The sequence below is a fragment of the Dipodomys merriami genome, unplaced genomic scaffold, assembly GCF_024711535.1.
Source record: "Dipodomys merriami isolate MVZ:Mamm:240054 unplaced genomic scaffold, mDipMer1.0.p SCAF_27, whole genome shotgun sequence".
Taxonomy (NCBI): Eukaryota; Metazoa; Chordata; class Mammalia; order Rodentia; family Heteromyidae; genus Dipodomys; species Dipodomys merriami.
The window spans coordinates 16,965,017-17,190,363 of NW_027204159.1; the positions used below are offsets into that span (position 1 = coordinate 16,965,017).

General features: G+C 48.1%; 5 protein-coding genes across 11 annotated transcripts; 3 read left to right on the forward strand and 2 right to left on the reverse strand.

Moving 5' to 3' along the window:
• The first annotated feature begins 9,772 nt into the window (after positions 1-9,772).
• Hmgxb3 (HMG-box containing 3) lies at positions 9,773-67,764 on the forward strand. Of its 5 annotated transcripts, XM_070036386.1 has the most exons (21): positions 9,847-9,930; positions 12,661-12,799; positions 13,652-13,826; positions 17,671-18,168; positions 19,343-19,441; positions 27,601-27,732; positions 40,429-40,551; positions 40,648-40,823; positions 43,474-43,649; positions 43,777-43,874; positions 47,891-47,989; positions 49,450-49,599; positions 53,405-53,706; positions 54,584-54,711; positions 56,741-56,872; positions 57,775-57,959; positions 60,453-60,672; positions 62,359-62,492; positions 63,206-63,322; positions 64,164-64,373; positions 66,350-67,764. In XM_070036386.1, the coding sequence occupies exons 2-21, from the start codon at positions 12,663-12,665 to the stop codon at positions 66,815-66,817; spliced, it is 3,759 nt and encodes a 1,252-aa protein (XP_069892487.1). In that variant the 5' UTR covers positions 9,847-9,930; positions 12,661-12,662; the 3' UTR covers positions 66,818-67,764. The 5 variants fall into 5 exon arrangements, with proteins under 5 accessions (XP_069892486.1, XP_069892487.1, XP_069892489.1 ...); XM_070036385.1 differs by having other exon boundaries at positions 9,773-9,930; positions 40,429-40,823; XM_070036384.1 differs by lacking the exon at positions 9,847-9,930 and adding an exon at positions 10,208-10,225 and having other exon boundaries at positions 40,429-40,823.
• Positions 67,765-67,902: 138 nt separating this feature from the next.
• On the reverse strand, positions 67,903-96,582 carry Csf1r (colony stimulating factor 1 receptor). Of its 2 annotated transcripts, none has more exons than XM_070036391.1 (21): positions 96,385-96,582; positions 91,926-92,183; positions 91,017-91,301; positions 89,993-90,129; positions 88,902-89,061; positions 87,384-87,570; positions 83,182-83,297; positions 82,894-83,014; positions 82,590-82,780; positions 80,738-80,844; positions 76,535-76,661; positions 76,304-76,408; positions 75,767-75,877; positions 74,655-74,817; positions 71,895-71,983; positions 71,689-71,786; positions 70,767-70,889; positions 70,579-70,690; positions 69,897-69,996; positions 68,939-69,047; positions 67,903-68,857 (listed from the first exon to the last, which is right to left on the reverse strand). In XM_070036391.1, exons 1-21 carry the CDS (start codon positions 96,431-96,433, stop codon positions 68,681-68,683), a joined length of 2,925 nt encoding a protein of 974 aa, XP_069892492.1. In that variant the 5' UTR covers positions 96,434-96,582; the 3' UTR covers positions 67,903-68,680. The 2 variants fall into 2 exon arrangements, with proteins under 2 accessions (XP_069892492.1, XP_069892490.1); XM_070036389.1 differs by having other exon boundaries at positions 83,182-83,300.
• A 16,304-nt stretch (positions 96,583-112,886) lies between these two features.
• Positions 112,887-159,442, reverse strand: Pdgfrb (platelet derived growth factor receptor beta). 2 transcript variants are annotated; one of them, XM_070036393.1, is made up of 23 exons: positions 158,933-159,442; positions 141,186-141,231; positions 139,835-140,158; positions 137,970-138,236; positions 136,453-136,580; positions 136,160-136,334; positions 135,432-135,621; positions 134,747-134,862; positions 132,399-132,522; positions 131,686-131,897; positions 125,566-125,660; positions 124,682-124,814; positions 124,077-124,181; positions 123,708-123,818; positions 122,199-122,358; positions 120,794-120,954; positions 119,904-120,013; positions 119,564-119,686; positions 118,384-118,495; positions 117,274-117,373; positions 116,649-116,754; positions 115,214-115,446; positions 112,887-114,792 (listed from the first exon to the last, which is right to left on the reverse strand). In XM_070036393.1, the coding sequence occupies exons 2-23, from the start codon at positions 141,223-141,225 to the stop codon at positions 114,618-114,620; spliced, it is 3,300 nt and encodes a 1,099-aa protein (XP_069892494.1). In that variant the 5' UTR covers positions 141,226-141,231; positions 158,933-159,442; the 3' UTR covers positions 112,887-114,617. The 2 variants fall into 2 exon arrangements, with proteins under 2 accessions (XP_069892494.1, XP_069892493.1); XM_070036392.1 differs by lacking the exon at positions 158,933-159,442 and adding an exon at positions 144,696-144,717.
• Positions 159,443-172,666: 13,224 nt separating this feature from the next.
• Cdx1 (caudal type homeobox 1) lies at positions 172,667-190,272 on the forward strand. Its single transcript, XM_070036008.1, has 3 exons — positions 172,667-173,193; positions 187,086-187,231; positions 187,760-190,272. The coding sequence occupies exons 1-3, from the start codon at positions 172,746-172,748 to the stop codon at positions 187,970-187,972; spliced, it is 807 nt and encodes a 268-aa protein (XP_069892109.1). The 5' UTR covers positions 172,667-172,745; the 3' UTR covers positions 187,973-190,272.
• A 5,155-nt stretch (positions 190,273-195,427) lies between these two features.
• Slc6a7 (solute carrier family 6 member 7) lies at positions 195,428-216,717 on the forward strand. The gene is made up of 14 exons (XM_070036394.1): positions 195,428-195,510; positions 200,116-200,299; positions 201,795-201,926; positions 202,013-202,247; positions 205,660-205,798; positions 206,527-206,661; positions 208,351-208,454; positions 208,579-208,703; positions 209,755-209,867; positions 209,957-210,088; positions 210,796-210,895; positions 211,062-211,162; positions 211,650-211,817; positions 215,184-216,717. The coding sequence occupies exons 1-14, from the start codon at positions 195,478-195,480 to the stop codon at positions 215,391-215,393; spliced, it is 1,911 nt and encodes a 636-aa protein (XP_069892495.1). The 5' UTR covers positions 195,428-195,477; the 3' UTR covers positions 215,394-216,717.
• Positions 216,718-225,347: the final 8,630 nt, after the last annotated feature.

Consider the following 225,347-nt stretch of genomic DNA (forward strand, 5'->3'; position numbering starts at 1 on the left):
CAAATTACCCAGAAAGGGAAGGAGTTCATGTTGAAAAGACTACATCACAATGCTTAGTTATACTGTGTGAACCCTCTAAAAATGAAATTGATATTTATCTGAGAAGGGATACTAGAATTTTTAAAGGTATTAAGTATACTTTCTCTGTAGAGAAAAACTTTTTAATATAAATCTGATGATAAATGTATAGTTTTAAATAACTTAAAATCAATTCTAGGCAATTTCTGTCAAGAACAAACACAAAGAGGAAAGATGGTTTATGAAGCCATTGCAATGAGTGGCAAATATAATTTGTTCTCATATTGATTACATGTTACAACTGGATCATCCACAACAGAGGTGTGCTGGGAAGTACCAGACATGCATGACTGTATGTTTTCCATGATCCTGAGGAACAGGACTTTTCTGTTATTATCCCCTCCTTCCCACACTATATCCACACATTGTTAGTGTTTTTCCTTGTACTTCATGTCCCTCAAATGGTACGCTGATACTCCAAGGTATTTTAATAGGCTAGATGGCTACTATTGGTTACTTGGGCACAGATACAGGCAGCTCTGCCCAATACTTGGCTAACTGCTGGGGCACTCAAAAGGATTGCTGAGACAGGTTACCAAATCAGTGGAGAGGAGAAGACAATGACTCAGGAGTAAAAACAGCATATCTTTTTTAATTTTTATTTATTTGTTTAGTTTTGTCCATCATGGGGCTTGAACTCGGGGCCTGGGCACTATCCCTGAACTCTTCAGCTCAAGGATAGTACTCTACCACTTGAGTGAGCCACAGTGCCACTTTCAGCATTTGTGAGTAGTTTATTGGAGATGAGTCTCATGGACGTTCCTGTCCCGGCTGGCTTTGCACTGCAATCCTCAGATCTCGGCCTCCTGAGTAGCTAGAATTACAGGAGTAAGCCACTGGCACCTGGGCTCTTTTTAATTTTTTAAACAAATAGTGAAGGACAGTATTCAAATAACCAGTTCAAGAGGAAGTGCTAGAATCCATCTAGACCAACCAGTAGTTTTCAAAGTAAGTACCCTGGACCACCAAGTGGGAACTTAAAAAAGCAGATTCTTAGCTCCCCCCTGAAAGCAACTTAAGCAGAAACTTGGGGGTGGGAGAGAGACCTAGCAGTCTTTGGTTTTGACAACCTTCCATGTGATTCTAATGTGAACTAAACTTTGGAAACCACTTAGACTTATTAGGAAGCATTTGGTTCCAAGTCCGTAGTGTGATTATTCTTGTGGTTAATTCATTTGTTTTCAAACTTGTCTACACACTGGAATCATCTGGTAAGCTTCCAAATTTCTAATGCCTCTGATCCATTACCTGAAAATGGCCTAATAATGTGGCCTGGGCTTTAGAATTATTAAAAAAAATCCTTAAGTGTTCCTGATAGGCAAACCAGTTAGAGAACTGTCTAAATCAAAGAGAGTACACAGACTGGTCAAATTCTGTTCAAGAAATTAAAAAAAATCCCAATGTATTGAAATATTGTCATAATGATACTTCTTTAGTTAAATAGGTTTAATATCTTATCTAAAGATTTATTCTTATAAAGTTTATTCTTATAAACTATATTGTCTTTTTATGGTGGAAATAAACATGTACATTTAGAATAAGCTAGCTGGTCTCAGTTTAAATAATTCCTGTTTTGTAGGCAACATTTATATTTCTATATATCTACATATCTATCTATCTATATATATATATATAAACTTTTTTATTTTCATTTTGTCAGTTCTGGGGCTTGAATTCAGGGCCTGAGCACTGTCTCTGAGCTGCTTTTGCTCAAGGTTAGTACTCTACCCCTTAAGCCACAGCTTCACTTCAGGCTTTTTCTGTTTATGTGGTACTGAGGAATGGAAACCAGGGCTTCATGCATGCTAGGCAAGCACTCTACCACTGAGCCACCTTTTCAGCATGTTGGCAACAAAAACTTAAAGCATCATAATCAGGAGCCATTCAAACATAGGCTTTCTTCTTGCTATCAAGTCAGATCAGGGCATTGACCTTGCCTACCTCAATGTCAGAGAACTTCATAGCATACTTACTTGCTGGCCTTGACATTCACAGTGAACATATGTGTATTGCTGTCTTCTATCTTCTTCATGGTTGACTCAGTGGTCAAAGGAAACCCGATGATAGCACAGTGGTCAAGCTTGTTTCTCCTTGGCTCACTTTCTAAGGATATTGTGCTGTCTCTGGAGCTGCAGCATCTTGGGCCACTAGTAGGTGGGAGATGTATGTATCTTCTTTTTGTGGCTGTGGATGCCTTTCAGCACTGGCTTCTTGGATTTTAAAGTCTTTGCCTTGGCTTTGGCCCTGGTAGAGGCAGGAGCTTCCTTCACTTTTGGCGCCATCTCGATGAAGGTAAACCATATTTTCTGAAATAAAAGAAGCAGTACATTTTGTTTGGAGGAAATCTGTACTTTGGGGATCAGTAAGACTTTGTGTCATTATGTATGTATCTGTGCCATTTTGCTGCCCAAAAATAGTATCTGGAATTCCTACAGAAGTGGGAACTAAATTTCTGCACTAAATTTCTGAGATGGTGTCTATGATGGTGATTTCCAGCTGTTCTGGTAAAGAAACCCCCAGCTGCTCCCTCTTCATCTTGACTCCCAGTTTTACTAGATTTTTGCTAGCAACCACACCTAATTGGCTCTGTGTCCATTGGCTCTGAGGAGATGATAAGATAATCACCTGCAGTGACCAAGTCTTGGAAATTTAGTTCATCTGGGACACATGTGGTAATAGCCACCAAGTGTCACATCTTCTCAAAGGCAATGTTGGGCTCACTTGACAGCTGTTTCTGCATCAGAATCCGTTAAATTCCATGAGGATGATGCCTGCCTTCTGCCAACTTTCCAACACTGCGACTGCTTGGCTGACCACCATGAACCTTTTGATGTTCACATTTCCTTGATCTGTACTGCTGTTGAGGTGGAGCAGGACCAGCCTTAAGCAATGGCTCCCATACAGCATTTCATACCATGGATTATTCATTGACTTAGTGGTAGAGTGCTTGCTTATCGTGCATGAAGCCCTGGTTTTGATTCCTCAGTACCATACAAACAGAAAAGGCCAGAATTGGAGCTGTGGCTCAGGTGGTAGAGTACCAGCCTTGAGCAAAAGAAGCTCAAGCCCTGAGTTCAAGTTCCAGGACTGGCCAGAAAAAAAATTCAGTGGCTGCAGGACAGGACATCAGTACACTATGAGGGCAGACACCACACTTGATTTCCAAGTGAGCAAAGCAGGAGGATCAGCGATCTGCCTGCTCCATCTTGGCATCCACTAGTAAAAACCACTCATTAACAGATCCCTGGTCATTTATGCCCACTGGTTGGCATGGGAGAAAATGGAGATTCTTGGGATACTATCGGTTGGGTGACTTACCAAGAATCAATGGTCTCATTTTCTTTGGTCCCTGAAGCAATGCAACAAAAGAGTACTGTCAACCACTGCTTTGCTTTCTTGCCTTTTCTACAATGGTCCCCTTTAGTACCAACTGTGTGCTGGTGAAGCAACTGGAAAACATGGCCTATTTCATCAACGTTAAAGTTATCATCCAGGCTGTAGTCAGTAGTCGGTTTAGAATTTCCCCAGCATGCTACTCATTAACCTTCTCTATCCCTAGACCATTCATTAACCTGTCACCATCCTCTCTACTGATTGCTTTCAAAGCAATTCTGTGGCCTTATCTAAACCTTTGCAACCAGCTCACATTTGCTTGAAAATTGTTATAGGCAAGCATGTTAGCCACGTTGAGCACCTTTTCTCAAATGACAGAACTAGTCGTGAGAATGTTTTTGGCATTGACTTATTGACATAACACAACTTCAGCCTTACCACTGTTGTCCTAGACCGGGCTCCTCATCTTTTTCCATTGTTTTTTTTTAGGCCTTTTTTTTCCAATGTCAATTTTTTTCTATGTCAAATTTGACATAGTCCTTGATAAGACTCAAGGTAGAGTTAATACCTTATTTTTTCCCACATTTCCTTTCCTCCTGCCTGAGTCTACTACTTCCATAACTCTCATTTTCTCCTTCTGAGAGAATTGCTGATACTTCTTTGCCATCTCTATGATATAACTAACAGGACTTGGTTTCTCCTGGCAACCTTTTGTCACAGTATGGAAAACTGAGAACACAAAGTGGAGCACCTATCAGGAAAAAAAAGATAATAAATACTCACTAAAATGCAAGTTCAGATTTTGGAGGCAATACTGAGTTTTGAACTCCAGGCCTCACATTTTTCTAGGAACATACTCTACCACTTAAGCCATACCCCCAGCCCTTCTTTGCTTTATTTTTCAGATAGGGTCTTATATTTTTAACAAGGGCTGGCTTCCAACTGAGATCCTATTCTTACCTATGCTTCCTTTATAGTTCAGATTACAGTCTAGTTACCATCATGCCATGCTGGTTTTGTAGAGATGGGGTCCTTACTAGGTTTTTGCCTAGGCTGGCTTTAAAGTGTAATCCTTATTATCTCAATGTCCCTAGATATGAGCCACTGTGCTTGTTTACATCCTTAAAAATCCTATTAGGAGCCAGCATTGGTAGCTCATACTTGTAATCCTTCCTACTCAGGAGGCTGAGATCTAAGGATTGCAGTTCAAAGCCAGCTCAGGCAAGAAAGTCATCCAGACCCCACATTCAAGCCCCAGGACTGGCATGTGCGTGCGTGTATGAGTGCATGCATGAGTGTGTGCATGTGTGCGCACATGCACACCCCAGTATGGGTCTTGAACTCAGGGCCTCATGCCCTTGCTCAATTTTTTTTGCTTACAGTGGGCACTCTTAACATTTGAGCCATACATCCACTTCCTACTTAAACTTTTTGACCGTTGGTAAAAATGGGAATAACATCTGTATTGCTTACTATAATAATAGTATTAGTAATAGTAATAGTTAAGGAGCTTCACAAATAGCAATACAGTTTGTAGAAATCCAAGTAGTTACAATCCAGCTTGTTTTAAGGACTGAGAAACAGGCTTGGAGAAGTGGCTGATTCAGGTTTTTGTCATTTAAATTTTTTGATTCAGAATAATGCTATATCTTCCATGCCACCAAAATGAGATCTTCAAAGCACTCTCATTATCTGGCCTGATAAGATTTTCACTCATGGGAAGCTATTTCTCATATCATTATTCAGTGGGCTTTTGTTTGTTTTTTACACCAGTACTAGGGCTTGGATTTGGGGCTTCACTCTCTGGCTTGTATTTTCTAACGGCTGGTGTTCTACCATTTGAGGCTTGCCTCCAGCTCCTTGGTTTTTTTTTGGCAATATTAGACTCAGGGACTCAAGATTTCTAGGCAAACACTACCATTTGAACCATAACCTCAATCCCCATACATTCATTTAAAGAATGTTTACAGGCGCTAAACAGTAAGGATAATGACAACTAAGTCACAATCTCTCCCCTTATGAGATATAAAATGTGATGGGAGGGGCTGGGAAGGTGTCTAAATGGTAGAGTGCTTGCCTGGCATGCATGAGGCCCTGGGTTCGATTCCCCAGCACCACATAAGCAAAAAGAAAAAAGCCGAAAGTGGCACTGTGGCTCAAATGGTAGAGCGCTAGCCTTGAGCTGAAGAGCTGAGGGACAGCGTCCAGGCCCAGAGCTCGGGCCCCACGACCGGACACCCCCCCAAAAAAAAATGTGATGGGAAAGTAAAGAGACAAGTAGGGTAATTACAGAGTGTGGTAAGTGCTATGAAGGAAAGAAGTTACTATGGTAAGAAATAAAAGGGAACTATCTGCTCAGCCTAGGGGCGCAAGCCTGTAATCTAGCTACTCAGGAGGCTCAAACAGGAGGTTCACAAGTTTAAGGCCTATCTGGGAAAGTCAGTGAAACAGACTTTGACTCAGATTTTTTAATGGGATGGAGACATAGCTCAGTGACCTAGCATTTGCTTGCTACGTGTGAGGCCCTGTGTTCAATCCCTAGTAGCGTAAAAGGGAAGGGAGAATCTGTGTAGCAAGGGTTATCAGGGGAGGCTCACTGTGAAGATGACACTGAAGTGATGTCTCCATAAAGAGCAAGAGAAAGTCAATGCCATAAAGTAAAAGCAAGAAAGAGGTGAAGGTATTGAGGAAGAGGAGGATTTGCAAAATTCCAGGTAGATAACAAATGTGGAAGCCAGACTATTAAAAGATGCTGTGGTAAGGAGCTGCTATTTCATTCTGAGTACAACAGAAATCCATGGCAGGTTTTAAGGGAGATTTGTTTTCTTTTTTTCTTTCTTTTTTTTTTTTTTTTTTGCTTTTGAGATGTGTTTCACCAGGCTGATCTTGAACTGGATCCTCCTGCTTCAACTCTTAAATTCTGGGATTATGGGTATTTATCACCATGCTTAATTTGTTTTGCATTTTAAAAAGAGTACTCTGGCCCAGTGCCAGATTGGTGGCTCTGCATGGTGGCTCATGCCTGTAATCTTAGCTACTCAGAAAGCTGCCAGCTTGGGCAGAGAAGTCCTTGAGACCCTTATCTCCAAACAACTACTCAGAAAAAGCTGTTGCTCAAGTGGTAGAATGCTAGCCTTGAGCAAAAGATGCTCAGAGACAGCACCCAGTCCAAGTTCAAGCTCCAGGACCAGTGTGTGTGACGCACGAGCGCACTCACACACAAAGTACTCTGATGAGAAATAGATTGAAGTAGCAAAGGGATGAGTAGGATATTTAGATACTATTGCTGATTTGGGTGAGAGATGATGGCAGAAGTATGCAGATTATATACTCCCTATGTGCTTGTTTCCCATGTTAAAATACAGAGGTCAGACTCAACCAGGAGGCTAAATTACAATCTCATATCTAGACATGACCTAGGACATACTGAATGAGAATCTCTGTAAGGACATATATTTTGTCAGTACTGAGGTTTGAACTCAGAGCCTCATGACTGGTAGGCAAGTACATCTGAACTGCCCTTTTTGCCTTTTTTTTTTTTTTTTGAAGGCTGACCTCAGACTTTATTTCCCAGTTATCTGGTATTATAGGTGTGAAATGCATTGTGCAGCCCTCCACAAAGAAATACATAGTTTTGAAAAGTGGTTCTGCTACATTGTATGTTTGCAAACCACAGAACCAGATGATTGCTACCCTCCCTTTCAAAATGAAGTACTGGAACCTCCATAGGTGCTTCAAATGCTTTTAGAGCTAGGAATAAAGTATGAGAAATATGTCATCTGTGAACCTAGATCTTTTAAGAATTTAAAACAAAAACCTCCCCTGCTAAGGCTGGTCAAACACAACAAGATCCAAGAGCAGAAATTGAGTAGTTTGCCTGCTTAGGCATTTTATCATGAGTCCTCAAAGGACAAAATATGCTGTGACTGCCCCTTCCTGAAGGCAAATTTTTATCACCACCATCACCCCATCTATCCACCTATTCATAACACACTGTGTCCAATGTCAATCTTACAGAGAGGTTGTGCAGGCTTATCACTGAGGAGCTTAGCAAGTAGGACAGGAAGACAAATGGTAGAGAGTATGTGAAATACTCTAACAGCAGATAGAAGGGATGACAGAAATATACAGAAATATACAAATGGGGATAATCATCTGGGATGAGGAATGGATGGGTAGAGCATTTCAAAGATGAAGCAATGTTTATGCTGGGCCCCAAATAAAAATATTGGAATTCATCAGATGTAAGGAAATACATATAAAAGTAATGAGGTACTATAGAAAATAAAATGACATGTTCAGGCAAAAAAAAGACACTTTGGAGAAGAAAGTGGGACAAAAATCACAAAGGCCTAGTTAAGATTCTATCTTGAGGTAGGTGCAATAAATCTTCTGAGGGTTTCTGCTTTAGAGGAAGATTGGGTTTCCACTTTAGACAAGAGTCCTTTGGTTTTATAGTAGAGAACCAATAGGCAAAGCCCAGTTCTTTAAAGGTGACACAAATCTGGAGATAAATGCAGACTAACAACAACAAAGCAGGGTAACCTACTAGGTGTTATACAGTTTATTAATTTGAGAGCAACAGGAAGCTACTGAAGGAGAAAGAGATGATGGCTGTGTAATAGGTGTCTGAGAAAAAGCAGTTTTGGAGTTAGGAGTGTATATGCAGAAAAAAAAGACTGAAAATGAGATGTCATGGAGGCTTGGATTCTGGTAGAATACAGGAAATGCTAGCTGGGTGGTAGTGCCTCACACCTGTAATCCTAGCTACTCAGAAGGCTGAGAATGGAGAATCAAGATTGAAAGCCAGCAAGGCAGGGAAGTCCAGGAGACTTTTATCTCCAAACCACCAGAAGTGCTCAAGTGGCAGAGCACCAACATACACACACACACACACACACACACACACACACACACACACACACACGCACACAGATGAACATTGTTCCATCGGTATTTTTTCTAAGTTTGCGGACAGGTTGGATATGAGGTGAAGGAGTTAAAGCATTTTTCTGGTTGAAGCACTGAACTCTGCAGTGGATGGTGATGCCATCTAAGATGGGCACCTCCTGAGAATTTACTCTGTAATAATTTATGAAGCACTTTACATGCGTAATTCTTCTTTGTGGCAGGCCTAAGATTCAACCCCTGTGAAGCTCAAAACAAAGCTAAGGCTTTGAATGTTATAGCTTGTTCTGAGAACCGTCAGTAGAGAGGAGAGAAGGGAAGAAAAGTGAAGAGCCAAGAAGGGCTCTGGATCAAACTAAGACGTTTGAAACACGTATATTGTTCATTCGTGCGGGGGCGCAGAGCTGACAGCTGACAGATGGCAGGCTTCGCAGGCGATCCACCTGAGCCCACATGCCCAGGCCCAAAGTTCGAGGTGTGTTCGAAGTCCCAGACTAACTTGATAAGCAGCATTAGTGCTGAAAGATGAAGCTGTGTAGAAAACAGACTGCAGAGAGACCGGAAGGAGGCGGAGAGGGTGGAGTTGGGGCCGGAGTTATGGTGGCTGGGAGGCTGGCGACACGGTGGGAGGAAAGAAGCACGCGGACTGGAGATAGGTTCGTAAGGAGGTCGTGTGGGGACGAGTGACAGCGGTGACCGTTCCGATCCAGTCCTCTCCACACTCAGGAGCTCAGTGCCGCTCCCTTCCCGGGGCGGTGGGAGGCGGCCCGAGGCGGCCGGCCGCGACCGGGAGCGGGCAGCGGGCCGCGGGCAGCGGGCCGCGGGCAGCGGGGCGGCCCTGGACGGGCTGCGCAGACAAGAGCGCGCCGGGACGCCGACGAGGCTCGGGGAGCTGGCGCGGGGCCCTTCATCCCGCCCTCGTTATCGGAACGCCACCACGGAACTGCCGGAGGACCGAGAGGCCAGGGGTCCCGCGGGCCCCGGCCGCAGCTCCCACCGCCTCCCGCAATCCCAGGACAAGGGTTGCAGGAGGCGGCGCCGCGGCACCCGCTCAGCGGAAAGCCGAGCTGCGCCTCGGGCGGGGCCGGGCTATTGCGCCTGCGCGGGGGGCCGCGCGCAGTCACGCGCCGCCGGCCGCTTCCGGCGCGCCGCGAGGGCCGCCGGGACGGGTCCTCCTGGCGTTCCGTGGTGTGCCGCCGCTGCCGCCCCTGCCGCCACCGGACCGCTGCCGCGCCGACGCCGGTGTCCTTGCTGGCTTCCTCGGGCTCCCCGGGGCCTGACCCCCGGGGCCCTCGGCAGGCGCCGGTCGAGAGGCTGAGGAGCGAGCCAGTGCTCCGGCAGTCTCCACGACCCTGCGTCGCGATTCCGCTGCGGGGACCGCGAGGGGTGGTCGCGACTCCGCGCCGAGTGTCGCCGGGCCGGGCCGGGGCTCCCCCAGCCCCCGGGATGCGTGCGCGAGCCCTCGCCTCCTCTTCCTCGTCGCCGCTGTCACGACCGGAGCCGCCTCTCGCCGGCAGCGGGGAGCGCGAGCGCGCCGGCCAGCCCCCTCGACGCGCCCCGGGGCCGGGGGCCTCCGGGAATGTGAGCCGCGCGACCCGCGCCCTCCTCCGGGTAAGTCCCGCCCGCCCGCCCGCCCGGGCCGGCCGCGCCGCCGCGGCTCCCAGCTCCGCGACCCGCTCCCCCAGCCGTGGAACCGGGCCAGCCCGCCTCCGGGGCCTCGCCTCGCAGTCCGTACCGTCGGCGCGTCCGAGCCCGGGCTTCCCCAAGGCCAGTGGCCCGCGGAGGAGCTGTCAACCTCCCCCCCCCCCTCCGGGGGTTCCGGGCGGGATCCGACGGGACAGTGGGGGTGTGCCTCGTATTTCACGTGCTGCTCCTCTTTGTTTTGCAGATGAGAAAATTAAGAGGGGTAAGTGGATGGCTGAAGGTTTTAGGATTTCGTGGTGGAGCTGCTTGTGTATGCAGCGGTGGAGCCTAAATCATTACACCGAGCATCGCTCTGCCCTTCAGAGCCCTGCTTTTTAACCTTCACAGTAGTCTGCCTTTCTTCGTATTGCTGCACTGAGGCCTAGGGTCTCAAAAAGATACTTGTGAAGCCAAATCTCAGGCTACTCTCCGCCTGCCTCCACCCCAACGTAGTTGTAATGACTTTGGTTTTAAATCTTACATGTCATTCTAAACTGGTGGTCTTCTTGAAGTTACTGCTTTCTCTATAGGCTTTCAAGGGCTAGGAAGTCAATTATTGACTTAACTCCAGCTTCCCTAACCCTTTGGCCTTTTGTTTACCCAGCCAAGTTGTGGACTGTTCTCTTCCTGGGTTGGCACAATGGCAGTTAGAATGCAGATTTTTTGTGTGTGTGTGTGAGGCTTTAGGGGAGGGGGAAATAAGAGAATTCAGAGATGACACAGCTATAAAGGACCTTAGGAATAATACATTCTTAACCTGGATAAAATCTTTAGAATTAGAGTTGAAATACTGTGTCAACATTTTCAAAGGGAGGGTTTTTAGCGTTCACCACATCATTAAAAGGATTGTTGCATCTCAGAACTTGGCCACTGAGTTTATACTCAGATTAGAAACAGCTGAAATTTAGGATGTGGAATACACACAGAAATCACATGGTGAGAATTTAGACTTGAATCCAGGTCTTCAGAGTTCACTTAAAATTCTGTTTCTCATTATCTTTGGCTACTTATCATTTGTAGAGTGAGTTGTAAATGAAATACAGCTGAGCTTTGTACGGTACCCATTAGTCCTGTGTTTATGATAAGAACTTTCTAGAATCCTCAATATCCTGACAGATTTTAAGAAGCAATCATATTTCTCTCATAAAATTCAAATGGATTCTGAGAACTTTTTTTCCTTCAAGGATTGAAGTTGGTAAGACTCCGCCTTAGTACTTCACTAGTAGTGATTCAGGTTTTTACCTAGACGTGAAAGTTGCTAGTGGATTTTCTGTATTTTAGGCCAGCCCCAGAGAGCTAGTGTTGGTATGACTGGTTAGTTTGGACTGTTGTCCAATGAAACAGTTTATTCCTGAAGTCACACTAGTTCTATTTCAAGTGTCTAGCAAGCACATGTATATAGTGGCTACTGCCTTGAGCAGCTTAGGACCTTTCTCTCCTTGTTTCTTTCTTATTCAGTAAATATTATTGAATAGTTTTAATGGAAAGGATTGCAAGTTGAGATAAGTAGCAATGTTGGCATTATGAGAAGGGAGTTGCATTTTTAAAATTAAAATCAAGTCTACATTTAAGCCTGGTAGTCTTGGGCAGGTTGTTAAATATCTCCCCCCAGATAGTTGTCTTTAATTTGTGTAGCACATGTAGAGTTTGTCTATTAAATCCTTTTGAGTCTTGTCTCAATGAGATGTGTGTGTATGTGTGTGTGAGAGAGAGAGAAAGAGAGAGGGAAGGGAGAGAGAGAGGCTGGGGGGGGGAGAAGACTAACAGTTAAAAGATCTACCCTCAAGTCACACAAGCTAGCAAGAGTGTAAAGAAATCTTTTTTTCCCCTGCTCCTGGGGCTTGAACTCAGGGGCCTGGGCACTGCCCTTGAGTCTCTCTGTGCTCAAGGCAAGTGCTCTACCACTTGAGCTACAGCTCCACTTCTGGCTTTTTCTGATTATGTGGTACAGAGGAATTGAACCCCGGGCTTCATGCATGCTAGGCAAGTTACTCTACCACTAAGCCACATTCCTAGCCCCAAGAAATCTCTTGTATTGGTTCTTACTGAATGTTTGAATGGATGACTATGGTGGTAAAACATAAGGGAGGGGCCAGAACTTTTAACTACTACCTGGTATTCTTATTACCTGTTTAATATGGGTTCTTGTTATGTGAGACTGATAATCTCTGAGGTGATGGATTATTGTATCCCATGAGTGAATGTAAATGAAAAGGCTGTCTGAGCCAGTGGTCCCCAATTTGCCTAATCAGAAGAATCACCTGAGGCATTTATTAAGCATTCAGATTTTCATTTTCAGTGGGTGTTTTTAACATCATTTGAGGGCCTTATAAAATGATCAGTCCAAGCAGGCAGCTGAAAGCAGCCATCAAGAAACATCCAAGGTGATTAACACAGTGTCTGTCTTATCATGTATCAAATGACTTTGTGGGCCTTCTGTGGGCCAGACATTTCCTGCTTCTCCTAGAGATTGATTCAGAGGACTGAGTAGAGCCTTGGAATTTGGATGTTTATCAAGTCCCTGTGTGCTTCTTAGGATCTTGAATTTAGGAAATAGCTAAGCCTTAAAGTCCAACAGAGGTAAGGGATTATTTGATTTGGAAGCTGTTGACCCTTGTAGGATGGATTCTTAAAATACTATGTTTGATTTTCCTCTAGCCATGGATGCATCATATGATGGTACTGAGGTAACTGTCCTGATGGAGGAAATTGAGGAAGCCTACTGTTATACTTCCCCTGGACCACCCAAGAAGAAGAAAAAATACAAAATACATGGAGAAAAGGCCAAGAAACCCAGGTTAGCCAATTTTTTTGGTGGTTGCTGGTATAGCTACTTAAAGAGCTATGTTGGAGAAGACTTCTGAGAGTCATTGAGAAAGAGTTCAATTGTCTTAAGTCTGAATGGGCATTGGGGTGGAGGAGAGGGAGATGGGCAATGGAAAGTGGTGGGATTTATGCCAGCATGTGTCATTCTTGTTACAGTTTCATTATATTTCCTGGCTGTCAGAAGAAATTGCACCATTCAGAGTAGAATCTATACACAAAATACATTCTTTTTAGTATTGTTTAGATATTTAAGATGACATTAATAAAATTACAAAGTTGTAAATATTGCCATTGCTATCTATAGAAAATGCCTAGATTGCAATTTTAATCTCCCTCTTAACTATGAACATTACAGGCGTCTGGGTAACTTTGATCATTCTACTGCTTTTCTCTCAGCCTGGAGGAGGTGCTTTTTACTTATTAAATGACCGAAGACTATATAAAGGAGCAAAAAAATGTAACTGGTAGCCAGCTTGGGTAATCATTTCCCTTAGTAACCTTGTCCTGGGAGAGGAATAATAGCATGCTTATATCTTTCTTTGGCTCTATTGGCTTTTAAGGCAATATATTCCTAGATATATATCCAATCTATATCCTAGTGGTCTAGATGAACCTTTGCTTCTAAGTGTTTAAAAGGAGCACAGCTGTCTTTACCAAACACCATCTAGGCTATCACAAATAATCTTTGCTTGACCTCTAGTCCCTATTTAGGTAAATGCATTGAATCAAGAAGTTGGATTTTATATAAACTTGTTGATTGCCCAGCCCCTAACATTATAGTATGTGCTGGTTGAGTAAGGGAAGAAATTTATTGCTTCCTCAGATCTGCTTATCTTCTCTACTACTATGACATCTACTTGAAAGTGCAGCAAGAGCTTCCCCACCTCCCACAGTCTGAGATCAATAAAAAGATTAGTGAGAGTTGGAGGCTTCTCAGCGTGGCCGAGAGGAGTTACTACTTGGAGAAAGCCAAATTAGAAAAAGAAGGTTTGGATCCTGTAAGTAATTATACCCCCTGTTCTTTTCTTGGGAAGATTTTTATCATTTTACTTTACTTGAGCCTGCCATTATCTGCTTCCATTTGATGATTTTTATGAACTCTGTTGTTCTCTTTGATTGCAACAGTATATAGAGCTGGCATTTTGTGAGTTCTGTGCAGTGAATCTTACTTTACTTTTTGGACTAAATTTTAGTATAATGGAGCTCCTAATTCTCATGGCTAGTTAGTAGCATTTCCTTTTAATATAATAACTTCTGTAAACATTTCCCTTATACTGTGTTTTCATATTATAAAATTCAGTGTAACTTTGTGTTACACTGACTGGTATCCTTATAATGTAATCAGGAATTAGGCTTACAGTTAAGATATAGCAGTTTTATGTAATGTCAGAGTCTTTCTTAATGCTGTTGGTTGTAAATCATGCTAGAAGCAAAAAAAAAAAAAGAGGCAAGATTAAAGTTAGAGATGATGGCAGAGTCTGAGGCTGAGCTCTTAAATGTGCATTTTAAAAATTAATAAGGAAGTAGTTAGATTTATGTCTGCCATTTTATTAGTTCTAGTTCCCATGACAAAATACAGTGATGGTAAACTGGTGATTATTGTTCATTCGTCTTTTGTTTTGTTTTTGTGGCAATACTAGGGCTAGAACTCAGGGCCTCAAGTTCTTGCATGGCTTTTTCTTTCAAACTGAAATTCTTGTTACTGCAAGCTGAATTCTTTTAACTTGAACTCCTCTTTTCAATTTAAATAATTGTCTCAAAATTGTTTTTGATAATGTAGAGAAAAGTTGTTACTTTTGGAAAGTAACAAACACATTATAGCAGAATGTGCTTTATTTTCCCTTGTTGGAGTCCATTTGTAACTGCTATTTAGATTACATTATCCTCATTAGCTTGACATTCCACTGCCTTAAAAGAGCTTTGTGTAACCTTCACTCTTGAAGTTGCACCTCTCTATTCCCTCCTCTAGATGATTTATTTAAAATGAGTTTGAGAATCTCTGTAGAAGAAGTAAAGTCTTAAGAAAATACACCTATTCTCTTTGGTTTCTGCATTATAAAATCAACACTATTAGGAATTGGGAGTGTAACTCAATGGCAGAGAACACTTGAGGTTTTCAACCCCTAGAGCCTATCAGCAGCCATTTTGTCAGAGATAAAATGCTGTCTAATCCTATAATTATTTGGATTTTAAAACTAGATACTAATGTAAGTCCTTAATAAGATTTAAAACTTTGGAATTAACCATGTGCAATGATTCTTCCTTTCTCCTATCCTTATTTATATTTACCCATCTCTACTACTACAGCCAAATGATGACTAAAGTCATTTAGAAGATAACTCTTCTAAATGAGTGAGCTTAATAGAAGTATCATTTAACTTTTTTTTTCAAATATTTCTTTATTGAGATTACATAAATTTCACAGTACTGTGGCATACTTAGCTATAAGTCACAGACACCTTATCTTCATCATTATCTTAGTCTTGGTTTCCTCATATGTAAAAACACTTAAAACTATTCATAATTTTTAAAATAGATGATAGAAATCTCTCATCTGAGTTCTTAATACATTGGCTTGGTCCATAAATGTTGTTAAGTAGATTAAATTAATAATAAGAAAAGTTAGCATTTATTGAACACCTGGAAAGTTCCAATGTCTGAGTGAAGCTTAATGTGCTATATTTGTCCTTCCCCAGATTTCTTGGAGAGTGAAGGTGTATGTCTTGGGAGCCTGTTGGCACCACTGGGGCAAGCTATTCCTTGGTGGCTCTTCAGATCTCCTGCCAAATATGGGGCCTATGGTTCTGTGTTACTCCTTCCAGTCTGCAAAACTAGTGTTATCCTGACTGTCCACGTTTTTCTGTTCTTGGGTTAAGTCCAGACCTTCCTTTGTATGTGCCACCATTTAGTCTTGTTCCTCTATTCTATCTGCTTCAAAGGGTGGTCTAAGAATGCAGTTCTCCATTGCATATTTCATCTAAGTGCTTAGTTTCTTTTATCTCTAAGTGTTACCTTTGTGCCCTAAGTAGTCTCATTGACTTCTTACTTTTGATTTCACTAACTTTTTATAATTGACTTGAGTGCTCTTTTTAAAAGATCCTTAATCTTTTGGGGGATGACTTCCCATTTAAGTTGAAATTTTTCAAACAAAAATGCTTTTTCTTGGTGCTAATTAGTTGTACAGGGCTGAATTTCTAGTAGTTTGTCTTGATCTTTGGAATACCTGATGTGAAATCTAGATCTTCACAATTTACTAATTTTGTGGTTAGGAAATTTAACTCATACCTGTTAGCTTTAATTTTCTTATGTGTTAAATGGGAATAGTATTAAATGGGAATAATAGTAATAGTGTTGTTTTTTAAGACAAACTTAGATCATGAGTTTAAAAGCATTTTCTAAACGTGTAAGGTACTATATCAGTGCTAATACCCATTTATCCTCCTTAATATATTCAGAACCTTATCTGATAGCCCTTTGGTAAATACTCTGGATCAGAGTCTTCTCAGTTTTATGATCTGTTTGTCCCCTTCTTTTTTTTTTTTTTTTTTGTCGGTCGTGGGGCTTGAACTCTGGGCTTGGGCACTATTGCTCAGCTCTTCAGCTCAAGGTGAGCACTTTACCAGTTTTCTAGTGGTTTATTGGAGATAAGAGTCTCACAGACTTTCCTGCCTGGACTCGCTTTGAACCGTGATCCTCAGATCTCAGCCTCCTGAGTAGTTAGGATTACAGGAGTGTGCCACCAGTGCCCGGCTTGTCCCCTTCTTTTTAATTTTGTTCTAGTTTTGTTTTTGTTTTGTGCTAGTCCTGGGGTTTGAACTCAGAGCCTGAGCTCTGTCCCTGAACTTTTTTCTTCAAGGCTAGCACTCTGCTATTTGAGCCACAGTTGCTTTTTGATGTTTAATTGGAGATGAGTCTCATGGACTTTCCTGCATGGTCTGGCTTTGAACCATGATCCTCAGATCTCAGCCTCCTAAGCAGGAGTTATCAGCACCCAGCTTGTTTCTGTTTCTGAAATAGAGTCTTGTTATGTAGCCCAGGCTAACATTCCCTTTAGTTCCTATCCACATATTGGGATCACAGACATGTACTACCATTCTTGACTCATCATTCTTGTCAGTCTTCAAGAAACAGATGAATTCAGAATCCTGACTTACTGCCTTCAACTCCCAACTTGCTTTTGGGATTTTTAATGAACATTATCTGGTGCTTAAATTGTACTTTGGAATCCTACAATACCAAAGGTTGAAGGGAACTCATGCATTTCTAGAGTCTTCTTCCTTTATAGATGTGACAGTTGAGGCCACAAGAGGTGAATGCATTTGCTCAAGACTATACCAGGCCTGGTGTTCCAGAACATAGTTTTGATGCCAAGATCAGTGTTCTGTTCATAGTTCAATCCATGTTATCTGTTTCCTGTGTGATTGAACAAGTAAGATACATTCATTTAAACGAAAATAATGTTGATGGAGGCTGACCCTGTCTGTTAGCTCAAGAAAGTGTAGCCTGAAATTGGATGCTGTTGGCTCACACCTGTAATCCTAGCTACTCAGGAGGTTGAGATCTGAGAGGATTGGAATCTGAAGCCAGTCTGGGCAGTAAACAGTTAACCACTAAAAAGTCTGAACTAGAGTTGTGGTTTGAGTAATAGCTTTCTAGCCTTGACTAAAAAAAGCTAAGGGACAGCACTCAGGCTCTGAGTTGAAGCCTCAGTACCAACACCAAAAAAAAAAAAAAAAGTGCAATCTTTTTGGTTATTTTGCAAGGGAAAAAAATGAGCTGATTAGTGTGTATCTGTCTGACCATAGTCCATTTGCTTCTCTCTTCTGGCTTCGTCATCCTCAGAACTCTAAGCTCTCTGCACTGACTGCTGTGGTTCCAGACATTCCTGGTTTCCGCAAGATCCTACCCCGCTCGGATTATATCATCATCCCCAAGAGCAGCCTACAGGAGGACCGGAGCTGCCCTCAGATAGAGCTATGTATGGCTCAGAACCAGATACCCCCTAAAGGACTTCCTCTTCCGTCCAACACTGTCCCAGAGACAGTTTCCAGCCATGCAAGCATGGCAGAGCAGTGCTTGGCTGTGGAGGCATTGGCTGAGGAGGTGGGAGCCCTTGCTCAGCCAGGTGGTGTACAGGAGATTGCCACCTCAGAGATCCTCAGCCAGGATATGCTTCTGGAGGAGGCTTCCTTGGAGGTAGGGGAGAGCCACCAGCCTTACCAGACAAGCTTGGTAATTGAAGAGACCCTATTGAATGGCTCACCAGACTTTACCCCTGGAAGCCTGGCTATGCCCCACCCCCAAATTGGGGAGAGCGTGTCAGTGGTAACAGTTGTGAGGGTAAGTGGCTTTGGTACTAATGTCTTTTGCTTTACCTGGAGTTACTAACAAGGCAGCCAGCAGCACCATGTAGTAATTTTGGAGCCGTGGTCATTTAAAGTGCTGGTATAGCACTTGTACTGGCAGTAATTTATCAAGTGCTTCTGACTCTGGGACTTGCTAAAGTTCTCGTCAGTTTCTTTGCTCTGCTCAGCCTACCTTTCTATCACAGATGGTACATGAGGTACATAAGTGGAAACAGTATTTAGGTTATCTATAAGGCAAACCCAGGACTTGTCAGGCTATTAACACCATTGTGTTCAAGTCAGTTTCAACAAACAGTGCTTGAATTGTGTATGAAAAACATTCAAAGGAATTCCTGGGCATAGAAAGACAATCAAACTCAGGTTGATAACAGTAACTGAGAAAGAAAAGGGAAATCTGTCATGCTTAGATAAAGGGAAAGCAGCACATGGGTTTTACACACACACAGACACACACACACACAGACACACACAGACACACACACGTGCAACTTTTACCCTGATGGAATAGTTGCCTCAGAAATGAGTATCAAGGCCAGAGCTCTAACACTTTGAGCCACAGTGCCTCTTCCAGTTTTCTGATGGTTAATTGTAGATAAGAGTCTCACAGATTTTCCTGTCCAGGCTGGTTTTGAACCATGATCCTCCAATCTCAGCCTCTTGAGTAGCTAGGATTACAAGTGTGAGCTACTAGCCTAGATGAGAGTCTTTTGGCTCAGCCTTAAGTGACACAACATGCTCTGGGTTGGTAAAGAAAGAAGGTACCCCTACAAAGAAGTCCTTCCCAGGTCTAGTCTTTTATTATTGTTTTGATGCTTTTTATGAAAAAGGAGTATAATTGCGATGAGTTAGGTACTTTAAGAACATCTGCCAAGGTCAGAAGAATTCAATTCTTTTTATGTGATCTTGGACATCTCAAGTCTCCCAGAATTCTAGGGGTTTTTTAAGCTATAAATTGAGGGTAGCACATTTTCTCCTGTAGTTTTATCTTTCTTTAGTCTGTTTTGAGATAACCAGACTTCTTTCTTTTGATAAGCAGTTTGGATAAGCATATTGTCTATGATATTGGACTAGACTGACTGTTCCAAGTGTGTGGGTGGCCTTGGTGTTCTGCACTGTTTCAGTGACACTGTCTTTTTCATTTCCCACAGGATTCCAGTGAAGGTAGCTCCTCTGCACCAGCTGCTCAGTTCATCATGGTGCCTCTACCTGCCTACTCAGTAGTGGAGAATCCCACCTCTATCAAACTGGTTAGTACATGGGGAATAGAAGACTGAAGCTAGCAAAGACCTTAGTTATTTCATGTATGTTTACAAATTGTGCTTGTATAGTGGAGCTCCCACTAAGCCACAAATCTCCCTCAAGTCATATAAAACTTCTCTTAAAGTTGGTTTCCCTGAAATAGTTCCATGAATTTTATTAAATTCTCGGGAGCATATATGAGTTTGAAAAATTAAAGAGCCTCTGATCCAATTAGATACTGTGATTGTACAGACTAGAAAATAGATCCAAAGAAGAGAAAGTACTTCAAGGTCTCTTGAGCTGTAAACCAGAACCGGGATTTTGGTTTCTTTAATCTCGGTGTGGATGTTTTTTTTTATCATAGGCTACAGCATCTGAGCTGAGATTTACCTCTAAATGTCTTTTTGGTTAGTTATAAATGGTATGTAAAGTACTTCTCAGTATTTGCTCCTGACTAGTATTTTGTAATACAGGTGTGTGTGTGTGTGTGTGTGTGTGTGTGTGTGTGTGTGTGTGTGTGTGTGTGTGTGTGTGTGTGTGTGTGTGTGTGTGTGTGTTGGAGTTTGAAGTTTCTAACACTTTGTGTGTGTGTGTGTGTGTGTGTGTTGGAGTTTGAAGTTTCTAACACTTTGTGTGTGTGTGTGTGTGTGTGTGTATGTGTGTGTGTGTGTTATATTAGAGTTTGAAGTTTCTAACACTTGAGTCCTGTCCCTAGCCCTGTTTGTTTTCATTGAAACATTTTTGCCCGTGTGTGTGTGTGTGTGTGTGTGTGTGTGTGTGTTATATTGGAGTTTGAAGTTTCTAACACTTGAGTCCTGTCCCTAGCCCTGTTTGTTTTCATTGAAACATTTTTGCCCGTGTGTGTGTGTGTGTGTGTGTGTGTGTGTGTGTGTGTGTGTGTGTGTGTGTGTGTGTGTGTGTGTGTGTGTGTGTGTGTGTGTGTGTGTGTGTGTGTGTGTGTGTGTGTGTTTTAACACTTGAGTCCTGTTCTACCATCGTCCTATTTTACTTTCTCTTGTACCAGGGATGACAGGAACCCACCACCAGGCCCAGCTTAATGGTTTAGTTGAGAGTCTTGTTAATGTTGCTTGATACATTGACTAGCCAGGTATGTTACCACAGATCGACATTCATAACCCTGTTTTTAAGTTTGTGTGTGTGTGTGTATATGTGTGCACACTGGTCTTGGGGATTGAACTTAGGGCCTGGGCACTAGTACAATATGCCATTGCTCCCCGTCTTCCTTTGTACACAGGTTTTTCTTTGTAATAACTATCAGGACACCTTCTCTGGCAAGCAATGGACTAGGAAGTGTTCCTAGAGTTTGGGCCACTTTCAACAACCTCTGCCCTGTCTGGCCTGGAGTTACCACTTCCCATAACCCATTATAACAAGGCTTCAGAGAATGCCACTCATATGCTGGGTCACAGAGTACATGGAAGAGAATGAGAGCCTACGTCGCTGAGTGTTGGCTGCCAGGTCTTTAGATAGCAATTATCTCAAATTCATTATTTGCATCAATCTATAGAAAAAAGGGAAAGAGGGCTCATTGCTCAACCGCTGCAAATTCTTAATGGTGATGCATATTGAGGAGCAGTGACACCATTTGCTCTGTGGTGGAGTTTACCATTGGACCTACCCAAGCCTCTCATTGGGGAGGTTCTGCATAGTCTTCAAGTTGCACCTCTTCAAACTCTTGCTTCAACTTTGTAGGGTCCCACAGGTCTGAGGGGCCTCAGCAACAGGGGTCTAGGAGGCTGCCAGCATCTTCTCCTGGCATACTGTGTCCTCACGTGCAGGACATAACAGCACCTCCTTCAGCTCCTCCTCCTTCCTCCTCTTCTGGGAAAGCCAGCCTACACACTCATCTTTCTCCTGATAGAGATCATCTAGCACTTCTATGTGTTCTTTATAGAAAACTATAGACTCTTCAATGGTGATGATGTGTTCTGACAGCTGGCTGCATCAATGTTGAGGTCATTCACTTGATTCTGGTAGTCTGCCTTGTCTGACAGGTTGCAGATGAAGCAGAGATTTTCAGCTTCTGGGATACCTGTGTGTCCTGGTCCGTCTCCCCAGAGTGGAAGAGGCCTGGCACTCCAGCTTTCTCTAGCACTGAGCTGCCAGGTTGGCCAGGCAACCACAACAGGCTTGCTGCTTCTGCAGCTGCCAACTGAGCTTCACCTTTCTTTGATTCAGTAATGGATAGTGCTTCTAGGTAAAAATCCCACATTGATTTGTAGGTTGTTTAGATCCTCTGAGACAGTCACATCACGGGTAATTGCCCTTTTACTCCTTCCTACTGCTTTTGGTTTTGTCAGTTGTGAGGCTTGAACTCTGGGCCTGGGTGCTGTCCCTGAGCTCTTTGGCTCAAGGTGAGGTCTCTACCACTTGAGCCACAGCGTCACTTCCAGTTTTCTGGTGGCTAATTGGAGATATGTGTCTCACAGACTTTCCTGCCTGGGCTGGCTTTGAACTGTGATCCTCAGATCTCATCCTCCTGAGTAGCTAGGATTACAGACATGAGCCACCAGTATCTGGTCCCTTTCTACTTCTTTGCTAAGGGCTTCACCTTTCCCAGGGAAAGTCAGGAAGCTCAACTGGGCCCACAGCTGTTTGTTCTCATGCCTTGTTGCTTCCAGGCACTTCAGTCAGAGTGTCTTGTAACTTTTGAGGTACTGTCAGGCTCTCCAGTTTGGTGTGCACCTGCTCTTGCTCCAGCTGCTCTGGCAGCTAGGTCTGCCTCAGCAGGTGCTGCTGCAGGGCCTCCTTCTCTGAGGTCAGCTGCTGACTAGAGGCCATGTGCTAGTGGTTCTCAGCTCCTGCAGATTCTGAGCTGCTTGGCTGTCTAACTCATTCATCTCTTTCTGTTCTTCTGACTTCTCTTCCAGCTGATCTAGCTTCTGCTGATGTTTTCTTCACCTGCTGTTCTGAGGGTAGGATGCTGGCAAGCTCCTCGTACTTACTGCTCAGCCTGTGGAAAGCAACCTGCCCCTAGACCAGCTGATCTTTCAGCTCTCGATTTTGCATCATGTGCATCTCATGGTCTCATGTTCTGTTGTCTCGAGGATCTTGTGCTGATCCTCAGCATGCTGATCCCATTGCTTGGTCTTCTTCTCCAGCACCCACAGCCACTGCTGCTGCCCCAGGTTCTGGAGACTGAGGCTCTGGTTCTCCTCCCCTGGATGTGAACTTGCTTCTCCAAGTACTTGAGCTCCTTCTGCACCTGGAAGGCCTGAGCCTGCAGCTGTTGCTCAGCCTGAGATGACCCTTCAGGGAGCTGCAGGGGCAGCATCTCTGACAGCTGCTTTCTCAGTCCTACCAAGTTGGTCTCTATGTCCAACACCTGCCTCATCCCTTGCCCTCTCTCCTCTTTCAGTTGGCTCATCTGCTCTAAGAGGTGTCTCTCTCCAGCTTTAATTCTGTCACTAACTCTTTCCTATTGTCTGGTTGTCTTTTCAACTCTGCCTGCTCTCCTAGTGCTTGTTGAGACTTGTGAATTTTGATCTTCACATCAGCCTTCTGTGTCAGGAGCACTTCCAGCCTCTCCTGCAGCTCAATGTTGTCTTCCTCCAGGTCATTATAGCTTTTGGCCTTTGCCTGGAGCTGCAGCTCCATGTCATTCAGGGCTTTAATGCATTCTAGGTTGTTTTTGTTGGTCTCATTCTGCATGGTGGAGACTGTAGACAATGTCATCTCTAGCTCTGTGATGCACTTGCTGTGAAGCCTGCAGGCAGCTAGCAAGACCTTTGTGTTCCAGTTCTCTTTCATTGGCCACCTGTTACATGTGAGCCAGGGGAGATTGTAAATCTAATTTTTCTGACACCAGCAGCTGTATTGCTAGCTTATGGAGTTCCAGCTCTGTTTTCAGTGCTTCCTGCACACAGATCATCATCTCATTCTCTTTCGTCTGTTGATCCTGCAGGTCTTTCTTTTCATGTTTCAGTTGTTGGATCTCTCTCACTGCAGAGCTGCTGGTTTTTTTGTATTCTGTTGGACTCCAGGGCAAGCGCCAGGTGTTGGCTGCACCTTTCCAGATCCTCTGTTATTGAGACCTGTGACACTCTTGACCCTGGCAGCTCTGACTGTGTCCAAAGGTGAGGGGGGAGGCTCAGGGTCTGTGTGGTCTTTGGCCGTACCCTCAATTGAATTACAGTCTCCAGCGGTGTTATCTTCGAGTCACCTTCTTTTTAGCTTTCCTCTTTTTCTTGGATTGTGCAGGTCCATCAGGTCAGTTCCTCTGCTGGAATTCTTGCTAGTTTCTTTCCTGCAGCCAATGTTTTTTTTTTTTTTTTTTTTGTCTTGTTTGCTCAGACATCCAGTACTAGGACAGGGAAGATGGGTGTGCATGGCGGGGTGGGGGTGTATGTGTGTGTGAGGCATGGGGGGCACATTCCTAGGTTCTCTAAAATTACCTCTATTCTTGAAATCACTACCAGTTAACTACTTGTACTATATCTCCAAAACCACCTCAATTCTCTATTACCACTCAGCACCTCTATCTCTTTCAACTGTTGCTAGTGGTTTAACAAGCAGAAGGGTATACCAGTGCTACTAGACAGCATGGATTGTGTGTGTGGCCTTTGAGTTCCATTGGTCAGAGAGGAACATGAAAAAGGGGGCTTCCTTCTCCTACAGCCCCACCCCTCATATAACCCTGTTCAGTTTACTCTTGCTAGTTAGGTATGTAGTTTTAGAAGTCATAATTTTGTTTTTCCTAATTCAACTGTTATCAACAATTTCCAGCAGGTATCCTACTGCCCTTCAGGAAGTAGCAACAAGAAACGTATCTGTTCATGTTGATTGTCTTCATGCAGAATTAGGGCTATTGTTCTGACCATATTAACCACTGAGGTTCATAATGACCTTGATATAACCTGCTTTTCTGGTCATTGTGGCACTGGGGGCCTCAGGGACATTACGAGTCCAGAGCTCCTCTCTTTGACCATTCTGTACACTTAGACCATGCACAACACAGCAGGTATCCCATACACTGGCTGGTGATTTCAAAGGATTGAGAAACATTCATGGGAGGAATGACATTGAGCATTCCTTGCTGCTGATGTCCAGGCATATGCCCACACAGCACAGAAAGAATAACAGGCAAATAATTGGAAACAAACATCCAAATGATGTTCAGTGTGTTCCGAATCCATGTTCTGGGGCAGCCCTCAACCAGTTCAGAGCCCTTGGACAGCTACTTCAGCACTGGAAAGATTGGTTGTCCTTCAATGAATAATTGAAATGACTGGTGAGTTCATTTTGTTGGCCAGCTTTTCCTTTCAATTAAAAACTCATGCTGGTTGTGGTGGCACACACTCCAAGATCTCTCAGCTCAAATCACTTCTTTAGATTTAGGTGTTGTCTCCACAATTCCACTGTGAAATGCGTGTTACCAGGACCTGGGGTGTCGGAACCTCCTCATTCCGTCAACTAATATCTTTTTCCAAGGTTCTAACAAGTAGGTTGTCTCTATTCAAGCTGTGTTTGGTTTCAGTTTTTTTCTTAGCACTTTGGATATAAAAGCAGTTTTTCATTTTACGTTATGAATAGTGACATGTGAATACCTTACAGTCTTTTCAAATACTAAGTGCTAGTCTTTTCTGGTAAATGTTTTCTCCAACAAAATAACACAATTTCAAGAGATGTAAATGCCATTATATTCTGCCAAATTCCAATAATGTTAGTACTTACAACCATACTCATTATTTCACCATTTATTAAGATTTCTTTTTAAATGTTTACAAAATTTCCTGGTGTTTAAAAACAACATGATAGCATTGAACTACAAAATTAACTTTGGGAATATAGGGAAGTGCTTTTCTAATTTTAAGATCTTACTTTTAAATTGTTTAAAAAATATGGCAAAGTATTTTGAGAGATGGGGGAAAAAACGAACTTCCAGTTGTGATAACCTTCTAGTTGGAGGGTTTAAGGCATTTGTAGCACTGGGATGAACTAAGCAAACTCTACCATCTAACCTCTACAAACAAAAGAGTTTATGTGTGTGTAAATGAGCAAGTACGGGTACCTGTACTGGGGCTTGAACTCAGATGCTGTCCCTCAGCTTTTTCAATTGAGGCTGGCACTCTGCCACTGGATCTAGAGCTCTGCTTCTGGTTTTTTTGGCAGTTAATGGGAGATCGTCATGGACTTTCCTACCTGAGCTGACTTGGCTCCATGATTCTCAGAGCTCAGCCTTCTGAGAAGCTAGGATTACAGGCGTTCACCAATGGTACCCAACAATAATATATATTTTTGACTTAATCACAATCTGTCTGAGCTCCAAAAACTGTTACAGATAAATAATATATTCTTTAGTGTTTTTTGTTCGTTCCAGATGGAGCTAACCCAGGCTCCTGGGCTCAAGCAGTCCTCCTGCTCCAGTCCCCTGATTAGCTAGGATTACAGACATACCACTTTCCCTAGCTAATCAGTATATTCTTGGAGTAGGAAAGCTGTAGTATTTTAAAACAGGAACAGCCAGTAAAGCTTGATTCATGAGAAACTGCTTATTTTGTGAGCCCTTGTACTTTTGGAAATGACTCATGTTATAGTCCAAAAATTGTGTGAAGGCTAATATAATGCTTGGGACTGAAACATCAGCCTTGAGCCCTACGTAACATTTTATTTTCTAAAGTCAGTTCTGTAGCCTACTGCTTAGCAGTATTTCCCAGTTCATGGTAGTTCATTTAGAGCACTAAATTAAATTATTATTCTGCTTTCAGGAAATATTTCAGAAAATAGTGCATTTGGCCATGGTCTCAGAAATGATTAAAGATACTTTTTATCCTACTAATAAGTGAGTTATAAACCTTAGAATCTTTAGAATTTACTATATGTGTGTATCCTCACTTCTGCTTCATTTGTTTTCAAGACACTCCTGTAAAGTAGGAAGAACAAGTGCTTTTACAGAAGAAACCTAGGGCTCAAGAATTCAGATGACTTATTCTCAGGTCCTTCACTGTGTTGGTGACAGGCAGAGTTGACATTCAGTACCTTTACTCTCTTCTTGATATCACACCACTTTGCACTCACTAATCCTTGACTTGGTACCACTGTGATTACCTGCTTTTCATAGGCTTCCTGGCAGAGGGAGCTAGGGACAGATTCAGAGTTAAATGAACATTTGTAAAGGACAGAGCAAATCTGACAGGGAAATGTTTTCTTTCTTACATTAGTCTAGGATGTGGATTGAAGCTAAAGAATGGAGTTTCTATTTGTAGCTAAGATGTATTGATTCATTGTAATACATTTTGTTCAAAGGGAGATCCTTTCAAAAATCCAGGGACCTGATTTCTGCTCTTGGATTTCCCTCTTTAAGTTTAATTTTTTTTTTGTTTATGGGTCTATTTGTATATCTCTGGGTCCTTGGTCTTGTCCTTTCTGATTTTTAACTAAAAAAGAAAAAGATTAAGCAGATTGTGTGTGTGTCTGTGTGTGTGTCTGTGTCTGTCTGTCTGTCTTGCACTCAAGATCTAGGTACTAGGCACTATACCTGAGCTTTTTGTTCAAAGTTAGTGCTCTACGTAGACACTGAATCATGGCTCTACTTTGCTTTTTTTCGGAGGTTAATTGGAGGTAAGCATCTCCTTGGGCTGGCTTTTTGAACCACAATTCCCAGGTCTCAGCCTCTCGGTAAACTAGAGTTACAGACTTGAACACTAGTGCATAGATTTTTCTTCTTTAAGCATTCAGATCTAGAGAGACTTAACTGGGTAGCAGAAGAAATCTTGGACCAAGATTTCTAGGTATAGATCTGTCCTTGATTCACTATATGGTTTGAGGCAGAACATTTATTCTCAGTCCAAGTGTTAATAAGAATTACTTAGTAGCATTTTTGAAAGTATTAAACAAAATACAAGGATATATTATGTGATACCTTGGCTCAATATCAACCATAACTACCTTTCTTTTTTCTAATACCTAACTAACTTTGGGCAGCTGTCTTTTCCTCTTTTGAATTTAGTTTCTTTATTTCTAAAAGTGCACTTGTACCTTAGCATCATGTACCTTTACTTGTACCTTTATAATTCTAACCTTTCCTGTTAAACCTTGAATGGCTATTCTGCATTCTGGTGCTCTGATAATGTGTCTGTCATTGTCAACAGGGTCTCATGTTGGGTTGTGGTCTTGATTCTGATACACTTTTTTTTTTTTCAAACAGACCACTACATATACCCGCCGGGGCCATGGGACATGTACCAGCCCAGGTTGCTCTTTTACATATGTCACCAGGCACAAACCACCTAAGTGCCCTACCTGTGGCAACTTCCTAGGAGGGAAGTGGATTCCAAAGGTAAGATACATTGGCCATTGCCTGACAGAGTAGGCTTCCTGTTTCCCTTGGAAACGGATGACTTTTTAAAGAGGGCTTGAATTCAGGGTCTCATGCTTTCACTTGGCTTTCTTGCTCACCACTGGCATGCTACCATTTAAGCCATGCCTACAGTCCTGCATGTTCTGGTTTGTTGGAGGTGTCTCAGCTTCCTGAATAACTTGGATTACAGTCATAAACCACTGGAGCAGAAGATAATATTTTTTGTGTATGTGTGTGCCAAACCTGGGGCTTGAACTTAGGGCCTTAGCTTTTTTGCTCAAGGTTAGCATTCTTCCACTTGAGCCTCAGCTCCATTTCCATTTCTTTTTGGTAGTTAATTGGAGATAAGAGCCTCATGGACTTGTGTGCTCAAACTGGCTTCAAGCCCAATCCTCAAATCTCAGTCTCCTGAGAAGCTAGGATTACAGGTATGAGCTATTTTGACTCTACAAATAATGATTTTCATTTTAAACAGTTTGTTTAAAAGGAAGAAAAATAGAATAAAATGTTTCCCATAATCTTACACTATCCAAATAAAAGCCATGACCAATTATATTTTATTGTATTTTTGTAATTTTATTTTTTTATTTTTATTTTTTTTATTGTGAAAATACTGTATAGAGGGGTTACAATTACATGGGCAAGATAATGAGTACATTTCTTATCAAGCATTGTAACCTCCTCCTTTGCTTCCCCTTCCCATCTCTTCCCATCCTCCTTCTGCCCCCTGTAATTTTTTTTTTTGGTGGGGGGGTCTGGTCGTGGGGCCTGAACTCTGGGCCTGGGCGCTGTCCCTCAGCTCTTCAGTTCAAGGCTAGCACTCTACCACTTGAGCCACAGTGCCACTTCCAGCTTTTTTCTTTTTGCTTATGTAGGTAGTGCTGAGGAATCGAACTCAGGGCCTCATGCATGCAAGGCAAGTGCTCTACCACTGAGCCACCTTCCCAGCCCCCCTGTAATTTTTTTCTGTAAATAAGTTCTATATTTTCCTCCCCCTCCACATCTCCCTATTTATTTATATTTTTTTCTGGTCCTGGGGCTTGAACTCAAGGCCTGGGCACTGTCTCTGAGCTTCTGCTCAAGGCCAGCTCTCTACCACTTGAACTGCAGTGCCATTTCTGGACTTTTCTGAAGAGTTTATTGGAGATGCGAATCTCATAGACTTTATTGCCCTGGCTGGCTTCAAACCATGATTCTAGATCTCAGCTTCCTGAATAGGTGGTATTATTGGTATGAGTCATTGGTGCCTGGCCCCCTTATTTATTTATTTATTCATTCATTTATTATTTATTTTTTATTTTTTTATTTTTTGTGGTCCTGGGGCTTGAACTCTGGGCTTGGGTATTGTTCCTGTGCTCTTCAGCTCAAGGCGAGTATTGAGCCTCAGCGCCACTTCCGGTTTACGAGTGGTTTATTGGAGATAAGAGTCTCATGGGGGCTGGGAAGGTGGCTCAGTGGTAGAGCGCTTGCCTTGCATGCCTTGAGGTCCTGGGTTTGATTCCTCAGCACCACATAAGCAAAAAGAAAAAAAACCGGAAGTGGCGCTGTGGCTCAAGTGGTAGAGGCTAGCCTAGAACTGAAGAGCTGAGGGACAGTGCCCAGGCCCAGAGTTCAGGCCCCACGACTGGACCCCCCCCCCCCCCCAAAAAAAAAAAGAGTCTCATGGACTTTCCTGCTCGTACTGGCTTTGAATCATGATCCTCAGATCTCAGCCTCCTGAGTAGCTAGGATTACAGGCATGAGCCACGGGCGCCCGGCCCGCCGCACTTTTTTAAAGGAAAAATATTCATTTATTTGTAGTACTGAGGATTATAAACAGGGCCTTGCACATGCCAGGCAAACACTATCACTGAGCTCCATCTTCATTTGTGTCTTTGTTTTCTTATGTAACTTACTGTGCTATAAAATATTTTTCACACATATTATCTTCAATTGCTTCATAATTTTCCATGAATCACTATTTATCAGAAACATCCTGTTAATATACTCACTTCCTGATAGGACTGAGTATTTAACAACCTACTTCCTACACTGTTTAGGTATTACTCGATCCATAGCATGACTATAAATCTTTTCATTCCTTTGCTTAAAATTCTTTTGTTCTTTACAGCTACTATAAGTAGATACCTTTAACTCAGTGTAATAATAGCCTTATTGTAACTTTATGATGTATATTCCTTCCTTGTTCCTTTCCTTCTTCCTTTTCTTTGTACTGTAACCCAACTGGTTGATTAAGTGTGAAATGCATAAATAATGATGAGTCTTAGCTTCTTGTAAATGTGCATTCTTCCATGGAACATCCCATTTCATGAGGGAAGAATGAGTGCCTTTCATGCTTTATTTGCCTTTAATATTTTTATGAAGCAGTTATCACTATTGAACAGTCTTTGTTCATGTCATTGTGAGAATCTTAATGACATTTGCATCTGCTATAGCTTTTATCCATAGAAGATGCACAGTAAACAAATGAGAGCATTAGTGTTCAATTTAGCATGTGTTGGCTAACTTGTACATTTGGTACTAACTATATATATATATATATAGTTGATATATGTCTTTTATGACTTCAAATTTTAGGACAAAATGAATGAAATAGACAATTCTCAATTAGTTCAGAGAGACGAGACAGAAGCCTGGAATAGAGAGTTTGTTTTTTACAAGCAGCAGTCTTTCAGGATCAATGGCATATGCATAGGTAAAAAAGGAAAAAGAAGGTATTGTAGTAGAAAGACCCCTACTCAGGCAGGCAAGCCCACCTAGTCGTCTGGAGTGTCAGAGACCACCGCAACAAAGTTGTTAGCAAAGAAGCAACTTTATTGAGAAAGTTCCTACACTGACCACCAGGGCCACGGCACAGGTTCAGGAGCTGATACTGCAACCCTGAATGGCCCACAAACTAGAGTTTTTAAAGGCAAAATCCATGCAGTCAAGCCTAGTCACATGCAGGTGACTAATCGGTTCACAGCACACACAAAGGATTGCATAGTCACGTTAGGCCACACACAGGTAGCCAGTGGAGTTAGTCTGTCTTACAGTAGTTGTTTAAACTATCCCATTATTTTGGTTTGAATTGGTGAGCAAATTTGGTGGGCAAAAGGTGGGGTTCGCATTTTGGCAGGCAGAAGGCAGGGAGAAAGCAGGGTTGCTCCAGTAAAGCAGGTGGTGTTGCCAGTTGAGCAAGATTACAATTTATCTGCTTTACTGTTCAGTCTTTAACTGAACAATCAAGGGTGGGTTAGGTTGTTAAGGAAGGGGGACCAGACAGATGCATTTTTTTCATTCTGGGAACTAGGCCTATCCAGTCTAAAATCCCTAAAACAAAGGCAAAGCTCAAAATGGAATCATGTCAGCTTGGGCTCCATCTCAGGGTCCACTTCAGTATTGTTTTTGTGAAAGTTGGCTCAGGCAAGGATTGTGATTGTATTGTGTGTAAGTATGCATTGTTCATTGAAATAATCATCAAGAGAAAAGCTGAATGCCAGTGACTCACACCTATAACCTTAGGATTATACTCAGGAGGCTGAGGATCATAGTTCAAAGCCAGCCTGAACAGAGAAAATTTTGAGATTCCATCTCAATTAAACAGCAAAATATAAAACTGGTAAAGAGCTAATCATAATTGGAAAAGGCCAAATGGGAGCCCAAGGCCCTGAATTCAAGTCATAGTATTAGCACAAAAAATACACATAAAAAGAGGAGAAAGGCAATGGAGGCTGAGTCTGTGATTGTTTTGGGGTCTGTGGTGAGGCAGCACATCATAATAGGATAGCTGTGTAAAACTGCTCATCTCATGACTAAAAAGTGAAAGGGAGAGGAAGGGACTGGGCTCTCACCTCCCTATGAGAGCATGCCAGTGATCTAAAACCTCCCATTATATTCCATCTTCTACAGGCTCCACCACCTTGCAGAAGTATCATTTTAAGGAGTAAGCCTTAAACCACATGGACTTTGGGAAGATGCCTAATATAGCCAAATAGCAATAATTAATGTGATTTTGGAGTTTGCTTCTGCAGTATAAACTCTTTATTTTCCTAGATTTTAGCTTTGTAACCTTGAACAGATCATTTCATGTCTCTGTTCCTTGACTTAGGTTTTTTCTCATCTGTAAGTAGAAGTTAGTTCCTACTCATTAGGATTTGGAGAGTTCAAAAAACTACTCCACCCATGGAGAGTGAGTATAGTAGTTTCTCATGCTTGTCAAATTCTCAGTAAATGTTTCCTGGTTACTATTATAATTGACATTAATGCAGTATCTCTGTTATTGCTATACATGGGTCAGGACAGATCTAGTGCTAATGTCTCAGGTTTTGTTTCAATTTTTTTTGGGGGGGGGGGCGGTCTGGTCGTGGGGCCTGAACTCTGGGCCTGGGCGCTGTCCCTCAGTTCTTCAGCTCAAGGCTAGCACTTACCACTTGAGCCACAGCGCCACTTCCAGCTTTTTTCTTTTTTCTTTTTTCTTTTTTCTTAGCAGTGGTCTGAGGAATCGAACCCAGGGCCTCATGCATGCATGGCAAGCGCTCTACCACTGAGCTATCTTCCCAGCCCTTGTCTCAATTTTTCCTCCAAGCATTAGAAGGAGTGGGTATGAAAAGAAAGGTATTTCAGCCGAAAGGATCCATCACATCCATCCCAGGGGACCACTCAGAGGCAGGCAGGCACAGGAGAAAGATTATTACAAGGTTTATTGGAGGAGCTATATTTCCCCTGGAGAGAGACCACATGGTGACTCCACTGTCTAGGTAGCAGCAGCGTCTGAGGGTCAGAAGTGAGGTAGATGGGATCTCAGGTGGGTTTGAGCAGAGAGGGGGAGGGACCAGCTGCATGGCAGGAACTCCAGGGCAGAGAGGAGCTCAGGTCTGAATGGAGCTGAGGACCAAAGGTGGGCATAATGCTTACATCAGCTCTGTAGAATTTTAGAAGTAAAAATAGCTTTGGTTCTCAGCTAGTTCAATTCCTTTATGTTTCTAGCTTAGGAAAAATAAAGAGAAATACAAATAACTGGCTAAATTTATATTCCATTACTTTTCCCACTAAACCATACTTACCAAGCATTGTTACACTATTTAGCTACAGAATCTAAAAGAGTTTTTTAGTTCCATTTTTTTGAGGCAAGAAATAAAGAAAAAAAGCCAGAAGTGTTGCTGTGGTTCAAGTGGTAGAGCACTAGCCTTGAGCTGAAGAGCTGAAGGACAGCGCTCACGCCCCACGACCTGACCACCCCCTCCCCCCCCAAAAAAAAAAAAAGAAATTTAAGTAATTTTTTTAAAGCTCTATTTGTCTCTGCCAGTCAGGAAATGACTCACCTTTTCTTAAGTTTTCCTTGAATTAAGACTGGCCGAAAGTAGACCAAGAGGTGTGTGGTATGGTTCCCATTGATTGGATGGGACAAAAGGTAGTGTATGAGACTGTTTAGTGCAAGGCTTCATGCTTATGGGCTCTACTATCAATTGAAGTCTGAGCAGCTGTTTGCATTTACTTTTCATTTTGAAAGAAAGCAAAACATCTATAAAGGGTAGGATTAAGGCAATGTGAGGTTACTAGGTTGAGTTTTCACTGTTTATATTATTTTTCCTGAAAACGATTAAGTCTGAAGTAGCCAGTGTAGAAAGCTACTCTACAGATGAATTTAGTCTGTTTTTTCTTGCTGACTTGCCCTGTCTTACACAAAATAAATAAGATTTCTACAGTTGACTTGGAATTTTTCTCCATGTTTATTTATCCTCTTGGGCTGTTACTGTTAGATCTGAGAATGCTATACTGAAGAGTTCTTCCAGGTCATCTGTTGTTGGTTCTTAACCAGGAGAAATACACCATTATCCAGATACTTTGGAAACTTGAATGGGATTTGGTAGCTAGTATGTAGAAAAATTTAATGACATTTGCCAAAAATGTCAGATTTCCTGAAGCATGTTGGAAGGTCCTTAATCCTTATGACAAACATTGAGAGATCAGCCCTCTGTTACTTTACAGTGGGAAGTAAGGATTTAAATGAGGCTTGCCCTTTAGGAATAGAGTTGCGTATAGATAGAACTGAGAGTTTTAGTTTTTAGTAGTACTGGAATTTGAGCTCTCGGCTTTGCTCTACTACTTGAGCCACTCTGCTAGCCATCCAGTTTTTCACTTTATTGTCTCATAGTTTATAGTACTTTTCATGATAGACATGGAAGGGGGAAACAAAACCTCTCTAAAACCTATTGGAAAGACAGCCACTGCTTTTTTTTGAAGTTTAGATTTTTATTTGTGTAAAAGTACATGTATTCTCTCTATATATTATGTATTTACATAGATGTCACATACATACCCTATTACATTCAATCAGCAAACATTGCTAAGGTTCCAAGGACTTTAAAAGTAGATCTATCTGTAACAGCAGGTGCACTTTTGAATTATAATATTTGAACAATATGTGACACTTATCATTTGAATAATTCATAAGTGAAAACTTGGCATGCTTGACATTCTCATTATAGATGCTTTATAATTGTGTATTATCATTCTGCGTTACATTTCTGAACTTCCTTGTATGTTTTTCCACTACAGGACACCTCCATTTGTCTGTTAATATTATTTCTTTTTTCCCAACTGTCAGGTTTAATAACCTTTTCTTCTTTTTCACAGTTTGTACTTTTTTTACTTCAGTGTACTACCATCGTAGTATATTGAAATACACATGAGAAAATTTAGTGTTACTGGTATAGGGTACGATTTTTAAAAAATGTGTATGAGGGGCTGGGAAGGTGGCTCAGTGGTAAAGCGCTTGCCTTGCATGCCTGAGGCCCTGAGTTCGATTCCTCAGCACCACATAAGCAAAAAGAAAAAAGCCGGAAGTGGCGCTGTGGCTCAAGTGGTAGAGCGCTAGCCTTGAGCTGAAGAGCTGAGGGACAGTGCCCAGGCCCAGAGTTCAGGCCCCACGACTGGACTCCCTCCACCCCCCCAAAAAAATGTGTATGAATGTACCAACATATAATGTTAAATAATGAAAGAACTGATTTGAGGAACTAATACAAAAATTTTACTTGAAAAAATCTAAATTATTATGAAAACTACACCATAAATCAGCATGAAAATAAAGAGTATGCTAAAATGGAAGTAATTTATAAAGTAACATCAATAATACAGTTGCTAAGCAAAAATTATGCCATTATTCCCTTTGTAAAGGATTTACTCTTTGTAATAAACATCAGGTGGATCCTTCTTTTGGCAACCAGTGGACTATGAGATGTCCTTAGATTATGGGCTACTTCCAACAGCCTCTACCCTGTCTGGGCTGGAGTTACTCCTTTCCACCACCATTATAAAATGATCTGAGAAAACGCCAGCCAGCTGCCATGTGCAAAGTAATACAAGAGAACAGGAGCCCATTTCTCAGGGTGATGGCTGCCAGGGCTTCACATATTAATTATCCCAAACTCATCATTTTCACCCATCTTATAGAAGAAAGGGAGGCAGGGTTCTTTGCTGAAGCCTGCAAGCTCTTGGTGGAGCTGGATATCAAGAGGCAGTGGCACCTTCAGCTCGGTAATGGGGTTCTTGAGGTTCTCAGGCACCTCAGCCTCTCCATGGACAGGTTTCCCATTGTATTCAAGTTGCACATGTCTTCAAGTTGCACATGTCTTCAAAACCTTGCTGCTCCTCCATAACCTCTATCTTGGGGATAGAAAGGTGTGAGGTAGCCTCAACAGCAGGGGTCTGGGTGGCTGCCAGCATCTTGTCCTAGTGCTCTGTGTCCTCACCTGCAAGATGTTACAGTAGTTCCTTCAGCTCCTCATCTTTCCCCCTCTTCTCCTTGAACAGCCAGCCTACACACTCAACTTTCTCCTGATAGAGATCATCTAGGACTTCTGTGTGTTCTTTATAGAAAACTATGGACTCTACAATGGTGATGATGTGTTCTGACAGCTGGCTGCATCAATGTTGAGGTCATCCACTTGATTCTGGTAGTCTGCCTTGTCTGACAGGTTGCAGATGAAGCAGAGATTTTCAGCTTCTGGGATACCTGTGTGTCCTGGTCCGTCTCCCCAGAGTGGAAGAGGCCTGGCACTCCAGCTTTCTCTAGCACTGAGCTGCCAGGTTGGCCAGGCAACCACAACAGGCTTGCTGCTTCTGCAGCTGCCAACTGAGCTTCACCTTTCTTTGATTCAGTAATGGATAGTGCTTCTAGGTAAAAATCCCACATTGATTTGTAGGTTGTTTAGATCCTCTGAGACAGTCACATCACGGGTAATTGCCCTTTTACTCCTTCCTACTGCTTTTGGTTTTGTCAGTTGTGAGGCTTGAACTCTGGGCCTGGGTGCTGTCCCTGAGCTCTTTGGCTCAAGGTGAGGCTAATTGGAGATAGGAGTCTCTCAGACTTTCCTGCCTGGGCTGGCTTTGAACCGTGATCCTCAGATCTCATCCTCCTGAGTAGCTAGGATTACAGACATGAGCCACCAGTATCTGGTCCCTTTCTACTTCTTTGCTAAGGGCTTCACCTTTCCCAGGGAAAGTCAGGAAGCTCAACTGGGCCCACAGCTGTTTGTTCTCATGCCTTGTTGCTTCCAGGCACTTCAGTCAGAGTGTCTTGTAACTTTTGAGGTACTGTCAGGCTCTCCAGTTTGGTGTGCACCTGCTCTTGCTCCAGCTGCTCTGGCAGCTAGGTCTGCCTCAGCAGGTGCTGCTGCAGGGCCTCCTTCTCTGAGGTCAGCTGCTGACTAGAGGCCATGTGCTAGTGGTTCTCAGCTCCTGCAGATTCTGAGCTGCTTGGCTGTCTAACTCATTCATCTCTTTCTGTTCTTCTGACTTCTCTTCCAGCTGATCTAGCTTCTGCTGATGTTTTCTTCACCTGCTGTTCTGAGGGTAGGATGCTGGCAAGCTCCTCGTACTTACTGCTCAGCCTGTGGAAAGCAACCTGCCCCTAGACCAGCTGATCTTTCAGCTCTCGATTTTGCATCATGTGCATCTCATGGTCTCATGTTCTGTTGTCTCGAGGATCTTGTGCTGATCCTCAGCATGCTGATCCCATTGCTTGGTCTTCTTCTCCAGCACCCACAGCCACTGCTGCTGCCCCAGGTTCTGGAGACTGAGGCTCTGGTTCTCCTCCCCTGGATGTGAACTAGCATCTCCAGGTACTTTGAGCTCCTTCTGCACCTGGAAGGCCTGGGCCTGCAGCTGTTGCTCAGCCTGAGATGACCCTTCAGGGAGCTGCAGGGGCAGCATCTCTGACAGCTGCTTTCTCAGTCCTACCAAGTTGGTCTCTATGTCCAACACCTGCCTCATCCCTTGCCCTCTCTCCTCTTTCAGTTGGCTCATCTGCTCTAAGAGGTGTCTCTCTCCAGCTTTAATTCTGTCACTAACTCTTTCCTATTGTCTGGTTGTCTTTTCAACTCTGCCTGCTCTCCTAGTGCTTGTTGAGACTTGTGAATTTTGATCTTCACATCAGCCTTCTGTGTCAGGAGCACTTCCAGCCTCTCCTGCAGCTCAATGTTGTCTTCCTCCAGGTCATTATAGCTTTTGGCCTTTGCCTGGAGCTGCAGCTCCATGTCATTCAGGGCTTTAATGCATTCTAGGTTGTTTTTGTTGGTCTCATTCTGCATGGTGGAGACTGTAGACAATGTCATCTCTAGCTCTGTGATGCACTTGCTGTGAAGCCTGCAGGCAGCTAGCAAGACCTTTGTGTTCCAGTTCTCTTTCATTGGCCACCTGTTACATGTGAGCCAGGGGAGATTGTAAATCTAATTTTTCTGACACCAGCAGCTGTATTGCTAGCTTATGGAGTTCCAGCTCTGTTTTCAGTGCTTCCTGCACACAGATCATCATCTCATTCTCTTTCGTCTGTTGATCCTGCAGGTCTTTCTTTTCATGTTTCAGTTGTTGGATCTCTTTCACTGCAGAGCTGCTGGTTTTTTTGTATTCTGTTGGACTCCAGGGCAAGCGCCAGGTGTTGGCTGCACCTTTCCAGATCCTCTGTTATTGAGACCTGTGACACTCTTGACCCTGGCAGCTCTGACTGTGTCCAAAGGTGAGGGGGGAGGCTCAGGGTCTGTGTGGTCTTTGGCTGTACCCTCAATTGAATTACAGTCTCCAGCGGTGTTATCTTCGAGTCACCTCCTTTTTAGCTTTCCTCTTTTTCTTGGATTGTGCAGGTCCATCAGGTCAGTTCCTCTGCTGGAATTCTTGCTAGTTTCTTTCCTGCAGCTAATGTTTTTTTTTTTTTTTTTTTTTGTCTTGTTTGCTCGGACATCCAGTACTAGGACAGGGAAGATGGGTGTGCATGGCGGGGTGGGGGTGTATGTGTGTGTGAGGCATGGGGGGCACATTCCTAGGTTCTCTAAAATTACCTCTATTCTTGAAATCACTACCAGTTAACTACTTGTACTATATCTCCAAAACCACCTCAATTCTCTTATCACCACTCAGCACCTCTATCTCTCTCAACTGCTGCTAGTGGTGTAACAAGCAGAAGGGTATACCAATGCTACTAGGCAGCATGGATTGTGTGTGTGGCCTTTGAGTTCCATTGGTCAGAGAGGAACATGAAAAAGGGGGCTTGGTCAGAATCCTGTGATTCAGGCAGAATGGGTGGAGTCATGATGAGAGCTTCTCATACAGCTGCATCTCCCATGCAACCCTATTTGGTTGGGCACCGGTTCTTGCTGTGTAGGTAAATAGTTTTACAAGCCACCTTTTTGGCCTCTGTGATATAACTGTCTTCACTTGGAGAATTTAAGTGGGTTCCAACAGGCTGTCACCGTAGACCTTCCTGAGTTGTACATTAACATAACCAGTCAACCCTTATCCCAGGATTCAGAAAGTAGATGAGCTATCATAATTTCCTCTCGATTTCCAGTTGCTCTTCAGGAAGTGACACCAAGAAATACAGCTATCTACCACATCTAGTTTCTTCAGATCTTCACTGCATGCAGAATTATCTGTTTATTTCTGACCGTATTTGTGGACACTTGTATTCTGCAGGGAACCATACAGAACTTATTTTTTTCTACTGATTAGGTTCATAATGGTCTTGATATAACTTGCTGTCCTTGTTGCCCTGGGACTGGAGGGTACCAGGGACATCATGGGTCCAGGGCTCCTCTCCATGAATAATGGCTTTGCTGTATGCAACACATCTAGGCCATACATAGCAAATACTTTCTATACTAAAGGGAATTTGAGTCAGCAGAAATCTGTCCTCTTTATACATTTCACTGAAATCTAACCATAGCACATACACGTTCCACACAGTTTGCCTGGTGATCCTAGAGGATTCAGAAACACATGGATGGAATGCTGCTCTAGAATAAAGTCATTGGAGTTTTCAGTAAGAGTAGAGATGCATGGATCTGAAACAAATGATTTTGCAGGAAAACAGGGTTACTTTATGTAATAAATCCCCTTCAGGACAAACTGTCACTGCTGTCAGTGGAGACGGATGATATATCTGGGCTGGCAATGTGTACTGAAGATAGGCTGACTCAAGTATAGATGCTTATGAGAAAGGTAATGAACCAAATCTCTGAATCTGCAGAATTATTTTTCAGCATTCATCTGTCTGGTAAGATGGCTGGCATTGCACCTTGAGATATAGCTTAGGTTCATTGAGGATGGTTTTTTTTTTTTTTTTTCCACTTCATATTTTTTGGCATTCTTGTTCATAGACCTTGGCCAGCATTTTCAAAGGTCAAATCCTTGCCACATTTCTAATCTCACTGACATCACGTTTTCAGGACACTACTCTGTACTTTCTCTTCTATCACATCTTTCAGGCTTGATTCTTCACAGCTGCAATTTTTAGTGAGTTTTAAAGTATGAGTTAATTTGACCCAGAGTATAAAGTATGTGGCATTTTGTAAGTCATTCTAAAGACTCATTTGAAAAAATAATGAAGGTAAAGATAAGATTTTAATTTGCCTATGGATTGGATGTTTATGGTTTTAGGGAATTGGAACTTGTGTCAAGGATTAATTTCATAGTTTACAATTAATTTCATAATTTAGAATTATTAAGAAGTTAGGAAAAAAAGATTTTTTTCCCCAAGGAAGTGGAAATACTGTGGGAAATTTTTATCATATTGGGATTAACTGAATCTCATAAAACCTGCTCCGGAGGTAAATACTTTTAGACCCAATGTAGCAGTGTGTCTACTTCTTTCTCTATATGGAGAAATGGGCCTACAGCAATCAGAATTCATACTAAAAAATGCCAACATTAGCTAGGCACTGGTGGCTCATGCCTATAATCTAGGCTGCTCAGGAGACTGAAATCTGAAGATTGTGTCTCAAAGCCAGGCCCAAGGAGGAAAGTCCATGAGTGTCATTATCTACCAAAAAAGCTGAAAGTAAAGCTATGACTCAAGTGATAGAGCACTAGTCTTAAGAGAAAAAAAAAAAAAGCCTCCAGACTTCAAGACCTCCCCAAAATACTGGAAACAACAACAAAAAGCCAATAGTTATTTGATGAAAAGTGCATGCTAGTAAGTAATTTAGTAGAAGGAGAGTAGCTTTATCCAGAGGCATTTGATTCTGTAGAGAAAGGGTCTTGGACTTAATCCAGTTTTATACTTGGGGGCCTTAAGGTAGCCTCTTCTTTTGATGACTCTTAACTTCTCTTTCTCATATATTATTACTAAGAGGAACAAATTAGCATATTTGTGTCAGCTGTAAAATATCTTATGTTTACAAGGTATTCTGATTTTTCTAGGAAAAGCCAGCCAAAGTCAAAGTGGAATCGGCTTCGGATGTCTCTTCCAATACCTCTGTTACCTCTGAGCAAAATTTCTGTAATGAAAATGACTCCAAAGTGACTCTGGAGAACTCAGAAGCTGTAAGCCAGCTCTTAAATGTTGTTCCTCCAAGAGAAGTGGGTGAAGAGAATGAGTGGGAGGAAGTGATTGTCTCCGATGCTCATGTTTTGGTCAAGGGAGGTCCTGGAAATCGAGGTACAGCAGTCACTAAGGCACCAGTTGTCAAGAATTTTGTGAAGACTGAGGTTACTCTGGAAACACCTGAGAATGACAATCCCCGACCATACATACCACCAGCAGCTGAGGGTTCCTGCACCTCCAGTCCAGTACCTGCTTTTAAAAAGCCTACAGGGTAAGCCAGTACAGTTACATATTCTCATGGCAATGTTATGCAAATGCCCATATTTGCCTTGCACATTATCTTTACAGCATTGCTGATCTCAGTTCGTGGTCCCTATTTTGGAGGTACAGAAACTAATGCCTAGAGACATACATCAATTTGCCTTAACAATCTCCCATCCATGTATTGCTGTCAGATTCCTAGTACATCTTTTATTGTCAGTCTTCCTAAAGCACTTAACTAGAATCTGGCTGGTACAAGTATACAGTGTTAGCAGCTGTGAATCCAATCCAATCCTAGATAGAGAATTTCAAAGAAGAACTCTTATAAAGACATTCTTCCCAGTGCTGATGGCTCACACCTGTAATCCTAGCTACTCAAGATGCTGAGATCTGAGGAGGATCAGAGTTCAAAGCCAGCCCAGGGAGTAAAATTGGTAACATTGTTATCTCCAATTAATCACCAAAAAGCAAGAAGTGGAGCTGTGGCTCAAGTGGTAGAGTACTAGCTTTGAGTGAGAAATCTTAGGGACAGCACTCAGACCCTGAGTTTAAACTCTAGGACTGGCATCCAAAAAAAAAAAAAAAGCTCTAAAAAGAGCCTGTTTCTAGTGGTCAGAGAACTCAGGTCTAGTTTTAACTGGCTTCATTTAACTTTGGACATAGTCACTTCATGCGTCTTCCATGTTCCTGAAAATCTTTGAGAAGGATATTGAAAAATCATAACCTAGCCTAGCACCAGTGGCTTATAATCCTGGCTACCCAGGTGGTTGCAGAAATGTCTGTAAGACTCATTTCCACTTAACCAGCAAAATTGATGCAGGTGTGTATCAAGTCATAGAGTGCTTAAGTTTGGGGCTTTTTCCCCTTATTCCTTTTTTATTAATGGCTTAACTGGAGTCTGTGTGTACCTCTTTCTGAAGATTATTGTGTTCTTGTAAGTGAAGGCTCCTTGTTTAACATCAGTAGTTCTCAACTAGGAATAACTGTGCCCTCAGAGGACATTGGCAATTCTTAGGAGGCTTTTTTTTTTGGTTGATCGTGGGGCCTGAACTCTGGGCCTGGGCGCTGTCCCTCAGCTCTTCAGCTCAAGGCTAGCCCTCTACCACTTGAGTCACAGCACCACTTCCAGTTTTTTTGCTTATGTGGTGCTAAGGAATCAAACACAGAGCCTCAGGCATGCAAGGCAAGCACTCTACCACTGAGCCACCTTCCCAGCCCTTAGGAGGCTTTTTTTTGAGTGTTAGAACTGCGGAGGGGTTTGCTGCTAGCATTTAGAGTGATGAAAGCAACCTAAGCATCCTCTAATACACAAGAAAGGCTCCCCAGACAAAGAATTGTCTGATAGTACCAAGTTTGGTTATATTATGAATTTTACATTTTACAGTCCTGTTGTTGAATAAAAAATAACATTCACATGGTTCGACCTCAAACAAGTACAAGCAACTCAGCTAGCTGGGCACCAGTGGCTCACACCTGTAAATCCTAGTCACTTAGGAGGCTTAAGATCTGAAGTTCACGGTTCAGAGCCAACCATGGACAGGAAAGTATGTGAGACTCTTATTTCCAATTAAGTGCCAGAAAAGGAAGGAAGGAAGGAACGAAAGAAGGAAGGAAAGAAGGAACAAAGAAAAAACAGCTGGAAGCCATGGATCAGGTGGTAAGAGCACAAGCTCAGAAATATGGCCAAGGCCCTGAGTTCAAGCCCCTAGGACCAGCAAAAAACAAACAAGCAAACAAAAATGTTTTATTGAGCTACTCAGGAGGCACATAGGAGAAGAAGCTCTGTTAGGGATGTGGGAATCAGTAGAAGAGGTTTGGGCTAATGAATAGAATACATAAAGGTGAATATGGTTGAAATAGTTCACATGTATGAAAATAGAACAGTGAGGCCAGTTAAAGTTATATTGGGAAGGGAGATAAGGAATGATAGAGGATTGAGATTGATTGGTGTACATTGGAATACATTTGTGGAAATGTCACAGTGGAACACCCCCCCCCCTTTTTTTTTTTTACAACTAATGTATGTTAATAATTTTCTTTTAATTTCCCTTCCACCCATCCATTTCCCAGAATCAGTTTGTATTTCTAAGTTTCTTATTTTTAGAGATAATTTTAAGTGTATATAAACGTGTGTTTATATACTGTCTAAATCTTGCCCCCCTTTTTTTAAGCAATATACTTTGGAAGTGATGTAGTATCCTTGGATGGAGTTGTGAACTTCAGACCTTTTGTTCATGACATGTGAATCACTTTAACAAATGTTTATAGTGCCCTTCCATGGTGCTTGTGCTCAACATTAGCTGCAGAGGTGAAGAAAACATAAACATTGTTCTCCAGGGTCTCTAGACTGCCTTGTGTGGGAATTTTGATAGACTTTCAGCAAAATTAGATGCTATAGTTATAATACTTGTTGGTACTACACACTGTGGTCCCTATTTATACCTTTGTATGTTTGTAATGACCTCAAAATATAGGTAGTTACTTCCCCACTTATATATTAGAATCTTGAGATGAACAGAGGAGGAGTGAAATGACTTGCTCAGAGTTATAAAGATACATAATGGTTCTATTTGGACTCTCCAAAGGCAATAATGGAAATTGCACTTTGGCTTTCATCTACTTGGTCCAAAAATTTCAGACGCTTTCTGTCTTTTTTTCAGAGTTGACCTACTCAGCACTGGACCCAGAGCTACAGAGCTTAAAGGCAGAGCACGGGGCAAGCCCTCATTACTGGCTGCAGCAAGACCCATGAGAGCAATTCTGCCAGCCCCAGCCAGTGTGGGGCGAGGTAGCAGCATGGGACTGCCCAGGTCCAGGCAGACTTTTCCCATGAGTGGTAAGAGCTGATTCAGACCTGGGAAGAGAGGCTATCCAGTGGGAATGGGAACAAGAATCAGGATGGAGAGGAGAGATACGGAAAATGAGTACACTTTGGTTATCAGTTTGGCTACTGATTCTTACAGATAAGACTTCCTCCATGAGGACTTGTGGCCTGAAGCCAAGCACACTGAAGCAGCTAGGCCAGCCCATCCAACAGCCATCTAGTACTGGCGAAGTGAAGGTAAGCCCCACTCCTGAGAGGGAGCTTCTTGAAGTTCTGCCTATGGCAGAAGACAGACCTCAGTTCTTAGACTAGTAGACCTCTAGGAGGAAGTTAACATGAATTATTTTAAGTTGCTGATTTTCATAAAGTGAATATATTTTATTTTTATATTTATTTATTCATACATTCATTTATTTATTTTTATTGGTCCTGGGGTTAAAACTCTGGGCTTGGGCATTATCCCTCAGCTCTTTAGTTGAAGGCAAGCACTTGAGCCACAGCATCACTTCTGGTTTTCTGATTGGTTTATTGGAGATAAGAGTCTCACAGAGTTTCCTGCCCTGGCTGAACCCCGATCCTCAGGTCTCAGCCTCCTGAGTAGCTAGGATTACAGGCGTGAGCCACCGACATCTGGCTTTAAATTTATTTATTTTTATTTTTTATTTTTTTGGGGTCCAGTCGTGGGGCCTGAACTCTGGGCCTGGGCGCTGTCCCTCAGCTCTTCAGCTCAAGGCTAGCCCAGCGCTCTACCACTTGAGCCACAGCGCCACTTCCGACTTTTTTCTTTTTGCTTATGTGGTGCTGAGGAATCAAACCCAGGGCCTCGAGCATGCAAGGCAAGCACTCTACCACTGAGCCACCTTCCCAGCCCATAAATTTATTTTAAAAAGGTTTTAAGCCTATTATTTTAAAAAATTATAATTCAGAAAACAATAAAAAATAAAAACAATGCAAAAGTATCCAAACTCTTCTGAAACATTTGTTTCCTATTAGCCCATTTTGCTTTATCATTTGTGTTCACTCATATCTCCCTTGCATATGTGTACACATGTGTACGTGTGTGTGTAAAACATCTAAGTAAAAGGTGAGCCTCATAGGCTTTACTTCTGTATTTCTTAGAAATAAGGATAGTCTTCTGTATGTGAAGTTGGAATAAGGACACTCATTGATAGCTATTAAACAGTAGGGTAGAGGGGATGGGAAAAAAATAAATGAGGTGGATCTGACCAAACTATAGTGTATGTACGTGTGAATAAATGAAAGTCCTCTGTATAATCAATATCTACTAGACAAATGAAACACGGGAAAGTGAAACAGGATATGTTGGGGGAATGTATAACCTATGAGAGTGGAGAGGACCATCCAAGAGGATGAATGAGGGTGATTATGGTCACACTTATAAGCATCTCTGAAAATAGAACAGCGAAATCTCTTGAAAATGTCTTTAAGAAGTGGGGAAGGGGTAATGAAAAAAAGAGATGGAAGGAATGAACTTGATCTCTTCTTTGTACATCATGGAAATGTTATAGTGAAACCCCTCCTATATACATCTTTTTAAAAAAGAACAGGTATTTTTTTTTTTTTTTTTGGTGGCGGGGTCTGAACTTTGGGCCTGGGCACTGTCCCTCAGCTCTTCAGCTCAAGGCTAGCTCTCTACCACTTGAGCCATAGCGCCACTCCCGGCTTTTTCTGCTTATGTGGTGCTGAGGAATTGAACCCAGGGCCTCATGCATGCAAGGCAAGGACTCTACCACTGAGCCACCTCCCCAGCCCAGAACAGGGATATTCTTTCGCTGATGTGTTCATTCACAATTCATATTCAGATTTTTTTTTTTTAGTTTTTTGTACTCTCAAAGTTAAACTTCTGAATAGTGTTTAAAGCTAGAACCGTCACCTATATGGTTAGTTGTTACGTTGTTGTTTCTCCATTCCTCAAATGTTGGTGCCTGTCCAGTAGACAGTGAACAATACTATTGCTACTTGCAACTGTAGGACTCAGGCCAATCTTAGAGATTGTCAAATATGAGTAAAAAAAATGTGCCTTGGGGTAGTGAAATAAAGGTATAGGTAGCACCTAAAGGTACAAAAAAAACTTTGATGAATTGTTTGTGCTTTACTTTATAAACCAAAAACACATGGCTTTTATCCATGTACTAGCTTGTTGCTTGTATCTTTTATTCAGTTTATTAATACTAGATATTAAGAATTCGATTTTTCAAAGCATGCTTTAAGTTTTATTGTTGGGAAAGTGTCGTATTTTTTTATCTCAGGTTGGCTTGAAACTCAGAATAGTTTTTTTCTTTTTGGCTAGTCCTCAGGGTGTAGGCACTGTTCCTGAGCTGCTTTTGCTAGCACTCTACCTTTGAGTCACAGCACCACTTCAGGCTTTTTCTGTGTATGTGGTACTGAGGAATCGAACCCAGGGCTTCATGCATGCTAGGCAAGCACTCTACCACTAAGCCATATTCTCAGCCTTCAGAATTCTAACAAACTCTCCTTGGTGCTGGTATTAAAGGTGTGTGCTACCATGCCCAGCTTTTTAAAAATTTCTATATGGGGTTCTGGGAAGGTAGCTCAGTGGTAGAGCGCTTGCCTTGCATGCCTGATGCCCTGGGTTCTATTCCTCAGCACCACATAAGCAAAAAGAAAAAAGCCGGAAGTGGCGCTGTGGCTCAAGTGGTAGAGAGCTAGCCTTGAGCTGAAGAGCTGAGGGACAGCGCCCAGGCCCAGAGTTCAGGCCCCACGACCGGACCCAAAAAAAAAAATTCTATATGGCCAGAATAATTATCAAAATTCCTTAAGCCAGATATTATAGCCTAGTAGTACATATTAAAAATGTGATGAGCCAGGTTCTGAAGGCTCAGACCTATCATTCTAGCTATTTGGGAGGCTTAGAACCAGAGGTTCAAAGCCTGGCCAGTAAGTAAAGGCCATGAGACTCCCATCTCCAGATAACCAGCAGAATTCCAGATTAGAGGCCCAAGTGATAGAGTGCCAGCCAAGCAGATATGTAGTCCTGAGTTTAAACCATGTACTAGGAAAGAAAAGAATGGGGGTCAGAATGAAGTTTTGATCTTACATGGAGTTATCTTTTAAGTTTCCTGTTTGCAAATGTTCAACCCTTAAACTAATTTTATGACTCCCCCTCAGTGGATTTTGGCCTGTTTAGAAACCGTAGTGAACAGGGCTGGGAAGGTGGCTCAGTGGTAGAGTGCTTGCCCTGCATGCCTGAGGCCCTGGGTTTGATTCCTCAGCACCACATAAGCAAAAAGAAAAAAGCCGGAAGTGGTGCTGTAGCTCAAGTGGTTGAGTGCTAGCCTTGAGCTGAATTGCTAAGGGACAGTGCCCAGGCCCAGAGTTCAGGCCCCATGACCAGATCCAAAAAATAAAACAAAACAGTAGTGAACAGTTTCTAAATTGGAGAGAACTGGTCTGCCATCTCCCTGGCTAGGTGCTCTTCATCAGGTAACTTGTGTTTAGCAGTTCTAAATTTTTTTGTGACAGGAATATCACCTGGCTTTACTTTTAAACAGCTGCTTTGTTTGCTACTCACAGGTGGCAGCAGCTCTGAGTGTATATATGATCTTGTGGAATAGAAGGAAAATGTCTACTGAATTTGAGACTCTTGACAGTCTCTTCATGTGAATATACTCTGTTACTTGGATAACCCAAAGTCTTCTTATAAGTAGTTTCCTTTTATCAGCAGCATTTGGGGATTGAGTCATATACTCTTTTGCTAATCTTAAGTCAGTTAACAGGTACATGAAATCTGAGAATCAACTTATATTTACTGTTACAGAATAATTTTAATTTAGAATGTTTTCTTTCCCTTTTAGTTTTATAAGCAAAATTAAACATAAATTTTATCAACAGTGGTAAAAGGGGAAAGAACTATAATCTTCGACTCATCTATGACATTTTAGTAGTCTTTCAAACTTCCTATCGTGCTAGCACTATCCAGCTGTACATATTTGTACATAGCTATTATCTGTCTTTATCACCTACAGTAATTGTAAATTTGATTCATGATGTTTCTGATTGTGGTATATGGAAACTACACTGAAGTTTGGCAACCTCTGGACTTGAATCTCAGTCTTTGGTGTGGTGGTAACTGCCAGCTTGCAGTCTGTTAGGGGTGTAGCTTGACCAGTTCCCTCAATAAACTATTTCCTCCAGTGCTTTTCAAGTCATGGGACCTTTGGAATTTGTCTGAAGTTCAAAAGTAGCACTAAATAACTTGTTCTGATCCACAGCTACCAAGTGGCTCAAACAACAGGACGCCTCAGGTGAAAGTTGTAGAGGTCAAGCCTGATATATTCCCTCCATATAAGTACAGCTGCACGGTCACACTGGTAAGTGTGTAGCTGTGGTGGTGAGCTGACAAAGAAAATTTGCACCTGTGGTGGGGGAGAGGGCAGTGGTAGTGAGGCACACTGGTAAGTGTGTAGCTGTGGTGGTAAGCTGACAAAGAAAATTTGAGCCTGTGGTGGGGGAGAGGGCAGTGGTAGTGAGGCAGGGGTCAGATAGAAGTGTTGAAGATACATTATCTATAAATGATAGCTGCTAAGCAAATCTGTTATGTGAAAAGCAGATTTTGAGGAGGAGTTTCCAGATGGCTGTAAAGCAAGGACTAACTAAAATGGATATTCTTATTGCAGTAGTCAGAGATAAGAATCTTGTCTGACACTGGCATTTGGAACTTTTAAAAATTAGAAAGTACAGGGTACAGATAAGTTTAAGTGATACTGCACTTATTTTCCTCCCTAAAACATAAGCATATTCAAAAGAATTCTCTTGAAGTGGTTAAAAAGTATTCTTTTTTTTTTTGGGGGGGGGGGGGTCCGGTCGTTGGGTCTCCTGAACTCTGGGCCTGGGTGCTGTCCCTCAGCTCTTCAACTCAAGGCTAGTGCTCTACCACTTGAGCCACAGCGCCACTTCCGGCTTTTGGTTAAAAAGTACTCTAAGGAAGTAACTCATTTTGTTTAGCTCGGCATTTCCCACAAGAGTTTTTCCTCTCCCTTTCCTTTCTTTCTTTCTTTCTTTTTTTTTTTTTTTTTCCTGATTCTGGAGCTTGAACTCCAGATTTGAGCACTGTCCCTGAGCTTTCCTGCTCTACCATTTAAGCCACAGCATTTGGCTTTTGGGTTGTTTGTTGAAGATAAGACCCTCATGGACTTTCCTGCCCAGCTTCCCCTTTCATTTTTAACATAACCCATACCAGCATTCCATAAATTAACTGTGACTCTTGGGTCATCCTTTTGCAAGGTAAGCAGCATGGAGCAGCAGAATAAATATTAGTCCAAAAATAGTTTCAGCTCTGTTGCTAGCATGCCTTATGACCCTGGATAAGACATTATCTTTCTCTGGTCTGGTTTCACCATCTACTACAAAATTCTGTATTGGTTTAGGTACTTTTGAGGTTTCTGTCACTTAACATTCTTTGGTTCTGTTGAACCTTAGGTAATGGCCAGATGGCAGATTCTCTGGCTGATTCAAGTTGGATGGACAGATTTGGAAAGAACAGCTAGATTTTTAAACCTTACTTGATAATGGCAGACAGGTTTAGAAAGAATCTTTCATTCAAAAAATGTTTATTAGCTAAGTGTGATGGTACATAGCTGTACTCAGCTATACAAAAGACTGTCAGTCATCTTGAACCCAGGAGTTCAAGGCCAGCATGAGGCTTGGACTTTTTTTCTTCAGAAAAAAGGAGGGTGGTTCTTCAGCACCTGTTTGTGTGCCTTGTTATGGGAGTCTAGAAATTCAGGACGAAGTAGTCAGGAATTGTTGAGCAATGATGTTACTTTTTTAGGATTTGGGCCTGGCTACATCAAGAGGCCGAGGAAAGTGCAAGAATCCCTCTTGTAGCTATGTCTACACCAACCGGCACAAACCTCGGATTTGTCCCAGCTGTGGTTTTAACCTTGCCAAAGACAGGACTGAGAAAAGCACCAAGGCTCTTGTGAGTTCCTTCCCCTAAAATATCCCCCAGCCTTGTTTGTGAACCTGTTTTAGAAAAAATTTTAAAAAAGGATGTTTTAAATATATGACTGGTAGTTAGAACATCAAGACTAGAACTGAATTCTAGATTCTAAACCTCTAGATCTTGTCCTTACTGCCAGGGTGAGGGATTGATGGGTGTCTTAGCCCATTTTCTGTTGCTATAACAGGATATCTGAGGCTGGGTACTTTATACAGTATGGAGGTTTATTATGTAGTTCACAGTTGTGCAGATTTAAATATCATGTGCTGCTTTCTGCTCTGTATACGGTGACTCCTTCTTACTGTGTTATAACTTGAAGTAAGATATCACATGACAAGACAGAGCATGGAGCCAGAGAGCTTCTAAAACAAAGGAACTCCTGTTACAGTTCTTTAATAATCAATTCATGAAGACAGAACTTTTGAGACCCATCAACTCCCCAAAGTCCACACTCTCTAATTGCTTTAACATTTGACTTTGGGGATTTACTTTCAACACATGAAATTTGTGGGGCACTTTCAAAGCCTAGTAGACATGTACTTTTATCTGTGAGAACCAAAAGTTCATTTATTGAAGAGATTGGCAGCCCAAGCCATAAAAAGAATGAATAAAAGAATTATATCCTCTTATCTCAGAGGCCTGACACAAGACCTATAAGTTGGTTTATTCCTTCCATAAAAAGAATGCCACCTCCAAGATTTTATAGATCAGATCCTTCCTTCTCACCAGCTTCCTTGCCAAGCTCTTTGCTAATGACAAAACTTCTAGCACTCTTTTTTTCTTCTTTCTTTTTTTGTTTGGTCATGGGGCTTGAACTCTGGGCCTGGGTACTGCCCCTCAGCTCTTCAGCTCAAGGTGAGTGCTCTACCACTTGAGCCACAGTGCTACTTCTGGTTTTCTGGTGGTTTATTGGAGAAAAGAGTCTCATAGACTTTCTTGCTTGGGCTAGCTTTGAACTGTGATCCTCAGATCTCAGCCTCCTGCATAACTGGGATTACAGGAGTGAGCTACCTGCGCCCGGCTACGCTGCTAGCACTCTTGGCAAATCTACTCTCTGAAGATGGACTGAGCTACTTGGATAGTAATACATACTTTACTTGACCCCTTGAGACTCTTTTTTTTTAACCAAGAAAAACAGACATTTTCAGATTCCTTAGTTTCATTTCCCATATGTGATTGAGGAAGGGTTTATTTGTGGCCCTGGAGATCAAAACCAGGATTTGATACATGCTAGCCTAACACTGTCACTGAGCTACATACCCAGTCCCATTCATAAGTTTGTCAAAGAGTAAAAGTGACAGCATTTGAAGCGAATGGAATGACTATAGTGAGGGTAAAAAGACAGCTGCCACTAATTTGCCTCTGGGGAGGTGTCTCATAAAGCAGGCCTGGCCATTCTGGACCTTTAAAGAGAATAGAAGGGAGTGGCATAGAAAGTGAACAGTGTTCTCTTTGGCTAGGAAGATATGTAAAGGAATTGGGCTGAGCGGGTAAGGAATAGATGTCCTGAAAAGCATGTTTAGAACCACATTGTAGGAGGTCTGGATTGGGCATTTGTTCTTTAGGATCCCACTAAATGTCCAGGACCTAGGAAATACCTAAAGAAAGGTTATTTCAGGAAGGAGACTTACAAGTATTAAGGAGTAGATAAAACTAGAGATCTGGAGATGTGCTTCAAACCTCAGATTTTCATACGGAGAGGGGGCTTTCTGGTGATGACTTCCTGGTCCCCAATCTGTTGATGTGCTTAAGTGGGCATTTTCTAGTCATCACTCTTCTGAGAAAGGGAAATGGAACTAAAATGTAGGGGTAAACTTGGCTAAGAGAGTTAGAATTGTCCCTCCTATTCATAAAACAAAGCAGACAAGCTGAATTAGATCTGGGCATTTTACTCTGGGAACCAGAAGCCCTAGAATTGAGCTTCAGGGAGTCTGCAAACCCCTGACCTTCATTATATTCTCTTGCTCACTGCTGGCTTATGCCCAAAGTGAGCTTTCTTACTGGATGCTCCACGCATTCTTTGTGCTTTTCTTCCCAAAGCAGTGATCATGTTATACTGACTGCATCTCTTAACTCCCTAGGAAACCATAATCTCTTCTAGGCAGGAATATCTCTTTCCCTCATACCTTCTAACTCTAGAGTTCACTTATACTGAGTGGATCTGTAATGAAAAGATGGAATTGAGTTCTGTGTAGGTAGGTGCTCTGAGCATTCCATTCCCTTTCTGGTTCACCCTGACTTGGTGTGGTTTGCAGTATAGAATGGATGTTGCTTTCTAGATGTAGGATGAATGAAGTGATTTTACTTTTTAGGTCAAGAAAGAATTGTTTAAGGACCTCTTGCCAGTTGATTTTTAAGTCCTACTATATATCTCTCTTTCATTAACCAATAGCTAGCTACCCATTGTCAGTATCAAACCTTCTCATTTGCCCTTATCATCAGACCTTCCCCTCACCCCCCCAACCTCATAAAGTTTGGAGAAATAATTGTTGTTCTGCAAACAATAAAACTGGTCAGAAAACAAGGACCTTTGTGTGTAATACCTTTTGAGTCCCCCCAGTAGCAATACATTCCTTGTGCAATTTTTCTTTAGTTGTTATAATTAAGTTGACAAGTGTCTCTCTACCCTTCATCCCTGATAAAGGAGCCAAATGATAGTATTGCCACGTGATCTTCCAGCTTAGGGCTCAGAGAGGTCATACCTGGGAGCACATAACCTCCAAGAAGTAGATTCTGTGTTTAGTTGCCTCTTGTGAAGCCAATAATTCTTTAATTCTTTCAGCTAGCGTATATTGAATGTCTGCTATGGGCCAGGCCTTCAGAGATGAATAGGACATGACCTCTTCCCATAGGGAACTTACAGTCTAGTGGAAGAGAAAAGTAACCAATTACTACACACAGATAAGAATTATAATAAATCATTATAGAGAGGCAGTTAGCCTCTACCAAGCAATGTGTGACATATTGGTAAATATGAGTCAACATCTTTGTGAGTCCCAGCCTTATGCTAGTTCAGGAAATAAAAAAGTAATCAAGGACCCCACTTAACAAGTAGGGCAATGATTTAGCAACCATGAGATGACATACTGCAGTAAAGGACATGCACGTGTTTAGGGAACACAGGAGAGGCAGTGATTCATGCTGCGTTGGCACAGAGGATCATGGAGGAGCCTCTGAAGATGTCTACCTGAGAATAACTGGTTCTGAGTAACTCAGAACTTATTCCTGGAAATCTCTTGAGTAATCACTAACCTAGAAGCTAGAAAATATGAAAAACAAATACTTTAAGCAATAACGGCAATTTTTTACATGGCAACATTACCATTCATAGCCTTCACTGAATCACAGATACCGTGCTAATTAATCTTATTTAATAGCTCTGGAAGGTTACTAGTATTTTTTTCTCATATTTCAGAGATGAGGAAATTACGGAAGGCTCAGAAAGATCAAATAGATTGCTTAGCCTGTAGCCTAGTAGCATCTCCAGAAATACAAAGCAAGCCTGTTACCCTTCTAATGCATAGAAGGGAAGGACTGAATTGCTTAATAAAAGGTATGTCTTTTTACCATTAGAAAGCTTCAGAGAGAAACATCAGCCTTTAGTCACACAGCTATTAGCTGAACTGATAGTAATTTCTTTTCCCAACCCTCAGTCAGGGACCTATATCTACTGCATGCAGATGATTTTAGCCTGGTGCTGGTTCATTCTGCTGCTCCCCCCCCTCCCCCCCTTATCCCCCCCCCTCCTCCCCAGTGCTTGGTGATTGATCTACTTTCTTCCCAGGAGGCAAGCTCACCACTCCCAGATGTGCCAAGTGCCACAGAGCCCCTGAGCATGGCCCAGAGGGAGATCCAACGACAGTCCACACTGCAGCTACTGCGCAAGGTCCTGCAGATTCCTGAGAATGAATCAGAGCTGACTGAGGTCTTTGCCTTGATTCATGAACTCAACAGCTCTCGACTTATCCTGTCCAACGTGAGTGAGGAGACAGTCACCATTGAGCAAACCTCTTGGTCAAATTATTATGAGTTTCCATCTACGCAGTGCCTTCTCTGTAACAGCCCATTATTGAAAGGGGGAAAAAAGTAAGCACCTCTTTATTTTATCCTACCTGCCTTATCCCAATTGGCTCTATTAAGCTTTCTTCAGACAGCTTTAAAGCTATAACCTATAGGAAGGCATTATTTTCTGCTTTTCTTAAGCTGCCTTTGTCTTTCTATTTGGGTAAAATAGTGTGTGTGTGTCTCTCTCTCTCTCTCTCTCTCTCTCTCTCTCTCTCTCTCTCTCTCTCCCTCTCTCCCTCTCTCCCTCTCTCTCTCTCTCTCTCTCTCTCCCTCTCTCCCTCTCTCTCCCTCTCTCTCCCTCTCTCTCCCTCTCTCCCTGAACTTCTATTTGGGTAAAATAATCTGTGTGTGTGTGTGTCCCTGAACTTTTTTGCTCAAGGCTAAGCACTCTGCACTTGAGCCACAGCTCTACATCTGGTTTTTTGGTGGTTAATTGGAGATAAGAGTTGCATGGACTTTCCTGCCCAGACTGGGTTTTGAACCATGATCCTCAGATCTCAGCCTCCTGAGTAGCTAGGATTACAGGTAGGAGCTACTGCCATCCAGCTTGTTATGATTATTTCTACTGAAAATACCTGAAAGTTAACACCAGCTTAGAATCTAGATTACATCTGAACTTCCTAACGTCTTGTTTGGGTTTGGGACCTCAGTGGAACTGGTGAAATTCAACTTTGAGAGTTGGATTAATTATAGAGGAGACTTCATAGAAGATTCCACCAACCTAGAAACATCCACCTCGAAAAACTTAGAATGCAAGCTCCAGTACTTTTTGCCTGTTGTAAAGTCTTGAGAATCATGATCCTGATCACTATACTTAAGACCACTGATCACTGAGCTTAAGCCCTATATAAAGAGACTGACTTCCCCTCTGGTTTTATTGTGATGTTTTCTGTTCTAGCTCCCTGGCAGGGCCTCAAGAGTGCTGGCTACTGACAGCTAGCCGACTGCAGGTGGTGACTGCCCAGGTGAAGATGTGTCTGAATCCCCATTGTTTGGCCTTGCACAATTTCATGGACATCTATACAGGTGGGTTCCAGTCTTTTCTGCCCTCGAGTACATAAGTGCAGGTTGAGAACCACTTTCATAGAGCTAAGCCATGGTTCTTTGTATACTGGATCTGCTTTTGGTGGGGCTTGTGAGGAAGAAGGGCCTTCTCCTGAGCATCTCAGTCCCAGGAGATAACACTTGCCCCTCAAATGGTAGGACACTTCTCCAGAGTCTTGTTTGCTTGATGTTTTTTAAATTTTTTTCTTTTTTTGCCAGACTTGGGGCTGAACTCGGGATCTGGGCACTGTCCCTGAGCTTCTTTTGCTCAAGGCTGGCACTCTCCACTTGAGCCACAGCGCCACAGGCTTTTTCTGTGTATGTGGTACTGAGGAATTGAACCCAGGGTTTCATGCATGCTAGGCAAGCACTCTACCACTCAGCCACATTCCCAGTCCCTCTACAGAGTCTTTAAAAAAAGAATTTTAAGATAACACCAGGTGTAATGGTGTTCATTTATAATTCCAGCTGCTTGGGAAGCAAAATTAGTAGTATCTTAGTCCAAAACCAGCATGGGCAAAAAAAAAAAAAACACAAGATCCTTCTGAGAAACAAACTAAAAGTAAGAAGTCTTAGATTATGGTCCAAGTGATAGAGTTCTTGCCTAGCAAGTACTGAGGTCCTGACTTCAATCCTAGTACTAGAAGAAAAAAATAATCATTGTGGAAACGTTTGAAAATGCAAACAAGAAAGAAACTGAAAATTTGTTTTCATGACACAAACTTAACATTTTGCTCTCTAATCTTGCAGATGTGTTTATTCAGAGCATAGGGAATTATGGAAGGATTTATAGGTTTCTAGTTTTTCTTTGAACAAAGGTATGTTGTGCTGTGGTGGTTTTGGAATGTGCTTTTTAAATTTATCACAGGCATCTTCCTATGCTAACAAGTAGAGATGCATAATCGTTTATAAAGAGATTGCTATACTCTGTTTTACAGTCCTGTTTATAATTAAACCCTTACGTCCTAAATTATTTTGGACTCTTTTTTTTTTTCTGGGATGGATTTTTACATAGGCCTCCTGTATAGCTGGAATAACAGGTGTACCATTTTTTTTTTTTTTTTGTCGAGTTAGAGGCTTGCTAACCTTTTTTGCCTAGGCCACTCTTGAACTGTGATCCTCTCAATCACTACCCCTCAACAAGGCCACAGATGTTAACTGCCTGGCTTTTGTTTTGTGTTTCGTTTTTTGTTTTGGGGGGGAGGGGACATGGGGAACAATTTTTCTCCTACTTTCTTAGTTGTCCTTTAAATTTATGTATGAAAGTTTTGATTTTGGAAACACATAAGTAAAACATGTGTCTCTTTAGTTCTTTTTAAAGATGCATATATAATTTTGTATGCATTTACCACATGCATTTATGCATTTACCATAATTTAGCTATTACTTTGTTGGTTGATATTATCTACAGTGAATTCTTTGTTGGCTCTTTTTAACTTGCAACAACCTGTTGTTTAAATTTTGTATACCAGACGTTTGATGTTCATTTCAGCCTTTGCCATCATGTTTAACAAGACTTTCCATACCCCTCTATACCTTTCTTTACTGGAACACATTTCAGAATTTGCTGTCATGCTCATTTGTGTGTTATATTTCATGTAAATAAAATCACCCTCTTACTTGTCTTAAATTGATTGCATTTAAATGTCTCTATTTTATTCTTAAGAGTTAGTGCAAGGTGCTTTTATGGTTTTTGTTACGTTTCCACACTTTTCTGGGCTAAAGGATCTCCTGACCCTTCCCTATGTTACCACTGTGTGAAGAGTGGAAAAGGAATAGTGCCTTTAGTCCTGAGGGCTCAGTTTGGGGAATAGGGATCTTTTTTTTTTTTTTTTTTACTGGGAAGAAAAACAATGATGTACTATGTTATTTCAGTGATTTTCTGTTTAATGAATGTATCATATGTTAACTATTATGTTGGTATGCATTTACTTTGCTTTGTGTTTGTTGTTGTTGTTCTCATTGTGAATGATGGTACAGTAAAATTCTGTTTTCTGTTTTTAACCATCAGGTCTGTTTAATGTGGGGAACAAGTTGCTAGTAAGCCTGGACTTACTTTTTGCAATCAGAAACCAGATCAAGCTGGGAGAGGACCCCAGAGTGTGTGCAGACATTGTGTTAAAGTCTGTACAGGAGCAGACAGGTAAAAGTCATCTTCCTCTCATTCCCAAATTTACTCCCTAGTGTCGAAGGAAATTTCAGTGATTGGTTTTAGTTCAAAGAGTCATTTTGTTATGTCTGAGATTTTTTAAGGGCAAATATTTTTCCTAATACATTCTTCTGTTTGAATTTTATAAAAGTCAAACTAACTTTAGAAAGCATGAGTCTATCCATGTATCCAGGGACCTTCAGCAAAGTATCATGACTGACTTGTAGAAGTACATCCTTTGGTCATTGGTAGAATTGGCATTGAGCATATTAGGCTCATTCTGAATACACAGCTCCTAGATGTCTGCTACCAGTTCAAAGGTATCAGTCTCAAATGCTTAGGCCAAAGGGTTGAGTTGTACTCTTTACTATCTGGGAATTCTTTGCCCCTTGTATCAAATTTAAAAGATATACTTCCTTTGTGCTCTGCCTACAGGCACATTTCTGCAGGTTCCAGTTGACTGCTTTGCCTGCTGTGTGAACAGATGGAATAGCCACATAGTCTGTGTTTGGCTCTGTCATTTGGTGACAGTGAGGAAGTTACTTTGTGCCTCTATTTCCTCAGTTATAGAATGAGGACACTAATAGCTCCTGGTTCATAAAGAATTAGCTTCCTACGAGAAATAAGTCAGATAGCATCTTCAGAGCTCCTTAGTACATAGAGGTACTGAGTTCAATACAGCTATTTTATTATTATTATTACTCTTAGAGTTCCCTTTTGGGTTGCTCCCAAACACCTGAAGGGCAAATGTCTAACCTCATAGTAGTTGGTGGTCTTAGAGGTTTTTAGGGGAAAATTAATCCTGTAGGATGAATGTTCTGGCTGGCCACTAGTTCTCATGAGTGCCTTCAGGGACCTTTTCTGTGACCTCCTCAGTGCTCTTGCTGTCCTTCCAGAGAAGACTTTGCCCTCAGAGGAGCTGAGCCAGCTGCAGGAACTTTTGTGCAATGGCTATTGGGCTTTTGAATGCCTCACTGTTCGAGACTACAATGATATGATTTGTGGCATCTGTGGTGTGGCCCCCAAAATAGAAATGGCTCAGCGGAATGAAGAGAATGTACTGGCACTCAAGAGTGTGGAGGTGAGTGCCTCTTGGCCATGGACAGCTAAGAGCTGTCTCCCCACCTTCCTGCATACTGTTGTCAGAGATAGATGGCTCCAGTCCTGTGTAGGTTAGACCAGTGGCTTTTTCCTTCTGCAGTTCAAGATTTTTTCTTTTTTTCTTTTTCTTTTTCTTTTTTTTTTTTTTTTGGTCCGGTTGTGGGGCCTGAACTCTGGGCCTGGGCACCGTCCCTCAGCTCTTCAGCTCAAGGCTAGCACTCTACCACTTGAGCCACAGCGCCACTTCCGACTTTTTTCATTTTGCTTATGTGGTGCTAAGGAATCGAACCCAGGGCCTCAGGCATGCAAGGCAAGCGCTCTACCACTGAGCCATCTTCCCAGCCCTGCAGCTCAAGATTTTATATGGGGAAAACAGAAGAAAAGAGGATTTGTGTATTTATTTACTCATTCATCAGATATATTGAGATGTACTTTTAAAATACTTATGCATAGGAATTTAACCCAGGGCCTTGGATGTACTAATCATATGCTCTACAACAGAAATTCAGCTCTTATCCCTAGCACTTTTAGGACTCCTGGGAAATAGTAGTAAAATTTAAAAACTTTTTTTTTTTTTTTAATGAAAGAACCATAGTTTCTGTACTCATAGAAGTCAGATTCTGGTTTGGGTGAGACAGATAGGAAACAAATATGTCAGGTAGGGAATGAATGCTGTACAGCAGCATGAGGAGAGAGCAGTATGGGTGAAAGGGCATTCCTGTTAGCGAGGTTAGTTGTGGAAGGTCTCTGAGATGGCAGCATTTGAATAGAGATATGAAACCCATGGAACTTTGGTAAGGAATTGTACAGGCAGAAGGAGTAGCAAGAGTGGGCTCTAGGGCATTCTGGCTGGGCAAGATTAGGGACATCAAAGAAATTAATATGGCCAGAGAGAGTGCTACAGGGAATGGTAGGATTTACAAGGTTTAGAAGCACAGGAGGCTGGGCCCTATTATAGGATCACATGGGTCATTTTAAAGACTTAAACAGTGAATAGAGAGTCACTAAAAGTGCCAGGTTGTCTCAATACTAGAAAATATATCAGTGCTTGAATTAAGTTGTATAGATATGTGAAAATGTTACAGTGAAATCCTACCTTGTGTAGCTCATACATAGTAATAAAAAGATATATCAATGCAGATCACCAACATACATATTGAAGGAGAAATAAAATGTTTATTTTATTAAGTGTAAAAAATGGCCTGCGGAAGCTGGGCACTGGTGGCGCACGCCTGTAATCCTAGATCCTCATGAGGCATCTTGAGATCTGAGGATGGCGGTTCAAAGCCAGCCTGGGCAGCAAAGGCCGTGCAACTCTTATCTCCAATTAACCACCAGAAAACTGGAGGTGGTGCTATGGTTCAAGTGGTAGAGTGCTCGCCTTGAGCTGAAGAGCTGAGAGACAGGGCTGGGAAGATGGCACAGTGGTAGAGCGCTTGCCTTGCATGCATGAGACCCTGGGTTCGATTCCTCAACACCACATAAGCCAAAAAAGAAAAAAAAAAGCCGGAAGTGTCGCTGTGGCTCAAGTGGTAGAGCACTAGCCTTAAGCTGAAGAGCTGAGGGACCCCAGGCCCAGAGCTCAGGCCACGACCGGACCAAAAAAAAAAAAAAAAAGAGCTGAGAGACAGCACCCAGGCCCAGAGTTCAAGCCCCATAACTGACCAAAAAAAGGCTGCTGAGTGCTGGTAGCTTATGCCTGTAATCCTTAGCTACTCAGGAGGCTGAGATCTGAGGCTCACGGTTCAAAGCCAGCCTGGGTAGAAATGTCCATGAGACTCATCTCCAATTAACCACCAGAAAACAGAAGTGGTGTTGTGGCTCAAGTGGTAGATAGAATGCTAGCCTTGAGCAGAAGAGCTCAGGAATAGTGCCCAGACCCTGAGTTCAAGTCCTATGACTGGCACAAAAGGAAAGAAAAATTGGTATGAGTGGTAGATGCTTGTAATAGATAAATGCTATTTGGAGTAGAGGGCCTTCTAAAGGGAGGAACAAATCCGCAGGGCTTTGGAAGGTAGACAGAATTCACCAAATAGAATTCTGGTGATTCTTGCCAACCAGTCACAGGAATTGGAGCTTGAACTGTGAAACCAGACCTATATTCACATACTTGTTCTGTATTTGGCTCTAGTAGTTTTACTTTTGGCTTTACCCAGACTTCTTTATTAGTAGTTAAGTAAAAAGCTAACTGCCGGTATGTAACAGGTACTCAAATGGTAGCTCTCCTTTCCTTGCAAATAGAAGTGATAAGAATAAAGAGAGAGAAGAAAAGGGGCTGATTGCTGTGATGGGGAACAAAGAAACAGTTGAGTACTGAGTTATTCAAATTCAGGGGTGCCCTGCAGTACACAGCTGTCAGAATCCTGCCCTTTGCCAACCCTCCGCTTCCTGTGTGTAAAGAAGGGGAGAAGACTATTTGTTGCTAATGTTCTGTGGCTGCTACAGTTCATCTTTTCTTATCTTGATATTTTAGTTCACCTGGCCTGAATTCTTGGGCTCCAGTGAAGTAAATGTGGAAGACTTTTGGGCCACAATGGAAACAGAGGTGATTGAGCAGGTGGCGTTCCCTGCCAGCATCCCTATCACCAAGTTTGATGCCTCTGTTATTGCCCCCTTCTTTCCACCACTCATGAGAGGAGCTGTGGTTGTCAACACTGAGAAAGACAAAAACCTGGATGTGCAGCCAGCACCTGGTAAGGCCACCTGGTGGCTGATGCGTATCAGAGAAAATCTCAGTCAAGAATCTGGGATCTTGTCCATGACGAGACAAGACGGGGAGAGAGAGAGACAGAGAGAGTATGTTGGCCTACTTAAAAGATTCTTACCTTATGAGACAGTGACATCTGTGACAAAATCCCTGAGAGAAGAAAGTCACAATGCACAGTTTTGAGAGGCTACCGGCCATAGTATATGGAATAGGCACACACCTCACTGCTTCTTAGAATACACTACACTGAGTAGTAGATGCCTTGAAAAATCAAAATGTTGGTGATAAGGCTCCAACCCCAGAAACTTTCATTGAGAAAATATAGGGGGAGGCCAAGGAATCTGCCTTCAAAACTGATCTTTCAGGTATTTTTCAGCTGGTGTGTTGATACACTGAGTAAGCAGCACTGGATTAGCTATGAAGAGCATAGGTTTCTAACAAGTAGGGTTTGATTCTTAGCCATGCCACTTGGCAGTGGTGTCACCCCCTACAAATTCCCTTTATCACCTCAAGCCTCTTGGTGCATCTACAAAAAGTATGCAGTAAAGTTGTCCAGTCCTAGGTTATTGACCTGATAAGGGCTGGTAGCTGTCCACTTTTTATTTTTAAGTGTAGCTCACAGTAAGAAATATGTTTTGCATCATGACCCAGAATGATATCCTTACAGATGTACATGTATGTACATCTGTAACTGAAAGTTTTATTTTTACAAAGTGCAGTATGGTATATTTTCTGCTTTATTTAAAAAATCCAGACATGACCTGTTACGTTGATTTCCTAAGTACTTCATATTCTGTGATCACTGGTTCTCAAACATTGTTTCATAACATTAGATACTAAGGTATCCTATACACTGAACAATCACTCTTAACACTGAACTCCACCTTCAGCCCAGGAATTGTTCTTTTTTTTTTTTAGGTCCCCTATACAGTAACTTCTCCGGTTAGTCAGGTTCAGGAGCATAGTTTAAAGAGGGCATTTTAAAATGATACCTACTGCCTCTCTTGTTGCAGGTATATTGAGCATCTGAGCTCTTAGTTCTCAAAAACAGAAGACTAAACATTAACCCATTTTAGTGGGGGGAGGTGTGTGTGTACGTGTGTACATGCTGGTGTATGTGTGTGTGTGTACGTGCTGGTGTGTGTGTGTGTGTGTGTGTGTGTGTGCACGCGCGCGCGCACGTGCTGATCTGGGGCTTAAACTCAGGGCCTGGGCACTGTCCCTGAACTTTTGTGCTCAAGGCTAGCATTCTACCACTTCAGCCACAGTTCCACTTCCACATTTTTGGTAGTTAATTGGAGATGAGAATCTCATAGACTTTGCTTTCCAGGCTGGTTTTAAACTACAATCCTCAGATCTCAGCCTCCTGAGTAGCAAGGATTGCAGGTGTGAGCTATTGGCACCCAGCTACTTTTAGAGTTTTTTTGTGTTTTTTTTTTTTTAATGTCTGTATGGTGGGTATCTACTTGGGTATCCCAGGGCATGTTCCAATTCCCAGAGCTCAGCTATCTTTAGATGTCATAGGCCTACCATGTACTTTTCTCGGTGCAGAGCTGAATTCCATTGCTTAGTGTCCTGTAGACCCAGCCCTTTTATTCTTATTTTCAGGTGTGGAAAACTACCCCTGGTGGCTGATGACAGCCCCTCCCACCAGCATTGTTATCTCTTGTAGGCAATGGCAGTGCCTTGGTGAGGCTGCTCCAGGAAGGCACCTGTAAGCTTGAAGAGCTTGGCTCCTACAGTGAGCATGAACTGCAGCACCTGCTGAAGCAATGTGGCATTCCCTATAGAGCAGAGGACTCCAGGGTGAGTGTATGAGGTGCCAGTGGATAGGCTTTGTGGGCTGGCTACTTGGTCTTTCCAAGCAGGGTATGAACACACTTGTAATGGGGCACCTGCATTGGACAGAGTGAGAATGGCATCAGGGAGGACTGGGAAAATAGCAAAAATCAGATTGTGACATGCATGTGTGGGCCTAGACTCTAGGATAGGGAATCCTTTCTGCCCTTACTGTACCTGACCTTGGAAGAGCTATCTTTATGTTTTGAGTTTTCCTAGGTTTTTTTTTTAATTAAAATAAATACTAATTTCATGAAGCTGTTAAAAAGAATGTACAGTGTCTGTTTTTCAGGTTTTTTTGAAGTAGCTGTTATACATCTAGACAAGTTGAGGGACTTCACATACTAGTTTCGTTCACTTTTCTGTGCCATTGAAAATATACTTCCTTCAAATTCAAATTTATATATTAACTTCTTTAAGATTTCTCTGGCTTCTAAAGAGTTGAAGGCTCCAGGCTGTCTGGCAGCTTGGTCTGTCTCTTGGGCTTTGCCTGTGATCCTATGCTTGTGAAGCCTGCCAAGCCTAGATATACCTATAGTAGGTTGGGCTGGTGGGCCTCTAAGGCCCAGTCTGGCCTAGTTGATCCTTTGCCTGAGTCTGGAGTGAGTGTGTGCTGATCTACACTAGACCTGGCCCTTGGCATCCACTCCCGTGCTCACAATCTTGTCCTTCCTTTATAGGATCAGCTCTGCCTCTCCTTTTTGGCCCTCTATGAATCTGTACAAAATGGAGCCAGAGCTAGACAACCCCCACCTCATCTCACAGGGGGTAAAATCTACAAGATGTGCCCTCATCAGGTAAGGAGGTACTTGGGGTAAATTTGCTCATATTAAACTGCCCACAGAGGATCTGAATGAGCCAGCTATGCTTTGGGTGTTGGGACTTTGTTTGCTATGCAGCCTAGGAAGGAACTGTCCAGGTGAGCCAGGTGCCATCCTTTGGCCTGGAGAAGGAGCCAGAGTCATGGAGCAATGTGCATTTATGGGGCCCGGGTCACTGGTAAGGGAATAGGGGTGAGCAACAAGTGTTTCATTCCTTTCTGCTTTAGTGGGGACCATTATAGACTTGTGATACTAGACTCTAAAGGAACCAAGGGTTTGAGAATTGAAAGTAATAAAGAAGACCTACTGTCCACAAAGCATCCAAAGAAGATTGAGGCTTAAAGATAGGAAGGAGTAAAGAGACAGGAAGGAGTGGTCCCCAACAGAGGGACAACAAGATTCCCCACAGGGGTTTGATTCGGAGGGTAGTGAGGGACTTTTTGAGTGGGGCTTGGGGTACTATTGTCATGGTCCGATTTTAATCTGGACAATCACATCAGGTGTCTGTAGAAGGATATGGACAGGGGAGATCTTAGGGTAGTTCTGAGACAGGTTGGTACCTGATAACAGAATAGGTCTGCAAAGTCTGGATGGATGGAAAATCTAGTACTGTTAACAAGTACTGAGTAAGTGGGGTGTCTCAGCCAAGGCTTAGCTCACTGGGATATGTGAGGACGACCTGACCGAAAAGGGAATGAGGTCATGTCATGAGACAGGAGCGATGTCTGAGAGGCTCACGGCCCCCTGGGCAGAGCAGAGCTTCTCAGGAATGTCTTTGGGCTATGTCATACTGGATGGTCCTCCCATCTACCCCCAGGTGGTCTGCGGCTCCAAGTATCTTGTTCGAGGTGAAAGTGCTCGTGATCATGTGGATCTTCTTGCCTCTTCTCGCCACTGGCCGCCTGTCTACGTGGTAGATACCGCCACCCCAGTGGCCCTGTGTGCTGACCTCTGTTACCCAGAGCTGACCAGCCAAATGTGGGGAAGGAACCAGGGCTGTTTCTCTAGCCCTACAGAGCCACCAGTGGTAAGTGACTACCTAAAGTAATGGAATGAATCTCTCAGTCTGACCATGTCCCATCTTCCGAGACATGACTTGAAACCATCTCTAGCATCCTTTTTCTCCACCCGAATTTTGTCCTGATGCAGTGGAATCAACATTTACTCTAAAACTTTATATGGACTAGTCACTGTTTGAGGCCAAATCAGGTCATTAAGTATGCCTGAGGTGCCTCGTATTAAAAAGTTGCCTTCCACATAAGCTAGAAGAATGCCACCTGACCAGCCTTGGAACACACTGTCTTTTTTTTTTTTTAAAGGAGAAAGGTGATGTATGAACCCAGGACCTTGCATTAGTTAGGCTGGTGCTCTACCATTTGAGCCACACCTCCAGACCTATTTTTTCTTGGTTTTTGTGTTGATCCTGGTGCTTGAACTCAAAGCCTGAGCGCTGTCCCTGAATTTCATTACTCAAGGATAGCACTCTGCCACTTGAGCCATAGTTTCACTTCCAGCTTTTTGATGGTTAATTGGAGGGTCTCATGGACTTTGCTGCCTAGGCTGGCTATGTACTGTGATCCTCAGATCAGCTAGGATTATAGACATGTACCACCAGTGCCCAGCTTTCACTGAAGTAACCAGTCTTGCTTCCCTTGGTGGAGATGGGTGTCTCAAGAACACCTCTGCTCAAGCTAGTGTGAAAGCACGAACCTTCCGATCTCAGCCTCCCATGTATGGTGGAGTAACAGGCACATGCCACCCTACCCAGCTATGGCTTGAAAAAGGGTCTTGAGAACTTCTTTGCTTGGGCTGTCCTTGGACTGTAATTCCTCTTTTTTTTTTTTTTTTTTTTGGTCCAAGATAGGAACTCAAACTGCTGGCTATCTGACACACAATTCTTTTATGATTCTCACCATAGCTGGTATGACAGGTATAGTCCATCAGCTTCTTCATTGAGAATGACTCTTGTGAACACTTTTGAATAGACTGGCCTGGAACTACAATCCTCCTGATCTCAGCTCCCACATAGCTAGGATGGCAGGCATGTGCCCACTGTGCCCAGGTCTAGGTTATCAGGGAAAGTCTTAACAAACCTTTATCCAGACTAGCCTTGAACTGTGGTCTTCCAGATCTCAGCCTCCCTAGAATACAGAAGTGAGTCACCAAGCCCTACTTTAACCTTCAGAGAGAGAGAGAATATATGTGTACCTTCAGTATATGTGTGTGTTGACACTGGGCCTTGAACCTGGGACCTGACTGCTATCTTTTAGCTTTTTTGCTAAAGGCTAGCTCTCTACCATTTGAACCACAGCTCCACTTTGGGCTCACAGACTTTTTTGCCTGAGCTGGCCTCAAAGCACTATCCTCTGATCTCAGCCTATTGAGTAGTTAGAATGACAGGTGTGAGCAGCTGGTGTCTGGCAGCCACTAATCTTGAATCCTTTTTGTTAAAAGGTGAGAGTAAGGCCTAGAAAGGGTTGCACAGCAAAACAGTGATAGAACCCTTATTTTTATGTCTTGGTACATTGGACCAGGCAATAGTTCTTACCAGAGGCATGCATACTACAAGGCCGTTGCTGGCAGGCATTGGAATTGATATAGTAGGTAGAAGAGAAGATTAACACTCTTGTCAGGGTACATGGTGGGAGGTAGGAGGTGGGAGGTGAAAGCCTCTGGCTTGGCTTTGGAGGGAACATCATTATCATCATTCCTGGCTCTCTACACCTCCCTCACAGCCAGTTCCTCCCACTCGTCTCCTGCCTATATTGCTTAGGTACAACCTCGGCTTTAAGCGTAACTGATTTTCTGTCCCTGTTCTTTTTGAGGAAATGGAAATGGGGATGGGGGGATGCAAGGGGGAGGGGTGTATCGGGGGCCGGAGTCATAGGGACACTGGGATATGAGCAGGACTTGGCTGACACCATGGCGTTTTCTCTCACCCACCACACAGGTCCTACCTGTGTTGTTCCCTCTTGTAAAAAAGACTTTGCATCTCTCTTCTAGAGTGTGTCCTGCCCTGAGCTCTTGGACCAGCATTATTCTGTGGATGTGGTAGAGGCTGAGCACTCAATCCAGCACCCAGTCACCAAGACTCCCACGCGACGTATTGTTCATGCAGGCACACAGCCCAGTCCCAGTGACCCCAGTGCTGGACATCACTCCTTGTCTCTGTGTCCTGAGCTGGCACCCTATACAAGCATCCTGGCCTCTACTGTGGACAGCAAGCCAAACAGTGTCCGCCAGCGGCCCATTGCCTTTGACAATGCCACCCACTATTACCTCTACAATCGCCTCATAGACTTCCTCACCAGCCGTGAGATTGTCAACCGACAGATCCATGACATAGTCCAGAGCTGCCAGCCAGGCGAGGTGGTCATTCGTGATACCCTTTACCGCCTTGGGGTTGCTCAGATCAAGACAGAGACAGAGGAGGAGGGTGGAGAAGAGGAGGTGGCCACCGCAACTAAGTAAGCCAGGCTGTCACTTAGACTGCACCATCTCAAGCCATAATACGGCCCTTGCCCAAGGCATCCCTATCCAGGAACCTGCAGAAGCAGTCACTGGTGGGAAAGGGCCTCTGACTGCTGGGACTGACCAAAGAGCTTCCATTTCCTGAGTATAGCAGGGCTCAGGGTCTTTGCTTCTCAACTCTCCAGGGCTCAGGGCAGATGCCAGGAACCCCCTGTCTAGCCCCAAGAGAGCATATAAGGAATACAATGTGTTTAGGGGAGGGAGGGAAACAGATAGCTGGTTCCTTGGGTGTACTGTGGGTCAGAGAGGAAGGCCTGGGGCAGGCTAGGCAGGAGATGGCACCAAGTGGGCAGGTCAGGGAGGACTCTGAGCTTGCCCTTCCCATCAGGTACTCCCTGCTCCTAGTCTCCAGCCACATTAGCTCCTTAGCCTATTGCCTTTGACTAGGGCCTCTATGGCCTCATTCACTCCAGAGGTCCTTTTGGGTTCTTGACTGCTCCCCAAAGAGGAGTACATTTTTGTCTAGATCTCTTTGCACCCACCCTGGGAGAAGCTGAGGAGGGGTGGAACAGTCAGCCACAGCTGTCTTCTTGGACTATCCTCTGCCCTGAGCTTTAGGGAAGATTACCCCCTTCCTCCTTTCCCTGGCCACTGCTGCTGCGCCCTGCATTCTCTGGACCCTGGGACCCTCACCACATTGGGGATGTGGCCCATGGTTGTGACATAACCTGGCAACAGTAGAAAAACTCCCTTCTGTGAAGGGGAAGCAGACAGGGCTGAAAGGAAACAGCAGGACTGGCTCAAGTGCCCATGGTTTGCTAGGGCCCAGGAACTGGCCGAATGTTATTTAATTTATTGAGCGGAGTGGAGTAGGTGGCTTTTTTTCCCCTTTCCTCCTGCCCCCATGAGAATAAAGTTTATTAAATTATCTGGTTTTGATGACACAAGAGCCAGTTCTATGTGTATTGTGTGGGGCGCAGTGTGGTTGAGCTCTGGAGGACTGAGCTGCTCTGTCAAAGGGAACAGCAAGTGATAGGGAAATCTCAATCACTGGTGTCATGGTATACAAAGAACCAGAGGCTTGCTATATTAATGCTGTTAGTTTAATGTTGACAAAAAAAAATCCCGAAGCATGACTGTTAGTTGTATGAGTCAACTTAAGGGAACACATGCTTCTTGAGTGGCGTGGCTGGTCACATACCACGGCCCTCTGCCTTCTAACCCAGATTGACAGGGATCTTGGCAGAATGCACTCCACACACACTTCTAGCTGCCACTAGGTTCATTATAGCACTACCAGTCCAGGGTGGGGTAGGGTTGAGGAAGGAAGGCCATAGGCAGAGACCAGAGAACTAGTTAAGAGTCTTAGAATTGAGACATCTTGCTTCAAGGGGCCTGTGGGCTGCAGGTATCTGGGCTGTGCTCTACTTGGTCAGGGTAGGCAATTGCACCACTTCCAGACTGCTCAGCCCCAGGCAGCCTGGTCATCTCAATATTAGGGCGGTTCTTGGGGACTTGTAGGTAGTCAGTTCATTTCCAGGGAGGCATGAGGGAACTAGGGGTGGGGTTCTTAGAAGTGGGAACAAGGCCACCAGTGACCTGGAGTCTACTAGTTGACACAGCAAATACAAGGCCAAAGTCAAGAGAACAGGTATGAGGGGCTCAGCCCCTTATTGGCAGTGATGGCCTCGGCTCTGGGAATTGGGCGTCTCATCTTCTGGACTCCTCAAATTCCAAAGTTTCAGAGTGGACCAAGCTGAGTGAAATGAGCCAGGGCAGAGTTCCGTGTGTTTGCCCATGCTGCCCTACCCATGGGGGAGTTGAAGCTTGGAGGAGAGGAGCAGTGCGCTTGCCCTCACTGCCTCAGCAGAACTGGTAGTTGTTGGGCTGCAGCAGTGGCTGGGCAGCATCTGGCTCACAGCAGGCCAGGTGCTCACTAGCACTCTGCTCAGGCTCCATGCTGCTGCTGCTGTTGCTGTTGCTGCTGCTGCCACAACCATCTCCATTACTGCTGCTACTATTTGGCAGGTTGGCGTAATCCTGAGATGAGAAGGGACAGAGGACAGTGAGTCTCAGTCAAGGTGTAGTGGAGTCTGCTAGCCAGCCTGCCCAGCCACTCACCTGCTCTCTCCTGTGCGCTTGGTCCTGTTTCTGAAGGAGGGTGCAGATCTGCTGGAAGGTGGGTCTCTGGGTGGGCTCCAGATCCCAGCAGGCCTGCATGATGCTGTATCTGAAGACAGACAAGTAGCATATGTGAAACTTCTTAGGTCTGGGGACTGTACATCCCAGGAGATGTCTACTAACCAGAGGTCCCCAAAGCTAGTCAAAGAGGAGCTTAGAGGCTGGGTAGAGCACTTGCCTAGCGTATACAAAGTCCTGGTTTCTATACCTAGTGCTCCAAAAAAGGTTAGTGTAAACCTAAATCCTTAGCATGCTTCCTCCTGATCCTTACAGTAACCCTCACAAAAGGATATTTCATCACTCTTGACAGATGGAGCCATTTAGTATCCTCAGGGTAAAAGAAAAGGCTGGAAGTAGTGGTGTGGCTGAAGTGAGAGTGCTATCCTTGAGCAACTCAGGGACAGCACCCAGGCCCTGAATTCAAGCCCCAGGACTGGCAAAAAGAAAAAGAAGGGCTGGGAAGGTGGCTCAGTGGTAGAGCGCTCGCCTTGCATGCTCAAAGCCCTGGGTTCGATTCCTCAGCACCACATAAGCAAAAAGAAAAAAGCCGGAAGTGGCGCTGTGGCTCAAGTGGTAGAGCGCTAGCCTTGAGCTGAAGAGCTGAGGGACAGCGCCCAGGCCCAGAGTTCAGGCCCCATGACCGGACCCCCCCCCCCAAAAAAAAGAAGAAAAGATCCATCATCTAGACTAAGATGAGACCCAGTTCAGACCCTTTTCTGAGAACGTCCCCTATACTACCTGGGATTGAGTGCAGGCAGAAGCTTATTTTCAGTCTACTGTGGGGGAGATGAAGCCTGCCTTGGGGCGTTCTGGACAAACACAAGGGTTGCACACCCCTCCATCCTCTTCCAAACCATGCCCGGGTGTCCTCTCCCCTCTCTGGGGACCCTTAACATACATGTTCTTTGGGGCAAACGCAGGCTGGGCCATTTGATATCCATCCTTGACCAGTTTGTAGAACTTGCTGTTCACTAGGATGCCAGGGTATGGGTTGAGTCCTGCAAAGGCAAGGATGGTGTAAGAAATCACATTTGCTTTCCCATCCCCACCCACACTCATCTCAGGTGTGGTGTGAATGACCTACCAAACCATGGCCATAGAACACAGCTGTTCCCACCCAGTGCTTCCTAGGTATCATCTCTTGCAACTGGCACAGGCTTTGGGAGGTGGCAGCCTTCCACACCACACAGGAATTCAGTACAGGCTTTGGACTGTGGCAGAGCCAAGTCTCTGTTGTGTGTCCAGAGTGGGCACAATGCCAGATGAAGAGGCTGGTAGAGCAGTGTGTTTTAAGGACAATCCAGGACCTTGAGTCTCATACTCAGTTTTAGTAGTGGCAACTGCATAAGCAGAGATGGATGGAGAAGAGCCCAGAGGGGATGTGTGTTAGCACTGGAAAGCCTGTCAGACCTATTCAGGAGCAGCAATGCTGGCTTAACCCTCAAACCTGGCCTTCATTCCTGCACATCTTTGCTCTATTACTGCCACTGGGCATCCGTGACTTTTCCTACATGAGGCACAAGATACCAGTGTAACGGAAGAAGAGCTTCAGACTAGGCCTAACTGGCCCAGCCACTCACCCAGTGAGAAGATCTCCCAGAGGAGGATGCCATAGGACCAGACGTCACTCTGCACAGTGTAGATGCAGTCAAAGATGCTCTCTGGGGCCATCCACTTCACAGGCAAGCGGGCCTGCCACAACAGTCTCCATCACTTATGGCTCAGGCCTCTGCCCCAACCCAGCCCACTACCACCACGCAGCACTCACGTTGCCCTTAACAATGTAGTTGGAGTCATTCATGATGTCCCTAGCCAGCCCAAAGTCTCCGATCTTGGCCACGTGCCCGTTGGTGAGCAGCACATTGCGCGCTGCCACGTCACGGTGGATGCACTGAGGGAGAATGCAGTCTTTTAGTCCTCTAGCCTGAACTACCCAAGCTTACCTGAGAAAATTTAAAATTGTCCATTAATGTTGAGAAGCCATCACCTGCCTCCGCTGCCCTTCTAGCCCTTCATTTGTTGCTGGGCAGGAAGAGCTGCCAGCGCCCTGTACTATGTGAGCAGTCTCACCCCATCCCATTGCTAACAGCAGCTGCCACCTGTAGGGCCCTGCTGTGGGGAGCCCTTCCCTGAGCAGGCAAGTTGTACACGTTATATGCCAGTTTTACCTTCACACAATTCTGGGATTGTGCATATTGGTACAGGAAGAGACACCAAGGCTCAGGGAGTTTATTTGCTTAAGGTTATACACCAAGCAGCACAGCCAGCCATCATTGCCTCCTGAGTCTATTGTAAGGCTGTGGTCCCACCTCCCAATCCCTGAGCATGCACTTGTTCCTGGACTGACTACGTTTTATACATTCAGCTCATGAAGAAGGTCTGCTTCCACTTATGGGACCATGTGCTTCATTAGGGGAGACAGTGTTGCTCACATTGTTGAGTAAAAATGAGTGGATAAAGCCTATTGAAGGAACTGGTACCCTGCTGGGCCACACCAGGAAACCAGGTATGCCCAGAGTAGGGGCACACATTTCTTGCCTTCTCTCACCTAGACACTGTGTGTTGATACCTGGCTCTCCTCTGTACTTTTGCTCCTCCCTTCCCCTTCCATGCCTTCTCTTTCTCCCCTTATGCTCACTCATCCAGTCCCTCTACCCTAGGGACTTGAATCCTGGATGGTTTTGACTCACATTCTTGGAAGCCAGGAAGGCCATTCCCTGAGCCACTTGGGTGGAGAAGTGGAGCAGATCCCAGAGCTCCAGCGGCCGACTTTCTTCCTTGTCCAGATCTGGGGTGGGAAGAGATATCAGAGTAGTCCCACCACACTCCTACCTTCCCTGACCTCAGTTCCAACTCCCAGCAGCCCCTTTCTGCCCTGGTCCTGCTCCCTCCTTACCTTGCTCAGGGAAGGAGTCATTTGAAGAAGTGGAGACTGGTCTCATTTCCACATAAGTATCCATGCCCTGGCTGGAGAAGCCACTGTCCCTACATAGAAGAGAGGGTTGGGAGGTGGTCAGTCCTGATTACTGTGCTGGCCAGTTCAGAGATTGGCCTCTAGCCACCCCATGAACTTTCTTAACCATTCAGTAGAAAAGGAGAGGGACCTAGACATCAACATGAGTGTCCCTTTCTGTAGGGAAGCCACTGCCATAGCCTGAGTGGCCACTGCCACTTGGCCATTGCCAATGCTGGAGCTCCAGCTGTTCCATCTTTGTCTATTCTTTGCTGCTCCTAAGGTCAGTGAACCCCTAGAATTTTGCTCCTCTTGGTCCTTGCTCAGTTCACAAGGACCAAAAGAAGTTGGCACTCTTCCCAGCCACAGCCCTGCTAGAATGGGACCATATTTTAGGCCCCTTTTTCATGTTTTCTAGATGGCAGCTCTTACCCTTTGCTTCACATTCGAATCCAAGGAACTTTAACCCTCTCTGTGCCCAGACCACCCTCAGTGCTTTTCAGAAACTGGGAGCTTTAAAGCTCTGGTTCTAAAGAAGAGCTTTTTTTATTATTATTATAAAAGTGATGTACAGAACTGTTACAGTTACCTAAGTCAGGCAAACAGTGCATTTCCTTTTGGACAATGTCACTTCTTCCCTCACTCTCAGAGGAGAGCTTCTTAAACTAACTCATCACCTGGAAATTTCCATAAAATACAGATTCTGACTCAGCAAGTTTGAGCAAGTGGAGCCTGAAATGTGTTTTTTCTGACAGCACCCAGGAATGCTAGGTACTTCCCTAGGTACCTAGGTGGAAGGTAACTGGAGGAGTACTGTGTGATCCTGAACAGCTACTGCTGCTTCTAACCAGCCAGCCAGGTCTAAATTCTATATGGCTCACTTTCTGCCCCTCTGCACTGGAGATGTGACCTTGACAATGCCCCTCGCCTAGAATTCTCAGAAAGAGAAGCTGAAGTTTCGTTCATGATCTAGCTATGGCACAACCCCCTTGCTTGTTCTAGGAACTATATTTCTCCATTAGCACAGCCTAGGACTCATTCTGAGTGCTTTCCCAGTCTGCAGATTTGAAGATGGAAGCCAGTACTTTTTTTTTTTTCATTTTCCTTTTCAGCTACACTAGGACCTCACACTTGATAGGCAGGCACTCAACAATTTGAGCTATGGGATGGGAAGGTGGCTCAGTGGTAGAGTGCTTGCCTAGCATGCATGAAACCCTGGGTTTGAATTCCTCAACACCACATAAACAGAAAAAGCCAGAAGTGGCACTGTGGCTTATGTGGTAGAGTGCTAGCCTTGAGCAAAAAGAAGCTTGGGGACAGTGCTCAGATCCAGAGTTCAAGCCCCAGGATTGGCAAAAACAAAAAATAATGTAAACCATGCTCCAAACCCCTTTTTCTTGCTTTTCTATGTTCAGGCTGTCCTGAGCTTTGATCCTCCTCCTCGTGCCTCCCATGTTGCTGGGGAAGATAGGTACACCTGACATGAACTTCTTTTTTTCTTGAGTTGGTCTCAAACTATGATCCTCCGATCTCTGTCTCTCAAGTAACTAGGATTACAGGTTTGAACTATTATTTCTGGCCAGGTATTTTTTATATGATCTGCCTAAGATTCCAGCTGGCAAAGGATGATCCAGTGTGTGCTGCTCTCTCAGAGAGGTTTCTGAGAATCAGAAGAGGAAGCAGACCTCGCCAGGTCCCCATTTTTGAGCACAGGATGAAAAATGGCCTCCTTCTTCTTTTGTTCCTCTACGACTTGGCAGCTGCCTAAGATAAGAGCATTATATACCCTCTCCCATTCAGGTCCTGTCCCTACTGCACCAGGCGCCAGTATGGAGTCCTCCAAACAGCAATGTGGCAGGTGAGTACTAGACCTGAAGCCAAGAGAGCCAAATTCTGGCTCAGGCTGCACTCTGTAACATGAAACTTGCCAGTTCCTCTCTCTTGTTCCCCATCTACCTCTGGATGGCTTCCAGAAACCATGTCACAGACATGACAGAGCCTACCAGAAATATCCTGAAGAGTTCCACCCTGATGGCTTGTCTGTGGAACTGGAGACTCCAGCAGACTGGAGCTGTTTTGCCTCTTGTACAGCTAGGACTCGGCTAGGGTGCTAAGGTTGGCTACTCCTGAGTGAAATGGGGGGTTGGGTGCTCTGAAGCACCCATGTGGCCCCCTCAGGTGCTGCAAACAGAGTCTGGGTTGGCTTTTTGTGATTGCCAGTTCTGGGGCTTGAATTCAGGGCCTGGGCCCTGTCTCTTGAGTTTTTTTACTCATGGCTAGCACCCTACTACTTGAGCCACAGCTCCACATTCAACTTTTTAGTAGTTAATTGGAGATAACAGTCTCATGGGCTTTTCTGCCTGGCTGGCTTGGAACCCTGATCCTCACATCTCAGCCTCCTGAATAGCTAGGACTACAGGTGTCAGTTACCAGTGCCTGGCTTGGGTTGATCTTTTATAAACATTAAAGAAATGACTTTGTGAACACACATCTCTACCAGGCTTTGAACTGCCCACCTTGGCCTTCCACAATCCTAGAACGCAGTAAGTGCTCACATGTTTGTCCAATGATGAGAATATGTAAGGTTGCTGTAAAGCCTGGAATGGCTACTCCTTATGGCACAGATAGGAGCTGGCTGGGCAGACAGACCTGGGCCACACCTCCCCATCCTGATCTCCTTCCTGTCCCTTGCCCCAGTACTACCTGCGGATGTATTTCTTCTCCAGGTGCACGTTCTTATAGCTGGTTTCCCCCTCAGGGTCCTGACTTGGGTTCAGGCTGGGTCCCAACATGGCTTCAGCCTTCCTTCTCAGAAAGTTGAGCAGGTCACCATAGCAACAGTACTCCGTGATGACCAGGACAGGGCCTAAAGTGCCAGAAGTGTGGTGTGAGGAGAGTGTGGCCCTTGGCCCTGTTCCCCATGGGAACAGCAGCATAGGGCTGGAGGCCATGAGGCCCCAGCCTGGAACTCAGCACACACGAGTTCTAATCCTGACTCTGAGCAAATTTCTTCATGCCTCAGTAACCCATCTCTCTTGAGTAAATCATCATCATCATCATCATCATCATCATCATCTAAAAAGAAAAATCTTTGACCTCATAATCCCTTCCCTTCCCTCCCCTCCCCTCTCCTCCCCTCCTCTCCCTTCCCCTCTTCTCTCCACCTCTTTTTTGTGTGTGTGCCAGTACTGGGGCATGAATGTAGAGCCTCATGTTCTTGCTTAACTTTTTCAATCCAAGCAGGCTCTCTACCACTTGAGCCACAGCTCCACTTCTGACTTTTTGATAGAGAGAAGAGTCTCATAGACTTTTCCTGCCTGGGCTGACTTTGAACCTCAATCTTCAGATCTCAGCCTCCTGAGTATCTAGTATCACAGGCATGAGACTCTAGCCTCAGAGTTCTTTTTTCCCTATGTTTGGCATAGGGAAAGCTGATGTAATGAAGAGCAGGAGGTAGCTTGGAGTCCAGGACAGCTCGGTGGTCCCTGTGGAAAGTCCAAGCATCTTTGTATGGGGTATCCTAAAAGGGAGGTCTCCAGTCCACAGTGATACCCTCTACAAGCATACTCAGAATTTTGTTCCTTTATCTCCTTGTTCAGTGTGCTCAGTGATGTCTAAGAAGCATGGCCTGGAGCTCCAAAGAGCTGTCTGCAGGACAAATGAGTGGCTCCTGCCAAGCCCAGGAGTCTGGCCTAGGAAAGTAGGGGGTGCTAAGGAAGGATTCTCCTGGAACCCACAGGTGAGAAGGACAATATAGGTCTCAGTCCCCTAGAGCCCTCAGTTACCCAGAGACCTTGTACCCACTGAGTGCTCACCTCCATGGGTGCAGGCTCCCAGGAGGTTGACTATGTTTTCATGCTGGCCCAGGTGACTCATGATCTTCAGCTCGGACATCAGGGCCTCCTTCTCATCCGCATGAGCCGTGGCTGGTTGAGGGGCCGGATTGCAGAGCAGTGGGAGGTGGCATCCGGGAGGATCCAAATACAAATGGGGAGAAAGGAAGAGTGCAGGCACAGATAAGAAGGACAGAGGGAGACAAGGGGTGCACCTGTTACTAAGCTGGTCTCAGGGTGGCAGAGAGTCAAGCTACAACCAGACTACGGCCCTCCATGGCTTCCGTGCATGCCTGCCTGCCTGGGGCTCAAGCAGAAGTCTCTTCTCAGCCAGAAGTTGAGAGCGACCTTCTCATCCTAAGCCACAAGGCACCCCCAAACGTGCGCCCTGTCCCCCGGGTTCAACGGGCTGACCATGTGCATGGTACCTCTTGAGATGCCAGGGCCAGCCCACCCCATCATGCACACTGTCCAGCCCTGCTCCCACTTCCCCACGCCCCCCCCCACACACACACTCACATTTCAGCATCTTCACAGCCACCTTCAGGACAGCATCTTCCTTGCCCAGACCGAAGGCTGTGGCTTCCACAACTTTCCCAAAGGCGCCAGCTCCCAAGGTCTTACCTGTCACACACACATAGATCCCTCAGGTCCCTGGGCACCAGAGCCTTCTCTCTCGAAGTCTACAGGCTCGCCACAGTCCCCAGGAGACCCACTATTATGCATGTGGGAACTGACACCCTATCTCACCAAACTGCAGGTTGTTGCGAGGGAACTCCCACTTTTCATTGTAGGGCAGCTGGGTAGGGTCAATGAAGGTGTAGTTATTGCCCTCGTAGCTCTCAATGATCTTCCAGCGTATCTGGTACTTGGGTTTCTGCAAAAGGAGGGAGGAGGCAGATGGAAGCTGGTCTGGTGGGGGCTTCTGAGTCTGACCTTGGGAAGCTGAGGTTGTATGGGTGCAGGGCTCTGAGTGCGGCCCTCTTTGTGAAGAGGGGGTCAGGACCTCTCAAGGGCACAGTCCTTGCCCCATTACCCCACTCTGTGGGGGCTTTAGTTTCTCTATCTGTTTGTTGAAGACCTTGGACCAGATAACTTCTGAGGGTCTTGATATTGCTGATAAGTTGGTAACTCCCCAGGCAGGAAGGACAGTAGAACTTCAGATCTACCCACTCATCCTCCACCCATTCATCCATTCTTTTATCCAAATAGTTTTTTTTGGGGGGGGGGGTGTTGCATGTTGCAGATTGAACCTTGGTCTTCACCTATCCTAAACACACTCTTCCAGCCAAGCTACCCTCCCAGCCATGTTTTTATTTTTAGTTGCAGTAAAATATATATAACATAAAATGTATCTTCACCGTCTTTAAGCAGACATTTGGTAGTATTAAGTTGCATTTCCATTGCTCTGCAACCAATTTCCAAACATCCTTTCCTCTCGCAAAACTGAAGCTCTATACCTACAACGCCCCGCCCCCCTCATTCCCTCCTGCCAGTCACCCACAGCTATCATCCTACTTTCTGTGCCTATGAATGTTTCTCTTCTGGTTACTTTTTATAAATAGCACCATGTTGTATCTGTCTTCTGTGACTGGCTTATATAATGTCCTCAGAGTTCCTCCATGTTATAGTGTGTATTGGAATACCCTTCCTTTTGAGGGCTGAACAATGGTTTCATCTCCTAAGCATCTGTTCCCAACAAAGCAACACAAATTTTTAGCCTATGTAGTTTGTAGGGAAGTGGCTGAGAAAGGACTTCAGTTCTTAACAAGGTAAGACATTTTCAAGTAAGTCCATGAAGACAATTAGCAGGGCTGCACATGCTGTAGCCTTGAGGTGGAGATGATCCTGGTAAGTTCAGGGGACCGGAAGGACATGAGGGTAGCTTAGAGAAGATGAGGGAAGGTTCCAGAGCTGGAAGGTTATGATGGTGGTGATCAGGTGAGTTCCCTTCTAACTCCAAGGGGAGACACAGGGATGTGTGCAGAGGTGGAGTCATCTGACTTGATATTGCCAAGACTTGAGGTCAGTAGACAAGGGGCTTCCAGCTGATGCCAGTTCCTCCTTGGATTCTCCATGCCGCTTGCAGGTGGCAGAGCCAGGAGGTGGGGCTTAGGCAGGAGGAACAGCTGACTCTCCTTATCCTGCTCCAGGGGTAACTGCACAGGGGCATCATGCCGATGGCTACCCATAAGAAGTACGGAGGGAAAACCAAGTGTTCAGAAAAGTACAAGCCGGGCTGGTGTGCTGGAGGACAATGAGGCCTTGACTGTCAGCAGACCCACTTTCTGTCCAGCCAGGTCTTAGGGACAGGGACTGGCTGGGCTGGGCTTAGCTGCTGGCACTGCAGCTAGGGAAGCTAACAGTGTGTGAACAGGTGGGAAGCAGGTCGCCCAGGGCTTCAAGTATTGCTAGGTTAAGAGAAAAAGATTCTAGATAACCATGGGAAGGTGCTTCCAGTTGGTAATTTGAGAGAAAAGACTGCAGTTAGACACTAAGAAGGACTTCTGGGCCCTGATTCAGAAGGGCTAGCCACAGATAAACTTAAGAACACCCATGATGGCTTGTGAGGAGAATCTGAAATGCGACAGAGAGGAACTTCTTGAGTCTCCAAGGATGGTTGGGGATGTTCTAACCCTAACACCAGACAGGGCTTAAGGAGGGGAATTCTCTGACCGCTCCTGCTACTTCCAGCTCCAGGAGCCTCTGTGGCTTTGAACCACTTCTGCTTCTCTTGTCTTCCCTCCCCTCCCTACCCCCCCCCTCGGCCCTCCACAGCTGGGCTGAGTCAGCTCCCTCCATACCTCTCTCTCCCGCTGGGCAGGGGTCCGGTGTTGTGGGACAGGTTGGGGGAGAAAGAAGAATTTGGCTAGATTCTCACATCTGCGTCCTGACTCTCCTGCCTGTGTCAGGAGTCCCATCTTCCTCCTCTCTCTGCACAAACACCTCCCACCCACCCCCATCCCTGTGTCACCCATGGGCTGGGTTGCATGGGGCTCTGGGCTTGATTTTCTGATTCCAGGAATAGCAATAGCCAGCAGCAGTGCCTCATGAGCACTGCCTGTAAGCCAGGCCAGACAATCCGCATGCGTCATTCTATTTAGCGGGTACACAGGGGCCTAAGCCCCACGCCCACCCCTAACTTCCTTCTGGGGATGGAAGTGGCCAAAGTCCCAGCTACTCTCCCTGTCAGGCAGCTGGTTCCATAGGGTGGGTGATCTGCCTCCAGACCATCCTTCTAGAAGCTCTGCTATCCCCTGTCCTCCTCAGAGCTCAGGGCTGACAAGAATCCTAGACTCTCCGGTGGCTTTCCTGTCGGGCCTCCTCTTTACCATCCTTCCCTTTTTGAGTCTTCCTCCCTGTGGCCAGCTGAATCCTGCCCTTTTCTGCTTCTCCTGTAACCTCTCTGAAGCACAGAAGGTGATGACTCAGCTCTGAGAGAGAAACAAGTCTTCCACCACAGGACCAGGGTAGTGGTGACAGATCAGGCCCAATCCCCACAGGCCCCAAGGCAGGGAGATAATTGATTTGATAGGAGCACATCAGCCTGGACAAGCTGAAGAACCTGTCGAGGAGGAGGGCAGCCTAGGGGGCAAGTCTGTGCCTGGCCTTCGTGGGGAACTCAGGGGCCAGTTGAGCCTCTGGCTGGGAAATCAGAGGGTGGCTGGAAGTACATATTCTGAACATGACCCTGTAGGGTCAGGTACTGGTGACTCACATCTGGAATCCCAGCTACTCAGTAGACAGCTCTGGGGATCACGATTCAAAACCAGCCCTGGCAGACAAACTTGAGAGACTTGAATCTCAAATGAACACCCAAAAGGCCAGAAGTGGAACAGTGGCTCACGCAGTAGAGTGCTAGCCTTGAGCAAAAGAAGCTGCTCAGGGACTGTGCGTAGAGCCTGAGTTCAAGCCTCAGGAGGAGCACACAAAAAATGATGGGGCTGTGGAGAGAGACCACAGCCAAGGAAGGTGGTCAGCCCAGGCATGAAGGACTACAGGGCTCTGGGACCTCTACAGGGCTTACTGGGCAGCCCAGGGCTGCTCTGAGGGGCACTGGGAGATAGTTTTCTGAGTTTTGGAGAAGCACCCAGCTTCTGGGGAAGGAACAGGTGATCGCCAGAGTGAGGAAGTCCTGGATCTGGAGGTGGCGAGCAGCACCCAACAACCACTTTGGGGGGTTGTCAAGGAGATTATGCCAACCTCAGACCCATCCAACCCTACCAGGCGTGAGCTAATTGGGTCCCCAGCTCACTGCCCCCTGTGTCCATGGCACGGGCCCTACCACTGAGCTCTGCCAGTCCTTTCCGCAGGCCAAGACTCCCATGTAACAGCCTGCTGTGATGAACCCGCTTTACAATGGAGAAACAGAGGCTTGGAGAGACCAGTTGGGCACTGGTAGCTCATGCCTGTAATCCTAGCTACTCCGAGGCTGAGATCTGAGAAATCAAGGTTTAAAGCCAGCTTGGGCCAAAAAAAAAGTCTAGGAGTGTGCTGGGAAGGTGGCTCAGTGGTAGAGCGTTTGCCTTGCATGCCTGAGGCCCTGGGTTTGATTCCTCAGCACCACATAAGCAAAAAGAAAAAAGCCGGAAGTGGTGCTGTGGCTCAAGTGGTAGAACGCTAGCCTTAGAGCTGAAGAACTGAGGGACAGCGCCCAGGCCCAGAGTTCAGGCCCCATGACCGGACCCAAAAAAAAAAGTCTAGGAGACTCTTACTTCATTTAACCAGCAAAAAACCAGAAGTTGAGGTATAGCTCAAGTGGTAGAGTGGAAGCCTTGAGTAAAAAAGCGAAATGATAGTATAAGACCCTGATTTCACATGCATGCAAGCGTGCACCCCACACACACAAAGTCACCTTGGGCCCACCATACAGAAAGGGAAACTGAGGAGGGCGGATCATGCCTCGTGGTGTCCACCTCGTCTGGCTGTCCAGCTCCCTCTGTCCCAGCTCACCTGCTTGTACTTGTACAAGAGCAGCAGCAGCAGGAAGGTCATGACAACCAGGCAGGAGACCACCACCGGCATGAAGAGGGACGCCTCGGGGGGCTTCGCAACAGATTCTGGAGGGACAGACCAGAAGATGGAGAAGGCAGAGGGACCACCAAGTCCCCTCCCCTCCCCGACACCAGGCCAGCTAGCTGTCTGGAACACAGTAGGTGCTCAATAAACACTTGTGTGAATGAAGCTTCACACAGACCTCAGGGAGGTGACCTTGCCAGCCGGCTGTCCACACCAAGCTCCATCCAGAGCCCCAGCCTGCTGGGTCTAGAAGAGACCACAGGAGTAATGAGTGCCAGCGGCTGCCAGTGAAAAAATATGGCCTAGTGTTCAGCCAAGGTGTGCCCATTCCCCTAGTGATGGGGCCACCACCTCTGCCTCTGGCACTCAGACGGACTTCTGGAAGTTACATCTCATGTAACTTCCTGGAGTGTCCCCATATGGCCTTTGGTAATAAACAGGTCTTGAAAGGTCTCCGAGCCAGGGTATGGGTTTGGGGTCTCTGCTTTTGCTTGCATTGGTAGCCTGAGTTCTCTCTATGTGTTTTGAAAGATACAATTTCATTCTGTTGCTAAACCAGATTGGACTCCCAGGTCAAATCTCATTCTGGGGAACACTGAATGCATGATTTCTCTCGGAAGTTCAGGTTTAGCATGTCCCAAATGGGAAGAGAGATAGGACTGACCACCTTGGGAGGTGAGAGGTCATTAAGACAGTGTCTGCCCTAGCTGAGTGCCGGTGGCTCACACTTGTAATCCTAGCTTCTCGGGAGGCTGAGATCTAAGAATCTTGGTTCAAAGCCTGTGTGGCAGGGAAGTCCATGAGACTCTTATCTCCAATTAACCACCAGAAAACTGGAAGTGGCTCTGTGGCTCACGTGGTAGAGCACTCACCTTGAGATGAAGAGCTCAGAGACAGTGCCCAGGCCAGAGTTCAAACCCCATGATGATTAAAAAAAACAATGACAATGCCTGCCAGCTCAAGGCATGCACAGTATGTGATGAGCACCCTACTGGCTTTTTTTTTGTTGTTGTTGATTGTGGGACTTGAACTCTGGACCTGGGCACTGTCCCTCAGCTCTTCAGCTCAAGGCTAGCGCTCTACCACTTGAGCCACAGCGCCACTTCCGGCTTTTTCCGTTGATGTGGTGCTGAGGAATCGAACCTAGAGCTTCATGCATTCCAGGCAAGCACTCTGCCACTGAGCCACCTTCCCAGCCCCACCCTACTGGCTTTTACACAGCAAGCAGCTGCAAGAGAGTTAAGTACCACAGCTATCAGAGTGCAAAGGGCCTGGTTATAGTTGCTCTAAGGCCAATGGCTGGGGCACATGAGTGACATGATCTCTGAGCCATGACTCTCCCTGTCCCCTCTGTGACCAGAGAGCCTCCCTAAGGACATAGAATGAGGGCTGAAACCAGGTTATTAAAGGTCTGTGAATGCTGTGGCCTGGAAGAAACAGAGACCAAATGTGTCTGAGACCTGATGCACAGCAAAGGCAGTATGTGTTAATTAGGGAGTGAGTTAAGGGGCCAGCTTGTTCCAGACTGTGCTCTCTGGACTTCCCTGAGTTTTCCTCCTGATCACTCTCCTCTGATTGAGTCAGACTCCCCCATGTTGCTGCCTCAGGATTCCTGGGACAAGAGGACCCTGGGATGGACCAGAGAGGTAGAACTCAGGATCACTTGCGTCTGCTGCAAATAGGAGCTCTGGCCTTGGCTCCCTTGTTGTGGGTGGGGAGGGAGTTGGATCCCAGGACCCTCCCCCTATGTCTACCTTGGCTGGAAGGGAGAAGGATGGAGGCCTACCTGCGGTGACAGCCCTGAAGGTCTCAGAGCTGTTGCCCACGCTGTTGTGGGCCCTGCACTCGTAGGTCGTATTGTGCTGGAAGGTCCCAACAATCAGCTGACTCTGCACGATCACTTTGCGGAAGGGCTCCTGGTACAGCACCTTGAGTTCTGAGTCCTCCCAGGTCTGCAACATCTGTGCTCGCTCACATCTAGGGCCAACAGGAGGTCGCTCAGGGCTACCTCTCCTATTCCTGGTGGCCCCATCCCTACCCTGGCCCATCTCCTGAGCCCCCCACGCAAGTAGAGCGAGCAGTCCATTTACCTATCTGTGTGGCCCCGGCACATCAGCCATGTCACATTGGGCTGAGGGTACCCAGAGACATTACAGAAGAGGATATTGGAGCCATTGATGCGGGCCCACGTCACACTGACCTTGGGAGGATCTGAGGGTGACAGGAGGAGGGGAAGAGCGAGGGAGGAAGAGATCAGTCCCAGAGGCCAGAGGCCAAGGTCCCTCTCCTGACTGGGCCTACTTTCCCCCTCCCTCCTAATTCATCTGGAGCCTTGAGATGGAGGGGTGCCTACACCCCGGCCCCAGCCCATCACTCACATTGCAGGGTGAGGTTGAAGGTCAACGCGCTCCAGCCTCTTGCGTTCTGGGCCCTGAAGGAGTAGCGGCCCGCCTCCCAGGGCTTCAGGCGGGGCAGGGAGAGGAGGGTAGAGTACCTGCTGGTGATGGGCGGGTGGGGGGGAGGGAGTCAGCAGGGAGCCCTGGTCTGTATGGCCCTGGTGGACACAGGGCCTCAGAAAACAATCTGAAAGGAGTTGGCTCCCTTTTGGAAAAGTGGCACAGAAGCCTCGGCTGAGCCAGAAACTCAAGAGGGTGACACTGAGAGCGGGACAGTGCTCACCCTGTTTCTTTCACTGGTCCCATCTGAAATGTTCAGTTTTGCTTGAGACAGGGTCTTCCTAGAGAGCCTCCAGAGTGCTGAGATTACAGGCATGTACAACCACACCTGCTGTAGGTCTCCTGCTTTTATCACTGTCATCAGGCTGAGCTTTCATAGTCATCCTCACTAAGAATCTCTGAAATACTGAGCTTTACTGAGAAGACACTGTGGGTGGGGATAAGAGGTAGGACCTAGGGCTGTGGTTCTGTGCTCTAGATTTGACTAATGGTCTTGTCTTTGTGCCCCTGTCTCATTAACCTCTTCAATCCTCTGCTTCTTTTGCTATGAGGACACTAATAATTTATAGGTTTGGCCTCAGGATTAACAAAATAGTGTTCAGCGCAATGACAGACCTGACTCACTGTGGGCTCTTAACAGTGCCCCCAACCTCCTTTTTTTCCAGTACTGGAGTTTGAATCCAGGACCTGGGTGCTGTCCTTCAACTTTTTTGCTTAAGGTTGGCACTCTGGCACTGGTGACATACCTCTATTTCCGATTTTTTGGTGGTTAATTGGAGATAAAGGTCTCACGGACTTTCCTCCCTGGCCTGGCTTTGAACTGTCATCTTTGGCTCTCAGCCTCCTAATAGCTAGGATTACAAGCATTACAGGCCACCAGTGCCTGGGCCTTTATTACAGACATAAATGTATTGTTCAGGCAGAAAATACATTCAAAATCTAAGTGCTTCCTAGCTACTTGGGAGGAGAAAATCAGGAGACTATCATTCAAGGCCAGCCCAAGAGAAATGAAGTTCCTGAGACTCTTTTTCAACCTATGGCTGGGTGTAGTTATCTGTTATCTATGCTATAGGGAAAGCACAATGACTGGGCGTAGTGGGTATGTTTATTACCACAGCAACATGCAGAAGCACAAACAGGAGGATTGATTGCAACCTAAGCCAGACTGGCATAAAGTAAGGCCTTAACTTAAAAATAAAAATTACCAATGTGGCTGGACATCAGTGGCTCGTGCTTATAATCCTATCTACTCAGGAGGCTGAGATTTGAGGATTGGCACAGTTTGAAGCCAACCCAGGCAGAAAGTCCCTGAGACTTTTATATCCAATTAACTACCAAAAAGCTGGAAATGGAGCTTTGTCTCAAGCGCTAGAGTTCCAGCCTTGAGCAAAAAAGCTCAGAGAGCCGGGCGCTGGTGGCTCACGCCTGTAATCCTAGCTACTCAGGAGGCTGAGATCTGAGGATCGCGGTTCAAAGCCAGCCTGGGCAGGAGAGACTGTGAGACTCCTTTCTCCAATAAACCACCAGAAAACCGGAAGTGGCGCTGTAGCTCAAGTGGTAGAGCGCTCGCCTTGAGCTGAAGAGCTGAGGGACAGCCAGTACCCAGATCATGAGTTCAAGCCCCAGGACTGGCCTGTGTGCGTGCGCGTGCACACACACACACACACACACACACACACACACACACACACACACACACACACACATGTAAAAAGGGGCTGGAGGAGTGCATTCATTTGGTAAGTAGAAGGCCCTAAGTTCAACCCATAGTACTGACAAAAACTGCTAGCAAAGGACTAGTTCTTGCTCAGAAGATACCCGCAGTCATGTTAGACTTTGGGATAAAAAGGCAGCATGCAGCTGGGGAGTGAGGCTCAGTGACATAGCAGCCTGCAGGTCCTGGAGAAGAGCCTCCATCCCAAGCACCACTTTAAAAAAAAAACAAAAATGCAGCTGGGCACTGATGGCTCACCCTGTAATCCTAGTTACTCAGGAGGCTGATATCTGAGGATGAGAATTCAAAGCCAGCCAAGGCAGGAAAGTCCATGAGGCTCCTATTTCCATTAAACTAACAAAAAAGCCAAAAGTGGAGCTATGGCTGAAGTAGTAAAGCACTAGCCTTAAGCAAAAAAGTTCAGAGACAGTGTTCAGGCCTCGAGTTCAAGCCCCAGGGCCGATATACTCACAAAAAAAGAACTGACATTTGTAGAAGGTTCTATATGCCAAAGGCTTTTTGTTGGTGGTGGTGGTGATGGTCGTGGGGCTTGAACTCAGGGCCTGAGTGCTGTCCCTGAGCTCTTTTTGCTCAAGGCTAGTGCTCTACCACTTGTGCAACAGCTCCACTTTCAGCTTTTTGGGAGTTAATTGGTGATAAGAGTCTCTACAGACTTTTCTGCCTGGGCTAGTTTCAAACGGCAATTCTCAGATCTCAGCCTCCTGAGTAGCTCGGATTGCAGGCGTGAGCCACCAGCATCCGGTGCTGGTAACACCATGAATTTTCATGTTGTCCTTGAGCAGGAGGCTGGTTAATCTCTACCCGATCCCAATTCTCATATATGTGCTACTTGAGTGAGCATAGACAGTCAGTTCTCGAGATGACTTAACATCCCCTCCTTCAATTGAAAAGAACTTCACTTTTTTTGGATGACTCAAACATGCATCATGAGCCTAAAATTACACGAGCGAAATTTTGGTGGCTGATTGGTGCCCCACCCACCCACATGGCCCAGAGCATCGCTTCTCAAAGGAGCTTCCTGTGCGCTTCCACAAGCCTATGGGGCACAGACCACTGAACTATCCAGAGGCTCCTGGGCTTTGAGTCCAGAGCTTCAGCTCTAGCTAGGTAAGGAGATGCTAGAAAACCAGGTCCGGGAGGACCAAGGAGAACTGCAGGCTGGAAGAGAGGGACAAAGGGCTATCTCGGTGAAATCTCAGGAGACAAAGACTTGGGGGTTCTGGAATTAAAGTCGATTTCTAGAAAATGTTGATGTTGGAGGATGGCTAGGATACTATAGAACCTAGGGAAACAGATATCCTATCATGCTCCAGTTAAGGTGGAATTCATATCTGAGGGATTTTGAACTGTGACCTTCCAGATCTCAGTAGCTAGAATTAAAGGCATGAGGTATAATATATATACATATATATATATATATATATATATATATATATATATATATATACACACACACACACACACACACACACACACACACACATGTGTGTGTGTGTAATTTTTAAAATGCTGGTACTGGGACTTGAATTCAGGGTCAAGGTACTCTTCCTTTGGTTTGTCTTTCAAGGCTGGTGCTCTACCACTTGAGTTGCACCTCCACTCTGGCTTTTTGGTGGTTACTTGGAGATAAGAATCTCACAGAGGGCTGGGAAGGTAGCTCAGTGGTAGAGCGCTTGCCTTGCATGCATGAGGCCCTGGGTTTGATTCCTCAGCACCACATAAGCAAAAAAAGCCAGAAGTGCTGTGGCTCAAGCAGTGGAGCGCTCCCTTGAGCTGAAGAGCTGAGGGACAGTGCCCAGCCCCAGAGTTCAGGCCCCATGACCAACAAAAAAGAAAAGAAAAGAAAAAGAAGAAAAAAAGTACCTCAAAAACAATGGTAGAATTGCTGAGAAGAGCATTGGATATCCAAGGATATGGGCATTAGATAAGAAATTGATTTGGTGGCTCACGTCTATAATTCTAGCTATTCAGGAGGCTGAGATTTGAGGATCAAGGTTCAAAGCTAACTCAGGCAGGAAAGTCTATGAGACTCTTATCTCCAATTAACCATGAAAAAGCCAGCAGTGGATCTGTAGCTCAGGTGGTAGAGTGCAAGCCTTGAGTCTAAACGCTAAGGGACAAGACCCAGGCCCTGAGTTCAAGCCCTCAGACACACACACACACACACACACACACACACACACACACACAACTTGATCCAAATCATAAACAGAAAACTGATGCTCAGGTCCACATAGCGAGATCTTTCTAGGAAATAAAGCCCAGAAAGGTGACTGGACTCTTGAAAGTTCACATGGAAGGGCAGGACAATACCCAAAGATCCTGAATCCTGACTTAGGCACTTTCCATGTAGCTGTGGAGCAGTATAGACATAAAGTGTAGCAGATACCTGTATGCGTCCTTCTTGATGATAAAATCAAGACTGGGCTGGTGGTCAAAGAAGGGCCCCAGATAGGTCCAGCTGTACGTTTGTAGGCCAGGGTAGGCATCCACCTTGACTTTGAGGTTGAGGCTTTCTCCCACAGTCACCTCCTGGAGGAGATTCTGCTCAGAGGTCAAGTTCAAGTAGGCACTTTCTGGAATGTAATATTGGTGGGAAGACACCTGAGTTCATTTGTTCATTTAGTGATCTCCCATTGATCCAGGCTTTGAGTACTACTATGTGCCCAAAGACTTCTGCTACCTCTGCTCCCACCAGCCAAACATCTCAAGTTGCTAACACCATCCACTTCCCACTCACCCCATCGCCTCTCTCGAGCTCTACCACCTCTGCCTGACTGTTGCAAGTACTAGGGCTTGAACTCAGAGAGTGAGTGATGTCTTTTAGGTTTCTGGTTCTACCATGTAGAGATAAGAGTCTTTCAGATTTGTCTGCCCAGGCTGGTTTTGAACCAAGATCTTCAGATCTCAGCCTTCCGAGTAACTAGGATTATAGATGTGAGTCATCAGTGCCAGGCTGCAGTGGTGTCTTAATTTATCTCCCTTCTTCCCCCTTTACCTCCCTGCAAACACACTTAGTAAGGCACCAGAAAGCCCTTTAAATCTTGTCGCATTCAAGTCTCATCATGTCGCTCCTGTTCAGCCTTCCTCATCTTTTTCAAGAGGAAAAGCCTCAAATCCTTACATGGGCTCCTATAGGTCTGCTGGCTTCCTAGTTTATACGTCTTCCTGACATCATCATGTACTTCTCTTCCTCTCATTTCATTCTAGCCCCACTGGCCACCTCATCCCATGAAAGTGATACCCACAGTCCTGCCTTAAGACCTCTGGGACTGCTTAGAGGTATCTTTTTTTTTTTTTTAACTGGTACTGGGGCTTGAACTCTAGGCTTGGGCGCTATCCCTTAGTTCCTTTCTGCTCAAGGCTAGCCCTCTACCACTTAAGCCACAGTGTTACTTCCAGGTTTTTCTGTGATTAACTGGAGATAAGAGTCTCATGGACTTTCCTGCCTTGGCTGGCTTCGAACTGAGATCCTCAGATCTCAGGCTCCTGAGTAGCTAGAATTACAAGCGTGAGCCACTGGCACCCAGCCTCCTGGAGCTGTCTTATCTGAAATGTGTGCATGAAGCTGGGTGCCAGTGGCTCTCATCTGTAATCCTAGCTACTCAGGAGGCTGAGATCTGAGGACCAAGGTTCAAAGCTAGCCTCTTAGAAAAGTTTGTGAGATTCTTATATCCAATTAGCCACCCAAAAGTCAGAAGTGGCACTGTGGCTCAAGTGGTAGAGTGCTAGCCTTAAGCAAAAAAGCCAAGGGACCACACCCAGGCCCTGAGTTTAAGCCTTAGTACTAGAATTAAAAAAAAAAAAAAAAAAAAAAAAAAAGCAACATCCTCCCATCCTTCAATCAAACCCTGCTGCCTCTCTTTCCTCAGATCCCCTCTGGCCCCTCCCACCACCTGATGCTCACCTACCACCTGGAGAATCATAGACTTGGAACGGACACCCATACTATTGGTGGCCAGGCAGGTATAATTGCCAGAGTCTTGGAAGTCTACAGCACTCAGGTTCAGGGCCAGCACTTTATGATATTTGTTATCCTGGAAGTCAACTTCTTGAGAGATGTTGAGCTGCAGAGGATGGAGATGATATACCAAGATTGTTTAGTGATTAGGATGACCTGAGGCTGGGGATATAATATAGCTTGATGGTAGAGCATTGGCCTAGCATGCGCAGGTTCCAAGGTTCAATCTCCAGCAATGCAAAAGTAAATACATAGCTATTTACATATGTAAATAAAAATAAAGTCAGTATGGCAATGCATGTCTGTAATCTCAACACTCGAGAGGATGAGGTACAAGAATCACCAATGCAAGGATAGCCTGGACTGTATAATGAGCCCCTGTCTTGAAAGAACAAAAAGAAGGAAAAAAAGAGAGCGATCTGAGAGCAAATCATCAGCCTTTAATATTGTTATCTGGTGGTCCTTGGCAAAGGCACTGGACGTTACGCCTCAATTTCCCGTGTGTTACATTGGATCAGTACAGGCATCCTGTCCCTAGATTGTAGTAAGGTTAAGTGAGATAGGCGTACAAAGGCCTTGGGGCTGTACCTGGCACTCTGTGTGCACCGAGTTGGGGGTAGAAGAAGAGGGAACCATTGTCTGAATCCGCTTCCTGCCATTGCCTCCTGGGACCATCCCTTCTCTGCCTCTCCTAGTCTTTCTGAAACGGCCCTTATATCTCTGGATTTGAAGGTACCCTGGGCTTCACTTGGTAAGTCACAGAGAATTCACATCTGGCTTTTTTCTACAGGCTGGATGGAGCAAAGGCCACAGGGGTCCAGGGGGATCGGGTCCTGCCTTCCTCTGCTTGCCACAAGCCTGAGTCCTGGTTCTGACTCAGCTACTACCTGGCAGGGACACCCTGGACAAGGCTTCTCCCTTCTCTGGGCCTGAGATTAGAGAGTCAGTTTGACATGCAGCCTTGGGACTCTGCCCTGGGGGCTTTGTGTACCAGGAAGATAGCCCAACTTCCCTCTTCCGTCCCCCTGCATACCAACCTTGGTGTCTCCGTGTTTGAGTAAGACGTAGAAGTGGACGCCAGGCTCAGTGGCTTTGCATGTAATCTGGGCATTCTCCCCTCGAATCCGCACCAGCTCTGTAGGCTCCAGTGTCAAGGCGGGAGGCCCTTTGAGGACTGAAGTAGGAGAAGAGGTTTTTGCTGTGACTCTGCTTCCTGCCATGATCCAGGGTCCCACATACCATCCTCTCATCCCAAATCCTGGGAGGCAGCCCTACTGCCTCACTTTCCCCCACAGCAAGTCCTGTGACAGTCCATGTTCTTCATCACCAGCCCTTAGTCTCTACTCTAAACATTATGCTGCAGCCATCCTGAACCAGGGCTTCCTGTCTTTCCTCTGATGCCTCCACCACAACCTCAGCTTCTTGCAAGAGCCAGTGACTTTGGGAAAAATAAGGTAGAGCCTTGTGCTGGTGCCTCATGCCTGTAATCCTAGCTCCTCAGGAGGCTGAGATTTGAGAATCACTGTTGGAGACCAGTCAGGGCAGAAAAGTCTGTGAGCCTTTATCTCGACTTAAACTCCAAAAACTGAAAGTGCAGTTGCAGCTCAGGTGATAGAGCACCAGCCTTTGTGTGAAAAAGCTAAGGGACAGCACCCAGGCCTTAAGTTAAAGTCTTAGTACTGGCATAATACAAAAATAAAGAAAAATAAACTGGATCATATCTGGATCAACTTTCTCTCTATCTGACTCCAGAGGCTGTTAGGTAGTCCTGCCACACAGCAGATTTGGAATTAACCTCTGTGTCTGTTGCTATGGTTGAAAGAGACTCTAGTCCAGTTTCTCTGGAAGTGGAGTCAGCCAAGCTCCCATGATCCCTTTCTTTGGTCCATCGTGCAGCCTATTGGTTACTTCCATGCGTCTTGTCTTGTGAGTGCCCAAACTGGATGAAGGGACACATCTGTGGCTGTCCAGCGGCCTCAGCCACGGCCTGCATAGCTGCTGGCTCTAACCTTCTTCCAATCTAACCTTCTTACCTGGTCGGGGCCTTTGTGCCCTACTCACCTCTATTCACTTTGAGCTTGATGCCAAGACTCGGGACCACCCTGCCATTCACCGAGACTCTGCACTGGTAGTAGTGGCTGTCAAGGTACTTGGCCTTGTGGATGGTAAAGCCATGCAAACGTGAGAAGGAGTAGACGATGTGGCGCCCAACAGGTCGGCCACGCTCACGCATCAGCGAGACGTGTGCGCTCAGAGCTGGGTCAGTGAGCAGGCAGGGCAGCACAGCATCCTCACCCTCAAACACTGTCACCTCTTCTGCCAGCAGCTTCCAGGGTCGGACAGGGTCTGGGTAAAGGGGGACATGAGGTCAAAAGTACTGCAGCAACTGATAGTGGTGACAGGGTCAGATGACTGATCTTTGCCCTGGCTATCCCAGGACCATTCAGGCAGCCTCAGGGTGGGTTTTGTTTTGTTTCTCCGTGCTAGTACTGGGGCTTGAACTCAGTTGCCTGGACACTGTCCCTTAGCTTTTTCATTCAAGGAAGGCACTCTACCATTTGAGCCACACTTCCACTCCTGGCTTTTTGTTGCTTAGTTGGAAGACTTTCCTGCCCCAGTGGGCTTTTCTTCAGATCTCAGCCTCCTGGGTAGCTCAGGATGAGAGGCATGAGCCCCGGGCACCCAGCTTCAGGATGGGCTTCTGGAGCCAGGTGTATCCTGGGCTATTCAAAGCTGTGTGACCTCAGGTTAGTGACTCTATCCTGACAATGAGTGTGATCATAGAACCCATCTTGCAGAGTTATTGTGGCAGACCACATGAAATTAGAGTCACAGCCGCAGGGCTTTGTTCACGGTCAACACCCAACAAATACACAGCTGGCTGACGATGGATATTAATAATAGCCAGCCCTCCTGCCTGTCAGAGGCATCTGCTGGGCCAGGCCTCTTGGGAAGAGGCTGGATCCTCACCTTTGACGTAGAGATGAATGGAGGCAGTGCCCCCCGAAAGCCCCCCGGTCTCTGAGCAGCGGTAAGTCCCTGTGTGTTGAAAGGTGGCATTCTTTGTGATCAAGATGCTGCTGGGATTGTCAGGATCCAGGTTCCAGAGGGGGGACGTGGGGCCATCCCACTGCACGCTGCCATTGCCCACACACCGCAGAGTCACCACTGTCCCTGGCTCCACAACAAGCTCCGGTCCACGGGGTTCAATGACCGGGGTGCCCTGGCCTGGAGGAGGTAGAAGGTAGAAGTGAAGCATGAGGTTAGACCCCAGAGTCTCCTGACTCTGAGATGGGAGGTCACATGGCAGGGATGGTACCAGGAATCATTGTGAACAAGCCAGGGCACACTGATCATTCGGCCCAGCTGTGTTAGGGCTGGACTCACATCCCTGATCCCAGGAGAACAAGGTTAGAACCCCCCTGGGCCTGGCACCTATAATGCTGTTCACACAGGGTCCCCAGCGCCCTGACTCCATCTTCACTGCCTTATAATGTTGTCCTTCTCTCTGGAGTGAGCTTCTTCAACCCCCTTATAAATGTTCCCAGCAACAAGCCTAGGGCCTGGTTCAAGGAAGATCTCAAAAAAGCAAATAGGATGTTCCTGGTCAAGTCCTTTGACTTAATTCACACATGGAAATAAAAAGGGACATAGGATCTTAGCTCAACAAAGAGAAAGAGAGAGAGGTTCCTGGAGTCAGGCCTGGTGCCCACTTCTGCCATTGGCTACTGATCTGTTTGGCACTGTGGGATGGCTCAGGGGCTCTGTACCTTAGTTTCTCTGCCTATAAAATGGGGACAATGTTCATATCCATTCATTAGCATATTACAAGGCTTAAATGTCTAAAAAGCCTTTGAAGACCACCTGTCTCTGAATAAAGGCTTCGTAAGGCTGGATACTAGTGGCTCACGCCTGTAATCTTAGCTACTCAGGAGGCTGAGATCTGAGGGTCACACTTCAAAGACAGCCTGTGCAGGAAAGTGTGTGAGACTCTTGTCTCTAAGCATGAAAGAAAAGCCAGAAGTAGCACTGTGGCTCAAGTGGTAGAGCACTAGCCTTGAGCGAAAAGCTTAGGAACAGTGCCCAGGCCCTGAGTTCAAGTCCCAGGACTGGCACAGACACACACACACAGACATACACAGACACAGACACAGACAGACACAGACAGAGACAGACAGACAGACAGACACATACACACACACACACACCCCTAAACGGGGCCTGTGGGGTGAGCTTTCAAGTTGCTCACTGTACCCCAGCCCTGTTGTATGTACTGGACAAGCAATCTCTTTTAAGGAAAATTTGCTTGAAGGAGAAAAAGAGAACTTGAAACCCTTGTCAGGCCTTCGGGGAAGAGGGCTGTTTGCCTCTGCAGTGTCAGCTTTTTGCCAGGGCCTGAAATAGGGCGAAGGAGGGGAAGTGAGAGCTGATTCATGGCCTCCGGGGGACTGCCAGGCGCCCTGGCCTGCATGCGTGGCGGAAACACACTGCTGGCGCCCTGGTCAGCCCAGGTTTCCGCTCAGCCTGTGGCCCTTCTACCAGGGACAGTCTCACTTCTGCTTCCTGCCTCCTGACCACTGCCTGGCTCCAGACAGCCAGGGACCCTAAGAGAGCAGGCCATTGGCCAGGCCTGCTCTAACATCGCCTTGTAGCCATGTGCCAGCCCCACAATAAATTCAGGGTATTCCATGATTGTCTTAAAACACCTTAAGTGGGTGTCCCTCCCCTCCAGCCCAAACTTGCCAAGATTTCCTCTCTGGATGATTTCAGAATGTCTTGACTTAGTCTGACATTGAACCTATCAGAACATGCTGCTAGAGCATCCAGAAGCTCAGCCAGAGAGATCATGTGCAAACTGTGACCACTGCCAAGATTGCCATGTGTGACCATCAGGAAGAGGGATGTCTTGCTCACAGCCTTCAGGCAAACCTCAGTAGAACTGGCACTGGTCTGTTAGTGCTATTTGCTCCCAGCCTGGGTAGGGCTGGGGTGCAGGAGAAAGCTTGGAGCATGGACTCACACTACCTGGATTGGGAGCTGTGGAATCATTACCAGCTGGAGGGCTGATCATCCCCGAGGACAGTTACCCTGCATGCCCACCCCAGAGGGCTGTGGAGGAGGAGACAGTGGGTAGACACTTGTTCCCCCCTCACCGCTTCTGCCCCGGCTGCTTCTGCCCTTGCCAGACAACTACTTCCATAGATATGTTTCTGGAGTCCCCTCTGAGACTTATAGTCTGGTATGTAAAGATTTTAACCTTTGAAGGTCATGAGCTTTGAACACAACACCCTCTCCCCAAGCTTAGAATCTTTGCTTCTGCTCTTGTTTCTTTTGTTTTTCTCTTCTCCCTTCCTTCTTTTTTTTTTTTCTTTTTGCACTGGAGCTTGAACTCAGGGCCTTACTCTCTTCTTTAAGCTTTTTTCACTCAAGGCTCTTCCATTTTAGCCACAGTTCTACTTCTGGCTTTTTGCTGGTTAATTGGAGATGAGCAGCTCCTGGACATGTTTGCCTGGGTGGGCTTTTAGCCATGATCCTCTTATCTCAGCCTCCTGAGTAGGATTATAGGCATGAGCCCAGCTTCTGTTCTTCCCCTTTCCCCAGCCTGCTCCTATAGCATATCCTGGAAATGTGGTCAGGGAGAGGCATCTGGCTCCATTACTCCTATCCTGTTGTCCCGGATAGTCACGCACAACTGCGTTGATATCCTCTACTTCCTCTGCCAACTTCCCCTGCTGGCTTGGCTGAGTAGATGGATGGAAAGCTTTCTCAGCCCCATGCTCCCTGTGCTGAGGCCTTTGGCTGCTCTGTGGGCATCATCTCAGCTCCCAAATCTTCCCCATGCTCCTGCTTGCCTGATAGACACCTCCATCATCTCCAGGAGGTATAAGACCATCACTGCCCCTCTACACACAGCATATCTGGCCCTCCTCAGCCCCAGGAGTGCCCTTGAGGGAGAGAAGCCAGCTGCTCTCTGTCTCTAGGTGTTCTGACACGCCCACCCCCACCCCCTGCAGTCACCCTCTCCCACTAGCTTTTGGGTTCAAAACTTAAATTCCTATCCTCATGGCCCCCATTTCTCTTTCCCCTGGAGATGGATACTAGACAGCACCTCTACACACACACACACACACACACACACACACACACACACACACACACACACACACGGAGCTTGGATTCCTAGATTGAAGAGAAGGCAGTGAAATCAAATCAACAGACCTTTCTGGGGTGAGAGGGAGTTGTCTCTATCTTAATACATATGCATGTATGTTTATCAAACCTCAAAATATACACTTGAGAATCTGTGCTTCTAATGGGGGTAAATCAGATCTCAATAAACAATGGACAAATGCCAGGTACTGGCAGCTCAGGCCTGTAATCCCAGCTACGCAGGAAGCTGAGATCTGAGGATTGAGGTTTGAAGCCAGCATGGGGAAGAAAAGTCTGTGAGACTCTTATCTCCAAAAAAATACACAGAAAAGTTTGGAAGTGATGCTGTAGCTCAAGGGGTAGAGCATTAACCTTGAGCAAAAACGCTTAGGGAAAGCACCCAGACCCCGAGTTGAAGACCCAGGACTGGCAAAAAGAAAAAGGACACTCAAGTCAAAGAGATTCGCTTGGCCAGACTAAGACCTTCAGTGGACCACTCTGGTCAGACACCAGAGGAACCAGCTCCCCAGTAACTCTCTGTGGGGAGGCCCCAGGGAGACCTGCCTTCTCCCTGCCAAGCCATCGTCCTCTAAGCCCCTCCAAATACACAGATGATATGGCATAAAACATGCTGGTTGGTCCAACAGGCCAAACACACCAGCAGCTGCAGCTGTCTGCTCTGGGGCAGACAAGGCCAGAAACTTGTGCAGTTCTCTCTCTAAAACCCTGACACCTGCATCTGAGAGGATTGGGGACCCCAGCCTCTATGGTCATTTCCAATACCTCCTCCTGTGTTACATCACTCATAAGACACCCCACAGCCCTGGGCCAAAGATGGCAACCTCTTGTCTTCCCCTCTGACCCATTCCTTACCCAGGCTCTCAGAGAGGACCACTGCCCCTTTGGGCTTTTCTGAGCCAGACTCTGCCTAGAATCACGACTGGCTTCCTATTCTGTGAGTCCCAGGTCCCTTCTGAGACCTGCAGTGTCAGAATCTGCCCTGCAACAAGATCTTCAGGTAATTCCTGTACACGCAGCAAGGTTCCAAAAGCCTCCTTCTAGTCTACTCCGTGACCACTGCTGCCACTTGCCAGGGAGGTGACAGGACACAGAGCCCTGTGAGGATTAGGGATGTGCTCAGGACACTCAGGGAGTCCATGGGAGAAAACCCCAAAGCCCAGTGCTAGAGAGAGAGATGAGGACTGACTAGGGACTCCCAGGAAGAGACGGGGACTCTCAGACTCCCCTCTCCCACCCAAACCCTCAGTTTTGCTCTTACCAAGCCAAGCAGTAGCCACCAGCAGGATCAGTAGAGCCCCTAGCCCCATAGCTTCCCTGGGGAAGCAGCGGGCTGGGAGGGCTGGAGGGTGGGCAAGGCGGGGGCTCCCAGCTTCTAGCTCTGCGGAGAGAAGAGACAGCTGGACACAGTCCCTGGGCACCGGCTGTTTGTCTTGTTTTCCTCTTCCTCCTCCTCCTCCTCCTTGGGCTTATCCTCTTCTTCCCCTTTTAGCTAGGCAAGGCAACCACAGAGTTTGGAAATCTTGGGTCTCTAGAAGAAAACAAAGCCATGACCCTCAGGGAGGGGGAGGAGATATCTGAGGCAGGGTCACACTGGTCCTGGGGGCAACTGGCTGAGTGTGGAAACCTTCTGAAGGAACTTCAGGGGACCCCAGAAAAATTCATCCCCAAGGACAGGCCACCAGTCAGTGAGTAGTGTAAATGGAGGTCTCTCTAGTGACAAGATAGCTTTGACTGAGCCAAGAGAGAACTTAAGCTTGGTCTGAGTCTGATAGTCATAGGGAGAAGCTTTTGTTCATTACACTTACCAAATCGATCAAGTTGTTTACATGCACTGCCTTCTCTGTTTCCTAGAAAAGTTCACGTTTGGTATTGTAACTAAGACTAAAAGCACAGACTCTTTGCATGGGCCTGTTAGGCAACAAGAAGCAGGACAAGATTGCCATGCTGCCTTCCTTTTACATCTGTCTTCTTTGCTTTCAAACTCCAGGTCTGATTGCTGCTCAGCTCTTGGTATGCTAACCATTTGACTGTTAAAAACTGGTAATGCAAGGTTGAGATAGCCCTGTTCTTCTAGCCTCTCTCATCATCTTTTAAGGCCGAAGGCATCAACATGAGAAAGGCATTTTGCTTTTACAACATCTGTTCCACATCCCGGAGCAGTTCTTGAAAGTCTCAGTCATTGTCCTAAACCCACAGTCACCCCAATTCAAGAACAGCAAGACTTGCAGGTAGATCCCTTGCCCCCCTGCTATAGTGTAACTGACCCCTGAAAAGGGATCAATCACTCCATGATGGGAACCAAGACCGCCCCCTCTATAATCAGGAACAATCTCACACGGGGATCAAATTGTCCCCTTGAGCAAGGAATAGTGATGACACTTCTCTGGAGCCAGTCTGGAAGAACCAGACTGAGATAATAATCAACCATCTCCAGTTTGACCAAGGTAGCTTAATTATGCCTACCTCTCACCCTTACCCCAAATCCTTCTCTATGTAAACCTAAACCAACCAGGGTACCAGTGGCTCATACCACTAATCCTAATTACTCAGAAGACTGAGATCTGAGAATCATGGTTCAAAACTATCTTGGGGGGGAAAGTCCACAAGCCTCTTATCTCCAATTAACTAGGGAAATCTGTGGCTCAAGTTTTATTTTATTTTATTTCAAATTCTTTATTGTGACTGATTACATAAATTTCCCAAATTTCACAGTATTGTGTGATAGTGATGCTTAGTTAAAGTCACAAACACATTCTAACTCTCATGGGGCAAATGTCTATCACTGACAACACAGTTATTTCTTCCACATTGGGTGATATGTACATTTCTTTTGTTTTGCATAGCGTCAGCTGTTCCGTCTTTCCCACTCGTTCCCTCCCTCCCGTCACTGCCATTGAGTGGCTTAGTTCATTTTGATCAATGTCCAGTGCAGCTGATGGGTCCCACTGTTGTATGTTTTTTCCCTGACTTCCTCTAGTTCTGTGTAAAAGCTAACAAACAGTGCCCAGACTCTGAGTTCAAGCCCCAGTACTGGCAATAACCAACCAACTAGACAAACAAACCTAGAGCTCCTAAGTCCAGAACACAGAACTTAGTACGCTTGACCCCCCTTGGCTTCCTAATATGAACATATTCAGGAAATTTCTCTACTGCCTTCCACTACTACTTTCCCCACTTGTTATCTAGATGTAGGGGTTGGAGCTGATTTATTGAAGCGCCTCCAAATCAGCCCTTCACCCCTGTATGGCCCAGGACTTCAGGAACAATCTTGTGAAACAAATATATTTGTCTTCATCCTTATTTGTTGGCATTCATTCAGTTCTAAAACCCTTAAAATTTTTTAAATGATAAATGTCTCTTTGTAAGCTAATGAGCTAACTGGTGACTGATATTTTCAGAATGGGGAGTAGGTACCAGCAAGACCAAAGCAGAATTATAAACTTGGGATTTTCAGCTTCACTCAAACAGGTAAAGGCTTCTGGAAGGTGTCATGGTCTGTTATCCTATAACTTACCCTCTCCATCACTTAAGCCACTAGTCACTGGGATCTCCTGCAGAACAAGCCATTCAATGTGTTTCCTTGAGTTCTGTGAGCCCTGTGGCAAACTAATCCAATCTGAGGGATTGGGGAAACCCTAATCAAGAAGTACAGGTAAGTGGGAAGTAGGTGGCTCATGCTGGTAATCTTAGCTACTCAGAAGGCTGAGATATGAGGATGGTGGTTCAAAGCCAGCCTGGGCAAGGAAGATCATGAGACTCTTTCAATAACAGTACCAGGATACAAAAAACCTGAGCAAAATGATAACCTCAACTTGACCTAACTGATATATATATGTACTTGCATACTAGCAATAGAAAGCATCTCTGGGCTCAACAGAACAGTCTAAGTAAGTCTAGATAGCAGTCTAGTCAGAACAGATGACTCTATTCTGGGGCATAGCATAAACACTCAAATAGTTAAGTTATACAAAATACTTCTTATATCAAGCAGAGTCAAAATGAAGCCATAACAGAAAAGTATCTGAGAAATCTCAAATACTTGGGAAATCACAAAACATACTTATAAACAGCCCATAAATCAAAGAAAACCACAAGAGAAATTAGAAAATATTTTAATTGACTAGGGAAAAAAATCAATGATCTTAAGAATTAATGACATCAAGAAGCTGGAAAAAGAAAAAATTAAACCCAAAGAAGCCATAAGGAAGGAAATAAAGATACAAGTAGAAATCAATGGAACCCAGAATGAAAGAACAATTTAAAAAATCAATAAAAGTAAAATCTGTTGCACTAGGGGTAAAAAAAAATCAAGAAATAAAACAAGAAAATAAAATAAGAAAGACAAATTGCCAAGATTGGGCAGTCCTATCAAAGCTAAAAGGATAATAAGAAACTATTAGGAATTACTCTATGACCATAAATTCAGTAAGTTTAATAAAGTAAACAAATTCTCTGAAATACATAATCTGCCTAAACTTACTCAAGAGGAAATAGCTATCATGAATAGTCATATCCATTTTAAAAATTAAACTTTTCTTTTTCTTTTATGCCAGCACTAGAGCTTGAATTCAGAGCCTGGGTACTGTCCCTTAGTTTTTTGTTGTTGTTGTTGTTTTTCTCAAAGCTAGCACTCTACCACTGGAGCCACAGCTTTAGTTTAGACTTTTCAGTGGCTAATTTGGAATAAGAGTCTCCTGAACTTTTCTGCCTGGGTTGGCTTCTAACCAAGATCTGAGTAGCTAGGATTATAGGCATTAGCCAACAGTGCCTTGATTAAAAATTAAACTTGAGGGGCTAGGAAGTTGGCTCAGTGGTAGAGCGCTTGCCTTGCATGCATGAGGCCCTGGGTTTGATTCCTCAGCACCACATAAGCAAAAAGAAAAAAGGCGGAAGTGTCGCTGTGGCTCAAGTGGTAGAGTGCTAGCCTTGAGCTGAAGAGCTGAGGGACAGTGTCCAGGCCCAGAGTTCAGGCCCCACGACCGGAACCAAAAAAAAAAAAAAAAAAAAAAATTAAACTTGAGTTGAAAAACTTTCTAACAAAACAACTCCAATAAACCAAAACACAAATGAAAATCCCTCCAGGCACAGATGGTTTCACTGGCAAATTCTACCAACCAAGAAGAAATACCAATCCTATACATAAAGGAGAAACCACTTCCTAACTCCTTGTATAATACCACACTGCCCTGGTATCATAAAGGCATTATAAATTAATAAAACTACAGACAAATATTCCTAATCAATATGATCGTAAAAATTCTGAACAAAATGTTAACACACCAAATCTAAGAATACATGAAAAGAATAAGGAAACATTTCTAACTAATATTTTATCACAGGAATTAAAGTTTGGCTCAACGGTTAAAAAAAAAAAGATATAACAAACATGCAATGGGATTTAGTGTATGAGCAGGTTTGGAATAAAAAACAAACAAAGAAAACATGAACATCACAATACATGCAGAAAAATACTCAATGTATGTTCAACCTCTCCACAAACTAGAAGTGTGGGGAAATGTACTCAACATGGTAAAACACCTTTAGATAACATTATACTTAATGGTGAGGATATCTGCTCTTCGGCGGAGGAGATCTTAGGCATATCAGTAAGGCACAGAAGGCATAAAAGACATGGCATCTAGGTATGGTGATGCATGCTGGTAATCCTAGCACCCATGAAATGAAGGTAAGGTCAAAAGCTAGCCTAGACTATAGAGGAAGGACCTGGGGTTTATAGACAAGCACTACTACACCTAATTTACCCAATCAAGCCCAGATCTTTGTTTTTTTTTTTTTTTTTTTTTTTTGGCTAGTCATGGGGCCTGAACTCTGGGCCTGGGCACTGTCCCTCAGCTCTTCAGCTCAAGGCTAGCGCTCTACCACTTGAGCCATAGCGCCACTTCCGGCTTTTTCTGTGTATGTGGTACTAGGAGTCAAACCCAGGGCTTCATGCATGCTAGGCAAGCACTCTACCACCGAGCCACCTTCCCAGCCTTCAAACCCAGATCTTGAGCATGCTGAGAAAGCACTGTATCCTGGGGCTACCCTCCCACTCCCAGCTCTTGTGGGGGTTTGTGGCTGTTGTTTTTGTTGCTTTGTTATGTTTCAGACAGTCTTAACCCAGGCCTTAAATTCTCAAGTCCTCCTGCCTCAGCCTCCCAACTGCTGGGATTACCCAGTCTTGGTTTGGAGAATGCTGTGTTGTACCCACTGTAGGATGACATCATAATTTATTTCACCATTCTTTTAACCAATGGGCACTTCCATTCTTTCTAATTTTTCTCTACTGCAACTGTGCTGTAGTGAATGCCCTGGCACGTGAATTCTTGGACATGCGTGCTTATCATTTGCCCAGGAGCACTTTCTGGGAAAGTGGGGAGGTACTTTAAAGTGTGAATGTTTTGAATCATGCTGTGCGGACATGCACTTCCACAATGGTGTGTGGGAAAATAGTGCTACTACACTATTGCTGATGCTCAGCATTATTTTCAAAAATTTCCCAGGGCTAGAGAGGTAGCTCAGTGGTATTATATAGTTCACACTTGCCTAGCCATATGTGAGGCCCTGGGTCAGATCCCTACCATCACACACACACACACACACACACACACACACACACACACACACACACACACGCGCGCGCGCGCGCGCACGCACACACACACACAAACACGCAAGCATGCCAAAAGAAAAGGCTGGGATATCATGGGTATAATCTTAGTTACTCAGGAGCCTGAGATCTGGAAGATTGTGATTCAAAGGTAGCCTCCACAGAAAAGTCAAGAGAGTCCACATTTAGTTAACCAGCAAAATGACAGGCTAGGGGTGTGACTCAAGTGGTAAAACACCAAGTGAGCAAGCACCTTACCAGGTGAGGCTCTGAGGCGCTGATGAAAACAAATGTTCCTTCACTGGCATTTCAAGTATGCACTTCCTGGATTAGTAAGGAAGTAAGGTTTGTTTTTTAATGTTTATTGCCAGTTGTGTTTATTTGATAGATATCCTTCCTTTTTCTTTTTTGCCTCTTATTGATTTGTCAGGACCATTTCTCCTCTATTAACCTCATTATTCCATCTGTCTGCCTTTCCTGGCTTCTCTTTGAATGCTCTTCTGCTGTCTTCATGACACAGAAGTGTCTACTTTACGTGTAGTCAAATCTGTTATCTTCACATTCTGACTTTCATTTTCCATATCCAGGCCTGGATCACAACCTCACAGTGAAACCCACAGCATCTCCACTACTTAGATAAGGAAAAGGAAGGTCATGGAGGGTCAGTGACTTATCTGAGGCCATACAACTACCTGTGGCATTACTTAGAGGCAGAATTGGATTGTCAGGATCTCAGGCCCAAGTAGAGGGTGTTCACTGCCTGCCACCAGGTGATCTGGCCAATATTAATCCCTTGACCCCTCAAACAGGCCCATGGTAGCCTTCTGTTACCACAAAGCTGAGGGCCAAGCTTTCCTACTGGGCACTGAATGCACCATCCTAGGACACGCCTTGTCCTTGCTGCCATATTGTGGGCCCTGCAGTTCTGTTTCCTAGCCTGCAACCAGCCTCCAGCAATGTGAAGACAGCCCCAGGGCCCCTGAAGCACCATATCTCCATGCTATGCCCTAAGGTCCCCTCTATCCTCCCGAGATAGATCTCCAAGCACCTGGGGTCAACCTCACCCTCATCAGACCTCCAACACGCAGTCACCACACTTGGAGGTGATCCCTTAAGTATAGGAGACCATGGGGCACCATCAGTTGCGTGGGGAAGAGAGGATAAAGAGCAATCAATGTCATTAGAGCTGGCCTTGGAGGAGGAAAGGGAATCCTCCAGGTAGAAGGGAGAGGGAATCGTGGAGAACAGAGAGAGGGTGAAAAAAATCAGGGCTCCCTGTGACGCACTAGTGTGTGGAGGAAGGAGTAATGGGAGCAGTAGAAAAGAACTAAGGCCCACTGCAGAGGCGCCTGACCACCTACCTGGTTCAGGCTGGATCCTGTAGTCCCCCGAGTGCTTATGGCCTGGAGCTCTCTGGAAGGCTGTGCCTCCAAGGAGAATCCCAAGACTCCAGCCTCAGCTCTTATTGAAAGACAGATTCCAGGACCAATCAGGCCTGCTGAAGTAGGAGTGGGAGGTGGGACTCTACATAGTAACGTGTTCTTCAGGAGATCCTTATCCTGACTCCTGGTTTCTATCACTACCCTGGTAAGCCCTGGGTAGCTTCAAGGGATCCTGAGAGACCCAAGCTTCGATGCAGTTTCTACTGGTGTTGGTACAATTCTTACAAGGTCCTTGGCCCACAGTGCTAGGGCCCACTCTGTGACGGAGCGTGGAAGGAGGGAAGGCGAGTTGTCTCAGCCTAGCTCAGGGTACGCCGTTCATGTCACAACTTCTGTCCACCCACCTCCTCCAGCCTCTGTCTTCATGTAGCCCTCCCTGTTCTCTCCTGTCTGGCTGAGGGCCTCCCTATGCATTCCAAGCCTGCTGACCTTTTCCTCATTCCAGTACATTCCCTGCGAGGCAAGTCCAAAGGCTGACCCTGGGTCAGGTAGTGGTCAGATGCTCAATGGAAGTTCCTCACGGATCCTCCACTCTAGCTATGGCTATTGTCTGTTTTGTTGAAGAAGAAACAAGCTCAGAGAAATTGTCACTTTCCCAAGACCTAAGGTGGCCATGTGTTTTGTTTCCTATGCTTGTTACTATTCCTAGGTCTTGGATCCATTGACTTTAGACATAAGAATAAATGAGTTGATGAATGAATGCTATATGCCAAAGCCCTATGAACAGGGAGGCATTCTACCCTCCTGAGTTCATATTTGTAGGCCCTCCCCTCTCTCCTTCCCTCCCTTCCTCTCTTCCTCCTTCTTTCCTTCCTTTTTCCCTCCTTTCCTTTCCCCTCTCCCCTCCCCTTCCTTCTCTTCTTTCCTCCCTTTTTCCCTTCCCTCTTTTCCATTTTCTTCCTTCCTTTTATTTTTTGATTAGTACAGGGGCTTGAATTTGCCCTTACCCTCTTTTTTTTTCACTCAAGTTTGCACTCTATCACTTGAGAGTTCCACTTCTGGCTTTTGGATGGTTCATTGGAACTCTCCTGCCTAGGCCAGCTTAGAATCAAGTTCCTCAGATCTTCTGAAGAACTAGCATTTTCTGGGTGCTGGTTATGTGTTGGGAACCATGTTGAGCTCTTTTTATGATCATCTCACCCACACCCACAAGCCTGGTTCTATTAATTACCCTCATTTTGTGAAAACCAAGGCTTAGAGTGGTTAGGGCACTGGACGAATGTCTCAGATGATGGGAATCAGGCAGCCTGGCTCCAGAGCCTGCTTCAATGACCACCACAGGGCACGCTGACCTGGAGTCTTCCCAGCAGGGGTGTGGACATGGGGAGTGGGGAGTGCCCTTGTCCCAGTAGGTGGCCCTAGATAAAAAAGCCAGTAAGTCTACCAAGAGGCTGACCAGCAGGGACCTGAGCCTGACATCACTCTTTCTGTGTCAGCAGAACTTGGAACTGAGCTTGCGTGTCAGCTCAAGGATTACGAAATACATCTCGGCGGGAATATGGGAGCCATGTCCCAGTCCGCATCTGTTGACAGCCAGCTCTCAGCAACCTGTGACTCCTGGGTCCCAGATCACACTCTGTGGGCAATTTAGTCCATACCCAACTGCCCACACGCAGAGAGCTATATGCTAAAATCCTACAGCCAGGAAGGGGTTCATCACTGCAGAGTGAAGGGACCCAGGCCAGGAGCCAGGTGTTCAACCAGCATCATGGTAGCTTGGCAGCTGGTTCTGTCAGCTCCAGGCCAGACCAGTTCAACCACACCACCTCTAGGACTGAGGATTCATCAGGTCTGGAATGTGCGTGGAGGAACCAGGGAGCTTTTGCTCCCCACCCCCAGCAAGTCCACACTGTGAAGTGGCAGAGCTTCCGGCTGCCTTTGGGATCTGTGCCCTGCTGATCTCAGCCCCCTTCTCCCTCCCCACTGCACTGAACACTACTTTCAGATCCTATGTGCACCATGTTCTTTCTTCCTGTCCTGTGTTTCTGTCTCCTTCTGGACTGTGCTGACTCTCCTCTCTTTCCCGGCTGTGTTCCTGTCCTTGTGGGTCCCTTGAGCTTCAGAGTACTTTTTACTCTTGGCACAAGCATTGGTTGTGAAAGTGGTTATTGATATCCCGTGGGTGTGATTCCCTCGTCCTGAGACTAATAGGAGGCCCCTGGTAGGACCTACAACCTTCCTGCTCTTACACCTTTGTGTGTGTGTGTGTGTGTGTGTGTGTGTGTGTGTGTGTGTGTGTGTGTGTGTGTGCATGTGCGCGCTTGCATGTGCTGGAAGGCTTGAACTCAGGGCCTGGGAGCTCTCTCTCAGCTTTTGTGCTCAAGGCTAGTACTCTGCTGCAGCTCCCCTTCCAGCTTTTTTGGTAGTTGATTGGAGATAAAAGTCTCATGAACTTTCCTTCCTGGGCTGGCCTTGAATCATTATCTTCAACCTTTTGAGTAGTTAGGATGACAGGTGCAAACCACCAGCACCTAGCTCTTTGTAACTTCCAAATGGTTGCTCAGTCATTGCCAGATGCATGAAAGAAAGCATACAGGGTGAAGGAGCGGAGAAAAGATCAATGTTCTCTGTGCTCCAAAGCCAATTTATTTAATATGTTGGGATTCATGCTGGGTGCAGGAAGGCCAAGGCTCAGAGCTCTTTCCTGCATGCAGGGTACACATCATTTGGTGGGAGCTAGGGCAAGTGGTCCCACAATGCATGCAACTGGTGCCTCTGCTCAATGTTGGACATGGATGTGACTTATCTAGCTGGGGACCTCGGAGACTGGAAAGGGTGGTATTGCTGATCACATTGCTAGAGGGGCAAGAAGAGGGGGTAGTCTGAGTGCTCATTTCTGAGCTCCTTTGTGTGTGTGTGTGTGTGTGTGTGTGTGTGTGTGCCAGTACTGGTACTTTTTTTTTTTGCCAGTCCTGGGGCTTGAACTCAGGGCCTGGGCACTGTCCCTGAGCTAGCCTGCCTGTCTTCCTTGTTTCCTTCCTTCCTTCCTTCCTTCCTTCCTTCCTTCCTTCCTTCCTTCCTTCCTTCCTTCCTTCCTTCCTTCCTTCCTTCCTTCCTTCCTTCTTTTTGCCAGTCTTGGGGCTTGAACTCAGGGCCTCACTGTCCCTGAACTTCTTTTGCTCAAAGCTAGCACTCTACCACTTGAGCCACTTCTGGCTTTTTCTGTGTATGTGGTACTGAAGAATTGAATCCAGGGCTTCATGCATGCTAGGCAAGCACTCTGCCACTAAGCCACATTCCCAGCCCCCAGTACTGATACTCGAACTCAGGACTTCACACTCTCGCTTGGGTGTTTCACTCAAGGCTGGTGTTTTGCCACTTAAGCCACAGCCCCACTTATAGCGTTTTGCCTGCTAATTGGAGATAAACATCTCACCAACTTTTCTATCCAGACTGGCTTTGAACCATGATTTTCAGAACTCAGCCTCCTGAATAGGTAAGATTGCAGGCACAAACCACTAGCGCCCAGTGTCTCTGAGCTCTTAATATCAATATCTCATTGATCCTTAAGTTCCCTTTGGAGACAGTTATAATGAGGAAAAAAGATTGGCTCAGAGGAGCTAAGTGGCCTGCTCAGTGTCACAAAGCTGGCAAATGGCTGCACTGAATTTGGAGTGTAGAAACCCAGCTCCAGAGCCCTCACAATCAGCAGTGTGATCTTCATCAAGGCAAGGGTTCTCAGGAAGTAGACAGTGTGAGAACGGCATGTGTGAAGCCAGCTAAACCTGGAGTCTCATTCCCTACTACCAGCTGTGTGACTACAGCAAACCCCTGGCCTCTCTGGGCCTCATTTCCTCATCTGTAAATGGTAGAGGAATATTGACACAAATCGAGGGAGAAAACAATGCGGACAATGTGCACGTAACAAATATCTAGGGAGAAAGCACTTTGTGCCTGGGGACACAGGGTGGGTGGGATAGGCAGGATCCGTGCCTTCAGAGCCCAAGGGATGTTAGTGGAGAAGAAGCATTGGAAGAGTCACAGGAAACCCTGGTGGAAGGAGGCTCTATCCACGCGGAGGAAAAGATGGATGAGTGTAACTGGAGCTGCAGGGAATGTGACAGAAAGAGAAACAGCATGGTTAAGACCTGGCAGCAAGAGAGCAGAGGCAGCTGGGCACTGGTGGCTACTTAGGAAGCAGAGATCTGTGGATCCTGGTTCAAAGCCAGTTCTGGCAGAAAAGTCCTTGAGATTCTTTTCTCGAATTAATGAGCAAAATCTAGAACTGGAGGTGTGGCTCATGTGGTAGAGTATCCACCTAGATTGCAAAGGGCTGAGCAAGAGTGTGAAGCCCTGAGTTCCAGCCCCAGTACCAACACACATGTGTGTACACACACAATAATAATAATAACAAGAACAACAACAATAATGGCATAGGCGTTAGAGCCTAAGCCAATACAAGGGCTCTAGAGTAATCACACAAAGGACTGGGAAGGGAAATCACTCCCAGCTGAGCAATCAGAAAGACTTCTTGGAGGAGGCAGCTTGCACTCAGGGGAAAGCTTGAACAAACCTGCTTCCCCACTGAGGATGTGAACAGCACCAACAGAGATGCAGAGGTCTTAAAGCTTGTGGCCTATGAGGGCAGATTTTGGGCAGACAGCACCAGAGGTTGGGATCAGATCAGGGAGGACTGTGAAGAGCCTGTGAATGCTTGGTTGGGCCCTCAGGAGCCACCAATGGTGCCAGAGCAAGGGAGCACATCAGCACTACACGGCCAGCACTTCAGTAAGGAAGAAGAAAAACTTGCAGCCGTGGAAGCTTCCATCTTGTCCCTTCAGAGGGGAAACAAGGACTCGGAGCACTCCGATTTTCCAAATGTTATGCTCCTTCCTCACGTTTGCGACTTTTCTAGCGCCTTGTGGTGGTGATTATCACAGATCCTAAAGTCAGAATGAGACTGTGGAGCTGTGCAGTCAGTGGTGCTGGCCAGAGGCGGTCTGCTGCATGCCTGAAGGGGAGGGGGCGCCCTGGGGCAGGTGCAGGGAGCTTCTGCAGAGCACAGACATACCATGGGATGCAGTAAGGCAGGGGCCAGGGGCCAGATCTGACTCAATGTCTCTGAATTCTCACCCAAGGCCGGGGCCCCTCACTAAGCCCAGAGGCAGAATTTGTGTGTGTATGTGCATACACACGCACGTGCCAGTATTAGAGCTTGAGTTCAAGACTTCACACTCTCACTTGGCTTTTTTGCTCAAGGCTGGTACTCTTGCGCTGTGACACCGTAGCTCTATGTCTGACTTTTTGGTGGTTAATTATAGAGAAGTGTCTCGTGGATTTTTCTGCCCAGGCTGTAGCTTGGAATTGGGATCCTCAGATCGCAGCCTCTTGAGTAGCTAAGATTACAGGTGTTGAGCCACCCCGTGCTCAGCTCCATCGGCAGATTTTATTCTGGGCTCTAGGATTCCTTTGTAGCCAAAATCAGTCCTCAAATTTCACCTCAAGGAGGAGTCCTCAAAAGGACCACGTCCCAAGCAGGCAACCAGCACCCCAAACCTCAGGGTCAGCCCACTGTCCCTACTGACTGCGGAATCTGGACTGAGGCAGTCCCCATGGGAGGCGGTGGCCAGGATGTCAGATGGCAAGACCCTGGGTGCCTGCCACTCTATGATTCTCAGTGGCACTGTCCTCACCGGGCCCATCTGCTCTGGGCTTCCCACCCGACTCACTGTGGTGCTGCAAGGAGTATGAATAAGAACAGGTATTTGTGCTGGTGGTAGTGAGGCTCTTGCCAGCGAGAGTCTTGGTTGAGCCCAGCTCCAGGGATCCTGCACGTTATCCATGACCTCTTTCCTTTCACTAGTTTGTGGGCTTTCCATCGAACCCAAGAGAGCCCCGGCTTCTTTCAGAAGGCCAAAGTACCTTACTAGGATCATTCCCATCATTTTCATGGTTCATGTTCTTAGCCTTCCAGGAGAACTGTGACTTTGTGTATTTTAAAGGGAACTTTTAGACGCTACTAACTCTTCCCTCCCTCCCTCCCTCCCTCCCTCCCTCCCTCCCTCCCTCCCTCCCTCCCTCCCTCCATCCCTTCCTTCCTTCCTTCCTTTTTTTCTTTTCAAGTAACCTCACTGTTGTAGCCCAGCCTGGCCTCAAACTCAAGATCCTCCTGCCTTTGCCTTCAATTTGCCAGGATTACAGTCCTGTACCACCAAACCTGACTGTAGTAACTTTCATTTATTCTCTTTACCCAGAAACTCTATTTGCAAAAGTTTTTCCTGTTATATTAAACTTTTTTGGGGGGGGTCTGGTTGTGGGGCTTGAACTCTGGGCCTGGGTGCTGTCCCTCAGCTCTTCAGCTCAAGGCTAGCGATCTACCTCTTGAGCCACAGCGCCACTTGCTTAAGTGGTGCTGAGGAATCAAACCCAGGGCCTCATGCATGCGAGGCAAGCACTCTACCACGGAACCACCTTCCCAGCCCCGTATTTTAAAAATAACTACAGTTGGGCCCCTGTGGCTCATGTCTATAATCTTAGCTACTCAGGAGGCTGAGATCTGGGGATCCCAGTTCAAAGCCAGCCAAGCAGTCAAATCTGAGAGGTTCCAGTTAACCAACAAGAAGTCAGAAATGGAGGTGTAGCTCAAGTGGTAGAGTGTCCACCTTGAGCAAAAAAGCAAGGCCCTGAGTTCAAGCCCCAGTTGCCTGTACCAAAAATAAAATAAAAAATACTACATTAGATCCAAAATAAAAATATTAGTGTAGTTATAAGGAGAGAAAATCCTAAACTATTAACAGTAGAAAGCAGAATTTCTATATGATAAATTCCTACATGTGGACCGGCTGAGTATGTTACTGTGGTCTAAAATACAAAACACACAAAAAAAGGGGAGTTTTTTTCCTCTTTGCATTATATATTCTAGCAATGATTCCTTGCATTCGCACTTGGCTTTTTCACTCAAGGCGAGAGCTCTATCACTTGAACCACACCTAAACTTCTGGGTTTTTGCTGATTACGTAGACATAAGAGTCTCATGGACTTTCCTGCCCAAGCCTCTTGAGTAGCTAGGATTACAGGCATCATCGATGCTCAGTTTAGCAATGGATTCTTAAATCACAGTAGTGTATTATTCAAACATTAAAAAAATTTAGTTATAAAAGTAGGCGATACACCAAGTAGTGCCAGTGGCTCACACCTGTAATCCCAGCTACTTGAGAGACAGAGAAAGAGATTACAATTTGAGGCCAGCCAGGCAGAAAAGCTTACAGAACCCCCTTCTCAACCAATATCTGGCCATGGCAGTGCTCACATGCCTATACTTATGGGAGCCTGAAGTTGGGAAACTCATGGTTTCATAGCAGCCTGCAGCAGCAAAGTCAGAGGTACTCTGTCTCCATGGAGGGAGCTTGGCCTAGTGTAGTTGTCCCAGCTAGGATAGAAAGGCAAAAATAGGCAGCTCGGAGACCAGCTGCATAGCTATCTCAAAATAACTAGCACATAGAAGGGCTAGGTGTGGCTCAGCAGTAAAATGCCCGTATAGTAGGTGCCAGGCTCTAAGTTCAAACCCCAGTACTGCCAAAAATAAAAGTTAAATAAAAAGCTGGACAATAAACTCAGATAAAAGAGGCCTTGTGCAAACAGAGAAGGGACCCGGGGTGGGGAGGGGATTGGGAGGGCTCTCCTTCACTTCAGGTCAGGGCCCTTTCCCTCTTTTTCCAGGAACAAGGGCCTCTGGGTAGCAGTGGGGTGGTGGGAGAATTGTATCATCTAAGTGGCTCATATGTCTGGGAGGAAAATTCTGGCTCACCCATTTTCCCTGGGCTGGCCCATGAAGAGAGATCGGGAGCTCACAGAGACTGACCAGGGTTACCTGAAACTCTCCCCCAAGGTATTCTTTATTGTTCTTACCTAGCCCTGAGATCCATTTGGTTTTTTCTCTCCATCAAGCCCTTGCTGATTCTTTCTCTCAGGGACAGACAACACCAGTTGGGAGACAGAAGTTCAATCCCAAGCTTCTCTGCTCCTTGGCCCTTTCCCTCCCTGGGTGCCATCCATGCCACATTGTCCAGATGGTCTGGAGAAAGTCACTTTGGAATCTCTTTTCTCATCTGTTTTATGTACTCAGTTCACAAGGACTCACAGGAGGGGGAAATGAGGGGGGGGGAAGAGGGAGGGAGAGAGTGGGAGAGGGAGGGTGTCCTGTTATCAGGCAGCCCTGGTATGGTGATTGTTCAGTATAAGGCAGCAGGCATTCCAACACTTTTTATCCCTGTGGCTTTGTTAGCTCCTTTTGCTGTGGGGAAGCTGAGGTCTGATGGGGTGAAATCCACCCAACGTCTCCTAAGGAGCAGGCTGAGATGGGCCATGGAGGATCCTGACCACACAAAGGTTTTTACCCAAGAGCCCAGACAATCTGTCTGCAATGTGGATTGTTGATTGTCTTTGCAGAGCAGTGTAGGGTATTGGAGAAGAGGCAGAGAATAAAGGTATTGCCTTATTCAACTCGATACACCAGAAGAGAAGGGGTGACAGCCTAGGGGTGTGCCCCAGAGCCTGAACCCTTGGAGGGTGGGCTGTGCGTGGCCAACTCATACTGCCAGTGGGATTTTCCCTGACATGGCTCAGCTGCCCCTGAGTTGGCTGTTGAGCCTGTGAGTCAGAGCTATCCTTGAGCTCCGATCTTCTCCTTGTTTGTAGCCCCCATTTCAGGCTCCTGGAGACAGCCTGGGGAGACCTGTGGCTCCAAAACAAGGTTTTGCACACAGGCAAACAGATATGACCTTCTTTCAGCTCAGAGAGAGCAAGGGCGGGCCAGAGGACACAGGAAGTAAGTGATAGGCCTCAGGCCTGAAACCTGCTCCTGCCACAAGTGAACCTCTCAAAGAGCCCAGCAGGGAGCCCCCCCCTGAGTGCAGGACCCTTGTACTCTGTCCCCTGCCCTAGCAGCTCTACGACACCTAGTCTTGTGCTGCTGCCCAGGACACAGAGGCTTAGGCTTAGACATAAAGTAGCCTATGGCTAGTACCCAGCAGGCTGGCAGGAGCCAAGATGCCCACTTCATGCCAGTCCTACAGTCCCTAAGTGGCCATAACAATGAGGGTCTGCACACATCTGTCCAGCCTGGCTAGACTCTGCTGTTAGAGCCACAGCCTGTCCCCATTCCCTCCCTTGGCCCTACCCAATGGTACTTCCCTCCCCTTCCTATGTCCCTCCTTCTTCTCTTCTTCCCCCTCCCATTCTTCTCACTTCTTCCTCTCTGGTACTCTTGGGTGCCCTGTCAGCCCTCAACCATTTCTTACCTGGACTGCAATCTGGGCTCAGGCAGGCACCTCTTACCAGCCTCCCCAACCTTGGAGAGACCACGGGCAGAGTGGAAAGCAGGGCAGGGAGAGTGCCCCAGCTTAGTAGCTAAAGCCCAAGCACATGGCAGGGTGGTAAGGGTGGCAGGAGGGACTTAACTCCCCAGCACCAGAAACTCTGAACAATCTTGCTGGCCCATGTTTCTGTCCACAGCAGACCAGGCACTGTGCAGCCGGAAAGGCAAGAAAACCCCACCCCACACCTGGAAATCCAACTCCAAGGGCTAGGTCACCAGGCCACCAGGCAAGGGCCAGGAAATGAAAACCCTCTTTACAGATGAGGGAAATGAGACTCTGAGCTAAAGGGATTGATCAGAGACCTACCTATGTCTGAGACAAGTTCTGTCTGCACCAACCCACACCTACGGCCCTGGGCAAGGAACCCAAACCCACAGACACCAGCAGAGTCTACAAGGGAGAAGCACCAAGTTTAATACTAAAATCTTTCCCTTAACAAAAAGTAAATACACAGATAGGAAAACTTAGCATACAAAATAGTACTTCTGATATATAAATGTGAGTTAATGTGAGTTCTAAAAATACTCGTAAACCTAGTGATTATATCTTTGGTACCGTAGTGAGAACCCACTTTTCCCCAACCAGGCTCTAGGACCCTGGGAGGGAAGACACCAGCCAGTGTGGGGTGGGGTACTCAGAAGGCTGTTTTTCTTCCTTCCTCTTTCCTGCCCTCCCCTCCCGGTGGTCTCAGCTGAAGCCCTCCACCGCACTCCAAACCCCCTCAACACTCACTGCTTTAAGGATATCGTGTGTCACTGTCAGACCTGGGAAATGATGAAACCAAACCCTTTCAGGGGCTGTCTCAGGATGAGCAAGCCGCAGTTACTCTGGCAACCCTGAAGCACTTGCTTCTCATACCCCTATGCTGGTGTGCCCATCCCGGCCTCTCATCCTTTATAGGACATGGTTGTCTTCACTGTGTGAGGGACGTACCTTGGTGGCAGGTACTGGCATGGCATGCTATGTAAGGTGACCTTTGCCCCTGCGCTGGAGAGCTGCTGAGTCCATCATGGTGCTAGAAGTGGTCTTGTGGTTCTCCCATGGCCTGGGCAGCTGCTGGGGCTTTCCAGGACATTGACTGTCACGCCAAGTCAGGTCCAAGCAGCTGCACTGGGGGCTTGGGGTAGAAGCACAGTTCCTGAATCCCCAAAGTGTGATATGTATCTGGAGTCTCCCTACAACTTAGCTGAGCCCTAGAAAGTGGCTTAAGGGACTCGGGCCTTGCTTCATCTGGACAAGTGTGCAACCCTCTGGAATATTCTAGAATATTAGTGATGGCAGGGCATTCAGAGTTAATGGATCCAACTTGCTTATTTTTCACAGGGGAACACTGAGGCCCGGAGAAGGCCGGGGCTCCTCCGAGGTCTCACAGCAGGTCCAGTGCAGAGTCGAGGCCACACGTGTGTTGGTGCACACGCCACACTGTCCTGTCCACCTCATCATCACAGCTGCGGGCCCACCTGGGCCCACAGACTTGGGTGGGCAGTGGCTGAGGATGAGGAGGAAAAGGCCCGGGACAGACGGGCTCTGCAAGATCTCATCACTTCCCGCACCCACATGTGTCCCAAACATACCGTGGGAAGGCGCTACAGGCCGGAATGTTCAGTGCTCAGCTCCCCCCTCAGCACTAATTAACTGCTAATTAAGCATGGCTGGCCCCAGACCAGCTCGGGCCTGGGAGAGCAGAGACTGGCACCAGCAGGAGGTGGCTTCCAGATGAAGTGGCACTGCCCAAGGCTGGCGCAGCTCAGCCAGGAGCCAGGGTTGCTAGGGTCTTGTCCTAGCTCTCTCTCAAAGTGTGTTTGGGAAGGGGGGGCAGGGCAACGCTTCCCCTCCTGTCAGCCAGGGGGAATCCCAGGCCATGGATTACCAAGTCCAATTTCTCATCTTATGTTTGGGGAGCCAAGTCCCCTGGGAGCACCACAGTGGGGTCACCAGGCTCCCTGAGGCACAGTCTGGACATGGCTTCTTGCAGTTCTCTTGACTCTACACCAGCCCCAGGGTGGGAGTGGGGGGGGTTTGCTGCACAGCAGGGACTGTTGGCAGCAGCATGGCTGATGGGCAGCTAGGCCAGCCAGCAGGGCTGGGTGCTGGAAGGCAGGCGAGGAGGGAGGGGCCGTCCCTACAGAAAGCTGTCCTCCACTTCAGCCCGCAGCTCGGGGCAGCCTGAGTCTGGCGGCTGTGGTAGTTCTGGCTGGGGCTCCATTGCCTGGGGCTCTGGCTCTGGTTCTTCCTGGAGGTCCAGGGGGCTGTCACAGGAAATGGTGGAGGAAGTGTTGGCTTCGTTCAGGGTGGAGCTAGCGGAAAGAGGCAGGTGAGTGAGGGACTGAGGGAAGAACAGCAGGAAGGAAGAGCTTCAGGTCCCACTTCACACACACCCACTCTTATAAACCTCATAAAGCCTGCACAGGAGGAAAACATGGCTCAAAAGGGCTATATCACTGCCACACAGCAAACAGCAGATGTCATGCAAGAACTAGGATTTCAGCTAATCCACTTGGCTCCAAAGCAGTGTCTCCATCTTCTGCTCTCTGAGATGTGTTACCTCCCTTCATCTTCACACCAAGCCTCTAGGGGAAGTACTTTCACTCACTCACTTTACACAAGAGTCAATCCTCACTGCAACTCCCGCACTTCTGCAGTGCATCGAGTTTACAGACACATGCACACACTATGTACCCTGGGCCCAGAGCTCTGGACCAGGGCCAGGGCAGGTACCTGGCAAGGCTGGGGGAGCCCTCCATCGGGCCCTCGTCAGCAGCTTCTGGCTTGGGGTCAGGTAGAGGGATGATGTAGTCATTGTCACCCTCATTGGGCTGCACAGCAGTGTAGAGCACAGAACTGGTGTCCAGGGGAGATCGGAGGCCATGGAAGCCAGGAAAGCGGGCTTGGGACCGGAGAATGGCTGGATGGTCGCTCCGCAGAAACTCCTCATCCACCTGCTGGTACTTCTGCTCCACAGGGTGAGGAACATCAGAGAAATGGATGGTCAGGCGGGCAGTGCCTTGGGATTGTTTAACCCAACCCCTCCCTGTCTGTGCTAAGACAGATCCTGCTCAGAGAATCTGTGGTTTTACTCAAAGCCACACAGCCCATCTGCTCTTCTACTGTCTCCCAAAACAGGTGAGTTTGGGAACCACACAGGGAGGGGTCCTCGGGTGACCAGCGCTATGACACTAACACGTATAGGACTTTAGATACCAGTTCTCCTTGTGCCTCAGCCTAATCTGGTGGGCCTTCAGTGTCCCTTGCTGGAGAGGGTCATGAGTCCATTTTGTCCCACCTGCTCTGGGAGCGTGTGGGGTGAGAAGTGGAGCTAATAAAGCCAGAAGCCCTTTTGACTTTATTAGCTCTGCAGAGCCTGCACTGGCTCCAAAGGGCTCAGTCTTAGAGGTCATGTAGCCAGGGTTTTTCACATTTCCAAAGGAGCCCTGGATGTTGGCATTTGTGCAGTCTAAAGACAAAAGCTGTGTGTAGTGGCTCATGCTTGTAATCCATGCTATTCGGGAGGCAGAAGCAAAATAATCTCAAATTTAAGGATAGCCCAGGAACATTAGCAAGACTCTATCTTAAAAACAAAATTCCAACAAAAGGGTTGGAGATATGGCTTAAGTGGTAGAACAAAAATCTATAAAATAAAATAAAATAAAAGTCCTCAGGGTTTCAGGCTCTACCCTCCATGTAGCAAATCAACTAGCCTCCATATCTTGTGAGTGTGTGTGTATGTGTGTGTGTGTCTGTCATCTGTCTGCTTGTGTGTGTGTGCACGCACACGTTCACCCCAATACTGGGGTTTAAACCCAGGGTCTCAAATTCTTAGTCATTGCGACTCAGAGATGGGGGGGACAATGCTGGAAAGATTTTTGCTAGTTAATTGGAGACAAGTGTCTTGGAGATTTGTCTGCCCTGGCTGGCTTGCAACTGTGATCCTTAGATCTCAGCCTTCTGAATTGCCAGGATTCTAGGTATGAGTCATGGGCACTTGGCTTGACCTCCGTGTCTTTGTGCTGCTGAAATAAACTCATGGCTCTGGTCCATCCCTTTCTAGTACCCGCAGAGGCCCAGAGTGGGTGACAGTCTTTCTTCCAAATACTCTGGGTTTGACTTCTAGACCAGAACTGTCTATTCATCACTGCACCCTGCCTCGACATACCTTTTTGTAACCCTCTCCCAGAAGTCTCTCGAGAAGCAACACCAGCTGGGAGAAGGGGGGCCGGATCTCAAACTTCTCTTCCCAACACTTCTGCATGATCTCGTAGCTGAGGGATGACAGAGGGTCAGGGTTTCTGGCTCAGGACGGGGAGAGGGCAGGGGGCAGTGGGTGGGCTGGGGAAATTAGAGGCAGTGGCCTCTTGGAGCAAGGCATGAAAGGGAAAGGAGTTGGAGAGCAGGGGCTGGCATTGCTTCTCCCAGCACTGCCTCTGGCAGCTCCCTGGGGAACCTCCCCTGACCCCCAGGCCTGTCCCTGTGGTTCTGTGCGGTGTGCCACGCCTTGGTAAGCACATGACGGGGGGTGGGGGTGGCTGATTAGGGCTTCCATCCCCATTGTAAGCCATAAGGCTGGCCTCACCAGCTGGGAAACAAAGCACATACAAAGAAAGCAGAGCCCAGGACTAAGGTAAGAGACCCTTATGACTCCATTTAAATACCTAGACCCCATGATATCTGGATTTTTGAGATCTCTGGCTAAGCAATCTCTCTCTGGTATAAGCCAAGTAGGGCTACAAATCCATTGTTTGTATCCACAAATAATCCCAAATGCATGAGGTTCTACTCACATCTCGTCAGAGGCATGTGCAGGCTGAGCCATGCGGTAGCCCCGCTTGATGGCGTTGTAGAATTGCTCGTTCATGGGCAGCTCGGGGTAAGGGGTGCCACCTGTTGGGGAGCATACAAGGATGCACGGGCTCAGGGTCACTGGCTAAAGGATGAGGAATGCCACACAGATTCAGTTGGATGTGAGGAAGCTCTTGGCATTGGGAAATGTGGGCTCCTTCCTGGGCATTGGACAGAGACGGTGACACTCTCCAGAGAATTACAGAGCACGAGAGAGAGAGAGAGAGAGAGAGAGAGAGAGAGAGACAGAGACAGAGACAGAGACAGAGACAGAGACAGAGACAGAGACAGAGAGACAGAGACAGAGACAGAGACACAGAGACACAGAGACACAGAGAGAGGAGAGAGAGAATATGTGTGTACATGCACATGCACACATGCGCGCGTGCACACACACACACGAGTTCTGGGCTTGAATTCATGGCCTGGGTACTGTCTCTTAGGGCTTTCTTTTTTCCCTCAAGGCTAGTTCTTTACCATTTGAGCAATAGCTCTACTTCTGGCTTTTTGGTGGTTAATCCTAGATAAGAATCTCATGGAGCTGGGTGCCAGTGGCTCACGCTTGTAATCCTAGCTACTCAGGAGGCTGAGATCTGAAGATCACAGTTTGAAGCCAGCCTGGGCAGGAAAGTCCATGAGATTCTTCTCTCAATTGACCACCAGAAAACCAAAATTGGCACTGTGGCTCAAGTGGTAGAGTGCCTTGAGCTGAAGAGCTCAGGGATAGCGCCCAGGCCCAGAGTTCAAGCCCCGTGACTGACATTTAAAAAAAAGAAAGAAAAAAAGGTTTCATGGACTTTTTCTGCCCTGGCTGGCTTCAAACATGGTCCTCAGATTTTAGCCTACTGAGGAGCTAGGATTGTAGCTGGCAAGAGTCACTAGTGCCAGGCTCAAGAAGACTTTTGGATGCTACTATCCAAACTCCTCAACAGACTTGCTCTCAAGTTCTTGATCTGTGTCCAGCACCCATCCCCCAGTCCCACAGGCCAGGTGTGAGCTCAGGAGAATGAACGCCCCACCATGCTGCCTGGAGCCTGGGAGACACAGCATACCCAGTGTGAAGATCTCCCACAGCAGGATCCCGAACGACCACACGTCACTCAGGGTGGTGTAGAGGCTGTTGAAGATGCTCTCCGGCGCCATCCACTTGAGAGGCAGGAAGGTCTGTGGGGCAGGATGGGTGCTGAGTACACAGAAGGGCTGGGGGTCTTGAAACCAGCCCCACTGCACCTGGGCGGGAGAAGGTGGCCACGCAGAAGGCAGACCAGCAGCAACCTTGCCAACCCCATCTCACTCCAGCTCCCCGTCTGTATGCACAGCTCCTGGGTCCATCCCAGTCCTAGCCACAACAGCAGAAGTTGTTTTCTGTCTCTTGAGTGAGGGACACAGCAGGCCCTGTCCCTGGGGAAAGCCCAGGGATTGGAGTAGGGGGATACACACACACACACACACACACACACACACACACACACACACACACATCCTGAGAATGTATATCCTCAGGATATACATCCTGAGGAGTAGCTTTCTTTCATCCTTTTTTTTTTTTTCTTTTTGTCGGTCGTGGGCTTGAACTCTGGGCCTGGGCGCTGTCCTTCAGCTCTTCAGCTCAAGGCCAGCACTCTATCACTTGAGCCACAGCGCCACTTCTGGTTTTCTGGCGGTTAATTGGAGATAAGAGTCTCACAGAGTTTCCTACCCAAGCTGGCTTTGAACCATGATCCTCAGCTCTCAGCCTCCTGAGTTGCTAGGATTACAGGCATGAGCCACTGGCCCCCAGCTCTCATCCTGGTTTGATCTCCAGGGTCTAGACGCCCCTCATTGGGGCTCACTGGCAAGTGGAGAGATGAGTGAGGTGAAGTAGTGACAGTAGTAGGTCAGTCCTGCCCACTACCAGAGACAGATGCATCTGTCTTACCACATAAGACAGTACCCCAGAAGAACAGATTTATCCCACCCTCCCTTCCCACTTGCCCCTGGGCCCAGTTCAGCTGGTCCCTCAGCCCCTACTATGACAAGTAGTCCTGAACATCTTGAATCCTCCCTACTTTGTGTGCAGCCAAACGGCTTCCTGTCCCATCCCTGTCCACAGCCGTCTCTGCTGGGCAGCACCAGCCACCAGGGGCCTGGGACCCATGTCTTATGAATTCCAGCCATGCCGGTTAGGGTGAGCCTACTCCTAGGGCCAGAGATACATGGTGACAACCCCACAGGTCTGGGGAAGGGACTCACACTGCCTTTGGAGATGTAGTTTGAGTCCCGCATGATGTCTCGAGCCAGGCCAAAGTCGCAGATCTTGACCAGTTTGCCCTCGCAGATGAGCACGTTCCTGGCTGCAAGGTCTCGGTGGACACACTGAGAGGGGAGAACAGGAAGCTGAGACCTGAGGAGAGACCCTCCATGCCAAGACTCTGGGGAAAACTCACTGCTGTACCAATGTGGGGGTGTCCACTGTCCTCTCCACCCACCACCCTCCTCCACCATCATTTAGGGCCACAAGTGTGGAAGGCTTTGGTCAGCTGGGTGTTCTGCCTCCCACATTCCCACCCCACCCCTCCAGGACCACACATACATTCTTGGAGGCCAGGAACTCCATGCCATTGGCCACCTGGTAGCTGAAGCCCACCAGGTCTGTGTAGCTTAGCACTGGGGACTCATTGATCAGCGTCGTTCTCTCAGGGGCTAGGGAAGATCAGGGAGGTCAAGGGTCATCTTGTGTAATTCCAGGCCCCAGAGGTTCCCTGGATTTTGGTTTGTGGAAGGCTGAATGTCCCACAGGTGGCTACTGATTTTTTAAGTTTCTTCTGGAATTTGAATGCTTTCTTAATGTCTAACCTAAACCTCTCCTGCTTCCCAGAAACCTTGGCGGGCCAGAACAAGCTTTTACATTTGCCCTGGGCCACTTGCATGCCTGAGGGACACTCAGCTAGCATGAGGCCAGCTTTTTTTTTTTTTTTTTTTTTTTTGGGGTCCGGTCGTGGGGCTTGAACTCTGGGCCTGGGCGCTGTCCCTCAGCTCTTCAGCTCAAGGCTAGCACTCTACCACTTGAGCCACAGCGCCACTTCCGGCTTTTTTCTTTTTGCTTATGTGGTGCTGAGGAATCGAACCCAGGGCCTCAGGCATGCAAGGCAAGCACTCTACCACTGAGCCACCTTCCCAGCCCCATGAGGCCAGCCTTGAATGAATCACTTGTCCTCCAGGGTCCAGGATGCCAGTGAATCCCCTGTCTCACCTCTGTGTTCCCCCTGCAGGCTGTGTGCATGGCTCTGGACTCACCAACAGGAGTTCATACTGAGGCTCCACTGCCTGTGGCCAGCCTCAGTTTCCCTATCCAGTGGAATAGTCACAAGGCCACCTGCCTCCTGGGGTGGCTGCAAGGCTGGGCATGTGAAAGGATTTGAGAAGAGTGAATCACTGCATGGTGCAAACCCATGCACGTGCAAAGACACTATGTCTACCCACCCGAGGGGATGTAGTTATCGTAAGAAGTCATGTAGTCAGAGGACTCGATGTCTGCGTATTTGATGTCTCCTTTCATGGCCAGCATGGGGACATAGTCCACTGACTCATCCTTGCTCATATCCATGTAGCCTCCATCACTCTCCCCACTCAGGGACACGGGGCTGGAGGTAAAGAACGCAGTGGTGAAGGCCAGGGGCTTCTCTTCCCTTCCCCCCTCCTTCTCACCTAGAGCCCACAGGGAACCCTGTCATTCACACATTCCTTCATTCACGTATGCATTCTTCTCCAGTCTGTCACAACATGAATGACCACAAAGCAGGCCATTTCAAATGATCTATGTGGTCCTAAGCTAGGTACTAGGGCTTCCAAGACAACATAAGACCTAGCATGTGTCTTCAGGGAGTGCACACCCACAGATGATTACATAGCCTGGGATGAGGATCCCAAGTGGGAGTGCACAGAGACACTTTCCCGTCTCTCCAGCACACCTAACAGTGCCCAGGGCAGCTAGTGCAGGCAGCAAGGCCCCGCCATGGTACTTCCGCCTACAGACAGACAGCTGTAGGGTTACACGTTCATTGTCTCCATGAGTGGAGGAAAGATGGATGAAGGTATTGGGAAGGACAGAGGTGCTATTGTTGTTTGTGCTGGTATTGGGGCTTGAACTCAGGGCCTCAAGATCTTGCTTGGCTTTTTTTTGCTCAAGGCTCGTGCTCTACCACTTGAGCCACACTTTCAGCATTTTTCTGGTTAATTAAAATAAAAGTCTCACAAACCTTTCAGCCCAAGCTGGTTTCAAACTGGGATCTTCAGCTCTCAGCCTCCTGAGTAGCTAGGATTACAGGCATGAGCTACTTGCATCTGGCAGGGATGAGTTTTTATGACTTTGGAACACTTTGCCAACATTACTTGTCTTTCATTTTGCAGTCAACAGAACTGAGAGTGTTTGTTTTGAAAACATTGGAAATAGGAGTTGAGCTGCCAGTGGAATTCTGGGGGAGTAGGGGTGGGGGGGGGCTGGTGTGGAGGCACTGGTATGGAGACCAAATCAAAAAAGCTGCAGCAAGGAACAAGGTACTTACAGCACCCCAGAGCATGCTGGGAGATTGGCTCTCAGCTCCCCATGGCCTCTGCCCCTTGAGGGAGAGGCTCTCTGGGACCAGAGAGCAAAACACCCACAATACAGGAAGAGTGGTGTTGATTCTAGAGAGTTTAGCACAGGGCCTGGCACACTGGAACAACCATTTTCACCAGTACCGTCACTCGCTGATCTTGTGGAACAGCCCTGGTTCCAGGAGCGCCTCTACTTCCAACCCCCCCACCCCCAATACACACCTCAGTCTCTTATACCCAACAAGGAGGGAGCACACAGGTGCTCAACAGGTGCCGACCTCCCTCCAGGTACCTGGGCAGGGAGAGCGCTGTAGGCAGTGCACTGCTGTAGAGTTCAGCGCTGGGCGGGTGGCGCTTGTCGGCATGGTGCTGCAGGAAGGTGTACTTGTTGCGGTGCAGATAGTCCACGAGGTCACCGTAGCGGCAGTATTCGGTGATGATGTAGATGGGCCCTGTGGAGGGACAAGTCAGAGACAGAGCCCAGGACTTCCCATCAGGCTCAAAAACAAAGCTGGGTATGCAGCAACTGCTGGCAGGATGGCTAAGGGTCCTTTGTGAGCCTTGGTTCTTTTCCTGTTTCTTTCTGTAGCTGTGAGTGAGGGTCTCTGTCTTCCAGGCATTTCTTTTACCCATCCAGTAAGTGGAACTAGGAACACCCATCTTCAGGGATGTGGTGAGAACTAAAAAAACAGCCTTTGTAGGTATGGCATGGGGCAAACACACAGCAAAATCAGTTACTGCTATGTTTGCACATTCAAGCTAACATGAAGCCTTGTATATATGAGGTAGGTAAAGGTAATTATGTTTTCTGTCTGCCAGCATTGGGGCTTGAACTCAGGACCCTTAGCTTTTTCATTCAAGGCTGGCACTCTACCACTTCTGCCACAACTCTACTTCTAGTTTCTGGCTTTGGGGTATTTAATTTGAGATAAATCTAACTTTTCTGCCAGGGATGTTTTCACACAAATCATCAGATTGCAGCCTTCTGAGTAAGTAGGACTGTAAATGTGAGCCATCAGCTCCAGGTGCAATTGCTTTATCATCAGCTTACAGGTTACATGAAAATGCACTGAATTTACTTCATGCCAACCCATGGGAAAAACTGAGAATAACCTTTGAAATGAGTGGTCACTGCAGACACGGATTGGCCTGTGTATGCAATGTACTTCTGTATTTTGATTTGGTTGCACAACACGGAGAAAAAATCCCAAATCTCACAATAAGCAGCTGTGAGTAACAATTAACTTTTTTTTTCACCAGCTCAACTTACCATTGGAACTTCAAAGTAGCATAGGGCTGGGCAGAGAGACTTTCTTCTACAGGCAGAATGAGAGCATCTCCCACTTAGCAAGCTGGTGCCCAGTACTGGTGATCCCTGACTTATCTCAGTGTCATGTGAGCTACTATGTATTACTGTTTTCAAAATGCATTGTGAGCCCAGCCGTCTGCCAGCCCAGGCAGAAAAATTCTCAGGACTCCTATCTCCAAGTAGAGGTGTGGCTCAAATAGTAGAGTGCCAGCCTTGAGTGAAAAAGCTAAAAAGAGCATCAGGCCCTGAGTTAAGTCCCCAGTACCAGCATGCATGTGCCTGTGCGTGCACATACACATGTATTCTTGTTTGTTTTGTTTCGTTTTGCCTAAAGAGTCCTTCCTCTGTGAGCTGTGTGGTTCTAAGTTTCTAAACTTTCACTCATCTGGGACTGTGAAGGGCGGTTATTGGACAGCAGGGGTGTGGACGTCCGGGGGGGGCACTGCCCATGGACAGAGCACTGGGTGGAGATAGGCTGGGATGGGTAGTTACCTCCTTTGGTGCAGGCCCCCAGCAGGTTGACCACATTCAGGTGGGGCCCAAGGTGACTCATGATCTTCAGCTCTGACATGAGAGCTTGCTTCTCGCTGCTGCGGGCGGTGGCTGAGGACAAGGCAAGGGGGTCTCAGGCCAGGCAATTTTCTGACACTCTGTGGCCCCAGTAGAGCCCATGCTGGCTCCAAGACCTGGGTGGCCTGGGATCATGAGGGCCTGTTCTCTGCTCCTGCTCTGGAGGAGGTAGGCTGAGGAGGTGACCACATGGCTATCTCCAGCCTATTAGGTCCAGGCTGAGCCCAGTGTGCAGGGAGGGGGCAGGGGGGGCAGGAATGAGGGTAGTGGGGGAGGACTCCTAGGACTCACATTTCAGCATCTTGACAGCCACTTTCATGGTAGCCTGTGAGTGGCTCAGGCCATGAGCTGTGGCCTCCACTACCTGCCCAAAGGCTCCGGAGCCAAGGGTTCGTCCTACGGTAGAGAGAATTGCTCAACTGCTGCTGGTCTGCCAGGAAGCTACATTTCCCCTTCCCTCCCAGCCCTCAGTCCTCTCTGGACTTAGTTTTCTCCCTACAGGCCAGCTTCTAGTCCTTCTGGTGTCTCCTCTGAGTCCTACCTACTATCTGTCCTGTCTTCAATCTCTGAAAGCTCTCCCCGTACCCAGGGACTCTGTATACCTTCCACCTTGTCAGCTGGCTTAGGGTAGCTTAGTGTAGCCTGTCCCTAATATTTCTTTCCTATTCCTAACACTCCCTGGCTATGAGGAGTCCCACCTCTATCTCAGGATCACAGATCCTCAATGATGGGCAGTACCTAGGGCCATCTTGTCCTTAGACAGAGGGGAGACTGAAGACTAGAGAGGGAAAATGCAGCCCTAGACATGCTCGTTAGTCATGGCCTGGCTGAAACCTGATCTCAGATGGTCTTCACCCCCATCTTGAAACTGTCCCTCAAGGCCTCCCAGGACTGACCAAGCACAAGCTGGTCCCTCGGAAGCTCCCACGTGGAATCGTAGGGCAGCTGCATGGGATCCACATAGATGTATTCATGGCCATCAGAGCTTACAGATTCAATCACCTTCCACCGGATCTCGTAGCGTGGCTTCTGCATGTCAAACGCCAGAAACAGATCATCGATGAGTGTCTTTGGCCTTTCTAGCCCCGTATTCAGATTCAGATGGGGCAGGATATTATGAAGCCCAGAGAAGAACAGGGACATATTTAAAGTCACACAGCAAATGATCAATTGAGCCAAAGTCCTCATGGGCTCAGAGGAAACAGGCACCATGAGATTGCAGCACAGGGAGAGGGTGGCAGAGAGGCCATCAGGACTCCACAGGTAAGGAGGAGAGGTGCAGGCAGCCCTGGAGAGGACAGAACTCAGGACACTGCTGGGTGAAGGGGGGCGGCCCTCCCATGCTGGGTGTCACTGTGGGAATCTTGGAAGGATGTAACCTTCAGAAATGGAAATTTGGGGATTACAATCTTAGAGTGACAGATTCATAGGGTGTTACGATCTTAATCCAGAAGTCTTAAAATGTTTGTTACTACAGAATGATGAAATCTCAGAATGAGACATGGAAAATACAGGTTTCTAGGGTCTGGTTGCATTTCAGTCAATTCTAGAAGCCCAAGACCCAAGACTGAGGTAAGCAGGGCCCAGGGCAGGGGTGAGAATTGGGGGCATGGGGACCAGGCCCGGGCAGGCCCAGGCTGCAGCTGGAACCCCATGTCTATGTCCGTTCCCATCTCAGCTCCATGCTGCTCCTCACATGTAGAAGGACTATGTGGCATTCAGGAGCAGAGGGGGTCCACACAAGGACCCCAGTCTGCACCCGCTGGCCAGGTGGGCTTACCTTCTGCCATAGCATAATAAGGATGATGAGGGAGATGACTGTCAGAACCACCAGCGCCAGGATGGCAGAGATCACCACCACCTTGAAGGGCAGGGCTGGAATGGATAGCAGAGCAGGTTGTGGGAAAGTGCAGCACTAGACAGCTGCTCCTCCATCCCCTGTGGGTCCCACACATCACCCTGCTCAGTCACATGCCCCAATGCCCAGTGGGTTGTGAGTCAGGCCTCAGCTCTACCCCACACAACTGGCCTTTCCTATAACTGCCAGCTCCACATTTTTAAAAACTAGCATAGATTCATTGTCAAAGGGGTTTCACTGTGATAGTTCCATGCATATAATAAGCTTGGATCTGTTGTTTTTTTCCTTCCTTCCTCCCTCCCTTCTTCCACTTCCCTTTCCTTCCTTTCTTCCACTTCCCTTTTCTTCCTTTCTTCCACTTCCCTCCCTCCCTCCCTCCCTCCCTCCCTCCCTCCCTCCCTTCCTTCCTTCCTTCCTTCCTTCCTTCCTTCCTTCCTTCCTTCCTTCCTTCCTTCCTTCCTTCCTTCCTTCCTTCCTTCCTTCCTTTCTTTCCTTTTCTTCTCTTTCTACCAGGGCTTGAATTCAGGCCTTGGAACTCTGACCCCCGAGGGTCTCTTACGTTTCCATATGAATTTTCAGATTGACTCTGCTACTTCTGTGTAAAAGAACACTAGCGTTTTGATGAAGACTGCATGAGTCTGTAGATTACTTTCAATTGCTCAGCCATTTTTCACAGTCTGAATTCTACCAACCCATGAACATGGGAGGTCTTTCTGTCTTCCAGTGGCTTCAGTTTCCTTCTTCACTGTTTTATAATTTTCACTGTAGAGGTCTTTCACTTCCTTGGTTAAGTTTTTCATAGTTTTATTTTTCAGGTTATGTTGAATAGGTTATTTTCCCAGTTTCTTTCTCTGTGTTGTTGGTTATAGAAATGTTACTGATTTTTTCCTTCTATCTAACAAGCACAAAGCTCTAAGTTCAAACCCTAGTATCATCAAGAAAAAAAAGTTACTGCTTTTTGTATGGTGATTTCCTACATTCTGTTATTTTGTGGAAAATAGTAGATCTAAGGGTATTCTTTTTGTAGAGTATTTAGAATCCTTTTAGTATAGTATTGTACATCTGCAAATAGGGGTGATTTTACTTCTTCTTTCCCTGTTAGTATCCTTTTTATTTTTTGCTTCCCTTATTGCTCTGGCTGGGAATTCTAGCAACACATTGAATGAGAGTAGTGAGATTGGATCCCTTGTCTCATTCCTGATTTTAGTGATTTCAGTATTTCCCCATTTTGTGTAATGTTGGCTACAGGTTTGTCTTATGTAGCTTATGTAGCCTTTATTACATTGAAGTATGCTCCTTCTATTCCTAATTTTTGTTCTGGCTTTTACCATGAAAAGATGTTGAATCTTGTCAAAGGCCTTTGTATTTGTTAAGATGATCATGTATATGTTGAACCATGCTTAGAACGAAACCATTATCTTTTTAATTTGCTATTGAATTCAATTTGCAAGTATTTTATTAAGAATTTTTTGCAAAAGGTAGAGAGAGAGAGAGAGAGAGAGAGAGAGAGAGAGAGAGAGAGAGAGAGAGAGAGAGAGAGAGAGAGAGAGAGAGAGAATATGAAGTAACCAGCTCTTGGGGTTAAAGGCATAGCTCAGTTGCTAGCCAGTAAGCAAAAATGTCAAGTACCTACTCTGAGTCCCTGTCTCAGACCCAAGAAAAGAGAAAGAGAAAAGAAAATTTTGCATCTATGTTCATTAGAGAAACTGTTCTATGATTTTTCTTGTGTGTCCTCACTGGCTTAGCTATCGAGGTAATATTGGCTTCACAGAACGAGTTTGACAGTATTCCCCCTTCTATTTTAGGGAATAAATTGATCCTTAAAGTTTTAGTAGAATTTGGCCGAGAGCCCATCAATCTACTCTGCTTCCTCCTAATCCTCCTCTTCCTCCTCTTCCTCTGGTGGTCCTTGGGTTTAAACTTATACTTGCCAAGTAGGCACTCTATCACTTGAGCCATGCCCCCAACCCTTTTTGCTTTTAGTTATTTTTCAGGTAAGGTTTTTTTGTTGGGGTTTTTTTTTTTTTTGGGTCCGGTCGTGGGGCCTGAACTCTGGGCCTGGGCGCTGTCCCTCAGCTCTTCAGCTCAAGGCTAGCACTCTACCACTTGAGCCACAGCGCCACTTCCGGCTTTTTCTGCTTATGTGGTGCTGGGGAATCGAACCCAGGGCCTCATGCATGCAAGGCAAGCACTCTACCACTGAGCCACCTTCCTGGCCCCCTCAGGTAAGGTTTAAGGGTATCTTCATTTATGTTTTTGTTTTGTTTTTGTCCTGGCTGTCCTGGACTGTGCTATTTCTACTTGTGCTTTCCATATAGCTGTGATTCAAGTGTTTGTTGAGAAAGGGGTCGTGATAACTTTTTGCCCAGCTTGCCTCAAACCATAATCTTCCTGATCCCCACCTCTTGAGTATCTGGGAGTTCACAGCTGTGTGTCACCATGACTAGCCCTGGAAGATTTCTTTTCTTTGTTGCAAGATTTCTTTTTTGCAGAAAAGCAGGAAGAAGGGCAGGTCTGAAGTGGAACTCAGGTCTCATACTTGCTAAACAAACATGAGCTATATCCCCATAGCCATGATTTACCTCCAAGCCATGTCTCCAGCCCTGATTTTTGCTTGTTCTTACTGAGATAAAGGGTTGCCTCCTTCCCTAGTGAACATCTGGGAGTGATCCATTTAGTTAGGCTTCCTGATGCAAGGATACCAGGTGTGCACCACCATGTTCAGCTCTTCATTGAAAAGAGGTCTTGTGAACTTTTTTCTGTTTAGGCTGGCCTCAAATTGTAGTCTCCCAAAATTTAGCCTCTCAAGTAACAGGTATGAGCCATTAGTGCCCAGTGTATTGTTGGGAGCCTTTGTATTATTGATTCACTCCTATTGCTCAGTACAGATCTGTTGAAGTATTTGATATGTCCTCATGAGTCAATTTAGATAGGCTATATACCCCCTAGAAGTTCACCTATTCTAGAATTTTCCAGTTTGTTAGACTATAAGTTGAGTATTGTTGGGTGGTGTGTGTGTGTCTGTGTGTGTGTGTGTGCATGTGCGTGCGTGTCTGTGTGTGTGTGTGTGTGTGTGTGTGTGTGTGTGTGTGTGTGTGTGTTGAACTCAGGGCCAGACATTATCCCTTAGCTTTTTCACTCAAGACTGGTGCTCTAGCACTGGACCCACAGTTCCACTTCCAGTTTTTTGCAGGTTAATTAGAGATGAGTCTCACAGACTTCCCTGACCAATCTGGCTTTGAACCATGATTCCAGCCTCTTGAATAGCTAGGATTACAGGCATGAGCCACTGACACCTGGCTAGAATTTAAGTTTTTGAAGTACTGGTATTTGTCATGATAACCTCTTTTTCATCTCTAGTTCTTTTGGGGGGAGGGAGTCAGGAGGCTTAAACTTAGGGCCTGAGTGCTGTCCCCGAGCAGTTTGCTCAGCTAGTGCTCTACCACTTAAACCATAACTCTGTTCCAGTCTTCTGGTGGGTAATTGAAGGTAAGAAGCTCAAGGCCTTTCCTGCCTGGGCTGGCTTCGAACTTCAATCATCACATCTCAGACTCCTGAGTTGCTAGGACTGGCATGAACCACTCATACTGGCTTCATCTCTAATTTTATTAGTTTCTCTCTCTCTCTTATATACTTCTTACAGGTTGTTCTTCCTATCAATAGACCTTCTTCATCTCTTCTGACAAAGGAAGTTTTTGTTCAAAGCCTATTTAGTCAGATATGAGTATACTTATTCATCCCTGCTGCTAGGATCCATTTTCTTGAATATCTTTTTCCAACGTTTAATTTTAAGTCAGTTTCTCTTTGTCAGTGAAGTCCGTTTCTTGTAGACAACAAATGGGTATCTTGTCTTTTCATTGCACCCACAGTTTAGGTGTTTATGCATGTCATCTTTCACTTTGCTGACCATTTCTATCATTATTCTTTTGAGTTCTTTGTCTGAGATGTCACCTGCTTCACAATCCTCATGATAGTGAGGTCTTTTTCAGATGTCATGTTGCCTTGTTTTTTCATATTTCTCGTCTTTCTGCATTGAGATTTGCATCCACAGGCCAAGTCACTGGATGGAAGTTTTAATCGTCTATCATCTTCCAGTTGAAGTCTTCTTATGTTGTCACAAGTTGAGGTGTGGTTTTCACCACTGAACTTGGGGGGAAGCTAAGTGGCCAAACATTTGCCTAAAGCCTCTGGGTACCAGGCTGATCGTCGGCATTGCTCCAAATAAAGGACAACTAGCTGGAGTCTTGTAGTTCCTAGTGTACAGGTTAGTGCTGCAGGCGTATGGAGGGCAGGCCAATCACCTGTCATTGCTCACTTCTGTGCTGCTTTCACCCCAAGTCTCACTTTCCTTGTACACTGGAAGCCACTGCTGGCTGCGAGAAGGCTCACAGCCTTTCTGTTTGTGCCTCCAGTGGCAGCAAGCATGCAAACCTAGGAGTGAGCCCCTATAATGTACTCAATACATCAGTACTCAATGGGAGCAGACAGAGAACTAAGTTTTCCACTGGTAGTGGAAAAGTGCTGGACTTAGGTCTTGGTGCTTTCAAACCTTGTCCAGCAGTTTGTTAACCCTGTGGGAGAAAGAAGGCTTGGAAAGGCCTGGTGGCCCCGGAAGACTATGTTCAGGGCTCCTAGCCCCAGCTGTCAGCATACCCCCACAGTCCACAGAGGCTTCTGATGACTGATTTACAGGCTGGCCTTTCTGATGTAGTGTCAGGCTAGTGTCTAGTCCTTCTCCGGGATCTTGTTCATGGCTCGGATCTCCCATGAGACTCTGTGTCCTGAGGGCCAGGCTGTGTGTCTGCTCTCCTCCAGGGACATGCCGTTACTGGGTTGTCACATCGAGGTCTGAACAATAAATTCATGCTTGACAATGGTCAGCACACTAAATGACTGGCTGCTGAGAAAAATATACACTGAGCTCCCATACCCTGGAGAAGGCTGCTCAGTTTTCAGTGCCACTTCAGGGCCCAGCTGGGGTGGGCAATGAAGGTTTAAAAAAATGCATTCCCCAGGGTACTGGGGTGAGCCCAGAGGGCCTTCCCAAGCCCCAAGGCCTTGGCTTCTTTGCTATATACTTTCTCTCTCTGGACAAACATCCATTTTCCCTCCACTGGCCACCTCTGTGGTCTCTTGAAACTTGTCCCCAACCCCTTCCCGTACTTCTCTGCTCCACAGGAATCCCTGCCTGGCTCCCCCCTGCATGGGCACTATCCCCTGCTCCCCTCCTTGCAGTCCTGAGAAGGAAGCTTGCATCTGTTGAGGGCTCATGGGAGTACAGAGGAGTGTGCATCCACTCATCTCAGTTCCTTAAAAGCAAAGGTGCATGGGAGGGACGCCCCCAGACAGGTTATTCCTGACTTTGTCAATGCTAGTGTAGAACCTCTTTATCATTCAGACTGTGCACAACACTCACACGCTCAGTTACTCAGGGATATCTGTGCATGTTGGAAACCTAGATGAGACACGGTTTTCTTGTTTTTGGCTTTTTTTGGTGCCAATATTGCATCTTGAATCAGGGTCTGGATGCTGTTTCTTAGCTTTTTCGCTCAAGCCTGGCACTTGAGCCACAACTTCACTTTCAGATTTGGGTGGTTCATTGGAGATAAGAGTCTCATGAACTTTCCTACCCAGGCTGGCTACAATCTTCAGATTTCACACTCCTGAGTAGCTAGGATTACAGGTATGAGCCACAGTGCCTGGCATATATACTCGAGCTTTACTCGTGTATCTGGAGATTAATATCTTCAGCCATCCACGCTTAAGACCAGGCCTGCTCATGGGCAGGGCACATGGCATACAACACACATACCATTTACATTCGCTACACAGAAGCAGATACTGCTTCTCACACCTGTGATTTACAGACTGGAGCTTGTACCATGTACCCATATTATGTAGAGACATGCAGTCATACTCTGGAGGGTTTCACAAAGCCTGCATCTATACATATCCTGACTTAACCCTCTGTGGACACCAGGAATCAGTCCCCAAACATGGCAGGATCAAAGAAGGGTCTGAGAAGTCATCAGGGAGACTCACAGTGCGGCACCACGGTGACCTCCTGCATGTCCTGGCCCAGCAGATTTTGCAGTGTACAGCGCACAGACAGGGGCTGATCCACATGGCGCAGGCGCAGTGTGCTCACTACCTCATATTCCTGCTCCTCCACCAAGTAAGTCACATTAGTCTCCAGCTGGCTCTCCCCCTCGGAACTGTTCCCCAGAGGAGTGGGTGGCAGCTCACGTGGGCACCTGTGAGGGGAGACAGGGAAAATGTCCTACTGATTCTTCTGTCTGCAGATGGGGAAACTGAGATCAAGAGCAGGCAGCAACATGGCGCAAGTAGGACATGACGAGTTCCTGCCACCTCCAGCTGTCTGGTCCTGTTCCAGTTCCTCCTCTGTTCTCCAATATGACCAGCAGAGGACACTCTTGTTCCACCACCAAAAACTGAATTGCAACATCCCTTCCTCTCATTTTGACCCCCAAGCTCACGTAGTATGTCCCATGTAGAATAAAATGAATTCAGCCCTACTCTATCCAGCACACTAGGACAAGCACTGGCCAGGGATATTCTAGGTGGGTAAGGCCTCTGTGGGGCACAGACAACGCCCAAAGGAATGGCCCAGGGATCAAGGTAAGGACAAGGGACAGTTCAGGTGATGGTTTTCTAACCTGGAGCTTAAATAAACTTCACTGGGTCCTTTAGCCAGCTGTGGGTGCCTGGGAGCCTGAAACCCAGAGCCTGCTCACCTTTTAAAGTCTCTGCAGATGGACCAGGTGACATTTGGCTGGGGCATACCACGGCCACGGCAGCGAACTCTTTGCTCCCCATTGGCAGGGTGGCTCTCGCTCAGCTCCAGCATACGGACGGGGACTGCACGGATTGGGGGGAGGAGGGAAGGCAAAGGGTCGGAGGTGCACAGGCCAGGACAGTCAGCCCCGGGAGGATCTGGCTCAGAGACACCCCTTAGGGAGGGGGCTGCAGACTGCAGGTGAACACTGTGTGAAAGTGATAGATTCTTCTAGGGTACTTCAAAGAGAAGACCTCAGTAGGGTGCCAGTCTGTCCCTAACACCTCTATGGGACTTGCAAAATCTTCCCTTTCAACAAAGAGAAACCAGAGCCCTGGCCAGCCTGGCTCCTGAAGCTAGAATTGAATAGCACTGTTTTGTTTTCTCTGAGTTTATTTTAGTGCTTGCTTTATGTTTATGACATGTGATGCTGATTTTCCATCTACAGTGGAGAGGTTACATTTTGTCTTTCAAAAATAAACTTATTTTTAGAAAGCTAATTGACAAAACATCAAGTCATCCTCGTGTCATTCATATGCTCAAGTCCCGGAGATGGTTCTTCATCTCAATAACAGTAGAAGCCAGGCCCTACATATCTGCCTGTCACCCCCAGGTTACCTACCTCTCCTCTGATGTCACCCACCTCCCTCCCCCACCCTCTGTCCTGCCTACCCCCAGGTTACCTACCTCTCTTCTGAGATCATACCCCACCACTCTCCCCCTCCCTCTGTTCTGACAATGCAGACCTAACTGAGAGCTTGTGACTTTCTCCCTTTCCTGCCCCCCTTCCCTCCCTTCTTTTCTCCCTCCTGTCCTTCTTCTCTTCCTTATAAACTAGAGTTTGAACCCACAGCCTGAGCTTGCTAATCAGGTGCTCTACCATGACAGCCATACCTCTAGCCCCCAAAGACTTTCTGCTAGAGCTCTGGCATTTGTACTGCCTTGGGTACTCTCTTCTTTAAGTATTCTTCATGGATGAAGCCAACTCTGATCATCCTGTTTAAAAGTGCAACTTTAACAATGTTTGTGTCCAGTCTTCCTCCCTGCCTTTCCTGTCCCATAGAGCTTATTACTTTCTAATGTATGTCATGCACACGAGCATATGCATGTGTGTACATATGTGTGTATGTGTGTGTGTGAGAGAGAGAGAAGAGAGAGAGAGAGACAGAGAGAGACAGAGAGAGAGAGAGAGAGAGAGAGAGAGAGAGAGAGAGAGAGAGAGAGAGAGAGAGAAAGTACTGGGGCTTGAACTCAAGGCCTGGGCACTATCCCTTACCTTTTCAATTCAAGGCTGCCGCTCTCCCACTTGAGCCATAGCTTCACTTCTGGCTTTTTGGTAATTAATTAGAGATAAGAGTCTTGCAGATCTTCCTGTCCAGGCTGGCTCTGCAACCCAATCCACAGATCTCAGCCTCCTGAGTAGCTAGGATGATAGGCATGAGCCACCAGCACCTAGCTCTGACCTATGTCATTTTCCGGGGATCTCACTCCTGCCTATTAATGTTTGTGTTTCCCTATAAAGATACAAACTGCTTAACAGCAGGACCTTGAGAACTAAACAAGCTGTCGTATTGTAGTTGCTCAATAAATATCCACATAGTATGAGTGCTTTGTAAGAAGAAACTAATTGTGGCATTGGTCCACAGTTTTTGGAAACACCAGGGTAGCCTAATTACATCCTTTTGCAACTGGGGAAACTAAAGTCCAAAGAGGAGACAGTGGTCTAGAAGTCAGCTTCCTTAAGCAAAGCACTGGTGGGTCATGCCTTAATCCTAGTTATTCAGTGATCTGAGGATCACTGTTCAAAGCCAGCCTGGGCAGGAAAGTCCATGAGACTCATCTCCAATGAACCACCAGAAATCTGGAAGTGGTACTGTGACTCAAAGTAGTACAACATTAGCCTTGAGCAAAAGAGCTCAGGGACAGTGCCCAGGCCCTGAGTTCAAGCCCTACAACCAACAAAAGAAGAAGGAGAATGAGGAGGAAAAGGAGGAGGAGGAAGAGGAGGAGGAGGAGGAAGAAGAAGAAGAAGAAGAAGAAGAAGAAGAAGAAGAAGAAGGAGAAGGAGAAGGAGAAGGAGAAGGAGAAGGAGAAGGAGAAGGAGAAGGAGAAGGAGAAGAAGAAGAAGAAGAAGAAGAAGAAGAAGAAGAAGAAGAAGAAGAAGAAGAAGAAGAAAAGGAGGAGGAAGAGTCAGCCTCCTTAGTTCTAGACTTCCTTTCTAGTAGATAGCAGGTAACAGATAGTGGGTAGGTGGGTAATATAGGGAGAGGAAATGGATAGGGAAAGGAGGCGGTAGGTGATCCTCACCATTGACCTGCAGCCTGAAGGAGAGCTGGGCTTCAGCATCTTCATGGAAGACCAGCATGGTGTAATAGCCAGCCTCTGCCACCTTCACCCTCACAAGTGTCAGTTCTGACACATACCTAGGGAGGAGGCAGTCAGAGCTGGAGGAACTCTTACAGCCCTCCCCACCCACATCCCAGTACAGAGGCCCAGGGAGAAGGGGCTTGACCAAGTCTCCAAGGCAGCGGCAGAGCCAACACTCAAATCCAATCTCCTGAATCTCACCCACTGGCAGTTCCACGGAGCCAAGAGAAAAGCTTGTGCAAAATTGGAGGGGGTGTGTACAATTTTCCTCCCTCCACCTCATCCCTTCTGAGGGGCCAGACTTGCTTTGTCTTACCTAACCCCACAGTTTCAGTTAATATGCAAGTCTCTAGCCTCAGGGACAACAGAGATGACAGCAAATAGCCCTTCTGGTCCCCAGCCTTTACCTAGGCTGCCTGCCATCTGCTGGACCCAGTTGTCATAAATATCTTCATGATCAACTAGCCAGTACTGGTGTCCTCCAGTAGATCGGAAACTATCAGAGGAATGGAACGTTTTGCTCTTCTACCTGAAGCGTTCCATCACCTGCCACGATGTCTGGTTAATTGTGGGCCCTCGGGAATAGTGGACATAGGTTTGTCAGGTGGCTGAAGGCCCTGCTCACCAGGTCTCCGACACATTGCGAGTGGACAGGATGATCTCGCCGGCGCTAGAGTCGCCTAGGGTGCGGTTGTCCTTAAACCACAAGACAGAAGGTGGTGGATAGGCTTCGAACATCACTTGCAGTGTTCGGCTCTGGTGCAGCTCAGCAACTTCTACTGGGTTCACCTCCTGCAGCCGCACGTAGCCGACCTCTGCAAGGTAGGGGGGTCAGGGGAGGGCCATGGGGGCGGGGCTGATACGCCACCAATGGGGAGTGCCTTCGGGGGCGGGGTTATGATCCGCCACCAATGGGGAGTGCCTTCCAGGGGCGGGGCTCCGGGGGCGGGGCTTCCAGAAGCAAGGCTTCTTTTTGATGTGGGGCTTCAGGTTTGGGGGAACCTTCTAGTGATGGAGCTAGGACTGGATCCGGGGGCCCAATTTGGCTCTAGTATTGGTGTTAGAGCGGTTTTGAGGTTGTGACTAGGGCTTGGTTTATAGCTGAGGTACACTGGTGCCTCAAGCCAACTCTGTGGTTGGATTTGGGAATCTGCTGCTTGGGCCTGCCATGGGGGTTGTGATCAGATCTCAGGTTGAGGCTAAAGTTCTGGCTGAGTGGAAAGTCTGGGTTGGCATTCAAGCCATATCCTGGAAGTGGAGTTTTGGCTATTGCAGTCTAGGACTGCTCTACAAAGTGGTTGGCTGTACCCCAGGACCGCGTCAGAAGCTGGGGGCCGCGTCCATCACACCCACCGAGCACAGTGATATTGACGGCCTTCTCGTCCCCATGCTCAGTCACAGTGTCTGACACATTGCAGCTGTAGACCCCGGAGTCCCCCAGTTCAGCACTGAGGACGTGCAAGATGGAGCGAATGTGGGAGGGCATGTCAAGGAGGAAGTCTGTCACTGGCTCTATCTTCCGTCCACTCTGCAGGGACAAGGCAGGAAGGGTCCCCACATCAGGAGGCGTCTGTGAGAGCTCGGTGTTCCTGCTGAGATATCCACCCCTGCCTGGCCCCTCCTCCAAACCCCTGGCCCAGCTTTACCTCCAAGCGAGGGTATGTCCATTCAAAGTTGACCACCTCGGTCCCAGTCACAATGCACAAGATGGTGATGTTCTCCCCCTGGCGCACCACAGTCTGCACGGCGCTCACGGAGACATTGATGGATGACACTGTAGGAAAGGCATGGGTTGAGAGCTGGAGAGGTTACCTCCAGCACTTGGACTTGGGAGAGAGGTAGAGGCCAAGAATGGGAAGAGATGACTGGTATGGAGGAGTCACTCATTCAATAATATTTATGGAATACCTACTATATGCCAAGCACTATTCCAGGCACTGGGCTAGAGCCGTGAATAGGAGAGACAAAATCTCTATCATGGAGCTGACATTCTAGAAGGGTAAGAGTCTGGAAAGCTAAGTATCCTCTGGGGTCTAGCATGGGAGTTTACTGAGCACTTACCATGTGTTAGATAACTGTCAATTTTTTTATTTAATCTTCACTCTAATCCCTGGAGGTAAGCAGTCATCATTGCCCTTGTTTGTTTGTTTGTTCTTTCTTTTTTGCCAGTCTCAGAACTTGAACTCAGAGCCTGGATGCTGTCTCAGCTTTTTGCTCAAGGCTAGCACTCTACCACTTAAGCCACAGCTCCAATTCTGGCTTCTTTTTTTTCTTTTGGTTGGTCATGGGGCTTGAACTCTGGGACTGGGTGCTGTCCCTGGACTCTTCAGATCAAGGCAAGCACTTTACCTTTAAGCCACAGCCCCTTCCCGGTCTTCTGGTGATTAATTGGAGATAAGAGTCTCATGGACTTTCCTACTTGGGCTAGCTTTGAACCATGATCCTCAGATCTCAACCTCCTGAATAACTAGGATTACAGGCATAAGCCACCAGTGCCTGGGTCACTTCTGGCTTTTTGTGGTTAAATAGAGAAAAGAGTCTCACAGACTTTCCTGCCCAGGATGGCTTGGAACTATGATCCTCAGATCTCAGCCTTCTGAGTAGCTAGGATTATAGGCATGAGCCACAGGTGTCCAGCTCACTGCCATTGTTTTGTTGTGGCAAAAGCAGGCTTAAAGGATCATGTACCTTGTACACATCTTTTGAAAATCATGGAAAATGGCTGAGCTGGCATTCAGATTCAACCACCTCCAAAGCATATTTTTCTGCCCACCACATTTTGTAGACCAGTTTTGCCACTAATGGGTTTTAATAGTGTGAGCAAACTCCATTCATCTCTCTGAACCTCAGTTTTCTCATCTGTGAAATGGAGGAAATGCTAACTCCAAGTCTGCAGTGAGAACTGATGTAAAATGGAGTTGTATACATATGTGCACGAGCGCACGTGCCTCATGTTCTCACTTGGCTTTTTTGCCTAATGCTGGAGCTCTACCACTTGATCCATACCCCTACTTTCATTTTTTTGCCCAGGCTGACTTTGAACCTCAGTTCTCTGATCTCAGCCTCCTGAGTAACATCTAACTGGAACTGTATACTTTGTAAGTTGCAAAACGCTATGCCTCCCCCTGAAGGACTCAATGTTGAGCCAGAAAAGGGGGCTTACCCTGTAGGCTGTAGATGTAGTAGGCATCAGACTCCACTTCCCTGTCCTCGACAGTGGCTTTACAGATGTAAGTCTTGTCTTCAAAGATACCAGAGAAGCCTCGCTGATGGTCATAAGGGATAGGCAGGGGGGTGTCCACTTTCTTCTCATGCAGTGTCACCTCCAGCTGAGGGTCTGTCACTCGGCAGGGAATTGTAGTCTCAGCGACTTCCATGAGAAAGATGAATAGGTCATCGGAGTTCTGAGGAAGGAAGACCATGGCGGGATCTGCCAGAAGTAGAGCCAAGAAAGAAGGAAATGATTTCTTCCTATTCTGTGAATTGCCATGTGTCTTTGAGCAAGTTTCTTTCCCTGTCTGGACCTCAGTCTCTCCTATACAGAATAGGGATGCTGTTATGGCCCCATTCATTGCGTTGTAACAGTGTCAGGAGGTGGGGTCTTCATGAGACAATTCACCCACCAGGGCTCCATGGAGGACACTGGTGCCATTCTAAAAGGAGCAAGTTCTTTCAGTTTGTTTTCTACACAATCATATCTCTGAACAAGGAGAAAAATTTCACTTAAGAAAACAATGATCTGGGGCTGGGAAGGTGGCTCAGTGGTAGATCGCTTGCCTTGCATGCATGAGGCCCTGGGTTCGATTCCTCAGCACCACATAAGCAAAAAGAAAAAAGCCAGAAGTGGCGCTGTGGCTCAAGTGGTAGAGCGCTAGCCTTGAGCTGAAGAGCTGAGGGACATCGCCCAGGCCCAGAGTTCAGGCCCTATGACCGGACCTCCCCCCCCCAAAAAAAAAAAGGAAAAAAAAGAAAACAATGATCTGACTGGTGACTCCTGTCTGTAATCCTAGCTACTCAGGAGGCTGAGATTTGAGTTATAATTTGAAGTCAGACTTGACAGGAAAGTCCCTGAGTATCTTATTTATAATGAACCAGCAAAAACCCAGAAATGGAGTTGTCTCAAGAGTTCCAGCCTTGAGCAAAAAAGCTAAGGCTCAGTGCTCAGGCTCTAAGATCAAGCTCCAGTACCAGCGCTAGTTAATTAATTAAAATCTAGACTAAGTATGTAACAAAATTGGGGAACAAGTGCCTTTAGCACCCCCTCTTTCCCTTCTGCTTTTTTTCCCATGGGATGTTCCAACAAGAAGGAGGCCCTTTCTAGGTGCCAGTCTTTTTTTTTGAGGGGGGGGTCCGGTTGTGGGGCCTGAACTCTGGGCCTGGGCGCTGTCCCTCAGCTCTTCAGCTCAAGGCTAGCGCTCTACCACTTGAGCCACAGCGCCACTTTCGGCTTTTCTTCTTTTTGCTTATGTGGTGCTGGGGAATCAAACCCAGGGCCTCATAAATGCAAGGCAAGCGCTCTACCACTGAGCCACCTTCCCAGCCCGGGTGCCAGCCTTTTATCTTGAACTTCCTGGCCTCCAGAATGATAACCCAGTACATTTCCCTTCACTATAAATGACGCAGTCTCAGGAGGAATTGTATTATAGCAGCAAACATGGACTAGGATAGATGCCCCCAGAGGCCTCTTCCAGCTCTAACACTCTTAGATGAATCCATCTTATTATTTTATTTTATTTTACTTTTTACATCCCACATGCCATTTTGAGTCATAGGGACAAAGAGAGAGTGGAGTAAACCAGCTGAGGGCATGGATTTCTTGGGAGGCAAGAATGGGATTGGCTGGCAAGATGCAGACAGACATCCAGGTGATGAGAAGGCACATCCATCTGTGCTGAGCCAGCTGGATTCAGGGCCTTGTCTGAGTTCCTACGATGGTGCCATGGAGTCACTGAAGTACTCCTGAGGACCCTCTGACATCTTCGGAGGAGAGAGGGTAAGGGAGTAGGCATGCAGACCAGGGAGTCTTACCTGGTACAAAAATGTAGAGCCGTTTTCGATCACCAGACTCCAGCCCAAAGGAGCTATTGTAGGTACAAAAGTATTCTCCTGTGTCTAGCCCCGTGACGTTGGTCAGTGTCAGTGTGCTAGAGAAGACACCGTTCTGCATCTTGGAGAGTTGCTGCTGGGGCACCTTGGCCATCCGTTCCCACACCACTGGAGCTGAACCCGAGCAGACCAGAACAAAGGTGCTGGAGGCATTGATGACAAGCTCTGGGCCTGGGGGCGTGATGACCAGGCCCTGGGAGGTCTGTGGTCCCAGCAGCAAGAGTATGGGCAGCAACAGCAACTGGCCTTGGGGATAGGAGGTGGCAAATGTCAGGGCACAGGGGCCTTACCACCGCAATCTAGCTGTTTCAGAGGCGTGCATACATAAACCCCAATTCATGGAAAAAACAAACCTCTCTATCCAGCCCTGAATAGAACCCTCTGCCTGTGGTTCTAAGCTTGATTGCCCACTGCCCCCCAGGAGTCTGGAGGCTCTGTCTCCATCCCTCCAGACCCTAGCTTGAGTCCCTCAGCAATGTAGTGTTCAAGCAGTCAGCAGGAGAAGGGGTCAGGAAATCCTCGGGAAGCAATTCTCCAACCACCAGTTCCTGCATTATTTCCCAGGTCACTCTCTAGCCTCTTCCCTGCTGCTGCTCCCAGCTGCCCGGGTTCCTGTGAAACCAAGAGATGGCTGAGCTTGGGAAGGGAGTGAGAGAGAGGTGCTAAGGTAACTTAGACAGATTGGGGCAGGAGAGATGCTGAGGGGCCTGGGAGCTGGAGGTTAACCAGAGAGAGAGAGAGAGAGAGAGAGAGAAGTCTCTCCCTATAACATCCTCTGGAGTAGGGTTTTGTCATGCATGCCCTCATGGTCCCTGGTGATGAAAATCAGGACAGGTGGGCAAGCAGTAAGCCAGGCTTCTGGCACCAGCCTGAAGGGAAGGGCATGGCATGCCATTGCTAGCTCAAGCATCCTTCCTGTCCTAGAGAACATGCATGCAACCAGTCCAACCAAGGAGAGATAGGAAGCCAGTGGTGACTGTTACAGGGTGCAGTGGGATACGAAAGGCTAAGCAGGGATTTGCCCGGATGGTTCTGGATGGCTCTGGACAAGGAAGGGTCTATTGATGGCTTCTAAGTGAGTAAGTGGGCAGTTGAAGGAGGCCTCCACAGAGGCACCCCCTCTCTCCTGGCAAAAAGAAAAGAAAAAAGACATTGAAGTCCCAGAGCATAGCGATGCTTCTGGCCTTTCCAGGCCTGGTTTTAGCATGCACCAGCTCTGCTTGCTCCGCTCTGTGGCTTCCCAGGGCCCTAACCCCATCTCCAGTCTACTTACCTTTGAGGAGCCAAGCTGGCATCACACCTGGAAGCTGCATGGTGTCCTGCAGAGTTAAACAAGAGTCAGGGCCCAGGGTAGAGGCAGCATTATGCTCATCTTAGTACTAAAGCTTCTTGCAGAGTGAGCCCCTGCCGGAACACTTCCTATCCTGAGCCCTCTCCCCTCTGTTCCTAACCATAGTGTGGCTTTGGCTGAATCCTTTGCTTCTCTGAGCCTTAGTTTCCCTGTATGCACAATGGGATGGGGACATTGGGCTAGGGTCCAGGGGCCTGCCAGCTCTGACAGCTTGTCCTCTAGTGACAGTTCCAATACCAGGCACTTATCTGCCAGGACAAATATTTGGGAAAGTGTGATGAAAGGCCTGGAGGAGAAGGAGGGGGTAAGCCAGAGCCTAGCAAACTCCCACAGCTCCCTCCGCAAACACAACAGGAAGTGGGGAGGCTATGGGAAGGGAAGCAGGAGGAGTTAAGGCTGTGGAATGTGGGGGCTGGGCCTGGCCCCCCTACTCAGCCCACAGCAGTACTGGGAGGCCCAGGGGAGAGGGTCCAGGGTCCCAGCCCCATTGAACTGAAGAGGCTTTGTAGGTCTTTTGGGACCAGTGAAGCCATGCTTCCTACCTCTATCCCAGTGTCCAGGATGGGGAAACTGAGGCTCTGAGAAGGGAAGACCATCCTGTTCAAGAGGATGCCAAAGAGAGCTAAATGGTGGGAGAGAGACAGATAGACAAGACAGGGAAAGGAGATGCAGGAAATACACAGTTCTGGACACAGAGGGAAGCAGGGACACAGAGACAGATTGAATTGGATGGGTCTTTAATCTAGTCCTTCCCTCAAGAGCCAGAGCTTAGTTTCCAAATAATCACAGTAGCCAAGCATGCCATGGGCTACCCACAGCTCCCAAAGGAAGGAGGCCGGGAGTAAACAGAAATCCCAAGGGCAAGAAATAGGAGAAGGGACAATGTGACAAGGCAACAGAGAGCCTCGTGATGCGGTAGGACTCACACTCACTACTGCCTGACTGCCCAGTTTGGCCATACTAGCTCCCCACCTCCCCCTCTCACCCCTTCTAGTTTCCAGCCCAGAGCTGGGAACTAGGTCTGTATGTGCAATGGCTGCTTCTGTAGGCTGAGCCTCCCGCACTTGCAGTGGGATGATGGACAATGCATGCTGCCTATCTGAGCTGACGTCAGACATTAAAGAAAGGACAGATGCCAGGCACCAATGGCTCATACCTGTAATCCCAGCTCCTCAGAAGGCTGAGATCTGAGGATAGTGATTGAAAGCCAGCCTGGGAGGGAAGTCTGTGGGACTCTTATCTCCAATGAACCACAAAAAGCCAGGAAAAGAGTTGTGGTTCAAGTGGCAGAGTGCCAGCCTTGAGAGAGAAAAAAAGGCTAAGAGAGTCCCCAGGCCCTGAGTTCAAGGCCCAGGACCAGAACACACACACACACACACACACACACACACACACACACACACACACACACACACACACACACACACGATAGAGACTCTGCCCTTTGCCTATGAACCACAGCCCTAGCTCTGTGCAACATCCCAATAATCAGTTCAAACAAATCTGCTTTTCTCTTTTCTCTTCCTTCAGAGCAGCCTGCCAGAGGGTCCCCTCCTGCCTTCCTTTCCTCACTCCGAATTGCTTCAGAAGGTCAAATCCCAGCCGTCCCATGTCCCCTTGACAACATCGCCCACTCCCACTCCTCCAAGCCAGCCCCTCCAGCTGGACATCAGGTCTTCCTGCGCGCGACAAAGCAGTGCCCACACAGAGCCTGCAGCCCCCACAGAGACCCATCTGCCTTTTAGGTGGGTGCCCCTCTGGCTCCCTACTTCCTGCCTGAGATCTGGGCCAAAGAAAATCATTAGCAGCCCAGGTTGGGGGAGGGGGTCATCTCAGCCTTCCTCTCTCGCTGGCTGGCCACACTGTTTATTATTCTAAAGGAGGAATTTAGCCGCCTGGCGAGGAGACAGGAGGTCACTGCAAAGGGGCCGGCCTGGCTCTGGAAGGCTGGGCTGGCCGTGTGGGCTGGGACCTCATGGCATGTAGCCCCTGACCCTGCTTCTTTATGGCACTCTGTCTTCTCCCCTTGGAGCCGTCCGACGGGGGTTGGGGGTGGCTTTAGACTCCTGAGACTCTGCAAGGAATGACTCTTTTCAAATGGGCAGCAGAGGCCCAGAGAGGCACATGATCATGACCTAGTCACACAGAAAAAAAGGTGGATTCGGGCTGTGGAAGAGGAGAAACTGAACAAATGAGTTTGGGAGAGTGTGAGGGGGATGGACAGCCCAGGGGTTTGGGACTGGCTGGACTCTTTATAATAAATGTATTTCGGCTTTCCTCATAAGGTCCTGTGGAACTGAGCAGGATTCTAGCTTTCCCTAGCCAGAGAGGGAAGACTTTGGCTAGGCCATAGTGGAAAATGATCCTTATCCCAAAGCTCGGCCTTTTTGACCAGCCAAAGAGGTTTGTCTCCAAGAGGTTTGTCTCTCAATGGATCAGCTTGAGAAATGGAGCTAGTATGGTGCCGGTAGCTCACGCCTGTAATCCCGACTCAGGAGGCTGAGATCTGAGCATCACAGTTCAAAGCCAGCCCAGGCAGGAAAGTCCGTGAGACTCTTGTCTTCAATAAACCACCAGAAAACTGGAAGTGGCACTGTGGCTCAAGTGATAGAGCGCTCACCTTGAGCTGAAGAGCTGAGGGACAGCGCCCAAGCCCAGAGTTCAAACCCCATGACCAACAAAAAAATAAAAAAGAGGGAAGGACATTTCTGAGGCCAGAATAACCTAAAAATAATCCATAAAGTGTCTCATTTTAATTTTTTTTTGGTCATGGTGGGGTTTGAACTCAGGGCCTGGGCACTGTCCCTGATCTCTTTTTGCTGAAGGCTAGTGCTCTACAACTTTGAGCTGCAGCACCACTTATGGTTTTCTGGTAGTTAAATGGAGAAAAGAGTCTCAAGGACTTTCTAGCCCAGGCTGGGTTTGAACCATAATCCTCAGATCTCAGTCTCCTGAGTAGCTAGGATTACAAGCGTGAGCCACCCATACACAGCTTAAATATCTCATTTTGTGCCTCCAGTGTCCCTGGCCATTTGTCACTGACTTACACTGGGTCCCTCTCTGGCTTTGAGTTTCCCTCTCTGCACAATTAGGAGTTAGATAACAGCCGTTCAGGTGACTTGCAGAGGTTCAGGAGATGGAAAACGTGGTAAGGACAGCAAGCCAGAAGTCTGGGACACATTAGAATGCCATGTGTAGCATCCAGCCATGACTTCTGGGGTCTTCCAGATGACTCTGGTCACCTCCCCTACTCCCTTAATGCCTCATGGCCTTTATCCAGAGGCTGCTGGGTTCCGACAAGCCCCGGGGCAGTCCAAACAGCTGACCTGGAGTGGCAACTTGCCTGTGACAACTTCCCTTCTTCAAAGGGCATCTGTGCTCCAGGGAAGAGCCACCCACGTCAGCACAGTGTCCCATTGGGGCGTGCTTTACCTGCCATTCTGTCCTGTCTGGGATCAAGGAAGAGGTCCTCAAGCCACTGGCCTTTGCAAAGGAAGAAAGGCACATTTCTGGGTGCCAGGATACCCTCAGTGTTCTCCATACACAGGCCAGGCCCGGCTCCTCACAGTGAATCAGAGCAGCCTCTTGGGGAGAGGCAGAGTGAGGCCCCCAAGCCCAGGGGAGCCAGCAGGCTGCAGGAGAATCAACTTCAGAGCCCAGCCTTCCCTCTTACAAACACATGATTCTCCACCCCTTTCCCACCGCCTTCATCTAAATAAATCCAGTCCATCTTGGCCACATCCGCAGCAGCAGCTTTCCTCCCTCGGGGTCCCAAGGCTCCCACGACATGAGCAGGCAGGGGAGGGGGACCTGCAGTGCTGCCGGGGGAGCACATGCACGCAGGACAGACGCCTGCCCACGCACTCGTTCTCACGCTCCTCTGAAACACATGTGTGCGCAGCAGCTGCGTGCCCAGCCCCCACGCAGGCACTTGCCCTGTGTGTGCCCACACATGTGCACACAGCACAGACTGCTGCCGCCTGACGTTTTTGCCATGTGCACAGGGCTTTGCACTGACGAACGACGGAACATTCATAGCCCCACTACAGGACATGCACAGAACGTGTGCATACAGAACCACAAATGCCTCCAAACCTGACATGTATGTGTGTGTGTGTGTGCAGACCAGACAGAATGCTGTATGTTTGGAATTCTGAGCATTTGATATGTGTTGACACACTTGATCTTCTGTCAACTCTGAGCTATATACCATGATTATTTCTTTTCTCCATCTTTGTTTCCTTCCTTCCTTCCTTCCTTCCTTCCTTCCTTCCTTCTCTCTTTCCTTCCTCTCTCTCTTTCTGTCTCTTTCTTTCTCCTTCCTTCCCCCCCTCTCTTTTTCTGGGGCTAGACCTCAGGGCCAGAGCACTGTCCCTTGGCTTTTTCACTCAAGGCCGGTGCTCTCCCATTTGAACCACACCTCTACTTCTGGCTTTTAGATGGTTAACTGGAAATAAGAGTTTCATGAACTTTTCTGCCCAAGATGATTTCGATTCTAAGATCTCAGCCTCCTGAGTAGTTAGGATTACAGGTGTGAGCCTTCAATGCCTGGCAACAATTTTTCATTTTATAGGTGGGAAAACTAAAGTAGAAAGCTGTTTGGAAACTTGCCCAAGAATGCAAGCCAGGGAAGGATAGAGCAGAGGCCAGAACGAGGCAGGGTGACTCCACACTCCCTGCACCCCATCTCTGATCAGGCAGCTGACCACCGTGCTTGTCTGGTTGAGGTATGATGGAGCAGCATTGGTTGGAGACTGATGGGAACAGGTAGATTTGAGTTTTGTGTAGCTTAGAATCAACAGGACTTAGCCAGGTATCAGTGGCTCCCACCTGTAACCCTAGCTTCTCAGAAGGCTGAGATATGAAGATCAAGGTTCAAAGCCAACCCAGGCAGGAATGTCTAAAAAGACTTATCTCCAACTAACCACTAAAAAGCCAGAGGTGAAGCTGTAGCTCAAATGGTATATAGTACCAATCTTGAGCAAAAACACAAAAAAAGAATCAACAAGGCTTGGTGAACTTGGTGATTGAATGCTGGAGAGGTAGATTTCATGGCTAAACCTGCTATCTTGCTTCTGGCTTGGAATGCTGGACTGGAATATTAGAATAGGAATGACAGGAGAGTATATGTACTGGGGATAAGAAAAATCAGGTTAAAAGTTCCCACTAAGGGTTCTGAGCTGTAAGTGGTAGAGCACTTACCTAGCATAGAAGAAGCCTTAGGAGCTGGGTGCCCATGGCTCATGCCTATAATCTTAGCTACTCAGGAAGCTGAGATATGAGAACCACAGTTCAAAGCTAGCCCAAACAGACCAATTCTTGAGACTCTTATCTCTAAATAAACCAGTAAAAAGCCAGAAGTGGAGGTGTGACTCAAATGGTAGAGGGCTAGTTGTGAGTATAAAAGCCAAATGCAAATACAAGGCCCAGAGTTCAAGCCCCACTATTGTCACCAGAAGAAAGAGGAGGAGGAGGAGGAGGAGGAGGAGGAGGAGGAGGAGGAGGAGGAGGAGGAGGAGGAGAGGCAGCTAGCCTTAGGTTCCATTGCCAGCACCAAAAATAAAGAGCTATGGTAGTTCCCATAAGCTGATTTACAATGTAGAGTGTTTTGTTAACAATAGTGGACAATGGGACAGTTGGCTTGGAGGCAGACAACAGACTGACAGAATCAGCAGTAAGATGGAGAAAAGAAGGCTGATTTAGGAAAGATTTCTGGGGGGCAGACAGCTTAGCTCTGGATGCCCCAGATAAACAAGATTCCCAGAGAGGACAGGACATGGTCATGAGAGTCTGAGGTCAGAGTCTTGGAATGTCAGAGTCCTATCCCATCCAACTCCCTTCTCATGTCCTATTGTAAAGATGGGGAAACTGAGGTTTAGAGAAGGAGAATAAGAGGAGGTCTCACTGTTTGGCCCAGACAGGATTGATTCAGGTGCTAAAGCTCACCTTATAGGAGTCCCTACCCAGTCACTGCTCAAGAGGAAGAGTGGATGAATACAGTCATTATAGTCAATGTACATGTGTGAAAAAGCAATTGGTCACTTGTGAGGATGGGCAGAGTTAAGAAAGACACAGGAGGGGCTGGGAAGGTGGCTCAGTGGTAGAGCGCTTGCCTTGCATGCCTGAGGCCCTGGGTTCAATTCCTCAGCACCACATAAGCAAAAAGAAAAAAGCCGGAAGTGGTGCTGTGGCTCAAGTGGTAGAGTGCTAGCCTTGAGCTGAAGACCTGAGAGTCAGCGCCCAGGCCCAGAGTTCAAGCCCCACGACTGGACCAAAAAGAAAGAAAGAAAGAAAGAAAGACACAGGAGAATAATGGAAGGGCCACACTGATCAAGATGTTGTCTTAGAAACTGACTTGTTGAATGGAAACCCCTTCGTACAACTATGTAAAGACAATTAAAAATTAATAAAATTAAAATTCTCAGCCTACAACTTTGCCCTCTCTGTCCATAGCATACTCTTGTTACTATACCTGCCCTGTCCCAGCCAGGCAGACCTAGGTGACAGATTCAGAGATGACCTGCTAAAGTTGCTGACAGGAGCAATCCAGCAGTCTTCACAGCTCCTCAGATGAACTTTAGGAAGAGAGGAAGGATACCTGGGATCTGGACCAGCTCTGTCATCCACCTGTGCCTTAGTTTCCCTATCTGTTCAATGGAGTAGGGAGCAAATGAGCTGGTCTGGTACTCATTGAGGTTGCTCTGGAAGGCAGCTGGGGTGGAGTGAGGGCACAGGGGAGGGGCCCCAGCCGGGATGCCATGACTCAGCTGAGAGACGGCAGCCAGTTCCAGGCCTGGGATGCGTGGGGGTGAGAGGCATCTGAAGCCAGGGATCGCCAGCTGCTGGAGCGTTTGCTGGTGACAGCAGCAGAGTTTGGATCTGGCAGAGAATTCCTCCCATGTGGCTTTCCCCAAGTGGGACAAGATGTGGGTGTCATCTAGTCACCTGGGTCAGAGAGCTCAGTCCTGGGAGCCAGGACCCAGCAGAACATGGTCAGGACACATGAGTGGGAGGAGAAATCTGGGAAGGGGTGGAGGCTCTCCCTTTCCTCTTAGACCCACGCCCTACTTCTGCCTGTTGGAGAAGGCCCAGCATGCCATCCCTACACATTGAATCTCCCCATGGGATTAGAGACCCACTGAGGGCCAGAAGGTGAGTGATGTGATCCAAATCACACAATGAGAGAGGGCTAGATTGACAACTGGACTCTGTCAAATGCTGTTACTAGATTGGGGTTGGGAGGGGGCACTTCGTGCTTCCCAGGTATCTATGAAGTCACAGACAGTACCCACTAAGTCAGGGCCTGGCAAGCTTTAGCTTCATGAACATATAAAGGGACAAAACCTCAGTGCTGGTCCCACAGAACACCCTCCTTGTGCCCTCCAGCACAGACCTAGTGGTCTCTAGTTGCCTCTGTGCCTTCCCCCTCTCCTGGCTCCTTACATCCAGCCAGCTCCTCTCACCAGTCCTCTGTCCTAGTCAGGGAACCTCTCTGCAATACTCTTCTGCCCTGGTGCCTGGGTGCTGTCCCTGACCCTCAGGTAAAGGCCAGTTTCTTGGTCCCAGCCATAAGAACTGTCATGTCTTGGTCTTGCCACAGCTCCTCAGCACTAAGGAGGAAGGCCGCTGTCTCCCCAGACCTCCAGCGCTCCATACACGTCACCCACTCTGGATTCCTTTCTCCAAGAGGCCTCCCCAGGGACACAATGGGGGGGGGGAAAGACCTATTTTCTGGAAATCCAAAATAAAATGAAACATCTGTCTGGAATGAGGCCAGGCAGATAAAGAACAGACTGATCCCCCCTCAAGCCTGCCGCCCCCACTTTAGCATACCCCCAACCCCCAGAATGTGTGTGTGCCTGAGGGCTGGGGGTGATGATGGGGCCCAACTGCTTGGAACAGGGCGTGGGAAAGTGCTCAGTGTGTGCCTCATGGTGCTGGGGCCCAAGGGAGGGGGCCTAGTCCTCATGCAGGCTGGGAACAGGCCTGGGAAGGAGGTCAGAGAGAAAAGGGGGGGGTATGCATACCGCAGCGCCTGCCTGCCTGATGAACAAGCACTTCCTACTTCCTGTGCAGTCTTACTGGCTTTAGGTGCTCAACCCCTACAGTCACCCTCAAGGCCCTATGGCCTGGCCCTTGAACCCTGGCTCCAGGAGCCCTGGATTCCCACTTGGGTCCTTCCTCATCAGCCCTTTCAAAGGAATTCAAGTTAGGTGACCTTGGAAAGGTCAGGGATAATTATAGTTCCTTCTCATTTAGTACTTCCACACAATACCTGGGCTACGCTTTATGTAGAAGATCTCACCAAGTCTTCAAATCAATCCTGTGACATCGTGCTTCTTTCCCATCTTACAGATGAGGAAACAAAGGCCCAGAGAAGTCTTATCATTTACCCAAGATCACAAAGCTTGCCAGCTATGGCTCTAGTGTGCAATCCTGGGCAAACTGCATACTTCCTCACCCCTGAAGGTGGGACACAGCATCCATGTGACTGCCTTTCAGCAGGAGGCTGAGTGAGTACTAGTGGCTCATGCCTATAATCCTAGCTACGCAGGACACTGAGATTTGAGTATTGTGGTTCAAAGCCAGCCCAAGCAGAAAATTCTATTGGACTCATTTCCACTTAGCCACCCAAAATTCAGAAGTGGAGGAGTTGCTCAAGTGATAGAGCTCTAAGCCTGAGTAGAAAAGAGCCATGTGAGAACTTAAGGCTCTAGGTTTGTGCTCCAGGACTGAAAAATCAATTAATTAATTTAATTATTATTTTTTTTTTTGTCGGTCGTGGGGCTTGAACTCTGGGCCTGGGCGCTGTCCCTCAGCTCTTCAGCTCAAGGCGAGCGCTCTACCACTTGAGCTTCAGCACCGCTTCTGGTTTTCTGGTGGTTTATTGGAGATAGGAGTCTCACGGTCTCTCCTGCCTGTGCTGGCTTTGAACCGTGATCCTCAGATCTCAGCCTCCTGAGTAGCTAGGATTATAGGCGTGAGCCACCAGCGCCCGGCTTTTAATTAATTTTTTAAAGCTAGAGTCCAGACAGTGCAAGCTGCATTCATAGTAATGCACAGCCTGTCTTTCCCCTATGCTTCTCCTTAGAGGAAAGCAGTCACATCACTACAGTCCTAGGGCTGAAAGAGCCCTACATACGCCCAGTTTCATCTCCCCACCCGTGACTGATGTCTCCCCACTTCCCATCCTGGCACAGCTCAGAACTCTCAGAGGTCACACTATCAGCATAGTCTTACTAAACTGAGCACCATGTGTCTCATCTAGTTCCCCACCCCTTGGTCTTCCTATGGTCCACCAGCCTCTATATCTCCATCCCAGAACATTTTCCTTTCACTTACTCTTCTGATGCCCCCTAATCTGAAAACCAGCAAAGCCTGAACTAATTTGGAGACAAGTGCTTACGAGATGATCTGGGGATTCTGTTTCATCCGTACAACACTCTTGTAAAGGAGCGTACTCATTCCCATTTAGCAGAGAAGGAAACTGAGTCTCAGAGAGGTTTGGTAGCTTCCCCAAGGTCACATCACCAAAAAGCATTAGAGCCAGGACATATAGTTGGGTCATATCTCCAGCCTTGCTTTTTGCTGGTTAATTGGAAGGGAATCTCATGGACTTCTCTTTCTGGGCTGGCTTCTTGAACCGTGATTCTCCAGGTCTCAACTTCCTGAATAGCTGGGGTTACAGGAGTGAGCCACAACAGCATAGCCAAAACTTCTTTTCTTAGCTGCCCGTCTCCTGCTTAGAAAGAACTCTGTCCACAGGGAATAGCTCCCATGAGGCTTTCACCCACGTAGGTCCCTGCAGAATCCATGCTGTCAGGGACAGCCTAGGAGAAGGTGGAAAGAGGGGCTACTGATAGCACAGAGTTGTTCAGGTTCTCTATGGATGGAGTTGTTTTTGGACAGGGGTCTTGCCCTAGATCATCCAGAAATTTGCAAGGCCAAGGTAGGGACAGAGCTCAGAACCCTTCCATAGCTTTACTGGGGGGTCAGCAGAAAATGTTGAGGAGAAAGTTCCTTGCCAAGGAGATTCTAGGCCTGGCCCTATCATTTAGCAGAACACTTGACTCCAAATTAGTTGGGGCTTTTGTTTGTTTTCAGATGAGGGGTCATCAGAGGGTCCCTGAGGTGGAGTGCTGAGACACTTAGGGGAGAGTGCGCCTTCTCTGCCCCAGGCCTTCTGTGCTAAGGGTCCAGGCCTGGCCCAGCAAGCTCAGATCCCTTTTACAAGGTGACGAGTGCCCAGGGTCTCTCCCACTCTAGTTCTAGGATTCCACCTCCCTCAGCTGCCCTCCCTGCCCCCACCCTCCAGAGCCTCATCTCCAACTGATGCCATGGCAACAGAGAGCACCAGGTCCTGGCAGCTAAAGGAGCCCCTGAGAGGGGTCCCAGGCTGAGGCTGGGGAGGGGAGTACAGCAGGCGTAGACAAGCAAACCTTCTGTTCCCTGGGCAGCTTCCAGCGGGGACCAGCCATGGGCTGGGTGGGAGCCGCAAAGAGAATGTCTGCTTGGAGCCAAGCGGGCAGGGGGCAGGCAGGCCTCAGGGCCTGTCCCTAGTGACCCCCCCAGCCCAGAGCCTACAAATCGAGTAGGAGTAGCTAGCTAATGAGAATACTCACTACTAATCAGTGCCAATTACAGGGCATTGAGATTCCCGTCAGAGCCCTCCTGGCAGCAGATCAGGAAGAGAGAAAATGTCCACGTTTCATTTATCCTCACACTTTCCCAGCGTCTCCCTGCCCTTCTTCCTGCAGTTATTACCCTCTGATTCTCTCACTGTTCCTTGGCCTCTCTGTGCCTCAGAGTTCTGGTCTGCTAGTCAAGCTGGTCACTGAATTGTGGAAGCTATGGATGGAGTTAACACAGCAAATGCTCAGGACAGGGCCTGGCACAGAGCCCTTTGTGAAGCTAGAGGCCATGTTCTTTCTAACTCACTCACGGGAGAATAAGTCATTCACTTAGTCAGCCTTGGCTGCATAGCCAAGACCCTGCCAGACTTGGCTTGTCAGCAACGGGATGCATATGATAAATGATGGCACAGGGAAGTTTCCTCTTGGGAAGGGGAGCTGCTGATGGTACAGGACTGACACAGGCCTTCGTAGTGAGGCTCAGCAAGGAGCAGTGCACTCAGCCCCCAGTGGGCCAGCTTAGAACCACAGGCCAAACATCACATCTCCTAGTCCACTGGCTGGCAGCTGACTCTTTCCTATACTTCTGTCCCAAGGCCTTAGTTTGATTTCCCACAAATCAGAAAACACATCTCTCAGTAATCCGGTATCTCTCCAAGTTCTTATTATGGAATGGAGCCTACAGTAGGTGCTCAATAAATGCTGATATAGCATGAGATCAAATGGTTGTGTAATGTGAGCTCTTCTTGTCCTCAGGCCAGGAGTCTCTACTGACCCTGACCAACACAAGATTCACTAGGCTAGGGACTGGGATGGATAGACAATGGTAACCCTCCCCAACTAGGGAGGGGATGCCACCCTGGACAGGGAACTGGCAAGGGAGCCCAGCCAGGGCAGGAAGAACAGCTCCAACTTGATGCTGCTTAATCCCAAGTCTCTTCTCTCTAAGTCTAACCAATGGTACTGAAAGATGGCATGGGAATCCCTTCTCCGCTGCTCTGTGGGTTGAGATGATGATGAGAATGTGGCTTATGATAGGTTCTCAGTAAATGGTAACTCTTATGGTTATAGAATCATTCCAGCAGGGAGGGAGTGGAGGGCTTCGTAAGGGAGGTGGCCTCGAGCCAGGGCTTTAGGGTTTCGTGGAGCTCATTAGCAGATGATGCCAGGACAGGATATTCCACCAGGCTCTATGTGAACAAAGCTGGAGAAGTAGAGACGTCAAGGCATCTAGGAGAATCCACAGTGACAGATCTGTTTGGGCAGAAACGGGTTCTTCGGCAGAGGCAAGGAGTGGGCAGGAAGAAGGATCTGTCTTTGGAAAAAGGTCTGGGGTTCTGGATTTAAGTTTTGCTCTAGTGGTACATGATGCCAACTTTTCAGGCATAGATGGTGATGGTGGGTGGCCAACTGCTGACTGGGCAGTGGTAATGCTATTATAACATCAAGCACTGGAGGAGAAGGGTTTCATAGAGGACAGTGTCTTGAGCAAGCTGGCATTTCTTGGAAGCTGTGGATTGGGCTGGGGACAGTGGAGACAGAAAGGCCAGTTTTCAGAATAAGGCCATCCGAAACCCAGCCTGAAGCCTCTGGCAGAATGAACCAATTACATAATTAGTGGGACAAGTGCGAGATGATAAAATGGGGCTCCTTGTTTATTATTCAAAATTTCAAGATGGTACCTACAGGGTACTAACTCAGTGTGGGCCCTTCTTACTTCGGAGTCCTCATGAAGTTGAATGCTCATGAAGTTATTCTTACTCCCTAAAGAGGAGACCATCTGTCTTTCCATCCATCCATCCATCCATTCATCCATCCACATATCCATTAATCTATGTGCCAAGCTATTTCTCTATTATACCATGCATTTTTTGCCTATTCACAACTGCACTAAGCATTCAGCAGATACATCCAGGCTGGGAATTGATAAGACAAGATACAATGAGATGGGAGCAGCTGACCGCCCCTCAGGTCAAACCTGAGCAATGACCTTCAAGTCCAGTGTTCTAAGCTGAGGAGACTTGGATTTCTGTGACATGTTTACAAAGCTGAGCACTGTCCCTTTAGGAATCCCTGCCTCCTATTCTCAGGCTCAGCCTTAGGAGTAGAGAATCTGATGGGCTAAGATCTCTTGGGGATGGGAAGGGTCAACTTTCCAAGACAAGAAAGTAATCAGAGCAGCAACAGGATGGGGCGGGGAGGGAGCGGATAACAGCCACAAGAAGTCTGTCATGGACTTCCAGGGGCTAAAGACAGAGCGTATAGGCCTCCCCCGCCCCTGTCCTCCTTTTTTATAAGAAGAAACCACAGCCTGATAGAGAAGGGATATGATTAATGGTTTTATCGTCCAGAAAACTTCCCGGGGCTTCCCATCCTTCATTGAGATGGCTTTGTTTCTCTTTATCCAAATCTGTCCCCTGGCATCACCCCAGTGAGTACTGGAGACTAAGTCTTGGGTGACAGAGGTGGATCTGGCCCCTTTGGGTGTCTCTGGGCTGGGGGATGGAGGGCTGGGATGCATGGCACACAAGTGGCTCAAAGGTGAGCTTGGGCTCTGCACCATCACCTGCTATCTGTATGGCTTGAGGGGCATCGTTTCCATTTCCTACCCACATGATTGAGAAGTCAAACCAGGTAACCCTCAAAGTCCTTTTCTTTTTCTTTTCTTTTTCTTTTTTTGTCAGTTGTGGGGCCTGAGCTCTGGGCCTGGGCGCTGTCCCTCAGCTCTTCAGCTCAAGGCTAGTGCTCTACCCCTTGAGCCACAGCACCACTTCCAGCTTTTTCTGCTTATGTGGTCCTGAGGAATCAAACCCAGGGCCTCAGGCATGCAAGGCGAGCACTGTACCACTGAGCCACCTTCCCAGCCCTCAAAGTCCTTTTCATCTCCAACATTCGGGAACTTCCTGACCTTCTGGTTCTCCCTAGGGACAACCCTGTCCATCATAGGGCGGAGAAGCTGGTGAATGAGGAGCAGATGAAAGGGTTCAGCACCCAAAACATCAAATAGCCCTGCTCTCCAAGGGGAGGAGGAAGGTAGTAATGCAGGTAGAGCTGTGCACTTCGATTTTCACCTGGTGCTTCTGCTGGGGGCCCTTGAAAACCTTTAGGAGGGAGAACTTTGGAGCCAGGGATGCTTTCCTGAGGCTCTGGTGTAAAGGCTGGGAGACACGGGAGGTGAGCATCTCCACTGCAAGCAGCAGTGTGTGGGTTTAACACCCTGGGCCCATTTCCCCTTTTGCCCCTTATTGATCTGCAACAAAAAATAAATCTTCCTTTTCCAAATCAGAGCCTATGGGGTTGAAAGTGAGGCTCTGAGAGGAACCTCTGAAATCACACACACAGCCCCTAACAGCAGTACTTCTGGGCTCTCCTTGCTTATTTATACCCCAGGAAAATGGGCTTGTAGACTCTGCTGGACAGGCCCTCCACACTGTCTGGGAAATGGAACATACTAGGGGCCCCTCAAACTGTCAGAAAGTTCCTCCTCCTGATAGCAGGTTGAAGTTTTCCATTAGCAGTCATTGATCCTGACCTCTTTCTGCACTACATTGAGAAAGCGTAAGAAAAACCCTTTCACTGTGAAGTTAAATATGCATGATCCCTGAGTACACAGCCTGGCTTGTGTGCCTGCCAATCTGGCCTGGTGGAGCTTGGAATCCTGAAATTGTTTTAGGACTGGAAGGGAACTTAGCCATCATCAGTTCCCCCTCCTTATTTGACTAACAGGCAGACTGAGGACCACAGTCATGTGACACTTAGGGACTAATGTCCCACTCTGGAATATTGAGGGCCCCCAGAGTTGAGGTACCACTTCAGAATGTATGCTACGTCCTCACCCCACTGAGTGTCATATCACAGGACCGCTCCTCCCCTGCCTAACTGTGAAACTCTGGGCCTTTCCTTATTGGTAAAATGGGGAGAGTGTGTAGTTACTCTTTGACCTTGTTGGAATGATAGGATTATTTACATATTTAATAAAAACTTCCTGGGTGCCTGTCACATCCTAAGTGCTAAGGAACAGAGCCATGAACTGGGAGGTAATGGACATAAACATGATTAAAACGCACAGAGCAAGTGCTCAGCGAGCATTAGTTCCTGTTATACTGTCTGACCATACTGCTTCTCAGTGGAGGTGTCACAGCTTAGCCCCTGGGGAGGGGCCACATTTCTTCCCTACCCCTATTCTCCCCAGTGGAGAGACTGTGAAAAAAAAAAAAAATCCCATTCCAAGGACCAACTGCCCACAGGATTCAGAACCACCTGCAAGAAATAAGTGGGAAATGTCTGGGATTTCTGGGGACCTTATCATTCCTCCCTTTCTCTCTCTCCAGCCTATCCTAAGCAAAATGCCAGAGTCCTTGTACCCTCTGGAAGGCAGCTGTCTCAGAAGTATCTGGGTTCCTCCTGTGGACAGAGGCCTCTGTGGGCTGCAGATGCTTTTCATCACCTGGTGGTCTGTGCAGAACCATCAGCCTTCTCTTGGCCCAGCCCATGGCCCCAGGTCCACCCTAAGTAGCACAGGATTCCTGAGGCTCAGAGACAGACTGAGGCCCACTCAAAGATGCAAAATGTGACTGAGGGTGACAAGCAGCCAGCAGGCGAGTCAGAAGTTAAGGCATGCCAGCGGATGCTCAAGCCCAGTGTGGTTTATCCACAGAACACACTACCTCTGAGCACGCAGCAGCTCAGGGAGGGGACAAGGAGGCCTGGGGCTGGCCCCACGGTGTCTGTGCATGAAGGCAGGCCCAGCACTGAGCTCCTGACTCTGAATCCACCGTGTTTTCACATCTGCAGACAATTACAACCCAGCTCTTCTTCCCACAGAGGGAGGGCTGTGATAACCATCAAAAGGAAGGTGGTAGTCTCTGAGACAGAGCCTTGGTGCCCTCACAGCCAGCCAGGGTTGAGGGTGGTCACTTTCTCTTGGGGACAATGTGAAGTCAGGAACCAGCTCTGTGGAAAAACAGTGATCCCACTGACCAGGAGCTCCCAGGATAACACAGGGTTAAAGCTTTAAGTTCAGGCAAACTTTGCCTAAATGCCAACTCTAACTGTGTTGAGCCTGGAAAGTCTCTTAGCGGCTCCAAACCCCAACTTCCTCATTTGCAAAACAGAGGCAACAACAGCCTGGATTCTAAGGCGGGCAGGGGGCAGTGCCAGACTCAATGCCTCCATGGGGTGGGGCTAGTCAGTGCTGGGACCACCATACATACCCCCGCCTGGCTACCGATTCAAGACCTCTTTAGAAGATCCTGGGGGATATTGTGCACAGAAGATCCTGGGGGATATTGTGCGCACTGGAGGATTGCAGTGACAAGCAGGGATGCTCCTTCCAGCTTGAGATAGAAATATACAGGAGGGCAGGAGACCTGAACAGAGGGTCTTTGGTAAGTCCCTCCTCCTATCAGCCCTCGATAGTCTCCACCCAGTGTTGGGCACTGGGGCCAGAACTCTAGACAGTAAAAAACCTGGGCCACACAAGAGGTTTATTAATTCATTGTTGTTTTTGTTTCTTTTTTATTTTTTTGGTCTTGTTTATCCATTTATCTGTTTGGGGGAAGGTAAGGGGAGGCACAGAAATAGAGGGACAGAGGGTGAACAAATGCAGCAGTGGTACTCTCTACACTATGTTGAAAATGAACTATACAACTTGTAGGTGGGGAAAGTAAAAACTGAGAGACAGGGGTGACACTGTCCAAAAAGAAATGTATTACTTGACTTATGTAACTGTAATCACTCTGTATATCACCTTTACAATAACAACTAAAACAATGTTTTTTAAACACACACATACATACACACACACACACACACTTAGGCCTGACTAATTTTGATTTTGACAAACAGAATAAAGAGGACCAAGTAACAAGGGCCTAGCATGAAGGGCATGGAAGGGACCTGGAATATTGGGGGGACTCAGGAAGACTGCTTGGAAGAGGAGAGTTGGGAGGCCCCTGGAGAGAAAAAAAGAAGTGATGAGATAGGGCATTCCAGGCAGGGGTAAGTAGAGAACAAATACCCGTAGATAGGATGGTGCAAATTCCCTCTGCAGATCCTGTATTTGTCTGACACAAAAACTTAAGCCTGGGGCACTGGCAGAGTAGGAGCTTAGAGCCACTATGAGGTCTACCACTTACAGCGTGCCATTGGTGAAAGCCAAGGCAGAAGCACTCTGCCACACACCTCTGCCCTGAGGCAGGTGAGTCTTCTCAATGCTGCGCCCAGGCTGACCCTCTGGTAGAGTGGACCAGTGGCTACCGGCCCTGGGGAGCCACCGAGGGCTCTGGGCAGGGCAGGCAGTGTGAACAGACTCTGATTTGCGACCCAGTTAAGAAGGGGCCAGCCAGTCCAGAAAGAGAAGAGCCAGGAGACTAAGAGCTGCTTAGGCAGAAAGAAACCGTGAGGTCACAACCCCTCTTCCCAGAGAAGACCCTGGAGTTGACACACCAGATTGATTCCCTATGTCCAGGCCCAGTGTACTACCACTAGCCTAATTGTCACACCCTTCTCCACCCAGAACTTTCTGACCCAGAACTTTCCCAGTGGCTGGGGGTTTGGAAGGATATCTTAGGAATCTGGAAAATTTGCAAATCCATTTAAATCGCCAAAGGTTGCCTGGCGGTTGACTGGCCCAGGGCCAGACTGACTCTTAGGAACAAGGCGCGAATCAAGGAACGGGCTATGTCTGGCCTTTTGGTCCCAGTCCCTAGCTAAGTTCCTTTCTGGATTCCCTTCTTCCCATCTCTGGGCTCCTTCCCCTGTCCCTCCCAGCTCTCCCCCCCAAAACCCCGTAGACCATGTTATGCCTTGACAGCCCAGACATTTCTGTTTCTCTCTAAAAGAGAGTAAGGGGGTAGCTGAGTTAGGGAGGGAGGCGAAGCCACCTACCCTGGAGGAGGAGGGAACTGGCTCCTCGGGCCCTTACATCTCCCATCTGATTTTCTTTAAAAAAAAAAAAAAAGTGTTCTTTTCTCTACTCCAAGCGGTGCAGGCTGAAGCAGGAGGAATCTGGGTGGCCCTCCGCTTTCCCATGCTTACCTGGCTGCGGGGCGGCGGTGGCTGGCCTGGGGCTGTCACCTCTTCCAGGAAGTCCTTCTACTGCCCTCTCCCCAGGACCAGAAGGACCTCGCTGGACCCCACGTCAGTGACGGCCGAGTAGAAGGGCAAGTTGGACCCTTGCAAGCTCCAGGAAGAGTCCGAGGAACCGAGGGGCGCGCCCAAGGGAGGGCTCACGGCTCCGGCCTCGCCTCACCCCTGAAGCATCCTTCGGGAGGAGCGGCGCGGCCAGGAGGGGCCGCCCTGGGTCTGGCCGTCTGCGTCGGGGCAGCCGCGGGCTGCTGCCGGCGTCTGGTCTGGTCGGAGGGGCTGGCTCTCTCCTCCGGCGTCCCCTCTGCTGTGGCCTGAGTTGCTCTATGGAGAGATCCTTAGTCCCAGACTCCCGCTCACCGCCCCGGAGTGCAGCGGCGCCCCGCAGATCCCCGCAGCCCGCAGGGCCAGGGCTTCCCGCCCCCACCCCCCACTTTGGGGGAAAGGCTGCAGGGCGGCCTCTGATTGGCCTGGCTGGGAGAAGGGGAGGGGTGGGCAGGGAGGGTGGACGCGTGCGTCTGTTTTCAATTTTAGTATCCCCCCCCCTCTCTTTTTTCCCCCAAGTTTCTTGTTTTTCTTCCTCCTTTCCCGCTGCTGCTCCCTCCCGTCGCCTGCTCGCTCAGGATGTGAAGGGATGTTTAGAAATTCCACCACCCACACCAGCCAGCCACTGAGTCAACTTCATTAAAGAGTTAGCCCAGCCTCATTTGTCTGATGTCTGTCTTCGGTGGCCCTGGTCCCTGGCTATGGAACCTGGGAAGAAGGGAGGTCCTTTCTCTGTGCCTCAGTTTCCCCATCCATTGAGGAAGCTTCAGGGATGCACGCGGTAATTCAGCCAGTATCCATACTCTCTGGACAGTTACTACATGTTAGACATGTAGTAAGACACCTGTGATAAGGCAGGTCTTACAGGACATTCAGGGGGAAGCAAGCACCAGCAAGAGGGCAGGGGCCTGGCAGGGGATTTAGGTGAATAGCTGTAAGGACCCACAGGGGATCAAATGGCACTTCAGCCACAGGGAATTTAAGGCTGCTTTGCTAACCGCACCCACTGCTGTTGGACTTGTCACTGTCTTAAACTTTGGGTTAGATTCCCTGTCAACTCTGCTCATGGTTGTTAATCATCTAAGGAAACTGCTGGCCCACAGGCCATGTCGGACTTGAGAAATCACTTGCTACCTGACAGGACAGGCACATGTGCTTCTTATCAGCTCTCCTTGGCTTCCCAGGGCTCATCTGCCTGTGTGACCTGCGAATGATGTTATAAACACCCAGATGGCCCTTGGTAGAAGAAATCCCCCTCTCCCTCAGAAAGGAGTACTTGGCAGGACAAGGTTGATGAGCCCTAGTTTTACCTAGTATGCCTTTCTACTCCCTCCAAGGTGGAAGACATCAAGATAAAATAAGAAGCCACATGGGGTGGTATCTACCACTGGATAGGATGACTGAGAGTTCAAGGCCAGCCTGGGACTCGTAGCAAGGCCCTGTCTTGAAAAAATAGATAATCTGAGAAAAATAAGTGAGATATTTTTTAGATTCCAGAAACATTTTGCAGGCAGAGGACCAGAATCATGGCATGCCCTCAAATGGGAGTGACTGTCTCAAGATGGGATCTGAAATCCTCCCTAGAAGCAGAGGACCCCTGAGAATCAGACAGCCAGATCTCAGTTGGACCCAGGGGTTAAACAGACTACCTGACTATGTAAACTTCTTGCCCTTCTCCTAAACTCTCCCTCTCTACAACTCTAAAAGCTCTTGTCAGTAGCCCCAAGATGGGTCTTCAGCCCTGGTCTCCATTGCTTCCCGGTGTGACCACACTGAAGATAGAAATCCCTTTCTGCCTTTGTCATCACTCACATGTCTGACTGGATGCTCCCAGCAGTGTTGACAGAATCAAGTCTGTTGGGATCTCTCAGAGTTCTGCCCTCTCTTCGAAGAAGAGATGATATAGAAGAAATAAGAGACCCTCCAAGAAGGTGGATTGGCACAGAGAAGGAAAGCAATTCACTTCAGGGTCACCCAGCACATTTTCCTTGCACCATCTCAAAACCCTTGCAAATGGATGATTACACCCATTGTTGTTGTGATTATTATTGTTATGCTAGTCCTGGGGCTTGAACTCAAGGCCTTTTGTTCTCAGTTGGCTTTTTTCTGCACCGTGGGAATTGAGCCATACCTTTACTTCCAGCTCTTCTTTTCTGGTTAATTGGAAATTGGAGTCTCATAGACTTTTCTGAGTAGTTAGGATTACAGGTACAAGCCACCAGCCACCAAGCTTGACTTGCTTTAGAGCAAGGAAACAGGCTCAGAAGAACATGCCGTGAGCTTCCCGGACACACACAGCAATGGCAGGACTGGGGCAGAGCAGACCTTGTATGTCACACGATTAAAGGGGTATAGGATCTCCTTTGTCTTCATCCCAGATCTCCACTCCAGCATAGGCCTGTGCCTGTGGCTCTTTCTTTTGGTCACTCAGCAAAGTATTTCCCGGTGTATGTGATAGTCTAGCTTGTCTATTGTTCTTCTTACCCTCACCTGAGCCTTTCCCAGAGCCCCTGGCCTTCCCTTTCACCTCTTCCTCCTCAGGTCTGGAGATTCCTGCTCATCAGAGACTCCAAGGGCTATTGCTTCCAAAGGGCTGGGAGGACTGAGCTGAGATACCTCTGACACACAACTCTGCACACTGGGGTGGTGGAATTTCCTTCTGGGGCAGGGCAGGGTGAAGAAGAATATCCTAGATCACACAGGCTTTACCAGCCTGGACCTGCCCTCCTCCCGCCATGTACCTCCCTACTTCACCAAAGCCACTCTTCTTGGAACAGGGACAATTGTTTGGTTGAGCTGAGATTCCAGGTAAACTGCAATAGTTTGTCTTTCCATCATTTCTTGGTCTCAGTAAGAACTGGCCAGTGGAACATCTGGGTTGGGATGCATAGAGGACAGGTTCTCAGAGGGAGCAGAATATACCAGGAGGGGGTTCATCCAAGGTTTGTGGTAGTAAAGATGGAGTGATCAGCCAGGCGCCGGTGGCTCGTGCCTTTAATCCTAGCTACTCAGGAGGCTGAGATCTGAGGATCACAGTTCAAAGCCAGCCCAGGCAAGAAAGTCCGTGAGACTCTTATCTCTAATAAACCACTAGAAAACTGGAAGTGGCGCTGTGGCTCAAGTGGTAGAGCGCTAGCCTTGAGCTGAAGAGCTGAGGGACAGCGCCCAGGCCCAGAGTTTAAGCCCCAAGACCGACAAAAAAAAAAAAAAAAAAAAAGATGGAGTGATCACACAATTCATAAGATCAGAGCCACAAAGTACTTTTTTCTCTTTTGTTTTTGGTGCCAGTCCTGGGGTTTAAACCGAGGGCCACGATCTGGCATGTTATTACTTAGCTTTTTCTGCTTAAGGCTGGCACTCCAGCACTTGAACCACAGCTCCACTTCCAGCTTTTTGCTGGTTAATTGGAGATAAGAGTCTCATGGGTTTTGCTGCCCAGGCTGAATTCACCAGTGCCCGGCTGACATAAGAGTTCTTTCTTTTGATTTTTGGTCAGTTGTGGGGCCTGAACTCTGGGCCTGGGCACTGTCCCTCAGCTCTTCAGCTGTAGACCAGCCCTCTACCACCTGAGCCTCAGCCCCACTTCTGGGTATTTCTGCTTATGTGGTACTGAGGAATCGAACTGAGGGCCTCATGCATGCAAGGCAAGTAGACATAGGAGTTCTTATGTCAAAGATTCCACCAGAAATTATAACTCTTTTAAAAAATATTTAATTTTATTGTCAAAGTGATGTGCTGAGGGGTTACAGTTACATAAGTAAGGTAATGAGTACATTTCTTGTCAAGCTTGTTACCCCCTCCCTCATTTTCTCCCACTTTTTCTTCCCCCAACTCCCCCACCTCAGGTTGTAAAATTCATTTCCAACACATTGTCTTGTGAGTGTCACTGTTGTATTGGTTTAACTTCAATTCCCAAAACTGAAAAAAAGAAAAGAGAAGGATGGCAAAAAGAAAGATATTAACATGTCTTTCCTAGTATTTTCCTTGGCCACTCCCCTCCAGCCCCTGGAATACTGGCTGCAACAGTATGCCTTCCAGAAAGGAAGTGTCCCAATCCCCTAGTTTCCAGAGGAGCTAGTTCTGCTAGCTGTTAGAGGGATCCCTTGTCCTGCCTCAGTTTCCCCATCTGTCCATAACAGGGTTGGGTTCTCTGTGCTGCAAGGCCCTTGGCTTGTTCTGCAGCAGTTTGCCTTGCAGCTAGACTGTGGGGCGGGGGAGAAGCTGGCAAGCCCTAGGGGAGGGGACAGCTGGGGGCCAGAGATGCAGCACAGAGGGGAGGGGGTGGCTGGTGGTGGCTCCCCTGGGAAGTTGGCGGCTGCCATTTCCGGCCAGCCCAGCTGCCCACTGGTCCATCTGGAATCACTTAGCTCCTATCACCATTAACCCTTGGTAGACACCAGGACTGTTTCTTCTCCTCTCAGCTGATTGTAGAACTATGTGGAGCACCACAGGACACGCACTCAGGCCTGGCCAACAGAGGCAGAGCTGTTAGAATCCATAGCAGGCTCCAGAGCCAGGGGCAAACTCTTGGGTTCAAATCTCAGCATCTTCAGTTTCAAGCTGTATAACCTTGGGCAAATCATGAAACTGAGCTTCCTGCTCAGAAAAATGGGGGGAATTCAAAGATGGGTTCATTAGAGTGCTGAGATGCGACTGTGGTGGCCGAAGCTGTGGGCTTTTCACACATGAGCAGCCTGCCACCACTGCGCTCCTCCGGGCTTCAGTTGCCCCTTGTGCACTCTGAGAGGGATGGGCAGTGGACAGAGCACACGGACAGTCAGGCACCTTTGTCCTGGCCTGGCTAGCAGGGTTCCAGCCCAGATCTTGACAGGACAAACCATCTTGTTCAGATCCTGGCAGCCCAGTCTGGGAAAGGTACGTGGAGGGTGTGTGGTCAGTGTGTCCTGTGGGTGGTGTGCAGAAGGTTCTGGGCAGCTCTCCTCCCCACAGCTTGGCAGCATGCTCAATGATCCAGGGCCTGAACTCTTGAGTCAGCAGCTCCAGCCTAATCCCACTGCCTGTAGCTAGGTGAACCCAACTTCCAGTCTGTGATTGATGAGCCTCAGTACTTTCAGTTGTCAAATTGGACACCTGCCTGCTTCGTGGAGTGTTGAGAAGCCTGGCAACATGCTACATGCTGGTGCTCTGTGCCAGCCTGAGGGCAGAACAGAAAAACGCCACAAGAAGCGACTGATCCTCAGGTGTCACCAGAAGTCCGCTGTCAGGACGAGAGGGAAGTCCATAGCCTCCCCTGACCCGAGGAGGCTGGTGACAAGAGCAGCTTGTGCCAGGCCTGTGCTGTGTTGGCCAAAGACAGCTCCGGGGGCTTTACCCTGAAGGAGGGTGATCAGACTAACAAACTCTGCCTCCTGAGACCCATCCACTCTGTCAGAGCCAACAGGAAGCGGCGGCTCACAGTGGGGTAGGCTGATGAGTCGGGGAGGGAGCCCAAATGGAGAATTCCCAGAGGGCAGCTTAGCACTCCACAAGCAGGGCCATCAGCTACCACAGCTGGCTCTCCCACGCTCCCAGAACTGCCCCCCACACCCGTGGAGAGTGGGGAGTGAGGAAGCAGCACACATGTCTCAGGCCTAGTACATCTTTGATGTCAGGGCCAGAAGGGCCCCTCCTCCAAATATGTCCACTGTCCAGGTTATGGAGAAGGGCCAAAGAACGCAGGCTGTCTGAAGTTCACAGAGGGAGACCTGAGATGTGCCCTCCCTCGCTTGCTTCCCCCTGAACAGAGCAGGGAGATCTTCGTGCTTGTGACTGGGGGAGCGAATGGGGCCGAGCAAGAATCACCCCACCTTCAAGAGACATGGCTTGGAGTCAGGCACCAGTGGCTCATGCCTATAATCCTAGTTCTCAGGAGGTTGAAATCTGAGGATTGCAGTTCAAGGCCAGCTTGGGCAGGTAAGTCTGTGAGACTCCTATCTCCAATTAACCACCAGAAAACCAGAAGTGGCCCTGTGGCTCAAGTGGTAGAGCACTAGCCTTGAGCTGAAGAACTCAAGGACAGCATCCAGGCCCAGAGTTCAAGTCCCATGACTGATAATAACATGACAGCAGAGGCTACCTCAGGTCATCTTCTACCTGAGATTCTCAGGACTCCTATTTCTGGGCCAGGCTTTGGCCACTAAGGCTTTCCAGGACTCCCAGAGATAATGGCTTCATAGCAGCCCAAGATCTCCCCCATCTCAGCGCCTCATGACTACAGAGGACTGGGCTGGATCTTTCTGGTACACATTGATAGCTCAAAGAACATTATGGCTGCAAGGCCACAGGTTCTCTCACTGGACACACTGGTTACTGAGTCCAGAGAGGCCCAGTATCTGCTTGAAAGCAGACAACAGATCCCAGATGGGGCCTCTGCCCCCAATTCCCAAACCCTTCTGTTTCTCTACCACTCACATATACAATAAAATTAACTGAGTAACTACTTCATGCTCATCCTCATAAAGTTCACAAACAAATGTCACAGAGACCACAAATGAATAATGTTGAATTGTGGGAAGAATGAAAGAAAGAATTCTTGGCTCAGTAGATGAGGGTACTTGTTCAGGTAGACAAAGACTTCTCTGGGGAAGAAACTTTATAATGGAGACCTGACATTGGGAGGCAGGAGTGGGACAGTGTTTGAGGTAAAGGGAGCAACATTTGTGAGAGCCTCAAGGCTGGAAAGAGTTTGACGTGTTAGAACAGAGAGGAAAAATGGTGAGGCAGAGGAGAATACATGTAGTCAGGAGCCAGTCATGAATGTCTGGGGGGTCGAGGAGTCCGGCTTTTATCCAAAGGTCAGTAGGGAGGATAAGCTGAAGTGGTTTTGTTTTGTTTTGTTTTCCTTTTGGTTTTGTTTTTCTGGTCCTGGGCCTTGTACTCAAGGCCTGGGTGCTGTCCCTGAACTTTTGTGGTCAAGGATAGTATTCTACCATGTGAGCCACAGCTCCACTTCCGGCTTTTTGTGGTGAATTGAAGGTAAGAGTCTTACGGACTTTCCTGCCCTGGCTGGCTTTGAACCAGGATCCTCAGACCTCAGCCTCCTAGTAGCGAGGATTACAGAATTGAGCCACCAGGCGTGCCTGACAATAAGCAGGAGTTTAAAGCAGAGGTGAGACCAGGTAGCTGTGGTGCGCTGTGGAGGAGGGGCTGTAGCAAGTACCAGGCCAGACAAGGGACTGGCATGGAGGTTCTCACAGGCAAAGTCTCCCCCCTTCTCCCCCTCCACCCCACACATTGTCTGAGAAGCTGCAGGGGTGAACCATGGCAGGAGCTGGAACTTCTGGATCTCCATCCACACTTCTCCCTACCCCCATTCCATGGTTCCAAACCAGGGCCTCTGTGCTTGTAGCTTATGGCTCTGCTACTTGACCCCTGCTTCCAGCCTGGCCTTCTGCTGGCTATTTCTTGGTGATAATACGGTTTGATGAAGGGGCTTGTACTTTCTAGGCTAGCACAGTATCACTGAGCCAGACCTCCAGACTGTTTTAGATCGTTATGTAGGAGACTTTTTCTGCCCAGGCTAGCCTCAACTCATGATCAACTTGATCTCAGTCTCCTGAGTAGTTAGCATTATAGGTGAGCAGTGGTTGGATCTTGTGCCTGGATCTTGTCCACGGTTTGACCATGAGATTTTTCTCCTGGCCTCTAGATCTCTTTACACAACAGGTTAGACACCGTGTCTAGTTAGGCACCTGGCTCGAGTGTCCCCTCTGCTTCCTACGTGTCGGAGGAGGAAGAGAAGTACTTTTCCTTCTCCAGGCACAACAGGATAGTGAGCTCTGGCATCAGAGACCTGGCAAGGAAAAATCTGAATTTTACTGGAGTGCCAGCAGATGGCGCCCTGTCTCTAGTGGGGCAGGAGGAAAAGAGGGTTTGAGAGAAGAGAAGTTATGAAAGTGGAAGATGCCCCCTGGGTTTCCTACCACCCACCCTAAGGCTCACCTCCATGCCCTGGAGGAGGGCTGGGCAGGAGTTGTCATCCTCTCTTCTGATACAAAAACAGCAAGTCAGAGAGAAAATCTAGCCTATCTATGGTTACAGCGTAAGGCTGACTCTTGCCTTGGCCTACAGTCTGGAGGTGGGGGTATTGTGGGCCTGAACTGGCCCCGGTACCCACCAGCTTCTTCTAACTACAGTAAGCAATTTCCAACATAAGCTGAGCCCAGAACCTTTCTCTCCCAGAACCATAAACTCAGTTTAAAAACTAAGTTATCACTAAGATCTTTATGAGGCCATCATCTCAGCACTCCACCCCCAGGAGGCCCTGGCTGGTGTGAGAGCAGGCTGGAGGGAGGAACTCCAGTGGGAAGAGGGGCCTACCGAAGGGAGGTAGAGGAAGGTGGGGGCCAATAAACAGCCACTCCCAGAGATAAAGGGCTGGAGAGGAAGAGGCTGCCCACAGGGGTAGGCTGACGGAGGCTCTCCATGGTTGCATTGCTTTTTGGGGCAAGTAGTTCCCAGTGGACACAATGGGGAAAACTGAAGCCCAGGGGCTCAAAGTCATATGTTAGGCCAGAGGCCAACATAGGCAAATACGCATAGCCTGAGCACTGTCCCTTAACTTTTTACTCAAGGCTGGCCCTCTACCACTTGAGCCATTCTTCCACTTCTGGCTCTGTGTGTGTGTGTGTGTGTGTGTGTGTGTGTGTGTGTGTGTGTGTGTGTGTGTGTGTGTGTGTGTGTGTGTGTGTGTGTGTCTTGAACTCAGGGCATGGGAACTGTCCCTGAGCTGTGTGTGTGTGTGTGTGTGTGTGTGTGTGTGTGTGTGTGTGTGTGTGTGTGTTGAACTCAGGGCATGGGAACTGTCCCTGAGCTTTTTTTGTTGCTCGAGGCTAGTGTTCTACCACTTGAGCCACAGCTCCACTTTTAGCTTTTGGCCTTTTTTTTTTTTTTTTTTTTTGGTAACTAATTGGAGATAAAAGTCTTATGGATTTTTCCTGCCCAGTCTGGCTTTGAAGCATAATCCTCAGATCCCAGCCTCTTGAACGATTATAGGCATGAGCCACCAGCGACCAACTTTTAGACTGGAAATTGTGTGTGGATGTGTTTACACACACACGTGTGTGTGTGTGTGTGTGTGTGAGAGAGAGAGAGAGAGAGAGAGAGAGAGAGATTGAGAGAGAGAGAGAGAGAGAGAGAGAGGGAGGGAGGGTCTCCTGGGGCTTGAACTCAGGGCCTGGGTGCTATCTCTCAGCTTTTATACTCAAGGCTAGTGTTCTGTCACTTGATCCACAACTCTACTTCTGGCTTTTTGGTGGTTAATTGAAAATTAGAGTCTCTTGGGTTTGTCTTCATGGGCTGACTTCAAACCAGGATCCTCAGATCTCAGCTAGGATTACAGGTGTGAGCCTCTGGCACCTGACCAAGCTGGGATTTTTGAACAAGGTTACAGGGGCTACATAAGAGCTGATCAAGACTGACTAGAGGGTCCAGTTAGAAGTGAGGAGAGAGCAGAGAGCTCTTTTGCATGAAGAGCCCACAAGAGGAAGAGGAGCCAGCTATTTGTTTAAGCAAACTCTAGCTAACAAATCGGGGGGCAGGGAGGTGTGCACAGGCTTACTCTCCTCACGGTCCCCCAGTTCAGTGCTTACAGAGGAGAGATAAACTAACATATTGACTTGTATGGCCTTAAGCAGGTTACCTGACCTCCCTAAGCCTCGACATCTTCATCTGCACCATGGGATCCTGTAGTGAGGATGACTGGAGGTGATACAGGTAGAAGTGCATTTAGTAAATGCTCAATAAACAGCAGCACCCTTTTGACTCTTGTGCAGCCTAGCATCTTAGATTCAGTGAGAGCACAGTGAGCCCAAGGTGGGGGACTCCAGAGGAATGGGGTATCCTACCCCAGGATGTGTCTGAAGACTGGGATGGCGTAGCACTGAGGACCTGGAGCAGCATAGGGGTGCGGGGGTTCCCCACACCCCAGACCTCTCTGCCTCTGCTCTTTTTGCATCATAAAATAGTCCCTGATTCGTTCAGAAACTCCTGTGTCACTTGGGCTGATCTTTCCGCCACTGTGGAGTCCTGGCCACTGCCTCCATCACGCTATTACTCCATCACAGCTTCTTTTTCCTCTCGGGTTCACACACATCTCCTGCTTCCTTCCACTCAGGACTGGTCGGCCAGGTCTAGAGGAATGTATGCCCCTGGCTCAGGCCTTGTTTGGACAGATCCTTGGCCCCACTTCCTAGTGCCCTGACCCACAAGTCACCTCCTCGTGAAAGTCTTCCCTGGCCTCCTAGTCCTGCCTTTGCCAAGATGTACTGTCACTTTCAGGGTGATTATTTGCTTCATCCCTGTGCCTACTGCATGCCCCAGGCAGGGGCTGCAGTACTGACTACATTTGCAGCACTGTTACTCTAGATGATACTATCTATCTATCTATCTATCTATCTATCTATCTATCTATCTATCTATCTATCTATCTATTTTGTGCAGGTACTGGGACTTGAACTCAGGGCTTTGCACTCTCTTAGCGTTTTCACTTAAGGCTGCTGCTTTACCACTTGAGCCACACCTCCACTTCTGACTTTTTGCTGGTTACTTAGAGATAAAAGTTTCTTACAGGCTTTGAACTTTGGTCCTCAGATCTCAGCCTCCTGAGTAGCTAGAATTACAGGCATGAGCCACCAGTTCCCAAATATAGGGAGCTTTTGAACAAAAGACCTTGTAGTACTCCTGTGTCAAAGAATGTCTATGGGAACTAATGGATTCCTGCACCGTTCCCACCCAGTGAGCCCGCATCAAGGTCTGACTTAGCATGCTCTCAGAGTGAAGTGTATGCCAAGCTCCTCCTCTACCAGGATCTTAACTGCAGACCTCCAGCAGTCTGTATTCCAGGATGCCCACTTCTTGATGGATGGTCCTTCAGAAAGTACTGGATTATGTGCAAGTTTCTCTCTCAGGTCCCAAGTCTGTCCTGCCCCTCCGTAAATGCAACTCCTACTCCCGGCCTTCTCTTCCTCCAGTCCAAGCAGCCCTCTTTACTTCAAATCTGAGAGTGGAGTTCAGTGCCTTCAAGCCTCTTCTCTCTCCTCTGCACCTTTCATCTTGTCATTGGTCCTTTTAGAGACTGAGCCTTGTGTGGACCCAAGCTCCAGATGACTTCTGAGGAAAACCTTATAAATATGTCCACTTGCCTGTCTGAAAACCTGCACTTGCCTGCTCAGGCAGTCCAGAGCTTCACAGTGTCACGAGCTCAGCCATGTCACAGTGACCCAGGTAGCTCCCTTCCTCTCACCTTCCTTCAGTCAGCCTTCATTTCACTAGGTAACATGGGTTCTACACCTTTCCTGCACCTCAGTGCTTCTGTCCATACAATGGGTTGGCTCCTTTTCATAGAAAGGGATCCCTGGGCTTATGGCTATATATAAGAACAAGGTTCCAAACAGGGTAACTTCAGGGTCATTTGTGCAGCCATATGTCCCAGTTTACAAGGGCTGCATGTTTGGTTGAAAACTCTGACATCACCATCCTGAAATTCTAGATTGTGTGTGTGCGTGTATATGGGCACGTGTGTGTTATATGTGTATGTGTGCACGCATGTGTTTAATTGGACACAAGCGTCTTCGAGATTTGGATGCCAGCAGCTTGTGCTTATAATTCTTGCTATTCAGGAGGCTGAGATCTGAGGATTACAGTTCGAAGCTAACCTGGGCAGGAAAGCCCATGACACTCTTATGTAAAAAGAAGGAGGAGGGGGAAGAGAAGGAGGAGAAAGAGGAAGAGGAGGAGGAGGAGGAGGGGGAGGAGGAGGAGGAAGAGGAGGAGGAGGAGGAGGAGGAGGAGGAGGAGGAGGAGGAGGAGGAGGAGGAGGAGGAGGAGGAGGAGGAGGAGGAGGAGGAGGAGGAGGTGGTGGTGGAGGTGGCGGCGGCAGAGAAGCCAGAAGTGGAGGTATAGCTCAAAGTGGTAGAGTACTAGCCTTAATCGTAAAAAGTACAGGGACTGCACTCAGGTCCTAGGTTCAAGCCCTAGGACCAGCACAGTTTTTTTTTTTAAAGTCTCTTGGAATTTCCTGCCTGGGCTGGCTTCGAACCACAGTCCTACTCAGCCTCCTGGGTAGCTAGGATTATAGGCATGAGCCACTAGTACTCAGTTTAGGTAATTTTTTTTAACAAGGGACTTTGCATTTTCATTTTATACTGAGCTCTGCAAATTATATCCTGACGTTGATCCATATATCTAGCCCTGAGATGATGCTGACCATCCCTGGCTAATGTGGTGACCCAGAAGAAAAATAAGATCCTCATTCTGCCTCTCTTAGGAGTCCATACATTCTGGCACATGTAGGTCCCCTTCCCACCAGGAAGTGCAGGAAGACCAAATCCCAAAGGACATTCTGTGATGCTCCTTGGAGCTGAGTCCTTCTGTGGAAGATTACTGCGGTCTTCCGGACCCAGACCTGTGTCTTTCATGAATCCTTCCCTAGATTCCTTGGCTTTACCCTCCACTTTTTGCATCAGTTGGAATACTTGGACTACGAACTATGTCAAACAATAACTAGGAATTTGAATTAATTGTGTTGATAGATGTAAGAAAATGTCCATGTGCCTTAAAGTTGCATGCTGAAGTATGGAAGAGTAAAGCAACATGCCATTTGGAATTGGTTTTGAAATATGTTGGGCGCTAGTGGCTCACACCTGCAATCGTAGGCTGGATTCTGAGATCACAGTTCAAAGGCAGCCCAAACAGGTAAGTCCACAGACTCTTATCACCAAGTAACCAGTTCAAAGCTGAAAGTGGAGATGTGGCTCAAGTGATAGAGCACTAGCCTTGAGCAGAAAAGTCAAATGAGAGCTCAAGGCCATGAGTTCAAGCCTCAGTACTGGCATGTGCACAACAAAAGTAACACAATAAAATAAAATAAGAAGTGAAAAATTAAATAAAAATTGGGGGAAAGGATAGGGAGATAGGGAGTGGTGGAGGGTCCAAGGTTCTACTGTGTATGTTTGAGACTTCCAAATCAATAGTCGTTATAATAAAAGAGTAAGGTGGAGTTTCCCAGGATGCCCCCCCAGGACCCCTTGCCCCCACACCTTTGAGGACTTTGTCTGGAGAGCCAACCAAGTAAAACCCCCAATACTAGGCAGAGTCATGCATGTGCATATGTGCATTTGCCCAGAGAAGTTCCACAGCTTTCATCTAAGACCAGAGGGGTCATGACCCTTCCTCCACCCCTCCCAAAAGACTAGTGCTACCTTACAGACCCCGCGACCGAACCCCAACCCCGCTGCAAGTCCAGCTTTGCCCTCCTCACCCCAAGCGAGGTGCTGGGCCCTGGGCGCGGTGTGAAGCTTGCCTGGGTCTCCCCGTTTCTCACACTTGCTGGTGTCTCCACCTGTCAGGTAGGGGCCTGGGGAGATAGGCCTGGCCACACTCCTCAGGTAGCGGTGGCTGGGCCCGTCCTAGGCCTGGCCGCACACTCCCCAGCCCCCTCCGAGCCTGGCCTGCCCACCTCCCGCTTGGGGCGGCAATTTGTCTCCTTTTGAACCCCTTGCCCCCAACGGGTTTCCCCCTTTGATTCTCGGTGCTGAGGCTTCCCCCTGCTTTGAAATGCAAACCCGCCTCGGCTGGGGCTGCGGGTGGCCCCGGGCTATAAAAGGCCTGGGTGGGGCGGGCGGCGGCGGGCGGGCAGCGCAGGTGAGCCGTGGCTGGTCCTCGGGGCGCCCGGCAGCCGCGGCTCCAGGGCCCAGCATGCGCGGGGGGCCCCGCGGCCACCATGTACGTGGGCTATGTGCTGGACAAGGACTCTCCCGTGTACCCCGGCCCTGCCAGGCCCCCCAGCCTCGGCCTGGGCCCCCAGGCCTACGGTCCCCCGGCCCCACACCCTGCACCCCCGCAGTACCCCGACTTCGCCAGCTACACTCACGTGGAGCCGCCCCCCGCGCCCCCTCCGGCCTGGGGCGCGCCCTTTCCTGCGCCCAAGGACGACTGGACGGCGGCCTACGGCCCTGGGCCTGCGGCCCCAGCGGCCAACCCAGCCCCGCTGGCATTCGGGCCCCCTCCGGACTTTAGCCCGGTGCCCGCACCCCCCGGGCCGGGCCCGGGCCTCCTGGCGCAGCCCCTGGGCGGCGCGGGCGCCCCGTCCTCCCCGGGGGCGCAGCGGCGGACGCCCTACGAGTGGATGCGTCGCAGCGTGGCGGCCGGAGGCGGCGGCGGCGGCAGCGGTAAGACCCCAGCGGGAGCCCCGGGGCCCCGGGCCTTGGCAGGTGCCGGCGGCCCAGGCCGGCCCTGGCCTGGCTTGGTCGCTCTTCCCCAGAACCGTGCTGTGGGGGAGGGGGGGTGGCCCACGGAACCCTCCTGGATAGACAAGGAAACCGAGCCGGCGAAGAAACGGTGCGGGCTGGGCACGACCAGGCGGATCGAAGAGGCAAGCCCTGGACTAAGATCGCAGGCCTTCCCAGGCCTCGAGCAGCGGGGCCCAGGGCTGCTTCTTCTCCCGCCCCAGGAGGGGCTGCAAGCCCACCCAGAGGCCCCTCCGCCACCGCGTGAGCGAGCGTGGTCGCGTCCGTGCAGGGCCCTGCGGGGGCCTGCGGTGAAGGGACAAGGCCCTATCCTCCCTGTGGTTAGTGAGGGGTTAGGGTCTGCACCTAGCCTAGGCAGGGCCCTCTCTGAACTCTTGACCCCAGGGGGAGGGGCAGCCGGAGCAGTTGGGAAGGTGGCTACTGTTTGGCTCGAGCCTGTGAACCTCTTGCCCCCAGGCAGGCCTCTCTGATCCACTCTCTTCAAAGGCCGGGGAAGGGGGCAGGACAAAGGCTCAGCTTTAATGAGGGGCGGCTTGACCTTTATGGGTTCCCCCCCCCCTTTGTCATGTAACAGGCCGTGTCTCAGCTCAGTAGTGACTCCTGCTGGCTGGGAAGTGAACAGGACACTCCATTGTCCAGATTGTGTTCTTCTTGTTCTGACAAAGACCACCTGGCCTTGGGGGCGGGAAGCTGGCCTGCCCCTCCTTTGATGTGGGGCTCCTCCCTTCCTTCCCTCCCCCCCCCCCCCCCGCAGCTGCAGCAAGCCGGGGACACTTCCCTCACCTCCTCTGTCTCCTCACCCCCACCTTCCTCGGTACCCAGGTACTCCTGGGCTGATGCTGAGGGGGTGGTCAGTAGACAGTCTCTGACTGTGCCCTGAATCTCCTTGGAAGTACCAGTTTCCTGACTGCATCCAGGAAGATGCAGGTCACCAGCTCTGCTACTCGTTTAACGCTATGATTTCACCTACTTGAAAATGGAGAGACTATGGCACTGAGAAATTCATAATTTGCCCGAGGCCACATAACCCTTTACTAGGAGGACTGGGATTTGAACTCGGGTTAATTAACAACCATACTTGTGTTCTAACCCCCTACCCAACCAGTTCCCAGATGATGAGTCATTTTTTTCTGGGTCTAGCTTTTACTTTTGGTGAAATAGGAGAGGAACAAGGTTGTATGGCTTGTCGTGAGTTACAGACTCTGGAGAACTCAGGAAGTCCCCATTTTCCCCCAGGGGGAAGGTTCCAGAGGCCTCCAGAGGCTTTGCAAATGCTCTGGGAGTAAGAATAATGCCACATTTGAGGGTCTGAGAGGAGGTGAGGGCCTTACCCACGGCATCCTGCAAGCTATGACTGGAAAGCCTAGAGTAGTAAGCTGCCTTTCCTCTTCCACCTGTTTCCTGCTGATGGGAAGGTACCCTGTGGGAAGGCCTTCAGGGGGCCATGCTGGGGGTTGGAGGATGGAGCATTGCAGGCTGTGTGATGTCAGACAAGTCACATTGCCTCTCTAGTACAAGAGCTGCATATCCCAGCAGCCTGTCTGCTCAGATCATGTGACTGTTACTACTGGTGTTTCTGAAGTGGAGACCATACTTTTCCCCACAGTTTCTCTCTTGGGGTAGAGAAGGCATAGGTTTCCAGAAGTGGTTCTGGTGTAATGCTGCTGCCTGGGACAGCTGAGAGAAGTCACTTCATGTCACTGCTCCCTAGCCCCCAGTGATACTGCCTACCTGTTCTTCAGGCTGCTGAGCCCCTGGTATTCTAGACTATTTGAACAGTTAGAAAGAAGATATATGAATGGAAATTGAGGTCCAGAGACTGCAAGGCAGGCTGATTGGGTAGATGGATGTTGGGTTCTTTTCTGTGGTTCTATAATGAACTCCACGTGCCTTCCTGAGCTCTGAAGACAATCCAACCCCCATGCCTGGGCCTCACCTCCCTCCCCCGCCTCATCCTGGGCCACTCCATTTGGCCACTCGGTCTTCATTGAGTTCTTTGGGCTTGTCAAGGCTTGCTTCAGATGCACCTGTGGTTCCTTCTTCCAGCAAAGTTTTTCCTCTTGATTCCTTGAATGCCTGGCTCGTTCTTACCCTCCAGATCATAGTTTAATAGTCACCTCCATGATCCCCAAATTAGACAATTTCATGTCCTCTGATCATCTTTTCCATGTTCCCCTTATAGCACTAACTCCAATTCCAATTTACTCTCGTACTTGCATGTATGTTTGAATGGTATCTATACCCAAGTGGCTCAGAGGCGTGTCTGATCTGCTATTGTGCCAGGGTACAAAGTGCAGTGTGTGGATCTAGCAAGTGCTCTATGCATTTTATGAATGAACCAACTGGGCAGTGTAAGGGACAGGAAATGCCTGTGGGAGGACAGAGCAGAGTAAGATCTTGGTTTCCACATTTGCTTCTGGGGTCACTCCCTGGAGATTGGACCCATGACTGCATAGGCAGCAGATTGGGCTAGTAGTGGAAGCAACCTTCTCACCATATTGGCACAGTGCTCCTGACTCACCTGGGGAGTTGAGTTGCTGAGGCTGGGGCTGAGACTTGTCTCTGTTCTATGCAGGAAGGGGTAAAGGAGAGCCTAGTGGGCCTCAGCTAGGCTGTGGTTCCCAGTCCAAGTGAGTGGTATTACCTGATGGGAGCCAAGTAGGAGTGGCCAGCAGGGGCTCTGTTGTGTTCTCTTACCTCCCTGTTTTCACACATGTCAACATCCAGTGGCAGGGCTGCTGTCAACTCTCTGGTAGGCTCAGCCTAACTCCATGTGACCCAACCACCCATCAGGGTGGCTGAGGATTCACAGGTGTTCACACAGATTACAAGACTTGTACTGCAGGGCTTAGGTTCTAGCCCAATTCCTTCATTTCTCAGATGGGGAAACTAAGGCATGTGGAGAAAGCCCTGTCTCTTAGTCCATTGCCACAGTCACTAACCTGATCCCTTACCCTCAGCCTCCCAAGGATGCCCCTGCTATCTTCTATACCACTGCTAAACTTACCAAGGCCCCCCCTCCTCAAGAGGATCTTTTAGTTCCCCACTGGGGTGGAATGGTTACTTCACTGGAAAAATCTAGCCCTGTTCTACAGCATTCAGAGCCCACTTTGGAAGTAGCCCCAACACAGTGCTGAGACACTGTCTCTACTTAGCTTGGACATCAGCCATGATGCTCACTAGGGACAGGCAAGAACTAGGCTGGGGAGTCTCGGATCTGGGGTTACAGTTCCATTAGTGGCTGTAAAGCCCTAAAGCACAGGAACTTGGACCATTCCTGAGAGCTGCGTTTTTCTCCATTGTAGCATTAGAACGCCTTGAAGCTTGCACACAGGTGGTAGATGCCTCTACTATCATACCTCATACCTCTTGCCTTCCCAATCTGGGCCTATGACCTGGCCTGCCCTCCTTTCTCTCTCTTGTATCTTCACTGGTTCAAATGCTGCTCCATCTCTGAAGGAAGCCCTGCTTCATTCTTCTCTCTGCTCCAAGTTCTCTTCGGGCTATTGTTTTAGCAACATGTATCAATTATTATCTACTTTGAATCTGTCAGCTGCTGTCTGTTATTCCTTTGAGGACCTACCATGCCTTGCACATAGTAGGAGCTCATGATAAAACTAATGAATGGCACTGGCAGAAGTTCTACCACATAGCAGGGACTGTGCCAAGAGCTTTTCTTGGTAACCTCACTTGTCTCATAATAGCTCCAAGAGGTGTAAGGATATTAATGAGCTCAGTTTACAAATGAAGCTGACAAGGCTCAGAGAGGTAAGGTAGCCTGCCCAAGCTTACACAACTAGGGAATGACAGCGTGTGGTTAGGGCCAGAGTCCACAGCCCACCGAGCCTCTGTCTAATGAATCAGCACACACTCCAGGACTCAGCCTGAGCCCCCTCCCCCTTCCATGTGGTTCCAGCCCCAGGTGGGGAAAGGAGGCCAGCCAGGGAGGATATGAGGGGCTGGGTGTGGGACAAGGGAGGGCTCACAGCAGGGCTGTTTAAAGCTGGCTCTCAAGGCAGAAGCCTCACTTGACACCTCAGCTCTCAGATGTAGCTGGGAAGAGGAATGACCTAGTTAGAAAGAAGGTGGTAGGAGGCTTTTTTTGGTTGAAGGTTGTTCCCCTCTCTATCCCTTTAGCGTTAGTAGATTTTGCTGCTTGGAGCCCAGGGGATTGCTCTGCAGGGGCAAAGGCATTGCTAGCAGCAGGGCCTGCTTTTCAGTGGACAGTCTGGTGTCTTCACAGCTGGCCTCTCAGGATTCTGTCTTAGCGATCCATAAGCAATAATTACACGTAAGAGTTGGAGCCATCATGTTTACATGACAAATACTCTCTGTGCCTCCTCTCCCCTAACCCCTACATGAGAGTAAAGAAGGAACCAGCTGTGGATTGCTGCTTTATGCTCAGTATCTTCCTCTGCCCTCCTGCTGCTCTTGTATTCAGCCCAGCCCCTCTTCTGGAGGACCTAGTAGCCCTCTAGCCTCATCTTGCGCCTTCTTACCCATCCATTCATTCTTCATCCATCCATCCATTCATGTACCCCTTCATCCATCTCCTTCCATCTGTCCATTCATTCAACCATTCATTCATCCATCAATTCATTCATCCATCCATCTATTCATCCATTCATTTACCCATTCATCCATCTTCCATCTGTCCACCAATCCATCCTTCCATTCTTTCAGCCTTTCGTTTATCCATCAATTCATTCATTCATTCATACATACATCCACCGTTATTCATTCATATATTCTTTATTCAGAAGGCAGACAGGACTGTTCTGTTCTGTGCCAAAGATTTTTCTAGGTGCTGGAGACTATGATTGAATAAGTCTGGTGGCATTTATTCATAAAGAGCTGGCACTGGACCCTCACTCTGCTCCCCCCTGCCTGAGGGCTTTTGCACAGGATATTGCCTCTTTTGGATGGTACTTCCTCATTCACAACATGGAAGTTTCCTTCTCAAGTCTAAAGTCTTGACTTAGGTGCCACCCTTCAAGAGACACCTCCCCAAAGCTGAGTAAACATTTCTCCTCCACTTGGTCAGTCTCAGCAGCAATTTACCAGCTTCCCATCATACTCCTGATCACAACTGGTAATTATTTCATTCATGTTTGTTTTTCACCACATCCTCTCTCATAAAAGAGGGGACTATCAAGTGGCACAAGTCATCTAACATAGTCATGACAACATGAGCTGCCGTAAGCTGCCATGCTGGGTTCCAGACCCCAGCACGGCACACTGCAAGACCACACTGAAGCCCAGTGAGCAGTGGGGATGGAGATAGAGCTATCAGCCCAAGAGATGCAAGTTTTTTTTTCAGGCACAGCCCTGAGCTGAGAGTTCCCTGCAGACAAACACGGATAGCAGGTGCAAGAACAGTCAGCCCTGCAGCTCTACAGCACAGCATGGTTAGGTGCCTGTAGGTAACCCAGCAGTGCTGTCCAATAGAACTTCCTGCCATCATGAAAGTACTTTAAATCTGAGCTGTCCAATTAGCACACATGCCAGCTGATACTTGGAATATTGCCAACAAACAGAATTTTACATAATTGACTTTTACGTGATTTAATGAATTAATTTTATGTGATTGAATTAATTTCTATTTAAATATCCATGTGTGGCTAATTGTGAATTGGACAGCACAGGAAGGTTCTTCTCAGAGGTCATAGAATGGGCTCATTTTCAGAAGACTCCTGAATGTCCCATTGAGAAATCTTTGTGCCTCTTTTGACTCCTTTATTTCGGTAGTATCATCATCACTATCATCAGAGTCTTCATTTTATTCATTCTAGAGCTTGCTTTTATTAACTACCTCATCAAATAGATAATCACACCCATCTCTATAACCGCCACAGAAAGGAAGGATTCACATTTTCATTTTACAGATAAGTAAACTGGGATTCAAAGAGGTCAAGTAGTGTGTTTTGTGACAGTCTCCTGGCACATGGCCAGCATGGGCTAAGACTTTTAGGTCCCTCTAACTCCAAAGTTCCTCCTGGGTCATCTGCAGACCTTGATGCAGAAGGTAGAGCATGGGGTAGATGCAGAGTGGCCTTGGAGGAAGAGGGCCCAGTGGTGGCGGAGGTCTCTGACTAGGAAGGAGGGGAGTGGTAGGGAGGAGGAGGAAAAGCTTGGCCAAGGCTGCTGGGGTCCCTCATAAGGTGGCCTGGCCATTGGCCCCACCCTCACCCCCAGACAATCTCAGAGCTTGAATGAGGAGCCAGGATAAAGCAGCCTGGGGTTGTACCTCACCAAGATGAAGACCAATCCTGGGCCCAACAGGAAGCCCCAGAGCACTTATAATCATGGAACCTGAGGCAGAGGTCTGACCCACTGAGGAGGATGCAGGTGGGAAACAGACTCACACTGGAGAGCAAGATACCAGCTCTCCCCAGGACGTTTTGTGTCCTGCTGCTTCCCAGTAGGTCACATTCCTTCCCAAGGGACCTCTCCAGTATCCATTTCTGCAAATAGCTCAGGACTGCTTTCTCGGTCCATAGCTCTTTTCTTTTTTTCTTTTTTTTTTTTCAATCTTGGGTCTTGAACGCTGGACCTAGGTGCTCTTCAGCTCAAGGCTAGCTCTCTACCACTTGAGCCACAGCACCACTTCTGGATATAACGGTCTCACGATGCTGGGCACAGGTGACTCACACCTGTAACCTAGCTACTCAGGAGGTTGAGATCTGAGGATCGTGATTCAAAGCCAGCCCAGGCAGGAAAGTCTGTTAGACTTATCTCCAGTAAACCACCAGAAAACTGGAAGTGGTGCTATGGCTCAAGTGGTAAAGCACTAGCCTTGAGCTGAAGAGCTGAGGAACAGCGCCCAGGCCCAGACTTCAAGCCTCCCAACTGATTAAAAAAAAAAAGTTTCATAGACTTTCCTGCATGGGCTGACTTTGAACCGCCCTTGGTGGAGAGGGGGGTGACCCTGGAAAGATCTCAGCCAGAAGGTGGCCAGCGCTCTGGAGTAGAACAGCGAGTCATGTCTCTGGTGCTTCCTGGGTCTCTTCTATCCATCCTACCCACTTCTTTGCCTGTGGGTGCTTCTGCCACCTCCACAAGGAACATAACAGTCTGTCTGGACCTATTTTGCTCATATGGAAAAAGGAGGAGCTCCTTGGAGTAAATTCTGTTGCTCCTTGGAGTAAATTCTCCTTCCCTGAACTCTCTCCCATGCTCTGGTCCCTAGACTGGCCCCACAGATATAAGTGAATGCCCCCATTTTTCCTGCTGTTCTTGGCTAGAGGATGTGTGGGGACCACCCTCCTGGTAACAGGCTGCTGGGATGGTGAGCACTGAGGGGGCTTTAAGACAGGGCTCAGCACCTGCCCAGCATTTACAAGTGCCAACGATCCTTGGAGTTGACCCCTGGCTTTCTCTAGTAGAGAAACTGAGGCCTAGAGACAAGGGACTTTCAAGACCTCACACAGAAATAGGACCAGGATCCTTGCTTCTAGTTGGAATTTCTTCAAGATGCCAGGGAGATGAGGATGCAGTTGTCCTGGAGCCTGGTGATGTGTATTGGTAACACAACCTGTGTGTGTGCACCCCTGTGTGCATGTATGCGTGTGTGTGCTTGTGTGTATGGATGCTTTGTGTGCTGGAACTAGTAGAAGGTCTTGATGCATAGCCATTTGGGGATGGCCCTGTGGTCTACTCACCAACAGCCAGAGCTGTCATCTCTCAGGGTCACAAGCACACTGGAAGAGGCAAAGGAGCTAACACAGAGGCCAGTGGGGGGTCTTGGAGCCATTCACCCTCCCTGTAGCAGAGGCCACAGCCTAGACAGGAGCTCTGCTGCCGTCCACTGGCTCCAGCTGGGCAGGCCCGGTGTCTAGACACTCAGACTGGGAAGTCAGCCTTGGGATTCTTTCAGTAATAATAACAAACACAATCAGAGAATCAACAAACACTGGGAAGTTCATGATTCCAAGTTGGAAAGGATATTATAAATAAATGGTCTCATCCAACACACCACCCATTACACTGTTCTACATCCTGGCATTCCTGCCAGGTGGCCATCTTGCCACTATTGGAGAGGGGTAGGATGTGGCCCCTCCTGAGCAACTAGCACTGCCAGACATCCCCAGTGATCCTTCAGGCTGGAGATGATTCCAGGGGCCCTTTATCACATGGTGGGTTCTAGTGTTGCACAGCTCTGGCTTTGATGGGTACACCACTCTGAGCCTCAGTTTTCTCATCTGTATAATAGGGGTAACATTCACACAATCTGATGGGTTGTTGAGAGGCAACAAAATGAGGCTCAGATTGGTGAGGAAACTCTTAGGCAATACAGCCAGGAACAAGCTGCCCTATACAACCCCAGAGATCTACTTGCTCAAACAACTATACACCAAGATCAGCTACAGAGCTAGTCAAGTATCAAATCCCAAGGGGCCATTTCAGCTCCACTGATTTCCTTACTGAAATCCAGGGCTGGAACTTTTGCTTCAGAAAAGCCCTGAGACTGATGACCAGTCTCTCCAAGCCATAGACCTGTCCTTAACCAGGGTACATAAGCCTCCCATGGGCATCCTGAAGCCCAAGCAGAGAGCTCACTTGGGTGAGTGGTTGGTCCTCCATGCCCAGCCTGGAGGGCCTGGGGGCTCCGAACTTCTACCTACTCACCCTGGCAGCTGGCCCTGAAGTTACTCATTAGGTGGTTGGGAGTGGCTTGCTTCTCATCAGACACCTGTTACAGGAGCCTGGACTTCCCCCTTAGCCCAGTGTCCCAAGAGCCTGTAAATCATTCATCCAGGCCCTCTCCCCACCCTGCTGCTCTCACGCACCACCCTGACCCCCCCCCTTCTGGGGTACCAAGGTGACACAGGTGCTCTGAGATGGGAAATAGGTAGGATGGCTCAGGCAGTCACTCTGCATAGAGCTGAGCCTGGAGCACAGGACTCTTGACTGTCATTAAAAATATAATTCATCGCTGGGCACTGGTGGCTTATACCTATAATCCTAGCTATGCAGGAGGCTGAGATCTGAGGATTGTAATTCAAAGCCAGCCCAGGCAGGAAAGTCCATGAGACTCTTCTCTCCAATAAACCACTCAGAAAACTGGAAGTGGCGCTGTGCTCAAGTGGTAGAGTGCTTGCCATGAGCTAAAGAGCTGAGGGACAACGTTCAGGCCCAGAGTTCAAGCCCTATGACCAACAAAAAATTAAATTAAATTAAATTAAAATACATATATGTATATATATAATTCATAGCCAGGGTGCCAGTGGCTCATGCCTGTATTCCTAGATACTCAGAGGCTGGGTGCTAAGGATCATAGTTTGAAGCCACCCTTGGGCAGGAAAGGCTATTAGCCTCTTGTCTCCAATTAACCACCAAAATTCAAGAAGTAGAGCTGTGGCCCAAGTGGTTAAGTACTAGTCTTGAGCAAAAAAGCTCAAAGACAGTGCTCAGGCCCAAAGTTCAAGCCCCAGGATTGACTTAAAAACTAGAGAGAGAGACAGAGAGAGATATTTCACAACTACACACGGTAAAAATTTAAATATTCTAAGTCTCCCTCTTGCCTATAATTTTCTATCTCTAGCCTCCCTCTCCAAAGGAAGCTTCATCAACCTTTAAAAAATAAAATAAAATGAAATAGGGCTGGGAAGGTGGCTCAGTGGTAGAGTGCTTGCCTTGCATGCATGAGGCCCTGGCTTCAATTCCTCAGCACCACACAAGCAGAAAAAGCTGGAAGTGGCGCTATAGCTCAAGTGGTAGAGCGCTAGACTTGAGCTGAAGAGCTCAGGGACAGTGCCCAGGCCCAGAGTTCAAGCCCATGACCACCACCACCACCACCACCACCACCAAAATAATAATAATAATAATATACACAGAGCTACAGACAATATAGGATGCACAAATTGTGTATGTATGTGTGTCTGTCTGTCTGTCTTATACAAAAATAGTGGCCAACTTTTTACACTATTTGATATCTTGCTGTTATCAAATATCTTAGAGAAATTGCCCCATATTATACATCTGGAGTTTTATTAATTTCTTTTGAATGACTACCTCCCTATGGATGTCCCTGTATCTTGTTTAGTCAGTTCCCTTCATGGACACAAGTACATTATTTTTAGGCTTGTACTGGTGGGAGTGGCTACAGCTGAGGCAGCTGGCTGTGAGTCTACACCTGGAAGTGGGGTTCATGGGTCAAAAGCTCCGTGCTTGTTAAAAGAGGCTAGATGTTTCTAAAATGTTTCCCTGGACAGCATGTGGGACTCCCTGGTTTCTGGGCCACATAGAGAAACATTTTGTTCTCTGGAAGAACTGTTTTCATGGCAGTAAAATTGTGTTCTTTAAGCAACTGGGCCAGAGAGCAGTCGGCCACTGTGTTCTTAAGTCCACCATGGTCTCCAGAGACAGAGAGAGGACACTGCAGTCTGAGGGCCACGTCTCCTCTGAAGCCTGGGCCAGGCCAGTGCAGCATTATGCCACCACGCCCTGTCTCCGTCTAGTCCCACGCCCCTGGCATCCTGGAGAGGCACAACAGGGGCTGGGATACCAGGTCTTAGTTTACATCACCACTCAGCTGGGTGGCCCCAGTTCCCTCAGTGAGACAACTAGACCGAAGCTCTGTGGCTCACGAGGCAGGCCAAAGGAGTGCTGGGTGCTGAGGGAAAGCTGCCTTCATGACTTGGCCTGGTACTGCTCAGGTGGAGACCTGCTGGGCAGGAAGTGTCATCCTCTCTGCTCAGTCCTATCTCCTGGAGCGGCTTTAAGCTTTCTGGGAACATGTTTTTATTTTCTTTTTCTTTTTCTTTCTTTCTTTCTTTCTTTCTTACTTTCTTTCTCTCTCTCTCTCTCTCTCTCCCTTCCTTCCTTCCTTCCTTCCTTCCTTCCTTCCTTCCTTTCTTTCTTTCTTTCTTTCTTTCTTTCTTTCTTTCTTTCTTTCTTTCTTTCTTTCTTTCTTTCTTTCTTTCTTTCTTTCTTTCTTTCTTTCTTTCGTTTTTGTTTTTGTGCCAGTACTGGGGCTTGAACTCAGGGCATGGGTGCTGTCTTTGAGCTCTTTTGCTCAAGGCTAGCACTGTACCACTTTGAGCCACAGCTTCACTGCTGGTTTTCTGGTGGTTCATTGGAGAGAAAAGTCTCATGGACTTTCCTGCCTTTGGGTTGGTTTTGAACCAGGATCATCAGATTTCAGCCTTATTTTTGGGGGGTGGGGGGTGGGGTTAAGATGTGGGGCTTGAACTATGGGCCTGGGTACTGTCCCTCAGTTCTTCAGCTCAAGGTGAGTGCTCTACCACAGCACCAGTTCCGGTTTTCTGGTAGTTTATTGGAGATAATAGTCTCTTGGATTTTTCCTGCCAGGGCTGGCTTTGAACCATGATCCTCAGCTCTTAGCCTCCTGAGTAACTTGGATTACAGGCATGAGCTACCAGCGCCCAGCTTCAGCCTTAAGTAGTTAGGATTCCAGGTGTGATCCATTGGCACCCAGTCCTGTAGGCACTTTTAAAGACTCCAGCTTGGGGCTGGGAAGGTGACTCAGTGGTAGAGTGCTTGCCTCACATAGCATGAGGCCCTGGGTTCGGTTCCTCAGCACCACATAAGCAGAAAAAGCCTAAAGTGGCACTATGGCTCAAGTGGTAGAGTGCTCATCTTGAGCTGAAGAGCTGAGGGACAGCGCCCAGGCCCAGAATTCAAGACCCATGACCGACAAAAACAAAACAAAAACAAAAAAAACTCCAGCTTGCAGTCTGTTCAAACCAACCATGCTGGGCTCCTGAGGGCGTGCCTTTACCCTGCCCTAACCCCACCTATCCCAAAAGTAGGGTGGAGGGGGAGCCTGCTCTCTAAGGCTGTTGCTGATGCTTAGAGAATCCATCGCAGACTCAGTGGGCCTTAAATATGGCCAAACGAGGTGTGACTGGAGGGAGTAGAAAGAGCTGGGGGGTGGGGGGGAGTTGTGGGGAGACCTGGCCTTAGGCAGGCTTGCACCTCCAGTGACCTTGACTCCACAGAGGGCTGAGCTGGAGGAGCTTGCCAGGTTCATGACATGGCCCTCTGATTCTCGGGGGACCATCCTGAACCACAGTCTCCTCATTGGTAAAATGGAAGAGGATGGAACGGACCTCCCTGGGCCTCTTCTAGCTGCGGCCCATTGAGCCAGTGGGCTGTGGAGTCACAGCCATGCTAGGTTCAGGAGGAGAGGTTGTTAGACAGAGTTGTTTTTGAGCCAGGCTTGACATTTTCTAGGCCAAGGAGGGGCCCTATCTGGAGCCAAGGCCTGGTCAGTCCTTCCCTTGGCTTTGCTGGGGCCAGGCTTGGCCAAGAGCCGAAGCTGCCCCGTGCTGTGGGAGAGCAGACTGCGGTCACTGCCTAGGGAAGCGTCCAGCTTGGCGGTGCTGCTCTGGCAGGAAGCACCGGGGAAAGCCGCCCAGGAGCATCTGCTGTCTCCCATGTTGGCTCTCAAGGAGCCGGGCACGGGCTGCCAGGCTGCGGGGGCCTGGTACAGGCACAGCGACCAGTGTGGAGGGAGGCGGGGCTTCATCCAGGATGCTGGGGGGTGGCCAAGCTGGGGCCCAGGCTCAGGGAGGTGAGGTGGGAGAGGTTCTGTGATGATTCTGAGACTCCCCAAGTGCCGCTGGACGCATGTGCGCTGGCATGCCCCTCCTGTTTATAGCCACAAGCTCAGCTTTTTTGCAAAGGAAGCTGGTGTTTAGCCAGGCCCCCACACAAGCCCAAGCCAAACATGAGTCTCCAGACAGCCCTCCCCAGACAGGCCTCCGCTTCCAGCCCCTGACCTGCACCTCAGAGGGCCTCAAGCCCAGGTCTCAAGTCACCTCTGGCTCAGCCTGAGCCCAGCCACTGCCTCTCGCTACAGGGTGATTATAAGCCTCCTGTACCACCTCTTCCTTTCCCAGGCTGTTTCTATGCATCAGCCAAAGGAGCATGAAACCATACCTCAGATGGCCTGTCTGCTCCACTGAGAACCTTGTAATGGCTTCCATCTAGGACAGAGTAAACCCAGAATTTCTCCCCTTGTCTCCTGTTCCCATATTCCTTGCTTACCATCCCCACCTCCCTGTCAGCTTCCTCATTGTTTCTACTACCTCAGGGCCTTGGCACTTGCTGTTCCCTTAGCCAGAATCCTTCCCTTCAAGATACTCGAGAGCCTCCTTCCTCACCTCCTTCAATTCCTTGCTCCAATTTCTCTTCTCAGTGGGACTCTCAAGGGCTACTTTGTTTACACTTTGCTTTTGTTTGTTTTTAGATGAGCTCTCATTGTGTTGCCAGGCTGATCTCCAACTTCTAGGCTCAGGCAATCCTCCCCTGGAGCCCACGCTTCAGGAGAGCAGAGATTTTTCTGCTCTGGGTGGAGGGTTGGGCAGAGCAGCCCCAGTTACCAGTGCAGCCCTAGTGCCAGATGTAGTGTCTTCTGAGACACCCTGCAGGCTTGAGGGTCCACCAGCAGCCTCAGGACTTCCTGCCTGACATTGGGGCTAGCATTTGGCCAAACTGGGGGTGCCAGCCCAGGACAGCTGCAGAATTCGTCTGCCTCTCCTCTAGCACAGGAGGGAACGGTAGTGGACCCCTTCAATCCCAGTCTGTTCCAGCCTGCCAGGTGTACTCTTCGTGGCTCTGGGGTCCATACTTATGATCTGGGGACCCCAAAGCCATCCATATCCACCTGGGGTCTCACACATACAGATCCCACCGGCATGTGTCCTGCTTTGTCCCCAGCTCCTGCTGGCTTACAGCTAGCTGCAGGGCTCAGCCAGAAGACTGGGTAACCCTCCCCCTCCCCCCTCCCATGCCATCAAGGATCCTCCTCCTCACACACTCCCCCGTCCCTCCTTTCTGCTTCCCAGGTAAGACTCGGACCAAGGACAAATACCGTGTGGTCTACACGGACCACCAGCGCCTGGAACTGGAGAAGGAGTTTCATTACAGCCGCTACATCACCATCCGGAGGAAGTCGGAGCTGGCCGCCAATCTGGGGCTCACTGAGCGGCAGGTGTGTGTGGTTCCCACCTCAGCCCTGGTGTCTGGTTTCTGGGCTGCTCTGCAGATTTCAGAGCTCTGAGAGGGAGGATGGAGAGCAGGAGTCTCCCGACCGTGGGCACAGCACAGAAGACCCCAGTGACTGCCAGGCAGCTTGGTGAAACCTAGCTTTCCTGCCCTGCACAGGAGCAGGAGTCTGGCTCACCATAGGCTACATTGGCCATGGTCAGGGCTGGGGGTAACTGACAGGCAGGGCAGGAGTGGGGCCCAGGGCCCAGGTCCAGGGTGGAGAGCCCAGGCAGGCTCCCTTGAAGCCTTGGAGGAGGTTGGAGAGAGGCTAGGAGCAGGGTATCTGGGGAAGAAGAGAAAGCTCTAAACCAGGACAGAGGGCTTGAGATCCCTGAGGTCTCATGGCTGGAGCAGGGAGGAAGTCACCAACACCACCTGTGGTGGCGCCTGCCCCATGTCTGCTCTGTGATGCCACCTGTGGCCTGGCCCCTCACCCCCCCCCACCCCCCATGTCTGCTCTGTGATGCCACAGGTGAAGATCTGGTTCCAGAACCGGCGGGCCAAGGAGCGCAAAGTGAACAAGAAGAAGCAGCAGCAGCCACCGCCTCCACCCCAGCAGCTGCCCCCAGTACTGGCCAGCACCCCTGCGCCTGCTGGCGCACCTCTAGGAGGCCTGTGCCCCAACAACGCTGGCCTCCTGGGAGCCTCGTCCCCCATGTCCGTCAAGGAAGAATTTCTGCCTTAGCCTTTCCAGGCCTGGGGCTGGAGTCTGGGGGTTCAGGTGCTGGCAACTCAGCTTCTACTGGGTTCTAAGAGGCCTGGTCTGAGTACCAGGCTTGCCAATGACCTTTGGGGTCACCAGAGACAAGCCACCCATACACTTCTGAACCCCTTGACCTGTACCCCTTGACTGTGTTTGAGGTCTCAGACTCCTGGGGGTGTCTCAAGGCCCAGTGGCTGCAGGGGAGGAAAAGATAAGTTCCCAGGCCCTTCCCCCACCTCCCCAATAGATTCATGGGGTGAAATGGCAGGGGGGGTGCTGCACTAGGGACCTGGCCAAACCTGGAGGTCGGGGATATGGGTCAGAGAAGATGGCATGCTCCCAGACCATCTGGAGGGGCCAGGGCAGGGGTGTGGTCAGCTCTGCCTTCTTCCTGCAGCCTTACCTGTACCTGCCCCCTCCTGGCTGTTCTGACTCACTCCAGCTTGGAGGCTGACACTAAATCAGCACTGGGCCTGAGGGAGAGGCTCTACCACCATCTTTGGCTATTCCCCTGAACTCCCAGGAGGCCTGAGGACAGAGGGGAAGCTCCTGCTGGGAGAAGGAGTCAGAAGCTCCTACCACCAGCTGCCTGCCACCGGCTCCTAGCTCCCACGAAGCCGTCCATCATGACCCAGCAAGCCTGTTTCTATGGACCAAGTGGAACTTGCCGCTGGACAAGTGTTACATACAGAGAGAGAGAATGGAATCTCTTGGAAACAGCTTCAAGAATAAAGATGCCCCCCTTTAAAAAAATTAAAAAACACAACTGTATAAAATCATTATACATAGCATTAAAGAAAAAAAAAAGAAGTGAAATTATCCTCCTCTTTCCCTAACAATTGTATATTTCCTTTCTGTTCTGTAGGCCTACAAGGTCACCTTCAAAATCCATTTAAAAGATCAAAACAGCACATGGTTAGAGCAAGTCTATGAGCCTGAGTAAATGAGAGTCTGCTTTGTAAGCAGCATCATCAGGCTCCATCTCTTGGTCTTTTGAAGTTTTAAATATTTCCAGTTCAGACAGTGGGATTCATCTGTCACCCTTTTGAGCCAGAAATGGCTGTCACCTGGAAGCATACAGTCCTTGCCACCCACAACCCCACTCTAGTGGAAAGACTGCCATGTATACAGGTGGCACTAAATACAAGGGTAAGATAAGGGCCGCTCAGAACTATGCTCTAAGCATCATGGAAACCTCATCTGGAGAGTACAGAGCAGGCTGCTGGCTTTCCTGAAAGCCTGGAAGGCTTCCTGTGAGAGGCAGCATTTAAATCAAGACCTCAAGGAAGGCCAGGCACTGGTGGCTCACTCCTGTAATCCTGGCTACCCAGGAGGCTGAGATCTGAGGATTGTAGTTTAAAGCCAGCCTGGGCAGGAAAGTGTATGAGACTCTTTATCTCCAATTAACCACTAGAACACCAGAAGTGGAGCTGTAGCTTAAAGTAATAGATGGCTAGCCTTGAACAAAAAAGCTCAAGGACTGTGACCAGGCCCTGAGTTCAAGCCCCAGAACCAACAAAAAGAAAAGAAAAAAAGGGACATGAGCAACAGCAACCTAGAGAATGGTTGGTTTGTTTAGCCCCTGGAAGAAGATCTGTTCATTTTCACATCCCCTCCAGAGGTGAGTGGGCCTGTGGCCTGGGGACCTTTTAGCCTAGAGGGCCCTGGTGCCAGCTGTCTCCCACTCTGTTTACTGTTCTGGGAGGTGGCCAGGCCATAAAAGTGTGTGCAGCCTTCTGCCTTCGCCCTTTGCTCCTAGGGCCCATGATCACAGTGCAGGAGGTCCATCTGGCCCCGGCACATCCGGCCCTGGCACAACAGGCAGGGCTTTGTGAGTAGCAGAGGATCCCCAAGGCATGGGAACCCCTGAGGTGGTACCAGAATAGAGGACGAGGATTCCACGAGCAGGGGGAGAGGTCCTGGTGGAAGGATAGCGGGCCATCCTGAGATTTGAACTCAGGACCTACTTCAAGGTTGCTATACTTGAGTGACGCTCCAGCCCCTTTGGCTTTATTTTTCAGATAGGATTTCATGCTTTTTTTTGGCCCAAGCAAACCTCAAACTCTGATATGCTGTATCTCTGCTTCCCAAGTAGCTGGGATTATTTTTAATCTTTATAAACATTTGCTGTGTGACCTTGGGAGTAACTAGTTTCTCTCTGGGCCTCCTTTTCCAGTTGTACACAATGAGATCTTCCAAAAAAGAAATGGCTCTGGTCACCTAGGTTTGGGAAATGCTTTGGTTGTTGTAGTGGGACATTAATACATCCAAGACTGTGAGCCTCACTGCAATAAAACACTTGAATTTTCTTCAATCCATTATTCCCAATGCTTCCTACCCAGAGACCCTCTCATCTCCCTCTTTCCCAGAAACCATGGCAGTCCATTGCAATCTGAAGTGCTAGAATGCCAGGCAGCCGTGAGAATGTCCCTGCCCCTCAGTAGGGCAGCAGGCTTTGTGGTCAGATGGGTTGTATTCCAACATGGCTGCCTCAAAGCTGAGAGACTTCCATCTTATTTACATCTTATTTAAATGCTCAGTCTCTCAGTTGCCTGTTTGTCAAAAAGAAATAAAATAACGGGTCCTAAGATGGTGCGTAGTTTGGGCCTGACACACAATAGTTGCTGGTGTGTTAAGAATCTGCTCACGGGGCTGTTGCATTCTAGTGTGCGATGCTGGCACGTCTGCCAATGCCCTTTGCTGAGACAGATGGAGTCTGTGGACAGCTAAGGCAAGAGGCCAGTGGCCAGGACTGGCAGGCAATAGGGTTGTAGTATTGGCCCATAGAGGAGGATGAGACGTTGGCTAGGCTCACAAGCAGGTTAGCAGTCACTTGCCAATTGGTCTTTGAGCTCCTTTAAGAAGCAAACACATCTAATTCACTGTGTGTGTGAGAGAGAGAGTGTGTGCATGCACACGCCTGTGTGCCAGTCCTAGGGTTTGAATTTATGGTACTCTCCTTAAGCGTTTCTGCTCAAGACTAGTGCTCTACCACCTGAGTCAAGGCTCCACGTCCAGCTTAAAATTTTTTAAATTGTTATTGTAAAGGCAATGTACAGAGGGCTTACAGTTACAAAAGTCAGGGAAAGAGTACGTTTCTTTTTGGACAATGTCTCCCTTTCCCTTGCTTTCTCCCAGTTTTCCCCTCCCATCCTCACCCACAAGTTGTGTAGTTTGTTTTCAACATGATGTCCAGTGAGAACCACTGCTGCATTTGTTCACCCTCTGTCTTGCCATTTCTGCACAGTTTGTTGTTGTTGTTGCTGCTGCTGTTTAATTGGAGATCAGCATCTCATGGACTTACCTGCCCAGGCTGGCTTCAAACCATGATCCACAGATCTCAGCCTGGCTTACTCAGTATATGCTTCCAAGCAGAGCCATGGGCTGCACTGTGCCCAGTGAGTTTCCTGTCACCCACAGAGTTCCACCAGAGATGGAGGTAAGCATGGCCATGGCTTAGAAAAGAGGCACCCCCTCCACCTCAGGTCCACCAGACTGCAGCCACCACGGGGCCAGGAGGCATCCTGTCCAAGGGCAATGCTGCTTTGCCTAGGTGAACTGTCTGTTACCTACTCCCTCTGCCAGGTAACAGGCCACGTAGTGGTGCTGCAAATGAGCCAGAAATAAACCTTGCCTGGCTTGCTCCTCTAAGGTCCACAGCCTGGTGGTGGCCTCTTGCCAGTCAGAGTCATGCCCATCAATACTATGTGTTATGGACAATTTCTGGGAGCCTGTAGGACCCAGCCCCAACAGAGAACTCTAGTCTTGTGGAGGAGTCAATCTGTCACTGATTGGCGAAAGACCAGTATGGGCTGAGGAGAACAAGACTCAACTGAGTTTTAGAGAGGGCCTCTGGGTTCAGAGGGCTGAGCAGTCTGGGAGAGGAGGTCCTCAGCAGTAGAGAGTGTGTATGTGTGTGCATTCATACATGCAGGCGTATGCATCTATGTATATGCATGTCTGCCTGTGTGTGTAACAGGTTGTGGTGGCAGGAGTCTCTGGATCCTAGCCTAACTCTGGGTAGGTGAGCTGCAGAGAGTGAAGAGGGTGAAGAGGGACAGCCAGTCCAGCCCTGCCCAGGGCAGTGTTGTGGGGCGATCCCAGCTCGCTAGGCCAGGGGCTGCTCAGAAACGATGTTCTCTACACCACAACAGATGGACTAGCAGTCTGCAACCTCGTTTTTCACAGTCACCACTCCTGGTGTAACAAAACACATGCTCCACAGTGATAGAATCTGAACGTTTAAGCAAATTAAAACATGTTTATTTATATTCCTTTAAAAATATCTCCCTATATAATAAAAGGAAGTACATTTTCATCTCACACTTTTCTTAAATCAGTACACATCTTCATTTCACTTCTGCCTTGACGTGAGACCAGAAGAAATACTGAGAGGAGGAAGGAAGAGAGAGCAGAGGGGAGGATGGGAGAAACAGAAACAGGGTATTTGCTATGTGAATTCCTAAATTGTTATTGTGCCCAAACCCCTGGAATTCAGGGGAGGGACTAGCCCATCGTGTTTGGTCATTCCACTCTTCTCACTTATATGGTCACAAAATTGGGGCTTCAAAGAGTAGGGTGATGGATGTACACAACACCCTCTAAGGCCAGGTGCTGGTGGCTCTTTTTTTAGTGTAATCCTAGATACTTGGGAAGCTGAGATCTGAGGATCACAGTTCTAAGCTCGACCAAGTAGAAAGTCCAAAAAGATTCTTTTTTGGGGGGAGGGGGTCTGGTCATGGGGCCTGAACTCTGGGCTTGGGTGCTGTCCCTCAGCTCTTCAGCTCAAGGCTAGCGCTCTACCACTTGAGCCACAGCGCCACTTCGGCTTTTTTCTTTTTGCTTATGTGGTGCTGAGGAATCGAACCCAGGGCCTCAGGCATGCAAGGCAAGTGCTCTACCACTGAGCCACCTTCCCAGCCCCCCAAAAAGATTCTTACCCCCAATTACCCAGCAAAAAGCCAGAAGCAGAGCTGTGGCTCAAGTGGTAGAGCACCAGTCTTGAGCAGAAAAGCTAAGGGACAGTGCCTAGGTCTTAAGTTCAAGCCCCAGGACTTGTGTGTGGGCATGTGTGCATGTACACACACACACACACACAAACACAAACACACACACACACACACACACACACACACACACACATACATACAACTCCTTCAGAAACTGCTATAGTTTACTTGTTTCCTGAGGCTGATGCTGGGGAAAGGGAACAGAGAGGTATGTGATAGTCCAGCCCAAGTGGAGTCATACTCCTAGAATCCACGTGCAATGTTTTTGTCTTGCTCCCTGGGCCTCAGTTCCCTCCTCTCAAAAAATCCTTTGCATACCACCTTCCCAGTAAGGGTGCTCCCTCCCCTCCTCTCCCAGCTGCTGCCAGTCTTGGGAAACCTGAACCCCCGCTCACACTACCCTATTGCCAAGGGTCTTTGGGCTGTTCTGTAGGAGGCACAGGCCCTGGAGTAGGGGGTGGGCTGGTGCCCCTCGGCCTCCTCAGATTCAGGAGTCCCTGGGTTCTGTCTCTTTTCAGGTACAGTCTGTGGCCCTGTTGTCTGGATTCCCCAGGCCCACAGATTCTGTGCTTGGTGTAACCTTGGGGACATGACTTCACTCCTTGGAGACTGTTTCCTCAAGTGTAAAATGATGCACAAATCTGTCTTCTCAGTCCATTGGGAAGAAGTAAGACAGTTATTCGATATAGAAGTCCACTGTAATGCACATAGAAAGGCTTCCTAGATGTAGCCGTCTTTTCTTCACATTCATGGGCAGCCCTGGGTCCTATGTGGGCAGCAGATGAAGAAGGTTCCTTCCTCTTGGGTCTGGGTGGTCAAGCTTGCAGGGAGGAGCAGCTAGACAGGGTTGGGGGAAAAGGCAGGGCTTTTATCCCAGTCCATACTGGGGTTTGAATCCTCCCTGCCTTTCAATCTCCAGCAGTCAGACTTACCCTCACTTCTTCCTTTGCCAGTACTGACCATCTCCATGACTACTGTCCAAACTAGGACATGTTGAGAGGGAAGGGACACCATTCAAAACACATGTGCCCATCCCCGAGATAGTGTTTAGTCCCAGCCAGCCAATGCACACACTTGCTCTAGCTCGTCATTTCCCATCCTAGCTGCAGGCTCATGGAGTACCTCAGAACTTTCTGAGAGGTCAGTTATGCTCTTACTGGTTGGTGGCCCATTGGACAGATGTGAAATTATAACCTTCCCCAAATTGTACTGCTGGTAGAAAAGAGGCTAATGCTGACAAAGTCACAAAGCATCACAGAAATATGGTGGCCCTTGCCTGTCCCTTCCCCTCACCTGATCCTTCCAGTTTCATCATCAACATCCCAAGCAAAGGAGGAGTGTTGAGGGCTAATAACCTGAGAGGCCCGTGAAGCTTGACCGTTCCTAGTGTCACCCACTGGCTGTGCAACCTTAAGTAAGTTACCTGAACTTTCTGTCCTTCCATTTCCCAACACCTCTCTTGTGAGGTTGAGAAAATAAGACACCTCATCAGGAACATTTTGTTTTATTTTTAATATATTATCTTGAATTATATTACTTTATATTTACTTTGCCAGTATCAGCCTTGAACTTGAGCCTCAGGTTCTTAGTTTGCTTGCTCAGGACTAGTGCTCTACTACTTAAGTCACACCTCTGGTCTTGCTTTTTGCTAGTAGTTCTGGAGATGGAGTCTGAGGACTTTTCTGTCTAGGCTGGCCTTGAACCACTATCCTCCAGAACACAGTCTTGTAGGAAGCTATGATTATAGGCATGAGCCACGGATGCCAGGCTCTGGAACCATTTTGGGTCCTTGGCAAATACAGATTGGACCATGGGATGAATATTTGGCTTGATGCCGTGCGCACCTCACAGTCAGTCTACCAAGGTTAGTTGAGTGATTCTATGGTCCAGGCCCGGTGCTAGTTGTTTTCTATGCTCCATTTCCCTGGTTTCCTCACATCTCTGTAAAGGAAGTAACAGTGTTACTCCCATTTTCCAGATAAAGAAAGAAAGAAAGGAGGGCAAAGAGATGTTGGGGCCCAAAGCAGAGCTATTCGTGTCCATTCGCACCCCCTGCCTCTCTCTTTTCTCAACTAAGGACAGGGAAGCCCAGAGAGGGCATGTCACTTGCCCAAGGTCAGCCAGGAGGTGGCTGAGGCCCTGGGTTTCCGTAGCGCGCACCCCTCCCCGCGCCCAGGCCCCTCCAATCCGCAGCTCTGCGTGCACGGGGGCGCGCGCATCCCCTCGCTGGCTGCCGTCTGTCCATCATCGGGTCTGTCTGGGTGACTCCCCAGCCTCGGGCGCTGCGCAGAGAGGCAGGGGCGTTCTTCCCTGCGCCCGCCGGCGCCCCACGCCCGCAGCCGCGGGACGGCAGCGCGTGCGCCCGCGCCCACCCCAGCCGGCGCGCGGGAGGCCGGGCGCACGGAGCCCTCGCGCCCGGCTCGCAGGCTGCTCTCGCGTCCGCTCCGGCTCCGGCTCGCGCCAGCACCGCCCTCCAGGATGAAGAAGCTGCAGGGCGCTCACCTCCGCAAGGTAGGCGCGAGGGCGGGGCGCGGAGGCCGCGCGGGGCTGCCCCCACCGAGGCCCGCCAGTGCCTGGCGGGGACCGGGCGCGGGGCTCCGGGAGGCCAAATGGAGCTAGGTTACAGGGAGGGGCGGGGTCGTGGTCTTCCCTACTCGCCTCGCCACCCGGGGGTGGGATGTGTCGGGAGCTGGGGAGCCGGGGTTCACCGGGCCCAGCCCTGCGAACAGGTGTCCGCGGCCTCGATCAATCGTTGGGGGTCCACCCGCCTCTCCTCTCCCCTCCTTGCCTGCTTCCCCCAGGGGCTGACTGCGGAGTGGGACTGTTGGAAGCTGAGCACCAGCCTCCAGTCGGACTCCTATTGGGGAGGAGAGGGGGATATGGACACCAAGGACCCTCACCTGCGTCCCCTCAGGACCTCCTTTCCCTGGCGGCCTGTCCTTCCCTGTGAGCCCCCAGGCCGAATCCCCCCAGCTCTCCCTTTGCAAGGCTGACAGCAGGTAGAGAGAGAAACTGGATTCTCAATCTCAGCCTCTCCCCTCCTTGTGCCAGTGAGACTGCGCCTGCCAGACAAGTTGCTGTGGAGAGAAGAGAGAGTATTAGGGGAAGTTTTCTGGCTTTTGATTTAAAAGAACCTACCTTAGCCAAGGAACGCCCGATGACTGTTTTTGCACCAGGCCCCTTAGGCTGGTGACTTTGGGCTAGTTCATTCCCTAACCATCCCCAGTGTGGACATACCAAAGCCCCTCCCCCACTGGGGTTGGGAGCAGGAATGCTAGGGATGTGGATGGAAGGGGCAGGTGGGTGTGAGGAGACTTTGAAAGGGCCTCTCCCTCCACCCCCCCCCCACAAACACATAAACACACACACAAGCTCTCTGTTTTCAAGGCATGGAACCACTGGGGGTAAGTTAGTCTTTTTTACTGGCTGGCATTAGTGACTTCTTGGGGCCATTCGTGTGTCCTCTTGGATCCTGTCTCTATTTTTTCCACTGGTCTCTTCCCTTTTACTCCCTCCCCAAGAGAGCCCCTGCCCCTCTCTGACAGAGATCACACATTATATAAATAGTGTTAGGAAACTCTTGCTGGGTGCTAGCTGGGAGCTTAGCTGGCCTTATCTCATTTAGTCTCCAGTGACTCCGAGGCCTTAGATCCTACCATCACATTTTATAGATAGGGCAACTGAGGCACAGAGGACCAAGGCTCTCTAAGGCTCTCTGTTTCACTGGAGGTGAGCTAGAAAACTAGACATCCCAAAGGATATGGAGCCCTAATCTTGCTCTGCCCTTAACTTGCTGTTTGACCTTGGGCTCATGCTTTTTTCCCTGAAACTGTTTTCTTGTCTATAATGATGAAGTTGAATTCCAGATTCCTATTGTCTTTCTGTCGTGAAGAAGGTGCAAGAGCCGTGGCTTGGCCAATCCTGCCTCTCCCAGTCCCTGGGGGTGGGGGGGCGTCTCCATCTATTGCTCAGGTGTATGTTCCTGAATGCTCCTAGAGTGTGGGGGGAGGGGAGTTGGGAACAAGGACTCCCACTCAAGTGGAAATGTGAAGTACTCAGATAGCTTGAACCCTACCCAATAATTTGATTGCTGTTATCTGTCGCCCAAAAAGCCCCATCTTCACTGTGTCAGCCTCCTGAGATTTACTCCATGATGGAGTAGGGTGGAGCTCCAGATAGGTGTCTGATTGGCTCAGCTTTGGAGGACCCCATTCCCTTTACTCTGGGGCCCAAGCAAGCTTTCCTCTGATTGGGGGAGGAGGGGGACAAGCTGGCAGCATCCTGCTCTTAGAACTCTTGTCGTCATGGAAACAGAGCTGAGGACCGCTTTGTGAGCGTGGAAAGGGCAGCTTCTTTGGAGGGATCAGAAGAACCTCATTACCAGGACCTCCTGCCAGCTGTCCTGAACGAGGCCGGAGGGTCTTCAGATGACAGGCCTGCCTTGACATGGGTGTCAGAGCCAGTGTCAGCTGCCACATCCCTCCTAGCACTGGCCTCGGAGTCAGAGGTTCCGGAAGGCTGATGCTCTGCCACCTTAGGGAAAGAGAGGGTCCAGGTAAATGTGGAGCTGCTGCCACCCCTACACAAGTAAGGCCCAGACCACAGCAAACAACCACCAGTCTAGTTCATGTGTGTCTCGACCTTTGGGCCTAGTGACTCTAAAAGCAGGTTTTGTTGTCACAGTCATCTATAATCATGTCACCACTGCCCACAGATAAGATCACCACTGTGGTCACTGAGAGTGAATGCATCATGGTTGTCCAATACTGCCACCTGATCCCAACTCTGCTGGGATCACCCCAACTCAGCAGATACCTCCAATCCTGTGACACTTGCACCAGCCCTTCTCTTCTGCCTGTGGAGAGAGCTCAGGGAAAAGTCTCTACCACTAAGCTACACCAGTCCCACTCTCCCCACCTTGATCCCAGCACTGCTGTGACTGTCTAGAGCCACAGTTCCCCAAGGATGTACATCCTAGCATGCTGGCTCCTTGAGACCCATATCTTATGTAGAATTGAGACTACTGCATTCTAACCCTGTGTGGATAGTCACTGTGAATATGGGTTCATGAAAGGATCTGACAAGTTTGTTAGCAAAGCAGCATATGTGTGTGTATGTGTGTGTGCGTGCACACATGCATGCATGCGCACACATATACACATACACACATATGCTGGTATTGGGGCTTGAACTCGGGGCCTGGGCTCTGTCCCTTGGCTCTTGCTCAAGGCTGGCACTTTATCGCTTTAGTCACAGCTCACTTCCAGCCTTATATTGCTTAATTGAAGATTAAAAAAAAAAAGTCTCACAGACTTTCATGTCCAGACTAGCTTCAAGCCTCAATCCTCAGATCTCAGCCTCCCAAGTAGGTAGGATTACAGGCATGAGCCACTGATTCCCAGCAAAATGTTTTCACTGGTGTTAACCCAGTTTTTCCAAAGCTTCTTTGACTTAAGCATCCTTTTCCCACAGAATACCCATGAACACCTTAAAGGATGTTTCAATAACATTATTGAAAACTATGATCCGTATAATGCCCTTATTGTCCGGATAGGGAAACTGAGGCGTAAAAGATTTCTAAAGTTATGCAGTGTATTAGCACAGACCTTGAACTGGAATAGCCATCCTCTGACTCCCAAGCCAAGTGGTGTGGTTTTCCTACTGGCATTTCTTCACAGGAGTGGGAGAGGTCCCTTCTCCTTTCTGAAGACCTTGGAGAATACTAACTGACCTTCACATTTCCACTCTTCTCTGCCTTAGGGTATGAATTTCAGAGGCAGTCAGGCAGAGTGTGGCTGCCCCTTTAGCCTGACCCATTCCTGGGTCACTTGCTGGAACTGTCCCTGAATTTTAGGTGGTCCTCCTCATGTTGCTGGGCTTCCTTCCACGTGCCAAGCTTGGGAAACCATGCACATGTCAACTGGTATCTCTTTAGTCTAGGATCCCATGTGGCTGGACCTGGGCCTCCATCCTCTAGCCCCTGCTAGAAGGGCAAATGCCCAGTGGAGCTTTCCACCCACTCACAGAAGGGGACATTCATTAAGAACAGCTGGCCTCCATTCCCTTCTACATTTATCTTTCTTCTAGTGACAGCAAGATTAGGGCTTTCTGAAACAGATCAGGGCCTAAGAATGTTTTTCCTGCTCATGAAGCAGAATCTATGGTCATCAACAGGACCCCTTGAGTCACAGGGCATAAGTCTAAGCCTTCCTCCCCTTGGGGAGTTGGGGTTCTGTCAACTTCTTTGCTTCCTATGCTAAGAGTACTGGGCTTCTCCCCACCCTACACCCCCATAACCTGTTTTCTTGAACACCTTCCAGTTTGGCCATCTGCCCTTTGGACATGTTCTACACTGTGTCTTTCTTACAATTAAGTGCCCAGAATGGAGAAAAAAACTCCAGCTCAGTGGCTGAAGATAGCCATTATCATGTCTTGGTGAGTTCCCCCAGGAGCTAACCAGCTCTTTGAGCCTCAGATTTCCTCATGCTTAGCATGGAGCTTTGATAAGTATTTAGCTCATAGAGTTGAGAATGAAATCGTGCAATGTGAATAAAATATTTAATGCAGTGAGCCATTACTGATCATCATCAAAATATAGCCAGCCATTCTTGGTTTAGCCCTGTGAGCTCAGATGAGACTAGGAAGTGTTGTCAGTGCTAGAGCACCCTGCTGCTCCATAAGATCCGGGCCACATGAGCCTGACTGGGAGCACTTAACTATCTGAACCCTCAAAGCCTCTCCATTCATCCCTGTCCAAGTTCATATTCTTGGCTAGAAGCCCCAGTTCCAGCTTGGCTTCCTCCTCCTCTTCCTTTCTAACTTTGGTTTCTGTCTGTCTGTGTCTGCCTGTCTGTCTGTCTTTTATGCTAGTACTAGGGCTTGAACTCAGGGCCAGGGCACTGTCCCTTAGCTTTTTCATTTCAGACTAGTGTTCTACCACTTGCGCCACAACTCCACTTTCAGCATTTTGATAGGTAACTAAAGGTAAAAGTCTCACAGACTATCCAGCACAGCCTGGCTTTGAGCTATGATCCTCATATCTCAGCCTCATGAGTAGCTAGGATTATTTGTGGGAGCCACCAGTACTTGGCTCATTTTGGTCTCTTTTACTGGCAGCCTGTCACCCCAGACCTGCTGATGACCCCCAGTGACCAGGGTGATGTGGATCTGGATGTGGACTTTGCTGCAGACCGGGGGAACTGGACGGGCAAGCTGGACTTCCTGCTCTCCTGCATCGGCTATTGTGTGGGCCTGGGGAACGTGTGGCGGTTCCCTTACCGAGCCTACACCAACGGAGGAGGTGTGGGCCTGAGGTCCTGAGAGGTGTCTGGGGTGGTGGGCCAAGGCCCTGGGGTGGAATGAGCCTTTGGGTAGCCTCAGCCATTTGACCTTGGGCTGTGAGGAGGGAACTTCCTCTGCCTTGTCCTTTTCTATTACCCAGGCCCCTTCTTCCTCCTCTTATCCCCAGGACTGATGTCTACATGGGTTTCTCCCTGAAGCTCCATACTCCCTGGGCTGCACGAGGTGGGCAGAAGAAGCTGCCTGTGCTTGGAGATAAAGGGTTCTATCTGCCTGTCAATAATCACCATGCTTCTAATATTCTCCCATCCTCTCCTCCAGAGCTGTGCTCCATCAATCATTCCCTCTCTTGGATCTGCAGTATTTCCTTCTCCCCTACTTTTCATTCAGATTGCATACGTGAGATTGCTCCCATCTTACAAAAACTTCCTATTATCCCAGCTTCTCCATCAAGTTGCTGTTCCGAGATCCATTCACAATAGCTAGGGTTGAATGCTTTCCACCTACAGGCCTGCGGCTTAGTGCCTGCCTCATTAAACTGGATGACAGCTCTCCCAGATAGACACCAGACAAATGCTGAAGCAGCCCGGGTCTGAGGGGGCCAAGTTCTCTGTCCAAAGTCATAGGGGATGGAGCTGGTATTCCACGGCATACTGCTTTCTCATGGGCTCCCTGGACTTCTAATTGTCTATTAAATATGTTCCAAGATGGGTATTAATCAAGTGAGAGAAATCCAGATAAAACCAGACAAAACAAAACAAATACATTTGTAAGACAAGGGATGGGAGATTGAGACTCTGGGGACTCCCCATATCCATGGCTGCCCCTCTTCTCTCCTCCTAACTTCTTTACCCTTTCCAGGGTTCTAAGCCCACTTGTTTCTGAGACACGCAATCTTCCTCATGGATGCCTCTGCTGTGACTTTGTCAGGATTTCAGAGAAATTACTGAGAATGTCTCTGGTTGGCCTGGTTTGGGGGACATAGAGGAGTGCAGGAGAAAGGGGCAGGGGATTAGCTAGGATGAATGAAGCCCCTCCACAGCCCATGGTGGGCAGTTCTCTGAAGGAGGTGTCTTCCTTACAGGAAGAAAAGGGAAAAGGATATAGGGTCCCCCAAACCACAGGAGGGAGCCAGGAAAGAGACATACAGGGAGCCCAGGCTCTGAAAGCATTGATTTTTGTATTGAGAACTTTGCTCTCTCCAATAGAAAATGCTTTCTTCCTCTCCTTCATTCACTCTCTCCTTCATCCACTCACTCCCTCATTTACTCACTCACTCAAAAAGCATCTCTTCTTTGAATCCAGCTCTGTGCTGGGCACCAGGGCTAGTTAGCTATCGAGTAAATCCCTGCCAGCCCTCTCAGTCCTCAGTGACCTGCAGGTTCACGGTTCCATCTCCTGGCGAGTAATGGCTGTAGGGGGAAGTGGGCCAGAGCTTGGCTTTGGAGGGAAGCTAACCCACCCGAGTTCCTCTCAACCTTCTCTCCTCCTTGCAGGCGCCTTCCTTGTACCCTACTTCCTCATGCTGGCCATCTGCGGCATCCCCCTCTTCTTCCTTGAGCTCTCCTTGGGCCAGTTTTCCAGCCTGGGGCCGCTGGCTGTCTGGAAAATCAGCCCCCTCTTCAAAGGTGAGGCCTCATCACCCCCCACCACCCCTGCTCCAGGCAGAGAAGAAAGTGGAAGCCTAGAGACATGGTGGTTCTCCCCCAACCAGGTGCCGGCGCAGCCATGCTGCTCATTGTAGGCCTGGTGGCCATCTACTACAACATGATCATCGCCTACGTCCTCTTCTACCTCTTCGCCTCCCTCACCAGCGACCTGCCCTGGGAGCACTGTGGTAACTGGTGGAACACAGAGCGCTGCCTGGAGCACAGGGGCCCCAAGGGTGGCAATGGCACACTGCCCCTCAACTTCACCAGTACTGTCAGCCCCAGCGAGGAGTATTGGAGGTCAGACAGCTGGGCCTGCGTGGCCCGTGGGGCCCGGTGGGCAGGGAGAGGGTAGGGAGACACTGGCATCCCCAAGGAGCTAGGAGCACTCTGAAGGGAGTCTAGGTGTCAGTGTTGGGGAGAACTCTGAGTTCTAATCTCAGCTTCTCACCTCACCAGATGTGTGATCATGAATAATTTATTTGACTTCTCTTGCTTTGTCTTTAAAACAGGGACACAGGGACTCGCTATTTCAGCAAGTTGTTGTTGGGAAGATTATGGGAAAGGATAGGTACCAATTGTGCAGTCCAGTGTGTGATAGCAAGTGCTCAATAAATGCCAGCAACAATAATGATGCTGAAAAGAAAGCAGTAGCCGAGCGCCAGTGGCTCATGCCTGCCATCCTAGCTACTCAAGAGGCTGAGATCTGAGAATCACTGTTCAAAGCCAGCCTGGCCAGGAAATTCTGTGACACACTTATCTCCAATCAATCTCCGGAAAATTGGAAGTAGAGCTGTGGCTCAAAATAGTAGAGCACTAGCCTTGAGCAAAAACTCAGGGACAGTATCCAGTCCCTGAGTTCAAGCCCCACGATTTCGGATGTTGGGGGAGGGGGTGGAATGTGGCAATAGTGACATTTTAGAGTCAATTTCCTCCTCTAACAATATTTGTGTGTGGAGGCGGGGAGGCAGGGGAGGGAATAGTGCTCTGGCTTTTTGTGTTAATTAGAGATAAGAGTCTGTTCAGGTTGGCTTCAAGCTGGGATTCTCATTTTGGCCTCCTGAGTAGCTAGGATTACAGGCATGAGCTTGTAATCCCTCTCCCCCTCCCTCCCTCCCACGTCCCTCCCTCTTTCCCCCCTCCTTCTTTCCCTCCCTTCCTCCATCCTTCCCTCCCTCCCTTCCTTCCTGAGTCTCACTATGTAGCCCAGAAGGGCATAGAAGCCTTGACTTCCTGAGTCTAAGATTACAGTTGTACACCACACTTGATTCATCCATTCTTTGGTTTTTAATTAGCATACAGTAGTTTTACAAGGGGGAGTTCATTGTGACATTTTCACACATGTACAGATATATTTCAATCAATATCAACTCCCAGTCACTCTCCTTTACTCCCTCCCTTCTTAAAACAATCCCATCAGGTTTCATTGTTCTATTTTCCTACATGCAAACTACTTTGACCATATTCATCCTCATTTACCCCTCCTTGTTAGCATCCACTCCCCCAACACTATTTTAATTTCTTGGCATTCATATTTTTAATGCGTATTAAACTTGCACCTGCTAGGCATCAGTGGCTCATGCCTGTAATCCTAGTTACTCAAGAGGCTAAAATCTGAGGATTGTGGTTTTAAGCCAGTCCTGGCAGAAAAGTCTGTGAGGCGCTCATTTCTAATTAACCAGTAAAAATCTGGAAGTGGAGCTGTGGCTCAAGTGGTACAGTCTAGCTTTGAGCTCAAAAGCTCAAGGGCAGCACATAGGCCCTGTATTCAATCCCCAGGACTGGCACTGGTGCACAGGTGTGGGTGCACGCACACACACATGTACATACATACAAGCAAATAATAAAAATAAAAATATATTTCACCATGGCATTTCAGATATGCACATAATTGTATTTTACTCAGAGAACATTCTTTTCTTTTTAATTTTTAATTGTTATTATAAAGCTGATGTACAGAGGGGTTGCAGTTTTATAAATAATTTAAAGAGTACATTTCTTTTTAGACACTGATGCCCCTTCCCTAATTCTCTCCCAGTTTTCTCCTCTCATCCCCTTGTAAAGTTGTATAATTCATTTTCAACATAGTATCCAGTGAGCACCATTATTGCATTTGTTCACTCTTTGTGAACAATTCTGTGCCTCCCCTTCTACTCCCAAAGATAGAAAAACACTGAATGCTTTATCTTTCCTTCCCCCCCATATTGATCATCAGAGACACAGATGACACACACATTCTCTCTCTCTCTCTCTCTCTCTCTCTCTCACACACACACACACACACACACCACACACACACACACATACACATACACACACACACACACACACACACACACACACACACACACACTAATGATCTTGGGTTAGTCTAGGAGAGATGAGACTAAAGAATTGTTGTCAGATTTACACCCAGTGTCCTTGACACAGCCATCACTCCAGTGCCAGGAACATCGGGAGCCTTGGGAATGGCAGGAGGACATGGAGGTTCATCAGCCATTCTCGGTGCCCCACTGTTCCAGTGGGAAAACAAGGCCCAGAGTCTTGCTCTATAGGGGCAGTGTGAACACTAGGTACTCTCAACTCCCAACCCTGTTCTGGAACATTCTAGAATAGTCTAGGAACCACTGTAGGAACCACTGGCTGGCCAGAGAACAGATCACATATTCCCTTCCTTCCCCTGCAAAGGGCTGTTCTGTGGGATTTCTCCCAAAAGGGCCTGTCTTGAGCTGTCCTTGCTTCAAGTCTGCAGGGACTGTGTAGTTCATAACTGTATTCGTTTCAAAGCCATCCAGAAGATGGCCTGGCCTACTGAAGAGTGTCTGACTCTCGTGAGCATGGGCTTGGGTGCAAAGCACAAAGCCAAAGAACTCATTGCAAACCGGCCACTGGTGGCTCACAATTGTAATCCTAGCTACTCAGGAAGCTGAGATCTGAGAATCATGGTTAAAAGTCAGCCTGGGCAGGAAAGTCCGTGAGACTCTTCTTTCCAATAAACCACTAGAAAACCGGAAGTAGCACTGTGACTCAAGTGGTAAAGCACTGGCCTTGAGCTGATGAGTGCAGGGACAGTGCCCAGGCCCAGAGTTCAAGCCCCATGACCAACCAAAAACAAACAAACAAACAAAAACCCTCACTGCAGATGCTAGGGGTCACTGTGGCAACACCACAGCTCCCGGTGGGCAGGGAATAGATGGCACTTCCAAGAGCTCTGGCCAGGAGGGTGTTTATAGAAGGTTGGGGACTCTACAAGGAAGAGGAAAATAGGGAGAGCCGTTATCACTTAATACCAATGGTGGAGGCAGGGGTGAGGAATGGGGACCTTGGAAAAGGGGTTATCTTGAAGAAACTAGGACTCATAAGAGCAGGCTAATGGCTAAACTTCTGATAGTGTCAACATGCATGTGTGTACATGTATGTGCACATGTCCGTGTGTGTATGTACACGTGTGTATATGTTCATGCATGCAGACATCCAGACCCCTCATTCCCCCTGCAGTTTGATTGGCCAGCATGGAAGCACAGAAGTTGGGGAGGTAGGTGAGGGCTAGTAGAGGACTCGGCGGCCAACTCCAGGACTCACAGCCTGTCAGAGAAGGAAAGGATCATATTGAATACAGCCAGTGAGGCCTGGGAGGCTGGACATGGCTTTGTCCCAGGACTCTGGAGCATGGCGGGTGACTAGAGGGCACTGGGACCTCTGTCTCCCACAGCCGCTACGTCCTGCACATCCAGGGCAGCCAAGGCATCGGCAGGCCTGGGGAGATCCGCTGGAACCTCTGCCTCTGCCTGTTGCTGGCCTGGGTCATCGTGTTCCTCTGCATCCTCAAGGGAGTGAAGTCCTCGGGCAAGGTGAGGCCTGGGAAGTCCAGAGGCCTGAGGCCTGGCTGGGAAGAGGCTCTGTTCAGAGTGACAGCATGCTCTGCTTGGCTGGGCCTGAGTCATGTGGCCACCCATGCAGCTGGGCCTGGAGTGAATGCAGGGAGCATTTGTGTACTGTTATCTGGAGGAAGCGGACTAGATGTGAGAGAGACAAAGCCACTGGTGACCCCTGGAGATGACAAGGAGGTGGGCAGGTCAATGGGGCTATTCCAGGACGTGTTGATGTTTCACTCAGCCATTTATAAATCAGAACTTGACCTTGCTGGGGGAGTGGTGGTGTCCTCGAGGAACACAAACTATTAAAAGACCAAAATGACAGGGTGGAAAGTATTTAGAAAGGGGGGGGGAGTGGTCAAGGTCATGACTGAGGCAGTAAGGATGTTGAGACTCTGTTGGTTTGGAGGCGGGCAACCAGGTTAGAGGAGGTTGAATGTCTGGCAGCCATGGGGAGTGGTGTGCAGGGGAGGCTTTTGTCAGCCATGCTGGTGGCCTGCATCACCAGGGCAGTGGAGACGGATCTGGGATGCCTTAGGAAACTGAGCACCAGCACTTTGCTAGTTAGGTGGGTGGTAATCAGGACGGAGGGAAGAAGATCATCCTGAATGGCAGCTGGCTCCTGGCTCGGGCCACTTAAAGGCCAGGGAGGCGCGTCTGTAAGCAGGAGTGGGGTGTTTTACGCCCCATTTCTTGTCTCTCAGGTGGTGTATTTCACAGCCACATTCCCCTACCTCATTCTGCTCATGCTGCTGGTTCGCGGGGTGACTCTTCCAGGGGCCTGGAAGGGCATCCAGTTCTATCTCACCCCCCAGTTCCACCACCTGCTGTCTTCCAAGGTAACGTCTCTCATGGTGCTAGGGCTTGGAGGGTGGGGTTAGGTCTAGTTCAAGGAGTGGGAAGAGGTGGCAGGAAGCTCCCAGCAGTAGACACTGTCCCAGGCCTGGGCCTGGGTCCTTGTCATTTATTATTCTCTCTGTGTGTGTGTGTGTGTGTGTGTGTGTGTGTGTGTGTGTGTGTGTGTGTGTGTGTGTGTGTGTGTGTGCACATGCGCATGTTGCGCACACTGCTACTGGGGTTTAAACTCAGAGACTTGGGCTCTTGATGGGCTTTTTCACTCTTAAGGCTGATGTTCTACCCTTTGAGCCACAGCCCACTTCCAGCATTTTTATGGTTAATTGGAGATATGGATCTCAGCCTCCTGAATAGCTAGGAGTATAGCCAGACACCTGGCTAGGAACTTTTTGTTGTTATTTTCTTTCTCTCTCCCTCCCTCTCTCCCTCCCTCCCTCCCTTCCTCCCTTCCTTCTTCCCTCCCTTCCTTCTTCTCTTCCTTCCCTCCTTCTTTCCTTCCTTCCTTCCTTCCTTCTTTCCTTCCTTCCTTCCTTCCTTCCTTCCTTCCTTCCTTCCTTCCTTCCTTCCTTCTTTCCTTTCTTTTTTGCTTCTTTCTGTTTCATTCTCTCTCTTCCTTTCTTCCTCTCTCTCTCTCTCTCCTTTCCCCCCCTTCTCTTTTATTTATTGTTTGCTGGTTGTGGGACCTGAACTCTGAGCCTGGACACTGTCCCTCAGCTCTTCAGCTCAAGGCTAGTGCTCTACCACCTGAGCCACAGTGCCACTTCTGGCTTTTTCTGCTTATAAGGTGCTGAGGAATTGAACCCAGGCCTCATGCGTGGGAGGCAAGCACTCTACCACTGAGCCCTCTCATCTTTTTTTTAGGGCTCAAACTCAGGGCTTCATACTCTTGCTTGGCTTTTTTGCCAAGTACTCTACTATTTGAGCCATACCTTTATTTATTTGTTTGTTTTTTGTTTATTATTAATCTTAAATATCCTATGAAGTAGACACAATTCCTCCCATTTTGTAAACAATGAAACTGAAGTTCACAAGGGCTAATGACAAGCTTAAGATCCCACAGCTAGGGAACGACAGGACTGGGATTCCCTTCCTATCTGTCCAACTTCAAATCCAAGAACAGCAGTTGTGCATAAAAATGAGAGCAGTGTGGCCCTGACAGCTGTCATTTGTCATTAGTCATTTATTGACCAGTGACTCTGATCTTCTCTGGCATATGTTGTAACAGTTGACCCTTACCATCTCTCCCTGTGAGGCAGACACTACTCAGCTCCCATCGTCACAGAGGAGGGACCTGCGGTCCAGAGATGTGGCTTGCTCCAGCCATAGAGCTAGAAAGTGATGAAGATGGGGCCCAGCCCAAGTTCCCTTGATTCCAGGCAGGAAGTAGAGGGGTCCCATTGGCTTATTATCTATTAGAAACTTGACATTAGGTGCTACTTCCGTTAGGACTGGATCAAGCTTAGAGCTGCTAGATACTAAGTGGGAAAGATACTCAGAGAGGGAGGGGCTTGCTCGTGAGCTTGCAGTGTGAGTGCTGGGCAGGGTTTGCTCCTGGCTGGAGCTTATGAACATGGCTCTTCCCACATGGTACCCAGACCTGTCACCTAGCCTAGCCCCACCTTCTTGCATCTCCCTGGCCCTCTGTGCTCTTTCTCCCTCTTTCCCTGGTACAGGTATGGATCGAAGCGGCCCTGCAGATCTTCTATTCCCTAGGTGTGGGCTTCGGGGGTCTCCTCACCTTTGCCTCCTACAACACATTTCACCAGAACATATACAGGTCAGTGTCCACATTGCCCAGAACCTGTACCAAGTCCATGAAGACAGTGGCTGGAGAGGAAGGCCTCATGGGTGGTGAATGTGGCTGGCTCACGCTGCTCTGTGTGCCTGGATTCTCCTGGCAGAGACACCTTCATTGTCACTCTGGGCAACGCCATCACCAGTATCCTGGCTGGCTTCGCCATCTTCTCCGTGCTGGGCTACATGTCTCAGGAGCTGGGTGTGCCTGTCGATCAAGTAGCCAAAGCAGGTGGGCAGCAGGTGGGGGGGGAAGGGGTATCAGGCACAGTGGGGGCTGGGCCAGGAGCATACACGTGGACCAATAAGATGTGGATGGCTGGGTCCTCTGTGTGTGTGTGTGTGTGTGTGTGTGTGTGTGTGTGTGTACACACATGCATGTGCATGTGAATGGACATGTCTTGATTGCTGAGTGTCCTCGTGCAAAGGAATAAGTGTGGAGTGTGTGTGTGTGTGTGTGTGTGTACACACATGCATGTGCATGTGAATGGACATGTCTTGATTGCTGAGTGTCCTCGTGCAAAGGAATAAGTGTGGAGGGTGTGTGAGAGTACACTCTGCATCTGGAGGTAAGCTTCTGTCTTACTTTTCATGCCTTGTTTGTCCAAAGGAGTCACATCCTGGTTGAGATGTCTCTGAGCAATTGAATCAAGGGTTACAGTGATCTTGTGAATCATTGTGTCTTGTGCCAATGGATGTGTGTAAGTATGTGTGCAAATGATTGTGTACAGACATTTTGATGAGGTTTTATAGTCATATCCTGTTTATTCATGAGCCCATTGTTAAGTCATTCAATCTGCCAACTTACATTTCTTTTACCCATTCCTCTAGTGTGTCAACTTATGTTTCTTTTTTGTGCCAGTACTAGGGCTTGAACTCAGGGTGTGGATGCTGTCCCTTAGCATTTTCACTCAAGATGGTGCTCTACCACTTGAGCCACAGCTTTATTCTAGCTTTTTTGTAGTTAATTAAAAAGTCTCACAGATTTTCCTGCCCAGGCTGGCTTTGAACTGGGATCCTCAGATCTCAGCCTCCTGAGTAGCTAGGCATGAGCCTACGCATCAGCCACTGATAGCCAGTAGCTCGTATTTATTGAGCACCTACAATATGCTAGCCTACTTCCTGGGAGCTAAGAATGTGTCAAAAGAGTATGCTTAGTAGATGTCTCTGGGTTTGGCTAAATGAGTGTGCCCAAATAAGTGCAAGTGGCCATGTGCATTTGAGTGTGTCTATGGGGCCTGCTGCATGCCCCAAGCTGCTGACCCTGGGTGCCCTTGGCCCAGGCCCTGGCCTGGCCTTTGTCGTCTACCCGCAGGCAATGACCATGCTGCCTCTGTCACCTTTCTGGTCCTTCCTCTTCTTCTTCATGCTCCTGACTCTTGGCTTGGACAGCCAGGTAAGTCTTGTCAGCTGGAGTGGGTGGAAGTGGACCGTCACGTTGGGGTAGCACAGAGCTCTGACCCCTACATGCTTCCCTCCTCACAGTTCGCCTTTCTGGAGACAATTGTGACAGCAGTGACAGATGAATTCCCCTACTACCTGCGGCCCAAGAAGGCAGTGTTCTCGGGTCTCATCTGTGTGGCCATGTACCTGATGGGGCTGATTCTCACCACTGATGTGAGTGTCTCACGGGATACCAGGCTGGGTGGACAGGGCCATTGCTCATTGCAGCTTCTCTAACAGGCAGATCTATCACTGAACCACCTGTGTCTTCCTCTGGGTGAGGAGCCTGTTCCACCCCAAGTCCTGCCTCCCAAAGGAGACAGTTTGATCTTTTTCATGGTCAAATCCTAGCTTTGAAAGGTTAATGTGGCAAGCCACTGGTGACTCACCCTTGTTATCTAGCTACTCAGCAGGCTGAGATCTGAGAATCATAGTTCAAAGCCACCCTGGGCAGGAAAGTCCACGAGACAGTTAACCACCAATTAACCACCCCAAAGCCCAAAGTAGAGGTGTGGCACAAGTGGTAGAGTGCCAGCCTTGAGTGAAAAAGCTAAGGGACAGTGCCCAGGCTCAGTTCAAGCAAGCCCCAGTACCAGCACAAAAGAGAGAAGGGCGGGGGAAGAAAAGAAGGTGAATTTGAAAGACCTGGATTCATACTTTACTCCTGCCCTTGCGGAGTGGCCCCAGACAGAGAGCTTCCCTTCCTGAACCTGTCTTTCCTCATCAGCAAATGGGGGTCCCAGCAGGGCAGGCTGTGGATAGATGGAGACAAGACTGCCCAGGTAGACAGTTTCCCACTGTCCCCATCTCTCCCTCCTGCCAGCCTGGCTGCTTCCTGCTCAGCAAGGCTGGGCAGCTTAGGCCTGTGCCTTGTGTTCCAGGGGGGCATGTACTGGCTGGTTCTCCTGGATGACTACAGTGCTAGCTTCGGCCTCATGGTAGTGGTGATTACCACGTGTCTCGCTGTCACCCGGGTGTATGGTGAGAAGTTCTCTGGAGTGGGAGAGTAGGGTCTGCTTGGAACTCCTGTGCCTGGGTGCCTGGCCTAAGAACCAGGGCTCTGGGTGGGGTCAGCTGAGTTGGGAGAGGGGCTGCTGAGAGGTGGGGCTTGCAGGTGGGGCCATTTGTCCTCCTCTTCCCTGTGCAGGCATCCAGAGGTTCTGCAGAGACATCCACATGATGCTAGGCTTCAAGCCGGGCCTCTACTTCAGGGCCTGCTGGCTGTTCCTGTCTCCAGCCACTCTCCTGGTAACCAGAGGGGGAGGGAGGATTGCTGGCCGGGGTCTCCAGGCTAAGAGTCCATTTCCTCTGTTGGGTTACGCTAGCCCAGAGTGGTGGTTCCTCCATCAGGGTGGTGAGGTGGACATGGGGTTCCTAGCCCACACTGCCCCTGTGGCAGGCCTTTCCCTACCCATGGCTGACAGAGTCAGAGGGGCTTTCCTAGGCCTCAGGACTGGACCTTGATGCTAGGCTGTCCCAGTCCTAGAGCAGGATGGTTCCAGGACAGGCCATCTTGGGAATTATTGTGTTGCAGAGCTGGGTTGCCAAAGGCCTCGGTCATTGATGAGCTTGTAGCTGAGCTAGCTCAGGCCTTGCAAAGTTTCCAGAGATGGACCATATTAGGTTCTGGGATAGCCTGGGACACATTCTGGGCTAGGTACTCGCAGGCCATCAGGCAGCTCAGACACAGGCTCTCCCACCCACAACATGTGATGCTGGAGTCCCCGCTCCGCAGGCCCTGCTGGTGTACAGCATCGTCAAGTACCAGCCCTCCGAGTATGGCAGCTACCGCTTCCCTGCCTGGGCTGAGCTGCTGGGCATCCTGATGGGTCTGCTGTCCTGCCTCATGATCCCAGCGGGCATGCTGCTGGCTGTGCTGCGAGAGGAGGGCTCGCTCTGGGAGGTGAGTCTGCCCGCCCTGCCCACCTCCAGCTGGAACTGGAGGAGGAAACACCTGCCCCACATCTTCTCCAGGAAAGGAAGGAAGGAAGGAAGGAAGGAAGGAAGGAAGGAAGGAAGGAAGGAAGGAAGGAAGGAAGGAAGGAAGGGAAAGAGAGAAAGAGAAAGAGAGATAAAGAGAAAGAGAGAGAAAGAGAAAGAAAGAGAGAAAGGGGGAGGGAGGGAGGAAGGAAGGAAGGCAGAAAGAAAGAAAGAGAGAAAGAGAGAGAAAGAAAAAGAAAGAGAGAAAGAGAAAGAAAGAGAGAAAGGGGAGGGAGGGAGGAAGGAAGGAAGGAAAGAAGGAAGGAAAGGAAGAAAGGAAGGAAGGAAGGAAGGAAGGAGAGAGAGAAAGAGAAAGTGCCCAGGAACCCTTCTGTGTGTCTCCCAGGTGCCTGAGGTAGGATATCAGGGTGAGCAGGTCCAAGCCATTTGACCCAGCAGTCACGAACCTCAAAAGATGGGAGTGGTGTCACTTTGGGGACCAGTATCCATGCTGTGTGACCCACAGCAAGCTTCTATTCCTCTCTGAGCCTCAGGGCACCCTCTGTATACTGAGCCTTCCCTTCAGCGGTGGTTGTGCACCCCTCTGGTGCCAGAAGCTATCATCAGGAATGGAATGTAAAGACCCTGATGTGGCCAACACGCCCATCAGAGGACACTGGATCCAGCTGGACCTGGCTCGTGAGAGCCATTTGTTCAGTAGTCAGGAAGGCTGTGGGCTGGCTGTTGTTGAAATTGGCAATGGTAGGAGTAGTCACTGAAACTGGCCACAGAGCACATGTCTTATATGCCCTTCTGTACTGCCTTTCTCCCCTCTGTGCCTCTACCCACAGAAAGGCTCAGTGCCCTACCGCTATGGAAATCTCCACAGGGTAGCTGGGGTCCAGCCATGGCTCTGCCTCCAGCTGCTGTGTGACTTTGGGTAAAGGCCTTTCCTTCTCTGAACCTCAGGATCTCACCCACACGGATGAGGGCACATACCTCCCTTGGGAACCAGCTGGCTCAGGGGAGAAAACAGAAGCCCCTCAAGCCTTGTCAGGAGCCTCTGGGGCCATGGGCTCAGTCTTTTAGCTCTCCTGTCATTCTGCTTCAGAAGGCCCAGGCAGGGAGGGGTGGCCTGCGGGAGCCCCAGCCAGGGCAGGCAGCACTGTGGAAAACCACTGCCTTCGGAGGCCCAGGTTCTAGTGCTGACCCACTGGGTCCGGAGCCTGGTTTTGCCATTTGTCAGCCACATGAATGACTCTTGGTTTTCTCCATTTTTATTTTTATTTGTTTTTGTTTTTGTTGTTGTTGTTTTGGTGTGCTGGTAATGGGGCATGAACTCAGGGTCTTAAGCTCTCAATTAGCTTTTGCATCAAGGCTGATGCTCTACCACTTGAGCCACACCTTTGCTTTAGGCTTTTTGCTTGTTAATAGGAGATAAGAGTCTCAAAGAATTTTCTGCCCAGGCTGGTTTCAATTTGCGATCCTCAGATCTCAGTCTCCTGAGTAGCTAGAATTACAGACAGGAGCCACCAGCTCCTGGCCCATCTTTAAAATAAGGAGAGTGAATCCCACATACAGGACTACTGTGAGGAGAAATGGAACTTAGCAATGTAGTTGCCATTAGGGAGAAGAAAGAGCATTTGAAAACTTCACAGTAAGGTCAGAGCTGGGCACCTGTGGCACATCTGTAATCCTACCTACTCAGGAGGCTGAGGTCTGAGGATTACAGTTCAAAGTCAGCCTTGAACAGTCCATGAAACTCTTATCTCCAATTAACCACCAGAAAACCAGAAGTGGCACTGTGGCTCAAAGTGGTAGAGCACTCGCTTTGAGCAAAAGAGCTCAGGGACAGTGCCCAATTCCTGAGTTCAAGGCCCACAGCTGATCAAAATAATACTACTACTACTAATAATAGCAATAATATCAGAGATTGCTCAGGTTCACCAAGTCCACCACTTGCCACATACATGACCTTGTCTAACTTCAATAATCTTCAGTGAACTTTTATATCATATCTGTGAGATGGGAGGGACTTACTTCTCATCTGGATACTGTAAAGATTAGATGAGCCCCTATGTAGCACAGAGCTAGCACATGCTGAGTGCTCTGATCTAGACCAAGGGTTCCCCCAGAGGGAGATTTTTCCCTCAAGGATGCATTTAGCAATGTCCACAGATATGATTTGTTATCATGGAGAGGATGCAGGTAGAGGCTAAATATCTCTCAGTGGGCCTTTTGTTTGTTTTTGCCAGTCCTGGGGCTTGAACTCAGGGTCTGGGCACTGTCCCTGAGCTTCTTTTAGCACAAGTCTAGCATTGTACCACTTGAGCCACAGTGCCCCTTCTGGCCTTTTCTATTTATATGGTACTGAGGAGTTGAACCCAGGGCTTCATGCAGGCTAGGCAAGGACTCTACCACTAAGCCACATTTCCAGCCCTCAGTGTTTGTTATGACAAACAATAAACAGATAGTGGTGGTAAGTTATGTACTTAGAAAGCACACAGAAAGCGGGGGGCGGGGGGAGTGATGGAGGGATGGCATTTTGGCCAGGGCAGTCAGATAGATCTGGCAAAATGGACATAGCAAGCCATATAGAGGTCCTTATGGTGGGGGGGGAATGGGTGGAAAGGCCCCAGGCAGGAAGGGCTGTCCTGTTGCAGCAAGGAGGCTGGTATCAGTGGCGCAGAGTGAATAGTACATGAGTGGCTGGGGCTGAGGTCAAGGAGGTAGAGTGGAGACACGTCACAGAGGCCACGGTAAACACTGGAGAAAAGCCATGGGTATGTTTCTGAGCAGTAGGGTTCCCAGCTCTTAATACATGCAAATGCTGTGAAGATGGAGTCATGCCCAGCCAACACCAAGGTCATTACCCTTACCTCCCTTGGCATCTGCAGTCAGTGGGCTTCACACCCTGGCAAGCACCTCCCTGTCTCAGGGATGTAAAACGGTTCTCCCGGAGGCCCAGGGACAGGTCGGAGAAAGCCACAGCTCTGGAACGCACAAGCTTAGTCATCCGCTTAATCAGCTCTCTCCCTGGAAACTGGGGCTTGGAGGGGGGAAAGGGCAGCGGCAGAGATCAGACTGGTGTTTGGGAAGGCCAGGGGCAAGCTTGCCCCAGTGCTCCCAGTTCACGGCTCTTTCCTGAGAGTCCCCAGCTCTCTTGAACGTAATATTCAAAGGAAAAGGCATGGAGACCCTTGTCCTGACACCGGAGTCTCTCTGGAAGTAGTAGAGCCTCCTTCACCTGCTTTCCCCTGGATTGCTGCAAGAACTCAGCCAGGTGATGCCAGCAGCTCCTTGCTGACCATGAGAAGCACTCACCAGCCTCTGTCCTGCTCTTCTGCAGCGGCTCCAGCAGGCCAGCCGGCCAGCCATAGACTGGGGCCCATCGCTGGAAGAGAACCGGACCGGCATGTACGTGGCCACGCTGGCCGGGAGCCAGTCCCCAAAGCCGCTGATGGTGCACATGCGCAAGTATGGGGGCATCACCAGCTTCGAGAACACAGCCATCGAGGTGGACCGAGAGATCGCCGAGGAGGAGGAGTCCATGATGTGAGGCAGAAAGGTGGACAGGTGGCCCTGCCAGGGTCCACAAGGGGTGGCCAAGCCTGCTGAGATTCTGAGAGACTGTGGAAGGCTGCCACAGTGATGCTTCTGGAACTCCTGTCTGGTCCCTTACACACACACACACACACACACACACACACATACACCACACCACCACCACTGCCACCACCACTGAGATACGCTTCAACCTTCCCTTTGCAGTTACACATGTTGAAGTTGGGGAAGGGGGGGCGCAGAGAGAATCTGACCCCCATCAGCTCCCCTTCCTTTGGGGCATCAATCACACATGGTCATGTCTCTTCATGGTTCAGACCCCCTTCTCTGCTCAGAAGCTGTCTTCACACTCTGTCATAAGACCTGAACCTGGGGTTCAAGGAAGTAAGAGGCTCTGAGGGGTTTCTAAGGCTCTGGGTCAAGGGTGGGTCAATTAAGTAGGGAGAAAGATCCCTGGGAGGGGGAGGGTTGGGGAGAGAAGAGGTAGGGACTAGGAACCTGGAAAAAGAGATTCACAGAGAAAGGGAAGCCTCTGGGCCACATCTGCAAATGGGGTCAAGAAGAGGCTGACCTTCTAGGGCAAAGACCAGAACACTGGGAGCTGTTGACATTAACAGGCGATAAGAGGGTTCAAGAAGGGATGAAATAGCAAGGAATAGAAGGAGTCAGGAAGGCAGGGTGTACTGACAATGGCTTTGGGTCTGTGCAGCATAGACTGGGTAGGGTAGAGCTGGGAGGTCTGTAGGGGGTGGGCAAGAGTTGCTAGTGGTCTGATTCAGAGCACTGGGGTGGGACTAAGGAAGAAAGGGGAGAGAAGGGCCACACCTTCACTGGAGGGCCCTGTGATGTGGGGTGGCAGGAGGCCCCAGCACACTATGGAGGTGGGAATGAGGGCTTGTAAGCATGGGCCCAGGATCCCTCTCCTTCTTCCTCCCCAGTCTTTGCAGCCCTTGCTGCTTCCTCCAGCCCTGAGAGATGCTGGGAAGTGGGCCTTGGCTATATCGGTGACAAGGGCAGCCAGGAAATTCAGAGACAATACACACTGGGTCGTCTGGTCCTGAGGCTGCTCACCTTGTTCCAGGGTGCAAGTCCCAGGACCCAGCGTGAGAATAAAGGCAGAGGGCAGCCCCGGGTGCCGTGAGTCACCGAGAGGTGGCGGGTGCAGGCATGTACAGCCTGGTCCCTTACACACAGTGTTCCCCAGTGACACAGGATCACCTCAGTAGCTACGGCCAGCCTCCAGGCCCTGTCTCCCTCCAGGTCTCCCCTGCCCATCTGTGTTCTGCTGGTTGATCGTTAATAAACCTCAAATAAGGTCATCCTCCTGTCTCTTTAGTGCTGAGGTAGGCTGCTCACGGCTCTCTCTCCAGCTCCCACCAAACAAAAGAGGAGACCAAGGCTCAGTGCACACCTCCTCCAGCCTCATGCTTGCTCTTCCACGTCTCTATGACCATGGGGGAAGGGAAGCAGAGGAAGGGAGATAAACTGTGCCCTTAAACACCTTTCATTCCCCATGACAAATTTGGACTCCCTGTGGTCCACAGACTTGCCTGAAGCGGGGGAAGGTGGCAGGTGAGTACTGGGCAGCATTGTCCCTTCTCTGCCAGTAGCCTTCTTGCCATCATCAGCTCCTTGGTGGCCTTGCCTGCAAATGAGGGCTGCAGTGGAAGGCTGAGCCAGCTCAGCTAAAAGAGCCTTTCAGAAGCAGGTCCAGGTGTTTTGCAAGGCTTTGATTTGGGCATGGAAAGGAAGGTGATTACTATCAGGTATTAATAAGAAAGGACCACCCCATCCCACCCCACCCCTTTAGGGCTCCAGATGGGGGAAGAGATGATTTACTAATTTGAAGAGTGGCCTTCCCTTGCAAGTAGGGCTGCTGGCCCCTGGGAAGAGGTGTGCTAGGCCACCCTTGGCCATGGCCCTAGAAACATTTCTCAGGCCTTAGCTGCAGCCAGGTGTCCTGGGAATAGGAACAGAGGATCCTGTAATTTAGGCTTCCTTTCCTTCCAAGATGGGGGATCTAGGAGGCTAGGGATCCTACAGCTTAATGCCTCCATCTCAGCTGCCTTGTCCCTGCACATCCCCCTCAACCCCGTCCATCCCAAGCCTCCCCTCCTCAGTGCCCTACAGTTCTTGACCTACCCTTCCTGGCCCAGCCCTCAGTCTGTTCTGCTTTTTCTATTTCCACTGCATCCAGATAGCCCTTCCTACTGGGCCACATTTCTCCCTCTGCTGTCTTTCCACAACTGTCCCTGGCTCTATCCACTACTGATTTTTAGGTCTCTCTACTTAACAAACACCAGCCAGTTCCTGGCCATGGTGGAAGGTGACCAGGGGCCAGAGAGGCCCAGCTGCAGGGTCTGTGACAGGGTAGCAGGCAACTCAAAGGGAAGGTCACTGTTGGGTACAGTCAGACTGTAGCCTATCCTAGAATGGCCTGGCAAATGGCACCTAAGGGTTACAAGGACAGGAGACCAAATGAGCCAAGTGGTAGCTGTGAAAGGGAGAATAATTAGCAGGTGCTGTTTAGAGGGTGTTGGAGAGACAAGAGGACATGGAGGGACCTGTGGGAAGTAGAGAAGACATCTTGCCAATCTGTGAGGCCTACTTCTCAAGAGGGTGGTCCCAGTTGCCAGATCTCTTATCTGTTAAAGAGAAGTAAGAGCCAGGCACTGGAGGCTCACACTATAATCCTAGGTACTCAGGAGGCTGAGATCTGAGGATCACAATTCCAAGCCAGCCCAGGCTGGAAAGTCCATGAAGCTGTTATCTGCAGTAAACTACTTAGAAAAATCTGGAAGTGTGCTGTGGTTTAAGTGGTAGAGTGCTAGCCTTGAGCACAGAGAGGCTCAGGGATAGAGCCCAGGCACTGAGTTCAAGCCCCAGACTCTGGAAAAAAGAGAGTGGGGAGGAAGGTGAGAGAAAGAGGGGGTAGAGAAAAGAGAGAAATAGAGACAGAGAGAGAAGAAGAGAGACAGACAGAAAGGGAAGGAGGGAGGGAGGGAGGGAAGAAGGGAGGGAGGGAGGGAAGAAGGGAGGGAGGGAGGGAGGGAGGGAGAGAGAGAGAGAGAGAGAGAGAGAGAGAGAGAGAGAGAGAGAGAGAGAGAGAGAGAGAGAAAGTAGGAATTTTAGTAAGAAATGTCCCCATTTTAATGGTGTGATGCCTGTAATCCTAGTGAACAGGAGGGAGGGAGGGAGGGAGAAAGGGTGTCAGACAGGTAAATTTGGGACCAGCTTGGGTAAAATCAATCAATCAACTAACCAATCAATGTGGAAGCCCTAATGCGACAGACCAGCTCGGCGGGAGCACTGGGACCGACGGGACAGGGATCTCAAGTGGGCAAGGAGTTGGCGAAGTGACAAACAGACACAGACTCAAAAGAGTTGCATCTGAGTATATCTTTATTGAGGAGAATTAACATTTTTATACAGTGTGTGATTGTGACATAGATTCTTTGTTTATTTAAGCATGTAATCAATTTTTTTAAAGGCAAAGCATTGATGAATTACATGAAAATTGATGACTATCCCACCAACTGTTTAAGCTAAGTGGAGCGAAACAAGTCTAGCATATTGTTTAATACAATGCATCATCTATTCAGCCTTCTTATGTTTAATAATTAAACCTGAGACAGGGCTGTACTTATATCGTACTCTTTTTATTTTTTCCATATATTTTCAAGTCCCTTTGAAACCATCCTAAAAACCACTTCCAGGTTGAGTCAGCCATTCTCCATATCCTATGATTTTGATCTCAATATTTGTTCACATAAATTTCTAATTGTTATTTTAAACTATCTTATTGTTGTTTTGATAATAAACACCATAATTTTTGATCTAGATCTACCTAATCTTTGCATAAAATCTAATGAGTTCCAAAATACCCTTTTTCCTTTTACATTAATCCATCTATTTTCATCTTTATAAGCTCCTGTATAAGGCAATGGTTCATCGGTCAGCTCAGGAAATGTGATGTCACTAACTTTATATTTTGTGGGAAACCACCATCTATTCCCTATAACATAAGCTGGACTAAACTTAGTCATAACTGTTGGGGGAATCTTTCTTTTCCTTTTATTATCAGGGGTCCCTTTTTCTAGAACTCTCTGAGCTTCTGGGATAACTCCTTCTAATTTTAATTCATGAATTCTGCCTGTTGTAACATATCTGGAAATTTTAAGTTTCTGTATTTACTATGCGTGAGCTGCAAAACTGCTTGTGAAGTTGTAGGAGTTTCTGGAGGCAGCGTCACATCAGATGATAGATTGATTGGGGCATTGCCCACATTTAATCTTTGGTCCTAGTCTTTATTATTTAGAGAAGCCGTCTCTATTGGACTGGAAAGAAACAACATGCTCTGTTTGCGGATCAATAGAAAAATAGCCAAAACGAGAATAAAGGCAACGAATGTACAGCCAAGAAGAATATAGTAAGAATAAAGGTAGAGGCTATAAAGATGCAGCCAAGTGTATGGGAAGCCTTGAACCAACACCCCCTTCCTGGGGGCATGCTTCCTTGAAGCTCTTTGTCTAACGCAATCTCTCACGCAGACTCCGCAGGAAGTGGCGTGGCACCCTAATCTCAAAAACAATCTAAAAAGCCAAAGGACCAGAGTGGTAGAGTACTTGCCTAGCTAATGCAAGGCCCTGAATTTGGTCCCTAGTACCACCTCCTCAAAAAAAAAAAAAAAATTCAACTTGAAATTTGGACAACTGCTTCAGTTACAAGTTAGTTACAGGTAGTGCTTCCCGCCTGTAATCCTAGCTACTCAGGCTGAGATTGAGGATCACCATTCAAAGCCAGCCCAGCCTGGAAAGTTCATGGGAGACTCTTATCTCCAAGAAACTACTCAGAAAAGGCTCTGGAAGTGGCACTGTGGCTCAAGTGGTAGAAGCTAGACTTAAGCAAAAGAAGCTCAGGGACAGCGACCAGGCACCATGTTCAAGCTCTATGACCAACCAATAAAAAGTAAGCATCAGTGTCTCTCATCCTCTGTGCAGACTGACTGCCACACAGATTTAGGGATGAGCAATCCAGAGTCCAGAGCCGGCCAACAGCCCCACCCTGACAGTGTGCTACAGCCTGGCCCCAGGGTTTTCTACGCCCACTCTCAATCATCCCCTTGACTGGGCTGAGCTTTGAGTGCATGCACCCCTGAACTTGGGAGGCTGGGGGGAAACCCTGGGACGCAGTCTATGTGCCATCTGGGATGTGGAGGAGGGCATCTTTAGGCCCTACATTCCTATTCCAAGCCTTCTCAGAGTAAGTGTTCCCTTGGGCATCAGGAAACACTGGGAAGGGCACTGGACTACCTGCAGTCTAATAGCAGACATGGAGGAGGAAGTAGAGAAGGAGAGGGAAGGGATCCTTCCCGTATTCATTAGGGACAACCATATTCCCACAGTCAAATGAGAGTCAACAGCCAGACTGTTACTTATATCTGGTCCTCCCAGGCTCTGTCTGTCTCCTTGTTCCCCTCTTCCACCTTAGGACATTTATCTCAGCTCTGCTCCCTGCGCAGCCAGGGCTATCCAGCCTCCCACTCTGCTTAGGCAGCCCCTTCCACCCCGACCCAACGGCTGCCCAGAAATCCCTCCTAAGTACACCCTGTGTCATAAGCCTTCTTCAGTTCCCAACCAGATGTAGACTCTTGGAATCCTCTGAGGTCTGACTCAGCCCTACCACATCTGGCTTGTCCTGACAGCATAGCCTGGCCTAGCCATGGTGATCACATGCTTCTGGGACAATGCCTTTTATGTCTGTGTGGCTAAGACCTTGGTGTCAGACTTTTTGGGACGCAGAAGGACGTGTGCCGGAGGCTCAGGCTACACAGATCTGGGTGGGGTCCCAGCTCTGCTTTCCTAGGCAGATCTTAGAGAAGTCCTTACATTCTTGCTAAGTTTCAGACTCTTTCCTCATGAAGTGTAGAGAATGCCAGCCATCTCCTTGAAGCAGATTCTCACTGGTTGTGTGGCTGACACAGTGTCTTTCCACCTCCCTTACATCTGTGTCTCTGTCTCCCTCCTTCCTGGATGTCCTCTGTCTCTCACACTGTGGATAATGGAATGTCAAACTGTCAAACACCACTTTCTGGTGGTTTGGGAGTAAACCAGGAAAGGGTTAAGAGAGTCAAGAATTACACAAAATTCCACGTGACTCTAGCTTGTGGGTCTGTGGTGCCATTCTCCTTCAGACTCTTTTTTTTTTCTGGTGGTTCATGGAAAGTTTGGCTTCTTGAATTCCAGGCCACTCCTCTTGGGGCACTGACTCTAGTCCTGCCTTAGAAGAGTGTCTGTGATGGCCTGCTCACAGCAGATCCTTGGCCCACACACACACACACACACACACACACACACAGAGCCTCTGCCTGACTTCCTGGGATAAAACAGCAGGTTGGGCCCTCTGGCTGAAGTGAGGCCAGCAACTGCCCTACCCCCCTCCCCAGGATCACATTTTATCAGGGAGAAAGCAACTGTTTTCCCATTAATGTCCACAGCATCTGTGAGCTGTAACCTTTAGAGAATTGTCCAGAATAGGAGTCAAGGCAGACTTGGACATCCGCTGGTCAGAGCCAAATTCTGGCTCCACATTCCAGCTGAATCTGCTGCTGCTTGTCTCAGAGACAAGCCTCAGTTGTAAAATGGAAAGAATAAACTTGCTCCTTGTAGGGGATTACACACACACACACACACACACACACACACACACACACACACACACACACACACGCACACGCACACACATGTGTATATTTATTTATTGTCCATACTGGGGCTTGAACTCTCCCTGAGCTTTTAAGGTTAGGGCCCTACTACTTAAGCCTCAGCTCCCTCCACTTTCAGCATTTTTCCCCCCAGTCCTGGGGCTTGAACTGTGGGCCTAGACGCTGTCCTTGGGCTCCTTTCACTCAAGGCTAGTGCTCTACAATTTGAGCCACAATGCCACTTCCAGCTTTTTCTGTGATTAATTGGAAATAAGAGTCTCATGGACTTCCTGCCCAGGTTGGCTTCGAACTACAATCCTCAGATCTCAGCCTCTGTTGTAGCTAGGATTACTGGCATGAGCCACTTGTGCTCGGTGACTTCCAACTTTTTTAGTGTCTAAATGGAAATAAGATTCTCACAGGTTTTCCTGTCCAGGCTGGCTTTGAACCTCGATCATTAGATCTTAGCCTCCTGACTCACTAGAATTACAGGTGTGAGCCACCAGTGGCTAGCTAAACAAGGTAATATTTGGTAACCAACATGTATTTTTAAAAAGTGATAAAAGTGCTTAACCAGAAACCGTCTAGGTAGGATGGTTCTCATTAGGTAGGTGTGTTGCACATAAGAGAGAAAGGTCAGTTCCGCTTCCTCCTGTAACCACTGCTGGGAGAAAAGTGGGGACTGTGTGCCTGGAGCCAGTGATAGGCCATGACAAGGCCTGAGGCTTCCCAGCACTGTAGCCATGTGCTGAGGCCAGGCCTCAGTGTCCCCACCTGGAAAATGAATGGATTTACAGGAACCATGGGCTCCATGAGCTGTTATGGATGAGACATGATTGGACAATGGGGAGCCTCCTGCCTCTACCCGTTCTTCTAGCCTTCTGCTGGAGACCATGCCTGGATCTGAGGAGGAGAGCAGGGACCCCTGCTTCAGAGATGGATTTGGGGTGGGCTCTGGCTGGGTGGAAGGAAGGGTCTGGCTTTGGCAGGACAGGGTTAATGATCAGGAGCCCTGATGGTTTCTCCAGTAAGCCAGGATGTCCCCGCCAAACCAGCAGAAGTGGTGGATGCCGCCCGAGCCCCAGGCCTTTCTTTGGCTTTTGCTCTGCAGTACCATATGGCAGCCTAGGTCTCAGGGAGCTTCAAGAACTGGAGATGGGAAAGGGGCCTGCTTTCAATATTGATCTGAGTCAGGGGATGGAGACCAATGATTCGGGTGATGAGGTGTTTCCAGGCCTTCATCCTGGGCTCCCAGAGGAGCCTGGGTATCACAGGAGGGTTACTCTCCAAAACATCTTGATATCTCACCATCTGAGGACCACAGGTTCAATTTATTACAATAAACAAAAGAAGCCAGAGAAGTGATGTGACTCACTCAGGGTCCCTCTGAGGGGAATGGGGATAGTCACCCCTGTTTTCTTGGGTGTGCACTAGTCCAGCACTAGCTCTGTCTCCCTGGACCTGGAAAGGAATGTCCAGGCCAGGCAGTCCTGAGGGAAGTGGCTTCTGTGAGACGGGGAGGGGCCAAGCGGAGAAGGGAGCAGGGATTGGCTGGGGGAGGTAGGACAAGCAGAGAGGCCATTCCCAGAGGACCAAACCTCTCCACCTTACCCCCTGCTAGCATTTCCAGCACCTGCTGGCCACTTTCTGATAGATTTACAACCAAGCCAAGGAAAGCCATTCTGGCTCCTGGGCCCCACCCATCTCCTGGAAAAGTCACCTGGAAGACTCAGGGCTCCCTCAGCCCTCTGGCACTTCTGCTTCCCCACCCCCACCCCTGCAACCTCCTCCTAAGCCTGTTCTCCTCCAGGGTCCCACTCATTGCCCAGCCTCCAGTGTGGACCCATCCTATTCTGGGTTTTCAGGGATTCCTGGGGGACCAGAGACTGTCTGTCTCCTCCTTCAATGATCCTCGGAGCCCAGCCTGGCTCCTGCATGGCCGAGGAAGCTTCCTCCACACCTGGGCCATGCTGGGAGGCTTCAGCAGCTCAGTCTCTCTACTTGTGGAATGAGAAGAATGATTGGGCCCAATGCCAGAGGCTGTGCAGAGGACTGAGCGTGCACACGATGATGAGGCTTGTCTGCACTTGGTCAGCACCTAGGAAGTGGCAGCCATTGTGGTTGTAGGGGGCATGGAGAATGCTCAGGCCCTCTCTTCTCTGCTTCTCGTTCATTCCAGTCACACGAATCTCACAGCTCACACTGGTAATCTTAGCTACTCAGATTGGAGGATCACAGTTCAAAGGCAGCTCAGGCAGAAAAGTCCATGAGACTTATCTCCAATTAACCAACAAACAGCCAGAAATGGAATAATGGCTTATGTTGTAGAGCACCAGCTTTGAGTGAAAATACTAAGGTGCAGAGCACAGGCCTAGGACCATCACCAACATCAACACACACACACACACACACACACACACACACACACACACACACACACACACACACACACACACACACACACACACACGTCCTGAGCACATGCAGCAGATTCTCTTCTCCTGCCTGGTAGGAACATACCATTGGGTAGATTCTTGCTTAGCTGACTTCTAGGCATAATTGGAGTAGGTAGATGTGCTGCAGAAGCCCAAGGAGGGACCTGAACCCATTTGTGATAGAGCAGGTATACACAATGAGAGGTGAAGCTGGGAATGAATTGGTAGTTAAAGAGAGGGGAGTTTCTAAGAAACCCAGTCATAGTCTGCTGCCATCCTGAGTGGACATGGGAGGGCCCTGGAGGGGCCTCAACTTGCATTAGAAAGCTGGGTAAATCCTGGCACAGGATGTGTAAGCAGTCTTCCCGAGTTTCCTTACCTTCCTCTTCAAAACAAGGCTGCTGTAACTAGGGCAAGAAGTATTGTGAGAACACTTTGTGAACTAGAGAGCACCATGATCCTGTGAAATACAAACAATATTTCAAGTGGAGTTGATACTTTTTTGAAAGTTAAAAGCATCTCTTGAGATCACTGGGCCACCCCAGAGCCTGGTAAGATTGTGGCTGAGGACCTCTGTAACCACTCCTGTGCTGCCACCTGCTGGTGAGTTCCTGAAATGGCACCCAAAGCCTGATGCCCTGCCCAGGTGGAGAAGCCTGGGCGGTGCAGGCGAAGCTGGAAGGAGTTACTAACTCCAATACACACTCCCCCTGGTCACCCTATGCAATCGCAAGAACAGACCCAGATGGAAGCTGGTGCAGGGACCCTGAAATCCTGGGCACCTGGTGCATGCACATCCCTTGGACCTTTG

Coding starts and splice junctions, on each gene's coding strand:
- Slc6a7 (XM_070036394.1), top strand. CDS start 195,478: ATGAAGAAGCTGCAGGGCGCTCACCTCCGCAAG. Junction 208,455..208,578: donor TTTCACCAGAACATATACAG/GTCAGTGTCCAC, acceptor TTCTCCTGGCAG/AGACACCTTCATTGTCACTC. Junction 209,868..209,956: donor CTCTTGGCTTGGACAGCCAG/GTAAGTCTTGTC, acceptor CCCTCCTCACAG/TTCGCCTTTCTGGAGACAAT.
- Csf1r (XM_070036389.1), bottom strand. CDS start 96,433: ATGGGGCTAGGGGCTCTACTGATCCTGCTGGTGGCTACTGCTTGGCTT. Junction 89,062..89,992: donor TCAAACACGGAGACACCAAG/GTTGGTATGCAG, acceptor CATCCTCTGCAG/CTCAACATCTCTCAAGAAGT. Junction 82,781..82,893: donor TGCCGGGGCCACACAGATAG/GTAAATGGACTG, acceptor TGTTGGCCCTAG/ATGTGAGCGAGCACAGATGT.
- Pdgfrb (XM_070036393.1), bottom strand. CDS start 141,225: ATGCAGCTTCCAGGTGTGATGCCAGCTTGGCTCCTCAAAG. Junction 124,182..124,681: donor GAGGGACCAGCTTGTGCTTG/GTCAGTCCTGGG, acceptor TCTCTACCGTAG/GACGAACCCTTGGCTCCGGA. Junction 114,793..115,213: donor GGCTCCCCCAGCCTTGCCAG/GTACCTGCCCTG, acceptor TCTTTCCGCTAG/CTCCACCCTGAACGAAGCCA.
- Hmgxb3 (XM_070036385.1), top strand. CDS start 12,663: ATGGATGCATCATATGATGGTACTGAGGTAACTGTCCTGATGGAGGAA. Junction 27,733..40,428: donor GAGGGAAGTGGATTCCAAAG/GTAAGATACATT, acceptor TGATTTTTCTAG/GAAAAGCCAGCCAAAGTCAA. Junction 47,990..49,449: donor ACAGCTGCACGGTCACACTG/GTAAGTGTGTAG, acceptor TTACTTTTTTAG/GATTTGGGCCTGGCTACATC.
- Cdx1 (XM_070036008.1), top strand. CDS start 172,746: ATGTACGTGGGCTATGTGCTGGACAAGGACTCTCCCGTGTACCCCGGC. Junction 173,194..187,085: donor AGGCGGCGGCGGCGGCAGCG/GTAAGACCCCAG, acceptor TCTGCTTCCCAG/GTAAGACTCGGACCAAGGAC. Junction 187,232..187,759: donor TGGGGCTCACTGAGCGGCAG/GTGTGTGTGGTT, acceptor GTGATGCCACAG/GTGAAGATCTGGTTCCAGAA.